The sequence below is a fragment of the Ambystoma mexicanum genome, chromosome 9, assembly GCF_040938575.1.
Source record: "Ambystoma mexicanum isolate Mex_15411 chromosome 9, UKY_AmexF1_1, whole genome shotgun sequence".
NCBI lineage: Eukaryota > Metazoa > Chordata > Amphibia > Caudata > Ambystomatidae > Ambystoma > Ambystoma mexicanum.
Genome location: NC_090931.1, coordinates 1,359,339,244 through 1,359,627,601, shown reverse-complemented (window position 1 = coordinate 1,359,627,601; position 288,358 = coordinate 1,359,339,244).

The window sequence follows — 288,358 nt, the reverse complement described above, 5'->3', positions numbered from 1 at the left end:
GCTGCAAGTTCAGAATCATATGAGGTGTTGCACTTGAAGGCAGGTTTAAGGTGGATCCTCGTGCCTGGGGCCAGAATGTCAAGAGTGAGGTTGATGGAGATGGGCAAGATGGAGGTTGCTGAGAACGGAATCAGAGGTAGAGTCTGCAGTAGGGGGAGAATGGAATGAAGGTAGATGTAAAGGCATCAGCTGACCCTCATTTAATCATATAGATGTTTGCAAATGAGGTTGGTGTGGCTGGTGGATGTGCAGTCAGATTGCAGAGAGGCCACAGGTGAGAGGAGAGGAGAGAATGGTCTGACCAGGAGAGTGGGGTGGTGAGTTTGGAGGAGAGCAAGAAATCAATCTGGATGATGGCATCGAGAGTGTGTCCAGCCGAGTGGATAGGCCCAGAAGGGAGAATGGAGAGGGAGAGCAATGTGCAGAGGTTATGAAAGAGATTGGATGCCATGATTGAGGAGTCAAGATGAATATTGAATTCACCTACGAAAACAAGTTTAGATGTGGATGAGAGGAGAGAGGAGGAGAAATCAGCCCATTAAGAAAGGAACAGGGTAGAGGATCCAGGTGGAATATAGTTAGTGGCAATGGTCAGGTAGGAAGTGGGAGAGAGGACCATTTTTCAAACCAGGCTTTCGAAGGAAGAGTAAGACAGGGTGGGTATGAGGGAAGAAGGGACCCATTCAGGGAAGATCAGGGCAACCTCACTGCCAGTTTGGTTAGGGCATGGCATGGAGATGATTGTATAGCCATCAGGGAGAAGCGAGTCAAAAACAGTGACTGAGCTGACATTGAACCACGTCTCGGTGAGAGGAGAATAAAGATGTCAAGGGGCCTCATTATGACCCTGGCGTTAAGGGTTTAACGGCGCCGTAAAAGGTGTCAGCGCCGTTAAACCCTTAACGCCTGATTATGAGGTCCCTTTGCGGGACCCGACCTTAACGGCTGTTTTTTCCAGCCGTTAAAGTAGGGACCCGCAAAGGGACTTTGGCGCTAATAACGGTACTGCAATTTGCGGTACCGTTATTAGCGCCTTCCCCATTCCCATTGAGCCCTATGGGGCAAAAATGGGAATGGGGAAGGGCCATGGTGGCATGGGGAATCACTGCCCGCCAACCTCGGAATGGGGTGGTAATTCCCCATTCCGCCATGGCGGACACCGGCATGGACCATGGTGCTAATAGCACCATGGTCCTCCGCCTGGGTCGTAATGAGGCCCAAGGTCTTCAAAGGAGGAGGCAGAAGTTGGCAAAGTGTTTGATAGCAAAGCAAGCATTAAACGTGGCTAGATGCACGAGGTTACTGCCTTTGAAGGTTTTATGAGGAGAGGTACATGGGCATGGTACACCAGTCGGAGGAGTGGGGGCAGAGAGAGTAGAAGGAGTAGCAAGCGTGGGAAGGAAGTCGACAAGGGATGGCAAGTGCTGGTCAAAGAGTAGGAGGTTATGATAGATATTAATGACACACATGGATGATGAGAAGCCTGCCAAGAGTACTCCCCATCTAGTGCCACCATTAATAAGTGAAGATGTGAGAGGAGATAAGGTAGAGGTAAGTAGAGGAGCCCAGAGATCTGGAGAGGGGACAGAAAAGAGGATATCAGTGGAAATGTGTCTGGAATTTGCACTGACATAGGTGTATGCAATAGGTAGGCCAGGGTTAGTCATCAGGATGTGTTTTTTAATCTTTTTTTCTTCCAGAATTCATGTGAGAGGGAGGACAGGTGATGGTATAGTAGTTGGTAAACATAGGGGAGATGGTGATAGCCATAGGGGTGACAGAGAGTAGGAAGAAGATAGAGGAGGGGCTGCACAGCATAGTGCAAGCACAAATTCGCCAGGTGGACTAATAGCCAAGGGAAGAAAGAGAGCAGATGCAATGGGAAAACTTTAGTACTGAAAATGGGGGGCAGAATGCATTGCAACATGGGGTGCAGGGATGTTAAAAAACACACTGGGATTTGCATGGTACACCGTCCTTTCATCGAGGGATGAAACACCAATGGGTTTTTCTTCATTGATATTTCTAGCGAAAACTCATCGTTGTTTGTAGGGGGGTTAAAAAAAATATATAGATGGGGTGTGGGTGTTTGGATCGAGTTAAATAATTAAAGGGGATAGCGGTTAGGGGGAACCCCCCCAAAAAAAACAGGAAATATCAATGGAGAAAAACCCATTGTTGTTTCATCCCGCCATGAAATGACATGGAACCATTTACATTACACCAAAAGCACAGAATGCAATGCAAAATGGGGTGCATAGATGCTATAAAAACAACTTAGAATTCGAATTACACCAGTAGCATTGATGTACTTCTGTCCTGAGTGCCTTGGCACTACCATTTGATCAACTGCCCACTTTGTCCAAGCCCTCTACTGATTTTATCCTCAGCTTCTGCAGCACCCAATTTCTCTGCAATAAAATAGAACTAATTACAGACCAATTCAACTTCCATCAACCCAAACATCTCTAAAGACCATGACAGAAAACTGGCTGTTCTCTCACCTTGATCTCGTGGATCCCCCTACTAAGCCTCCACCTGCACGGCCAGTCTCCCTCTGTCATTTAACCAAAGAAGGAAGTGTCAGTTACTGTTTTTGCCACCACATTCTTTCCTCCTCCCACTCGGGCAACTGAGTCTCACACTGACACAGCCCTTGCTAACCTTCACCTCTCCATCTCCAATACTATGGACATCCTTGCCCCTGTCATGAGGATCCACATGAAACCTGCCTCCAAGCGCAACATCTGGTATGATTCCTACCTAGCCTCTCTGAAACGCAAGTGCAAAGCTGCTGAGCGGAAATGGTAGGCTTCGAGCACATCCTTTGACAGACTGGCCTGTCACTTACTCCAAAGGCAATACAGACACTCCATCCGCTCAAAGAAGAAGGCATATATCCACGCCCACATCTTTGAGGCCACTAACAACATGGCTGAACTGTTCAAAATCTGCAAGGAACTCATCAATCTTAATGCAGTCTCCACTTCTCCTCTTCCATCCCTGACGCTCTGCACTACACTGACCTCCCACTTCATAACCAGAACTCCTCTACACCACTCCCTTCTCTCTCACCCCCTCTCAGGCCTCCCTTTGCCTCCATATCCCCTTCCCTCCAACTCTCCTCTTTCTCGCCCTTATCCCTTGATTAGGTCTCTAAACAATTCCTATCTATGAAAGTCTCTTCCAGACAGGTGGTCCCCTGCTCCTCCAGAACTATCATGGACAACATTGTATCGCTTGCTCCAGCAGTGGCTGATTTCTGCAATCACTCCTTTGCCACTGCCTCCTTCCCTACACTCCCAAATCACTCCCTTGTGCACACTCGCCTCAAAAAGCAGAATGGCGACCCCTTCTGCCCGACTACCACCTTATATCTATTACCTCCTTGACCACCTTCCTCTCTAATCGTCCATCCCAGGTTCAACTGTGCCCTTTTCTCTCCTCCATCAGAGTCTCCTTCTGTGGCATCTCTCAGGGCACTAGCCTCTCACCGTGGCTCTGCAACATCTACCTTGCCCCTCTGGTACATTTGATCTCTGCCTTCCCTCCTTACTTCCAGTGTTTTGAGGATGATATGCAGATCACCTTCAAGCTTCCCTCCACTGCCTCATCGTCTTCCTCTCTCATCCCGACTGTCTGCCTGCTATTCAAGCATGGTGTGCTGCAAACAATCTCTTCCTTAATGCCAGTAAGACTGAGATCCTTCTCATTGGGACCCCAGCACACTTCTTACCACCACTCTCTGGACACCCTCAATGGGCCCCCTCCGCTCACTCTCTTGTGAGGCAAAAAACCTTGTTGTTATCTTCGACTCCTCTCTCTCCTTCTCTCCTCACATCATGGACCTTGCAAAGAAAGCCCACTTCCAGCTTCACCTCCTCAGAGGTATTCTCCCTTTTCTCACCTTCCCCCAGAAACTCAATGTCTCCAGAGTTCTGGTCCTCTCTAGGTTGGACTGTTACAGCAGCCTTTTCCTAAATCTGCCAAAATCCTCCCTTCACCCCCTTCAGCTAATTCAAAATAGGACTGCAAGTCATATCCTTGGCCTCAAGACAAGGGATTACATCTCTGCAGCCCTAAACACTCTCCACTGGCTCCCAGTTGCTGCAAGGATCAAGTTCAAGATCCTCTGCATCATCCACAATGCTTACTGGGGCCTGGGACCCCACTACATACAACTCTCCCTAAATACCTCCCTGCTAGAGCCCTTTGGTCTTCTAGCTCCAACTCATTGCAGATCCAATGATTTTCAAAGCACAAAGTGGGGGGTAGACCTCTCTCTTCCGCGGGTGCCTCCATCTGGAATGGTATCCCTGCCCCTCTCAGACTTGATCTGGATCTCTGTACTTTTCCACAATCTTCTCAAGACCCTCTTTTTCTCTTTCTCCTTCCCTCTTCCCCTCCCAGCTAATATCCACCTCTGCCTCTTTGACAGGCTGTCGGGTTCCTTCAGATTCATAAAGGGCATCAGGCCCTCCTCGACCAGTCAACCCCTGCACTTGGTCTCACCTGACCCCTGCCTAACCTCTACATGCCTTCTGGTCCCTCCCCACCGTTCACTAGGCTGGCTGGGCCTGCACCCCATTGAGCCCTTCCAGCCCCGTCCCACGCACTTAACATGTGGATATTCTTCCTCTTCACTCTGCACAGTCCCCTGGCACTTGTCCACCTGGCTTCCCCCTTAGCACTTGCCTAAACCATTGGGCCCTTTTCCTCCCTTTCCCCCCCAGCAATTGCGCACTCACCTCTCCAACCTGCACTTCCTTCCCTCCTTAGCATTAGCACATTCTGCTCCGTCCAGCACTCGCCTCACACTTGTTGTTACTGCACTTGCATGATCCAATCGATACAAGGCCTAGTAGGACCGTTTTTGTTTTCCTTCATCTATGTCCCCCACCCCTCCTTTTGTATTGTTGTGCCTTGAAACACCATGTCTTGAACAGGTGCATTATAAAGACCCCATAAATAAATAAATAAATAAATTAATAAATAAATACAACTGTTTTCCCCACCTCAATAAGAACACCCTGGCAGCCCTTGAAACACCATGTTTTGCACAGGCACATTATAAAGACCCAATAAATAAATAAATACATACAACTGTTTTCCCCACCCCAATAAGAAGACCCTGGCAGCCCTCCATCCAGAATTTGACACTGTTTCCCATTACTTTAGAATTACTTCACCATGTGTAATCTCGGCCTAATAATAGGAAATAATACACCATTAGATGCTATTCACAACCCAGGCTCACAATGTCTTCTTCTCTGAACGACACCTGTTACTCACATCTATCAAATCCATCATTCCCATCACCATCACAAGCCACCTCACCCTATCCAACATCTTTATGGCCTACCAGCTGCAGACTGACTCCTCTCTCTCTGACAACTCCCATCTCATCCTGCACCACCTTCCTGCCCAAAGACGTGGGAGTTACCTTGCCTCCATCTTCCTAACATCATCTCTCCATGTGTCTGCTCTCTCTATTCACCACTCTCCCTCTGATCAATCACATTATCATCTGAGTGTGTCACCTCTGCCCATCTCCCATTGTCCATCCATACAAAAGAAAGCTCAAAGCTGACCCTATGGCCCAAACATGGACCAAGTAAAGTCTTTCTCACACGATCCTTTGATGTTTACCTTTGAAGAGTTCAACAATGCACTTGCCTCCTACCCTGACTGTCAATATTTTCCTTGCTCCTCCGTTCACTCCAACCTTATCCACCCTCATACTTTATCCTTTCCAGCAATCCACCAGTTGAAGACAACCAGTGCCCTCCTTCTCGCTTTTGAAACAAACTCTCTTCTTGCTCCCTCTAATTCTCAAATCTAATGGTCAAATCTTTGCCATATCTGTTTTCGCAATCCAATTACATTGTCTCGTCACTGTCATGCCTGCAAACATTCACTGACCCCCCATTCTTACCCCAAAATAACCCTCCATATCAATCCCTCTCTCGAATGACCTCCTACTTCTCCTCAAAAGATAAATGACCCAATGGGGATCTATTATCTGTCCTACCTCCTTCTTTATTCCACCTCCTGTCCCCTTAATCAGTTCCTCTCTCTCTCACGTAGGACTCACCTCCAAAAAAGAAGTATGCGGGCCACAATCTAATTTGACTACAACGTTAGCATTACAACTTTACACAAATTATCTACAGTTGAAAAACCTTACGGGGGCAACCGCGTGTGGGGTTTCAGCTGTGTCCATAATAATAAAAACGATGTATTCACACACAAACTGTTATGTGAGCCACAGTACCCACTCTGTGAGAACAAATCACAAAAATAGTCCTTCGTAAAAAAAAATAATGAATTATACGAATGACAATATTTTGCATAAGTTTCAGAAAAATGTAAGACAAGATTAAACCATGTAACAATATTGTTCTTATTACAATAATATTACTCTCAACATAAATAATATAAAAATGCTATACAGTGATCTCAGAAATGAAAAATAGTATTCATAGACATATTTCAAATTACTTAAAACATGTACATTATAGGTGAATCATCTCAGAAAAGCATGCACACACCGGCAACGTGAAAGAAGTAAAAGAGAAATGCACCAGACGAGGATATGATGAAGCATTAGTGAACACCGGTGCTGACTAGAAGCATTGAAATCCAAAACACGGGATCCAGCGGAAAACTTGGTATATGTGACAACACACTCTCAACAGAGCACACAGATTAAGCACATAATCAAGAAGAATTGGAGCACTCTTACATTAGATCCCACGTTGCTGAAATGATTTCCAGAACCACCATTATTTTCTTATTTGCTTATAGCAAGAGTAGATCTATAAGGGATCATCTCATGAAAGCAGACTTTGCACAGAAAAGGGACAATTCCGTGCCACAATTGCAATAACTGCCATGACCTAATCGAAGGGAATAATATCAACCACTCACACAAAGAATACAAAATAAGCCTTTATCAGACCTCCACATGTGATTCCAAAAACATTATCTACGGTATAAGATGTACTTGTGGGTTGTATTATGTTGGTCTGAACCAGGGAAGCCAAAACGAGATAGTCAGAACACAAATCCAATATTCGTACGGCATCAGATAAATCACCAGTTTCATAAAACATAAACATACCATTGCGCAAATAAGGTTTGTCGTATTGGAGCAAGTCTGCACCCCCAGAAGAGGAGGTAATCTGAACAAGCTGTTATCACAGCGAGAGAGCAACTGGATCGATCAATTAAACTCCATGTCTCCACATGGAATGAATTTAGAGTGGGATTTAAGTTGCTTTCTGTAACTTTACAATCAAATACAGAGTCCTGAATTCTGCACCCTCTATATTCATCAACATCTAGGTTGCATTCAAACCAACCAACTATATGTATGATTCATATAGTTGCCTCTAGGTGCGTATTTATTTATAATTTCCCAACGCAATTTTGCCAGTCGGTATATTCCCACAAAAAATGAGCAGTATTCGACAGTTAAGACATTTCCAGTCAACGTGATGTATGCCTCTTTACTCTTTAAACACGGTGCTCTCTGTGCAGCGCACAGAGGGACCACAACTTTTGTGACAAGTGCGCATACATGATTGTTTGCATGACTACTAAGACAACACTACAACCAGGAGGAATGATTGTCTAAAGCATTGCGGCGTATGCGAGCGCTGCGAAAATCTAAGCGAAACAATTTCAAAATTCAGGCAGGCGATTGCATCTACGAGCGCAGCGAAAAGCTCAGTTAATTAATTTCAAATTTCCTGCAAGAGATTGCACTCGGGAAAGGACCTGTGTCAGTATCTCACACTGAATCCAGTATCCCTCTGTTTTAGGACGCAGGAAACGCTGATTAACTTGAGGAATGACCACAAGCGATTTAAAGACAGATGAATAAGAACACTATGGGCCTCATTACAAGTACACCGGTCCGGAGTTAACGGCGCCGGTAAAACCATACCGACACTGTTTCCATGTCCGCCCAATCATGACCCGCGGCCCCGGAAATCGCACCTCCCCCAACCGCCACAGCGGAGTTAAGGGTCCCGTAAAGTCCACCTGCACGAAAACCCCTCCGTTACCGGCAATACAAAACACCGCAAGCATCACAACTAGCACGGACACGGAAACACTGCCAGAAAAATGGCGTTAAAACCGTGATCACAGTGGCGGTACCGCCGCCACCGCCAACATGACGTTAAACAGTGCCTGCTGAACTGAATCAGGGCACAGGTGCACCAAATCAGCCCAGCTGGACCCAGCAGCACACTGGGAGCCTACAAAAGGGCCACACCCAGCCCAACACAACACAGAACCATGCAGGAAGCAGCTCTAGTAGCACTTGGACTGGGCCTACTCAACCAACAGGCAGCACTGCACATGATGGCAGTAATGGTGCTGAGGAGGAGGTGGAGGCGGAGGAGGCGCAGACGCCAACCAGCCAACCCTGCACCTATAGCAAATCCCATTGTCCAGCCGGCACAACCCAGCAGGCAGCCTGCAATACCATGCATCAGGGCCTCACCCTGAAACCTTACCCCAGGACAGATCCCCAGGACACACTATACCGGCTAGACCGTCCAACAATCCTGTACATCACTGCCATGATTGAGGACAACATCAGCAGCCACATAGACACTCCCACCACCATCCCCCCCTCCTGAAGGTTGTGTCTGTGCTGCATTTCCTTGGCACTGGCACCTATCAACACACGGTCAGTGAGCTGCACGGCATATCACAACCCTGTTTTTCAAAAATCCTGGCACAGGTACTGGATGCCCTGTTGCGCCATGTGTCGGAACACATAGCCCTACCCCGTACCCTCCCCGAGGTCATTGCCACCAAGTTGGCCTTCCATGCCATAGCAGGCATGCCAAATTGCATAGGTGCAGTTGACTGCACCCACATTGAGCTGACAGTACCACATGCAATTGAGATGGTGTTCCGCAATAGGAAACAGTATCACTCGTTGAATGTACAGATGGTATGTGATGACACGCTACTGATTACACACGGCTGCGCACGTTTCCCAGACTCAACCCATGACTCAATGGTACTTTGGAATTCCACGTTGCCACGGTACATGGAACGCAATGCTGGACAAACCACATGGCTATTAGGTGAGTACAGCTGACAATGCTCCGACCCTGTTGAAGTGGTGTGTGTGTCTCCAGGCCAATGAGCAATGTGAGTGTGCCGCTGTACCGCACATGCATCAACCGCCCTGCCATCAACCAAATAGACAGCGGATCCCAAACATCCCAAAGGAAGACATGACAGGTCAACACAGTGTGCCCATACACCCTTCCACATGACACACACAGCCGATACTGTCACTGTCCCATACACCTTGTGCCACTGCAAACACCCACCCACAAATGGAACACTGCCCTCCCAATGCACATGATGCCTGTAAATGAGACGTCCTGCATTATCTACTTCATTAGAGTGGAGTGACTCTGCCATGTGTGCACATCACTGCACTATGCCACACTCACAATCAAATGTCACCCGCAGAGCAGAGTACACATGCACATAAATGTGTAGGTCAATATCTATTTGGCTGCATCCACTGTGATGGCCAATCAACACTTCCAACCACTGCATGGCACACATGCATGAATGAACAATGATAAAAGATAGCACAGCATCAGATGAAGACATGATACCACAAACACTGACATGTCCCCCCATCTACATCCCATGTAGGTGATGCTGGATATGCACTCACGCCATGGATGATGACACCTGTACGGAGACCAAGGAACAGGCATGAAGAGGCGTACAATAGGGCACATGTCCGCACACGTGGAATGATTGAGAGGACATTCGGACTGCTGAAGGCCCGGTTCCGCTGTTTGAGCAGATCTGGCGAATCACTGCTGTACAGCCCAGTGAAGATGGGTAAAATCACACTTGTATGTGCCATGCTGCACAATCTCTTCCTGCGCACGAACATCCCAATGCCCCCAGACACAGACGAAGAAGATGGGGATGGAGATGGGGATGGGGATAGAGATGGAGATGGGGATGGGATGGCACCACCTCCCCCTGCGGGTCCACTTGATGGCCAAAGAGCACGGGATGAACTGATTCGCATTTACATTTGAGACACAGCACATTCACAGCAATGCATGGACATGGTGATGACAATAAATAATTTGTTGTACTGCAAATGAAATGATAGATGGCCACACATGTATGTTTTGATTTCAAATGATGATATATTGATGAATTAACAACAGGGAAGGGGGTGAAATGGTTAGGGAAGCTGTACACCCGTGCCCACCCACCACCCAAACGTACCCACCCCCACCCAGGCCCCAATCTTCAAACACCCAAAACAACCTCACCCACCACCCAAACGTACCCACCCCTCACACACTTCAAGTCCACGTGTGTCCAGCAGTGCCCCACACACATGCCATCACTTCTGTGTGCGCTTCTGTGCCTGTGCATCCTTGCCCGAGAGCCCCGTTAGCTGACTCGAGCACCTCCTTGGACTGGCAGTAGTGGAGCTGGATGGGGTGGTGGTATTGGATGGCACAGAATCAGGTATAGATGGAATACGTGCAATATTTTCCTGTTGCCCAATCAACATGGACTCTATGAGCCTGGAGGTGTTGTCATTACCCTCCCGCACATGGCGTGCCATGGTGACAATAGTGCTGGCAAAGTGTCCAATGGACCTTGACAGGCGACACACTGACGTGCTGTAGCACTCCCTCTGCAGCCTAGATTCCTTGAGCTGCCTCTCCACCAGCTGGGTGAGGGTAGCCTGCTGCTCTTCCATCCGCTGCATGCTGGAATTAAGCTCTGCCATAGATGGGGTGGGTGACCTCATGGGATTTCGGGGTGATGTGGGGCTAAACTCCAGCTGATGGAAGGATCCCAGGTCATCAAATGTGGACATCTCCCCCTGTGGCCCAGTATTAGAGTGCTCTGTTGTTAATGGGTCCTTTGGCCCAGTCATGCACTGGTTGGGGGGGGGTTGTTAATGTGTCCTTTGGCCCAGTCATGCACTGCTTGGGGGTGGGTTGTTAATGTATCCTTTGGCCCAGTCATGCACTGCTTGGGGGGGGGGGGGTTGTTAATGGGTCCTTTGGCCCAGTCATGCACTGCTTGGGGGGGGGGTTGTTAATGGGTCCTTTGGCCCAGTCATGCACTGCTTGGGGGGGGGGTTGTTAATGGGTTCTTTGGCCCAGTCATGCCATCAACATATTCTCATGTGGCATTCATGTTTCACCACTTACCAGCATCTGCAGGTGGGCTCACTCCTGCCTCAGCCTTCCTCCGCTGCTGTGTAGTACGCCGTTGATCGGCACTGAACAGCATCTCTGCATGCTCCACTATATGCTCCACCAGAAGAGTTAGCTCCGCCTCACTAAAGCGCTGTTTGCGCTGCCTCTGAGCTGGAATCCTTGCAGACATGCTGGTGGTCCCTTTTGCCTTCTCACAGTGTGGATTCTGCTTGTGCTGACTCTGAATGGCAATGGATTGTGCTTTATATGATGGCCGTCTCTCTGTTTCCTGTTTTGGCGATAATGGTATTTCCGGTTCTGTGTCCGTGGCGACGGAGGCAGACACGGGTTTTGCGCTACTTGTGGCAGCGCTATGTCCATTTCCGTGGCTTTTTCCGTGATGGCGGTAACAACGTTTCCGCGTTCGTGTGGTGCGCACGACCGACAGCACGTAATCGGACGGTCTTTCCGCAACCTTGCGGACACGGAAACTTTGTTACCGCCGTCACGGAATCACCGCGGTCCAAACCTGACAGGTTGTAATGAGGCCCTATGGCTTCCCTCTAGAATCATCCGTGTTACGGTATGTACATTATCAAAATCATGTAACAGTGCTGGTAAAGACAGGGGGCCTCATTACGAGCATGGAGGTTAGGAAAAAAGGAAGGCGGAATGGTATTACCGGCATCGCTAATGGGTTCGGGCCATTACGAGCTGACAACCCGGCAATACCACCACCGCCCGTACCGTGTCCCTTCTTACCGGCATGCGTGCGTACACACGCCCCTTCGTGTGGAAATACTGGAAAGCCGCTAACAGGAGGACATCACAAGTTACGCGGGCATGCACTTCCCGGCATCCCAAAGGCGGTAAATAGGGCCTGCAAGATGGCGGCAATATAGGCATCATGGACTACCCGTAAATAGCAACCTGCAGTGTAGCCAACTGCCACAGGTGCACACAATCACCACAGGTGGAGTTAATGGATCCTGTCCCAGTACAAAAGGAGCACACCCAGACACCACACCCCTTTCTACACCAAAATGATCACGCTAGCTGTGGCCATCCTGGGCTGGAGGACATGCCTGTACTGCTACACCAGCAACAGCAACTACAACCTCAACAACAACAGGCAGCACAGAGGAGACACGGGAGGAGAAGGAGGGTGAGACAGGCCCAGCAAGTCCCACCAGTGCAGCCAGTGGTACCACATAGGCAGCCACCAATCCCTCACATCAGAGCCAGTCCATTCAATCTAACCCCTGAGCAGATCCACACCCTATACCGCTTGCACCGGGACACCATCACTTACATAGTGGACATGATACACGATGAGATCGTCAGCCTGATAGAAATCCACACTGGTCTGTGCTCCACTTCCTGGCCACAGGCACCTACCAGCACACAGTGGGGCAACTGTATGGCATATCACAACCTCTCTTTTCACGCATGCTGACCCAAGTGCTGGATGCCCTCCTGAAGCATGCAAGCACCCACATATCCCTATCTGGACTGCCCAGGAGCTTGCTGACACTAAAGTTGGCTTCCACGCACTGGCAGGCATGCACAATTGCATTGGTGCCCTCAACTGCACCCATGTAGAATTGGTGGTCCCTCATGCCATAGAGGCGGTGCACCACAATCGTAAGCAATACCACTCCACCAATGTGCAGTTGGCATGTGACTCCAGCAAGATCATCACACATTGTTGTGCTCGATATCCCGGATCCACGCATGATGCCATGGTGTTGTGGAACTCCACGCTACCCCGCTACATGGAGCGACATGCTGGATGATGTGCCTGGCTGCTTGGTAAGTTGCCTGACAGGCCCATGGCAGTGCAGTGGGGGGTGAGATTGGAGGGACGCATACTCCACCTGGTGAGATTGGGGGGATGCATACTCCACCTGGGTGAGATTGGGGGGGTGCATCCTCCACCTGGGTGAGTTTGGGTGGTGAGTGGACAATGCACATAGAACGAAACATTGTAGCCCTGAACATCCCAAACTGATCATGACACATCAATGCCATACATAAGACTAATGCTGCACAGCAATGACAATATGCCAGACATACAAGCAGGCCGCAATGGGAGTGTCAAGCGATGGATGACAGGACATGATCACACATGTGGCAATGCCGCTATTGGGAATAGATACAGAGTACCACACTCCACCAACATGGGGGTTTAAACAGTGTTCCACATCCACAGTACATCTGCATCAGCATGCAAGTGAACGCCCAACATCAGCTGGACAACGCAACCCACACCAGTAGAACATATTACCGTGCACATTGAATCCAAGGACATGTGCTTGTCAACACTGAATAGCTGGATCCATGGTAGTGATTACTAAGGTGTCAGGTATGATATCGACAAACACATAGCTCATTGTGTCCCCATGCAGGTGATGGTGGCTATCCCTTGAAGCCGTGGCTACTTACACCGGTACGGTACCTGCAGAACAGGCACGAAGAGGAGTACAATCGGGTTCATACCCGTACCTGTGTTGTGATCGAGCAGGCCTTTGGCCTGTTGAAGGCACGGTTCCGCTGTTTCAGCAGGTCTGGTGGAGCACTCCTTTACGGGCCTGAGAAGGTGGCAAAGATCACCATGGTCTGTGCCATGCTGCACAACATGTGCATCCGGAGAAACGTACCAATGCCACCTGACATTGACCTGCATGCACCGGGTGAGGAGGATGATGATGATGATGATGGAGGGGGAGCAGCACCCCTGCCATTTCGCGATGCACAGGATGGCCGTGCTGTGCGCCAATCACTGATCGACGATTTCTTCGGAACCAAAGGGATGCTGATGGGTCTGTGTTAGTACTACACTGGGCACTGGGATTTTGTGGATATGGACACAGGGTGTGTGGGGAGTTGGGCACTGTGCGCTGTCATGAATTGAACAAACGCATGTAATGAACAATGTCCAGTCATGATATGATTTTTAACACAACGGGTGTATTGGAAAATTAACAATTTAGAGCTAGAACCCTCCACCTCACACACACCCTCCATCTTCCCCCACCCCCAACACCCCCAACACCCCATACCCCCAACACCCCAAACATCCCCACATCCCATACCCCCAACAACCCATACCCTCCAACACCCCAAACACCCCCAATACCACCTCCCCCCTCACCCATTGTCATCCCACGAACAATGTGCCATTCGTGAGTTTTGCAAGGTGACAGTTAGCACTTGCCGGGTGGTTCTGCTACTTCCGGCCTCTCTTTGGGTCTGGGGGCAGCATGTCCATTTGGCGTGTGCTGCACCTGGTCATGCGCACTGGACTTGAGGGAATCGAGCTGGCAGGTGTGGTGGATGGGGTGGAGGTTGATGGGTGTGCGACCACCGGCACAGTTGGTTGCTGCTGCATATTCTCTGCAATCCTGCCAAGGACCTGTGTAACCACAGCTAAACTGTCCCTGATCACTATGATGTTGGCATTTATGGCACTGATGGAAGCTGCATTTGCCTCCCGTATTTCACAGCGGGTCAGTTCCCCCTCTGCCAAATACTGGCGGACCAGCTCAATCAGACTGTCCTGCCGGGCCTCGACCCTCATGAGGCAGACCTCCATGTCTGCCGGGCCGTGGAAGTGGAAGGTGCAGTGGCAGGTTGGCCCAATGCTGGACTGCCCTCTGAAGTGGTGGACAGATGTGGACTGCCCAGTAATATGGCATGTTCTAGCATGGGGCGTACTGGTGTGCCCTGGGTGGAGTGCAGGGGGGTGGGCTGGGTGTATGCAGACATACTACATGGATGTTGTTGTCCATGTCCGCAAATTCCTCAGCGTGGCTCTCCATGTTGCTGAGGGGGGCAATGGCTGCTAGCCCCAGTGCCTTCTTGTCTGGCCCTGGATACCTTTGAGGATGTTGAGGACCTTGGGGCAGGGTCCTGGCCTTCACTTTCTGCGTATGTGCCTGTGGGGGAACAAGAGATGCAGGGCATCAGTGATGCTGTTTCATTAAAGATGCATGATTTGGTGCTGTTCAGTATTTCATGTTTCATGCTTCATGCATTGCATTCTTGTAGGTGTGACACACAGGGTACTTTCAATGTGGGGGGCCATATTGGCATACGCCGTGGGCTCTCCATTCTGAACTGATGTGTACTAGGTGGCATACATTTCATTGTGCCAGGGTTTGGGCCACCACCCGGACATGAATCTGTATATGTGTGTATGATGGCCCATGCATTGGCTTGGTTCACTTTCAAATCTTTAGTGCTACGTCAGGCTTTGGTTCTCTGAGGTTTGTGGGGACACTCATCTGCATCTCCCGATGACGGCACACCTGTCTCCATTTCTCCAATGCCCTCAATAGATTCCATGTTGATCATGGTGCTGCACTTCTCCTCCCATCGCATCAATTTGGTGGGTGATTGGTCCCTGCCGCCTGTTGCCATGGCCTCTCTGCGGTTTGTTGCTAGTATGTTTCGCACCCGGAGACGTAGATCGTCTCACCGTTTTCTGCAGTCTTTCACCGTGCGGGGGATGGTGCCAACCGCTGACACCTTCCGTGCCACCTCCTCCCATATTTGTTTTTTTTGCAGTTGGGCTTCGCGTTTCAAGTTATTGTCAAACACCTCATCCGAATGGGCTGCCAGCGCATCCGCCAACATGTTGAGCTCCTCATCGGAGAATCGCTTCTTGCGCATGCAGGTTAATTGGGCCGCCATAGCATTTCCCGTTCCGGCGCAATGTTGGGTGTCCTGACCCACGTTTAAGCTATCCTGCTACAACATTTGGTGCTGTGGGCTTAGGAAATTCAAGATGGCGGAAAACCCACATGTGCGCCGAAATCCAGGAAAGCTGCGCAGTTTGTGCGCACACTAAAATGGTTGCCTCACTTGCCACCCACCAGTGCGAGAATGAAAGGCCGGGTTGCCATGAGGGAAATGGGTTGCCAAAGGAAAAACAGCAGCGCCGGTTAGCTTCAAAGCGCTTTAAAACCACCATTGGACTACCCGCACAGTAGTCTGAAACCATTGGGAATGGCAATGCTGATTGCCAAATGCAACCTAGAAGTGTGGGGAATTCATTTCTTAAATCCCAAAAATGGGTGCAGTACCAGTACTCACCACTATCCAAAAGCCGGCGTTTTAAAACCACTCTGTTTTTCTGAAGGCAAGTCAAAATGCCTATTTTCAAACAGTGCAATAGGTGCAAAATATTTACTGAACACCAGCAGACATTTGGCAGAATGGAGTTTTGTGTGCCTACAAAATCTGAGAAATGAAGAGCACAAAACAATGTATAACAAGACTGGCTGAGCTGTGGATTGCAGCAGTTTAAGTTGCACTGGATTTAAAGACACTAAAATCGAAAATGTTTAGATTAAATGAGTGACCTATGTTTGGTGTCATATGCCTTTGTAACTGTTGAAATGTCATAGTTTTGCACTTAGAATCAGCATTCTAGCTGCATGTGTAAAAGTGCAAGTTAATTTAAAAGCAACAAAAAACATGACAGTTAGCTGAAGGTCTGCCTTAAGGAACTTGATTCTGCCTGGCAACTACCCCATCAGGAGTGAAACTTGAGTCACAACTATGTTCCCAGGCCAACCTTCCTTTTGCTGCCCACACTAAGGATATGCCATCTATCTGATAATTGAATTACCTGTCCTCTGCCAGAGAGTGAACAAAGCCCTCTTCACTCAGGCAAAGGTTTTTATTACCGCAGTCGTAAAATGTAGCTTCCTCTTGGCAGGAGCTGGGAGGGGCACTGCCTGTGAGAGCAAGCTGGCTTGGCAGAACTGGATTAACCAGTATTTCTACCTTATGCTGAGAGAAAACCACACCCCTTTGTAGTCAGAATGTTGTTTAGAAAAAGATTAATAACTCATGGTGCGGACATGTGAAAATTTTATAAATGATACCATAATTCTTGTGATTGTTCTGCCCACAGTTTAAGACGTGGTAGGAACCGGTGGTATGTTCAGGGAGGTTTTAGCGGAAAAGTGGATATTACTCTAAATGTGTGCATGTTAAAAATCTGAAACTTCATCAGTTAAGGTCCCTACTCCCTGCACACATGTATGTAAAGTTGGGTCCATGTCAGAAATTGAAAAAGCAGTTAAAAAGTCAATTATGTACCCTCTCTGAATGCAAGCTCCTAGAAAAAGCAGATTTGGACAGAGACATGGCTAAATTCAGCCACACCATGTATATGTCATTTCAAACAACTGTGTAACTCTGAAGTATGTATTTTGATCATATATAGATTTGGGTGCACAGATGATAAGGGAGGTTGTTTCAAGAGATCATAAAATGACATCACTCTGACTCACAGTTCAGTTCGCCAATCAAGGGGACGAATGAAAGCTTGACCAATGACGAGTGAGAGGGGCAAGTCTAGTGATGCAACACACACACCCACTCTCAAAAAACAGATAAAAGCACAGAGTCAGGACAGCTAGGGACCTTCAATTCCATTTGCAGCAACGCACTCTGCTGGACCATACAACATCCCGAGATCCAGACTTCAAATTCATCAACCTCCTGAAAGCCAAACTAGAGACTTCAATCTATCCAGAGCAGAGAGACCCAGAGAACCGGTGCCTAGCAGAGACCAGACCAGAGAGAAAGCAGTGCTGTACCCAGAGAGACCAGACCAGATCGCTGTGAGCAGTTCCAGAGGCCAGGCGCTGTGAGCAGAACCCGGAAAGACCTGACCAGACTGAAGTCCGTGACCAAGTCGCTTCCTGTTCAAAATCTCTTGTGAGTACTTAGCAAAACTCAGAACACATCTCTTAGTTTAAATTCATCTAATTCAATCTATTTAACCTAAGTAGAACTGCCTCCTAGCTGTCACCTGTCATTTCTAGTAAAATTTGTCACTTGTCAAAGTGTGCGTTTAAAATTGGCAAAACCAAAAATGACCTTTACCAAATCGGTCATATCTCCGCAACCGTTTGGGCTAGAGACTTGCAGTAACTTTCATTGGAAGCTGAGATCCCAGGCTTTCCTAGGACCCCAAAACGGTAGAGATAGTCCTTGCGGTTCCTCTGTAATAGCGCTCGGCGCATCCGCGAATTTTGCCGCGATTTGCAAATTTCTTCACATGTAAAAACTGCTGCTGCCTGCTTTCCATTTGCCAGAAATTCGTTTAACCTGCTAATCATTCCTGCATCATTGCTAGTGTGAGCCTGGACTAATATTAACTAGATACCACTCACCCTGAACCTCTGAAAGGGAATTAAAAGCGTTTCCAGCATATTTCTCATCCATTGCTAGCACATATCAAAGCATTTGGGCTTGTGTTTTCAAAACTCCTATCTGTTTTCTGTTGTCTAAGCTTGCTGGGGTGGACTGATTACATTGATTGCATTTCTGAGAACTGTGTGCTTTCCTCCCATTTCCTTGCATTGCATAAAGAGGGGGGGAGTGAATAGCCAGACAAAAGTGATTACATTGTTGGGTTGAAACCATATTGAGTATTTTCTGTACTGCATTCATTGAATATTGCATCCACCTGAGCTTACATAAAGCATCCTCTACCACATTATACTTTTGTTCCTATTTACCAGTGTGCTACCTTATCCATTTCATGTCAACTCATTAGTCATTATAAAGAAGTGTGCTAGTGCCAGATTCTCCGTTGTTAATATTTACCATATCAGATTAAGTGTGATATTCAATTATTAATTTATTATAAAGTGTGATATATATATTTTAATTTATCAAATAAACCTTTTAAACTTGCAAAACAGAACTACTTCTTGGCTCAGTGGGGTCAGGGGGATTCCAAGAGAGGGGTGTTATACAGGGGTAGTCATCCAGAACGCATGAACTGGACCTAAAGATATATCAATAAGGGTTTTCATTCAGTATTCTAGACTAGGCGTTAACTTAGCTGTAGTGCTGAATTGAATCCTCTTACAGCAATGAAGTTACTTCCAGGTCCGGTATCACGAACCCGGTATTTGCATGATGGTATTACCGGGTCGGTTATTAAGGGGTTTCTTCTGGGTGGAAGCAGTTTCAGCGGGTCCCGGGGTGTTGGGAAGTCGTTAACGGCATGGCAGTGCAGTCATTACCGGCATGGGCGGTCGTGCGTACTTGCACACTCGTAATCAGCCGCTATTAGCTGCGTCAAGGGTACATGGACGTATAGCACCATGCCGGTAATGACTGCATTTTTCCTGCGATTCTCGTAATGAGGCCCAGGGTCTTTATTTGCCACAAGATACTAAACAGCAACGTTCCCAAAGCATTCAGCACTCTCAAACGGCTAACTCGGAGCAACCTGTGATCTTGGTAAGAATTTACGTTCATAGTTATTTTATCAGAGAGTAGTCAGCACGGTTACTAGATGCAGACCAATAACCATAGTCTACCATTTTACCATTACACAGGACTGTTAGCACTATATGAGTGAGAAGCATGAATTTGACTCGATTTCAAGTAAACTAATCCCATAGTACATTGCATTGAGGTGAGCATGTTTCATTACAACTTTTTTATGACAGTGCATCTAATTGTATTATTACCCAGGGCCATGATGTGGGACCCAGCTCTATTTTTTAGCGACTGGTCCCACACTTGGCCCACCATTAACCATTTACCATTATCTGAAACTCACCGAAGTTCATCTCCCATTACCATCAGACTCCAACGATTTGTTCTGAGAAACGATTGAACCATTCAGGTCCCATGTGCGAGCCATTGCCGAGGCAAGAGGCTCTTCTGAGATACTCAGGTTAGTGAAACCACATAATCACCATAGATTAGAAAAAGTTTCATTAGTAACTCAATGAAACATGTAGTGACGTACAAATGTATCTATTTTCACAGAAATGATGAATTGTTATACCTGATGAAGGTCAATCAAGCCTGAAACTTGCTGTATGTATTGAGAGAAAAGGATATACTTAGAAATTATCTTTGTACCTAATTGTATATCTTTATTTCTGGAACTAAGAAAGTTTCCATGAGATCTTAATTTTCTGATAACCGTTCAGAAATTGAAAAGAATTTTCTTATCTATTTGTACTATGTTTAATGTCATTATTCTTTACCGCATTCTTTTGGGTACTACAGATTACATTTAGTAGTGCAATTTACACTTGATGACCATTGTTTTTGGAACTTATTATCTTGTTTTTTGTAAATTAATAACTTTGTATTAAATATACAATACTGTTTACTTTATCCTGAATTTTTTGTCAATATGTCTTTGCTACACAGTTGTGCACAGATGTCAGTCTTATAGTACAAGGTGTGACTCATTTTTCTTCATGTTAAATCATGTAAAAGAAATCTTTGAAAATCATATCACAAGTCCTGTTTTGAGGTTTCTCATAATGCTACGTGTACTGCTTCAGGAGAAACTGAACTTAAGTTTTTTTATCAAACGAAAAATGTCCAGACATAATGCACTTTAGTAAATTAATGTAATTAATTATTTGCCAAAAGTACACCGATATAATTGACCCTTGTGATCTTGCTTGCCCACTAATATATCCAAAGGAAATTATCTTCTGCCAAAAAATGGCAATGGAAACTTTCCTTCTGCTAAGAAATATGGCGCCTCTTATTTAAAATGAACCTGTGAAATGTGTGTGAAAAATCCACAGCCATTAAGCAGAAGAAATCTATTTAGGCTTCACTTACTGATATGAAAGAATTAAAGCTAATGCCAACACTGATTCAACTTTGTTCTTATCGGACCCCTCCTATGGAAAGTGTTAAACAGATTATGTTAATATTCTACCCGCCCCATCACTCTTACCTTCTGTAAGACTCCCTCTTGCCAGCAAACCAATCAAGGAACCGTGAAACAGTTCCTTCAACAGTGTTGGTCTTATATGGTTAAGAAACAAGCACATGCATATCCGCCTTTTGACCCTAGGTAGATTATTAGTCATATTTCCAATTTGAGCGCCATCTCTCCCACATCCCCACCAAAGATGAATCCATCATCTACTGGTCTTAGGCTTCCTGTGCTTTCATTAGCTCTTTGGCACTGCTAACTATTAATGAGTGTGAACCTATCACCTTCTACTATTTCATGCCTCTCTTCAACCTCTCCACCAACACGAGTTTCTTCCATGCTGGTCTCGGGAGGAAAACTCAGGGGCAACATGCTCGCCTTGGAAGCAAGACGAGGCAGAGCAACACAGGTTCGATTCCCATAAATAACCAATTATATTTCAATGACATGCTGGTTACAAAATAGTCATTTCCATCACCATTAACATGATATGTTTGGCCAAACATAATAACACCTCTATTTATTGAGTGATCACTCTCCTTCCTAACTGCTTCCAACTCCCTTCAGAAAGTTGTCTTCAACTATATTGTTGACTACCTCATGTTTCACTCTTATGTGATTCCCCTAAAGTCAGGCTTCCTAAGCAAACACTCCACCAAAACTGTTCTCATCCTTGTATCCAATGCTATAATAACTGTTTACCAGCCTTGCCTCTTCTCCTTCCACATAGTATGTGACCACTTTGCAGCCTTTGACACAGTGGACCATTTCTCCCTCCTTTAAAACGTCTTCACACTTGGCTTCTAGGGCACTGCATGTCTTATCACTCTAACTACTACTTCAGGTCCACCTCCTGGAATTCAACACCCTACCACGCCACACAAAGGAGGCCCATTCAGACACTCAACCAACACTAAGCCCTCTCCTCTGCACTCTCTACACCTCCTCCCAACTTATTTGACCCTTTGACTTTCAATATCAGTTCTTGGCTAACAACACCCAAATCTATTTCTATTTTCTCTTCTTCACCCTTTCCATCTCTAAAAACATTTCCAGATGCCTATCAGAGGTCCAAAATAGGTCTACATCCAGGTCATATTTCTCTATAAGTACTGCAGTTCATGAATGTTTTTAAGCTTCCTTGTGTCCTGCTCCTATAACATTTTGCAGGGGTGGCACGCACACTGGCACCCCAGATAAATCTTCTCTTTACTAAAGGTACTGCGATCCTGGGCAATACTCGGCACATTCCCTGTGTGTTTTGTTTGAGGTGTATTGGACGTATTGGAGATCTGTGTCTCCTGAGTGCATTCATTTGAAATGCTCACAATGAAGGACGTTCCATCATTTCTGTGAAATCTTTGCATGTGTCAATCCATTGACAGGGAAAATACATTAACAGACAAAATGGTCATGTGACTGCCTAAGGAACTTTAAATCTGCATTGAAGCCACCCTTGTGGTGTAAGCCCTGTTGGCAGAAGGGCTGGTGTTGTTTGGCTGTTCGGCGTGGATGGCTGCCGGATGCTGCAGTACAGTAAGCTTAATATCGGATGAGAATTACGGATATTATTGTCCTGTTGAAACCTCAAACTGCCCACTCTGCTAATCTACCTGCTGTGTGTTGCCAGAGACTGTGGGGGCTGCAGACTTAGTACTATTACTGCAAACTCTTTGATCTGGACACATGCACCATCCGCTTAAAGCTCCCTGCATTCTGCATATTAACTTTGAATCCGCAACAGCCCATATTTTATCTGTTTGTTAGAACTTCTTCTTTCTTTTGTTCTTACCTCATTTGTTTTTAATACTTCTCTCAACTATGAGGTCCAACTTACGTAGCCAAAAAGGCTCTTCTATGCTACCAGATGTTATATCAGTGGATCCTGTCGGTAGTAGCCAACCACTTTTTACATCATTTAAGTGCTGGCCATCGACTAGTGGACAATTAACCTCCTCAACTTCACTCTGTGCTGTACCTTTTCTTGTGCAAACTAGCTCTTCCTCAAAAGTCAGCCTGTCAACTAGCCTTTCTACAGAGAAGCCTAGAATTACTAATTTCAAGGAGCCTTCTGCTACTGCATCTACTCATAAAGCACTAATTCACAACTCTGAGGCTGCAGATGCTTTTATTATTCTGCATATTCTTAACAGTAAATCACATCACAAAACCTCTAGACAATCAAAACTAATTCAGCCTGTATCAGGTCAAACATTCATGGACAAATATATCCTGAAAGCAACCTCTACTAGCACCGAAATTAAACTACCAAAAGCTTTTAGAGGCAATGCTACACTGGATAATTCAGCAATGACTACACAGGCTTTCTTTGGCGGGAATAACATCACTGATATTAGCATCATTGAATGCTCAGACAAAGCTATGAACCTTGCCTTTTGATGTTGCTATCCCTGTAAACTCTACATCACCACCTCAAGTGGCCTTGTCCCAGAAAACCCCATCTGCCTTAACTTACATTATCGAAGGCATTGATTCAAACAATGGCGACCTTGCTGAGGAAGCAAGTCCATGGGAGGTAAACCAGAGCCACGCAAATTCTCCAAAATTACATCACACTTTGAAAGACCTAGACAAACGGATCCGTCTGACTCATCCAACAGTTTCAGCCCTAAACCTGGTACTCAGCTCATTTGTTGAGTTTTATGATAACGTTTGGGCTGAACTTAAATCCATCCAAAGATCAATGAGGGAAATTAATCTGAGAACTGATTGCATCGGCACTGAAATACTGGTAGATTTAACCAACAAAGTGGATTGGATTGGAACGGAACGATCTCAGAAGCTGGTTGTGCAAGGTCCCCTTTTAGTACAACAGGGTGAAATGATTGCTCCAGCATCTTTGCATGTACCTCTAGTTACATCACAAATTATAGAAATCTCTGACAATACTCCTATGCTGGAAGCTTCTAATAATGCCCTACCTCAAGGTCAATTTAAGCCAGCACTACCTGCTGGCTCCGTCATTATTCCTGTCCCCTCACCCTGTATAACCAACCCCACTCAGAATACTTCTACCTCTATCTCAAATCCAAGCCTGCTACCATCTACTGCGACCCCAGCTATACTGGAAAGTGCTGCTAAACATACTGCCCCTAAAAAAAATCTTAGTTCCATGAAAATCGCGCACTATTAAGCGGAAAATGGCAACAAAACAACATAATCTACTATTTGCCAAAACTTCAGGTCGTCCTTTACCTAACTCACATTCAGGGCCCATTCCTGAAGTGCAGACTCTGCGTATTTCCACTCTAACCAAGGTTAAACTGGTTGACTCTACCGTTCAGACTGGCAGGTGCAATATTCTTAACATACAGGCACCTATTGCGCTGGATAGAAGTCCATTACTGAAGCCTCCAGTTCTTTTAAGAAGTTACATCAGGGATGTGGCCGAGGCAAGTTTAGGACTTGTGAAGAAGTTCCAGTGATATCCACTGTGCCCCAAGTTAGCAATCCGATAAAGGTCCAAGGATGTATGGATGCAGGGATCAATCAACTTTCTTCCATTTGGGGACCTACCCATTCCCAGCCCCCCATGAATAACCAGTCCCTGATCCCTGTACCCCCGCTGGACTTGGGTGAGGAGTGGGGGTTGCTTCAGGGAGATAACATCCCGGCAATGTCTACACACTCATCAATCTTGGCAGGTATGCGAGATCTGGTGGCACGTCTGCACAAACCAACTGCTAGGCCTCAGTATTCAGACTCTGTTAAAATGCAATGCATTAACCCAAAAGGCCTCCAAAGTCTACCCGCGGGTTTCTTACATCGACAAGAAGGCATTATTGCTTCTAAATCGAAACCGCAGCATTTGGTAAACATTCAAAGTTTGCTGGAGGTGGAAGTTCCAATTTGTCTGAACAGATGTAATGTTCTGACTATCTTCTCAGAAATTCCAGCACTTTCCTTAATATCATCTAAGGACATTGCCAGAGTGACCTTTCTGGATAGAAACTGTCAAGATACCAGCTTGATTCTACTTTCCTCTCCACTGGTCAAGGAACTGACCCTTACTCAAACGGAATCTCATCTTTGTGGGATTTGGTCTTCAAGGTTGAATCTGCTCTATCGTGGGAAACGCTGCCTCAAGGGCCCTCTACTACTCAGTCATCAGCGAAATCATCAGTGGCTAATCTGGGCAGCCCTGTACCCATGATCAACCAATGAATTGCACCTAAACAGCAGGATAAGGATGTTGACTGGGCCACCATTATCTCCAACTTGTGGCAAAAACTCGTCCCCTAGGCCATCAACCTCAAGGACAGATCTAAATTCTTCTCCAGTCCTATGCCTCAAATCTTGGAACTCAAGAGGCAATCAACATCTATTTACAAACTTGGAATGTCTACAGTTGCTGAGAGATGCTAACATTATATATATCCAGGAGACTTGGATGACCTGAACTCAATTTCTAGATGGTTACCAAATCGTTGACCAGCTTGCCCGATACAATTTGGGAGGTAGACCATCAGGTGGAATAATTGTTGCGGTTGATACCTGCATTGGTTTACATGGCAGTGCCCTCTTGGAACTGACATATGGGGCTTTGGGTGTTGATCTTATTTCTAGCAATGGCCTTTTGAAATTATTAATCATCAATATCTTCTGGCATATTGGTGTGGGAGAAGATGAATTGTTTGTGTCCACTATCACTCAGATTATCCTTGACTAGATGCTTGCTAATGATTCAGGACATGTCCTATTATCAGGGGATTTAAATTTTGATTGTATATTTGAGTATTGACCTTGGGAACTCTGTGTGATGAATACGTCGAATCTGTGTTCTACGAGGAAGAAACAGGATGTCTATACTTGGTATACTGGGCTGGGTAATATTGGCCTTCAACCCCTGGTTGGCCGCTCACAATCTACACTTGAAAACCCCACTTGGCATACCTGGCGGCGTGGCCATTCCTCCTCTAGGCTGACTATATCTTTGTGGATGATTACTTATGTATAAGTTGCTCGCATTTTGATATCCATATGAATAGCTGGAGTGACCACGGCATTTTAACGGCAATATTCAAGATCTGACATCTCCAGGAATCCCATCAGTCCCATCTTAGGGTCACACCTAACTCATCTGGCTCTGCGGTTCGGTGGTCACCTAAGAACATCGACATCCTGAACCTTAACCTGAGGGCTAGGCTTAACCAGACTACATACGATTGGAAAATGGCAATCTTCAACACTGCAACGGTTATTTCTCTTGTACAAGCAGCGGTAGATGACTTGGGCAATCGTTCTGATTGCTCAATTCCAACTACCAGGCATACCCACTGCTATACTTCTGATCTGGTATTAGCAAAATCCATTAAGAATAAAAACCTTAAGAGACTTAAGGTTAAACAAAGCTATACAAAATGTAGCAAAACAATTTAACACCAGTTATTGCAACAGGACTCTGAACTAATGCTGCAGGTCATTATGAAGGTGAATGTGGGAGCCTTCTGGTCCCTTGACAATGGACAAGAGAGCTATCCAGCAATTGCCCTATTAAATCCAATTCTGGAACAAGACTGGTTGGAATTTTACTCCAATAAATTTGCTCTTAACTAACTCCAGGAAAACAACAACTCTGTGAACAGCGATACTCTTGGCCCTTTCCCTAAATGGGAATTTCCCATTGAGATTGATATGGTGCGAGACATAATCGTAAAGTGTAAAAGATCTAGATCCCCTGGTCCAAACGGGCTAACTAACAACACCTTTAAAGCTGATCCCAATCTTTGGGCCAATCTCGTGTGCCTTGAGTTCTGAGACATTCTCCAATCTGGGGTTTGCCCAACCTCTTGGTCCTCTGCACATGTGATTCCAATTTTTAAATGTGGCAGTAGGTCTGACCCAAAAAATGATCGACCAATTGCGTAGATTGACGCAGATTGTAAGAACTTCTCTGCCTTTCTTCTTTCGCACTTAAAGGATTGGGAAAAAAGAAGCCATCCCTTGAGCCCTTTTCAAACGGGCCTTTACAAATTCCACTCCATGAATATCAATGGGATTGTGGTCAAGTGCATTCAGGAGGCTGCCTGGACTTCCATTAGAGGCCCTACTTTTATGGCCTCTATGGATCTCTCTGCAGCCTTTGACTGCATTGACCGAAATAGGCTGTGGTGTAAACTTGCATCTTGGGGCCTACCGAGAGGATTACTGAGCCTTTTGGAGGGGGTTTATAATAACTCGGGTGTTCGAATATGACTAAATCAAAAGGGGGACATGTCAGCTGTGGTCTGTACATTCCGTGGGGTCAGACAAGAGTGCGTCCTTGCCCCATGGGTGTTTAACCAATATATCTCCGATGCAGCTGAACCCCTACTTAAGGAGGGCCTCTTAGCACCAAGAATTGGCACTGTGAAGATTATCTGTCTGGCCTATGCAGATGATTTTTTATTATTTGATCTAACTAAGGTGGGGCTACACCGCCTGCTAGATGTCTTTGCCAACTATGCTAAGTTAAATGGCTTGAACATCAACCCTGTCAAAACTAAAATACTTGCTCTATCGAAAGGTCCCTGTATGAAGAAAACCAATTCTTGGAATTTGGGGGGAGTAAGAGTAACTAGTTCCACCTGCTTTAACAACCTTGGCTATTATGTAGGTGCTAGTAGAGGCTCAACAGGGCACATAAATCTACTCCTGAATAAAGCTAAGATACTTACTAGGCAGATCCTCAAAATAGATCGCAAATATGGCCGATTCTCAATTAGACCTGCTCTTCTCTTCTTTGAAGTGAAAATAGCTCCGGAATTGATATATGGTTTGGAGCTATGTACGAGGCTAACTATCTCCAAACTCTATGCAATTGAGGGTGACATCTGGAGAGAGGTCTTACTACTCTCTAATGCGGTCCCTTTGGCTGCGATCCGTTATGAACTAAGCTATATTTCATTAAAATCTTGAGTCCATTGGAGGATGCTTTTGCTTTATGCTAAACTTAAAGTACCTACACTCAATACATTATATGAACTTGTCGGGAGCAATATCTACCGATCTGGCTTCCTAACCAAATCCTCCAAATTGTGTGAAACTATGCTCTGTACCATCGGCTCAGACTTAGACCAGCTAACACCTAATCCTGCAAACACTAAAAAGAAACTGTGGGACTATGATTGGTTTCTTTCCATGTACTCTTTCCATTCATATAGATCTATGGTCCATTTAACACATGAACACATGAAAAGAGGTACCCCTTCTCCAGTTCTCATAATTTTTCCTAATCGGAACCACAGACATGTTCTACTCAGATTGCGCTGGAATATTCTTCCAACATTGGACACCAAACTGAGGTGGAAACAAATCTTGGTGACAGATAGTCTCTGTAGATTGTGCCATTTAGTGCCCAAAATGGCTAAACATCTTATTCTGCTTTGCTCGCAACTGAAGGCCTTCAGAGATTCTTATCTGAGTGCACTAAAATCTTTATACTTAGGTTTATCAACTGAACAGTTATGGCAACGATGTTTGTTCATTCAATCTACGCGCGAGGGCCTGGCTCTGTCTGGCTTTATCCGTAATCTCCATTTGGACTGTATGTGAAAATCTGTTTGTTGCCATTTGCAATCTTATAGGCTACCTCTAGCTATTAATTGCTAGTATTAACTGCTAGCGGACATTATTACTCTTAATGGTTTTCATTGTTTGTTTACTATCCGCACATGAATTACTTTTATGTATTCTATATATTGTACATTCTCTTTTCACTGCTTCCTTTTGTAAAGGTTTAACAAAACCATACACAATATAAATAAATAAATAAATAAATGCATACATAAAATAAATTCAAGTTTCTTTTTCCTCAACCCTTGTTAACCCATATGCAGGCTGTTACTACAAACGCTTCACGCCTGACTGGTACCCTCAATGTATTTTTGGGCATGTAGGCACTGTACAAAAGGGCCTACAATATATGCTCATTGTTTGCCAGCCAAAATACCATAAAATGCATGTTATGTCATATTTCACCATTTCCAACACAGAACACAGAACTCATAGCATGGTATATGACTCGATTGGTAAATGCAATCATATGAAAACTTATTTTACCTACTCACATATTTTGTGGCCTATTTGTATTATTCTTCATGTTTTCATGCCGTTTTTATTTTAATTGTGTAAGTTTAAAAAAATGTATTTTTGATTTTGGATTTGTAGCTCTGCACAGCACTCTCTTGTCTTTGGGCCAGTGTTTCTACACATCAAGAATATAACAATAAATAAACACAACAATATATAAATACAGGGAATTAACAGATGACAGCAGAGATGTCAGCCATAACAGAGTCCTATCATCATCTTCAGGCAGATGATAATCTACTTCCCACAGTTCTCTTAGAAAGAACGCAATACTAGTGTTCAGAAGCTTGGAAGACATGTGTTTACTCATTTAATCATGTGTTATTTATATAGCGCCTTAATCCAACTGATTGAACTTTACAGAGCACATATTTACATACAATATCACCCAACCGAAATTGGTACTCAATTTATCAACCTCGGAAGGATGAAAGGCTGAGTTAGCCTTGCCGGGATTCAAACCTGCGACCTGCAGCTCACACTCATTACCATTGCCGCCTCCCAATGAACATCTAACCTGATGATATTGGTATTTGATAATTCTTCTATCTTGGTACACTTTTCCCCTGTTTTATAATATGTAGTGGATGGTGGGCCTATTTTACAAAAAAATAATTAAAGCCACGCAAAGTAGTGAGCACGAGAAAGAACAGTGTGCAGATGAAAAGTATAGCGATGGGAGCCGATTCATATAATAAAATGAGCACAGAAACCTGCAGCACAAAGAGTAATGAGTAGCGCCCGGAACACCCCTAATATGCCCCCATTACAAACAGAACATAGCAGTGCCGATCAACATTTGAGCCAGACCCATGGACACAAATAAAACAAAAGGGGTGACTCTCCAGGCCATCGTTCTTCACCTGTCAAGCCATTACAGAAAGGAAAAGACCATATGCAAATCAGACTTGGTCCCTCCACAAATGGGGCAGTCCAGCCCAAACTGCTTGGTCACATCTCATCTGCACAAGACCACAAATATCCCCAAACATCTTTCGGCCTCTTTGGGCCTCATCAGTGAGGAGTAGCTTGGGTCTCTAGGCCCAGCAGGCACAGGATCCATGTCTGGGCAGGCCCGTCCTACTCAGGGTGACTACAGCAAAACAAAAGAGGTGATGGCTGGAATGCTTCAAATTCATCTGAACTTCTGGCATTGCTCTGGGCAACCTTCCAGACCATCACTCTTTGCCTGCCAGCCAAGCCATTACAGAAGGGGAAAGACCATATGCAAATCAGGCTTGGTCCCAATAACAGCAAACACCATTACTCCCACTTCACAACCGCGACCGACAAGTTCTTGTTCCAGCACCCAAACTAAACTATGTCCCGGCCCCCTAACTTAAAACAGTACCTGCATACCCCGACTTAACTGTAGCTTGGCCCCCTAACTTAAGGCAGCACCTGAGTACCCACACTAAACTATGCCTCATCTCCGTTACTTAAAGAAGCACCCACATAACCCCATTAAACAGTGCCTCAGCCCCTTAATATAAGGCAGCACCTGCGTACCCACATTAAACTGTGCCTTGCCCCCTAACTTAAATCAGCATCTGCGAACTCCCACTAAAATGCGCCTTTGCTCCCTAAGTTAAGGGAGCAACCACATACCCCAATAAACTGTGCTTCAACCCCCTAACTTAAAGCAGCATCCATGTACCCCCACCAACCTGCACCTTGGCCCCCTAACTGAAGGCAGCACTCTTGTACACACACTAAACTGTGCCTCAGCCCCCTACCTTAAGGCAGTATCCATCTACCCACACTAAGAAGTGTCTCGGACCTCTAACGTAAAGTAGCACCCACATGTCTGCCCTCGTCACAGTACCCCCACTGACCTCTGCCCCAACCTCTGAACCTAAGGTGACACCCACAAGTCTGCCCTTGTCCCAGTCCCCCAACTGACCTGTGGCCCAACCACCGAACCCAAGGCGGGATGCACAAGTCCACTCTCATCCCAGTCCCCCAACTGATCTGTACCGGAACCCTTGAAAATAAGGCAGCACATACAAGTCTGCCCTCATACCAGTGCCCCCATTGACCTGTGCCCAACCCCCAAACCTTGTAAGTTTAAACCTGGGAATGAGGAATTGAACAGAAGAAGCTGGTCCTGGGTCTTGAAGACGTCATGGAAGGCTCAAAAGAACTTCCCCTCATGGAGCAGAGAACCAATTTAGACGTAGGGCCTCATTACGAATCAGGCGTTAAGGGGTTAACGGAGCCGTAAACGGCGCCGACCCTTAACACCTGATTACAAGGTCTCTTAGCGCCATGGTGATATTAACGCCTGCTTTTTTCAGGCGTTAAAATCCATGGCGCTAAGGGACCATGGTGCTAATTACTCCACCGTAATTTACGGTGGCGTAATTAGCGCCTTCCCCACTCCCATTATGCCCTATGGGGCAAAAATGGGAATGGGGAAGGGTAAAATGGGAAATGGGGATTTACCGCCCCACTCACCTTGGAATGGGGCGGTAAATCCGCCATCCACCATGGTGTAAACGTAGTTTACACCATGGTGGTAAGGGTACGAACCAGGCGGTAACTTACTGCCTGGTTCGTAATGAGGCCCATAATCTGGATCCAGGCTAACAGTGACTTGACCTCAAGGAGGTGGACCATATGTTTCTTCAATGCTGCCGACACCAAAAAGCCTAGTAAGCCACTGAGCCAACACTGTACAGCAGGGAAAATAGAGGGTGATGCTGAGAGCATTCAGCGAGACGAGGTGAGACCAACACCACAGGAAGAGCCAGTGATGTTGCCCCCACGAAAAAGAATGGAATAAGAGTCATTGGAGACCCAGCATAGGTTTGGGCAATATTGAAGAGTACTTCAGGAGTAATCTCCCTCATTACACTAACAGTCTTAAAACCATCAATACTGAAGAGTACTTTGGGAGTAATCTCCCTTGTCATAGTAATTAGTGAGGAGGTATCAAGATCGAATAACATTTCAAGAGTAATATCCCTCATCACAGTAGCAGTGATAAAGACATTACAAGGGAAGAGTACATCAGGAGTAATCACCCTCATCACAGTACCAGTGCCAAAATTACCAAGAGGTAGGAAGGCATCAAGAGAAAGCTTCCTCATCAGAATAATTCAAATGAAGATAGCAAAGCGTAGAGTTCCTCCAGAGAAATCTCCTGCATTACAATAATCATAAGAAACACAATGAGAGCCAAGGAAGTTACAAGAGGGGTCTCTCTATCAATAGCTCTGTGAAGAATAGTGGAAGAAGCCAAGGACATTGGGAATTATCTCCCTTTTTATTGCTCAAGGAGAAGACTTGCCTTGGACTGTACTTTTTCTTGAAAAGGAAGAACTGTTGGACAATTGGTTAAGCCATGGAAAGTCCCTGCGAGGAACTACAAAGACTCTTAAAGGCTGTCATCAGAGACTAACTGAATACAGCCTTTAATACTGATACAGTTTGGCCAAGAGAAGTGAATCATTCTCCCGGTCTCACCTTTTGTTGAATCAGAAGCTATTTCAAAAGATTTTCAGAAAACTGCCATAAAGCTGAACTAGCTGAACCAGGAGAAGGGAGGAATTCTCCTGGTGACATTCTGTTGTTTAGAGTATATTTTGTTAGTGGTGGGGACAGAGTAGGAGAGTTTTTGAAAAGAGGATGGAAACTTTAGTTGACAACCGCCCTGATGACAAAAACCCAAGTTAGAATTAAGTTAGGTAGGGCAAACCCTTTATTTGTAGGGAGAAAAAAAAGTCATCTTTTTAAATGAAAATCTTAAGTTGAAACGACACCCCTTTGTCTGACTCCTTAATCTGACTTACCACAACCCATTCACAATAAGAGACCCAAAACATATTCAAACATATCTTCCATACCCACATCACCCTTAGCACACTCACAAATCAAATCATGCACCATCACCACTGATACAACAAAAATAAATGTGCAATGTCCCTGCACCATAAATGGCATGAGTCATCCATAGTGTGCCACCTACACCCTTGTGGTGCTCCTTTCCTTACTGGCAAACCACATATCCACATGGGTGTATGGTCAAGTCAGTCACAATAATGCCACCATGCCTACTACAAAAAACCCCCAACATGATTCAACACCCATGAAAGCATTTACAAGAGACGTGTCATGCCACCCACAGCATACATGTTTGACACACCCATGCACGCCATGTACGCAAATCACCAACATACATGCCTGTATTGCAAACAAAAGAAGAAGCTCAGCAGCTTATGTGCATGACAAATGCCTCAAACATGTACAACTTCAAACATGTCATCTCCCCACATCTACCATTGTCCACGTGTCTTCTGCCTCACTTTTACCATGTGTGCCCCCCATGGTCTCCTACTTCTTCAAATGGCTGCAAGGACGTGTCTCCTCAGCAACATCATCTCCTGCTGCCTGGCAATGTGTCTGTGGTGAGACAGTCTGCATCTGCAGAGTACAACACATGTACTGCCATTGAGTGCCTGCTATTCTCCACAGTCTGTTCCCCTATATGTTCCTGGGCAGGCTCAGTCACTACTTTATGTGCCACAGGAACTAACGGTTGTGGGCTAGTTTAAAAGAATCTCAGTGCAACACGATTCATGTGTTGAGATAGGATTACTTATGTGGTCCATGCTGTCTGTCGCAGCGCCTGCGGGCAAGAGAGTTACCAAACTGTGCGCTCGTAATACTCAGTAAAAATAAATGCCACCATGCTGTGTGCGCCAGTTTGCCAATGTGACTTTAATTCACTGGTCGGAATTTCCAATTCAGAAACGATTCATTTACAGGTGTCCAGTAATGACACGTGTTTCGGCCTTTGGCCTTCTTCAGAAGTGGACACATTCTTACTACATGTGAAAATAGTAGTCCAGCGGTCAGAAACAAGTATATAATCAAAAAACAATTAGGTAAATCAATATTGACTGTAGAAACAGTCCATATGTCAAGAAATAAACCATAGATTAGCCATTAAGTGTACATTTGATATTTGATTGTAAGAATATATAATATAGAGACAGAAATTAGAGAGGTTGGACAAGGGTAGGATGTGTTAGGTAATAAAAAAATACACACACAAGAAAAAAAACATTAATAGAACATGGGCAAAACACAGTTAGCCAATATATAACATGTCAACATTACATCAATTGTTTCCTGCAAAATTAGTTTGGTTGTAATTTCATGCTGTGTTTTTGTACAGGCTCATTCACTACTGGTTAAGAGAAGTTTCTTTACTTCCAATAGTTTCTTTGTAATAAACATAGTCCTCACAAATGTCCTGATGCATTGATTGTCCTCTTATTAATACTGATTGCATCCATACAATAGGGTAAAGCTGCAACTGAACTTACCTATTTTAATTATATTTAAACCACCCTTGATACATAGTGTGAATTTCAATTTTTGGGTATAAGCCCGAAACCTGCAATTAGTGTAGAAAGAAAGAGATGCAACTACGTCATTGTGTTTGCGATGTGAAATTAGTGGTTGTCATGTGTATGTGGTCAGACATCAATGTGCTATGTTGACATGTTTATGTCACATCATTGTGACTCACCCTTGTGCCTTCAGTTGTGATACAGGAATCTTTCAGATTTCTGAGCATGGGCTTGTATGTGTGAGGCATTTGCTTATTGACTGATGCTGACAGCATGCTACTGCTCCATTTGATGTGAGTACACATGCATTGGCACTTATGATTGATTCCTATGTTCTTTGTTCACTTTTCCAAAGTTGCAGCTACCAGAGAAAAGGGCACCAACAGTGCTGTGGAGCTGCAACCCAGAGACAAGGCCTCTAGATGGAGTAGCAGACCCTAGGCACACCCAGTTGTTACAACCTTTTCTGAGGGTGTTGTGCCGTGGGAACTGAGGAGGAGTCCAGGATTCCAGAATTGCAGTTGGCATGTCAGCAGGTGTAGAAAATGGTGGTGGCGATGTCGCCACACAAGAGCCCCAAGCCATGGTGAACATTGGAGGTATCTCGGTTGATGTGAGAAGAGAAGTAAGAGAAGGCCTTAGCAGGTCTGCCCACGGTATCAGGTGGGTGTATCAGGGGGATGTTCAGGCTGCAGACCTGTCCCTGAGACAGGAAGCTATGCAGTCTACCATGGAGGGGTAAGCACAACCTCCTGTCTCAGGAACTTCTGCTGCAGCACTGCCCACCTTCAGCAATGCCTCCATCCAGACAGAGCCCTCTCTTCCGTCCGATGTGGCTATCCGGGATGCAGTGCTGCCAGTGTTAGTAGGTGGCTTGAGGTGGCAGGCATCTATATGGGATGCCCTTCAAGAAACTCATGAGCTTGTATGTGTGAGGCATTTGCTAATTGACTGATGCTGACAGCATGCTACTGCTCCATTTGATGTGAGTACACATGCATTGGCACTTATGATTGATTCCTATGTTCTTTGTTCACTTTTCCAAAGTTGCAGCTGCCAGAGAAAAGGGCACCAACAGTGCTGTGGAGCTGCAACCCAGAGACAAGGCCTCTAGATGGAGCCGCAGACCCTAGGCACACCCATTTGTTACAACCTTTTCTGAGGGTGTTGTGCCGTGGGAACTGAGGAGGAGTCCAGGATTCCAGAATTGCAGTTGGCATGTCAGCAGGTGTAGAAAATGGTGGTGGCGATGTCGCCACACAAGAGCCCCAAGCCATGGTGAACATTGGAGGTATCTCGGTTGATGTGAGAAGAGAAGTAAGAGAAGGCCATTGCAGGCCTGCCCACGGTATCAGGTGGGTGTATCAGGGGGATGTTCAGGCTGCAGACCTGTCCCTGAGACAGGAAGCTATGCAGTCTACCATGGAGGGGTAAGCACAACCTCCTGTCTCAGGAACTTCTGCTGCAGCACTGCCCACCTTCAGCAATGCCTCCATCCAGACAGAGCCCTCTCTTCCGTCCGATGTGGCTATCCGGGATGCAGTGCTGCCAGTGTTAGTAGGTGGCTTGAGGTGGCAGGCATCTATATGGGATGCCCTTCAAGAAACTCATGAGCTTGTATGTGTGAGGCATTTGCTAATTGACTGATGCTGACAGCATGCTACTGCTCCATTTGATGTGAGTACACATGCATTGGCACTTATGATTGATTCCTATGTTCTTTGTTCACTTTTCCAAAGTTGCAGCTGCCAGACAAAAGGGCACCAACAGTGCTGTGGAGCTGCAAACCAGAGAGAAGGACTCTAGATGGAGCCGCAGACCCTAGGCACACCCAGTTGTTACAACCTTTTCTGAGGGTGTTGTGCCTTGGGAACTGAGGAGGAGTCCAGGATTCCAGAATTGCAGTTGGCATGTCAGCAGGTGTAGAAAATGGTGGTGGTGATGTCCCCACACAAGAGCCCCAAGCCATGGTGAACATTGGAGGTATCTCAGTTGATGCGAGAAGAGAAGTAAGAGAAGGCCATTGCAGGCCTGCCCACAGTATCAGGCGGGTGTAGCGGGGGGTTGTGCAGGCTGCAGACCTGTCTCTGAGACAGGAGGCTATGCAGTCCACCATGGAGGGGTATGTACAATCTCCTGTCTCAGGAACTTCTGCTGCAGCACTGCCCACCTTCAGCAATGCCTCCACCCAGACAGAGCCGTCTCTTCCGTCCGATGCAGCTATCCGGGATGCAGTGCGGCCATTGTTGGTAGGTGGCTTGAGGTGGCAGGCATCTATATGTGATGCTGTTCAAGCAACTCATGAGTTGCTTAAATAGCATCACAGGCAGGTGGGCTGCCTCATGTTTGAACTGGCAGCAACACTGCTTTCCGGTGGCCACTTTGGAGAGGCCACTGCAGTGGACCCCTCCTCCTCATCTGTGCCCCAGTCATCCTCAACTGAGACCTCCATTGCAGCTACCACCATGACCACCTGTGCCCATGTCCCGCCATTGGCCAGTCTGCATGTGCCAGTGGAAGTCCACACTGTGCCAGATGAAAATAGATGCCACCACGCTGTGTGCACCAGTTTGCCAAGGTGACTTTTATTCACTGGTCAGAATTTTCAATTCCGAAACGTTGATTCATTTACAGGTGTCCAGTAATTACACTTGTTTCAGCCTTTGGCCTTGTTCAGAACTGGACAAAATCTTACTACATTTGCCCAAGTGTATAAAGCAAGCAAGGACATGGCATGTATCTGTAGCACCATAGCCACATCTTCACTAAACCACATCGACCAACATGCACCCCTGACAGTCCAACATGAAAGCAAGCAACACATACATACACCCATAGCTGTGGATCAAGCAGCAATGTTCTTGCTCTCAACATGAACAAATGTCATAATGACATACAATGGGTGCCCTCACATTTATTGCTTGACAATTCCCATTGCACATCTGGATAGCAAAACAATTACCTAGCTCAATTCATGCATACCCATGAAGGACATACAACATCTGTTGGCCTGTTAGTACACACCAGCATCTTGAATGTGTGCCTGCAAATTAAGGAACTGGGCATGGTCCTCTGGGTTTATCCTCGCCAGGACCGTAAGGTGAAGTGGAGACACCCGATAGCAGCCTACAGGTGCACCTTCATTGTGGAACCTGCATCAAGGGCCGTCATCGCCTTTGCCTGGCTCCAGATCCTGAGGTCGTCCAAGTGCTTCTTCGCATGGTCCACTGCATGGACTGCCACCCCTGCGTATTGATGGCCATTGTGATGCTTGACCAGATCTCTTGACAGTCACACGTTCCAAGCTTCTTCTGTGGTATGACAAAGGCATCATAATGGGCCAGGACCTTGTCACCCAGGATGCCATCTTCTTCAGTTGAGAGGTTGACAGCCTTCAGCCTCAATTTGGGGGTGCTGGTAGATGCTGAGGACATGGTGCTGCTGTATATAATGTACATTCCTTTAAATGCGTGGTCACAGGCATATTTGGAGGTGACAACATGTATTTCCTGGTGTCCGTGGAGATAGAGAAATTTAGGGAGTGCAATGTGCATTTCCCGGCATGCATGGAGAAGGAGATTGGTAGGGGATGCAACACGCATGTCCTGGCATGAGCAGAGACGTGATTGCTATGGGGTACAATGCGCATTTCCTGTGGTTCATGGAGTCAGGGTTTTTTTTGGTTGTGGATTTTTCACCTATTTTTACAGGTAGCTTGCTCTAACCCCACCATGAGTGGGAGGGCTCTGCAGAGAGGGAGAGGACAAGGACAAGCTAGAGAGCAGAAGAAGGGACCACCTGAAAAACATGATGTTGAGCTTACAGGTGACCCTTTAAAACCAAGATCCACTGGGTGAAAGAGGGGCCTGCCTGCAGAGCAAGAAGAGGCAGTACCCCACAAAAAGGCACAGGTCAATGAAAATAGTGCCACCAAGGAAAAAGTGTTTATTAGATTAGGATCTTACAATCCTCACTGACTATGTCGATGAAAACCGGGTCAACCTGTACACTTGAGCTGGCAGTACCCTTCCTGTCACCCAGTGGTTGAGGATGTGGCATGAGGTCAAGACCAAATCAATTCTGGTGTTGTGGAGAGGCAGACAGCAGAAGAGGTCCACAAGAGGATGGGGACCTCATGCAATGGACCAAGGAGAAGCTTGGCAGCAATGTGGCCTCTGCCCAGACTACTGGTGGTGGATCACCACATGTGGAAAAGATTACTCCATTTTTAGAGGTCTCCAGTGGACTCATAAGTACTGAGCAGGTGGTCGGTGTGGGAGGCCTGGACACCAATGCAAGCCAGATCAGGTGAATGCCATGTGTGCATGTCATATGTGCTTCTATCTATGAATGATAAGCTGTCAAATGTTGTTGTACAGGTGGCTGGGACCCTACTCACCCATCCATGGGTACTGCAATAATGCTACCATAGTCACTTCCAACACATGTTGTGCATTCCAGGAGGTTGATGCTTGGTGTGCGGTTGACATACGTCTGACAGTATACATCACTGTATACAGACTTTTACTGCAACACCAATAAACCTATGTTTGGCAATGGCATGCAAAAAACATCTCATTGGACATGTTCACAGTGTCATGCTTGTGGATAGTGCATTGTGAACACAAATTATAACTCACACGGAATTACACCAATGTGTGGGTGACATCAGAGCCATACATTCACTGGCCCTGGTGCCAGTGGACAGGGATAAGTGACAATGGGGGTCATTTCGAGTTTGTAGGCAGCCATGGTGCTATTAGCACCATGGCTGCCTCCAAACTTGGGTCCGGGCCCGTGGTGTCGGCATGGGGTCTTACCAGGACATTCCGAACTATGCGGACCCGGTAAATCCCCATTTAAAAAACCATTCCCCATTGCCAGTTGAGCCCCCATGTGGCTCAATGGGAATGGGGAAGGAGCTAATAACGGGCCCGCAAATTGTGGGCCCGTTATTTGCTCCATGGTCCCTTAATGGGTCCCGCTAAGGCCGGCTGGTAAAACCAGCCCGCCCTGGTGGGACCCGCTAAGGGACCTCGTAATAGGGCGGTAGGGGGTTAACGGCACCGGCATCCTTACCAGTGCCGTTAACCCCATAAGCCAGTGTCTGAATGACCCCCAATGTCAGTGGAAAGATACATGATGTTGTGTTCCAGACAGGAGTTTCATTGGCTGTACAAGAGATGACTGAGTGGTGTTCATTCAACATATGGAGTGTCAATGATTCAGTGGCCATGCAAGTGCACAATGGTCATGTCCATGTTACAGTCTCCTCACACATGGTTGAGATGCATGTGAGAGTGTCTAACCGCATATATGGCATATGGCAATGTGGCAAAGGGGGTGATGGGAATTAAGTGGAGGTGACACTTCCACATGTTGCAATTAGACAAGATTGAAGTACAGTAGGGGCTCAGCAATGATGCACCTACCTCCCACCGTACTCTGGTAGAACTTTCACTCTCATATATGTTTGTATGTATATATGTTCTCTGCCTCCTCCAAACCATGGCATAATGCAGGACCTAACATGCACCAACATGATTGCACAGGTCATCAAATGCCATTCAACTGTGCCTTTCAAGTTACAGTGTTACCAGTTTAAATGTGTGATGTATGTGTGGCTTGTCCTATTGTGCCTGTGTGAATTGTAATTCACATATGCATTTTCAACTATGCCGCTGTATATTGTCTGTCTTTGTGCAGTTAATTACACAGCAGATGAGGGGGGAGAAGAGGTGGAGGAGGCTGAGTTTGACACACAGCCATCCACAGTGCAGCCAGAGGTGCTGTGCCCAGTTAGAATGCCCTTGTGCTGCAGAGAATCACCAGTGGTCCTGCTGACTCTTCTGATGATGCTGTCGAATGTGATGTGGAGAGCATACTGATGCACATGGTGGAGGGTTTATCAATGAGTAGTCCAGATTCCATGGAGCCTCTTGGGTTTTTGAGACTGCTGAGTATGAGGAGGAGAGCCAGGAGACCCAGGGCCCGGTAGTGGGAAGCCCTGGCTCAATTGTGGATTCAGTGCCTGTAAGATTGCCTTAGACCATCATGGAACCAGCAGCGGAGACTGGTGTCAATCAGAGGGTTGCAGACCATCAGCCAATGGCAGTGCACTCACTGCAATGGACATGAGCTTTGAAATCCCCGCTTAGTAGGTCCTGCACACATGGTAGACTTGTGCCTGCTGGACACTCAGAGTGGGAGGAGGAGTTGCTGCATGCACGTGCCCAACATGGCAAGGTACTGCAGGAGAAGGCCAAAGACATCCCACGCCTGGCTGAAAATGTGATCCCCTCAACTACTGCACACACTAACAAACTCTGCCTATTGTGCTAGGAGGGGAGAGAGAACATGCAAAAACAGAGGCAAGCAATGGGTGATGATGGTTCAGGTCTCAGGCTCTCAGGCAATACCCTCATGATGAGTGTTTTGACTCCAGGGGACACACCAGCGGTAGGTGATGGACGCCTTGAGGGAAACACCAACATCTAGACGAGAAGTACATGCCTGCAGAAAGAGATATTGGCTTTAAAGGAATCCCAAGATCAAGACGTGGAAGCCCAGAGAAAATGCCTGCAGGACTAGATGTTGGCTTTAAGGTAATCCCACAGTCAAGACAAGAATACTTTGAGACAGTGTCAGCAGGATGAAATCTACCACCAAGAGATGGCATCATTGAGGCAATCTCTGAACATGCAGTTAAAGACGTCAAGAGTGAGCATGCATAATGACTCTCTGGCCACCTTCAACATACATCACCCAGAGCTTGTAGCAACTGGGACCCTCATGCACACATCCCTCTCATGAGCGGCCATAGCCAATGAGGACAGTGTTTTGTAACCTTGCGGTCAGAGTGCAAAATCTGAGGATCCAACATAGGATGGTGGTCCAAGTTGAACCACACAGTTGTTTCCTTTGGCCATGTCCAAACAACCCCCTATACTCTTGCCGCCAACACCTCTTCTTCATGTGCCATGGTATCCATAAACCTGTTGTGGGGGAATGCATGCTGATGTTATTTTTCTTTTTTATATTGATGTGTATATGTGCAGCCTGCATGACTGACTCCTTTAGCTGGTCCAAATAAATGTCCTATGTTATTACAAGTATATTGCCTTATCCAGTGCTCACACTCCCTGAGTGGATCCCCATCACCCTATTTCCAAGCCTGTCCCCATTCCCTCTGCTGGACACTAGCCATTCCATCACCAATGTGGAAGCCTAGTTTTAGATTGAGGTGTAGAGAGATTCATAGCACCAAAGCTGTACCAGCAGGTAAAGTTGCACACTGTCAATCATGTTCGTGGCTGGTGACATATGACCCCAATAGTGACATATTGCTGCACACATTGAGTTTGCATGGATGATGTGATTTAGTGATGTTTGGTCGATGGTCACTGTCACTAAAGATGTTAGTTGGTCTACACGACTGAGTGTGTGCATGTCTCCTTGTTCAGCTATGCATGTGCTTTGGGTTGCTAGTTGCACAGTCTCCGCTTGAGGTTCCTGTTCAGGTTCTTTTGATGTAGGCTGATGCAGTAGCTTTATTTGTTGTATGACATTCCATTTGCACTCCTGACATGTCAGCCTTGCATGTCATTTCCTGCCATGTGTCATACCAGTAGCCACTCCATGACCAGGAGTGGACTGGCCTATTTGTTACTCTGGCAATCTCAAGGTAGACCTCTGCACCCTGGGCCTAGTTTGTGTGGTGCGTCCACATGTTTTTATAGGAAACAGGTTGGCCTTGTAGTTGAAGTGTAATATGGGGTCACTTTGGGTATCATTGTCATGGCATCTTAACGTTCCCAGTGCACCCGTGTCCACGTTGCAGGGGCTTGCAAAACACCTGATTGTCTCATTAAACATAAGTGGATGATCCAGTTGACATGTATGCATGTGGGTGATGTGTGCAGTGCATTGCTGGTGTGGTGCAGGTGTCGGATGCCGGTATGCCCTTCTCATGTATCAAGTTGCTGATGTGTTCCCATTGATATGGTCAAGGACTGTTGAGGAAGAGGGATGTGTCACCTTACCTTTTTATTTATGTTTGTGTATCCAGTGGTTAGCTAGTATGCTTCCTCGTATCCTTGAAGAGCATCTTCATGATTGCATATGAGACATGTTGAGGGTATAAGACAGCTGCATGTGGAGGGGGTGGGTGTGCAGCTGTTGATTCTCATTTCAGGTGCATGCACATGGGAATGATGTGCAGAGGTAGGAAGAAGCAGCAGAAATGGTGTGGAGGGAAACACATGAAGATGGCAGTCAAGTGAGTGCTTTCTTGCACATGGCGCATGCCACTCAGGGGAGCACATGGTATAGTGACATTGCGGTTCTATGTGATTTTTCCACTTTTTGAAGGTTGGATATAACAATGATGATTTATTTCTGTTGATTTTGTGCGGCCTTCAAAAAGCAGAAATAGCACATGCCTGGGGCGTTCAAAACCTCTGCCTCCCTGGCAAGCCATTCCCCTACCCACCTGCACCCCCTGCTCCTCCTGCGCTGATGGCTGTTCTTATAATTCAGCGTTTCACCCCCAAAGCCCCCTTTCCTCCTGGCTCCCCCTCTCACTGCTTCCTTTCACCCCAAGCATTCCCACTCAACCCCCCACCACATGCACACACAAACACACAAACAGTATGTACCCCTACCCCTCACCCTCCTCATCTCAAAAAATCTCCCTATTATCTCACACACCCACAAACACACGCAAACACACGCTCACCTGGGACTCCCGCAATTTCTCTTCTGGGTCTCGCCATGCCTCTCAGCCCCTGCATACACTTGTGTGCATTGCAGAGGCTGACAGACCACTTTTGAAAAAAGCGCTCAGAGTGGTTTTTCTAATCAGTCATTTTTTAAATCAACATTGTGCATGGGGATGGCTTCAATCTGTTTATGAGTATTTGCTTGTGACAAGGATACTTTTATTTACACTTGCTATCAAGGGCACAAACCCCAACTGTGTTGGTGGTCTGTGTCCTTGATGTGATGGATGTCGATGGGGTGGCAATGTAGTTTTCACGTTATGTGGCACACACAGTTTACCTCTCACAGATGCCCATTTCTACAGTTTTATTATGTGCAAGCTAGATTGGACTGATTGCATCATTACGGTCATAGGGGATGTGGCTTCACTGTATGTGCTCAACAGGGATTGCATTTTCGATTAAGTAGGCTTGTAAACCTGATTGCGTATGCCCTGTCCCTATGACCTTTGGCCTACTAAGGGAATGGGTGGTGCCTGTGTTTTAGGGAGGTGACCCTCCTAGAGCTCTACTGCTATGCCACGATGTGCAGCAATTCTGTGCAGGACACAACATGCCACAATTATCTTACATACTTCTGGGTTTGCACATAGCAATATGACACCTGAGTGGACAAGGGAGAGGAAGCATGACTTGAGCACTCAGAATGTGCACTCCACTATTCCCCTAGTGGCTATGTGTGCTATGCTGCCGCATGCCTCACTTGGGGTGGATGGACTCCTAATTGGTGTCAGCAGGAATGGTGAGAGCAAGTAGGCACTGTAGAATGCATAGGGGAAATGGTTATTGTTTGCATTTATTGCCATTTCTTGTGTTCTTGCGTGTCATGTGACTGATTGTATGCATATGATTGTTGATACTCACCCACCAGCCAGGTGTTTCCAAAGGTTCCTGATGCAAGGGCCGGATATATGGGGGAAAGGCAGAAGATGTAGCTGTCATGTGTGAATCCCGGGTAATGTATTTATTATTATTATTATTATTATTATTATTATTATTATTATTTATTTATTTATTTATTTATTCATATTTTTAAAGCGCACGCTCAGCCCGTGGGCATCGTGGCGCTGTTACATATAAGCAATTGGCTGGTTACAGAAGGAAGGTTGTTAAAGTTTACAGGCATTTTGAGTTACGGTATATGTTTTAGAAATATACGTTTACAGGGCATTAGATTTACAGTAACATGTTTTAGTTACAAACTTAGCAGTGCAGACATCATGGGGTTTAAAAATATGTCATTCATGTCGGAGGGGAGGGTAGGAGGTGATTATGTGAAGAGCAGGGTTTTGAGGGATTTCCGAAAGGAAAGCAGTGATGGTTCCGCTCTAAGAGAGTTAGGGAGGTTGTTCCAGAGCTTAGGTGCTATGTGTGGGAAGCCAATGCCTCCAGCTTTAGCTCTTCTTATGGTGGGGACTCGGAGTTGGTTGTCATGGGGGGTTCTTATAGGACGAAGGGAGGATTTCCTGGTGATGGTTTCTGCTAGGTAGGAGGGAGCGGTATGATTGATACATTTGTGTGTGAGGGAGAGTACTTTGAAGTTAATTCTTTCTTTAACTGGGAGCCAGTGAGCATTTCTTCTGGCCTGCGACACATGGTCCGATTTGGGGATGTGCAGGGCAGCGCGGAGCGCATTGTTTTGCACTGTTTGGAGTTTATTTAGGTTTTTGGTTGAAGTGCCAGCTAAGAGGGCGTTGCAATAGTCTAGCCTGGCTCCTATGGTGGCTCTAGCAATGGAGAGGCAGTTGGGAGTGGTAAGATAGGGTTTTATTGCGAAGATGAGTTTGGTGGTCAGTGCGGAGGAGGAGGAGATGGCGTTGACCTGTCTTGTCATGGAGAGAGTAGCGTCTAAATATACTCCTAGAGTCTTCACAGCAGTGGAGACAGGTATGTTGGTGTTGTCGATGGTTATGTGTGAATAGTCTTGGCTGAGCTTGGAGAGGATTTCGCTGGGGGCCAGGATGATGATCTCTGTTTTGTCTCCGTTAAGACAGAGGCCGTTGATCGCCATCCATGCCTGGATCGTGGAGTAAATGGTACGGAGGGCTTCTGTGTCTTGGGCATAGTCTCCAGTGAGGGGGAGGAGGACTTGTGTGTCATCAGCATAGTTGGTATAAGCTATGTCGAGAGAGTCCAGTAGGTCGAAGAGGGGTTTAGTGAAGAGGTTGTATAGGGTCGGTGCGGTGCATGACCCTTGTGGGACTCCACAATTTATGGTAGTCGGAGGAGCATTGGCCTGGTCAGAGTACACCTTCATGGCTCGGCCTTCTAGAAAGGAGGTGATCCAAGAGGTTGCTTTAAGGGAGAAGTGGGCTGCATTAAATAGGTGAGATGTGAGGATGTCATGGTCCACTAAGTCAAATGCCGCGGAGAGGTCGAGTAGCAGGAGGAGAGCAGGTTTGCCTGTGTCCATTATTTTGGTGATTTGATTTTTTAGATCTAGTAGGGCAGTTTCGGTCCCATGGCCTTTGCGAAAGCCCGATTGTCTTCTGCCTAGGATAGAGTGGGTCTCTATGTATTGCTGAATTTGGTTGTGGGCTGCTTTATCAAGGATTTTGAGGAGGAAGGGGACGGTGGTGATGGGGCGATAGTTGCTGGGGGAGGTGGGATCTAAGGAGGGTTTTTTTAAGAGTGGGCGAACCCAAGCCTCTTTCAGGCAATGAGGTACGGTTCCTGAGGAGAAGGAGGCATTGATGAAAGCTGTGATGATGGGGGTGAGGGCGTCTGAGCACTCTTTGACGATAGTGGGGGGGCATATGTCTCCCTTGCAAATGGAAGGTTTGATGTTTTTGAGTAGAGCAGAGGTTTCTAGTTCTGTAACTTCTCTGAAGGTAAAGAGGGGTGTTTGCGGGTGAGTGTTGTGAGGGGGGAGAGAAGGAGTCGTGGCAGAGGTATTGAGTGCTTTACGTTGGGAAGCAATTTTGTCTTGAAGCGTTTTGACTTTATTTAGGAGGGCTGTCTGGATGCCTGTGCACCAAGCTTCATCCTTGATGATTTCGTCTGGGCTGGACTCGGGAGTGGTAAGTTCTTTGAAAATAGAGAATATTTCTCTGGTTTTGGAACTGGATTTGGTTATTCTTTGATTGTATGATTCAGATTTAGCTTCAAAGATGGCCATTTTGTAGGTCCGGGAGATTTCTTTGAACTCATTGAGAGAGGATTGGTTGGGCGTAGACTGCCAGTTGGATAAGGCTTTGCGCTTCATGATGCGCAGGACAGATAGTTCTTCTGAGAACCAAGAGTTGGAGTGCATGGATTTTTTTCCTTTTTTGTCTTCCAGCGGGGCAATAGAGTCAATGGCTTGGGTGAGGGCGTTGTTATAGATGTTAGCAAGAGAGGTGGGATCATGGATAAAGGGATGCTTGAGTTCAGGGATATCAAGAAGAGGAGCGAGATTGGTCGCTGTGAGCTTTTTGGAGCTTCTGACTTTGGCGGGGGGTGCATGAGTAAGGATTTTGCGAATGGGTGTGGTGGGGATGGAGAATTGGATGAGATGGTGATCTGTCCAGGGGAGGGCTGAGATGGAGGTGATGGATGATGAGCAGTTATGATCTGCTACCCAGTCGATGGACCGGCCTTTGCAGTGAGTAGGTTTGGTGATTTTGTGGATGAACCCCATGTTGGAGAGATCGTTGGCCAGGTGTGTGGCATATTTGTCCTTGGGGTCATCTAAGCCAAGGTTAAGGTCACCAAGTAGAATGGTTTTGGTGGAGCTTTTCAGGTTGTTGCTAATGATTTGGAGGAGATGCTTTTGGACGTCCGGAGGGGAGCCTGGAGGTCTGTATGTGACTAAGAGGTTGATGGTGCAATTAGGGGAGAGAGCTAGTTTGGCGTGGAGAAGGTCAGCGTTGTTGTCCCATTGTTGGTTACACTGCCTAATGGCAAGTGAGTTTCTATAGATGAGGGCAACGCCCCCACCTTTAGAGGTTTTGCGGTCCTGCCTGAGGATGGTGTAGTCCTGTGGGAGGGCAAGGTGTAGGGATGGGTTGGATGCCTCGTGGAGCCAGGTTTCGGATACTGCTAACATGTCTAGTTTGTGGGTGGTGATGAGGTCATTGATCTCTATGGCATGGGCATGGATGGAGCGTGCATTAATGAGGGCGCATTTAAGGAAGCGGTTGGTAGGTGGTGGGTCCTGAGCGCTGGTGTTCGGTGAGAGCGAGGTGGTGGGAGCACTTGTGAGTGAAGGAGGGAGGGGTGCATGTATGAGCGCATGGGGGTGGAGGGTATGTGCATGGGCTGGAGGGTGTGAGCGTGAAAATGTTGTGTGGGTGCGATAGCTGAGCTTTTGGTTCCTACTGAAGGTAGGTGGTGGAGAGCTGTGGAACACAAATGAGGGTTTGGTACGGGTTCTTAGTCTGTAGCGCCTAAGAAGGTGTTCAGGAGGGTTGATAATGCAGTGGTTGAGAGTGGTGTGTGGTGATGCGGGTGGGGAGGAGTGAGGCATGATGGAGGGCGGTGAGGGAGGTCTGGGTATGCAGGGAGCAAGCTGCAGATGGCCCAAAGAGAGAGAGTAATGAGCGAGATAGAGGAGAAGGAGAGGAGGGGTGTGGGCGCTGTGAGGTGGGTGGCAGGGGGATGCATTAGAGCACTGAGCTGGGTGGTGTTGTGCGATACAGGGCTGGCACTAGGGGTAGGTCGAGGCCTGTGCAGAGGCAGTTGTAGGTCTGGCAGGGCAGCTAGGGGCTAGTGGTAGCGCTTGTAGTGGCAGGGCCGGTAAAAAGCTGGCATGGCAACACAGTGGCAGGGCCCCTATAGGCTGGCAGAGGAACACAATGGTAACACAGTGGCAGGGCCCCTATAGGCTGGCAGAGGAACACAATGGTAACACAATGGCAGGGCCCCTATAGGCTGGCAGAGGATCACAATGGTAACACAATGGCAGGGCCCCTATAGGCTGGCAGAGGAACACAATGGTAACACAGTGGCAGGGCCCCTATAGGCTGGCCGAGGAACACAATGGTAACACAGTGGCAGGGCCCCTATAGGCTGGCAGAGGAACACAATGGTAACACAGTGGCAGGGCCCCTATAGGCTGGCCGAGGAACACAATGGTAACACAGTGGCAGGGCCCCTATAGGCTGGCAGAGGAACACAATGGTAACACAGTGGCAGGGCCCCTATAGGCTGGCAGAGGAACACAATGGTAACACAGTGGCAGGGCCCCTATAGGCTGGCAGAGGAACACAATGGTAACACAGTGGCAGGGCCCCTATAGGCTGGCAGAGGAACACAATGGTAACACAGTGGCAGGGCCCCTATAGGCTGGCAGAGGAACACAATGGTAACACAGTGGCAGGGCCCCTATAGGCTGGCAGAGGAACACAGTTAGTGTGAGTGCGGGCAGGCGTTAAGGCAGTGAAAAGTTGCACAAAGATAAGTCAGGGGGACACACTTACGGGCTAGTGTACAGTAGTTGTTTTGGGCAGCGTTTCTGGCCGACGGCCCGTACGGCAGCGGACAGGCACAGGACAGGCGCCTTAGTGTGCGCCTTGTTTTGGGCCGGCTCACGCCTGCCGGTGCCCCAGGATCGCTGTAGTGGATAGGCTGGGCGGGGTGGGCCAATCAGATTGGCTTTAGTATCCGGGCCGAGGGTGCAATCAGGCGGCCATCTTTTGGTTGTGTACTCTTCGTACACACCAAGCGGCAGAAAAATGCTCAGCCGTGCAGGCAGAGGGGAATCATGCACTCAGCAGTGCGGATGGCAAAGGATTGAAGAGTGGGGGCCACCCTCGTAGGTAGCAGGGGTTAAGGATCTCCCGCTCACCTCTGTGAACGGGGCTGCAGGAAGTTGTCTGTGGGCTGCTCCGGCAGCCAGGAGAAAGGAGCTCCTGCTCCTGTGGACGCAGCTGCCTCAATGGCTCAGGCACAGGACAGGCGCCTTAGTGTGCGCCTTGTTTTGGGCCGGCTCACGCCTGCCAGTGCCCCAGGATCGCTGTAGTGGATAGGCTGGGCGGGGTGGGCCAATCAGATTGGCTTTAGTATCCGGGCCGAGGGTGCAATCAGGCGGCCATCTTTTGGTTGTGTACTCTTCGTACACACCAAGCGGCAGAAAAATGCTCAGCCGTGCAGGCAGAGGGGAATCATGCACTCAGCAGTGCGGATGGCAAAGGATTGAAGAGTGGGGGCCACCCTCGTAGGTAGCAGGGGTTAAGGATCTCCCGCTCACCTCTGTGAACGGGGCTGCAGGAAGTTGTCTGTGGGCTGCTCCGGCAGCCAGGAGAAAGGAGCTCCTGCTCCTGTGGACGCAGCTGCCTCAATGGCTCAGGCACAGGACAGGCGCCTTAGTGTGCGCCTTGTTTTGGGCCGGCTCACGCCTGCCGGTGCCCCAGGATCGCTGTAGTGGATAGGCTGGGCGGGGTGGGCCAATCAGATTGGCTTTAGTATCCGGGCCAAGGGTGCAATCAGGCGGCCATCTTTTGGTTGTGTACTCTTCGTACACACCAAGCGGCAGAAAAATGCTCAGCCGTGCAGGCAGAGGGGAATCATGCACTCAGCAGTGCGGATGGCAAAGGATTGAAGAGTGGGGGCCACCCTCGTAGGTAGCAGGGGTTAAGGATCTCCCGCTCACCTCTGTGAACGGGGCTGCAGGAAGTTGTCTGTGGGCTGCTCCGGCAGCCAGGAGAAAGGAGCTCCTGCTCCTGTGGACGCAGCTGCCTCAATGGCTCATTATTATTATTATTATTTTTATTGTTTAAAACACAGAGTTAGCTCGAGAGTGGGTAGCCTGCATTTGGGCATTTGGACTGGCATATTTTAACAGTAGCACAGTACTCTAAAGTCTGTGTGTCGGTATCTGTGTCTTGTGGAATTCATTCTTGATCAGGTGTTGTTGAAAGAGCCATGTTTTCAGAGATTTGCAAAATTGGAGATTTGTAAGGGCCTTCCAAGCTGACACCGGGATAGCGTTCTAAAGAATGGGTGCATGACAAGAGAATGATTGTTTGTGGGTGCTCTCTTTGTGGACACATTGTGATTCAAGCTGGTAAATCGATTTGCTACACAAGGAGCTTGTTCCACCAGATATGTTAAATCTCAGCCGCCAGGTACGCTGGTGTGCTCCTGTGACTTCTTTGTAGATGATACATGCAGTCTTGAACAATACCCTGGCTTGGAGTGGAAACTAATGTAGTTCACATAGGATGGGGCTGATTCAGTTACATTTTCAGATTTCCATAATAAGACATGCTGCAGCATTGTGGACTGCTTTTAAAAGATTCAAGCGGACAGCTGGAAGCCCTGTCAGGAGAGCATTTCCCCCACTGATGTGCTAAACCACCATGGCCTGCAATACTATCCGGACATCTTGCAGTGGGAAGAAGGGTTTGCTTTTTCAAAGGGAAGAGATTCTTAGCCAGGCTATTTGGGTATTCTTGGCTATGTGTTTCTGGAAGTACAGGATGCTGTCAATGTTGAAGCCTAAGGATTTTGATGAGTCTAAGAGGTGTGGATCAAATCCTACTAGGCACATATCATTGAGCCATTGCTGGACAAGTTGTTTTTTAGTGGGCAGACCGATGAGGACAAATTCAGTCTTGGATGGGTTTAGTTTGAGGTAGGCAGGTCTGGATGATGGCTAGGTAATATTGGAGACAAATTATGTCCTGCGAGCTATATACTCATGTACAACTGAGTATTGTCCGCGTATTGGTGGATGGCAATGTTGGGATCTTTGAGGAGAGTGCACGGAGGCTCCATGTAGAGGTTAAAAATGATTGGTGCGAGGATGGAGCCTTGGGGGACTCAACAGGGGACCTGGAGATGGTTAGAACACAAGTTCATCTCGACAGACTGGTGTTTGCCTGAGAGGTAGGAGGTAAACTATTTCAGGACAGTGCCACAGAATCCCATCCAGTCAGCAAGGATTGAGATAAGAATGCAGTGGTAAACAGTACTGAATGCAGCTAAGAGGTCAAGGAGGACGAGGCGGCTTGAGACGACTTTGTCCATGATTCGGAGGGCATCATCCAGCACTTGGATGGCAGCTGTCTCGATGCTACACTTGGGGTGGGACCCTGACTGATAGTCATATATGAGTTGGAGTTGATTGATGTGGAGAGTAGTTGAGAATCAAATACATTTTTCAGGATTTTGACAATTAACAGTATGTTTGTGATGGGTCTGTAGTTGGCCAGGTCGTCTGGATCTAGGGTTGTTTTTTTCAAAAGAGGTTCTTTGAGCCAGTCCCGAGGGTTACCGTGAATGACCCTTCTTTGAGGGAGGCATTGATGAGGCTGAGGAGCTCATTCAGCGCCTGGCCCGTCAATGTTTTAATGATCGAGGCAGGGATTATATCATCAGAATACGAAGTAGGTTTGAGACAGGAAATCATATTTAGGATATCCAAGCGAAAGTGAGGAGATAATTCAGTATAGAGGGGCAGTGTTCATGCTGGGGTGCAGAGGATGTAAAGGCTGTGAGAAGTTGATTCAATGGACTCTCGGAATTTGCCTATTATTTCAATACAAAATGGTTTGATTCCATTGCATTTATCCTGAGTTGCTGGTACCTCGCAGTTGGGTGAGGGTTTGGTACATTGATTTCCTACTTCAAAGAAGGCTTTACTCTTATTAGCTGCTGCCACAATGTTGGTGGACTAGTAAGCATCTTTGGCCTCGGTAATCTGAATCCTACGGTTTAAGCAGAGAGATTTGAGGTTGGTGAGGTCTACCGGGTTATAGCTTTTGCTTCATCATTTCTCAGGGCTCTTTTGAGCGTTTATTGGAGGCACACTACCATGGGGTGGATGGTTTGGTCTTAGCCCGGCTGGATTTTAAGGGGACATGAGAGTCCACCAGTTTCATTGCAGAGGTGTTGAATAAATCCAGGAGTCCAGAGGTATTCCCTGTGGTGGGGAACTCTGCAAAATGTTCTTCTAGTTAATTGACTGCGAAGGTTTTGAATAAGCGGTGTTGATTGACCGGGTGTTTAGCCTGACCATTGTGGGTCATATTCAAGTGGATGACTGATAATGTGAAGGTGGCATGGTCAGACCAGTCAAGTGGGAAAGGGCTTGCACAGGTGAAGCAGGGCGATGATGTGAAGACTAAGTCTATGGTGTGTGATGAATCCCAGGATGTCATCAGTCCTTATCCGGGTCTAACCACCCCATATGGCCAGGGGACAGTAGATGTGTCCTGATCCTGACCCTGGGGTTGGCTTCAAGAGGGAGGACCACCTGGGTAGAGGTGACACTCTGTGAGACCCAATGGAATCAGGGAGTGTAGGATATTTTGTGTACATTTGGGGTTTGGTGGTATTTTCTTACCGCCAAAAGATGAGCAGTAGTTTGGTCATAGCTTATCCTTGCATTTAGATTGGGTTTGGCCTCATATCATTCTAGTGACCATACTTTGTTATATTATATTTGAGAATCTAGTAATATGTATTACTTGTAGTATTTTGCGGTAATAGGTTATTTGTGGTATTTAGTGGTGAGCATAGTTTCCTTCCCTACATTATAACCCCATCATAACACACCTTCCTTTCTATTATAATACCTCTTAGTGATCTATAGAGAACCTTGGACCTATACCCACAAGAGAACCCAACACTTTTATATAGAGTGCCACCTACAGCCTGTGGCCGGTATCACGGGCTTATCTACACCAGTGACCTATCGTAGGCATCATTACTGGCTCATAGACCTCCAGACATGCAAGGAGGAGACACACACACACACACACACACACACACACACACACACCTCTCCCACACAACCTTGTCCTTGCTCCCATCAGAAGAGCAGTGCCAGTAACCACTCCTGTAATCTTGGATGCTTAGAATGCGTGGTGAGAAAAAAAGGTTCTCCCAGCCAGCGCTAAGTGACCAGGTACTTCTTTCCTCAAAGCCCAGTGAACACGAACTACACTTCACTTTGTCATTTTTCCATTACAAAAACTCAGAGCCACCCCACATGTGACGTGACCTATCTGCAGACACTGTCTTCCAATCATATTAGCAGAAAATGTATTCTGTTTCCACCCTCATGTCCCAAACAATGAAAGCTTCAGATTATAATAACTATAACTTTTTCGGTTTCCTGCTATGCATCATTTCTGCGTTCTGCAAACTGAACACAGAAGAGAGAAAACAAATGCCAGTTCCACATTTAAAAAACAAATTTCAAAATATGTATTTTTATTTTTTTATTTTTTTTAAATTATTGTATTTATCCAGTTTTCTGGATTTTAACAAATACTCGGTTTTGTTTTGATCAGACGATTACTTGGGCTGACACCCCTTGTGAGCACTGCGCTAGGGCGTCCTGTTGTTGCTGCAATGGACCAGTTTGTTTTCTGGCCGCTGATTAGACGGACCCACCATGTTTCCTCTTCACTCACGACATGAGTTTCCAGGAGTGGGTGTAGGTAAGTTTGTCGAGCCTGTTCGGTCCCATGCCACTGGAGTAGCAGATGTCTAACTGTTTCTGTGTCGGCTTTGCAGAGACGGCAGATTTTGGAGGGCGACTGACCTCTCATGAACAGGATCTCGTTGGTATGTAGCAAGTTTAGACGTGCTCTTAGGAGGAATTGCCGCAATGGTTTGCTTGGGAATCTTCTGAGTAGTTGTGTTGTTTGGTTTAACTTCTTTGGGCTTTGGGGAAAAAGAGCCAGTGTTTTGTTTCCTTTGGCGCTCTCTTGGGTGTCAATCCAGTCCGCCTCTTCCAGTTTTTTTTTTATTTTGTTTGGATTCTTGATGAGATCCTCGTTGGAGCATCCAATTTCGGCCAACTTTGATTGTATTTGCTCAGCCCATTTGACAACCATCCTGCAAGTGCCTGCTTTGATCTCCAGGTCTATTAGGTTGTAGAGGCAGGGCGCATCGGGAAGAATTGTTTTCCTGTACAAGGATATGCTCGCTAGGTTCACTTTGGCGCTTAGTGAAGAGAGGCCCAGTTCTCGCCTGATTACTTCGATCTGGGTAGAATTCGGCAGGTTCAGGACTGCTTTCCAGAAGAAGCCCTCGAGTTTTTTCCATATTGTAGTTGGAATAGCTGGCATCGCCTCTGCTCCATACGTCAAGGCAGGTATCACCTTAGCTTTGTAGAACCTTATCGTAGGTATCAGTGAGAAACGGCCACATTTCTTATCCAGAAGTCGGGCTTGGGAGGTCAATGATCTGGTTTTCCTCCAAAGATCGTTTTGCATGGCTGATTCTGTGGGAGTGCTGTCTATTATTGTTCCCAGGCATCTGAAGTTTTTCACTACTTCAACGTTAACTTTTTCCAGGCTCCAGTTGAAGCGGTTCGATCTTCTAGGTTTTTTTTCCAGTATGAGGACTTTTGTTTTTGCTTTGTTTATAAGAAGGTTTGCCTGCTTGATGTAGTCTGCCAGGTCGGTCGTTTGTCTCTGGAGTCCGATTTCTGTTCTATCCAGTAAGGTGATGTCGTCGGCGAATAGCAGGCGTGCTGTTGGCACGTTGCTGATTTTGGGAGGGAATGATCTGGAGCTCTTGTTTGCTTCTTTCAGGTCACCAATGAATGCTATGAAATGTTCTGGTGCCAGCGGGCACCCCTGTTTCACTCCTCGTTTGGTCGAGATCTCTCCCGAGAGTAAGCCCTGCTGGTTTAACTTGACCCTCATGGTGGTGTCCTTGTGGAGGGCTTTTATTGGGGCGAGGATGTTCGGGGGGCAATCCCATGCTATTAACTTCTCCCATAGCTTTGTTCGGTCCACCCGGTCAAATGCTTGCGATAGGTCTATAAACGAGAGAAAAACTCTCGATGTGGTTTGAAGGGTCTTGCTTTTGATAATGCTAAGTAGCATGATGTTTACCGTGGCGGATGAGTTTTTCTTGAAACCTGCTTGAAATGGATCGGCACAAGGAGCAGCCTTCGCCCATTTTTGGAATCGTTTTAGCAGCAATGACCCGTATATCTTCCCGATTGTGTCCAGGAGTGCGATTGGTCGGTAATTCTGTGGATCTGACTTTTCTCCCTTTTTGTAGATGGGGACCACTGTGGCAGAAGTCCAGGACCTCGGGATGGATCTCGTGTTTGAGCAATTGCTGAACACCTGGCTGATAAAGGGGACCCAATTTTCGGCATGTGATTTCAGGTCGGTGTTTGTGATCCCATCTGGGCCGGGTGCTCGCGAGGCTTTGAGTTTTCTGAGTGCGTCTTGGATGTCTTCTTTGTCAGAAACGTTTATCCACTCTGTTTCAGCCTCAGCTTGAATTGAGGGTAGCGCTGTTGGTGGTTCCTGAAACAGATCGGTGAAGTAGGTTTTCCAGTTTTCTTCACTTACTGCGTTGCAGGGGATTATTTGGTTTGAAGGACCCGCTTGATTTAGCAGTTTCCAGAATTCTCTGGCATCTTTTCCAGCCCCCTTTTTCAGCATGGCTTCTGAATCGTTTTGATATAGGATTATGCGATGGTTTTTCATCCAGGCTTTGTATTTTTTCGTTTCCACTGTCAGTTCTTCTTGCAGTGCTTCCGAGTAGTTAGTTTTGATCCGCCTTTTTAGTCTTCTTAGTGCTGCCCTTCTTTCCACCACCTGTTTGTCGAAGTTGTGAGTTTTGGTCATGGCAGTGGATTTTTTCCCTTTCGAAGTGACTTTGAAGGGGCTTAGGAGCGGTTGGTAGTCTATTGATGAGCAACCCGCTCTGTATTTTGATGTTAATTGGTCGATGAGTTCTTCCGTTAATCTGAGACGTGTCCCTTGATTGTTGCTTTCGACCGAGCAGCCCATCGAGATGTTTTTTCCTCTGACTGAGTTCCACGTGGCTTGGAGTAAGTTGTGGTCGCTCGCTTCTGTTTCAATCACTTCAAATGAGGACATCACCTTCTGTGTTTCTGAGGATGTGAAGATGTAATCTATTGTGGCAGACTTTTTCATTCTTTCCCATGTCGGGAGTCTGTTTGGGTTGGGGAAGGACTGGGCCATATTAAAAAACCCTCTTGACGCCATCAAGTCGTTCCATTGAGCTCCTCTATCTTCAGTTTTGCTCTTTCTGTTCGCTGCTCTTGGCCATACCGTTCTTGTCTGACAGGTGGCGTTTAGATCTCCACATATAATTATGTGGGCAGTGTTTTCATCCACACGGAGGGTGTCGATTGCTGTTTCGATCAGTTTGAGGAATTTTGCGTCCGAGATTACTTGAGGGTTCCAGTACACCACGATGATTCCTAGGTTGACCATCAAAACCGCTTCTTTTTTTGGTTTTTCCCTCGCTGGATTATTGTCCCACGACAGGGAGGCTACCAGATGGTGTTTGGAGGTTTCTAGAACTTTTGATATGCTGATTCCGCTGCCTGCACGGACCGCCAGGAGGATTCCTGATGATGGCCGGTCAAGGCGGCTTTTCACAGCCGGGGCGAGCACAATTTCAAAGCCATCAAGAGCCGGAACCTCCGTAAGCCATGTTTCTTGTAGGGCCAAAATGTCAAACTGCCCTAGATTGATTCCTCCTCTTTGTGTCAGGTGTTTAAACCCACACGTGTTCCATGATCCCAGTTTTAAGATGGTAGCTGCAGCCCCGGGAAATTCTTCTCTTTTCGCCCGGTCCGGCCCTGCTGCAGGGGCCTTGGGTTGCAATTTTTTTGAGGCTATTGAGAAAGCTTTCGGCAGCCTGGACCAGAACGAGTTCCTTTTGTTTTGACCCTCCTGTATCGCTGGGTGCTCTGTGGTTCTGTCGTTGCTTTGTTTTGGGGTCAATAACACGTCCGGGGATTTGGATTCACGAGTTCTAGCTTGGGTGTGGATCTGCCGCTTGTGCTCTATCGCCTTTGCTTTTGCCTCCCTTGAATATGTATTTTCACCTCATTTCGTACATGGGACTACATTATAATGTTAAAGAGTTAGCATTAGTGATTAGTAATTGTTAATTAAGTCAGTCAGTTATATAAATAATGTAGTCTCCTATGCATGAGGTATTCAAAAGAAGAAATAAAATTGGTGCACTTTTACTCTCTGCAGTTTTACATTGAGCTTTTGCTGCATTATGAATCCTGTACCTTGCATGCCACCAGCCACATATACACATGTTATACTGGCAACATACAAATGATTATATGTGAGTACCACATTATTGCTGGCAACAAAATGCCATCACATTTAGTGAACCGCTATATATTCTAAAGCACTATAAATATGATAAAGTGCTATATATAATACTACAGGAGGAAATCACATACCCTCCTTTCACCTTAAAGAATGCTTACTCAGTCCTCCATGCCTTAATGGCATATTGTTTCCCTAACTCCCCACCTCTATGTAAAGTTGGTGTGTCTAATCTCTAAACTCCCACAAGAGAGATTATGCCAGCCACAAAGATGAAGAAGAGGCTGGGAGTAGTGAAGATCATTCCACAGGCAACTCATTATCCATTTCCTCTGAGTAATCTAAGACTTAACTTACCCTCTAACACTATTGAAACTACCTCTTCAAATGCTGCATGCAAGTCATCAAACTGGACAATTAAGACATTTAAGACAATTGGACATTTAAGAACACCTTCCGCAACTCTGCTTATAAGTTATAACAAACTCACTTCCCTTCTTCTATGGATAGAAGTACTGCCACGAGGAAGCTGAGCCGAGTTGCGAAGAGCAGTGAAGTCCCAGAGCGTAAGCCCAGAGCATAAGCCATGCTCTTGTTGGTATGAGCGTGTACTCACCGGCAGGACATTTAAACAGCAAGGCCAGCTGACAGAAAGGAGCTGGCTGGAGAGGTTGTGTCCTCTCAGTGCTGACCGAGGGACTGCTGGGAGAATGTGATATCCGTGGAGCCAACCGGCTCATGGGAGAAACTGAGGGGTCAGACTGCAGAGACTGGTATGCTGCGTGAACGCCAAAGGAGCGAGGACAGCCTCCTGGCATGCAGTTGTTCCAAAGAGCAGCCTCTATGTTGCAGGAGCACAGGGGAGTGCAGCATAGTCAAGCAAGAGCTGCGGGAAGGATAGGAACCATGAATTAGAGGTAGCGAGTTTGAAGGAAGGAAGCGGAAGCCAACGAGCCACTGCGGGTTCACAGAGGGATAAGCCATTCCCGCTACAGCATAGTGGTGAGTCCACCTGAGGGATAGGAGACACTGCAGCATTTCGGCAACGGGACCAAGTGTGAACAGAAATAAATGAAGTGAATGAGAAAGAACATAAAGTGCCATATTCCTTTAAAAAACAGAGCAGAATAAAGGTAAGCACATATGAGAGTCTTTTGTATATGAGAAGTAGCATTATTGCATGTAAGAAAAAGCCCTGGCATGAGAGTATTCAAGTAATTTCCAATCATTTGTGTTTTGGGTATGAGAAGATGTGTTTTGTATATAAGAAAAGCCCTGGCAGGAGAGTACACCAGACATTTCAAGTCAAAATGTTTTGTACATGAAAAGATGTATTTTTGCACCTAAGAAAAAGCTCTGGCAAGGGGGAAACCCAGGCATTTCAAATCACAAATGTTTTGTGTTTGAAAATAAGTGTTTTGTTGAGAGGAAAAGCCTTGGGAGGAGAGTACATGAGGCATTTCCAGTTGAACCTGCTTTCTACAAGAGAACAAATGTTTGTGTCTAAGAAAGGCCCTTGCAGGAGAGTATACCAGGTATTGCAAGTGATCAGTGTTTTTAGATGATGAAAATAAATGATTGCATATGAAATAAACCTGTCAGGAGAATATACCAGGTAAAGTCATGTCACATTTCCCCTTCACATGCATGAAAAGGCCATACAGGTTTTTTTTTTCCCTCTTGAATTCTGTGACGTATTTATTTAGTTGTCCTAAATGTAAAATAGGAAAAACAATTACAAGTCCCTGAATTCATAAGACAAAAATTGGCTGGCTTGCTTTTTACCAACTGCAAAGGGAAACTTGAGAGCTCTAGTAAAACCCTCAACCAGGGTCTAAGGAGCAGGAATGGCATTGTCGTTTTACTCACGTTTCCCAACATTTTCACACTGCTATCAAAGTGCAATTAAAATCTTTTCAGCCGTACATTTAGTGTTCCAACCCCCTGCTGGCTGCCTTTCCAGTGATAATCTGCAGCTGTTAAACACCTTGCTGCTCTCTTTTGACTTTGTTCTAATTAAACTACTCCATGGGCTCCTCAGACAGTGTTTCTCTACTGTAATTTTGGGGGGTCCCAAAACATTATGTTGAAATGGGCCCCCATCAACCCAGACACATCATCTGCTGTCCCTGCTGGTTGCCATTGAGTGGGTATTGGGCAGAAGGGCGAATGTCTGTGCAAGAAGATACCCAGTTTCCAGAGAATGATAAAATAAAAATTTAGTATTATGAGGGTTGGGAAAATAACACAGTAAAGTCCAAGGCACTGCATGGCATACCTTTTTTAGTCCTCACTCTTGCTTCTGTTCTTTGATATTTGATGAGCAACCTCTGTGGTTAGCATCACCAGGTGACAGGTTTGGTGGGGCAGCATTTGCTCTATAAGAAATTAAACTGAAAAAATATAGAATAGCAAGGAAAGACACTCACTGTCGTGAAGACTGTGACCGGGGACTCTACATAAGCTCAGATTTGATATAGGGCAATGCCAAAAATGGCTCACCCAATGGACCAGTACAGTGGGCCACGATGGGTCATTTTTATTATTTAGTGAACTGTGGGGTTGAAGTTTTTGAATATTGTTATGGGCCACTGTGCTTTAAAATGCACCACTTGCTACAATGTGTGACAGTAATGCACCCTCCAGTTAATACGTAATAAAATATGTCATGAAAAGTCACAAAATGCACTACAGTGATGTGGGCCCCTTTTCTTTCTGTGCTCGGGTGGATTTTTTAGCCCAGTCCGACCCTGTTTCTGACAGGCCCTATCAATCCACAACCAAAAATATAACATATTGTGTTGAATAGAATCCCCTATGCAGTCCTTCACAAACATGATACGACTGAGCATGAGAGAAAGACTACAGTGCACTCCACCGCTGACTCCATTCATTTCATGGTATCATTGAGCCTATCCCCACAAATTGTAAAGCACGGTATAGTATTTATTGAAAGTTGCTATCATACAACACTGGAAGCAGCCCATGGTATTAGTCAGTGAGGAAATACACATCACAGGATAGCTTGATTCAAACTTCCTGAAAGCTCCGTATTATTTGTTTTAGCAAATCCACAAAACAATAACCTACATACACATCAATGCTAAGAATGACTCAGGGGCCACACCTGGACCATGCAACAGTTTCAACACCCGCAAGAAAGTGGTGTTGTGCAGTTTGTTTTCTGTTATATCTGTCAGAAACTTAGGAGGTATTGTCTGTCCCTGAATCTTCGCTCCCTAGATTATTTTCGGTTGCTGCTCCCTCTTTATGGAACTCCCTCCCTCTGTGTCTTTGGAGAATTGAAGATCATCTGTGTTTCAGAAAAGTTTTGAAAATGCTTTTGTTCAACTTCTGATTGCTTGCTTATTTTACCCTGTGTGCTTGTGTTTCCTTTTGCCGCTTGCCTAGGCCCTGTCTCCCTTCATAGGGCTTTTCTTTCATAGTGCCAGGACACCTCTGGGTATTAGTTGCACTTTATAAATTCTTTAACATAGCATAACATAACCTAGGTGGGGAGGAAATTACAGCTAGTTCTTTGATATGCAGACTATCATAGCAGGCAGTATGGACAATGTCTGCACAACACTATAGAGAGAATTCCATTGTACCCTTTGTTAACTGTTAGGTGCAGCCAAGATTGACAATAATAAACAAATACATATGTTACAGGCGGGGTTCTGAGATGCAAAATATCTTCTGGGGAAAGGGTGTACGTTGCCTGACACCTGAGGTATGTATGTTAAGTCGGATAATAGTGATCCACATTTTGATATGAGGGGTCCTCATTTAATGACTGATACAGTTAGAGGGGTAGGGCTGCGATACATTTGCATATCTAGGCCTGCTCGTTATGATGTCACTAGCAGCTGCTGCGACCTTCACCAATGTATCAGCGTGTGTTTGTTTGTGTGGTTCCTATTTTCTTTTTTATTGGCCAGAGATGAAAGACTTGATCCTGATGCTTCCTTTAATCAAGACATCCTAGTGTTTTGAGTTGCACACGGGGTAGAGACTTTACCTAACTGAGCCATGAGGACCTGTAGGGGACGTTTGGGAAGAGCAGGAGTCGCCCCATTGTATTTCGCCGCTGGGCCTAGCTGTATTCTCCGGATGGCATGCCGTTTGGATGTCTTTGAGATGTCGGCCTCCTGATGGGAGGAATTTTGATTTGTGTTGTTTTCTTTTTTTCTTTTTCTTTTGTAAAACATAAATAAAAGTTGCTAACATAATGGCCTAACTTAAGTCTAATTCATAGCACAAGTCATTTAGGATGCCTGTGAATATTATAGAGAGAGGCAATGCAACAAGCTGTGGGCACTTTCATCATGACATTGCAGGATGTCTTGCTCTAACCTTTCGTATGCAGTAGGAGTATTTTTTTCCATAGAATACGCTGGTGTCACCCTTGGACAACACGCAAACCTCATTCGTTATTTTCTTTTCCTCGTCTTAATTTCTGCCATTTCATGTCTTGGTTCATTAACCAATTGTCACATTTCGCTCATGTTCTAGAATCTTTTCATTTTCCACATTTTTGATTTCATCTTTTTCAACAACTTTTCAATCCTATTTACAGCTTATCCCAACGTTTTGGTTTGTTATTTTCTGCCAAATGTTGTTTTCACTATACTTCCTACGTGTTCTTTGTTCTGTAATTTAGTTTTTGAAATCATCTTTCGCCTTATCTTTTAATACGATTCTGTTTTCTTTAGCCTCCTTTTCATTTCTTATTGTTTACTTCCATTTTCGCTAACATTTGCCAGATCTGCCCTGTATTTATTTGTAATGGAAGGCACCTTGACCCTCACAATCCATCTATGAGTAATGACGTATGCGGGCTACTGGATTTGACGTGGTACAATGAAGAAATGAGCTTCTGTAATAATCTATCACATCAGCACCTTTGAATAACTTATGTTCTTACAAGGAGAAACATGGCATCAGAATTCACTAATAATGATGAAAGAAAATTGCAGCGGTGTATATGCAGAGCATATTCCTCCATATGTAATATATATGTGGGTGTTCCATAAACAATCCTTAAGTCAAGTTCACTGCAGAGATCAAAGAGCTTAGCTAGAATGCAGCAATGTGCCAATAGGGTTCATCCCTAGGGTATAAACAAAAGTAGTTCTCGCATGACTGCAGGACCGATATATCACTGTAGCAGAAAGTAAAAGCATCATGAAGAAGAGCTTGAAAACATTGTGTGTGAGTGTGCATGTACGATGGTGTGTGTGTCTCTGCATGTGTGCATGCAGTGGTCAAAGTGAGCGGGAACAATCGGGAGCAGAGTTCCACTACTTTTCTTTTTTTTACTGTTATCAATTCCACTACTTTTTCCAACCATTTTCACCATTCTGGAGCTGTTCTTTGTGAGGTTAAAGCACACGTGACCCCTTAACCACCCAAGAACAGTTACAACTAAACTGAATCTGTTTCAACTCAATTGGTTGTCAACCAGCATGACTGCAACTCTTGAAAAAATAAATTTGTTGCAATTTGCCCCCCCTCCTGCCTTTCCTGTCTCCCACTAGGGTCAGAGTTCCATTACTATTTTAGGTATACTTCTACCACTGTGTGGGTGAGTGTATTCTCATGGTGCCATTACATATGCGTGTCTCAAAGTGAGAGCTGGACGGGTTGCTTCTAGATAAACATGAACAAATGAAGAAACAAAGATCTTAGAAAACGTGTGAATTCCTTTGCACTTCACCCATAACATAAGAGGTGAATTTCTATGCACTTCAATATGTGCAGCAAGAAATACTCTTTCCGGTTTAATGCATTCTAACTGCCAAATGCCTCATTGCACACATGGAGCGTACATTGAAATCCACTGTGCTCTCTGTTGCGCAATTTCGCACGTATGTTTTGCAAATGGCTTGTTCTACCTCAAGGTAAACTATGCATGTCATTGGAAAATTTAACGCCCTGCTATGCACAAAAAGGTCTAGAAATCGAAGACGCAAGCCCTGAGGCAGATCTGAATCAGTGCCACCTGTGATGCACTTTTCCAAGCACGTAAAGCTCGCGTCTGCTCTCTAAACTAGATTGCCATTCTGCGGCGCATTCCCTAAATGGCACCGGGCTGGAGAAAAGTGTTCTATGAGAGCCCTTGAGAAGACTTACACAAGAATAAGAATTGAGATAGCAGATAAATATTGAGACCAAGTACGTGGTTGTTCTTCTTTGAATGCTGATCCGATATAAAAGGATTACCTATTTATGAAATGCACAGTGCTTGGTGAAAGGTCTGCACGCTGTGACAAGCAATCGTGTGGCGAGGAAAACAGTTATCTCAATGCACCAGGCGTTCACTGACTAGCCTTTGCTGATATTTCTGAAGCTTTGAAAGTGGCTTGAGTAGAGATGAGTAGGAGTCTTAAATTGATGTTGTTGCTTTTTGTCTTTTTTTAAAGTCCACCTTGCATTTATAAGCAGCCGTGCCACATGCATGTCTTTGATATTGCAATCCTTTTGGTATTTGTTTTATTATGTGTATTTATTTTTAAAATGGCACATGTTGCACTGCACGCTGCTTTACTTTGTGCCATGCGTTCATTGCTACAGTCAAACCAAAATATCCATTTCCATTTGAAATATTAAAGGAGTAGTTTGCTAAGAAATGTTATTGTCCCAATCGATCGGGTATGTATTTTCAATCATACTTCAATCCATCTTAAAAAAATAAAAATCCTATGCATCTAACCTTCTATTTGATCAGTTTTATGCATGCAGAAACACCGGCCTGGGCACCACCATCTTGTAGAAATCTTATCCATATATCTATCACCACAGGTTCAAGTCTCATTACAGCATTAATACAGAACACCCACCCCTAAAGTTGACATCACTAGTCAAAACGATATGCTCCACCTATTTTAATGACTTTGGTGGGCAGAGTAGCAAAATGTTCTCTGTCATCACCCACGTCATAACGTTATCTAACCTAGAACCGGGAACATAAAAACACACACCTACACAGTACGCAAAACTTTTCTTTCTTTTCACAAAAAGGGTAAAAAACACATACTTCAAAGAAAACAGCGAACATTGGGATGGTAGCAAGAACTTTTGTTGCTGTCATAACGCTGAAAAGAGGAGATTATGTCCACAAAAACATTTTATAATAGCAATTTCATTCAGCAATCGATTAATCACAGTCTTTGTATTGTTCACCAAAAGTTCTTATTTTCCATTACTGATTTTGCCTCGACAGACATCGTGATCCGTTAGTGAGAAGAACAGAGTGGTTTCATTTTCGAATGCAACACTTTCACATCTGCACGTTTTCATACTCTATAGGCTGCCATGTTGCTCCTTGTTACAGCAACGGTGAAAGAACAGATTGTTGTCTGGCAATCATCCTAGATTGTTAAAACAGTTGCGTTGTTCACTAGCATTGTTCAATTTCGGTTGAAGAAGCCATCAAGCGGAACAATCAAACCATGACATGCACACATCGGTATAATGTAACTGTGTAAAATCTAGGATACAAAAATGTATTTCAGTGCCCACATTTTACCATAATACCCATGTTACATAAATATGTTAACAATGAATTCCCGTTAGAATTAACACGTGCAATGCTTATTCTTTGCTTCAAATTGACCATTCTTCAGTGATATTATTCCTTGTGTAGTACACAGCACACTTGCCATCCTCACTTTCTCTAAACATTAACTAAAACTTTGCTTAGATTGTGCATTGGGTTTCCATTGTCCCTATGTGACGGATAACCAACCGCTTCGAAATACACATCTCAGCAATAGAAACCTAACTTTCCTATGTCTGCTTTCAATGTTGTGAATCTTATCAATTTCTTGTGAACATTCACCACATGGTGTCCTTCAAATTGTTAATGTGGTACATTGAAGGTCAAATCACAATGAGACCCTTTATCCAGTGTTCACAGCGATCCACAGTGAGTTTAGTTTCTGAAGATACACCTGCCACCAACATGAACAATATTCATGTCAAGCTGTGCAGTGAAAGATAATGAAATATTTCAAGAATTCTGCATATCCACATATTTACTACCATTGTACTAGTAACAACACACCTGGTGACACAACATTTGTGGAATATTTTACAGATGCACCCAGTCAAGGTGCAGACAGGCTCGGACAGCCCTGTATGGCAAAAGGGCAATGATAAAAAAAATGCAAAATAATAGTGTGGGACAATTTTTGGGGTGAAAGTGGGGCAATGTTGTATGTCCAAAAACACAATTTGTATACACATCAGGAAAGCAGGATTTTGCAGATTGACCCCAATATGCATCCTTGTGTTTAAAAACATGGAAACGTGTGATTTTTGGAAACACTGAGGTCTGCCTCCTTGAAAACATAACAACAGGGTTTCTTTTTTTTAGTTCTTGGCCACATTGTAGCCTTTGTGATTATGCAACCTATTTTAACACCTAGTTCCCAACACCTGATAAGTATGTATTGCTGTTTACTAAGTAGATAATCACTACCCACCTTCACTCTGGTTTATAAACTCACAAATTTATTTTGGTAATTTTACTTGATGTATAGAGATTGTTACAGCCTGACATACAGATGCATGTATATAGAAGGATGAAACATGGTGAGGAATACATCAAGGTTGTTGATCTAATGCTTTGCAATTTGTAGACAGTATTTAAAAAAATAAACAATTAAAATAATTCAATCAATTCTCAGTTGGTATATCTCATGCACCAGACCGGTTGCAGTACAAGAGTAGTATGTTGTAAAAGTTCCAGCCTCCCCTATTAATAATATTAATAATTAAGATGTAAAAGTAAAATAAAAAACAAATTACACGCAAAAGATGGTCGATATTTACATTGAAGCCTAAATGCCACTTAGAAAGATTTCTGGATTTCCAGTTATTGCACCAATAATCTGTACTAATAAAGTCACTCATCTTCATACACCTTTCAAACTACCTCCACAGCACTGCAGTGCACTATCTTGCTCTTTTCACGCTCAACCCTACAGCCCATCCTTCCTCCTTCCTTGCATTACAGATGCGCCTGACGATGTGGAGATGAGACAAGTGGTGTACTACCAACAGCTCATGAAATTGGCATGGCCTACAAATCTGATTACACCAGGAAATGAATGTTCAAAAGTATTAAATCATTCAAAAGCACTTCTGCAACTAACATCACAATGACCCCATGCCAATATCTCTCAAAATATGCAAAATATATGCAATTCTACAGCTCCAAGAACAGCTGGACAAAAAAGCCCAAGTACAGCACCAATCACACCACAGTAATACAACTTGCACCCACTCTTTGTCTACCAATTCAATCCCACACCAATAAAATACTGAGTTCTACAAAGATCCTCCCAATCACCCCTTTTCTTCAACCTATTTGTTGAATCCAACAGACAGACCCTTAGCACACATAACATAAGTTTTAACCATTATGCAGATGACATGCAAATGCACCTCTAAATCTCATTCCCCTCACAATTCCAGACACTCAAAAGCTTTCTCTCCACAATTAGCACCTGGATGGTCAACTACTCCTTCAAATTCAACCTATCTACTACCCTCCTAGGCAAAAAGTGAACCTGTCCCCGTGGATAAAGAACGTTCCATGGACAACCCAAACATATCTCCCTCCATACCAGTCAAAACCATAGGCTTCACCATCATCGCCCATATCCTTCAAGCACCACATAGCTGCCATCAATAAAAAAATTAAACCTTCAACTACACCTCCTCTGCAAGATCTGACACCTCTTTTCTACTCACGATTTCTGCACTACATTTCAAGGACTAGCTCTGTTCAAGTTGGACTCTCGAAATGATATCTTCACTAGACCTTGAAACAGCACCCCAATCCCCTGGAAGCAATACAGAATCCAGAAGCAAGTCTCTTTGTGTACGTACCAAAACATTCATAAATCCCTCTTCAAGCTCCTCTGGCACCCATACCACAGAGAATGACTTTCAAAGGACTCTGCATCATATATTAAGCCATCTAACCTCAAAACCCCATCCTTCCTTCCTAACAAACAGAACCCCATCACTTACACAAATATCAAACACATCAGATGAAACCTCCTATGCATCCACCCTGCATTGTAACCTGCACTCAAAAGGAATCTTTTACCCAGTGGGCACCAAGAGTCTGGAACACCCTACAATTCAACACCGGCACTTCACCCGCCCTCATTGCTTCCCAACAAAATCTCAAAAGATACCTCTTTTGCCACAGCGATTAAGGATTACCACATTTCCCTGCCATACTCTGTCTACCTTGATCTTCCAATATTGTCCGAAAAGGTTTGTAAATACGTTTTCACTTCCACCCTTTTGAACTATGTACGGTGCTCAGAAACACTCTGGGAATGACCAGGACTGGACTAAACTGTTAATAAAATAAAATTAATACAATGATACCACAATGCAGATACCCGTATCTTTCTGTCCCTGATTGCCACAAGAATCTGCACAGTCAAGACAAGCCACACAGCCGGATAACCCTAACAAAGTTCCTCCCAAATATCTACAAATCTAAATCTACAATCCAACAAAGCATACTTACCCCCTCTTCCATTCACTCTTCAACACTTCTGAAGATTAATGGGTTTTCCCACACGTCTTCAATATAGCTTACATAAGCCACAGCTAACCCTGATATTTTGGTGAGCCTCTATACTATTCCCACCACACTTTACAACACAGCGGGTGCATGAAAAATCACTCTATCAACAACTACGGAAACACATGGTAACCCACAATACACAAAATCCCCCTAATTAACGTTTGTACATCAGACAACAGAGAACCATGCTGTGTTTCACCACATAAGTCATATGAGACATAACATAAATCACCTACATGGCCCATATCAACTCAAAGTTTGCAATATCATCAGCAGAGCTCAAAGATTCAGATTATCACCATTACATTTCAAAATCTACAAGACCACCCTGCACCATTGAAAAATCATCAGCAAGTCACTTTTAACATGTTACAATGACAAGTACAAAACTCAAATCACCTAAACAATGCCTTACCCTCAAATGAACTGATCCATGCCACTGTCCCCTCAAATATTTACTCATGCATAATTGATGATAAATTGACTAAAATTAGACAGTTCATTGAGATTTTAAATAGAGATTGGATTCTGATATTGAACATCTCCACTTAGATTCATCCGGCACCTCGTGACATACCTGCCATACACACATACATCTATGGAATTAATTGTTCCTGGTCACTCCAAGCTTGCTTATGCTAGTAGTCTATACTCAACCTGTTATTTCACCTCCCAGAATATTTGCTCTGCTGCTGGCAAAAATCTAAACAATAAACACTGCAGCTAAACTCCTCCTAAAACTGGAAAGATAAGAAAAATTAACCATAGCTCCCATAGCCCTTACTTTTCTCCTGGTCAAATGGAGAAGCCAAAATAAATCCTTCTGTTTAACCCACTGCCCCTAACAGAAGTTGTCATCATCTACCAGGAAAAAATTAATCCACTGAGCGCCTGTCAGAAAAATTCACTCTATCAACATGGCCTAGTAACAGCGCCACGCTTCAAAGGTAAACTTTAGGGAGTACTCTCATTATCCATCCTTTAAACCAGTCTATGAAACAGTCTATAAATTTCCATGCATGGACAGCACCACACGAAGGATCTTCACAAATTCAGAATATGTCTCAAAACCTGCAACAAAACAGACAAAAACATTGTGACTTCCAATGACTGTACCAGTCGGTTCCTTAAAATGAAGAAAGAGCAAGGTCCACCGGAACTCCATAGACATTTTAGTATAGGCACAGCAATTCCAACAATCAGATTTTTGTAGTGCAATAGTCATCACAAATGGAATCAACACGACACAAAAAAGTGCACTTGAGTCTGGACTCACACGGGCCAATCTCACTCATATATGCAAAAACACTGGAGTGGTCATCCTTCTTTCAAGAACAAATTCAAGATAATATTCATTTGGGCTAATATCTAATTATTCTAGGCACCAGGAATGGAACAACATAACCACCTTGCTACATGTAGAAAAAATAACTTCCAAAGGATCACAAACAACTTCACAATCACCTCAGCCACCTTAAAGACTGAAGTAGTCCATTGGCTTCTGAAATACTGTCACCCATCAATCATAATACAATGTGTAAGAGAACAGCACAATCAGCAATATGGACATGTGCCATAGCTACAGCACCAAAGCCTTCAGACCGGTACCCCACTGGATCAAACTGGACACCTCACTGCCATATGAACTGTCTCTGCCTCTCCAACTAACACCTCACCTTTGAATCTGCAATAACCACATAAAGGGACCCTCGTATAAACTGCAGTCTTGTGCCTTTCCACCTACATGATGTTGCTAGTCACTCCCCACATGCTAAAACGACAAATACAATACTCAAATCATCTAAACAAGTACCAAAGAATCATGCCCATGTGAACTGCCACCTGCCACTTTTCCCTCACATATTTATTCATGGATGATGATAAATTGACTAAAATTAAACAGTTACCGTAACAGTTAAATGCAGATGTTGCTTTTAACAACTTCCACGTACGTTTGTCTGGGATCTCACGCCATATCTGGCATACACACATTTATCTATGAAATTCTTTGTTCCTGAACTCCCCTTGCTTGATTATGCCAATATCCTGTACCCCGACCTTTACCTGCACCCCCCGGAACATCTGCTATGCTGCATACAAAAAGCTTAAGAATACATTGCAGCTACAGTTTGATAAATTAACCCCAGATCTAAGAGAATACCTGTTTCTCCTGGTCAGATTGCAGAACCCAATAGAAATCCTGCCATTCAGCCACTGCCCCAACCAAAGAAACTGCCATCATTTATCAGGAATAATTCCATCCACTAAGTGCCTGTCAGAAACATTAATTCTAGCAGTATGGCCTACCAACAGTCCCACTGATATGTAGTGTTTGTATATTATGTGTTATAACATAGCAAATGTTAGTATGACATTTACACTGTTTAACTGACATCGTAGATAATGTACATTTTGATTATGTCTTCAGTCAACTGTAATTATAAACATGTTTACCATATGCATCATTTCATTCGTGTATTTGTTTACTCCTTTGCTATGTGTAGGTCCAATAACAGCATAACATTTTCCAGGACAACATGGAGTCTTCCAGGGTTCCAAACCAAGGCATTGTGAGTGTTCCGGGTGTCCATTCACAACCTGGACAGGAGGGCCTTCTTTTGAAAATACAACTTATTTGAAGAAACTTACTTAGCTTCCTTAGGATCTTTGAATACTTCACCCACCCTCCAACAGGAAACACAGCATTCAACATTCAATGCTTCAACAAGAAACAACCTATTAAACCATATTCTAGCAAGAGCACACTGAATGGCCCACAACATATTGTGAGCATCCAAACCTCTCTCTTCATCCCAGTCCAGTGGCTCCCCTGGTGATCGAGTGCTGGCAAGCATTAGACGTCTAAATAAGATATACACACAAATATCACACTAGATATAATATTAGAGCAGGACACAGATCATGTGTAGTAGCCTGCATACACCAGCAGCTAAGGTTGACACCTGTCCCGCAATCTATGCCCATTTCCACCCCTTTTTAGAATTGTGCACCATGAAGTCTTCTGATTGGCTGGGGTTTGCCACACAAGAATACTTTATTTTATATTTATGTTATGGGTCAGTTACATCACATGTAATGGCAGACTCTTCCAGCTTTTTTTTTTAAAATTCGTTTTTATTTGGTTTTATGTCAAACAAGTTGCAACAATACCACCAGAAATTAACAATCATCAAAAAAGTGTAAAAAAAAAAAAGAATTCAGAGAAGGTTGTCGTCACCAAGCTAAGATAATCACAATCCAAATCTTCATTTTGACGATGCTTTCATGAATTTTCTGTTTGCACGCAACTTTTCATTCAAGATGTCGTTAACTGTCAACAGTACTCCCTGTTTTTTCCCCTCCCTCCCCCCACCCTAAAAGACTCTATGAACTGCTGCAGAGGAATGTGCTTTCCAGTGTGTGGTAAATTGCATAACAGATGTGGTAAGTGTTGGGGACCACCTTGTTTGGGGAGTTAGCATAGATTCTCGTTGTCTCGTGTCGTGCATTCTGTTTACAGGTGGTGTCTCCCAATGTGAGGCCGCGGGGCTGATGGGCTTGTGGGCATCAACTTGTCCCTTCCGGCATGTATTTGTTAAGGAACTCCATCCATAGGATGTCACATTGTGCGGACCTCCCATGTATGGACGACGTGATCTTTTCCATGTTGCACATATTAGATGCTACATTGACCCATTCTTTTTCGGTTGGAACAGTGGGACATTTCCATTTTGTGGCCAGGAGCGCTCTCGCAGCTAGTAACAGTGGTGCAGCTATATCCGTGACCCTCCTCCATTCATCATCGATTTTTTTCAAAGCCAAATAGTACTAGGACGGGGTCTGATATCCTCTGGATCCCATCTAGATCCCTGATCCAACCCAGGACGTCGTTCCAATACACTCGAATCCGGGGGCAGCTCCACCACATGTGCCAATAGTCCGCTTTGGATCCACAGCCGCTCCAACATAATGGGCTGGATGACTGGTACATTTTGGAGAGCCTATGCGGATCATATTGCCATCTGTTGAGCAATTTGATTGCGTGTAGCTTAAATTGGCATGAGATCAAAGCTCTGGGTGCACCCGGGCATATTTTGTCCCACATCTCTGGATCGATACTGTCCCCAATATCCCTTTCCCATTTTAGTCTAAGAGGTTCTGTTGATCCATCCCCCGCCGCTATGAGCGTTCTATTTAAAATCAAGATTAGTCCCTTTGTTTCGGTTCTAGAGTTCAATATCGACTCGACTGGGATGAGGTCCCTTTCGAATTTATCCTTCCATTCAGGTTTTGTTAGGACCCCCTTGATTTGCAGGAAGTGTAATACGGACAGCTTGCCAATTCCAAGCGCTTCTTCCAGGTCTGGGAGTGTAATAAATGAGTCCTTTTTTAGAAGTTGTCCCACCCTCTCCAGGCCTGCCTCATACCAGGATTGAAATCTATCTATGTTAGGAATCTGGTCATTGATGCCAGGGGACCACAGGTTACTTAGAGGCGATGGCACGTAGTGATGTTTTTCATGTCTCTACCCTCCCGCCATATATCCCATATGGTTTCAAACATCAGGAGTGCTTTAGTTTTCTTTAGTACTCTCCTTCTGGGGGACCATAGCCACTCAGAAACCGTCGCCGGGGACAGGTATTGATTGTCCATGGAAACCCATTGGGGTGTTTTTTGATCACGGAGATGGGGAATGAGGACTCATAGCTGGGTCGCTTCATAATATTTTCGAATATCCGGGAGGCCCACCCCACCTTTATCTTTGGGCAGCGTCAGGTTGGTATACTCGATTCTTGTTTTTTTCCCCCGCCACAAGAACTTTATAATCGCTTTCTTGACTTCAGTAAAGAATTGCCACAGCATTTGGATGGGGAGCATTTGAAAGCGGTACAAAAATCTCAGGAGACATGTCATTTTAATTGCATTTAAGCATCCCAGCCAGGATATAGTTAGTTTATCCCACCTGGCGAGGTCCGCGTGAAATTTCTAAAGTAGGGCCGGGAAGTTGGCCCCATATACATCTCAGAGAGATCTCGTGACCTGTATCCCTAAGTATTGCAGTGTCTCGTGTTCTATCGTGAGGCCCAGGGAAGAATATCTTTCATTGTTCAGCTCCACTGATCCTTGTAAGGGGAAGAGTATCGACTTAGCCCTGTTAATTTTAAAGCCCGATATTCGGCCGTATGCGTCTATTAGGCTTAGTGCCCTGGGGATGGAAGTATTAGGGTTTGTCACATGGAGGAGTAGGTCATCGGTGTACAGTGCCACCTTATATTCCACCTGTCCCATTTTCATTCCCTCAATTTGGGTGTCCTTCCTGATTTTCTGGGCCAGAGGCTCTACCGAAAGGGCAAAGAGTATGGCCGAAAGAGGGCATCCCTGTCGCGTGCCGCGTTTCAACTCAAACCATCTTGAGTACTTCCCGTTAACTGACACTGCTGCTTTAGGCACTGTGTACACCGCTTTTATCACTTTTCTAAATCTTGGACCTATACCCATGGCACGGAGGGTTGCAGCAAGAAATTCCCATTCAACTCTATCGAATGCTTTCTCAGCGTCAATGGAAAGCAATGCGGGTTTGTCATTCATAGATTGGGAAGCCTTAACCAAATTAAGAGTTTTCCTCATGGTGTCTGCCCCTTGTCACCCAATTATAAATCCGACCTGGTCGGGGTGGATGAGGAGGGGCATGAGAGTCTCGAGCCTGGTCGCTAGCACCCTTGTGTAAATCTTAGCGTCAAGATTCAGCAGGGATATGGGGCGATATGACCTGCAACATTTGGGATCCCTACCATCCTTGGGGGTGACCGATATGAGTACATGGATGTAGGAGTTGGGGGCGGTTCCCGAATTCAGGACATCATTAAATAATTCAGTCAGAAATGGGGCTAGGAGGGCGCTGAAGGTGTTATAGAAGCTGGCAGTATATCCGTCCTCCCCCGGGGATTTAGCCAATGTCAGCCATTTGATTGCATTATGTACTTCTTCTTCCGTTATGGGGGACTCGAGGTGGGCCGAGTCTTCCTCAGCTATTCTGGGAAGATCAGTGTCAGCAAGATAGTTATTTATCTCTTACAAGTTGTAATCAGTTTCAGAAGAGTATAGGGATTCATAAAAGTTTGTGAACAGGTCAGGGATGGATAGTTTGTCTTGCCCTTGGACAGGAGTGCACTGTGTTATTTCCTTTACCCTTCGTTCTGCCTGTTGCGTCCTAAGTCTAGCAGCCAGCAAAGCATCAGCTTTATCCCCCTTTTCGTAGACCTTTTGTTTTAATAGATGTAATTTGCGTGTTATCTGGCCCTGTTCCAGGTTACGAAGTTCCTCCCGTTTCTTTCTAGCTTCTTGGATCTTATCAAGGTCTGTGGTATCCCCTTCCCTGGCTTCCCTGTCCAAGCGGCATATTTCGCTCCGTAGCCTATTTTCAATGAGTGTTCTCTCCCTTTTCTCTCGTGCCCCTTCCCGCATAAGGACCCCCCTCCAGGTTTCTTTTGCCGCTTCCCACACTCCCCGTTTGGAGATCTCCCCCGTGTCGTTAGCTTTGAAGTACTCTCTAATCTCCGTCTCAAACTCTTCTCTAAAGACAGGATCCTTCCACAGGGTCTTATTGCACCTCCATTTCCCACCTCTGATCGGTAAGTGGTCCCACTGCATGGTGACGATGACCATGTCATGATCGGACCATGTTACTGGGGAAATCTCAGAGTGTGATGTGATATTGTACAGCTCCCGTGAAAGGTAAATATAATCTATTCGAGTGAAGGTGTTGTGCGGGGGGGAATAAAACGTGTAACCTCTCGCGTCAGGGTGCATTTCCCCCCATGCATCAACTAATGTGTATATTTGCATCATGTTCACATAGTCATTATGGTCCCTTCTCATTTCAGTATTGACGGCCAGATTGCCTGCTCTATGATCCAAGCTGGGGTCGACCCATAGATTAAAGTCCCCACCCAACACAACATGACCCGTAGCCTCCAACATTATTTTGGGGATGGTTCTAGAGAGGAACCTGAGTTGCCCTACTTTGGGGGAATAAATTGTGGCAAATGTTACCTCCACTTTTCCAATGATTCCCACCACCAACAGTGCTCGCCCTTCTGTATCCGTCCAGGATTTTGTGCCTTGAAATTCAATTACCTTTCTTATCAGGACTCCCACACCCCCTTTGCGCAATGGACCGGAGCCCCAAAACTCCAGGCCGAGACGTTTCCCTAGGATAGGCCTCTCCTCTCCCTTCATGTACTTGGTTTCCTGCAGGAACAGGATGTCCATTTTGGCTCTCCGGAATTCTCGTAACACTAATGACCTCTTGGTGGGTGAGTTAAGCCCCTTAACGTTAAGCGTCCCCACTCTCAAGGGGTCCCGCGTGCTAACTTCAGGGGTAGCCATCTATTTGTGACATTTGAGTATCCATCATAGTAAGCAGCCCCCCCTGTGAGTCATGCCCCTAACCATCATCAACGTTTTCCTCTCCTCGGCAGCAATTAAGAGGACCATTCTGGTCTTTCCCTTTTCCATTTACAATATGCCCTCCTTCACGTCTTGTGTTCTCCTCGCCCACCCTCCCTTGCCTCCCCCCCCTATATGACAGTGTCCGAGCAGGTCCAGTTAGCTTCACTGAACTAGCAACGAACCACCAGTGTGGACCATCATCACGCGGTCCATTTGTCCACAATAGACATCACAGTAGTCTGAGCCCCAACCCCGACCCCCCCCCATTCAGCTTCAACATTCAGCCATTGAACATTACTTTCAACATCGGACCAACAGTAGCCTCTGCTTAGAATACCCCCATAGTGTCAGGATGTCTGCTGCTGGTTTAGTTAACTTGTCCCCCTCTGGGGAATTGTTACCGCGCTGAAATTTTCTCGACCAGCGTCTCCCTCCTCCCTTCGTTCACGGGGACCAACCATGTTGGATATAAATGCTTTATTTCCCTCTCTGATTCTTCTGCCCTCGTGTTCAAAAGAAAGCGAGAAAGGATATCCCCACCTATACCAGGTGTCCCACTCTTTCAGCCATTTCGTTAAAAAAGGTCCACACATCCTTCACAGCACTAGTGTCATAGCAGATAGGTCCTGATATATAGTTACCTGGGCTCTGTTAAGGGTGATCACACCCCCCACGTCTTGCCTTCTTGAGAATCTTCGCCTTGTCCTGGTATCTGTGGAAGCGGGCAAGGACCGATCTTGGGCCCCCTGACGGACCACCCGCTCTATGAATCCGTTCAGTTCTTGGTTCATCAATCTTGTCGTCGTCTGCCAAGATTTGGATAATATCATGAAGCATTGCTTTTAGGCCGTCTTCCGTCTCCCCTTCCTGTTCCGGGATCCCGAAAAACCGAAGACTGTTTCGTCTCTCTCGATTTTCCAAATCGTCAATTTTTAGCCTGTACTCCTCCTCTCGTTGTTCAAGATCTGTGATCCTGTGTTCAAGTTGTGTTTCAAGAGTATCTATGGAGGCTTGGTTATTTTCCACTCCCTCCAGTCTGTCTTCGATATTATCTATGCGTTGGGTGATTTTGTCAATGTCCCACCTATATTGGCTCCCATATTCTTTATCTCCGTGAGGAGGGCTGCTATGTCACCTTTTGTGGCCGCTATTTCTCCGTGCGCGACAGATTCGGTTGCCATCGTGGGGGTGGTGATCATGCAGTTCGATGGAGTGTAAGCGTACGTAGCTAGCTTTGTCTTGGCCTGCATATAATTGGGAACCGTGCCTCGGGTCAGGTATGGCTCGGGTAGGATGCAAGGGCCTCGCTCTTGGGTCACGCCGCTTCTGTGCGCTGTTGCCCCCAGTGGGATTGCATGAGGGGGAGAGAGGCCCTCGGGTCAGGCCCTCCAGTGGATAGAGTTCACGATTCGCAGGGCCTCTTATGTGGTGGGAGGGGTTGCGGAGTGTCCACCTGGTCCCGATTCGACACAATACAGGGTACTTGAGGAGGCACACGCCCCTGTTTTGGGGGCCTTACCCTCATTCCCAATACCTCTTGTCCAGTGCACAGGGGGTGGTAGACGATGTGCTGGGGCATGGAGGTTGTGTGCCCACAATCGATAGATGCTGGTGCATGAGAACATGGCGCCAGTGCCTGCTTCGTTCCTTGAGTGTCAATCCTACAAATTGCGGTGTGAGGACCCCCCCGTAGTAAAAGAGAAGGAAAAGGGAGTTGTGGTAGTTCTAAATTGCACCACCTGGTATCAGGGGATCAAAGGTCAAGCTCTTCTCAGACCACACACTTAATTCGCTGACATGTCATAACCCCAACAGTTCAAAGGCATGTTTGTTGCTCCTGTGGCCCGCCACTTCTAATGTGATTTCCAGAGGTGGTGGTAATCCCCAAGTTCCGACTCCACTGTGTTGGCCCGGAGTAGGCTGCAGAGCGCGGGGCACCGGGGGCCGTGGTCTGCAGAGGATCCCCGCTGCTGCTCCAAGGGTCGAGGGACGTATCTGTGCACTACCTCGTATTGGGTGACCAGGGCGTGCACCACGCAATACGCGGAGCTCCCTCGGTGAGTCAGCACTGCTTCCTCGTATACTCACGAGTAACGTTGCGCAGCACGTTCGTGCTGGCCCAGGTTGGGCCACTGAGTGTCTGGGCCCCAGTCCCGAGGCACTGCGTCCCGAGGCACCGCGGTCACAGCTGGTCGCGTGGGCCGTGTTCGGTCAGAGGTGTGGCTTACCTCCCTGCAATGTCCTTCGCATAACTGATGGTCTGCGGGCCGAGGGGTAACACTGGGGGTCTGCGCCGGTGAGCCGATGAAGGCACCCCAAAACTGAGGCTTGCGGGCCGTAGAGGGCGCACAGACAGGCACCTCTCAGATCGCGCACTCCCTCCCAGGCAGGTCCGCTCTCCAGTATGGCCGCGCCGGACCGTTTTACTTTCACTTTCTGGCCATCGACGAGGCGACACTTTGGACAACACTTTGTTGGGCTTCCCAGCCCCGATTTTGTTTGGAATTTCTTCTGCTCAGTGGGGGAACGTTCAGACATACGTTCCTCGGGTCTGTTTCCGTGGGGGGGGTTGCGGTGTGGGGGCTCAGGACCTACGCGGACCTACGGAGACAGAGCTCACAGGGGATAGGCGATCATCCGTGCGCCCTCTGGTGGCCGCTCCCTCTTCCAGCTTTTAAGCGTGGGTACCGGTAGCCTTGCCCATGAGTTACGTTCCTAACCTACCTCTCACCTGCCTTCTTGTTCACATTTGTCCATCACCTCTAATCTGCCTCTGTCCCTCACTTTCTTTGCTCCACTCTAGCACTTCATCCATTATGGTTACATCCCTAACACTGCTTGCCGTACCTCCTCTCTGGAGTTAAAAATGTCTAATGTTAGTTGTCCTTAATCTGTGTATGTCCACCCATGTATTGTCCAAATGATTGTTCCATTTACTCCCCTCCATAGCCTATCCACAATGTCACTCTAACTTACCCCATTGTGAGAAGGTTGCTGCTTCCCATTAAATCTGTATTCTATTCTATTGTATGTTCTTTTGTGATCAACCAAGCATTGCTCCTCCCTGTATATAAATACATAATATATAAATACATTTTAAAAAGTATTACACCCATGCTGCATGTGTTAGGTAAGAATTGATGCAGTCACACTATGTGAGACTGCACAAAACGTATCTGTTTGTTATTAGGTAACCCACCTGTTGGTATATGTCTGTACTATACAAGTTGGTAGTCTGACTGAGCAGCCAGTGCTATCTCAAGAGGGGTCAATTTGAGCTGTAGAGCTGTACAAATTAAATGTGTAAATACAAATAGCCAAGTAACACTTACATTCAAGGTTTCTGTTATAAATAGTCATTTATTTAGTTAACATAATTTTTTTAAATAAGCTTTTTTTAAAAAGGCAATCCATGTAACACTGTAAATATACTTTAAAATTGCTTTTCTGAATCTGAACAAGTTAGTGGATACTGGTTGGTTATGCTTCTTACAAAATTCCTGTAATGGCATTTATGTATCACACTAGTTATACTTTGCAGATCCTGAGGTGGCAGAAAGGAAAGGTTTAGGGAAGAAAAAGGTTAAACAGGTTCTCAGTAAATGTGAGGACAACTACAAGAGTTGGACTCCACAGTTTAAAAGATAATGAGGTAAGTACCCCAGGTCTAAACAGTATCTCTGGTGGTTTGAAGAAGAGTGGTCCAACTGGATTCTGTCTTGCTACAGTGGTGCAGAACCTTATTCATGAGCCTCAGTCATGGCGACAAGAGGGAGGATGTCTGGAGGGCTTCTGAAGCGGTATTTGGGAGGTCGCCGGCAGCTATGGGCTCTTTTCAGTTCAGCAGCACTTTGCGGTTTCAGTGCTTAGCAAACAGCACCATCGCAGATCTCAGATACTAGTTGGGCTCCTTCACTCCATGGGTCCTGAACGCTGGTGAGGTGACTCAGGATCTGGTCATCCTGCTTCTGGAGGGTCCTTAGGAGATTCCTGGAACTGTTAGCCAGATTTTAGACGTTTCACTCAAATACGGATTACTCGAACCCTGGCCCTCAGTTCTCATAGCAGCGAAGAATTACAGTCAGTTGGAGAAGATGGTCCAGTGGAGTTTGTCTTTGGAGTTAGTTGGTCCCACTAACCCAAGGGAAGAAGTTGTCCCTTCCAGAGCTTCTCCGTTGAATTGAAAAAGAAGTTTCAGCAGAGAAGCAGGGCAATTCAAAGGTCCAGGAGAATGAGGCAAGCTTTGTTCACGGTTTCTTCATCAGGTATTCCTCCCAGTGGTTGACTCTGCCTCTAGTGCCAAAATCCTCACCTTTTAAGCAGGTTTCTCCCATTCATGCATGGCCTTGGCTAACAATCACATAGCAGGGTGGCTGTCCTGGAAGTACAGCCAGCCAGCCAATCAGGACTGGTTGCATTCAGCCATTCCTAGAGACAAAGAACAGGGGAGTTTCAGGACCCTCCCTAACATCCTGTCCTTCCAGACACACTGGAGCCAGAGGCGGGCTTCAAGGCTGAAGCCTGCCAAAGGTAAAACAAACAAAGGGCTTGAATCTGTTTTGCCACACAGAGTAAAACCCAAGAAAGAATGCAAAAACACAAAATGGCAAAACAAGAAGTCATCCATGGGTAGTGCACTGCAGCTGAGGGTCCAGCCTGCAGTAGAAAAGCACACTGATATGAAAAATTAAACCACTGTCACCAGCCATTTAAAGTAGGGAGGAGAATGTAGCATAAGGGGCTACAAGGTAACCCCTCCAGCACTCCGCATAACATGGGGTCTGCGGACCTACAAAGAGAAAAGATAAGTAAAGTAAATGTCACTGTACTATTCATGGGAACTATAGTTCACACAAGAAAAGGTATTTAAACCTTATAAGAAATCTAAAGGATTTCTAAGTGAAACTGCACTGAATGTGCTGTGTGTCACCATTCAAAAAGAAGATGCCTATAGAGTTTGTCAGACTCCAAAAACAGTGAAAACAATCCAAATCAGGTCAAAACACATGAGAGAGTGAGAAAAAGGTCCCACTCACTCCAGGGTTAAAATAAAATTAATTAAAAAGTCCTAAGTCGAGCAAAAGAGCTGGGGGTCTCTAAGGTTGAAGGGAATTAGCACCGAAATAAGAATTCTCCCTGTGACAAGATCTCGAGAAGCTGCACTGGACTGTTTTGTTTCTAAGTTGAGCATGCTGCCAATGAGGTATGCTCACAGCCATTTATATTACATATCCAGGTCAAGAATGTATGAAGCAACCGGGTGACTTGATCTTGTGGTAGACAACAAGGGGCTCATTGGAGAGTCCATTATTAAACACTTTTTTATGGGTGGGGATTTGTCTATGTGTCTGCATTGTGTTTGGACTCCAGGTCAATGGTTCTCCAAATACCTTCTGGAGTTAATTCATGCATTCTTAGTTACACAGATGTCAGAAGAGATAATGTTCATATTGTGGTTTTTAAAACTGTACTTTCTTCTGTGAGTTTCCCAGTAATGCTTGCCCGGCTGTCGTTACTGCTATTGTCTCCTGACGTAGTTGCTGCATGGGATGGTATTTGAGGCTGCCATTTTAATTCTGACTGTCAGGCTGACTTCTTTCGTGCATCATATGCCTCTCTGATTTGATTCTTCTTCTTTTGACAGGATTTTACGCCTCATGCACTTCTACACAACTAATAAAGTTTATGCTCATGCCCATTTCCGAGATTCAGACATGTATGCCCACTGGCTTGCACTATTCTCGGGTACGTACGTACCATGTGTGACTGTCTGCAATAAAAAAAAGGTGGGTAGATCCCCTGTGAATTAAGAACAGTGACTGGGCCCTTTTCCCACAGCCTCTTCTTCGGACTCCTGCACAGTGAATGCACTCCTGTCCTGGAGAATTGCCAGCCTCTGGTTCACCATTGCTCACACTCAGATAGAATGCCTTACTATATTTGTGTAATGGATGGATGCACAACTGTTTTATACCATATCTATTATTCATGCCCATCATGTTGGGTAAACTAACTTAATTGCAATTATTGACGAAAATGTGACGCATACAATATATATCCACGAAATTACCAGTTGTACAGCCAGTATTCTGATACAGAAAAGCTGGTGCACCTCGATCTTTTATTGACAGACATTTGGTAGCTCAGCAGCAACATTGTCTTTTTTCTGTGTACAAGGATAGCTTTTTCAGGGCTGATGCAATTATTTAAGTGGTGTATAGGAAGACAGCATTGTGGTTCCCCTTCTGTTGTGATGAGTCCATGTGTGATGTTATTAAGGCAAGCTGGTTATCCTGGTACTCTATGAGTACCACATCATTGATGGAAATCACTGTATTAATCATTACGAGTGGCAATTTCTCTGGGCTGCTTCCATTCTATTATGTTTACTCTGTTTGCACCATTATAAAAAAGGAAACAGCCATGTGCAAATATGGCATGGCAATGAGAGTTAAACAATGATTGGAGACCCCACTGAATGTGCAAAATCCCCTAGGTCAGGTTATTTAGCTTAGTGCATTCTCAGATCAGAGGGTCTCACATTGATGGCAAATGGGCAAATCACACTATGTCCTGGTAACGACGAGCGTTGTCCAGTGCAAACCACTCTGTCACATCCCCTTTGCATGGGAACACATGTATACATGCACCTATTGTGGCCGTGTGGGGCCTCATATATGCTTTGCAGCTTAATTCCCTTGCTACAGCAAGCAATTGATTAACGTCTGTAAGTAAAATCACCACACTAAAGCAGACTTGCTCTAAACCCTAAAACATGTTGGATGGAAAGTCATGAATGAATGGCAACTGCCAGCAATTTCTCTGGACAGCTTCTATTACTTGTTTTGTTTGTTGTTGTATTCCATATGTTAATGTTAATGTTAATGTTAGAGGACATTTGTACTGTGCGCTATCCCCACCAGAGAGGTCCCCTTGCACTCCGGCGGATCTGAAAAAGGAAAAGGGGCCCGTTGAGTTAGTAGGACTGAGCAGGAAAAGTGCAAGAGAGCTGTGTTGTGCTGTTGCCAGCTTTCGTTCGGTTAACACTGTTCGGTGAGCTTAGGTATTCTTTTTGGGTGGTAGCCATCGTGTTCTGTTATGCAAGGCTAGGTGTGATTTGTTTTGTTGCATTGTAGTGAAGTGCATGCGGTTTGGTGTACTTTAAAGGTGTGGTCGTGTTTGTTTAGAATTGGAGAGGTATATGCAGATGGGTGATATTTATTTTTAGTGGGGTTGGTTAATGACATAGCTATCTATTTCTATGTCTCGGGAGGATAGCTCAGCAGCAACGTGCTCGCCTTGTAAGCAAGACGATACGGAACAATACAGGTTCGATCCCCAGGTCCATGCTTAGAAACCACTGGGTATTAAGTGGTTTATAAATAACCTATCATATCATATCATGATGTGATGTATGCTAATCTTCACAATTATTTCCTGATCTGGTGCCTGCTAATCTCCAAAGTTCTATCTAGATTTGGTTCATGAATATCTCTACATTTCTGTATAGAAATGTTGCAAACTAGTATTCACATGTATGTCTAGATGTGGCATAAGCTAGTATTCACAGTTCTGTATAAGTGTGACACAAGCTAATATTCACAATTCTGTCCATATGAGACGGAAGCTAATATTCTCTATTCTGCCTAGATGTGACGCAAGCTAATATTCACAGTTCTGCCTAGATGTGACGCAAGCAAATATTCACTATGCTGTCTAGATGTGACACATGCTAATATTCACAATTCTGTTTAGATGTGATGCAAGTTAATATCCACCGTTCTGCCTAGATGTGATGCAAACTAATATTCACACTTCTGTATATATGTGTTGCATGCTCATATTTACAGTTCTGCCTAGATATGACACAGTTAATACTCACAGTTCTGCCTAGATGTGTCGCAAGCTAATATTCACAGTTTTGCCTAGATGTGATGTAAGCAATATTCACAATTCTGTCTAGATGTGATGCATGCTAATATTCACAGTTCTGCCTAGATGTGACAGGAGCTAATATTCACAATTCCATTTAGATGTGATGCATGCTAATATTCACTATTCTGCCTAGATGTGATGCAAGCTAATATTCACAGTTCTGCCTAGATGTGAAGCGGATGAATGCTCAGAGTTCATCTAGATGTGAGGTATCGGCAGCCACCAGTTCTCCTAGATGTGAGAAATGGCTAGGCAACACAGTTGACAAATTAGTGCATATATATGAGGTAACAGTTGCTAAATAGAGATTGTTACATGCAGGTTACAAGCTAGTGGGTGATCGGGAAGATAAGATAAGCGAGAGGTAGCCCAGTGTAGGAGTGCACAGTGATTTCTGTGCCCCCTGTCCGTACCATACCTACTTTGCCTTTCGTTGCTGGTTGACGGTTGTCTGTTTCCTGCTTCCCCTGTTGACACCTGCAGATGGGTCTCATCACGAGTCTGGCGGTAACTCTTAAATGTGGTGGTAGCGCTATTACCGCCACATTTAAGGGACCGCCAGATCATGGCCTTGGCGTATTTGCGGGAAATCTAATAGCACAAATTTTCCCCATTGGGCCCAATGGGGAATGAGGAATTCCCGAATGGGCCCAATGGGAATGGGCACAAACCCTTGATCCGGTGCTAATAGCACTGGGGGGTTTGGCGGTAGGGCTAATAGCGCCAGCGGTAATAGCGCCGGCATTACCACCCAACTCGTGATGAGGTCACAGTCTGGAGCTGCATCTTAGGGAGCTGTCCTTTCCCTCGTGGCCCTTAGCAGCAGGGGATGCCGGGCAGTGGGCTGCCCTGTATGGCTGGTTAAAGGGGCAGCCTGGCCCTATCATCGGACAGGGCATGATGGTAGGCAGGAGGAGGGGAAGGCAAACGAGGAAGTGGCTTGGTGGATGCAAACAGGCGGCTGTGTGTACCCGAGTGCAAAACAAATGCACAGGCCAAAGTTTCCATAGGAAAACACTCAACAGGGGCAGATGGCTAATCGAGGCCTCCGCAGATGGAAATGACCACCGGACTTTGGCCCTTGGAGCTCTTTTTACAGCACAAACAGAGTTGGCCTATCAGGGGACTGGGCAGGATGTGAGGTGGGGAGGAGGTGAAGAGAAACAAGGAAGCGGCTCAGTGGATGCAGGCAGGAAGGTGTATGCACTTGAGTGCAAAACATATGCACAGGCCAAAGTGGCCACATGAAAACACACAACAGGGGCAGATGGCTAATCGAGGCAGGAAATGCGCATCGGACCTCCGCCCTGGGAGAACTTTTACAACACACACAGTGCTGGCCAATCAGGGGATGGGAACGGGCTGGGTGGCGGGAGGACAGGGAAGGCAAACAAGGAAGCAGCTCAGTGGATGCATCCAGGAGGCTGTGTGCACCAGAGTGCAAAACAAATGCACAGGCCAAAATGGCCATAGGAAAACACTCACCAGGGACAGATGGCTAATCGAGGCGGCCGCAGATGGGAATGGGTGCCGGACCTCTGCTTTGGGAGCACTTTTACAGCACCATTGGAGCTCGACAATTAGGGGACGGGGCAGGCTGGGAGGCGGGAGGAGGCCAAAATGGCCACAATAAAACACTCACTAGGGGCAGAAGGCTAACCGAGGTGGCCACAGATGAAAATGGGTGCTGGACCTTGGCCCTGGGAGCACTTTTACAGCACAAACGGAGCAGGACAATCAGGGAACGGCGGTGGGCTGGTAGGCAGGAGGAGGGGGTAGGCAAACTAGGAAATGGCTTGGTGGATGCAGCAAGGAGGCTGTTTCAGTGGTGGAAGTGTATGAAAAGAAGTAGTGGAACTATGTTACCTGATGGCCTGCCCCTGATTCCGACAAACCCCATTGCCACAACCCCTTCCACACACAATACACCCCCCCAAACACTTGCACCTGCTGTTTAAGGGAACGTTCAGTGGAGTGCACTGAAAGGGAAGGTTTCAACTTCTTCCTACACTTTTATTTTAAAACAAAACCATTCCGGAACTGTTTCTTTTTAAAATAAAAGTATAGGAGCTGTACAAGGTAATTTAAAAAAGTATAGGAGCACCGCTCCCGACCGCTACCCGCTCACTTCGACCACTGGGCTGTTTGCATCTGAGTGCAAAACAGATGCACAGGCCAAAAATGCCACAGGAAAACACTCACCAGGGGCAGATGGCTACTCGAGGTGGCGGGAGATGGAAATGCATGCTTGACCTCAGCCCTGGGAGCACTTTTACAGCACAAACGGAGCTTGCCAATCATAGGACGGGGCGGGCTGAGAGACGAGAGGAGGGGAATGCAAATGAGGAAGTGGCTCGGTGGATGCAGCCAGGAGGCTGTGTACACCTGTGTGAAAAAACATGCACAGGCCAAAATGGCCACAGGAAAACACTTACCGGAAGCAGATGGCTACTCAAGGCTACTATGTGTCATTATGTAAGGGTAAGACCATATGCAACTCAGAATTTGTCCTGACACATCTTACGTAGCACTTTGACTGGTGGCCTAGGTGAATGCTGTGGAAACGTCCACTATGTGGCCTACACAGTGTGTGTGGGGCGGGCAGCTAAAGGGTCAGCCCAACTTCCGATACATGCGTGGGGACAAAGGGTATGAATGTGGTGGATCTACTGATCGACCTACATCTCTGGGGGATTAGAGCAGGAGACCATCCCATGCTCAAGCTGTCATTACTGTTCATTTTAAAGATCAGATCAGACCCAAAATGATGCATTGAAATCTGCAGGCTCTTTAAAACTGACTCACAGTGTTTTCACTCTTTCCTAGTGTAATGCTGGAAACGCCTTATGGAGGGACTGTTTATCATAGTCCTTGTCCTTCCACTTCTCTGAATGTCTTTTCACTGTGTTTTCTGCCACTGAGGTCCAGCCAGGACCTCTGGGAGTGCAGCTCTTCATGTTTTCCTTTTGATGAACAGCACCCATGTGATACTCGTATGGCACCCATGTGTGTTTTGGGGCACCTTTATGTTGCCCACAGATCAGGGTATGGACTGGAGGCAGCTACATGCTGACTTGGCAGTGGCTCTGAGTGTCCTCCATTTTTCGGACACCCAGGTCATGCCATAGGAATGAATTGATTCCTGCAGGAAGGGAAGTTGGGCCCATGTGGTCTCTTGGTTTCTATTGGCTTTTACCTTGTTTCCCAAAGTCCTGGGAAGCCCTGACTCTTTCCCTTCCTCCTGACTGGCTGTTGGGTGGAAATACCATATATGGCTCTGGGGCTGCCTCCCGTCAGACTGACTAGAGCCTTCTCAGGGGCTGTGTGTTGTGGGTACACCCTAGGGGTGGGAACTGTGTGAATGGAGTCTGAAGCAAACTCACATTCTGTGTTGAGTGTGTCTGGTTTCCGTGTGGGACACAATGACTGAGACAGCTCTGACTGAATTGAAATGAATGCAGTGTAGCGTGCTGAAAGATTGGGTACTTATCCCAATCCACATTCTTTGTTATGGGTGTCTAGGTGGAGTGAATGGCATGACTGCCTGTAAGCCTGATTGGCTCTCTGCCTGAATGAATGCCCTTCTGCATGATTGGTTGACTGATTCCAGCTTATCTTGAGTGAATGGAAACCAAATGTGTATAACAGGGGACCTCCCACTCACCAATTTGTTAAGAAGCTCAAGTCGAAGCTGAAGCAAGAAGAAGATGTTCCTTGAACCCCAGCTGGAGAATAATGCATTTTATTTGTGTAATCGAAAAGCTGCCATGCTCTACCAAGGACTGATCCAGAGAGGACCTGCAAAGGAGACCTCTCCCGAAACTATGAGGGACCATCGTGCAACCTGCTGCTCTTCATCCGAAGTACCCTGGAAGGCAGTCCTGTGTGCCTGCCATCCGGAGTTCGGAAGAGGAGTGTCTGGATATCTCAAATTGAAGAAGTCCATTGGTGTCACCCAGGTTCCAGAGGAGCGTTTGTGACCGTTGGAAGCCTGTTGCTGTCTACTGCCCAGAAGAGCGGGTACAGTGGCATAGTGCTGCTTGACACCTGCAGCTATGAAAGCTCCAAACTGCCAGAGAATACTTCAAGGGACATCCTTGCCATCATCACTCACCACTTTTTCGCACTGGGGGAGGACCAGGGTTGTTGTGCAGGGTTGTTGAGTGTTTAGGAAGGTCTGCCGGTGGGTTTCCTACCACCAGAATCCAACAAACACATTGGAGGGTCCAGACTTGGTGAGGGTCTGTGGTCCACTCCAGTGGTCGAGTCGATGTTGCCAGAAGCCATACAGAAGACTGTGCTGCAGAACCGAAATTCAGAAAACTGCAATATTCCAAAACCCTACACCAACATTGACCTATGCACCTGTCGATGCCAGAAGTCATTGAAAGTCCACAGGGGTCTTATTCTCACATGCCAAGCCTTTAAGGAGCCCAAAGAAAGTTTCAGCTTCCCAGGACTTCTACATTCAGAGAAATCATCGACCAATGGAGAGCACTGCGAAGAGCAAAATTGCTGCACTGCAGAAAAACTTTGGTTTCATTGTTCTTCTTGGTCTCAGCATCCCAGTGACTCCTTCTTCCAACGGGGGTCCATCATCGAAGAGAAACACTGAGTGAAACCGAGAAACTCTGCCACTTCGCCTGCCAAGGCACCAAGTGTGCTTTGTTGAGGAAGAGCATCTTCTAGCCTCAGGAGCCATCCAGGGGTTCCAAATTCGTATTGCATCCTGTTCTCCTGTGGTCTCTCAGGTACTTTGTGGTGGTAGAACCTTTCAGAATAAAGTCAAGTGTTATTGAACATTTTTGGACTGGGCTGTAAAAGGCCAACTCAGTCTTTCATCCTTCCGAGGTCGATAAATGAGTACTAATTTTGGTTGGGTGATATCGTATGTAAACATGTGCTCTGTAAAGTGCTTTGGATTAAGGCGCTATATAAATAACATCCTTATCATTATCATTATTATATATTTGCCATTCTTTTAATAGAATTGCCTGACTACACAGTGTTATTATTATATGTTTATATATTTTTGAACCCTATTTTATATGAAGAAGCTGTGTTATCGCCTAGCATAGTGTGTGGACATTACTTTGTGGGGCTTGGGGACTCACTGTACTTAAGAACGTGCCTGCATCACCTCCTGAGTGCTTAAGCGTTGGTTTCTCATCCAAGCTACCATATAGAGAACCTTGGCTGGGGTACTCTGTGTCTGTGTCCCAACCATATAGAGGAAAGAAGTACAGACAACCCTCTCAAGTATTTACACCTATATATTACATATATTACCAATCTAAGTGACTGCTGCCATAATAAAAGAGCAGGAAAATGTGGGGCAGATTGTGAGCCTGCCGGCTTCACCCACACCCCACATGCATGTTCCCTGGAGTATGTCTGATACTTATAAATTTAACACATCTGACATAGCAGTCTTGCATCTTAGAGGCTTTACCCAGATCACAGAATACACCTACCCAAATAGATTAGGCACATCAGAACCCATTAATCACTTTCAGCCCAGACAATCCTCTGAGACAGACAGACAGACAGACAACCATGAGACCCAACTACAAAGCATTAGTTGAAACGCAGTCCAGAGGGAGGAGTAACCAGCTCAAAAATCAACCCGGGAGATGGGAATTGATTTAGTTTGTATTAGCAGAGTTGCACAGAGTAGTGGCTGATGTGATGGTCCAGGGGTAGCTGGTGAAGCAGGAGAGGTTGCAGGTGGAGAAGATGTGGGAGGGGATTGTGACGCAGGAGAGGTTGATGAAAGTGAAGGTGCAAGAATGTATTTCAAAACAGGGGAGGTTGGAGGAGGTAATGATTCAGATGGTTCAGAAGGAGGTGGTACGTCAAGAGCAGTTGGAGGAGGTTAAGGTACAGGAGGTGCTGGAGAAACATAAAATGTTGGAGGAGGGGTAGAAGTGGGAGACATTCGAACACCTACGTACTGAGGAGTATGAATTGTTGAGGTGAAAGGGATGTGGAAGAAGAAGAAGGTGGAGAAGAATGAAAGTAAGGAACAATTGTGAAGAAAACCCAGAAACATCTTGGAAGCATATGAAGAACAGCAGCCAGGATAAGAAGAAATGTAGGCCCACTCATTGTCTGGGAGTTGGGGACAGCAATGAAAAGGTGGCAAAGTGGGGATGGGAACAGCCTAAAGCCAGCAGAAGAGTCATGAGCTAGCAAGCTCATTGTGATGAGGGTTGCAGGAGGATTGGGTAGTCGATGGTATATTCAGGTACCTAAGAATAGGAGGCGGACCCAAGCTATTTTAGTCACCTGTAAATTCTGCAGCCCCCACCAAATGAGTGTCAGAATTATCCATTTATTTAAGTGTGTTTACATCGCATGCTGCATCCTTACTTTCTGTTAATGCTTTAGGAAGGTGAAGTTTAGCAGAAACACATCAGTGGTCACATTTCAATTCCTCAAAGAAATACAAATAAAGCAAGTAGTGCATACTTTTTTCCGTTTTGCCATGTAATATGGACACAAGAGAGAGTAAAAATAAATACATACATAAATAAATTAACAGCTCTCAACTGAAACAAGAATCTTTTAAACATTCAAACACATGTATATAAAAATGGAAAATGCACGTTAGCTGCTGATCACTTTTCATCCTTGAAAAACTAGGTAAAACACTTTTAAAGTATAGGCAAAACTACTATTTCATCCTCTGTGTTAACTGGTCTTTCTAACAAACTCTCTTGCTTCAGTGTTTCCCATTAGCCCAATTAGCCTCTCCTCTCTATAACGATTGTCCTTTCTACTCACTGGAGCCATGTTTAGTCTACCTGAGAATAGTTATGTGCTACAATACAGGGAGCCATTTTGATCATCACTAATGATGAGAGCAAATGTATATATACAGACAAGTTAACCCTTGGAATCAAGCAGCTATGACCCGAGTAGAACAATAAGTCATCAAAGGCACAATGCACACATAACATATAATACATCCATGTTAAGTGCAACATCATTTCTACTCAAGCCAACTACACTCTGATATGAGTAAAAGGCAACAACTAGACACACCTTTGAGTAGCTTTATGGCTCTCAGTGCAAATCTTGATCAGCGTTCTACATAGTTAAGCCAACAGAACATTCCATATTTAACTTGCCTTACCCTTCAGCCAACCTGCCATTTGCCAGATCGTTTGTTTTGCAATATCCATGATCCCACACCACTGACTGTGCTGATGACTGATAGGAGTTGTAGGCCGAGACATCTGGAGAGTGATGATTCTTAAAAGAAATCAATCTTTGATTGTAAAAAAAGTGAATCATTTAGATAAAAGAGAAAGCAATTTGCTATTGGTTGATCTCAGTTTGTCAGTAAAAAAATCCCAAACTAACTTTGCAGTGGACCACATTGGTTATTGACTCACACGAATTACATAAATGTTCCTACTAGGTGTGTGCCAAGGGACAGTACTTTAAATTCTCACAGTTTGGGGAGTTAATTACAGAACTTCACAACGTTGGAACGTTGCTCCCATTAAATACTTGCACTTTGGGTTTTGAGGGCAATGATGTACACATATGCTATATAAGTATAATAAAAGGTGGTCGTGAGCTGCTGCATTTTCCCTTCCACAATGAACGGCAGAAGAAGAGCATATGCTGCTAACATAAAATACACGCTAATTGATGGAAATAGGTGTGGTGAAATAGTCCCACAAGTTCCTGAACGTTTATTTATGCCATAATGGGAAACATGTTCAATACAATATTGTATTTATTCATTTGTATTATTTGTATACATTTTAAATAATTGTGATCAGTATTAATTTTACTTTGAATGCTTGTTTTTTGTATGACAAATTATACCTATTTAATTATTTGAAATTCATAATTGTATTTTGTCTGGATTGTTTCATTAGAACTGTTTACCACTTTTTATTTAAATCTGACGTATTAATAGTTGCAGTGTGCATTATTATTGAGCTCTCTTTTTTTAAAGAATAGTTTCATTTTATGATTTTAGTGAAAATAGTAAGGTAAACACAATGGAGAATGGATCGGGAGAATGGCAATAGAGTCTAGAAGGTTATACCAAAAATGGCAGTTTTGTATATAAAAAATATATAAATAGTGCCCCTTTTCACGAAATTGGCTCAGTCAGAAATGTGTCTTTTTGTCACTTACACACATCCTCTGCTCCAGCAAAGTCGAGTAGATCAATTAGATTCACAGGCAGGTGTAAGACATTTGTAAACACACTTGTAATATAAATATATGTACCCAACATTTGCAATTTTCATAATTAATGCATGCTCATTTGTGTTTTTCTCTCCAAAGCAGCAAGTCCAATCAATCAATATTCAAAAACATGAGACGCTGAAAATGCTGTAAAAAAGACAAGCCATTGCAAGCAGAATAGTCCGCATTCAAGAAAGCCAGCAGAGGAGTTTGGTCTGGAATAAAACCATCTCAATTCTGTCTAAGAAGCCTATTGTGGCAGTAATTAACTGGCATGTTTGGTGCTAGTACTGGTATAGAACACAGTAGGGAAAAGGTGAGTCAAAGGAGACACATTGGGCCTCATTACGACCTTGGCGGTAAGGGGTTAACGCCAGCGTTAGCTGCGCCGACCCCTTACCGCCAATTCCGAGGTCCCTTAGCGCCATGGCGCTTTTAACACCTGCTTTTAGCAGGTGTTAAAATCCATGGCGCTAAGGGACCATGGAGTTAATTACGTCACCGTAATTTACGGTGGCGTAATTAACGCCTTCCCCACTCCCATTATGCCCTATGGGGCAAAAATGGGAATGGGGAAGGGTAAATGGGGATTGGGGATTTACCGCCCCGCCAAGGTCGGAATGGGGCGGTAAATCCCCTTACCGCCATGGCGTAAACGTAGTTTACGCCATGGCGGTAAAGTGACGGCCCTGGCGGTAACTTACCGCCAGGGTCGTAATGAGGCCCATTATTTGAATCATGGGGTATAGACAGTGGGCCTCATTACGACCCTGGCGGAATTTTTCCGCCAGGGCCGGACTTTACCGCCATGGCGCAAAGTCCCTTTACGCCATGGCGGATGGCGGACTTACCGCCCCATTCCGAGTGGAGTGGAGCGGTAAATCCGCCAATCCCCATTCTGCCCTTCCCCATTCCCATTCTGTCCCATAGGACATAATGGGAGTGGGGAAGGCGTTAATTACGCCACCGTAAATTACGGTGGCGTAATTAACGCGAGGGTCCCTTACCGCCATGGTTTCCTCCGCCTGCGAAAAGCAGGCGGAAAATCGGCCATGGCGGTAACGGAACTCGTAATTGGCGGTAAGGGGTTGACGCAGCTAACGCTGGCGTTAACCCCTTACCGCCAGGGTCGTAATGAGGCCCAGTGTCTCTTTGTATTGGTCCTGTATTGCTGGAGACAATCTTAAGTGAGGAGGTACAGTCAAAGGAGAAAGGGACAATAGTGCAAAGTATGTCATGCCTAGCTGTAGATGCATTGGGGGAAGGAGGCATTTCGAATTCGTTTTTGGATACAAAAAATAAAGCACCTACAGTAGGGCAAGTATGGTAAGTAATAGTATACTGATGACGCACAGTGGTAGGACAAGACAGCAGTCCTACGCACGCCTGGACCCATAGAAGGGTCTTCTGTGTCCATTATTGAATTTGCCTGTACCCCAATATAGCTAACTCTGTCACTGACTTTAGCACTGTGAAAAATACCACATCACTGGGCTGGCATTGTTTCACCATTGATAAGTACAATGGCAGCATTGCAATCAAAACACTGCTGTGCGTCATGGAGAGTGGGCGCTTCTTATGTCAATGTGGGAATGTACAGTCACTTGGAGACATCATTATCAATAAGTATTGCTCATCCCAAAATAGCAAGATTGGGTTGGCAGCTGTTACTTCCAATGAAAGGACAATGTTTAAGGCAAAGCAAGAAGATGGTGATTGTGAATGAGGCGTCAAAGCTCATCCTGATCTGTGTGGTTATCACTTAGTGAGCAAGGCCCCATACTGTTAGTACAATTCCACTGCATCTTAAATAATCCGATTTAAAGAGTATTTTAATCAAGTCTACACAGTAGATCAGAACCCATCCCTTAGTTCATTGTCAGCGATGAATGATGCCCACAATTCTGAATTTAAATTCCAACCCTATCCTTTTGTGGACACTAAAGGTATTCAAAGCAGTTCATCCAAAATATCAGGGGCCAAGCCACATATATTTTTCTGCAGTTGTAGTGAATAACCTTCACAGAACACATTCAGTGGAAAGCCATTATGAAGTTTACTATGTGCACTATTCAAGTGACCGCAGACATGTGGACAAGAGGCCAGGCAACTGACTATATGTGCACCACTGTACACTCATTGACTGTTGCTTTTGTTTTCTGAGCAATAAGTGACAGCATCATTGCGCATGCAATAATGGTTGGAGGAATACAAAGTAATGGCCATAAGCCATAAAATGATGGCCATTTCAGCCATGCTGCTTATGCACTGAAGACGATGTGTTGGGTGTCCTGACCCACGTTTAAGCTATCCTGCTACAACTTTTGGTGCTGTGGGCTTAGGAAATTCAAGATGGCGGAAAACCCATATGTGCGCCGAAATCCAGGAGAGCTGCGCAGTTGTGCGCACACCAAAATGGTTACCTAACTTGCCACCCACCAGTGCGAGAATGAAAGGCCGGGTTGCCATGAGGGAAATGGGTTGCCAAAGGAAAAACCGTAGCGCCGGTTAGCTTCAAAGCGCTTTAAAACCACCATTAGACTACCCGCACAGTAGTTTGAAACCATTGGGAATGGCAATGCTGATTGCCAAATGCAACCTAGAAGTGTGGGGAATTCATTTCTTAAATCCCAAAAATGAGTGCAGTACCAGTACTCACCACTATTCAAAAGCCGGCGTTTTAAAACCACTCTGTGTGTTTCTGAAGGCAAGCCAAAATGCCTATTTCTAACAGTGCAACATGTGCAAAATATTCACTGAACACCAGCAGAAATTTGGCAGAATGGAGTTTTGTGTGCCTACAAAATCTGAGAAATGAAGAGCACAAAACAATGTATAACAAGACTGGCTGAGCTGTGGATTGCAGCAGTTTAAGTTGCACTGGATTTAAAACCACCAAAATCGAAAATGTTTAGATTAAATGAGTGACCTATGTTTGGTGTCACATGCCTTTGTAATTGTTTAAATGTCATAGTTTTAAACTTAGAATCAGCATTCTAGCTGCATATGTAAAAATGTTTAGTTTATTTGAAGGCAGAAAAATGGGGAACAGAAATGAAAGTTAGCTGAAAGCCTGGCTTAAGGAACTTGATTTTGCCTAGCAACTAACCCCCTTCAGGAGTGAAATTTGAGTCACAACTATGTTCCCAGGCCAATGTTCCTTTTGCTGCCCCCACTAAGGATATGCCACCTATCTGTTAATTGAATTTCCTGTGCTCTGCCAGAGAGTGAACAAAGCCCTCTCCACTCAGGAAAAGGTTTTTATTACAGACGTCGTAAAAAGTGGCTTCCTCCTGGAAAAGCTGGGAGGAGCACTGCCTGTGAGAAGCAAGCTGGCTTGGCAGAAACTGGAAAGACTGGTTTCTGTACCATGTGACCTGAAAAGACACACCCCTGCAGCAAGGATATGGTTTTATAAAAAGGTGGATCACTCATAGTGCGGACATGTGAAAATTTTATAAATGATACCATAATTCTTGTGATTTTTCTGCCCACAGTTTGAGACGTGGTAGGAATTGGGGGTATGTTCAGGGGGGGTTTTAGCGGAAAAGTGGATATTACTCTAAATGTGTGCATGTTAAAAATCTGAAACTTCATCAGTTAATGTCCCTACCCCCTGCACACATGTATGTAAAGTTGGGTCCATGTCAGAAATTGAAAAAGCAGTTAAAAAGTCAATTATGTGCACTCTTTGAATGCGAGCTCCGAGAATGAGCAGATTTGGACATAGACATGGCTAAATTCAGCCACACCATGTATATGTAATTTTAAACAAATATGTACCTGTGCAAATATGTTTTTAGGTCAGATATAGATTGTGTGTAAAGTTGAAAGGGGTGGGTTCTCTGTATCATAAACAGACCTCATCATGATGACACTTCATTTCATTCCCCCAATCAAGTAAGGAATGAAAATTTGACCTATGGCGAGTGAGAGGGGCAAGGCTAGTGATGTAACACACACGCCCATTCTCAAGAAACAGATAAAAAGCAGAGAGTCAGGACACATAGAGGATTGAATTTCATATGCCGCTGAAAGCCCTGCCGAAACATACAACATCCAGAGATCCTGACTTCAAATTCATCAATCTATCCAGTACTAAGAGACCAGAGCAGAGAGAGAAAGCAGTGCTGTGCCTAGCAGAGAGCAGAGACCAGAGGGAAAGCAGTGCTGTGCCTTGCAGAGACCAGACTAGGCGCTGTGAGCAGAACCCGGAAAGACCTGACCAGACTGTTGACCAGATCGTGACAAAGCCGCTTTCCTGTTCAAAATCTCTTGTGAGTACTTAGCAACACTCAGAACACATCTCTTAGTTTAAATTCATATAATTCAATCTATTTAACCTAAGCAGAACTGCCTGATAGCTCCAAAGCTGTCACCTGTCATTCTAGCTGCAAAAATTTGTCACTTGTCATTTTGAAAAAGTGTGCGTTTAAAATTTACAAAACCAAAAACGACCTTTATTAAATCGCTCATATCTCCGCAACCGTTTGAGCTAGAGACTTGCCTAAACTTTCCTCTGATAGCTTAGAATCGTGGCTTTCCAAGGAACCTAGAACCACATCCCTACCCCTTATAGTTTTACCGCAATCGCGGAAAACGCATCCGCGAATTTTGCCGCGATTTGCAATTTCTTCACATGTAAAAAAACTGCTGCCGCCTGATTTCATTTGCAAGAAATTCGTTTCACCTGCTAATCTTTCCTGCATCATTGCTAGTGTGAGCCTGGACTAATATTAACTTGATACCACTCACCCTGAACCTTAGAAGGGGAATTAAAAGCAAATTTAGCATATTTCTCATTCATTGCCAGCACATATCATAGCATTTGGGCCTGTGATTTCAAAACTCCTATCTGTTTTCTGTTGTCTAAGCTTGCTGGATTGAACTGATTACATTGATCGCATTTCTGAGAACTGTGTGCTTTCCTCCCATTTTCTTGCATTGCATAAGGAGGGGGGAGTGAATAGCCAGGGAAAAGTGATTACATTGTTTGGTTGAAATCATATTGAGTATTTTCTGTACTGCATTCATTCAACATTACATCCATTTGAACTACATAAAGCATTCTTTACCACCTTTTTCTGTTGTACCTATTTACCAGTGTGCTATCTTATCCATTTCATGCCAACTCATTAAGTGATTATAAGAAGTGTGCTAGTGCCAGATTCTCCGTTGCTAATCTTTATCAGATCAGATTAAGTGTAATACTCAATTATTAATTTATTATAAAGTGCGATATCTATATTTTAATTTATCAAATAAACTTTTTAAACTTGCAAAACAGAACTACTTCTTGGCTCAGTGGGGTCAGGGGGATTCCAAGAGAGGGGTGTCATACAAGGGTAGTCATCCAGAACGCATGAACTGGACCTAAAGATATATCAATAAGGGTTTTCATTCAGTATCATAGACTAGGCGTTAACTTGGCTGTAGTGCTGAATTGAATCCTCTTACAAAAGTGGGGGCTCGTCCGGGATTCAAGGTTAGATTTACCATTTGTGCAGCTTAATACAGTGTGCTAACTGACAGGATACATACATCCGGTCGGATCACCACGCTGCATTACGCTGTGAAGCATTCCTCAAAAGGGACACTCCAAGAAAAGTTCTGTTCTGCAAAAATAAATTACTAACTTCTGTAAGTCAGGACAGAGACCAATCTCTAGAATGACGGCCTTAGTAGACATGAAAATAGCCAGAGAGCACTTCTTACATAAGTTATTTGTGAGAGGTGAGTGGACTCACCAGGACCAAACAGTCTGGTTGCAGGCCATCATGCAACAGGTCACGGAAACAGGGTCAGACCTATGGAGAGATCAGGGTCCATTACATGAGGCCCTGAGTGAACTATATATGGCTCCTAAAGCCAAAGAGGAACACAATAAGATTACCAGGATAGCAGCATACCTGTACCTATATATGGGAGACATGCAGGATAAATGTGCTGAAACCCAAAATCTGGCAAATAGGCAACAGATGGCGTTAGAGAAGGTCCAATCTGACCTGGTCTCTTCTGAGCAGAGGCTGCAGATGAGCCAGGAGGCAGAAAATGATAGTAGGCAATATATCATTAAAATAAAAGAGGATATGGGCATCCTACAACAGGAAAAGTCAGAACAGGATACCAGATTTCTGGCCTTGCAGAAGGAACACCAAGAAGGTTTGGACTCCCTACTGCAAAGCCAGAAAAAGTTGGAGCAACAGCTAGACTTCAATAGGGCATGTGCTGAGCAGGTAGTCACCCTGCAAGGCCACCTAGATAGAGTGAAGGAGGAGAGCAACAAGCTGATCTTGAAAGACCTGGATACCCAGGCAGAGTTTGATGAAGAACGCCAGAAAGCTGGTGCCTTTCAAAGGCAAAGGGACGACCTGGCGGCACAAATGCAGGCTCTTAGTCAGGAAAGAGACGCCATAGGCCAGGAAGTCTGCCATTTAAAAAGAAAAATGGAAGAAAATCACCTGGCCCACCAGGGACTGGGTGACCTCCAAAAAGAAAACCAGAACTTGTTAGAGCACACCAGGAGGCTGGAGGATGCTCTAGCAAGAAAGGAGCAGGCCAATAGGGACACAGCTCAGGAGGTAACCCTCCTGCAGCAAAGACTGGCCCAGTTCTCCAGGACCAACCAGGAAGCACAGAGGCAAAATGAGGCCCTCTGTCAACACAATGATAGGCTCCAACAGCAGGTAGCGATGCAGGAGAGACTGATAGAGTCGAGTAAGGCCTTAACAGAGGAACTGAAAGCACAAATGCAGGCTCTTGCATTGCAACAGGGAGCAGGGGCGGATAGAGATGAGGTCCGTTGGGAAAGAGAGACTCCGGACCATAACCGCAGGAGCCCTAACACCAGGGGCCTTCATCTTCCCCAGTCCCTGGACTCTACCACCCCCATGTACCCTGGCGCACATGAGCACAGGGCCACAGGGATGGCAGATTACTATCCAGCCAGAAGCATGGGGCTCATAGGCCAGTACCACCCAGGAATGGAGGGGTGGGCATCCGGGTATGGGCACCCAAGTACAATACAGTTCAGTGGGGAACCCCAGGAGAGTAGGCCCCTTAAGGGCATCCTGAAAACCTCTGCCCAGTTAGGTCAGTGGAGGGGGTACCCATCAAATCCTGGCAGCAAGGAGGAATCTGAAGACTCCTCTGAACTGCGCAGGACACAGGAGACCAGGTCCCCACATTCTGCCAGCCATTCCCAGGCTCGCAGAATCCGGGAAAACCTGGAAGAACAGACAGGAACCTCTGGGAGCAGTGCCTCTGAGTCCGACGAAGAATGGACAAGGGTTACCCGAATCAAAAAGGCCAATAAGGCAAAAAGGGCCTTGCTTAAGGACCCCTTAAAGCAGATTAAGGCGATCAGGAGCGTCATCACGCCTTACCATAAGAACGCTAAGTATTCTGTTTGGGAGCACTTAGAGTTGTTTGAACAAATGATGGAGACTTTCCATTTGAAGGACAGCCAAAGCTGCATTCAATATGTAAAGTGGACCTTCTCCCCGGAATACTCCAGTTTCTTTGCGGGGCTGGAGGACCAAAATCATTTAAGATGGTCCACCTATAAGGCGGCCATCCTGAAACATTTTTCTGTTCACAGAAATCCTCAAGAGGCTCGCAAGGCAGCCTACAATTTGCAATGTGGGGAGGATCAGGCCCCACAAGAATTTGTGCAGGAGTTAAAGCGGGCTTTTGCACAGACCACAAGAAGGGTGCGCACGGATAGCCGCGAGTTTATAAACACGTTTTTCCATGCCTTGCCCAAATATATCATGACCCAGCTCGTGAGGGATTTTCACGAGAAAAGATCTTTAGACTGGGTCATTGAACAGGCTACCCGCATCTATGAGGTGCAGAAGCCCATAGAAAATAAAAGCAATGCCCAGAAAAACCCCAAAGCCAACAGCACCCCTGCTGCTGCCAAGGTGGCAGAGGTAAAGGTCACCCCCGTTTTGGATTTGGAGATGGGGGGGCCTAAAAACCTACCTGCACCGAATAATGCTAGGCCCAGAAGGTCCTCGGGCCAGTCACAGACAGGGAGCCAGGGAGGCAGCCCCACAAATGGGGTCCCTCGCTCTCCTGACTATGTAAGTCCTCGCTATAAAGGTAACAGACCAATCCTGGGTTATGTGTGGACTCCCCCAGCCCAAGGGGGGGGATCCAACCGAGCACCGAACCCAGGGAACTTCCCTCCAAACTTCCCACAGGAGGGCAGAAATTTACCAAACCCTGGGCAGAACTTTTTCCCCAGATATCCACCCGACTTCCAACCCCAAAATCATCCATCCTTCTTTCCTCAATTCCCTGAGCCCAGACCACTGAATCCGGGAGAGGGGAGGCCAAGGGTGGAGGGGTACCCAAATCTTCCCAACCCGGGGTATTACCAAAGGAGGGATAGCTACCCTTCCCGGGATCAGCCCAGGGGAGAAAACAGGGCCCCGTATCAGCCAGAGCGGGTGTCCCAGTTAGAGCGCCAGGTTCAAAACATGGCGCGGGATATGGGTCATATACTGAGGGCACAGCAGAACCCTCAGATCAGCATGCCTGCGCAGAACGCACCCAACTCTGGACCTGGTGCTCCAGAACAATGACGGGGGCAGCACCCCGATAAATCACCGGTTCCCAGGGAGGAGGCACAAGGGGAAGGGGGGTGTAAAGCCTTGGAGGAAGCTTCCTTCCTCACTTGTAAACAGCCCCTGGAAACCCAGGAACCGGAAACAAAATCTCTTGCCCCTGAAAGTCTGCCTCCTAAGGAGCAGAGGGGGGGTAGGAGAAACAAAAGACCCAAACAGACTCAGTTTGAGGAGGAGGTACAGATCTTCCAATTTGAGGGAGAGGGATCCTCAGAGGATCCTGGGAAAAGGATCTTCTCCTTCAGAGAGGGGGGAACTCCTCCCAAAGAAAAATGGGTCCCTAGGGATGCAAATCCAGACTGGGGAGATGTGGAGACTGAGCTACCGCCGCCCACCATCTCATCCCAGAACCAACAGCAAGAAAATCCCCTGGTTCAAACCCATCCTGGTGACTGCCTCCAAAAAGGGGGGGGCGGCCCAGAAACGGAGCCAGGGGAACCCACAATGGCTCTGATCTCCAGTTGCAAAATTTTTCTTCCAGATTCCCAAGGCTCTCCACAAGATTCTGCCCAAATCCCTTCGCTAGCGATGTCCAAAACCAGAAAATTAGCCCACCAGTTGTCCAAAAATGTACATTATCTGTGCCCCCTTGAGGAGAAGGAGGGAAGATATTATGCCCCGGTACAAGTACAGGGGCAGGGTACAATCTCGGCACTGGTGGACACTGGATCTCAAGCTACCCTTCTGTCCAGAAGGGCCTTTGACGAACTGAATGCAGGAAGGGGAGAGAATTACCAAATTCCTCTCACCTCCCTTCCTGGACAACTGCAGAACTTTGACGGGAAGGAAATTCCCGTTGAGGGGACTGCAGACTTGGACATTAAGATCGGGCGACATAAGTTGAAACACCCGGTCATAGTTGTGACCCCAGAGGGCACCCCTTGTTTACTAGGGAATGACCTCCTGAGAAGGTTGTCACCCCTAATAGATTGCGTAAACAAGGTCCTCTGGACTCAGACTAGCCGACCCATAAAATTAAAACAGAGTGTCAACCATGTTAGTTTAAACGGCACATGCCACATGGTTGAACAAAAATCTGACCAAGTAGAATTTCACTTCCAGAACAACCAAATTCCAGACGTGACAGTAATAGCAGTAGGACAACAGACTGGTGATGGGGGGTCCTCTCTATTTCTGAAAATCAACCTTCCTTCCAGTCTAAAGTGGTATTCCACGCTGGAAGGAAACACTCTGAAATTCTATACTAATCCACAATCAGAAACTCCCACTCCTATAGTCCAGAAAGATGTGAAATCAGCTCAGAGCCTGGCTGAGATTCAGCAAATTGGAGAGCAGTTGTTCATCCCTGTTCAGTTAAATGATGGGAAGGACTCTGTTCTCGCTCGAGTGTGTGTGAACAACGGTAAGAGCTTCATCAGCGAAGCCATGTTCCGCCAACTCCCAAAAGATCCAGCCATTCCCACCTTCAAACTGATAGACAAATGGGAAATGGACCTGGAAGCACCTGACTCAAAACATCTCCTGCCAAGCAGGTGTATGCTCAAAATCGCCATTGGCAACAAGAGCATAGTCCATAATTGTTGGGTCGTGCGAGACGTCCCTGCCGCCTTTTACTTAGGCAGTGACATTCTCAATCGCTTTGCCATTAGTTTGGACCTAATAAACTTCAAAGCTTGGTCCCGATTAGCGGATAATCCCATGGGCTTTGGTGATCCAGAAAAAGCATTTAGGTCAGCTCAATTGCTACCTTATGCAGTTGAAATTCAGGTTAAAGAGGAAGTCACCATCCCAGAAAGGACCCGACAATTCTCCCTGGAAGTGAAAGTTAAAAGGGGACAAGAGTTGAAAAACCCTGATGCTTACATTCATCTAAATGCTTCTCTCCAACAGCAAGGGTTGGGGGTAAACCCGACTCCATTAGTCAACATAGAACATGACACCATTCTAATAGAGGTGGATAACAGCGACTTAAAGAGTATTACTCTAGCCGCAGGCACCATTATTGGAATGGCGGTTGATGACCGACATTTCTCCATTGATCTTGTAAATGAACTGTTAGGACCAATCCCCAAGGACTGTTTTGACAGTGACAGTGAGGACAATACAACACCAGACAGGATCTCTACCCGGCATGGGGGGAACTTCCTGGTGTACACTTCCTGCCCCTATGGTAAGGAAGATGTGACTTGTGACTTCAGGAGGGATGAGGTGATTTTCCAGGTCCATGAGGGCTGCCTTTCCCACCTGAAGCCTCCGGTCCAAATCAGCACTCTGACCAGGGACTTCTCCACCCAGCTGGAGGAGGCCGCGGAGATAGCCAAACCAGAAGTCTTTCCAGGCTTCAGGCAGATGGTGGAAGAGAGAGTCAACCTAGCTGATGCCTGTGTGACTCTGGAACAAAAGCAAAAGTTGAAACAAGTTTTCTTGGATTTCCAAGATCTCTTTGCGGTAGACTCATATGACTGTGGTCGCACTGACATCCACACCACAACAATCCCCACGGACCCTGGCATGACTCCAGTGTTTGTGAAGCAATATCGCTTGCCTCTCGCATCAATGGAGTCCCTTACTGAAATAATTAAGAACCTTGAGTCCCGGGGAATAATCCGTCCAGTCCACAGCACCTTCAATAATCCGGTGCTGGGAATATTGAAGCCGAACGGCCAGTGGAGACTCTGCGCCGACCTCAGGGAGCTCAACAAACGGGTCCATACTTCCCGATGGCCTCTGCCCTACATTGACCAAGGGCTAGCCCAGATCCAGGGGTCCCAGGTATTCACTGCAATAGACCTGACCAATGGATACTGGACTGTGCCTGTCAGTAGGGAGGACCAATACAAGCTGGCTTTTACCTTTGGGGGCCAGCAGTACACATGGACCCGGACTCCCTTCGGATACCTCAACTCCGGCAATGAATTCAACATTTTTCTACACAAGGCCATGCCCGACTTGGGTGCAAGGGGTAACCTGGCTTATGTAGATGATGTCCTCATCAAAAGTTCATCTGTGGAGGAACACATAGCGGAAATCCGTTATGTGCTGACACAGTTGAGGGCCGCCGGAGCAAAACTTTCCTTTCAGAAAGCACAGTGGTGTAGAACCCGTGTTAATTTCTTGGGGCATGAGATTACTCCTCAGGGTCTCTGTCCCCAGGAAAAGAAAGTGGAAGCACTTCAGAAACTGAAAGACCCCACAACTCTGCGGGAACTAAGGAGCCTCCTTGGACTGACTAATTACAGCAGAAAGTTCATTGAGGGCTACGCAGAGATCACCAGACCCCTGATTCATCTCCTGAAGGGGGGGGTCAAGTGGGAATGGGGTCCAGAACAAGCCGAGGCAGTAAAACAACTCAAAAGAAGCCTCTCACAAGCGCCTGGCCTAGCTTACCCTGTCAGAAACAAGGAGTTCTTCCTGGAGACGGGGTTCTCTAATACGTGCTTGACGGCAGTATTATATCAAAAGCATGACAAGGTCAATAAAGTAATCTCCTATGCGAGCAAAACTTTATCCTCTGTGGAGGAAAAATTCAACGATTGTGAAAAGGCACTCCTGGCAACGGTGTGGGCATTGAAGAATTACCGCCCGTTTATCCAGGGGGAACACATCATAGTGGAGACTCCACACCAGCCTCTGCAATATCTCCAAAGTGACAGAATCCGGGCCGGAAATGTGAGTAATTCCCGAATTACTTCCTGGATTCTGTCAATGCAAGGCTTTCCTGTGGAGGTCCGATATGGCCAAAACAAGAAGAGTCCCCTCGCGCAAGGTCTGGCTGACTTGCATGATTGTGCCAGAGAAAACTGTCTCGAGGACGAAAGTCTAAAAATCAAGGACAACATGGAGGCATACCTTAATTCCCCCCACAAAGTCTTTGAAGAAGACAAGTGTGTGAGAATGCCCACTGTGTACGTGGATGGATGCTCTTACCATGTCGACAACAACGGGGAGAAAGAACTGGTGGCCGGCGTAGGGAATGCATGGGTGAATGAGTCCCCAGAACCCTCCGCTGGATACAAAATTGGTCCCCGAAGTAGTCAGGTGGCAGAATTGATGGCGGTGCATCAGGCCATCCTCACTGCTGTCCAGCATCAACTCCACGAACTGGTCATAATCACAGATTCGGATTATGTACGGAACGGGTTCGTGGAACACCTGGTTAATTGGAAAACCAGAGGCATGTTATGTGCTAACAACAAACCCTTGAAACATGGGAAGTTGATCCAAAACATTGATGATCTGGTCACATCGAATGGGATGACCATCTATTGGAAAAAGATCAAGGGTCATTCCAAAGTAGAGGGACCAGACAAAACGGGAAATGACTTAGCTGATCAGCTGGCCAAAACCGGGGCCATCCAAGGGGATCTAATTGAGATTGAGTCCCTTTTGGGGGAAATCCAGGTCACTGCTATCACTAGGTCCCAGACAAATGCTCACAACGACCTCTCAATGGCACAATGGAGTAAGGAGACCCCTGATGCTGATTTGATTACTGCTCAGAAGGGGGATCCAATAATTGGTAAATTTTACCAGCACCTTGAGGACCCTGAGAACTTTCCCCTGACGGATACCGATTACATTGGGAAAGAGGACCTAAGAGTGTTGATGAAATGTCCAAAAATGTTCCGGATCCAAGACGGTTTGTTGGTAAGGAAATCCAAAGCTGGCCACGATCAGTGGGTGGTTCCTACCTCATTCCGAAGCCTGATGTTAAGTCACGCCCATGATGCGGCCACCGCCGGTCATAGGGGGTTTCACACAACATTGGAAATCTTAAGAGAGGTTGCATACTGGCCACACATGGGGCAGGACCTCGACCAGTACCTGAAGGGTTGTCTTGTATGTGCACAATTTCAGCCATCATCCCTTACGCACCGCGCGCCTCTCCAAAAGAGGGGAATGACACTGCCATGGTCAGATTTACAAATCGACTTTGTAGGCCCTGTGATTCGCTCGGCTAGGGGGAATAAGTACATGTTGACCGTGACATGCTTGTTTACCAAGTGGGTGGAATGTCTCCCAGCCCCAAATTGCAAGGCAGAAACTGCAGCTGCCTTGATGATTAACCACATCTTTTCCCGTTTTGGTCTACCTCAAAGGATTGAGTCAGACAGAGGTAGCCACTTCACCAGTGAAGTAATGACAAAGATGTGGGAGATACTGGGGGTCAAGAGAAAGCTGCATATTGCTTATAGACCAGCTTCTTCTGGGGCAGTAGAGAGATATAACCGGACAATTGTGAGCATATTAAAGAAGTTTGTGGCAGATTCTGGGCCAAGTTGGGATATCCGATTACCTCTGGTCCTAATGGCCATCAGATCTACCCCTTCATCTGCAACCAAAATGTCACCATTTGAGTTGATGACTGGGCGCAAGATGGTGCTTCCTCAGCATTTGCTCTACAGGACCCAAGAGCAGACACTGATAAATGCCTCCACTACTCATGAGTATGTAGAGAATTTAAGGAAACACCTCCAACATGCTTTTGCTTACGCTCAGCGGAATCTAGAAAGATCGGCTGATAGCATGAAGACCCATTATGACCTGAAAACTTCCAGGAAGGAATATCAGGTGGGAGACCGGGTCTATCTATACAACTTCCAAAGGAACCAGGCCAAGCAGCGCAAATTTTTGCCTACATGGAAGGGACCCTTTGAGATCGTCGATAAGATCTCCCCTGTGGCCTACAAGATCCGCATCCCCAAAGGCGGTTCGGCAGAGGGGGAAGACAAGTGGGTCCACATAAACCAGTTGAAATGTTGCCATCCCAGGCACACTCTGCAACAACTGGAGGAATCCTCTGGAATCCTAGCGGGTACTGTATCAGACTAATTCAGTTCCAATCATAAAACATACCACATCTAGTCTCTAAAATATTGTGATTTACATGAAACTGTCTCTAGTGATACTGTTTTTTTCAAAATAAGAATGTAACGTTTCGTTATGATGAAATGCATATGCCACCCCACTACCTCAACAGTGGTGGAAAAACGTCTATGAGTAGATATTGCCGCTCTTCCTTTATCATCCTAGGAGAGATGAAACCATGAAGGATGACCAAGAAGGACGATCCGGAGACCGGGAGTAGAGACGCAACGGGCCCAGTGGACCGCCCAATACACCCATCAGGACCGGCGAGGAGAACCGATCGATCCGACCGGATGGAGAAGAAGATGCTGAACTGTGCCATCTACAGAAGAGGAAGAGGATTATGCGGACAGACCGGTGCATGGGTCAATACCCTTGTGCACGCGACTCCCCATCGTCTCAAAATCAAGGGACAGTCGCGTGGGGGGGACCTGTTGGGTGTCCTGACCCACGTTTAAGCTATCCTGCTACAACTTTTGGTGCTGTGGGCTTAGGAAATTCAAGATGGCGGAAAACCCATATGTGCGCCGAAATCCAGGAGAGCTGCGCAGTTGTGCGCACACCAAAATGGTTACCTAACTTGCCACCCACCAGTGCGAGAATGAAAGGCCGGGTTGCCATGAGGGAAATGGGTTGCCAAAGGAAAAACCGTAGCGCCGGTTAGCTTCAAAGCGCTTTAAAACCACCATTAGACTACCCGCACAGTAGTTTGAAACCATTGGGAATGGCAATGCTGATTGCCAAATGCAACCTAGAAGTGTGGGGAATTCATTTCTTAAATCCCAAAAATGAGTGCAGTACCAGTACTCACCACTATTCAAAAGCCGGCGTTTTAAAACCACTCTGTGTGTTTCTGAAGGCAAGCCAAAATGCCTATTTCTAACAGTGCAACATGTGCAAAATATTCACTGAACACCAGCAGAAATTTGGCAGAATGGAGTTTTGTGTGCCTACAAAATCTGAGAAATGAAGAGCACAAAACAATGTATAACAAGACTGGCTGAGCTGTGGATTGCAGCAGTTTAAGTTGCACTGGATTTAAAACCACCAAAATCGAAAATGTTTAGATTAAATGAGTGACCTATGTTTGGTGTCACATGCCTTTGTAATTGTTTAAATGTCATAGTTTTAAACTTAGAATCAGCATTCTAGCTGCATATGTAAAAATGTTTAGTTTATTTGAAGGCAGAAAAATGGGGAACAGAAATGAAAGTTAGCTGAAAGCCTGGCTTAAGGAACTTGATTTTGCCTAGCAACTAACCCCCTTCAGGAGTGAAATTTGAGTCACAACTATGTTCCCAGGCCAATGTTCCTTTTGCTGCCCCCACTAAGGATATGCCACCTATCTGTTAATTGAATTTCCTGTGCTCTGCCAGAGAGTGAACAAAGCCCTCTCCACTCAGGAAAAGGTTTTTATTACAGACGTCGTAAAAAGTGGCTTCCTCCTGGAAAAGCTGGGAGGAGCACTGCCTGTGAGAAGCAAGCTGGCTTGGCAGAAACTGGAAAGACTGGTTTCTGTACCATGTGACCTGAAAAGACACACCCCTGCAGCAAGGATATGGTTTTATAAAAAGGTGGATCACTCATAGTGCGGACATGTGAAAATTTTATAAATGATACCATAATTCTTGTGATTTTTCTGCCCACAGTTTGAGACGTGGTAGGAATTGGGGGTATGTTCAGGGGGGGTTTTAGCGGAAAAGTGGATATTACTCTAAATGTGTGCATGTTAAAAATCTGAAACTTCATCAGTTAATGTCCCTACCCCCTGCACACATGTATGTAAAGTTGGGTCCATGTCAGAAATTGAAAAAGCAGTTAAAAAGTCAATTATGTGCACTCTTTGAATGCGAGCTCCGAGAATGAGCAGATTTGGACATAGACATGGCTAAATTCAGCCACACCATGTATATGTAATTTTAAACAAATATGTACCTGTGCAAATATGTTTTTAGGTCAGATATAGATTGTGTGTAAAGTTGAAAGGGGTGGGTTCTCTGTATCATAAACAGACCTCATCATGATGACACTTCATTTCATTCCCCCAATCAAGTAAGGAATGAAAATTTGACCTATGGCGAGTGAGAGGGGCAAGGCTAGTGATGTAACACACACGCCCATTCTCAAGAAACAGATAAAAAGCAGAGAGTCAGGACACATAGAGGATTGAATTTCATATGCCGCTGAAAGCCCTGCCGAAACATACAACATCCAGAGATCCTGACTTCAAATTCATCAATCTATCCAGTACTAAGAGACCAGAGCAGAGAGAGAAAGCAGTGCTGTGCCTAGCAGAGAGCAGAGACCAGAGGGAAAGCAGTGCTGTGCCTTGCAGAGACCAGACTAGGCGCTGTGAGCAGAACCCGGAAAGACCTGACCAGACTGTTGACCAGATCGTGACAAAGCCGCTTTCCTGTTCAAAATCTCTTGTGAGTACTTAGCAACACTCAGAACACATCTCTTAGTTTAAATTCATATAATTCAATCTATTTAACCTAAGCAGAACTGCCTGATAGCTCCAAAGCTGTCACCTGTCATTCTAGCTGCAAAAATTTGTCACTTGTCATTTTGAAAAAGTGTGCGTTTAAAATTTACAAAACCAAAAACGACCTTTATTAAATCGCTCATATCTCCGCAACCGTTTGAGCTAGAGACTTGCCTAAACTTTCCTCTGATAGCTTAGAATCGTGGCTTTCCAAGGAACCTAGAACCACATCCCTACCCCTTATAGTTTTACCGCAATCGCGGAAAACGCATCCGCGAATTTTGCCGCGATTTGCAATTTCTTCACATGTAAAAAAACTGCTGCCGCCTGATTTCATTTGCAAGAAATTCGTTTCACCTGCTAATCTTTCCTGCATCATTGCTAGTGTGAGCCTGGACTAATATTAACTTGATACCACTCACCCTGAACCTTAGAAGGGGAATTAAAAGCAAATTTAGCATATTTCTCATTCATTGCCAGCACATATCATAGCATTTGGGCCTGTGATTTCAAAACTCCTATCTGTTTTCTGTTGTCTAAGCTTGCTGGATTGAACTGATTACATTGATCGCATTTCTGAGAACTGTGTGCTTTCCTCCCATTTTCTTGCATTGCATAAGGAGGGGGGAGTGAATAGCCAGGGAAAAGTGATTACATTGTTTGGTTGAAATCATATTGAGTATTTTCTGTACTGCATTCATTCAACATTACATCCATTTGAACTACATAAAGCATTCTTTACCACCTTTTTCTGTTGTACCTATTTACCAGTGTGCTATCTTATCCATTTCATGCCAACTCATTAAGTGATTATAAGAAGTGTGCTAGTGCCAGATTCTCCGTTGCTAATCTTTATCAGATCAGATTAAGTGTAATACTCAATTATTAATTTATTATAAAGTGCGATATCTATATTTTAATTTATCAAATAAACTTTTTAAACTTGCAAAACAGAACTACTTCTTGGCTCAGTGGGGTCAGGGGGATTCCAAGAGAGGGGTGTCATACAAGGGTAGTCATCCAGAACGCATGAACTGGACCTAAAGATATATCAATAAGGGTTTTCATTCAGTATCATAGACTAGGCGTTAACTTGGCTGTAGTGCTGAATTGAATCCTCTTACAGATGAAAAGATTGAAAACCAGTTCCAACTCTAACAAGGCCCCCGCACTGAAAGTCAACACTATGACATTCATTACAAGGTTGCTGGTCCGGGAACTACGGTACCAGTAAGCAGTCCAGTACCATAGTTCCCGGACCGGCAAACTACGAGTTCTGCTTGCGAGTGCCATTGCGGCCATCAGGACTGGCCTGGCGGACATACCAGCAACCACGAGCAGAGCATTTTGGATGCACAGGCACCGTTGATAACGGTGCCTCTGCATCCGGCTTCCCCATTTCCATTGAGCCCTATCGGGCTCAATGGGAAGGGGCAAGAACTTTTTTCCGGCACCCAGTAATGTGCAAATACCGGGTCCGGCAAGGCCATAATGACCCAGTATTTGCCCATTTCTGGGCACCAGAATTTAATGCAACTTTTTACAGGCACGGCTACCGCCAGGGTTGTAATGACCCCCTATATCTGCGCTGCAGCCTCTTTCAATAGCACAATGTTATCATCAAGTATGTGATGCTGCAAACATGTGAAGCGGGGCATACACATCTTCGACTACTAGGCAAGATGGTCTTCTGAAATCGCTCATCCAACTTGTATTGATGTTTGCATATCCACAGTCTATTAGCAATTGTAACGCTGCCGTCAGTGCTGTAAACCTTCTTTTCATGTGCTCAAAGATATAAATGCCATTGGGTGAACAATTCGAGTAGAAGATCAATTCACACTTTTGGGTCTGGCCAATGGCAAACATCAGCATCAACACAGACATAGTTGATCCTGGGGAGTTCATCTATTGCACAATTTTAAAAACTATAAGGGAGAGGCTGCTCTTTCAACTTCCCTTGAAAGGAAATAAAGTCATGTCCTCTTCTTCAACCCTCACATAGAGCAGTCCCATTGGTGCCACCACAACCACGAACACTGCAGTATTAGTATTCACAGGCCTTTTAAATGTCTTCAACTTTTAGAAGCAATAATTGCAGCCAATCTCCCTAAAAGGAAATTCAGAACTCACAGCTACATTTACACCTAAAGTTAGACCAGGAGTTGCTAGATTTATCTCAGTCTCACATGAACTTTGTGTACATAGACTTTAGCTTCAAACTATGTTGTGTGTACAAAGCAGTAGCAAACCTCAATACCAATGCATGTGGCAATGCATCTTGCTTACTAGTAAATGCTTTTACAACACTAAAGAACATGGCAAATGTGGTTATCCACGTTTTCTTTTCCCAAAAACACAACTTAACCAGTACTAAGCTTCTCAAATGGAGGATGCTTTCCACTTCTTAAGTTCAACTGTCATTTTGTGAAATACTTCACACATATTCCTGCGAGATGATCTGACTCACCCCCTCGCTTTTACAGTTCAGGAAGGAGTTCAAGACCCTCCTCTTTAAGAAATGGCTCCTATCTAACACCTAGGTCCACACTCCCTCAACTCCCCCCTTTACCTGAGAGTTGGTGACTTGCTCCCCACTGTTTCGCACCCTGGTTGCGTGTAGATCCTGTGATGCCAAATTGCCCTCCCTCCGCAGCTGTTAGCTCTCTGATGCCTTTTCTCTGCTTCCTTCAATCTGTTCTTTCCCCTATTAATGCAAAGCACTTCATTGTTTTCTTCAGCAAAAAAGCAAGAATCCTCTTCTGATCTTGCCTCAGTCACCAATTTCTTCTTTCCCTGCTGCTGCAGACATCAACAGTGCCTCTGTCCTCATTTCGAGTATGGTGGTGTAATAACAAATCGGTGCTAACGGAATTACTGCCACTTTTCCTGCTCTGCAATACTACGAGTATGTCCCTGGAGTAGGGGATTTACCTTTAGCATCATGCTGGAGGTAATTCCTCCACTTTCTGCCGAAAATCACCAAAATTGGTGGAATTACCGCTGCAGTAATTCCGCCAGCGGTAATGCAACAACCAATGCCCCATAGAGTCCAATGGACTATCAAAAAAGGGGGAGTAACTCAACCATCGCCACTTGTAATACGGCGGTAATTCCACCAGACCAAGTGGCAGTAACAGTAATTCCATTGGACGGTATTCTGGCAGATTTACTGCTGGAATAGCAACCAAATCGGAAGAAAGAACACTGCTGCAATCTACCTCAAGACAGAATATCCTGCCAAAATGTTAAAATGGCTGTGGTGGTGGACCTTTGCCCTGCAAAAGGTCCCAGCGGCCATGCATGTGTTTCCACTCACACCCATGAGCTGGGCCTGTGATCAATAGACCAAAACACCGAGCTGCCAGACAGAGCTAATTTAAACTCACGTGGTAACTTTAATAACTGCCAACAAGAATGCAATGAAGGGAATTTTCAATATCACAAAAGACATAAATGGCTCAATTTTAAATACTTGTTTTCTTCATCTTTCCTCAGTAGAAAAGGTCATCTATAATATTATTGTACAGTATATGGACCTCTGAGAAAAGAATCAGAGTATTATTGTATACATGTGATCAGAGATTAAGACCTCTCCAACCCAGATGGCGTAGCGGAATGGAAACATGTACACAATGGCTGCACCTTCTGTAAGAGAGGCTAGGAGCGGCCTCCTTGGAATGCAATCATCTTTGCTTTATTGAATTACTGCACTCGGCTCTCAGTCTATTGATGCGCCCGTGCCAGGTGAAGATCTCTGTCTTGATAATGTTGTTTTGAATTATTAAGCATGCAATCTACCTGCTGCTGTGTTACACACTTGCAAAAAGGAAATAGCTATGAAGCGAGCAGACTATATTTACAAGAGCCGATCTGTCAGCTGTGGGTGGAGGGAGCTAATTGAATGCTGACATATTTTCCATGTACTAATGGTGAACGATAACATCCTTCCGATCGCACGATGGCATTAAAACGAGAAGCAGGCTCGTGCCTTCAGTTATGTTCGAAATCATTTTAATAAGTAGATAACCGGACCAGCTGTGCTGCTTCCCTGCCGGCAGGGAAAAGGACCTGAAAAGAATCCCTCACAGGACAGGGCAGTGCATGGGTCCATGAAACAAAGGATCTTACTAGAAAAATGACAATTAAACTTAGGGTAGTATTACCACTCATTTGCCCCAATGCATTCCTGCAGCAGGGCAAACGACTAAGATTATGGCAAACGTTGTCCTTCTGCAAAAAATATTTTGAAATATTTCTTGTTGAACTAGAGCAATGTTATCCCAGTGCTATTTGCACTTGCACTGGTCTAACGTTTATAAAATACCCCCCACCTGCTCCCTCATATAACATCAGGAACTTGAGAGAGCATTGCTGCTTCTTCTAAAGCTGGAAGTGAAACTCCTAAACTCCTCAGAACCAGAACTACCATTTTATGTATTTATTTATGTATTTATTTATTTGAATGTATGAAGCGCCCCGGTGGCCCTGGACCTCTGAACCCCCCAGCCACTGTTGATTGGTTGAATTATTATGGTGTGTCTGAATAGTGAATTCACTAGGTCAAGTTGCTATCAATTTGACAGCTCCAATCTTTTGGCATGAATGACTGCTAGAGATAGACGTGGCACTGGGAGTAAAGCCGGGGGGTAGTTACATTGTTTGTGAGCTCTCCGCTAGGTCATTTCCTTCAATATACTTGACCTGTAGGTATTAACCCTACCAAAAGTACAAGGCACACTGACAAGGTTTTTGGGAACTTGAATTATATACTCTGTTCTGTTGGAAGAGCAATGCCCCCTCCAGGAACTATTGGGGGGACACTTGCTAAAGTGAGAAGTACCTATCAGATTGTATCTCAACAACACTGTGACTACATTTGGCAACATGTGTAGGCACAGGGATAGCTGTTTTACAAGGCGCCAGCAATTTCTGAGTGATCCTACGTAAATATACCAGGTTTTCTTTCATAACTCCTAAGATCGCCAGTAGAATGTAGCCCTCAGCTGATCAGCAGGCCAGAGTGAAACTTTGAGTCAATAAATGCGGCAGCCTGCGCCCGTGAATATTTACGCATGCATAGAACTCTGTGTCCAATTGATTGAACCTCAACAGATAGTTGCATCAGATAGATGCCAAGTTCACTGACGCTAGAAAACCGGCAAGTGCAGTTATACGAATACAGAGATCCTCATACAAAGCCATAGCTGAGGATCAGAGGGAATTAGAGTGCATGCTGAGGATCAGAGGGAATTAGAGTGCATGCTGAGGATCAGAGGGAATTAGAGTGCATGCTTAGGATCAGAGGGAATTAGAATGCATGTTGAGGATCAGAGGGAATTAAAGTGCATGCTGAGGATCAGAGGGAATTAGAGTGAATGCTGAGGATCAGAGGGAATTAGAGTGCATGCTGAGGATCAGAGGGAATTAGAGTGCATGCTGAGGATCAGAGGGAATTAGAGTGCATGCTTAGGGTGTCCCCTGAAGGATGTAGGTGCTCTCAAAGGCATAGGTCTTCCAAAGTGTGTTGGGATTGCCTGAACCCAGCACATATGAAAGAAGATATTCAACATCCAGAAAGATGTCCCACAGGAATACTTCGTTGTTTGATCACAGTTAGGTGGAAGCCTTGTGTGTGCATAAGGTGTGGATTTATCCTTAGTTGTTATGGTTTGGGGGCAGGATGACTCTGCAGTAATGGCCCAGATTTATGCCAGAACCTAAGAACGCCTGATTAATGTACTACTTATTGGAGATTGAATTGCATTAGTCACTCTCAGGATTGCTGCTAATAGTAACTGCATGCCATTGGTTTAGTTATATGTCCTATGAATGCAGCGAGTGTAACATATTTGGATTCAAAAGGTCTGAACAGAAGTGTCCAATGGAAGAGTTGACCTTCGGATTACAGGGAGATACTGCTTTGAGAACACATGCCATATGTATATAGTTGGTGTTTCAGTGCACTTTTAAGCAGCGGTTTTGCAAACCAGGTACCAAGCTCTGGCTACTATTAGCCCCTGGATGTATTCCATAGGACCTGGAACTGACCGAAACCAACAATAATAATGTGCAAAGGGCAGGAGATTTTTACCATTTCTTGCAATAGTAGCACCTCCTCTGACACCTTCCCTCCACCACTTTGTCTCCTCTCAGTTTTTTTCTCTTTTCCTTTAAGATAGAACTTTGCAGTCACCTCTAAATATATATCTCTGCAATATGACACTTGATAGTACTTCCTACAAACATGTAAGCAATCTTTATCCTGGTTACCAACTCCAAATGACCATTCACTGACCTCTGCAATGCACCCTTCATGTCTCCCATTCTTTTGGCTCTGTGATGAATCTGATGATGTTATTACTCCCTTACCGGGGACAGCCTCTGATCATGTGGCCAGGGGACAGCAGCTGCTACCCGATCCTGACCCTGGGGGCAGGGACGTAATTTTTACCAAAATGCCTGGGTTAGCGGAAGTGACATCAGATGACCCTTGACAGGTGATGTCAAGTGATGTCATTTGAGCCCACCCCGAAGTGACATCACAGGAAGTGATTGAACAAAAACTTTTACCCCTTGAAAAAACAGGAAGTGGCATCACATAGCATTGTTTCTAAGTACACTAAGAAAAATATGGTTATGAAATCACTTTAAAGTGATATACATTTCATACAAGAATGGATCACCATATGTATCATTAATATCAGTGCGTAGAAGCCCAAAGGACCAAATTACTGTGAATGCAAGCAGACGTCCAAGGCCAAACGATAATGATGTATTATTATATAGCACTTATGCCTAAGCGCTTCATATTGAACATATATACATACTGTAAGTGACTTCAATCCAGCAATCCAACTAAATCAATGCCTAGTCTGGGATGCCCAATGGAAGCCCTTATTTATATATTTTTATGTCAAGTTCTTAAATCTGGATGATGAACCCTTATATAACGCCCCTCTCTTTGAATCCCCCTGACCTCACTGAGCCAAGATAGTAGGTTTGTTTTGCAAATTAAAAGATTTATTTGAGGAATTAACTATATATATATATATATATATATATATATATATATATATATATATATATATATTTATATATATATATATATCACACGTTTATGAACAAAATAATATCTGATAGCACCTTATCAATATAATAGTGGTCAACAATGGGTAATATTACAATAGCACACGAGTTGGCATAGAAAGGATAAGGTAGCAGAGAATACTTTGTATGGTTTCAAGGAAATGGAAGATATGAAAGGATGCAGCACAGAAATAAACTTGATGTGGTTTCAATCACAAGATAATATGGTCACTTTTTCCCCTGTGATTACTCACCCCCCACTATGCAATATAAAGAGATGGAATTGAGAGCACACAGGTTTCAATACAATCACTATATAGTTCAAATCCAGTTCCCCCCAGCAAGCTTAGAGAAAACCGGTATGATTTTAAACAGGCAAAAATACTTTGAAGGTGATTGCAAGGGATGGGAAAATATGATAACATGCTTTTAATTCACTAAAGGAGATTCAGGATGAGTGATAGCTACTTTGGATTAGTTCAGGTCAACACTAGCAATGATACATGAATGATTATCAGATTGAAAACGAATTTCAGCAGTGGAAAGCAAGAAGCAGCTATTTTTACAAGTGGTGAAATGAAGCTAATTTTAAATTCGCGGCACTTTTTCTGAGTGCGTAAATCGCGATTACAGAACAAGTATAAGGAGTTGGCATGTCGTTTTAGGTTTGTTGGAAAGCTAAGGATCTTATATTTAAAATTCCAGTTTAAGTTCACTTCTAGGACATGCAGTTCAAAAGATACAGACGTTTTTGTGAAGGTAGATTTTCAGAAATGAAATCAAGATTTCAGAATGACAGATGACGCTTTTACAGATTTGAAATCACAGGATGGACACAAAATTCTAAATGCAGTTCTGAATAGGTTGAAATGGATGGGATAAGATCACTTTAGACTAAGAGATTGGTTCTGTACAGTTCTTAGACTGGATACTCACTCCTAGTTTTGGAATAGAATGGACCTTGTTACAGATCTGGTCAGGTTTGGACTGCACTCTCGCCACAGGACGGTCAGGCACTGGTTCTGCTCACAGCACGGCACAGCGGTCTGGTCTGGCCTCTTGGAGTGGATCAAGCAGGTTCTGGATACAGCGCTGCTTTCTGGGTCTGGATCTGGTTCTGGCACAGGGTTCTAGCCAGTCTCAAACAGCACGGCAAGACTGTTGAATAGTTTGGTTAGGTTGCTGGATTCTGAGGCCTGCTGAGAAGAGTTCAGCTTGTGGATTAGGCCTCTGCTTCTCCAAGGTTCTAGAGTTTGGGTTCTAGAGTTTTGGTTCTGGAGTCTGTCTGGAATCTGGAGTCTCAGGAGTCTGGAGTTTTTGTCTGGAGATGGTCGGGCAGAGTGCTGCATAGGAATCGATGAGTAGTGGAAAAATGAGTGTGTCTATCTGGGTCTCAGTGGTTCTTTTTATGTGTTTCCAAAGGGGGTGTGGAGGCTGACTTTCTATGCCCAACCCACTAAGGATTTGATAGGTTTGAGGATTCTCTGTGCCCTGACTGGAGTACTGAGTCATCCTATGTCATCAGGTTTCATGTTTATGGCTTGCGGAAAGAACACTCCCCTCTACATAAACAATTTTTCATAATCAAACATGTTTCCAAGGTTTCCAAGGTACAAAAGTTGTTGAGAATACATGTACATATCACAGATTAATTAAGACAGGTCTCTGTTCAACCCTGCTCTTTCTAAGAGCTTGGGTTCAGAAATGACAACGATTTTGGGCAGGTTTCACAATATTGGTTTTGCACCAAATCTTACACAGAGGTATGCACCCTCTGTGAGCATATTACTGTACGTTTTATTTTTCTAGTATAAACACAGTGTCTACAATATTAATAAATCCCGGGGTTTGGTGTTAGAACATTGTACAGATTTCAGCTTAGTCTCAAACTGTGAGTGCATTTGTCATATTAAGAATCCCAAAGTTGTACATTTCTGTCAGCTTCATACAATATTTTATAAGCTATTTAATAAAACATACATTTGACTCCAATTCAGTACACCCATTGGTTTGTTCCTGCCCCCAGAAGCTTGGCTCTGACTCAGAGGTCACATGTCTTGCTTCTCCTAGAGCAGTTGTTGTTGTCACACCCCAAATCAGCATATTCTATTCAATTGAAAAAGTATATTGTCTTGTTTTTCCTGCCAGCAGAGCATCAGTCCTGGGTGCCACTCTCCATCTGATTAACAGGACCATGCTATTTCCTGCCTTCTGGTGTAGAGGCCTGAGAAGAGTAGGTGTGAAGAGTTCTCACAGAAAAGCAAGCCTTTTGAAGTCTTAGCTAAATCAGATTGCCTTCTAGTCAATTTCAACAGAGTTCCTTAAAAAAAAAAATAACATTATTAACTGAAAATAAGCAACATATCTTTAATCAAGTCTTTTTCCACATTAAATCAATGTGTGGCACTCTATATGGCATTTTGATAGACTTCTCTGCTTTGGCTTATTTAGCTTCTGCAAGACAACTCGCCTGTCAGGATTAGGAATCGCCAGCACCTGTCAGTGGTGAGCACCGGTACTGCACCCATTTTTGACAGCTGTCTTTAAATCAAATGTCTTTAACATGGGATTTTGGCCTAATAACATATGATTCTTGCTGACATTGTACTGATGTGGATTCTTGCAGTAGAGTAATGTAGAACACCCAACAAGAAGTTGTATCCTTTTGGTGGTATTGTGAGCCATGAATTTAGCAATTTTGACGATCAAGAAAATGAATTCCCAAACAGCTCTGGGTTGCTTTTGGCAATCAGTATTGCTATTTCCAAGTGGTTTCAGGCTACTGTGTGGGTATCCCAATGGTGGTTTTAGGCAGTGATCTCCTGTGTTCACTGACATGGCAAAAGTGGGTGGCAGCCTATTTTTCAGATTTTTACTGCGCATTTTTGGATAATCTCTGGCGGGCAGCATGCTTTCCTGGCGGCCATTATGATGTTACCGCTGCCAGTAATGCACAGTTCTGTTGTAGGGCTTGGATGAGTGGGTTAAAACATCCCACAAGCCCCCCTCTTGTGATGGCCATTCTATTGTTCTGGAGCAGCCCCCTCTAGGGTTCCAGAGGACTGCTCCAGTTGCTGCAGAGTGTGCCTGGGATGGCAACACTTTAGCTGATTAATATGGACCCACTTGTCTTCCCCCTCCGCCAAACTGCCTTTGGGGATGCGGATCTTGTAGGTGACTGGTGATATCTTGTCTACAATTTCAAAAGGTCCCTTCCAGGTAGGCAGAAACTTATGCTGTTTGGCCTGGTTCCTTTGGAAATTGTTCAGATAAACCCGGTCTCCTACATTGTATTCCTTTCTGGTGGTCTTCAGGTCATAGTGAGTCTTCATGCTATCGGCTGATCTTTCTAGATTTCACTTAGCATAGGCATAAGCATGTTGAAGGTGTTTCCTTAAATTTTCAACATACTCATGAGTTGTGGAGGCATTGATCAATGCCTGCTCTTGGGTCCTGTATAACAGATGCTGGGGAAGTACCATCCTGTGTCCAGTCATCAACTCAAATGGTGACATTTCAGTTGCAGATGAAGGGGTAGATCTGATGGCCATTAGGACAAGAGGTAATTGGATACCCCAACTTGGCCCTTAATCTGCCACAAACCTTTTTAAGATGCTCACAATGGTTTTGTTGTAACGTTCTAGTGCACCAGAAGAGGCTGGCCGGTAAGCAATGTGCAGCTTCCTTTTAACCCCAAGTATCTCCCACATCTTGGTCATTACTTCGCTGGTGAAATGGCTACCTCTGTCTGACTCAATCCTTTGGGGTAGTCCAAAACGCGAAAAGATGTGGTTGATCATCAGGGCAGCTGCTGTTTCTGCCTTTCAGTTTGGGGCCACCCATTTAGTAAATAAGAATGTCACTGTCAACATGGACTTATTCCCCCTAGAGGAGCGAATCACGGGCGCTATAAAGTCGACTTGTAAATCTGACCATGGCAGTGTCATCCCCCTCTTTTGGAGAGGTGCACGGTGTGTGAGGGATGTTGGCTGAATTGTGCACACACACAAGACACCCCTTCAAGTATTGGTAGAGATCCTGCCCCATGTGTGGCCAGTATACAACCTCTCTTAAGATTTCAAGTGTTGTCTGAAACCCCCTATGACCGGCTGGGGCAGCATCATGGGCGTGACTTAACATCAGGCTTTGGAATGAGGTAGGAACCACCCACTGATCATGACCAGCTTGGGATTTCCTTACCAACAAACCGTCGTGGATTTGGAACATTTTTGGACATTTCATCAACACTCTGAGGTCCTCTTTCCCAATGTAATCGTTATCCGTCAGGGGAAAGTTCTCAGGGTCCTCAATGTGTTGGTAAAACTTACCAATTATTGGATCCCCTTTTTGAGCCATAATCAAATCAGCATCTGGGGTCTCCTTACTCAATTGTTCAATTGAAAGATCATTGTGAGCATTTGTCTGGGACCTAGTGATAGCAGTGACCTGGATTTCCCCCAACAGGGACTCAATTTCTATTAAATCCCCTTGGATGGCCCCGGTTTTGGCCAGCTGATCAGCTAAGTCATTTCCATTTTTGTCCGGTACCTCTACTTTGGAATGACCCTTGATCTTTTTCCAGTAGATGGTCATCCCATTCGAGGTGACCAGATCATCAGTATTTTGGATTAACTTCCCATGTTTCAAGGGTTTGTTATTAGCACATAACATGCCTCTGGTTTTCCAATCAACCAGGTGCTCCACAAACCTGTTCCGTACATAATCCGAATCTGTGATTATGACCAGTTTGCGGATGCACAGCCATCAACTCTGCCACTTGACTACTTCGGGGACCAATCTTGTACCCAGCGGAGGGTTCTGGGGACTCATTCACCCATGCATTCCCTACACCGGCCACAAGTTCTTTTTCCCTGTTGTTGTCAACATGGTAAGAGCATCCATCCACATAAACAGTGGGCATTCCCTCACACTTATCTTCTTCAAAGACTTTGTGTGGGGAACTGAGGTATGCCTCCTTGTTGTCCTTGATTTTTAGACTTTCGCCCTCAAGACAGTTTTCTCTGGTACAATCATGCAAGTCAGCCAGACCTTGCGCAAGGGGACTCTTCTTGTTTTGGCCATATCTGACCTCCACAGGAAAGCCTTGCATTGACAGAATCCAGGAAGTAATTCGGGAATTACTCACATTTAAGGCCCGGATTCTGTCACTTTGGAGATATTGCAGAGGCTGGTGTGGAGTCTCCACTATGATGTGTTCCCCCTGGATAAACGGGCGGTAATTGTTCAATGCCCACACCGTTGCCAGGAGTGCCTTCTCACAATCGTTGAATTTTTCCTCCACAGAGGATACATTTTTACTCGCATAGGAGATTACTTTATTGACTTTGTCATGCTTTTGATATAATACTGCAGTCAAGCATGTATTAGAGAACCCTGTCTCCAAGAAAACCTCCTTGTTTCTGACAGGGTAAACTAGGCAGGGCGCTTGTGAGAGTCTTCTTTTGAGTTGTCTTACTGCCTCGGCTTGTTCTGGACCCCATTCCCACTTGACACACCCCTTCAAAAGATGAATCAGGGGTCTAGTGATCTCTGCATAGCCCTCAATGAACTTTCTGCTGTAATTAGTCAGTCCAAGGAGGCTTCTTAGTTCCAGAAGAGTTATGGGGTCTTTCAGTTTCTGATATGCATCCACTTTCTTTTCCTGGGGACAGAGACCCTGATAAGTAATCTCATTCCCCAAGAAATTAACACGGGTTCTACACCACTGTGCTTTCTGAAAGGAAAGTTTTGCTCCGGCGGCCCTCAACTGTGTCAGAATATAACAGATCTCCGCTATGTGTTCCTCCTCGGTTGAACTTTTGATGAGGACATCATCTACATAAGCCAGGTTACCGCTTGCACCCAGGTCGGGCATGGCCGTGTGTAGGAAAATGTTGAATTCATTGCTGGAGTTGAGGTATCTGAATGGAGTCCGGGTCCATGTGTACTGCTGGCCCCCAAATGTAAAAGCCAGCTTGTATTGGTCCTCTATACTGACAGGCACAGTCCAGTATCCATTGGTCAGGTCTATTGCAGTGAATGCCTGTGACCCCTGGATCTGGGACTGCCCTTGGTCAATGTAGGGAAGAGGCCATCGGGAAGTATGGACCCGTTTGTTGAGCTCCCTAAGGTCGGTGCAGAGTCTCCACTGGCTGTTTGGCTTCAATATTCTCAGCACCGGATTATTGAAGGTGCTGTGTACTGGACGGATTATCCCCCGGGACTCAAGGTTCTTCATTATTTCAGTAAGGGACTCCATGGATGCGAGAGGCAAGCAATATTGCTTCACAAACACTGGATTCATGCCAGGGTCCATGGGAATTGTTGTTGTGTGGATGTCGGTGCGACCACAGTCATATGAGTCCACCGCAAAAAGATCGTGAAAATCCAAGAAAACTTGTTTCAAATTTTGCTTCTGCTCCAGAGTCACACAGGTATCAGCTAGGTTGACTCTCTCTTCAACCATCTGCCTGAAGCCTGGAAAGACTTCTAGTTTCGCTATCTCAGTGGCCTCCTCCAGCTGGGTGGAGAAGTCCCTGGTCAGAGTGCTGATTTGGACTGGTGGCTTCAGGTGGGAAAGGCAGCCCTCATGGACCTGGAAAATCACCTCATCCCCTCTGAAGTCACAAGTAACATCTTCCTTACCATAAGGGCAGGAAGTGTACACCAGGAAGTTCCCCCCATGCCGGGTAAAGATCCTGTCTGGTGTTGTATGGTCATCACTGTCACTGTCAAAACAGTCCTTGGGGATTGGTCCTACCAGTTCATTTGCTAAATCAATGGAAAAATGTCGGTCATCAACCGCCATTCCAATAATGGTGCCTGCGGCTATGGTGATTTTCTTTAAGTCGCTGTTATCCACCTCTATTAGAATGGTGTCATGTTCTATATTGACTAATGGGGCCTCATTACAACCCTGGCGTTAATGGGTTAACGGCGCCGTAAAAGGCTGCAGCGCCGTTAAACCCTTAACGCCAGATTCACACTTTAACGCCTGCTTTTTGCAGGCGTTAAAGTCCAACCCGCTAAGGGACCTTGGTGCTAATTACGGCACCGTCATTTACGGTGCCGTAATTAGCGCCTTCCCCATTCCCATTGAGCCCTATGGGCCAAAAATGGGAATGGGGAAGGGGCCATGGTGAATGGGGATTTACCGCCCCGCCAACCTTGGAATGGGGCAGTAAATCCGCCATCCACCATGGCGGAATCCGGCATGGACCATGGTGCTAATAGCACCATGGTCCAACGCCAGGGTTGTAATGAGGCCCATGGTGTTGGTTTTAACCCCAAACCTTGCTGTTGGAGAGAAGCATTTAAATGAATATAAGCATCAGTGTTTTTCAATTTTTGTCCTCTCTTAACTTTCACTTCCAGGGAGAATTGTCGGGTCGTTTCTGGGATGGTGACTTCCTCTCCAATCAGGATTTCAACTGCATAAGGTAGCAATTGAGCTGACCTAAATGCTTTCTCTTGGTCATCAAAGCCCATGTGATTATCCACTAATCGGGACCAAGCTTTGAAGTTTATTAGGTCCAAACTAATGGCAAAGCGATTGAGAATGTCACTGCCTAAGTAAAAGGCGGCAGTGACGTCTCGCACGACCCAACAATTATGGACTATGCTCTTGTTGCCAATGGAGATTTTGAGCATACACCTGCTTGGCAGGAGATGTTTGGAATTGGGTGTTTCCAGATCCATTTCCCATAATTTAACTGAACAGGGATGAACAACTGCTCTCCAATTTGCTCAATATCAGCCAGGCTATGAGTTGATTTCCCATCTCTCTGGACTATAGGAGTGGGAATATCTGATTGTGGATTGGTAAAGAATTTCAGAGTGTTTCCTTCCAGTGTGGAATACCACCTTAATCTGGAAGGAAGGATGATTTTCAGAAAAAGAGAGGTCCCCCCATCACCAGTTGTTCTGGAAGTGAAATTCTACTTGGTCAGATTTGTGTTCAACCATGTGGCATGTGCCGTTTAAACTAACATGGTTGACACTCTGTTTTAATTTTATTGGTTGGCTAGCCAGTGTCCAGAGGACCTTGTTTACACAATCTATTAGGGGCGACAACCTTCTCAGGAGGTCATTCCATAGTAAACAAGGGGTGCCCTCTGGAGTCACTACTATGACCGGGTGTTTCACCTTGTGTCGGCCACTTTTAATGTCCAAATCTGCAGTCCCCACGACAGGAATCTCCTTCCCGTCAAAATTCTGAAGTTGTCCAGGAAGAGATGTGAGAGGAATTTGATAATTCTCCCCCCTTCCTGAATTTAGTTCATCAAAGGCCTTTCTGGACAGAAGGGTAGCTTGTGATCCAGTGTCCACCAGCGCCAAAATTGTACCCTGCCCCTGTACTTGTACCGGGGCATAGTATCTTCCCTCCTTCTCCTCAAGGGGGCACAGATAATGCACATTTTATGGACAACTGGTGGGCTCATTTTCTGGTTTTGGACATTAAGAGAGAAGAGATTTGGGCAGAGTTCTGTGGAGAGTCATGGGAATCTGCAAGAAAAAGTTGACAACTGGAGATAGGAGAAGTTTTGAGTTCCCCTGGTTCCGGTTCTGGGCCGCCCCCTCTTTTTGGAGGCAGTAACCAGAATGGGTTTGAACCAGGGGATTTTGATGCTGTTGGTTCTGGGATGAGATGATGGGCGGCGCTAGCTCAGTCCCCACATCTACCCAGTCTGGATGTGAATCCCTTGGGACCCATTTTTCTTTGGGAGGAGTTCCCCCATCTCTGAAGGAGAAGATCCTTTTCCCAGGATCCTCTGAGGATCCCTCTCCCTCAAATTGGAAGATCTGTACCTCCTCCTCAAAGTGGGTCTGTTTAGGTCCTTTGTTTCTCCTACCTCCTCTCTGCTCCTTGGGTGGCAGATTTTCAGGGGTAGGAGAATTTGTTTCCGGTTTCTGGGTTTCCAGGGACTGTTTACAAGTGGGGAAGGAAGCTTCCTCCAAGGCTTTACACCCCCTTCCCCTTGTGCCTCCTCCCTGGGAACCGGTGGGTTATCGGGGTGGTGCCCCTGTCATTGTTCTGGAGCACCAGGCCCAGAGTTTGGGGCATTCTGCGCCGGCAGCCACATCTGAGGGTTCTGCTGAGCCCTCAGCACACGCACCAGCTCCTGTGCCATATTTTGGACCTGGCGCTCTAACTGTGAAACCCGCTCAGGCTGATACAGGGTTCTGTTTTCTCCCCTGGGCTGATCCCGGGAAGGGTAGCTATCCCTTCTCTGGTAGTACCCCGGGTTGGGAAGATTTGGGTACCCCTCCACCCTTGGCCTCCCCTCTCTTGGATCAGGTGGTCTGGGCTCAGGGAAGTGGGGAAAGAAGGATGGATCATTTTGGCGTTGGAAATTGGGTGGGTACCTGGGGAAAAAGTTCTGCCCAGGGTTTGGTGAATTTCTGCCCTCCTGGGGGAAGTTAGGACGGAAGTTCCCTGGGTTAGGTGCTTGGCTGGATCCCCCCCTTGGCCTGGAGGAGTCCACACATAACCCAGTATGGGTCAGTTTCCCTTGTAGCGGGGACTTACATAGTCAGTGGAGTGAAGGACCCCATTTGTGGGACTACCTCCTTGGCTCCCTGTCTGTGACTGGCCCGAGGGCCTTCTGGGCTTGGAATTATTCTGTGCAGGCAAGTTTTTAGGCCGCCCCATCTCCAAATCCAAAATGGGGGCAACCTTTACCTCTGCCACCTTAGCAGCAGCAGGGGTGCTGGTCGGTTTGGGGTTTTTCAGAGCATTACTTTTATTTTCTATCGGCTTCTGCACCTCATAGATTCGGGTGGCCTGTTCAATGACCCAGTCTAGTGACCTTTTCTCATGAAAATCTCTCACTAGCTGGGTCATGATGTATTTGGGCAAGGCATGGAAAAAAGTGTTAACACATTCTTTGCTATCAGTGCGCACCCTTTTGGTAGTCTGCGTAAAGGCACGCTTCAACTCCTGCACAAATTCTTGTGGGGCCTGATCCTCCCCACATTGCAAATTGTAGGCTGCCTTGCGAGCCTCTTGGGGATTCCTATGAACAGAAAAGTGCTTTAAGATGGCCGCCCTATATTTGGACCATCTTGAATGGTTTTGGTCCTCCAGCCCCGCATGAAACTGGAGTATTCTGGGGAGAATGTCCATTTTACATACTGAATGCAGCTACTGCTGTCTTTCAAATGGAAAGTCTCCATCATTTGCTCAAAGAGCTCCAAGTGTTCCCAAACAGAATACTTGGAGTTCTTATGGTAAGGAGTAAAGACGCTCCTTATTGCTTTGATCTGTTTTAAGGGGTATTTAAGCAAGGCCCCTTTTGCCTTATTGGCATTCTTGGTTCGGGTAACCCTGGTCCATTCATCCTCTGACTCAGAAGCACTGCTCCCAAAGGTGCCCGTCTGATCTTCCAGGTTTTCCCAGGTTCTGCGAGCCTGGGAATGGCTGGCAGAATGTGGGGACCTAGTCACGTGTGTCCTGGGACGCGCAGAGGAGACTTCAGATTCCTCCTTGCTGCCCGGATTAGATGGGTACTCCCCCCCACTGACCTAACTGGGCAGAGGTTTTCAGAATGCCGTTAGAGGGCCTACTCTCTCGGGGTTCCCCATTAAATTGCACTGTACTTGGGTGTCCATACCCGGATGCCCACCCATCCATTCCTGGGAGGTACTGGCCTATGAGCCCCATACTTCTGACAGGATAGTAATCTGCCATCCCCGTGGCCCTGGGCTCATGTGCGCAAGGGGACATGGGGGGTGGTAGAGTCCAGGGACTGGGAGAGATGGAGGCCTCTAGTACTAGGCTCCTGAGGTTATGCTCAGGTGTTTCCCTTTCCCAGCGAACCTCATCTCTATCAGCCCCTGCTCCCTTTTGCCCTGCAAGAGCCTGTGCTTTCAGTTCCTCAATCAAGGCCTTACTAGACTCTATCAGTCTCTCCTGCATGGCTACCTGTTGCTGGAGCCTATCATTGTGCTGGCAGAGAGCCTCATTTTCCCTCTGTACTTCCTGGTTGGTCTTGGAGTATTGGGCCAGTCTTTGCAGCAGGAGGGTTACCTCCTGAGTCCCATCCCTACTGGCCTGCTCCTTTCTTGCCAGAGCATCTTCCACCCTCCTGGTGTGCTCTAACAAGTTCTGATGCTCTTTTTGGAGGTCACCCAGTCCCTGGAGGGCCAGGTGATTTTCTTCCATTTTCTTTTTTAAGTGGCAGACTTCCTGGCCTAAGGTATCCCTTTCCTGAGTAAGAGCCTGCCTCTGTGATGCCAGGTCGTCCCTCTGCCTTTGAAGGGCACCAGCTTTCTGGCACTCTTCCTCAAATTCTGCCTGGGTGTCCAGGTCTTTCAAAATCAATGTGTTGCTCTCTGCCTTTTCTCTATCTAGGTGGCTTTGCAGGGTGACTACCTGCTCTGCACATGCCCTATTGAAATCCAGCTGTTGCTCCAGCTTTTTCTGGCTCTGCAGTAGGGATTCCAACCCTCTTGGTACTCCTTCGGCAAGGCCAGAATTCTGGTATCCTGGTCTGCCCTTTCCTAGTGTGGGATACCCATGTCCTCTTTTATTTTAATGATATACTGCCTACTATCATTTTCTGTCTCCTGGCTCCTCTGCAGCCTCTGTTCAGAAGAGTCCAGATCAGACGGGCCTTCTCTAATGCCAACAGTTGGCTACTTGCCAGATCTTGGCCTTCAGCACATTTGTCCTGTATGGCTCCCATATATAAGTATAAATATGCCACTATCCTGACTATCTTGTCGTGCTCATCTTTGGCCTTAGGGGCCATGTATAGTTCACTCAGGGCCACATGTAAGGGACCCTGATCTCTCCATATATCTAACTCAGTTGCAGTGACCTGTTGTGTGATTGCCTGCAACCACACATTCTGGTCCTGCTCTGTCCATTTGCCTCTCACAAATAGCTTATGTAAGAGGTGCTCTCTGGCTATTTTGATATCTACCAATGTCGTCATTCTGGAAATTGATTTCCTTCCTGACTTACAGAAGTTTGTATTTTATCTTGCAAAACAGACTGTTTCCTGAGAGGGTTCCTTTTTGAGGGGTGCTTTCACAGCGTAACATAGCGTAGTAGCCCACAAGGATTTATGTATCCTATTAGTTAGCACGCTGTATTAAGCTGCACAAGTGGTAGATCTAATCCAGAATCCTCGGCTACGAGCCCCCACTCTGTAAGTGACTTCAATCCAGCAATCCAACTAAGTCAATGCCTAGTCTGGGATGCCCAATGGAAGCCCTTATTTATATATTTTTATGTCAAGTTCTTAAATCTGGATGATGAACCCTTATATAACGCCCCTTTCTTTGAATCCCCCTGACCTCACTGAGCTGAGAAGTAGGTTTGTTTTGCAAATTAAAAGATGTATTTGAGGAATTAACAATGTATATATATATCACACTTTTATGAACAAAATAATATCTGATAGCACCTTATGAATATAATAGTGGTCAACAATGGGTAATATTACAATAGCACACTCTCTTTAATCAATGAGGAGTTGGCATAGAAAGGATAAGGTAGCAGAGAATACTTTGTATGGTTTCAAGGAAATGCAAGATATGAAAGGATGCAGCACAGAAATACACTTGATGTGGTTTCAATCACAAGATAATATGGTCACTTTTTCCCCTGTGATTACTCACTCCCCCCACTATGCAATATGAAGAGATGGAATTGAGAGCACACAGGTTTCAAGAATACAATCACTATACAGTTCAATTCCAGTTCCCACCAGCAAGCTTAGAGAAAACCGGTATGATTTTAAACAGGCAAAAATACTTTGAAGGTGACTGCAATAGATGGGAAAATATGCTAAAATGCTTTTAATTCACTAAAGGAGATTCAGGATGAGTGATAGCTACTTTGGATTAGTTCAGGTAAACACTAGCAATGATACATGAATGATTATCAGATTGAAAACGAATTTCAGCAGTGGAAAGCAAGAAGCAGCTATTTTTACAAGTGGTGAAATGAAGCTAATTTTCAATTTGCGGCACTTTTTCCGAGTGCGTACATCGCGATTACGGAAAAACTATAAGCAGTTGGAATGTTGTTTTAGGTTTGTTGGACTTGGGACTGGTTAGGCCCTCATCTTGGGTGGTCCTATCTGTACCTAACTGTTTGACGGCGGGGGCATTGAACTGTGGTGAGCTTCTCTTTCTAATTCAGGTCCCCTTCTTTGTCTTGGTGGATGGTATGCCTGAAGCCACATGGGGGAGTTGTGCATGCCAGTGCTGCCAGACCAGCATCCCTCAATCACATGAATGGGCCAGTATTGGCAGGATTATCAGATTGAGTAGAATCTAGAGCATTTTGCTTTGAGGCCGGGGAGAATCTGATTTGCCACATGCTCACCGGTTTCCACATTTTGAGACTGTACCCGATAAAAGAACCCTGTACCTGGTTGATGCCATCTGACTGTTCCCTAGCATAAAATGGGGATCAAGTGAGGGTAACTAGGGGATCCTCCACGTACAGTCCCTGCCCCCATCACCCGCAAGCTTACAGAGTAATCTGGTGCCCTTCTTCAGCCCACCACAGATCCCTGGAGTGAGGCAGGGGACTTCATCCCAGAGGAAATACCCATTGAGTACTTTAGGAAAGTACTATTATGTGATGGTTTTTTGGAGGAGGGGTAGCATGAACTGAAGGGTGTTGTTGGTGAACAGTAGCCAGTACAGAGGGAGTTTCAGTTATCTGTGCAAGTGGACACAAGTAGAAACGGTTCACATTCCTTCAAACTCACGTTTTGCCTAAATGTTAATAGACATAATTCCATTCTCTCTTGGCTACTCACTGAGGGGTTGCCACTCCTTCACAAGTATAATCACCAAAAAGCACCTGAATGCAAATCCCATATGGACAGCTTCTTCAAACAGTTTTCTCCAGAACATGGTGTTCCTGTTAGGCACTTCCTATGCCATTTGCAGGATACTTATATATCAACATTTACGGGTCCATTTGTATTACCTACCTCTCCCTCGACACCTGAGACTGACTTAATTTTCTCTGGAGTATAACCAGCAATAATCATGATACGTGTGCAAATGTGACATTTATTTAATTGGTAAACGGTTTCTGAGTTGCTGAAAAAAAGTGTGATCGCAGATTTGGAAAACTAACGTTCTAATAAAAAATGGGTTCCTGCATGAATTGATCAATCCAGCAATGGTAAAACACATAATGTACAGCAACGTCGCTCAGACAAATGAATTGAAAGCATTGCCAATGTCTACTTTACATTATGAGAAAGAAACCATATCTCTAGTTCCTTAACCAAAAACATACCCTGTATAATTTATGTTATTATGAAGTTTCTTGTATGTTTCCATGTGTGCTAGTGTTGATTGTAAGATTGCATAGCATCTGCCAATTATAATCACGCTTACTGACAGAGTCAGGAGGTTCCTGGCGTAATTAAGGGAGAGGACGAACGTTGAAATAGGATATGCTGGTTTTATTTAATTTTAATTAGAGAGTTGGTGGACAAATACATTCTGCCAATCAGTGTCTGTACCTGAGTGTGGCATGTCATGTTACTACTGCAAGGATGGAGAGAATCCCAGTGATCAGTTTGCATGGAATATGGGCACTTCATATTTCTTTAGAGCGAATCAGTGACTATGGCGGAACAAATCCCTGAGATTACCGTTCTGTGACTGCAACATAGTGTGGCATCTTTTTTTGACTGCTTGGGAGAGAATGTTAAGGAACAAAAGAAAAATCTTGGTTGGAGGCAGGATATTGCATTCAGTGGCTGTAAAGGAATGTACAACACACATGCCTTCCTCTTGAGGCTAGTACAAGGAGGATGTGATTCCCAGTGACTGAACCCTGAGATTCTAGGGCGTTGACTACCCCTAGATTTTGACAGGACAGTAGTTTTGTGATAACGTATAGCACTATCTTTTCCTGGATTACTTTGGAGGCCTCACACCTTATGGCTTGTGCATTCAGTATTGATAGGGTAGATTAAAAAGATATTGCTATGTTCAGCACTGCACCTCCGCATTTAGACTGAGGTAACAATACTAGAAGACAACCTAAGAAAGAAGGCAAGTAGGAGCCAGAAAAGGGAAAAACTGCTCGGCCTCCATTTCATGCACTGCTTAATGTTTTGCTAGAGGACCTGAGGTTGGGTAACAGAAAGAGTGTACCAGTGCTAAAAAAAAGAATCATGTGCATCAATCCCCATTTTCTTCCTGCATAAGAGAGAGAATGTACCAAACAAGTTATGCACTAAACCACACTGCAGAAAGATGTGTTCCTATGTGTAAATATAGGGCAACGTCATATTGTACATGTTCTTCTACTGAGTGATTGGGAAAGATTCAAAGAGGAGTTGATAACAGTTTGTGCACGTATTTCTTTCCCTGTAAACACAATCTGGAAACAATGGAAATAACATTGATCCACTTCCAAATGTGAACATAAAAAATTGCTTTCCAGGCAACTTCTTTTTGGTACTTTTATTATTTCGATGTGAAGCAAGATTATTTCAACATCAGTTTTCTGATTTACTCCGGTACAATATTGTTTATGTGATGTCAGTGGGAGCGAATTCCGTTCCCTCAGCAACCTATAACTATGAAACAAATCTGGTGAAAAAAGCATTTGCCTCTTTTTTGGAACATTTCAAAATGTATGCAGGCTGATCCCTGGGAATGGCTCCTAGAAGATGAAGCTCACTGGCATGTCTAGATCAGACCCTGTTTTATCGTAAGCCCCACATCCCTTGTCCAACTAAGAATAGAAGACATTGGGGCATATGAAAGGAGTGCAGAGAATGCACTTGTTTCATTTTTATGCTACTATTGGAAATAAAAAATAAGGTGACCTGCGCATTTCAAGAGGTGCTGTACTGCCCCTTTGCACAAATTATTTTCGGAAAGCGTGCTTCTGAAGGTAATGTATGAAAGGCTCCCAACAGCCACGTGTTTGCTGGGAGCACAATTCACTGGGCCGTCTTTGTAAAAGGTCCCCAAAATAATTTCCATCCCTGTTTGTCGGAGGGAAATGCAAGTGTGACAGCCGTTATTTAAACCATGGCTGTCACAGTGGCTGTCACAGAGAAAGAAAAATCATGACAGGATGAGAAAAGATCCTGTCATGGTTTGCGCCTCCCCCTGCGCCTTTTCCCATATGCATCTAAGATGTGCTCATTCAGATGTCCTTTGTTGATTGCGCTGCATTTATTTTGGTGCACGTGATGAGATGTACTAACACATGCCACACATCACTGTGTCCACAAACGTGAGAATCTGGGAATTGGGGCAGCGGTGAGTGGGGATGGTAGGTGGTGGCACGACTTGAGGGGGCTGCCTGGGGAATGGGGTGGAGGTGAGTTGGGTTGCTGCGTGGTGTCACGACTTGTGGGGTCTGCCTAGGGGTTGGAGTGGAGGTGAGTGGGGTTTGTGGGTGTTGTCAGGACTTGAGGGGGGTTCAAGGGCATATGGGTGGGGCTGGGTGAGGTGGTGTCAAGACTTTAGAGGGTGTTAGGGAGAATTCACCAAAATGGCTAATTTCCCTTACCTACTGTGTCCCTCACCAGCTTTGCTGGATTTCTATGATTTATTTTCTTCACCTGGTAAGAGTGTGAGCCTTTTTTCCCCACTCTTACTTGTGTTTTGCTGTGTGTGTTTAACATGTTTGTGTTCATAGACTGTGGAGCCTCACCTACTCCATAAGCATCATCATTTTTACTGTGTGTTACACAGCACCTTCAGTGCAGTGACACAGAGTTGTCTTTTAGACTTCCCAAACTCCAACTCCATTTTCTGGGACTGACTACTCTCTCCCAGAACATGTAAAGTTGCCATTGACTTAATTAGTCTTTTTAAACTCACAGACCCATTACAAACTATCTTACATAGAGTTCTGGAAAGGGTTCATATTTATCCCTTTTTGTCTGTTTCTCATGGAACATTGTTTCATTCCCTTTTCATTAAGAGTTGGCTGGTGGCAGTGGTATCTACCCTATTTTTTCTACCGCAGTTATTTTAAGTAGCCTTGGTATTGTTTTAGGCTATCTTGGTAGCCTCGAACTTAAACCCACTGGACCATATACGTTTTTATACGGTTCCGGCTGGGTATATTCGCCATTTCTTTTTTTAAAAGTCTTTCTCGTGTTTTACTTGGTTCCATTGTTTGCCGTCCTTTCACAGGCTTATGCACAAAAGCCCTCCTTAGGCGCCTGAATGTCTGAGGGGGACAGGATGTGAGGGAGTGGTTTTAGACTCCCTGCACAGGGTCTCCTTGGAGATCCATGTCACACTCTGGTATGATTGGCTGTGGTGACTGTACCGGTGGGATAGCCACCCTCCTGAGTGATTGACAGCCAGGCTGGGTGAATGGGGAAAAACTGCATAAAAAGCAGGTCTCTGGGACTGAGAAGGCAGAGTCGCCACTGGATCGAGAGAACCGAAGAGAAGCTGACAGAAGAGGACCTCTACCATGACTGAACCTCCCGGCGAAGCCCTGCTGCGGGTCCAAATCTCCAAACATCGATGACAGGGAAGATCTGCAAGGAAGCTTCTCCCCTTGAGCTGGTGGGAACAACCACTTTGCCAAACTACTAGCCAGGCCTCCCTCCTCTGGTCTAATTTGCTGTACAGAGCTACAGTGAACCGGATAGCTAGGAGGAACGGACCCTGCTTGCGTTTTAAGGCATTTTATTTGTCGCTTTGCTCTGCTGCTGGTTTTTTCCCTAGGCAGTGCAGGACCCTCCAGTCTTCCTCTTTCTTGTCAGTCCGACAGTCGCTTCAGGAACTTTGAGCATGCAGGACCTGTCATGAACATCTGCCGCAGTTACAGCATTCTTCTGCTCTAAAGGTACTGTGCTAAACCGGCTGTTCGTTTAGTACAGCCGCGGTGAACGTGGGTGAAGTCTTTCGCAAATCCAAGGGCTTTTCTTTCTCTATTCTTTAAAGTAACTTTTCGTCTGACCAAATTCGTTCTGAACTCTTGGCAAATACTTAACCACAAACTACCCTGAACTGTGTGATCCTCTGCAAAGACTTTGGTCCATTGACTTTGGCCCTGGCCTCTTGATTTGATTTCCTCACTGTAGTTCCTTTTTCTAGATTGCCCTGCTTACGTACTTGTTGGTGCTGCTCAACTCCTGTCCAACTTTGTCTTTCCCTCTGTTTTTATTACTGGAGTGCCATTTTGCTCACACTTCATTTTGAGCCTAACTTGACAAGAATCTATTGGGTGTGGTGTAGTGTGTTAGAAACATGATTTTCCAACTGCTTAATAATAGTGAAATGTTTAATAACTGATGTGTAAATAAATGTATATCATAGTAATTGCTGTCCTTTGTGTAGCTATTGCTACTGCTCACTTTACTCTTGAGATCATTCTGGCTGCTCAGCCATCGCTACCACTTTACTGTGTAATACAGGCTTATACCAAAGGGGAATTTGTACTGTCATTTATTAGTCCTAATTGTGTGTGGTGGTCCCAAAGGGTACTGCATATAATTCTGCCTAACAGGGGGCTGCCTGGGGTTTGGGGCAGAGGTGAGTGGGGGTTGTGGGTGGTGTCAGGACTTGAGGAGGCTGACTGGGGTTGGGGCAGAGGTGAGCAGGGGTGGAGATTGGTGTAAGGACTAGAAAGGGCTGCCAGGTAGTTGGGACGGTGGAGCGTGGGGGGTGGGTGGTGTCAGGGCTTGAGGGGGCTGCCTGTGGGTTGGGGCATAGGTGAATGGGGTGGTGGGTCATGCCAGGACTTGAGGGGGCTGACTGGGGGTTGGGGCAGAGTTGAGTGGAGGTGGTGAGTCATGTCAGAACTTGAGGGGGCTACCTGGGGATTGGGGCAGAGGTGAGCGGGTGTGGTGGGTGGTGTCAGAACTTGAGGGGGCTGCCTGGGGGTTGTGGCAGAGGTAAGTGGGCTGGTGGGAGAGGGTACACTGGCAGAGGGATGCCTGGCATTTTGGGCAGAGGTTAGCTGGGGTGGTGGGTGGTGTCAGGACTTGAGTGTGCTACATGGGGATTTGGGGCAGAGGTGTGCAGGGGTGATGGGTGGTGTCAGGAATTGAGGGGGCTGGCTGGGGGTTGTGGCTGGGTTGAGTGGGGTGGTGGGAGAGGGTAGACTGGCAGAGATCTGCCTGGCATTTTGTGTGGAGGTTAGCAGGGGTGGTGGGTGGTGTCAGGACTTGAGTGGCAGCATGGGGATTTGGGTGGAGGTGAGTGAAGGTGGTGTCAGTACTTGAGGGGGATGCCTTGGGTTTGGGGCAGAATTGAGTAGGGGGTGAAGGGTGGTGTAAGGACTGGAAAGGGTTGTCTTGGAGTTGGGATGCTGGTGAGTCTTGGTGTCAGGACTTGAGGGGGCTGCCTGGGGTTGGGGCAGAGGTGAGTGGGGTAGTGGGTTGTGTCAGGACTTGAGGGGCTGCCTGGGGGCTGAAGCTGATGTGAGTGGGGGTGTTGTAAGGATCGGCAGGGAGCTGCCTGGCGGTTGGGGCAGAGGTAAATGGGGTGGTGTCATAACTTGAGGGGGCTGCCTGGGGGTGGGGGCAGATGTGAATTGGGTTGGTGGGAGCGGGGTGGACAGGCAGGGAGCTACCTGGGAGTTGGGACGGATGTGAGTGGGTGTGGTAGGTGGTGTCAGGACTTGAGGGGGATGCCTGTATTGGGGCAGAGGAGAGTGGGTGTGGTGGGTGGTGTCAGGACTTGAGGGGACTGCCTGGCAGTTGTGGGTGTGGTGGGTTGTATCAGTACTTGCATAGCCTGCCCGGGGTTGGGGCAGAGGTGAGTATGGGTGCTGTTAGTACTAGTATTTGGCTGCCTGCTGGTTGGGGTGGAGGTGAGTGGTGGTGGTGTCAGGACTTGAGGGGGCTGCCTGTGGGTTGTGGTGGAGGTGAATGGGGGTGGTGGGAGAGGGTGGACTGGCAGGCGGCTGTCTGGCATTTGGGGCAGAGGTGAGTGGGGGTGGTGGGTTTTGTCAGGTCTTGAGGGGGCTGCCTGTGGATTTGGGGCGGAGGTGAGTTGGGGTGGTGGGTGGTGTCAGGACTTGAGAGGGCTGCTTCGGGGTGGTGGCGGAGGTGAGTGGGGGAGGTGGGAGAGAGTGGACTGGCAGGGGGCTGCCTGGCATTTGGGGTGGAGATGAGTGGGGGTGGTGTGTGGTGTCCAGACTTGAGGGGGCTGCTTGGGGATTTGGGTGGAGGTGAGTGAGGGTGGTGTCAGTACTTGAGGGGGCTGCCTGGGGCTTGGTGTGGAGGTGAGAAGTGGGGAGGTGACTTGAAAGGGCTACCTGGGAGTTGGGATGGTGGTGAGTGGGGGGAGGTAGTATCAGGACTTGAGGGGGCTGCCTGGGAGTTGGGGTAGAGGTGAGTGGGGATGGTGGGTGGTGTTAGAACTTTGAGGGGGATGTCTGGGGATTGGGGCAGATGTGATTGTGGGTGGTGTCAGGACTTGAGGGGCTGCCTAGGGGTTGGGACAGAGGTAAGTTAGGGTGGTGTCAGGACTTGAGCGGGCTGCCCGGGTGTTGGGGCGGAGGTGAGTGGGGTTGGTGAGTGGACTAGCAGGGGGCTGCTTGGGAGTTGGACAGAGGTGAGTGGGGGTGGTGGGTGGTATCTGGACTTGAGGGAGCTACCTGGGGGTTTGGGCAGAGGTGAGTGGGGGTGGTGTCAGGACTTGAGGGGCTGCCCATGGGTTGGGGCAGAGGGGAGTGGAGGTGGTGTCAGGACTTGAGGGTGCTGATTGGGGTTTGGGGTGGAGGTGAATTGGTATGTTTGGGTGGTTTCACAACTTGAGGTGGCTGCCTGAGGGTTGGGGTGGAAGGGATTGGGGGTGTTGTTGGGACTGGCAGGTGGCTGTCTGGGGCTTTGGGCAGATGTGAATTGGGGTGATGTCAGGATTTGAGCGAGGTGCCTGGGGATTGGGGGTGGAGGTGAGTGGGGTTGTTGAGTGGACTAGCAGGGGGCTGCTTGGGAGTTGGGCAGAGGTGAGTGGGGGTGGTGGGTGGTATCTGGACTTGAGGGAGCTACCTGGGGGTTTGCAGAGGTGAGTGGGGGTGGTGTCAGGACTTGAGGGGCTGCCCATGCGTTGGGGCAGAGGTGAGTGGGGGTGGTGGGTGGTGTCAGGACTTGAGGATGCTGAATGGGGTTTGGGGTGGAGGTGAATAGGTATGTTTGGGTGGTGTCAGGACTTAAGGTAGCTGCCTGAGGGTTGAGGTGGAAGGGAGTGGGGGTGTTGTTGGGACTGGCAGGTGGCTGTCTAGGGCTTTGGGCAGATGTGAATTTGGGTGATGTCAGGACTTGAGGGAGGTGCCTGGGGATTGGGGCGGAGGTGAGTAGGAGTGGTGGGTGGTGTCAGAACTTAAGAGGGATTCCTGGGGGTTAGGGTGGAGGGGAGTGGGGGTGGTGTCAGGACTGGCGGGGGGTGCCTGCTTGTTGAAGCGGAGATGAGTGGGGGTAGTGCCAGGACTTCATATTGGCTGCCCGGCCGTTGGGGCAGAGTTGAGTGGGGGCGATGGGAGGGGGGTGGACTGGCATGGGGCTGTCTGCTTGTTGGGGCAAAGGTGAGTGGGGTGGTATCAGGACTTGATGGGGGCTGCCTGGGGATTGGGATGGTGGTGAGTGGGGGAGGTGGCTGGTGGGAGGACTTGAGGGAGTTCCTGGGGTTTGGGGCAGAGGTGAGTGGGGCTGATGTCAGCACATAAGGGGTTGTCTGGGATTTAGGGCGGGCGTGGGCGTGGTGATGGGGGGAAGGTTGACTGGCAGGGGGCTGCTTGGGGATCGGGGCAGAGTTTAGTGGGGGTGGTGGGTGGTATGACTTAGGGGTGTAGGCCCACAGATTAGGTACCGTGAAACTAGGGGTGACGGTTGCAGTTTTGCCTGGGTTCTGGCTTAAATTACAGGAGACAGTACGCAGTATCGCTGGGGTGCCGCTTGCAGTTAGGGGTGACAGTAGACTGTTTTGCCAGGGTGCAGCCTTTATTTCCTTGGGATAGTACGCAGTATAACTGGTGTGCTGCCTTGAATTACAGGGACAGCACACAATATCACTGGGTTGCCGCTTGGAATTAGGGGTGACGATCTGCTGTTTCACTGGGGGCTGCCTTGGGTTTCGAGGGACAGTACGCAGTATCGCCAGAGTGTTGCTTGAAGGTAAAGGTGATGGTCCGCTGTTTCACCGGGGTGCTGTCTTGAGTTAAAGGAAACAGTACGCAGCATCACTGGGGTGCTGCCTTGAGTTAACGGGAACAGTAGGCAGCATCGCTGGGGTGCTGCCTTGGGTTATGGGGGACATGCACAGTATCACCAGGGTGACGCTTGGAGTTAGGAGTGACAGTGCGCTGTATTGTTGGGGTGCTGCCTGGAGTTACAGGGGATAGTATGCAGTATCACCGGGGTGCTGCTTGAGTTATGAGGACAGTTTACAGTATCGCTGTGGTGCTGCATGAGTTACGGGGGACAGTACGCAGTATCGCTGGGGTGCTGCCTTGGGTTACAGGGGACAGTCCACTGTTTTACCTGGTTGTTGCCTTGAGTTACGGGGACAATATGCAGGATCGCTGCAGTACTTCCTCTAGTTACAGGGGACAGTACGTGGAATCAACAGGGTGCTTTATGGTGGTGCAAAGGCTGACGCAAAGGTTGTTAGTTGCTACTGGTTTTTGTTTGTGTGGGGGTGTGTTGTGGGCGTTCCAGGCACAACTTTTTGTTCTCTGAGCAGAGGGTCACTTTTCACTTTAGAATCCATGAATCCGCAGACTGTGCAAAATGTTTCTCATGCACATAGCAGCACAATGTTGTTTATGGCGCTAAGTAGATTGCGGGGACTTGAATTAGGCCCAACATGTGCCCAAAATTTGCTAGTCTGCCTCTGTGATGCATATAGTGCATACTGCTTGTGACTGTGCAGATAAATATGCAGGTCTCCTTGCTCATAGAGCAATTGCATTGCTTCTGTACCATATGAATTAATATAAAGCAAAGCTAACTTTCGCATACATATTATGTACATATTTAATTCATTATATGATGAATTGGAATGATAGCTTCATCAATCTCTTTGTTTACATAAAACACCTTGTATGGTTTAAAAATTAACTTTAGTCATTATAATTTATGTTATGTATCAATGTTTTTATTGTGTGAACCATGCCACAAGTGAACAGCGCAGTACATGAAAAATTAGCAGCTAGGTATACATACAAAAAGAAAATAGTGGAGAGCCAGAGTCTGCAACAGGTTCCTGGCCAATTAAAAAGGCCCCTTAGGCTTTCTGGAAACAAATGAAGAAGGCAGGCAGAGAGTTCCAGAGGTGCGGATTAGCAACTGAGAACAACTGTTTTATGGTCTGTGAGTTAAAAAGCTTTAAGTATATGCAAAACGTTCCTTTTTTTCTTGCGACTCTGGATCCCCCAGCAATGTGCAATGTACTGGTTAAATAGAGGTCATTCAGTAACACATTTGCCTTACAACTAACAGAGCCGAGTTAAGTTGCATCAAACGTGAAGTTTGCAGTGCAGCTGCGTTTAAAGTTGGCTCATGAATCATACACTCCCATCATGGACCACAGTCAACACCAGGGACACTGACTGCCATGAAGTGATAAGAAAGAACAGAATGGTACCACATGTTCTTGGATCAGACTCTTTGAGGATTAATAGATATTTAATGCACAGGAACCCAAGAATGGCGCCTTTATGGTGCCAGGTACAGTGTAATGGCAGACAGTTAAAAGACTCTAAATGGGCCTCAGATGGCAGACAAGATTTGAAATTGGAAATCTGATTTTGTTATAGCCTCTTTTCCACCAGCTGAGAAAGGCAATGCTGCTCAGGCCCCAGCTCTAATCCTATTTTCCTTTCCTTCTGTGTATTATATTAATATCCTGTTCCACATCTCGCAGGCAGCACGCTGGCAAAGTACCAGTTTAACTCCCTCCCAGAAAGGCACATTACTGCTGTAATCTGATTTTGTGAAATTGCGCTGGGTTTTGCAGATTTCTGATAGACAGCTGCACTGATAGCTTCCCTTACAGTAAAAGTTTGCATTTGGAGAAAGGCGTCATCCATTGTGGTTTGAAAATGGAAGTCTAACTCCAGATTCCAAACGCTGTCTTCCTGAGTGGGCCATCAGCAGAGGATGTGGCTTTGATGCGCGCATAAAACAGACAAGATAAAAGACCTATGCCGTCCAACCCCAGAGGTCGCCAATAGGGCTGGATTGAAATCACAACCATCTGAATTTTCAGTGTATTCAGATGTTCACAACACTTTCAAACTTTTAACAAATGCAGTGTTAAGTGTGGGTTGAGTGCACTGCAATTGAAGCCTGGCACGATTTTCTGCTAGCAGTGGGGTGACAAGGTTGAAAACCTTTGGGGCCTTGACCTCCCACGCCAATTCTTCCCAGCTCCTGTCTATCCACAGCACTTAGCATCTACACACCCTCCACACTGGAGACTCGCACTTACTCCTCCCGCTGCCCTGGCCGTGTAGCACTCAAGATTCCTAGCACATCGTCTATGGCTCACCCATGAGCTTGGACTCCCCAGCACTTACCCCCTCTTCCTTCTTCCTTTCTGTACTTGTACATTCTAAATACTCACAAGGCATAGAAAGTTTGTCCCTCTCCCTCTCTGCTCTTAAATATTGTGCTGTGATGTATTTGCGACCCTCTCTCCCTCCCTGTCCTGTCAGAGATTTGAAACGGTAAAATCGTATTTTATAAGTGGCTAACAAGCAAACAATAAATACATAAACACATAAATAAATAAAGTTTGTCAGCATTTCAACCCACTGCCAACTCTCGTTGACAACTTGAATCAGATAATGCACAAGATTAACTCTGTTTTCAGATACACTACCCACTGCAGAGGTGTGATGCACTGGTCTTTCATAGACACTTTGAAATTCGTGTCACAGAAAAGGCCTCCACTGATGTTAACCCTTTCCTAGTAAACGGTATTCAACCATCGAATTGCAAAGTGCAAGAGGTTAATGTACATAGTCTCCTTGGGCTCTTTACTGTGTCACTCATTCTTTCAATATTAGTACAAATCTGTTTGCAAGCATATATATATAATTTCATTTAACTTTAGCTTAGCTTATTAAGAACTACAAAGACATCCCAAAATGTGTTCTTAGTCTTACTTCTAGATCTGACTTAAAAAAAAAAAAAAAAATGTTTAACTCTTTATTTCTCATTTTCAACATTATACAACAAGAGTATCATCAAAAGTAATTGAACCGCAAGACATACAATGGCGGGAACAAAACAGCAGAATATTACACCATAACCCCATTACCCACCAAATCACACCGTAAGATTAACCAAAACCAAACCGAATGCACCAAACAAACAACAACAGACAAGCTAGACTGCACAAACAACCACATATACAACACAAACCCCCACCCCCATACTTATAACACTGAAAGTAAACCATTACACTCCACTCCACAACTCAACCCAACACTATCCATAATGTTCATCAAAACCCTCCCACATTTCATCATAAAGGTCTGCCTTACCATGTTTGCGGAACATAGTTTTCTCAAATCCAGACAACACTCGAACATCCAAGATCCAATCCTCCACTGTCAGCTTTTTCCGCGTCTTCCAAACCTTCAACATCTGCTTAGCCGCCACCAACAAAACCTTACGCACCCCACACAGTGCCACCGGGCTTACAGTACACCCACCACCATACAACAGAAATATAACTGCTAAGGGATTGCGTGGGTAGACAATGTTCCAGATCTAGTCAATCCTGTCAAGAACCTCCCTCCAAAAACATACCACCCTTTCACAATGCCACAACATATGTAACAGTGTACCCTGTTCTCTCCCACAACCCCAACACAAAGCACCATCAACTAAACCCAATTTGTACATACGTGTCGGAGTCCAATAAATCCTGCCCAATATCCTTTGATGTATTAGCGTAATTGTAAATCCACTTTAGATGTTGTCGGCAATTTCCAAATCCTATTCCATTCTCCCAATGTGAGTTCGCTGCCCAACTCCTCCGTCCACGACAACCTCAACTTCTCCCACGAATCCAACCATTGTCCATTCGGAAGCATAAACTGCATAAATGCATAAATGAAATCCCATCTCCAACAAACCGAAATTCTCGGGCTTTTTCAAAAATGGAGCACCCAACATTTCCCTCCGTTCCAAAAGTAAAGCTACCAAAATATCATACCTCCTCAATTCCCTGTTCCGTAAACCAAATTTCTCAACCAAAACCTCAAAAGGCACTACCCCTGGTTCATTCCACACATCGCCAATAGTCAAAATTCCTCTCTGAATCCAACTTTTCCAAGACAGAACCCTATTATTAAACTGCAGACCAGGATTAAGCCAAAGTGAAGCCTCCTCATAAAGATACAATCCCTGACCAGTATCCACAATCCACGACGACAACGCTTCTTTGGTAGCCAACACCGATTTCAAGCACTGTACCCTCTTAGGTAACTTCCCAAAAGAAAACAAAGATTTTTATATCATAAGGTAAAAACCGCTGCCTCTCAATTTGTACCCACCACGGCAACCGATGCAGATCCACACCAGTGTAACTAGATACTTTATTTAACAGGAAACCCCTACAATAATTTTTCAAAACCGGATACCCAAATCCCCCATCTTTAACATGCCTAACCATAATGTACCGGGGAACCTTGGCCCTCTTCCCATATCCCCACAAAAAACCTTGAAAAAATCTATCTATACGTGCAAATGCTCCTTTAGTAAAATGTAAAGGTAGAGATTGAACGACATACAGAACCTTTGGCAGCAAAATCATTTTAATATCATTGACTTTGCCCCAAAGAGTCAGGTTAACACGCCCCCATCTCAAAATATCCTGCCTAAGAACTTCAATGATTTTATCTACATTAAAACTCACTAATTTCCTGAAATCCTGAGTAATATAAACACCCAAATACTTCACACCAGTATATTCCCACTTACAATCCCACCCCAACAGCTGTTCACATCCAGGCGAAGGCCTCACCGGAAATATCACTGTCTTACCCCAATTGATCCGATACCTGTACAGCTTACTCACCTCCTCAAAGACCTCCCGTAACACTGGACCTCCAACAACAGGGTCTTTCAAGATGACCACCACATCATTTGCATAAGCCAAAGCCTTTACTTCCCCATCTCCGACCCCAAACCCTCTGATACATCTCATCTGACGTATATACGCCAACAAGGGTTCTAACACCAAATTAAACAACAGCGTGACAAGGGGCAACCTTGACAGATGCCCCTAAACAATGAAAATGATGTAGAGAACTTCCCATTCACCCACACCTTTGCCGATATGTCATTCTGAAGAGCTCAAACCGCCCGAATAAATAAAGGATCAAAACCCAACTTTGACAGTGTATAATTCAGAAAGCCCCAATTCACCCTATTAAAGGCCTTCTCGGCGTCTAAAGAAATCAACAAGACATCCCTTATCTCTGAGTTTGGCAAACTCAAAATATCCAACAGCGTCTGAATATTGTCATATCCATACCTTCGCTCCATGAATCCTGTTTGAGAATGCTCCACTAAATCACCCATATATTTTTTAAGCATTACTGTCAGAATTTTCGTAAACATTTTGAGATCTACATTAAGTAAAGAGATAGGCTGATAATTATTGCACTTAGTTACATCCTAACCAGTTTTCGGGATCACCGTGATAATAGCCTCTTTCATGGAATCACACATCCTCCCATCCCTCAAAAAACAGTTATATAATTCACACAAAGTAGGTGCCAAAACCTCATCAAATTTTTGATAAAACTCTATCGTCAAACCATCCATCCCTGGAGATTTACCTACATTCATCTCCCCAATTGCTGACAAAACCTCCAGCACAGTAATTGGTGCCTCCATAAAACATCTGCCATCTTCAGAAAGCACAGGGAGATCCATTTTTCGAAAGAATCTATCAAAATCACTTATTTGTGGATGAATATCTTCCGTATACAGTTGAGCATAAAAAGAGCGAAAACATTCCCCAATTGTATCCCTCCTAATCTCCAGATTTCCAGACTCATCAACAATCCTTCGGATATACACCCTTTCCGAGTAACCTTTCAACCTACTTGCCAACAATTTCCCTGCCTTATCCCCTTGCTCCCAGTATTTCTGCTTCACGAAATACAATCCCTTTTCAACTAGCGAGTCCACCTCATTTCTCAGTAAATCCTTAACTTCCAAAATTCTAAGTCCAATATTTCCCTCTCTCGACAAAGCATAACTATATTGTAAGTCGCCAAGTTCCTGTTCCAGCTCCATCAACTTGGTTACACCCACCCTACGCAACCGTGCAGTCCAGTTTATTAGTTCCCCTCTAACAGAAGCCTTAAAGGCATCCCACACCACCATGCAATCTGCCGTTCCCCCATTTATCTCAAAGAAAGTTGGTATGAAATTCATCAATGCATCAGCAGCATCCTGATTGTTCAACATAACAGGTTTCAACCTCCATCTACTAGGGCTCTGCCTTCCAGCGAATAACATCAACTTAGCTATTACCATTGAGTGATCTGAAATGTGTCGTTCCCCCATAGACACCTCTCCTACATTCTCAATTAACCTATCCAACAACAATATGTAGTCAAGCCTAGAATAAGAATTATGTACTGGCGAATAAAACGAGAACTCCTTATCCCTCCAATGAAAATGTCTCCAGGCATCGACCAAAACATAAACATCCAAAAAGTCCTGAAACTCCTTACTAGACTTCTGACCATTAAATTTGCACATCGAGGACCTGTCCATCTCGGGGTCAATCACACTATTAAAATCCCCACCCAAAACAATCATCTCACCTCCCATGTCCCCAAGCATCCTCTTCAGCGATTCAAAAATGGCCCCCCCACCCACACATGGTCCATATACAGACCCCACAGTCAACAGCATGCCTTCGCATTTAAGATCAATAAGTATCATACGCCCCTCACCATCCATACTCACTTTCTCAACACATACATCTAAACCTTTCTTCAACAAAATTCCAACACGCCGGGCGTTAGAGGAGTAGCAATTTAAGAAAACCTTTGTATATCTCGAATTAGTCAGCAAATCACCAGCACCATCAATCAAGTGTGTTTCTTGCAAAACTGCTACATCAATTTTCTCCCTCCAATGTTTAGCCAGCACCTTCCTCCTCTTTCGCACACAGTTCAACCCTTTCACATTCCAAGTACACAATGAAACAGACCCCTTCATAAATTACCAAAACACTCCATATCGTCACAGATACTCGCAAACATTAATCATCCACAAACCGACCACAAACGCAACGCCAAACATCAAGCACTTCCCACAGAGTAGAGCAACACATGTAGCAACCCCCCACCCCATCCTACACATACAACAAAAGACAACACGCATACATTCAAGATAGCATTGATTGTAGGAAACCCAATATAAACTAGGTTTCAACAAAATACCATTATGTACAAAATCACAACCTATTCCAACTATCTCCTCAGAACCCTATGCCTAACATTTCTCAAAAATAGTTACCTCCTCAACCATCTACAATAAAAAGTCCCGAACCTACACTAAAACCAACCAGCATCAATCCCACAACTACTATACAAAACGCAGAAGCAACAAACATTGCATGCTAAAGAAGTTCAAGCCAAAACACAGAAATCCAAGATACAGAACAATATATCTAACCCACCAAGAAATGCCACCAAACAAAGACTCCCTCCAAATGATGCACGCAACAAATCCAACTATGTACAATGAAAGACATGCCCTCACTGAAATAAAGGTACAAGCACCAAACAATCCGCCAAATACCAACACTTCAGCCAGAACAATCAACAGCAACCACCCTAAGCCTGCATCAGCAAACCGGAAGAAGAAACAAAAACAAAAACAGAAGCAGACATCAACATAAATGAGTCTATTACTGTATAGCAGACCACCCCCCCCCCGACAGCGCCAATGTACAGATATTCACTCTTCAATCATGGAAACAAGTTACACTTTCCCCCTTCCCGCATACACAGTAGAGCTGTACCAGGATCCACATACTAGTCTTGAGGAAACAAAAAGCAACATGTAAACTTTCACAGCGAAATCCAAGCCCCGCATCATCAAAGTCAGTTGCCGATTAAACTCAAATGCTGGGGCTAGATCCATATCAATAAATAAGTGGTGAACGATGAACAGAGCATGTAAGACCTGGGAAACATCTGCGGCAGTCACCAACCCCACCACCATATCTGCTACCTTGGAGGTATCATGAGGTTACCAGAGCCCCACAGCAATTTCTCCACTGTTCCCTTCCCTCCCCACTGAACCACATTGTGCACCCACTCTATGCTTCCTCCACCCCATTCACAGAACACGATTACCACATACCAATGGCATACATACGTAGATTCAGAGCAGGAAACACATACAGAATAGGAAACAACCCATTCAGGGTACCATATACAAATAATCCAGCATGAAACCATGGCAAATGTAGTAGTTCATCTTGAAAAAACAAGCACTACCCGCCCAATGCAAACGCACAACAGCACACACACGTGTCAATATGCCTGTACACGAGTACACTGTAATAAAGACCATATATGTCCCAAGTCCAGCAGCCAGCAACAACCCCCATGCAGGGGAGATGTAGGAACCACTGTTCTCAGAAAGTTAGCTGTTTACGACACCAAACTGTAATTAGTACATGAAAATGATGTACACACATGTAGAACTCCACATCCTGTTGGTAGTACAGCTGCAGCCCAGTGTGACACGTGCAAACAAAAATGAAAAAATCTGGGATTCAAGTTTCAGCGATGGGCTAGTTCATGGATCGGGTAACAGGAATCACGCAGTTCCCGCACAGAGAATCTGGCAGCAAATGGGGGGGGCTGCCCCCGCACCGTCACCGGCAGGCGGAGACCACGGAGACCCATGCAGCCTGTACGGGAGTGCACACAAAGCCCAGCGGCAGGATCAAGTGAGCGGCAGGATCAAGTTATTTGCCCCCTTTCTTTTGGTTCACCCTTCCCTCCCTTTCTCATTCCTATGACATGTTGCAGCAGATGGGGCGGGAGACAGCGAAGGGTGAAGACACATAGCCAGCTGACACTTAAACTCACAGGCCGCCCCAGACCCGCAAAGGACTGTGCATGCCGACGGATGTAGCGCGGCTCATCTCACCTGACTTTCCCTCGACGATGACGGAGCAAGCACATAGCACATAGACTCAGATCAGCATTTTTTGTAGCACATTCAATCACAGGCATGGCCAAGCCAACCAAACCCGTGAATGCAGCTCGCCACTGCACGCATGTAAAAGCGACATAGCGGGAGAGGGTCTGTAGCAGCGAACAGAAGGTGTCCACCATACTAATGTCCACACGCCCTCCTTACCCCGCCGCCAATCCATGTAATGGTGTTCCGTGCCTCAAAGAACGAAGATCCCATCTCCACCCGGAAACAACGTGCGTGGGTGCACGTACAAAGGTACTTTACTCGGCAGTCATGAAACAAAGTCTCCAGTGTCCCCGTGCACGCAATTAAACTAAAACACAACTCCAACAGATTTTCTATAACTGTTGAAAAAAAGAAAAATCCAACACAAATAATTGTCAATTAAAAAAGAAAACACAAAATATCCAATGATAGTACATCAGTCAGACAATGTAATTTCCGTTTTTCTTCTATCTTTTCTTCTTGGCTTTTTTTGGATTCATAGATGATGTTGATCTTGAGGCTTCCATAGGCTCACAATTCACATCAGTTAAGTAGGATAAGAAAGCCTCTGCACTCCTATGATCAAAAAAGGAATGCAATTGTCCATCCACAACCACACGAAAAATCGCCGGATAAATCATATAATACTTACGTTTCTTGAGTCGTGCCTTTTCCTTTGCCACTCCAAAACACTTTATTTTTTCCATGACATCTGTCACGACTTGCTCCCTTCGCTCCTGTTCCCGCCACTTGGGGGCATGTTTTGGGGTTTATTCCCTACTGGACATTTCTTCCGAACCTAATGCTACAGTTCTGCGATGAATTGGGAGCGCTAAAACCTTATTTTCCAAGTTACTTCCCTTCCGGATCCATTCCAGGTTTTTGGCAGCCGGCATGCTACTTTAATCAAATGACTATGCTTCCCAGAATGCCTGGCTCACTGCTTCACCTCCTCCCTTGCAGGACAAGGTTGGGTGGAGGATAGGCAACACCTGTGGCTGCAGGTGCAGCAGGCGGCACACCTGAGGGGTGTGCTCGTTAAGCAGCTTTAAAAGCCTCAGTTTGCTTCAGTCCAGCGCTGGTCATCGTTGCAATGTTCCTGTTGTGACTAGTCCCTTGTTCCTTGTTCCTAGCTTTTGTGCCTAGTTCCTAGTTCCTGTTTCTTGTTCCTCCACCCTGGATTTCGGATTCATGTGCTTAATTGATTTCTGCTTTCTGGATTTCCCTTTCTGTCTTCCTCTGTCTGCAGGCAACCTTTCTCTGTGCTTTACCCTTTGATGCAGCCCAATTTGCCTGTGTTTTCTGTTTCTTTGATGCTGTCCTTTGCTACTGAAAAACGTGATGCATTAGTCTTTCCTTTTTTAGATTTAGCTTCCTGCCTTTTCTTCTTGGATGGGTGGGAAACGTTTCCTTTTGTGATATAATTTTCCCTGCTCCTGATCCTTGCTTTCTATTGGGATCCATTCCATGTTTTCCATTTCACTGCTGCATTTCTTTCCCATTTGATTATTTAGGTATGTGGTGCTGTTGTAACTAGTCCCTGTGTGAATGCCTTTTGTTTTCCTCACTATTTCTTTAATCACAATTCCTACTTGCTCCTTGACTTAGGTCTTAGGTATTTAGTTATCCTCCACCCATTGCTGTTATAGCCTTCTGGGTCCCTGTTTGATCAACTGGGTTTGTGGGTTTACTGACATTCAAGTGGTCTTTCCGGTTCTCGTGAGTACTGTTTCTAAGTTCCTTATTCAGTATCATCCAGAGTGTCAGCACACAGATCCTGTCCTTGCTTGCCCTCTACGTGGGCTTAGCGCTGTCAGTATCTGTAATAGCATAGTGGGTAAGGAGTTTGCTGACTTTCCTTTCAGTCATAAGGAGGTTCTAAGTGCTTACCCCACATCCCTTTTCATATATTGGTATTTTTGTTTCACTCTATCTGCACTCCTGGGTTTTAGTATATATGAGTCGTGGTTCTTGTGTGCACATTGTTTGATTCAAGGTTATTCACTGTGCGATTTTGTGCACATTTCCCTTGCCATATTCGCTTCCTTTTTACTCACCTGATTAATCCTGACAACATCTCTACTGAGATCAGCAAAAATCATAATTTTGTTCCCTCCCCATGCGAGATCTCCAATTTCACGAGATTTCCTCAGCATCAGTTCTCTCATTGGGAATCTTAGAAATTTAACAATAAAATGTTGAGGGCGCTGACCCAAAGCCAGTTTCTTACCAAGAGACCTGTGAGCCCTCTCAATGTCCAGTGGTATCTTAGGATCTAAATGTAGCATGGAAATCAATACCTTTTCCAAAAAGGAGATTGGATTTCCCCTCTCCGCATTTTCAGGAAACCCAGCAATCCTGATGTTATTTCTCCTTGAGACGTTTTCCTGCTCAGACAACTTGATCAATAGCTTCTCATTATTAATCTCCAATTGCCTCACTTGATCAGCCAAATGTAGTGTCTTGTCATCCACCAGATTAAGATGGTCTTCAATAGCAGTTACCTTGACAGTAAGGGCCATACACTTCTCCTCTGCCTTTATCAACCTTTATTTGATATCGGTGACATCCAATGTTAACTTCGGAAGCAGATCCAAAATCTTTTCTCTCTCCTCCTCACCCTTCTGTCGTTTAGCAGGCTGTATAGAATCAGTAGGTTCAGAAATCTCTGCCATGTTGTTTGATTAGGATACATTTTTTCAGCAGGCACAGGAGCTCAGCACCTAAACTGCCATCTCTGAGGCTGACAGTTCTGGATTCCAGCGAGACCTAGATCTGACTTTTAACCGAATGTCTTATCTTCTGCATGCAGTCTACTGATGAGTGGATTTGCTAAAACCTGCTTAAACTGAATCCCTCTAAGAATAGGCCATTACTCTGATACTCTTCCTTTTGAACATTGCATGTGTGCCCTTGCTCTCACCTAGAATGCTGACCAGGAATTTAGCAATTCTGTTTCATGAGGGGATCTTTCTACGGAGTCTCAGAATGAATTTTGAATTTAGTGTGCAGGATTAGTAATGGCATTTTACATGTCTGATACAAGGCTTCCCCTATTGGGCCATTCACAAAGTGTATGTTTGAGCCTACAATAGTTTTGTTGTTCCTTCTAGTTTTGGTTATGCTGTTGGGGTCCAGCTGTAACTCCTTTGTTCTTGTTCTTTGCTTTCAGAGATTGCCGAACTCTGGGGGCTGCTTCTTGGCTGCATTTTCTCCATTGGAACCTTGTTTAATTTAAAATGCATGTTTAAATCAAATCCTATCCATTTAAACCATTGTGTTATGTTATGTTTCAAGTCTTTCATACTGCATGGAATGAGTAGTGGACCCAGAGGTTGTGGCTTGTACAGAAGTTGACATATTCTGCCAGCACCACCTGTACCAACCAGTGGCGACCCCACATGTTTTTCATAGGGGTGGCCACACTGGAAATCTTGGGGTGGCACACATAAACATACACACATAACTGAACAGGCCAGTAGGGGGTCCAGCATTTTTATAAGGGTGGCACCCCTGGTACCAACCAGCGACCTAAGCCTGTGGAGAAGGAGTAGGGAAAAGATAGGAGGATGCAGCCAACGATGAATGATGTTTTGTGAAAGCTTGCTTATGTGTTTCAACACTAAATGTACCATAGATAGTTATTGAAAAAGAAAGGTATAATATAACATGTATAAAACCAAATAGACAGTTTATGGGATACAGTTTCAAAGAGCAGTAGGTATTTAATGGCAGGGAGTTGTGGGTGTGTGATGGTATTATGATGTGCCCCAGCCGCCTATTTGCACTGTGATGACTTGTCCGCTAGGATTACCATAACAGGACAAATTCTCTAATAGTAATACATCGGAATACCAAGTCTGAAGACCAGATGTGGCCTGGTAAAGAACAGGCTATGCGAACATTGATTGTAGTGAGAGAACTAGGGGGTTGAAGGTCCAGCAATAGACATCTTGATACTTGTAAGGCTATTATCTGTAAACTCAAAAGTACAAAGACTCTCCTGATCAGAATATGTCATGTTCCAGCCTCAAGTATTAAGCTCTTGCTGCAAGAGGTCAACATCAACCCGACGTGCATGTACATCGTCCAAACAAAGTGCTTATGGAGGGTGATGAACATGCCATGTGCATAATGTTAATGTTTATGGTCTTGTAACACGCACTCTTTCCACTTGCATGGTCTCTTGGCACTCAGACAGATCTGACAGATCACAATGGAAGGAGGGTTGTGGGTTTGTTAGTGGGATTGAGAGGGAGAAGAACAAGAGAGTTTTGATGTGATATTTGCCGCTTCAGTTCGGAGAAACCGGTCACTGAGCGTAGGTGCATTTTTGGTTGGTAGCTGTCATGTGGTGTTGAGTTATGATTGTGTATGTTTAGTTTTGTTTTGGGTGTTATGAAGTGCAGTGGTTTGTTGTGCGGTAGAATTGTGGTTGTTTTTTGTTACTAATGGGTATTGTCCTTTTGTGACAAATGGCAATAGATCAAAATCCTGTTCAATTAACAGTTATTTTTTCTTATAATATATTCAAATTGTAGCTTCTTTTTAACACATTTCCTTCTTTAAGTCTTGCAACAGTATTTAGAGTTATCGTGCGCCTTCGATCAGCCTGATGCCTCCGATCCAGCAACACCTATTACGCAGTCAAAATAGCAGTATATACCTATACTAATAACTTTTGATTCTTGTTAGACCTGCCTTTCTGTGACTGCACCTCTAGAGGATTGTGGTTGTGTTTAGTTCAGAGTTTGAGAGTGTGCATAATAGTGAGTTTTCAGTACGGTAAGTTATGAGTAACTCATTTTCTGCCCCCAAACAATCCATCTAAATATGGTAGATTTCCCACCCCCAACACTCCATCCAAGTGTGGTACATTTCCTACCCCCAAAAATCCAGCCAAGTTTGACACATTTCCCACAATACCATAGATTTCACCGTATCCAATATCACCTACTCAGAAATCTTCAAATAATGTTTTCTTCTAATTGGTTAGGTAAGTAGGTACATTTTAAATCATAAATGGGTGTGGCATAAGGGGATATGATAAGGTACGTGGACGTGGGGGAGGAACGGGGGTCTCCCCCCATAATAACAAAAACATTTAACAAAAGAAAATGCAAAGTTTTCTCCTTTAGGTGAAATGGATTCGGTGAAATCACAGACATTCCATTTACCATCCCCAACAATCCATCCAAGTGTGATACATTTCTCATACCCAACACTCCATCTAAGTGAGATACATCCCCACCCTAACAATCCATCCAAGCGTGAAACATTTCCCAACCCAACAATCCATCCTAGTGTGGTACATTTCCCACCCCCAAAGTTCCATCTAGGTGTGATACGTGTCCTACTCCCAACACTCCATCTAAGTGAGGTATGTTTCCCACCCACAACACTCCATCTAAGTGAGGTGCATTTCCAACCTCCAACAATCTAGCCAAGTGTGATACATTTCCCACCCCGAGCAATCCATCCAAGTGTGATATAATTCCCACTCCCACAATTCCAAATAAGTGCCAAACATGTCCTACCCTCAACAATCCATCTATGTGTGATACATTTCCTACACCAACACACCATCTAAGTGTGGTACATTCCCTTGTGATGCTGGAAATGCATTGGAGGGACAGGGCCTCCATGTCCTTGTTCTGTAGTCCTTTTATCATGTGTGTTCTGTGTTATTCTCTGCACAGGAGTCCATGTGGGACTACTGACAGTGCAGCTCTTCCTCTTTTTGGTTTGGTGAACAAACCGTTGGGGCACCTTTATCACACCCATGAGTTGGGGTACAACCCTGGACCCCTAGTGTATGTTTTGGGCACCTGTGTGTGGCCCACAGAGCAGGGTATGGGCTGGTGGCAGGTCCATACTGAATTTGACAGTTGCTCTCAGTATCCTCCATTTTGAGATACCCAGGCCCTGCCATTGGAATCAGTTGATTCCTGATAGAAGACAAGATGGCCCCGGTGGTCTCTTGCTTTCAATTGCCTGTTACCTTGTTTTCCCAAAGTCCTGGGAAGCTCTGACTCTGCCCCTTCCCCTGACTGGCTGTTGGGTGGAAGTTCCATATATGGTATTGTGGGGAAGTCCAGGCCAGACTGGCTGGAGCCTTCTCACTCAATGACTGTATGTTGTAAGTACACCCTTGGGATGGGACCTGGGTGAATGGAGTGTGTGATCAATATGCATTTCATGTTATGGGTGTCTGGTTTCTAGTATGTGACACAAAGACTGTCACATCCCTGCCCGCAACTGGTACGAATGCAGTGTGGAGTGCTGAATGGCTGGGTATTTGTCCCAATCCACATTCCTTATTGTGAGTGTCTGAATGGAGAAGAATGGCCTGAATGCACTGTGAGCCTGATTGGCTGCCTGCCTGCCTGAATGCCCTTCTGATTGATTGGTTGCCTTAGTGTGACCCACCAGAGTGAATGAAAGACCAAACAGTATATCTAGGTGTGAAAACAAAATCAAAATATCGAGGCTGAGTACTCCTAAAGGAAATACACCGAACACGGGTTACAAAGGAACATAAAGTACTTTATTTTATACTGAATCCAGTTACAAAAACAGAGCAAAATCAGATAGCTATCGGTCCTCAGGACAACACAACGAACTCCAGGGTGGTTCAGTGTGTTCAGTGAGAGACGTTGTACATTAGAATGCATTCGCTTTTTATACACTTGGTGGGCACGATGTTCAATTTAATACATCACCGATCTAGGGTTCGTGCCAAGTCTTGAACAACCGCATATAACTGGTTTGCCTTTAATACATGTATCAACAAGCCTATGCAATAACTGTGTATTCTAAGATTTTCCATACAGGCCTTCTCAAATATTAATACAATGTAGTAAAACAGATGTTCTACGTTCAGTATTTGAATACATTGTTTCAACATATGCTCGTGGATTAGTTTCATTGCACAATAATCCTTTTACACACAGGTCAACGAAGGACAAGGTCTCAGTTCACGACCTCAACAAGTGACCTGCAGGCAAGTTACATATTAGCTATGTACAGAGGTCAAGACGGCCATGTTGTATTCTGGAATGACATCGTCCACCTTTTTAACTCACAGGGTAACTTTTACAAAGCGAATCCTAAAATGGCGGTTTGACCTAAAATGGCGGGTTACATTAATTTAAGGTCAGGACCTTGCAACACAGATTCCTTCGCAAGCAACTTTCGAGCAGCTTGGCATAGGCCAATATTCATACATTTATTGCAATAGGAGGCACAATATGATTTCTCTTTGATGGAAATTGCTCAGAAGCTGAAGTCGAAACTTGATGCTTATTCTCGAAGGCTAGCCAGAAGAAGAAGGTTGACTGCTGTTACCTTTGAAGCAATCTGAAAGCTGCCGTGCAGTCGAGGACTGATCCAAGAGAGGACCTGGCTAGGAGACCTCTTCCTGCGCTATGAGGGAACATCGTGCAGACTGGTAACCTTCACCAAGCACCTTGGAAGGCAGCATTCGAAAGACTGTTGACCGGAGACAGGCACCGCCAAGGAAACTGAAGAGGAAACTTAAGAGAAGCACCCGGGCATTGCAGTCGACCAGGGATCGGAGGATCACTGTAACCACTGGAGGCCAGTCGAAGCTGTGTTGCCCAGAAGTGGGGACAGCTTGACACTGTGCTGCCAACGACTGGAGCCGCAACGCTCCATTGCCTAAGAACATGTTGTATCATGGCCTCCCTTGCTCATCACCGTTGACCGCTTTATCCCGCTGGTGAAAGTCAAGGTCGCTGACAAACCGAGGAGAATCCACTGGTGGGTTTCCCGCCACCCGAAGACCACAAAGATGCCAACCCCCTGATGCCCTTGTAGGGCCAAAGTTCCTTATTGTCTCTTTGCCACAACAAACTATCATCGTCGAGGTGCCCCGCACGCTTCATCTTCCCAGGACATCCACAATCGATCATCGACGAGTACCGCCATGACCGAAGCTGCTGCCTCAATGCCATTGTTCACCCTTTTCTTCAAGGGATCTCGGTGATCTGTGGCTCCTTCCTTAAAGGGAGTTCACTCAAAAAGGATCTGTCGACGACCCGATGTCGAACTCTGCTGAACCAGGTACAATGGGGTAGTAGAACATCATTTTTAGAGGGAAATACAACTCTGCTGAACACTATATGAACTGGGCTTGCTTATTATATTATTTACAGGTTTCCCAGGTGGGGGATCCTCACACAGAACTGCACCTAATGGTAGGGGCCCAGTAATCTGCCAATTGCTTAACCAGCTTGTTTTCCTCCTCCGGTATATTGTTGGTTCACTTTATCAATTGATTTGTATGCCATTTTGAAACTGTCTACAGTTGATGCATTTTAATGGATTCAAAGAAGTAATTGTGGTACCACATAGATCCTGTATATATTTATCATTTTAGATTTGCCTGAGCACAAAGTGTGTTACTGTATGTGCAAATAATCAAAGTCTTATTTATATAAAGAACTGTGTTTTCACTAACATAGTGTGTGGATATTCATTTGTGGGTGCTTGGGGACTACACTGTACTTAAGAACCAGCCTGCCTCACTGATACCACCAGAGCATATTGCAAGCTCTGTGTTCACAGCACTCTCACACCTAATTTCGTACACTTGTCGTTCCCAGGTCTGGAGTAAAGTGAGTGCACTTGAACTGGAGTTTACACAGTTGCCGTGTCACCCAGCCTTGGTGACAAACTTCGCAAGTTACAGCTGTGGTCCTCTGTGCCCTGAAGCCAGCTACAGTGGAACTGGCCTGATCCATCCACCAGGAGCAGAAAAATCGCCACTGTCCTGTAGGGGAAATCAACAATGTAACTTCGTTGCTGACAGCTGCAGAGCCGCAAGATTACCGCTTTTGAACCTGCAACCGAAGTGGACTTGACTGCCAAAGTTTGGTCTGGACTGCGCCGGTGGTTGGTGAGTAATTGCTACCCTATTGGGTGGCCCTTAGCACATCCACCAATTTGTACGCACAAGTGGCCCCTGAGGTTCCCTCTCCTTTCCACTGCTAGTGGGAACTAGCAAACTATTCCCAATTCTTGGAATCGACTCTGCCCTCAAGTGGTGGCCCTCCTAGAATAGTTGCAACCTATTCTGCATCACCTCACCGACCTTCCTGAGCTGCTACATCCTCTACAAAAGACCCGGCTTTGCCCATTTGAACTACCGCGTGCACCAGCTTCGCAAGTACATTTGAGCATTAGGCTCCTCTCATTTTAGGGATTGGAATGCCTTTCAGTTAGGATTGTGTTTGATACAGAAGGACCTAAAGACTATTTGTACTGCCTACTTCCTTCCCTGTTTAGGTTATGGACCCATTTGGTGCATTCATCCTTTGGACCCCATTGGTCTTGTATTTATGTGTATAGATAGGATTGTGTTGCTTTGCTAGTATTGCTGTGATTGTCTTACTGTGTGTTGAATTGCAAAGGCCTTGGAATACATGTATTTGTATTTTTGATATATATAGACCTGACTGGCAGTGATTTGTAAGTGTCCTTTACTCTGTGTGCTCATTGAGGTCTTTCAGTCACCCTCACCCCTCCTGAGACCTAGTCTTGACTGCCGCCATATCTACCTTGATTGGTCTGGATTGTCCAGAAGGTTACCCTGTTCCAAGAAACTTGGCTGGCCTTCTGAACCTCTGCCCACCAAGTCAGAGTTCAGAAATCCATCTTAACACATGTTTACCAAATAGGGAATTGTGGCTGGGGTGCTCTGTGCCTCTACTCTGACATATAGAGAGCAGGGGTACAGATACCCCCATCCAGTCTTTACATCCCTACCCCCAATACTCCATCTAAGTCTGGTTCATGTCTTACCCCCAACACTCCATATAAGTGTGATACATTTTCTACCCCAACAATCCATAGAAGTGTGGTACATTTCCTACCTTCAACAACTCATCTTAGTGTGGTACATTTCCTACCCCCAGAACTCCATCTAAGTGTAGTGCATTTCCAACCCCAACAATCCATCTAAGGGTGGTACATTTTCTACCCCCAAGAATCCATTTTAGGGATCAGAACCCAACACAGTACAGATGTTATACAATGTCCATTCTAGGGCACAGCAGGGAGCATATGGCTAATCTATAGAAGTGGTAAAATGCAAAACATGTCTAACCTAAACAAATAGACTAAGTGCAAACAGTCTACCTGCTTTATAACGCTCACCCTCAATATTTCAATGTACTGCATCTAATCAGTGCATCTAATCTAAACAGTTAATTTAATCTAACTGTGCCGCCTTCTGCGCTATACCACCTGTTAGGCTTGAAATCTGAATCTAGTTGTGCCACACTCTGTACTGCACTACTTGATGTGCTCAAAACTTTGATTCTATTTGCGCCGCACTCTGCACTCCTTATGCAGATGTACTTGAGACTTGCTGCTGCGATGTGATTCTGTTGTCCTTGTCTTCACATGCTAAAGTGGCTTCAAGTTATCAACTTAAAGCAGCCTGCCTGAAATCTGCTTAACCGCTAACTGTATATCTCTGCATTCTAACTATACTGCCTCACCCTGAACCTAGCTGTTTATCTATGCATTTTTGCCAATCTGCCTCATTTCGAATCTAGGTGTATATCTATGCATTCTTGCCAATCTGCCTCATTTTGAATCTAGGTGTTTATCTATGCATTCTTGCCAATCTGCCTCATTTTGAATCTAGGTGTTTATCCATGCATTCCTGCCAAAACGCCCAATCCTGATGCTAGGCATCTATCTTGCATTTCTGCAAAACTGCCTCATCTCATTTTTAGGTGTTTTTTCTATGCATTTTAGCCATATTGCTTCATTCTGACTGTAGCTGCTCACTCCTGTAATTCAGATTAACTACCATAGTTCGATGCTACTATGTAGTATGTGCCTATTCACCACTTACCTGCTGGCCTATATTCTGATCAGCCTTAATATTGCACCACCTACTAAGATGGCTCCACAACTACCTAACACGCCAACCTTATCTAGATTTAATAACCAAGTACCTTATTTAGATTTAAATGACCCTCAGGAATTGCCACCCTCCAGTCACCCTCTCATCACTATAGAAAGGAACCTAGGACTTAGAGCCAGGCTAGCCAAAATCCACGAGCCCCTGGCCCGCTCACTGCCCAACACACAAAACCGTAGAACGCAGCTACTCCGACCTAATCCCGCCACACAAGTTAGTAACCCATTACAAAAACCCTATTCCACACCCTTTGTAACTCCCTCAACTTGGGCACTCCTGAACTTTCACAGGACAAGCGCCATACTACTACCCCAGAAAAGATAGTCTTTACTCCCAAAAACATAGTTAGTCCTAAAATCAAGGGAACTTTGATCAACGCCAGATTGCTGGTAGCCCATGCTATAGAGATCGCAGACTTAATACTTACAGAAGATCTTGACTTCCTCGCCATCACCGAGACCTGGTTACACCCAGCAGCAGGCCCTATGCTCATGCTGGCAATCCCAGACAACTACACTATCCTGAGACAAGACCGCCCCAACTCTAGAGGAGGTGGTGTCGCCATTATCCATAAGTGCAGTCTCACCATGAGATTAGCCACCTCTATAGATGCCCTCTCCTGCGAAATATTAGCAGTTAAAATACCACTCACCAATACACAAACACTTAACATATATTTGATCTACCGCCCACCAGGCCCCATCGGTACCTTAGATGAAGACCTCAACGCTATTCTATCTAGCAACCTTAAAATCTCCACTCAAACACTCACCCTAGGAGACCTCAACTTAGGTTACAACGACCAGGAAGATCATCCCGCTAGCATCATAGCCAACACTCTCACTGAATTAGGCTTTGCGCAAATATGCACGCTACCAACACACTTGAAAGGCAGAACACTCGACTGGGTGGCCGACCACAACTGCCTAGCGAATATCACAAATATCTCACCTCTAGCCTGGACTGACCACCACTTGATATCATTCATGCTCTCCACCGATAGACCACCACCTCCACCTTCCATTAAGGCCCCACCCACCCTTACCAGAAACAAGAAAAACATGACAGCAGAAAGACTTATCCCAAATCTACTCCCCACTCTCAACACATTGCCAGATGACCTGGACCCCGAGTCCCTGGTTGAAGAATACAACAAGATTATGGCCACCTCGCTGGACCGCATCGCCCCCCTCAAACTCAGATCCAGCAAACCTAAAACGCACCTCAACAAATGGTATACACCATTCCTCAAAAACCTAAGGCAGCAAAAAAGAAGCTGCAAGGCCATTTGGAAGAAATCCCCCTCAGACTCAAACAAAATCAAATTCTCCAAACTAGCTGCACTGTACAAAAAAAAAATCCTCAAAGAATAGAAACCCCCATAGCACCCCCTGATACTTGCACCAAGGATAAAAGCTGGTGCTCAGAAATTCAAAATGCCCTAGAAAATAAGATTGCGACTCTTCAAAGTAAAATCTCCAGCAAAAGAGCCTCCTTGAATAACACTATCAACTCAAAAATTCATGAGAAACCCATGTCCACTGATCTAGCCCGTTTCCAGTTTGCCAAAGTCAATATTTTGGAAGTGGAAAAAATCATCTTATCTCTGAAACCATCCAATTGCCAGGGAGATTTGTGCCCTGCACAGCTCATCAATGATGCTGCCCGGGACCTCTCCCCTTTCATCACAAAATTGATCAATGCCTCCTTCACCACTGGATCCATCCCTACTAACCTAAAACAATCCTGGGTACTCCCATTATTGAAAAAACCCATCCTCGACCCTGCCATACCCACAAACTACCGACCCAGAACGACCGTTCCCTTTCTCCTAAAAATTCTGGACAAGGTTGCCTATGTACAAATACAGAAGCACATGGAAGAACATAACCTCCTAGGATCTAGACAATCTGGGTTCCGGCCCCAACACGGGACCGAAACCGCTCTCATTGACCTGAAAGCCCAGATCGATTCGCTCAGAGATAATGGTCAAGCATCCTTACTCCTTCTCCTTGACCTATCTGCAGCTATCGATCTCGTTGATCACTCTGTCCTATGCTCACACCTCTACACTGCAGCTCACTTCTCAACGGAGGCCATCACATGGATCACATCAATCCTTAACGGTCGGACCATGAGGGTCTTCTCCCCCATGGCTGCAGCAGACCCCATACCTATCACCTGCAGGGTTCCTCAGGGCTCCTTGTCTCCCCCACACTATACAACATATTTACCAAGCCCTTTTTCGATGATTTGGATCATCTCGGTATCTACACTAATTATGCAGATGATACTCAGATCCTCCTTCCGCTTTCTGGAGATTATGGAAAGGATTTGGCCTTGTTAAATAGGGTGTACATCAACATCCAGGCATGGATGGCCACTCATGGACTATGCCTGAATGATGATAAAACAGAACTTATCATCCTAGGCACCACACTCAGCATAAAGAAACTTGGCCCGGCCAACAATTCCTTCATGATTGACGGAAACAACATCAAAGTTGGACAAGAGGTCAAAACATTGGGATTCTATCTAGACTCCAATTTTTCCTTCAAAAGACAAGTGAGCTCCCTTGCATCCTCCACGGCTTATACATGCAAATTAATCCACGCAGCTAAACCCTTCCTGTCAGACTCCAGTTGCCTGACACTCGCTAGAGCTCTTATTCTGTCTCGCCTTGACTACTGCAATGCCCTATACCTGGGATCTAATAAGTCTACCACCAGTAAACTGCAAACCCTTCAGAACAATGCTCTCAGAGCAGCTCTGGGCATTTCCAGAAGGGAACACATTACAAATTTTAGCCAACAGAACAACTGGCTATCCACTAAAGATAAAATTCTATTAAAAACGGCATCACTCACTCATAAGTCTCTGAACAATGGCGCCCCAACTTACCTGATCAACCTGATCAACAGATTCCACAACAGTCCTCATCAAGACCCACCAGAACCGCATACAAAAACTGTCTATCTGTTCCCCATTACACGCGGGCCACCATAGGGGGCAACAGCTTCCCAGTAAAAGCTGCTCTGTTGTGGAATTCCTTGCCTCCAAATTGACATGCCCTACCTTAATTTTTGCTCACTTGTAGTCTCATGGTTGAAACTCGAGACCCACTAAGACTATGACGTGCCCAGCGCCACCCGCACATGCTGTAACCATGTATGCCTTCCTGCTCAACAGTTTGTGTGCCTTCCTGCTTAGCTGTATATAATGACCTGTAGGCCTACTACGGATTTGTATATAACATTGATGTATCTTTCTTGTATTATGTATATTCTTTGTAGTGTAACCAAGTTTCAAAAATTCTTGTAAAGGCTGCGGCATGATACCCATGGGTACGCTCGCGCATTATAAATAATAAAAACAAACACACAAACAAACAAAGGGCCACCCATGCCAATAGGTCAGATGTAGAGTACAGCCATTTTACAAAGTTGGGCTGAATGAAGGTAGGCTGTTAAGTAATACAAGTGGTGGGGTATTACTGGAGTACAGTAATGACTGTGCTCCCAGCCCACACAAAACCTACCTTTTCTGTTGCTGTAGGTTGTCTGCATAAGGCAAACAAGGTGAACAGTGGCAAACACAGAGAGGAGCTGCTCAGTGAGGTCCTGCCCTTTGGCTCTGACCCTGAGCCACTGGCTGCTCGAGTACTGAAAAGGGAGAGGTCCTGTCATGTGCAGTAGCACCAACCGTATATATATATATAATATACAAAAATCAAGAATCAACTGAAAATGTGGTCATCTGGCTCAGGTACATAGATGATCTGTTCATAATCTGGAAGGGGACCGAACATGGATGGGTCGAATTTGTGAAGCAGTTGAATCAAAATGAGCACAACCTTAGGTTCACTGAAACCCTCAGCTTCTCGTTTATCACCTTCTTAGATGTGAACTTACGAATAGTGGAACAATCACTTACATGTGAACTACACAGAAAACCAACAGGGTCAAACATGCCACTTCATGCCAAAAGTGGACATCCGAAGAGTTTAATTTGGAGTGTACCATACGGAGAATTCGTTAGGATAAGAAGAAACAGCTCCACTCTGGACACATATGATGCAGAGAGTAAAACCACAGCTAGAGGATTCTTACAACAATGTTATCCGAAGAAAGTCATCGAAAGAGCGTACCTAAGAGCTAGAAGTCACGACAGACAAATTCTCCTGGCGGACAAAGAAAAGACAACCACGAAAGAGAATGAAGAGACACGTCTCATCCTAACGTATGATAGTAGAACAACTGAAGTAAAACGAGTGTTGCAGAGACATTGGAAAGTGCTCACTATTGACAAGGACATTGGTAAGTCACTAAAGAAACATCCAGATATCAGCTTTAGAAGGAACATTTCGATTAAAGACAGTTTAGTTCACAGCTTTATGGATAAAGAAATACTCGATGAAGCGAGCTCCTGGCTAAAGAATCGGAAGAAAGTTTTCTATAAATGCACAAGGTGTAATATGTGTAAGTTTGTAAAAAACTGTGCTACTTTGGAGCACCCAGTAACAGGGGTAACTGTACACATCAACAAAAAAATCACGTGCGACACCGAATACGTGGTATACATTCTGTTATGTAAGTGCAACAAGTGGTACGTGGGAAGCACCAAGTGCAAATTGAAAACAAGAGTGCAACAACATGTCAGGGCTATACACAACAAAGATGCAAACTATCCAATGGCCAAACACTTTACTGAATACCACGAGAACAACATGGAAAGTTTTGCATTCTTCGGAATCCATGCCATTGATAATGGCCCTAGAGGAGGAAACCGAGAAAAAAAGCTACGACAACAAGAAACTCGTTGCATTCTAGATTTCGAAACTAAACAGCCAAGAGGCCACAACATGGACGAAGAACTTAATACCTTTCTAGGACATTGATTTTTATGATCAATGGTCCTTATGTCTGATATATAACTGATTAGAAGTGATTTCATTAACTGGGTTCCAAATAAGATGCATGGATAACATATATATTACATGGCCACGGTAGTGGCCATGTAGTTATGGTTAAGTTGCTGTTTCCATAGGAAGAGCACTTTTTGGGCGGCTTATAACTTCGCTCTCCCTGGACGGATCCTCACCAAACTTTGCAAAGAAGGTAGTTGGGTCACTCTGAATCATTTTGCAAAGTTTGGTGAGGATTCGTCCAGGGGGGGGAAAGTTATAGGGAGGGGTCCCAAAAAACCTTTTTTTCCCATAGACTGAATGGGAAAAAACTTTGCGCACGGCTACAGCCCGAACCGCTGGACGGATTTGCACCAAATTTGCGGCAGGCGCGGTGGCCTGGTCCCAAAAGCGTGCTTTTGTAAATTTGGTGTAAATCTGTCCAATAGTTTTTTAAAAAATGACCAAAATGTAAGGCAAAAAATTAGTGATATATGTGTTCGCTTCGCGGACGGACTTCCCTGTACGCTCCGCGACAGCACCCCGATTGGTCCATGGCCTTGCGTCATGTCCGCGGACATGCGACGTGTTCGCTGATTGGACGGTGAGGGGCGTGGAGCGCGTCAGATTTTCTGTGGCGCCCGCCATCTTGTATTCGCAGTCGACTGCGTACAGCGCAGTGAAACGTGGATAAAAAATTGTATTTAGTGCCGTGTGTTGGTGTGTAAGAGTGTTTGGGGAGGGTGGGGGAGTATGAGATAGGTTCAATGTTTTGTTTTTTTATGTGCTAGACGTTTTTGTTGCGTTCGATTTGTCCACGGAGAACACAGCTGTTCTGACATTTTGTAAATAAACTAAATGGTGGGGTGTTTAGAAGACGGAGTATGTGTCATTTTTGTTCGCAAGGAAGGTAAAAATGAGCTATGAACACTCGCGGTGTACTTAATTGTTTGTAAATACACAAACTGGGGGTGTCCTCAGGACGCTGTCCGTATTGTAATCTGTCTAGTTGAATGTGTTCTAAGAACACTCGCAGTGTCCCGAAATGGTTGCAATTACACAAAATGGGGGTGTTCTGAGAATGTTGTTTGTATTGTTCGTTGTCAGGGTGAAAGTGTTTTAAGAGCACTCCTTTTGTCCGCTAATAGTACAATTTCCTAGGGGCGTCAACCAACTTTTTGTCCACTAAAGAAACGATAAATCCAGCTGGTGTGCGCCAACATTATGTGATAATCCTATGACTGGCGCTATTCACCTGGCTGACTTGCTTTTGCGACACTAAATCATATCTCCCGCCCCTAAGCCTGATATTATCAAAGCATTCACATTCCCCGCCTCTCTCCGTGACGTTACAGGGTGCGTAATCAAACGCGCCCAGTCGTCTCCAGTACTACGCGACTTTACATAGAACCCGGAAGACAACACACATTATGTCACAACACAGCGCGCCACAATTCGGAATATGAAACTGTGATTTAAAAGCAAACAGCAAGATTGGAAATATTGTAAAGTACATTTATTTGACATCAAATGTTTAGAGAATATTCAGCAATTTTAATTTGTCTTTGTTGTCGATCCGCAAAAGTTCATGTTGAGACACGCGATGTTCCTTTGCGGTACAGAGAGTGTTAGATCAGCTTACAAATCAGTGTGCCACAATTCGGAATATGAAACTGTGGTTTAAAAGTAAACAGCAGGATTGTACATTTGGTAAAGTACATTTATTTCACATGAAATGTTTAGTGAATATTCAGAAAAGATAGTCTTTACTCCCAAAAACATAGTTAGTCCTAAAATCAAGGGAACTTTGATCAACGCCAGATTGCTGGTAGCCCATGCTATAGAGATCGCAGACTTAATACTTACAGAAGATCTTGACTTCCTCGCCATCACCGAGACCTGGTTACACCCAGCAGCAGGCCCTATGCTCATGCTGGCAATCCCAGACAACTACACTATCCTGAGACAAGACCGCCCCAACTCTAGAGGAGGTGGTGTCGCCATTATCCATAAGTGCAGTCTCACCATGAGATTAGCCACCTCTATAGATGCCCTCTCCTGCGAAATATTAGCAGTTAAAATACCACTCACCAATACCCAAACACTTAACATATATTTGATCTACCGCCCACCAGGCCCCATCGGTACCTTAGATGAAGACCTCAACGCTATTCTATCTAGCAACCTTAAAATCTCCACTCAAACACTCACCCTAGAAGACCTCAACTTAGGTTACAACGACCAGGAAGATCATCCCGCTAGCATCATAGCCAACACTCTCACTGAATTAGGCTTTGCGCAAATATGCACGCTACCAACACACTTGAAAGGCAGAACACTCGACTGGGTGGCCAACCACAACTGCCTAGCGAATATCACAAATATCTCACCTCTAGCCTGGACCTACCACCACTTGATATCATTCATGCTCTCCACCGATAGACCACCACCTCCACCTTCCATTAAGGCCCCACCTACCCTTACCAGAAACAAGAAAAACATGACAGCAGAAAGACTTATCCCAAATCTACTCCCCACTCTCAACACATTGCCAGATGACCTGGACCCCGAGTCCCTGGTTGAAGAATACAACAAGATTATGGCCACCTCGCTGGACCGCATCGCCCCCCTCAAACTCAGATCCAGCAAACCTAAAACGCACCTCAACAAATGGTATACACCATTCCTCAAAAACCTAAGGCAGCAAAAAAGAAGCTGCAAGGCCATTTGGAAGAAATCCCCCTCAGACTCAAACAAAATCAAATTCTCCAAACTAGCTGCACTGTACAAAAAAAAAAATCCTCAAAGAATAGAAACCCCCATAGCACCCCCTGATACTTGCACCAAAGATAAAAGCTGGTGCTCAGAAATTCAAAATGCCCTAGAAAATAAGATTGCGACTCTTCAAAGTAAAATCTCCAGCAAAAGAGCCTCCTTGAATAACACTATCAACTCAAAAATTCATGAGAAACCCATGTCCACTGATCTAGCCCGTTTCCAGTTTGCCAAAGTCAATATTTTGGAAGTGGAAAAAATCATCTTATCTCTGAAACCATCCAATTGCCAGGGAGATTTGTGCCCTGCACAGCTCATCAATGATGCTGCCCGGGACCTCTCCCCTTTCATCACAAAATTGATCAATGCCTCCTTCACCACTGGATCCATCCCTACTAACCTAAAACAATCCTGGGTACTCCCATTATTGAAAAAACCCATCCTCGACCCTGCCATACCCACAAACTACCGACCCAGAACGACCGTTCCCTTTCTCCTAAAAATTCTGGACAAGGTTGCCTATGTACAAATACAGAAGCACATGGAAGAACATAACCTCCTAGGATCTAGACAATCTGGGTTCCGGCCCCAACACGGGACCGAAACCGCTCTCATTGACCTGAAAGCCCAGATCGATTCGCTCAGAGATAATGGTCAAGCATCCTTACTCCTTCTCCTTGACCTATCTGCAGCTATCGATCTCGTTGATCACTCTGTCCTATGCTCACACCTCTACACTGCAGCTCACTTCTCAACGGAGGCCATCACATGGATCACATCAATCCTTAACGGTCGGACCATGAGGGTCTTCTCCCCCATGGCTGCAGCAGACCCCATACCTATCACCTGCAGGGTTCCTCAGGGCTCCTTGTCTCCCCCACACTATACAACATATTTACCAAGCCCTTTTTCGATGATTTGGATCATCTCGGTATCTACACTAATTATGCAGATGATACTCAGATCCTCCTTCCGCTTTCTGGAGATTATGGAAAGGATTTGGCCTTGTTAAATAGGGTGTACATCAACATCCAGGCATGGATGGCCACTCATGGACTATGCCTGAATGATGATAAAACAGAACTTATCATCCTAGGCACCACACTCAGCATAAAGAAACTTGGCCCGGCCAACAATTCCTTCATGATTGACGGAAACAACATCAAAGTTGGACAAGAGGTCAAAACATTGGGATTCTATCTAGACTCCAATTTTTCCTTCAAAAGACAAGTGAGCTCCCTTGCATCCTCCACGGCTTATACATGCAAATTAATCCACGCAGCTAAACCCTTCCTGTCAGACTCCAGTTGCCTGACACTCGCTAGAGCTCTTATTCTGTCTCGCCTTGACTACTGCAATGCCCTATACCTGGGATCTAATAAGTCTACCACCAGTAAACTGCAAACCCTTCAGAACAATGCTCTCAGAGCAGCTCTGGGCATTTCCAGAAGGGAACACATTACAAATTTTAGCCAACAGAACAACTGGCTATCCACTAAAGATAAAATTCCATTAAAAACGGCATCACTCACTCATAAGTCTCTGAACAATGGCGCCCCAACTTACCTGATCAACCTGATCAACAGATTCCACAACAGTCCTCATCAAGACCCACCAGAACCGCATACAAAAACTGTCTATCTGTTCCCCATTACACGCGGGCCACCATAGGGGGCAACAGCTTCCCAGTAAAAGCTGCTCTGTTGTGGAATTCCTTGCCTCCAAATTGACATGCCCTACCTGAATTTTCGCTCACTTGTAGTCTCATGGTTGAAACTCGAGACCCACTAAGACTATGACGTGCCCAGCGCCACCCGCACATGCTGTAACCATGTATGCCTTCCTGCTCAACAGTTTGTGTGCCTTCCTGCTTAGCTGTATATAATGACCTGTAGGCCTACTACGGATTTGTATATAACATTGATGTATCTTTCTTGTATTATGTATATTCTTTGTACTGTAACCAAGTTTCAAAAATTCTTGTAAAGGCTGCGGCATGATACCCATGGGTACGCTCGCGCATTATAAATAATAAAAACAAACACACAAACAAACAAAGGGCCACCCATGCCAATAGGTCAGATGTAGAGTACAGCCATTTTACAAAGTTGGGCTGAATGAAGGTAGGCTGTTAAGTAATACAAGTGGTGGGGTATTACTGGAGTACAGTAATGACTGTGCTCCCAGCCCACACAAAACCTACCTTTTCTGTTGCTGTAGGTTGTCTGCATAAGGCAAACAAGGTGAACAGTGGCAAACACAGAGAGGAGCTGCTCAGTGAGGTCCTGCCCTTTGGCTCTGACCCTGAGCCACTGGCTGCTCGAGTACTGAAAAGGGAGAGGTCCTGTCATGTGCAGTAGCACCAACCGTATATATATATAATATACAAAAATCAAGAATCAACTGAAAATGTGGTCATCTGGCTCAGGTACATAGATGATCTGTTCATAATCTGGAAGGGGACCGAACATGGATGGGTCGAATTTGTGAAGCAGTTGAATCAAAATGAGCACAACCTTAGGTTCACTGAAACCCTCAGCTTCTCGTTTATCACCTTCTTAGATGTGAACTTACGAATAGTGGAACAATCACTTACATGTGAACTACACAGAAAACCAACAGGGTCAAACATGCCACTTCATGCCAAAAGTGGACATCCGAAGAGTTTAATTTGGAGTGTACCATACGGAGAATTCGTTAGGATAAGAAGAAACAGCTCCACTCTGGACACATATGATGCAGAGAGTAAAACCACAGCTAGAGGATTCTTACAACAATGTTATCCGAAGAAAGTCATCGAAAGAGCGTACCTAAGAGCTAGAAGTCACGACAGACAAATTCTCCTGGCGGACAAAGAAAAGACAACCACGAAAGAGAATGAAGAGACACGTCTCATCCTAACGTATGATAGTAGAACAACTGAAGTAAAACGAATGTTGCAGAGACATTGGAAAGTGCTCACTATTGACAAGGACATTGGTAAGTCACTAAAGAAACATCCAGATATCAGCTTTAGAAGGAACATTTCGATTAAAGACAGTTTAGTTCACAGCTTTATGGATAAAGAAATACTCGATGAAGCGAGCTCCTGGCTAAAGAATCGGAAGAAAGGTTTCTATAAATGCACAAGGTGTAATATGTGTAAGTTTGCAAAAAACTGTGCTACTTTGGAGCACCCAGTAACAGGGGTAACTGTACACATCAACAAAAAAATCATGTGCGACACCGAATACGTGGTATACATTCTGTTATGTAAGTGCAACAAGTGGTACGTGGGAAGCACCAAGTGCAAATTGAAAACAAGAGTGCAACAACATGTCAGGGCTATACACAACAAAGATGCAAACTATCCAATGGCCAAACACTTTACTGAATACCACGAGAACAACATGGAAAGTTTTGCATTCTTCGGAATCCATGCCATTGATAATGCCCTAGAGGAGGAAACCGAGAAAAAAAGCTACGACAACAAGAAACTCGTTGCATTCTAGATTTCGAAACTAAACAGCCAAGAGGCCACAACATGGACGAAGAACTTTATACCTTTCTAGGACATTGATTTTTATGATCAATGGTCCTTATGTCTGATATATAACTGATTAGAAGTGATTTCATTAACTGGGTTCCAAATAAGATGCATGGATAACATATATATTACATGGCCACGGTAGTGGCCATGTAGTTATGGTTAAGTTGCTGTTTCCATAGGAAGAGCACTTTTTGGGCGGCTTATAACTTCGCTCTCCCTGGACGGATCCTCACCAAACTTTGCAAAGAAGGTAGTTGGGTCACTCTGAATCATTTTGCAAAGTTTGGTGAGGATTCGTCCAGGGGGGGGAAAGTTATAGGGAGGGGTCCCAAAAAACCTTTTTTTCCCATAGACTGAATGGGAAAAAACTTTGCGCACGGCTACAGCCCGAACCGCTGGACGGATTTGCACCAAATTTGCGGCAGGCGCGGTGGCCTGGTCCCAAAAGCGTGCTTTTGTAAATTTGGTGTAAATCTGTCCAATAGTTTTTTAAAAAATGACCAAAATGTAAGGCAAAAAATTAGTGATATATGTGTTCGCTTCGCGGACGGACTTCCCTGTACGCTCCGCGACAGCACCCCGATTGGTCCATGGCCTTGCGTCATGTCCGCGGACATGCGACGTGTTCGCTGATTGGACGGTGAGGGGCGTGGAGCGCGTCAGATTTTCTGTGGCGCCCGCCATCTTGTATTCGCAGTCGACTGCGTACAGCGCAGTGAAACGTGGATAAAAAATTGTATTTAGTGCCGTGTGTTGGTGTGTAAGAGTGTTTGGGGAGGGTGGGGGAGTATGAGATAGGTTCAATGTTTTGTTTTTTTATGTGCTAGACGTTTTTGTTGCGTTCGATTTGTCCACGGAGAACACAGCTGTTCTGACATTTTGTAAATAAACTAAATGGTGGGGTGTTTAGAAGACGGAGTATGTGTCATTTTTGTTCGCAAGGAAGGTAAAAATGAGCTATGAACACTCGCGGTGTACTTAATTGTTTGTAAATACACAAACTGGGGTTGTCCTCAGGACGCTGTCCGTATTGTAATCTGTCTAGTTGAATGTGTTCTAAGAACACTCGCAGTGTCCCGAAATGGTTGCAATTACACAAAATGGGGGTGTTCTGAGAATGTTGTTTGTATTGTTCGTTGTCAGGGTGAAAGTGTTTTAAGAGCACTCCTTTTGTCCGCTAATAGTACAATTTCCTAGGGGCGTCAACCAACTTTTTGTCCACTAAAGAAACGATAAATCCAGCTGGTGTGCGCCGACATTATGTGATAATCCTATGACTGGCGCTATTCACCTGGCTGACTTGCTTTTGCGACACTAAATCATATCTCCCGCCCCTAAGCCTGATATTATCAAAGCATTCACATTCCCCGCCTCTCTCCGTGACGTTACAGGGTGCGTAATCAAACGCGCCCAGTCGTCTCCAGTACTACGCGACTTTACATAGAACCCGGAAGACAACACACATTATGTCACAACACAGCGCGCCACAATTCGGAATATGAAACTGTGATTTAAAAGCAAACAGCAAGATTGGAAATATTGTAAAGTACATTTATTTGACATCAAATGTTTAGAGAATATTCAGCAATTTTAATTTGTCTTTGTTGTCGATCCGCAAAAGTTCATGTTGAGACACGCGATGTTCCTTTGCGGTACAGAGAGTGTTAGATCAGCTTACAAATCAGTGTGCCACAATTCGGAATATGAAACTGTGATTTAAAAGTAAACAGCAGGATTGTACATTTGGTAAAGTACATTTATTTCACATGAAATGTTTAGTGAATATTCAGCGATTTGCTATTGTCTCTGCTGTCGATCAGCAAAAGTTTATTTGGAGCCACGCGTTGTTCCTTTGCGGTAGATAGGCTGTTGGTTTATGATAAAAGCAGTAAATGGTCGCTCTGATAATCGGAAGGTTGCTCCAACAACGAGCCATTAGACCACCCTATTGGTTGGTATGTTGTTTGTAGCCGCTAGTACTGCTTAAGGGCATATTGGTCCTTGGCGATTGTCCCATAAAATGGTGAGGGTCATGAAGTTGCATATTTGGACCTGCACCTGGCAGTTGAAGACCCCATCCGCTGGAATCTGTAAATCGTGACATAGGCAAAATGGAGCCACATACCTGTTTTAAAAAACATAAATTAGTATCACCAGCCGATCTTCATTAAAAATCATCATTTTATTTATTAGGGCATGAAAATATTTGCTATCGAAGATAGTGCAACAGGGTATGTTAATAATAAAATAATAATATTTTCCCATTCATATAGCGCTAAGAACCATGAGGTATCTAAGCGGTGCTTATTATTAACCACAGTGTGTGGTGCTCATTTATCGACCACGGAAGGATGAAAGGCTGAGTTTGGCCTTGCCTGGATTCAAACTTGCGTTAGCAAGCTGTGCATGGATGTCAAAGCGAGTGCTGTACTCGCTGTGCCACTTGACAGGCTACAGTGAAGTGGCACAGCAAGTAGAGCGCTTGACCGCCTATAGACCAGTTAAATTATTTCTATTAACCCACCCTGTGTCGTCTGCCTTTTTCAGAGCCCTCTAAACGGCAGGGGATCAATTCGGCGGTGATAGTGCGCGGTAGAAAACATTTTGACACTTTCAACGAACAAGTTTAACTTGAGCGGTCTTTAACGCTACGCTATTGTAATTATATTTGGTATAAAGTAATCTAAAGGGTAACTTACAGTACAATTGCAATTTCCATTGTCTACGAGTGGTGCAGTCCCAAAATACGACTCTGCGTGTGCCAACAATCTTTCGCATAGTGATATAATATATAAAAGTGGTTTCGTTTCAGAAATGTCATCTTTATCTTCTCTTACGTTTTAGCAACACTCCTTCAAGAGAAGTCTTTCATCACAATCTCTGTCTGTCAAGGTCAAAACACAATACAACCTTATAGTCCGCTTCGTGAGCCTCTCCGGGGCCCGAGAAAAAAATGGAAGCAGCTGACCTTCACTGTGAACGAGCATAAATTCTTACTTTGCAACATTCTGTGTAAAGCCATCTGTAGAAGTTGTGGAAGCAGCTGACCTTCACTGTGAACGAGCATAAATTCTTACTTTGGAACATTCTGTGTAAAGCCATCTGTAGAAGTTGGTTTTTGCACGCCATGTTTGTATATTGTTTGCGTGATATTAAAAAAAGTTTGTTTAAAGGACGTTATGGTTCTAAGTACAGCCGAAAGACCCCTGAAAATCGCAAGTTATGGTAAGCTTTGAAAAATAACTGGCGCCACCACCGTGCACTGCTAAGACTAACACCCAGGACATTAAAGATGACATCGCAAATGTCATTGATGAAATCACTGATGACATCACGTGTGTATGTACTTTTCATGGAATTTGTGTACTAGGGATTTTTATTATAATGTTGCGAAAAAAGTGTCAAGGATATTGCAATAAATATCATACCGTTATTAGTGCTTTGAATGATGCATTGATATAAATAGCATTGTATTATGGGATTCTATCTAGTATACTGAGCTACTAATGGAGAAACATAGCATTGTGTGCAGAGTACAAGATGAAAGTATAATATGTGTAATGTTAATATGTTGAATAATGAAATAATAATTGTCCTGAAATGTTCAAAATTCACAAAATGGGGTTGTTCTGAGGACGTTATTCATATTGTGTGATTGCTTAGCTGTATGCAATGAGGGAATGGCACAGAGAGTAAAGTGGACGCCGTCCGCAGACACCACAGCTGTTCGTGGACAGGGCGTGCTATATCCGGGTTTTTCCAGGAAATCCAACATGGAAAGAACACTGTACGGATCAGCCAATCAGATGTCGAGGTTGTGGATTTGTGTTGAAAGAGACTGTGTGTGGTGAAGATGGCAGAAATGGAGAAAGTCAGGGTGTTGGTGCACGGAGATATGTTTGTGCATGGTTTACAGCAGTACGCTGAATGCAGGCATGTTGCAAAGAACTTTGATGTGAAAGGAGTGGAGGTGGTGTGGAGCAGTGTGCCTGATTGCAATGTACAGGGAATTGTACAAGTTTGTGAGGATATGGCCACGATGAACAGGCCCCATGTGATAGTTTTGCAGTATGGTGCTTTGCATTTGGGCACCGTCAATGCCCCTACTTTGTTGGCTGATTTGGAACGCTTGGTTCAAGCAGTAATGAAGATCCTTCCAAATGCAAAAGTAATTTTTTCTGGATTGCTACCTAGGGCAATATGGGACAATAGTTCCGTTTTTGGTCCTCAGCAAAATATTGCTAGGTGTGTCATCAACTGAGGCATGTGTGCCTTCATGCTTAGAGCTGGTATGTTCTTCTGTAACAATGAGAATATTGATGCCAGTAATGCTGTTAATTTTAAAGAAGATGGCATTTCTTTATCTTTTACAGGAAATGCCTTTCTATTTTGGAATGTAAGGGTTGCTTTGGAGAAGGTTATGTGAAGATTTTAGGAGTAAAGTAAGAAAAAAAAACCAAGAAAAAAAATACAAAATAACAGGTGTCTGTCAAGCATCTGTAAAATAAAAAAAAACGGCTCTTTTCAGAGCCAACTTCAAAGGGGAAATGGGGCACACTATTTAAATTTACATTCACCACGCTCAGATTTTCGATGTGTCCGCGGACATGGCGGTAGTCCGCAGACATGAAAATCACTACGAGGGGGTTAATATGTTCTATGTTACATGTATATGAAGTCAGGGATATTATGGTTAAGTTGTGCACTAAAAACCTATGAAATTCAGTGAAAAAACTTTCTTAAAGGGACGTTATGGCTAAGTTGCGCTACTAAAAATCTATGAAATTCAGTGAAAAAACGTTGTTAAAGGGACGTTATGGCTCAAAGTAAAACCGAAAAACCCCTGAAATTCGGCAGTTATGGTAACATAAGCAACCATAACTCGCGCCACCGTGCACTGCTAACACTAACACCCAGGACATCAAAGATGACATCACAAACTTCATTGATGACATCACTGATGACATCACATGGCTGGCTCTCCCTTTTTATCCTTTACTGACATATCGAAGCCACATAGTTTTCTTCAGTAACAGTCAGGAAGTAAAAATTGAAAAGGTACTATATTTGTAGACTTAGGGTCCAGTCACATCATATGAAACATATACATAGCGGAAGATACAGGCTTGAAAGAGAGCAATCCTTTATGTGCATGAAGATAATCATTATGGTTATCAGCAGTTTCTCATCGTTTTATTTTTCTTACTCTACCTTCCCTCTATATGCTCATATTTGTATACATTATACTCACTCTCCATAGAGTGAATGGGAAAAAAAAATTGCTCGCGCCTACAGCCCAAACCGCTGGACGGATTTCCACCAAATTTGGACCAGGAGCAGCGGCTTGGTCCCGAAAGCGTGCTTTTGCAAATTTGGTGAAAATCGGTCCAGTAGTTATTTTTAAAATGACCAAAAAGTAGGTAAAAAAAATTTGTGATATCTGTGTTGGGTTTGCGGACACACTTCCCTGTTCGCTCCGCGGAAAGTGTCCTGATTGGCCAATCGTCTTGAGTGATGTTCGCGGACATGCAAAGTGTTCGCTGATTGGACGGCGTGGAGCGCGTCAGATTTTTCGGTAGCGCCCGCCATCTTGGATTCGCGGACGTCCCCGGACAGCGCAGTGAAACTTTGTTCAAAATGTGTATTTTGTAGAGTGTGTTGGTGTGTAGGAGTGTTTGGGGAGGGTGGGAGTGTATGAGATAGGATGAAAGTGGTGTTTTTTTATGTGTTAGACGTTCTTTTTGTGTTCGATTTGTTTGCGGCCATCACGGGTGTTCTGAAATGTTCTAAATAAACTGACTAGGGGGTGTTCTAAGGAGTCAATATGTGTCCGTTTTGTTCGCAAGCAAAGTGAAACTGTTCTAAGAACACTCGCGGTGTCCGGGGAGTGTTCCTAGGGGGTGTCCTGAGGACGCTGTCCGTATTGTTCTCTGTCAAGTTGAATGTGTTCTAAGAACACGCGCGGTGTCCTGAAATGTTCGCAAATAAACAAAATGGGGGTGTTCTGAAGACGCTTCTAAGAACACTTGCGGTGTCCGGGGAGTGTTCGTAGGGGGTGTCCTGAGGACGCTGTCCGTATTGTACTCTGTCAAGTTGAATGTGTCCTAAGAACACTCGCGGTGTCCTGAAATGTTCGCAAATAAACAAAATGGGGGTGTTCTGAAGATGCTTCTAAGAACACTCCCGGTGTCCGGGGAGTGTTCGTAGGGGGTGTCCCGAGGACGCTGTCCGTATTGTTCTTTGTCAAGTTGAATGTGTCCTAAGAACACTCCCGGTGTCCTGGAATGTTCGTAGGGGGTGTCCTTAGGACGCTGTCCGTATTGTTTGTTCTTAAGTTGAAAGTGTTCTAAGAACTATCGCGTTGTTCTGAAATGTTCGTAGGGGGTGTCCTGATAACAGTGTCCGTATTGTTCGCTGGCTAGTTCAAAGTGTTCTAAGAACACTCACATTGTTCGCGGACATTAAAAGTTTCCCATAGATCATAGTTGAAATGTTTGACTCTATGGATGTGATATGCTGCGGTGGTTGTTGCCAGGGCATAGAGTCTTGAGTGCATTGCCATTTGGCCATACACCCAAGACTCTAGACTCTATGCCCTGGCAACAACCACCGCAGGATATCACATTAATATTTGCTTATAACTTTGGGTGAAAAACAAATGTATAAGGAACAAAGGTATTAGATACTATGGATGTGATATGCTGCTATGGTTGTCCTTATTATTGTATACTTACTGTTTGGTCTAGTAATGGGAGTCCATGTTTTTCTTCTTCATTTCTGTGATAAAAGAAAATAGCATGTTAGTATTAGTATTTTGTAATGACTTATTACATTGTATAAGCAATATACTTTTATTTTTTTTCGACCCTCATATTTAGTAGAGTACAAATCAGAGTACTGTGCAATTTGCTCAGTTTCTGTATTTGTTGCTAAAATCATTGGGTCTGTGGGAGAAAAAAAAATCCATTTTGGATTAAAAAAACAAAACCTTTTTCTGTTATGCTACAGTTTATTTGTTTGTTTGTTTTCAGTGTTCACTTGTTGTTTCTGGCTAATGCTTTATACTTTGCTTTGTTGTATTTTTTTGGAGCAGTAACAGATTCTTCATTTGTTTTGATATTATAAAATTTTGGAGCAGTTAGATACCAATTGGCGTATTCTAACTGTCTATTGTTTTAATATATTTTAGTGGTTTTGATTTATCTATTTGGATATTGTTAAATTTTGGGATAGTTAGATACCAATTGGTGTATTCTAACTGTGTATCTTTTGGCCTAATTTAGTGGTATTCATTTATCTGATTAGTTGTTGTAGAATCGTTGAGCTGTTACATAGCTTTTGGAGTATTCTAACAGTTTATATTATTTTAACACAAATTTATAATTTTGGGACAGTTAGATACCAATTGGCGTATTCTAACTGTGTATTCTTTGGTCTAATTTAGTGGTATTCATTTATCTGATTAGTTGTTGTAGAATCTTTGAGCAGTTAGATAGCTTTTGGAGTATTCTAACAGTTTATATTTTTTTAACACAAATTTACTTAAAGGTTTAAATACAGTTTATTTATCAAATTTTGGTTTTAAGAACATCAAATAAGCATTTGTAAGATTTGCTGGTAATCTCTGCTTTAGAGTAATGGCACTATCATTACATTCAAACCATCCACATTTCTTTTTCATATATGCAGTGTAGTGCCCTGAATTGGTTGTGGCTCCTGCGTGGTAGATTATACCTATTGTTGTGAAGGTTTTCTTACCAAGTGATATTTGACCATGTGTGAATCCAGTCAGCTTGCAGTTGTTTTTGGTACCATCTGCATTGTAACGTAGAAGCATTAGTATTACGTATTCACTATGTGTTTGTATTACTAACGTGGAGCGATTATCTGAATTGCAGGTAGAGCATGATGTACCATGGTTTGCATTTTGTACAAGTTGCTGAAATGGAATGGATTCACAATTTGGTATTGATATATATATGAAGCGTTCATTGGGGATTTCTTCTTGTGTCACATTGTTGCAGAGAGTGCATGTATGTTTCCACATGTATGAAATCTGAAAGATTTCATTTATAGGTATGTTTTTGTTTTCCAGTACTTGTAGTAAGTACATTAGAAATTCTTGTGGATCTTCCTGTGAGTTTATAGTGAATTTAACCATTCCAGCACAGTAGTCCAATTGTCGTCTTATTCCAAAAACACTATGGGCCTCATTACGACCCAGGCGGTAAGTTACCACCTGGGTCGTACCTTTACCACCATGGCGTAAACTATGTTTACGCCATGGTGGTTGGCGGACTTACCGCCCCATTCCGAGGTGAGTGGGGTGGTAAGTCCCCATTTACCGTTCCCCATTCCCATTTTTGCCCCATAGGGCATAATGGGAGTGGGGAAGGCGTTAATTACGCCACCGTAAATCACGGTGGCGTAATTAACAACAAGGTCCCTTAGTGCCATGGATTTTAACACCTGCTAAAAGCAGGTGTTAATACCTCCATGGCGCTAAGGGACCTCGGAATCAGGCGGTAAGGGTCAGCGCTGTTTACGCCGCCGTAAACCCCTTACCGCCTGGGTCCTAATGAGGCCCTATATGTGTTGTCAGGATTGTTTTCTGCATTTCTGTGAAGTACTAACATTTGCAAACACAATTGGTCTGTACTGTGTAAGTAAATGTTGTCAACAATTGGTGGTAATTGAAATAGAATATTCATTGCTACATTTGCATAGCAACTTACACCAACTATATTTGATAATGTAAATGGTCATTGTATTTGATTTCATTGTATTTGAAACAGCTTGCAAGAGTTGGCATTAAGGCCGTACAATTGACATTTTTGTGGGCTAATTGTTCCATAACATCTGTAGCACATGCATTATCGCCATAAAGTGCATTAATGTGCCGGGTTTTCAATGTTGCTTCTGCTTCTTTAGAAAGTATACCAACTCTCAAACTTTTTTAAATGTTGGCATAAGTTAGATCTGCAGATTGGCGCATGTTTTCTGTTAATTCTCTGTATTGGAAATGTTGCCAAAGGTTGACATTTCCAATGCTGCCAACAGTTTTACGGCAGAGTTTGTGCCCTAATGTTTTAAAAATAGGTTCACCTTTTACTGGTGTTAATGGAAGCAGATCTCCAAAAACAATAATGTGTTTTCCTGCAAAGAGCTCTTAATAGTCTGTTTTGAGTACTTCTTGTAATCTGAGGTGTATCAAATCTAACATCAGGTTGGAGACCATGCTCACTTCATCTATTAGTAGCATTTTCATTTGTTTCAATACAATAGCTTCTGCAGAAAGTTTGTAATAGTCTAATTTGTTCTGGTGTTATACTGGTAATAGTAGTAATTGGTGTAATGTAACACCACCTATGTTGTAGGCAGCTAAACCTGTGGGGGCAGTGACAACAGCTGACAGTTTGTTGTTTGTCAATTGTTGAAGGAACTTACTAATGATTTTGATTAGGAATGTTTTGCCAGAACCAGCTTCACCACTGACATACAGTAGTATAGGTTTATAATTATGGCAGGAACATTCTTTATTTTCATGTTTTACACCATGTGCAATTTGTTTTGTTACTTCTTGAAAAATGCTACTTTGCTCATTGTTTAGTTTTGATTGTAGTATAGTTAAGTCTTCCTTATCTTCATACTGACACATGGTGTTTTCTACTTCTATCATAGCTAATTCTGCCTCATTTGTTATTAGTGGTTCTCCCAGTGGTTCTTGGCTTCCTGTTACAGAAGGTTGACTACTGTCAGGAGTATCCTTATCTAGTTGGGATTGGAGTTCTTCTTCATGTTGCTGTTCATTGTGAAACATTGTTTTGTACTGTGTAAAGTTTACATCAGTTATAGTGCTTTCATTTGCTTTGAAGCATTCCTCATTTGAGTCATAGTTACCTAGTAATTGTTCTTCTTTTCTCCATGGTTTGAAAAGTTGTAGCAGGGACATGTAATATACTTCTTTATGTTGAGGAGTCTTCAATGACAATTTGATATGATTAATTAAATTTGGTTTAGTGAGTTTAACTAAGCTGCCTTCACAGTCTGTCACTCTATATTTACCTATTTTTTTTATCAGGTTTCATATTATTTTTGTATGTGTAGTTTTGGGCTATTTGGTATAGACACATGTTTTCCAAAGTATTACTTCTGTTTGGGTAGTATGTGTCCAATAAATTGTTTTTTAAAATGTCTTGGCTGTTGGGATCATGTTTGGCTATTGTTTCTTTATCTTCATATGATTTTAGAACTCTTTTTCTAGATTTAGCTGGACCAAGACTTGGCCATACTATATTTTCAGATTTACCATACAATGAAGTATCAGTTAAACGATCAGCTGCTTCATAAGATCCACATTCTCTATGGGTGAGCATTTTTATGCCCAAGCTGTATATTTTCTGAGATACTGTTTCATCTGATGACAGGTCATTCCAGAGGTCTTGGAGCTCTGTCTTTTCTGCTTTAGTTAAGTATGCTGTGACATATCGTGCAACTGCAGTAGAATTGTCTGCAATGTACTGCACATCTATGTTTGCATTCCATAAGTGGGCAATGATTACATTATAATCATTGATATCTTTTTCTTCTTCTTTTCTTTTTATGTAATATGTATTTTTAGATGACTTACCTTTAACACTATGTCTAACTGAAGACATGAGGTTGTTTACTTGACCTGTATTTGTAACTGGTCTAGGGAAACCAAATCGGCATTTGGTGTAGTATTTGCCCTTGTTTTTGTATTTGCGACGACAATATTTTCCACATTTGTGTCTTTGAAATTGTAAAATTTGTGCACGAAGATCACTATTTGTGGCTTCTGATGGAATTTCACAAGTGACATATTTTAAAACTGTAAAATAAATACATCACTGTCTTGACCAAATTTCAGGAGCATCTTTAATCCATAAAAGCATGTGGATATGTGGTGCTCCTCTGGCTTGGTATTCTTTTCTCCAAAAGAAGTGTTGCACTTCTCCAAGGGGAGGAACAGTTTTATTACAAATAAAATGTAGCATAGCAATGAAGCGATGGTGAAAATATCTTGAAACATTAACAGGATCCAAAGAACAAAGTTCTCCAGGTGTTAGAATATCTATGTTTGTTTTGTTTTTATTTGATATGCGTAGGAAATCATGTAAATCTTCCCATGCATATTCTGCACAACTTAATGTAACCAAGTGGGTGGGCCAAGGTTTCTGATCATACAACGTACATCTCCATGACGTCGAAACCAGTACTCTTTAGTACCACACATATGTGCTAATAGATTTGCAATATTTGATTGTAAAACCTCATCCTTTTGTTGCACTTTCTCTAATAATTGTGTAGCTGTCCTATTTTGAAAGTGTGATCCTGATTTTAATATGTGTGCAACTCCGTAAAATAAAGTTGCTAGTTCACTTTCAAAGAGTAGGTGGAATATGTATTCCACATTTTGTCTAAATCTGGGATCTTCAGAATACATCCGTAATGAGCGGTATTCTAAAGCTGATATTTGAATAGGTCTATCATCATACCTTCCTCCTTTGCCAGTAGGAAAGAGTAGAGGAAAAGCACGTGCTTCTATACTTTTTTCCCATATACTGATTGGCGATCCTTTTGTTTGACGCATTTGGTAAGTTTCCAGTACATCTTGTACGGTGTCATTACAGTGCAAAGGATGAATTGTATAATGTAAAGTATTTGATATTGTAGCAGGATCTAGTAGCTCAAATTGACCAGCTTCTTGTGTTTCTTGAATTATTTCAGTTGTATCTTTCAAGTTTTCTTCAATATTAATTTCTTTGTAATATTCATTATTCTCTTTAAGATATTGGAAGGCTTGTCTAACTTTATATAAATCTACCAGCTGTTGCCATATTTTTTTGTCTTTTGTAGGTACTCCATTTACTAATATAATTAAAGATTGCTGCATTGGACGTTGCACTCCTAGAGTATGCACATTTTCTTTTAGATTTAATGGTAAATAAACTACTTTTCCACGAATGCCTTTTACCAATTCAGAGGGAGGTAATTTTGCTGTTTTTGGTTGAAGGCGTATTATTGCTTGAAATGTGTGTACTGTTTGAATTATGATGCTCTCATATAAATTAAGTTGTTGTAGAAGTTTTGGTACTGGGTATAATTCTAAATTATTTGTGATAGAACGTGAAGGAGTTTGGTTGTTGTCAAGTTTTGTAGTGCAATAACTGCAAAGTATTAAGGGCTCAGTTATTTCATATTTGTTTTCTTCTAGAAGGTAGAGAGCTAATTCAAACTATTTAGAATCTTCATTGTCTTCTATTTTGTATGATAGGTCCAGAGTTTTTGTGTTACTTTTATAAAAAATTCTACGGCAACATACACATACATGGTTTGGTACTTCAGTTGATGTACTTTTAAATTTTAGTATTTCTTTTTTGTATGTGTTTAGCAAAAGGTTGCCATGTGTAGAATTGTTGCTTAATTGGTTTAAAGCTATTTCATTCTGTAAATGGCTTTCACTTCCAAAATATTTTTTCTGGATATAGTGAATTTCTTCAAGTAGGTCTTTTGCTGTACCATGTAGAAGGATGTTATTTAACTTTGCTAGTGCTAAAGCAGGACTTTTAGCATAGTACAGTTTATAGACTAGATTTCTTATAGTTGAATGATGTGTTGATATCCTTTTGATATTATGGAAGGTGGTTTTACAAGTAGGTCCTGTAATGCAGGCCAATGAATGTCCTTGTAGTCCTGTGTACTTGCGCACTGGACAGGTATCTATATTTTGCAGTAATTTCATTTTGATTTTGTCTTTGCTTTTTACATATTTATTGAGGAATTGGTGTAAAGATTTGAAACATTGTTTGGGAATGTTACACATTGAGGTGCATGGCAATGTGTACACTAGACGTTCTGATTCAGTTGAATGGAGGGGTAATTCTAAGTTTTCAGGGCATATTTTTGTAAGGAGTACTTCTTGTTCCATTATGGTATTATTCACTTTTTCATAACCTTGACCACTGCTATTTATGGCAATTGTATTCGTTTGCTTTTGTTTGTACGCTTCTTCATTAAAATATGGTTTTGTGCTCGTAGTGTGATTCCATTCACCTCCGCAGATACTTAAGAAGTTCTTTCTGTTGACAATTCACTTATTGAGAAGTCTTTTTTGTAATTTAGTTATTAGTTTTGTTAGTGGTTTCATTTTGTTTAACAGTAAAATAAATCAATTTCTTTTGAGAAGAATTGCACTGTCCATCAATGCTTCTAAGATTAATTTCCTACGATAGGTTTTAAGCTTTGAACCTGATTTCTCTCCTGTTTTTATAAGATTTTGAAGGACTTTGTGACGGTATATTTTGGCTAAAATACTTTTCTTGGTATGCTTACTTTGCACTATATTAAAATTTGAAGAAGTAGTTTTATCTGTACTGATAGCTTATTTTCTGTTAATTGTTTTTTGGTTTGTTTTACATTTTGATAGAGGAAGCAAAGTTGTTGTACTTGAAACTTCTTGTGTTTCACTAAATGATTGTATTAGCTGTTTTGTTTCAACTTTTTTTACAAATTCTGCTAGAGATGGATGCTTATGTATGACACCTTTATTTTCATTTGCTCTAATTTTGCGTTGCTTTCTACGGAGTTGTCTTTTGGTAGGCATTCTTTAGGGTCTGTTGAAAAAAATAAAGAAGATATGGGTTGGGGTGTTCTGGAATGTATGTGTGCTGTGTGCATGAGTGTTTGAGTAAGATGATAAAGATGTATGTAATGGTGTGTGATTGTGCATTGGGAACTAAAACTAGTAGGGATAGGTATTCTTGAATTTATGTGTTACTAAACTGGGGTTCAGATGACAAAAAAAAAGTAAGCTAGTGCTGTGGAAAAGTACAAATAGTAAATCTAATGTATACAATTAAAACAGTTGTTTGTTCTATAATCTGAAAATTGTAGTGGTTCAGTTGGCTAATTTGTGTGTCCAAAAATAGAAATTTGTGGGCCGTTCTGGCTGTAAATCGCTGTTTAAGACATGGACATTTTTGGACAAAATGGTACAAAATCTCTATTTTAAGAAACCAAAATAGCTGGTATTAATGTTATAGTATATTTGATTAATAATATAAATATTATGGTGATATTTTACTTACTTTTAAAAAAAATTAACAGGTAACTTCTTAGTTTTTCTTTCTGCTTCGAATTCGGCTGCTTCTTTTCAGGAAACTGGTCTTCACTGCAATTGTAAAAGCTTCAAATTAGTAACTTTGTTTGTATATAGCACTGTTTTTAATTTAGATATTGATTTTTTTTAATTGAAATCCTCAGTGCCTTCTGTAAAACCATGAAACTAATTTATTTACATAAGATACATGCATCAGTACAGTACATATGATATGTTCTTAATGAACAAATTGTATTGAATGACTAACTGTAGCAAAAAAAAAATATCTTTACTATGTCTTGTGAAATTTATAATATATTAGTGAATATCACTATTTCTGTAAGTAAACTGTTCTAGGTAATAGCGCCTCAATGTCATGTCTAATTTAAAGTAATTAAGTAAATAAATAAATTAAAAAAAATATGAAATTGTATAAGTATTTTTTATAAAGGTTTAAACATAGATTGTGTTTGCATGCAATTTTGTTTGAATATATGTAGTCTATATATTTCATTTAAAAAATGTTAGTTTAACATGATTTGAGTGTGTGTGTATAAAGAAAGTAAAAAGTATAAAGGTTTATAAGTGATAGTTGATTTTAGGAAATTGAAAAAAGTACAGTAAATTCATTTTACAGATTTTACAAGGTAAAAGTCTGTTTGAAAATGTGTTCATCTACTATACAGAAAATATGCATACCTGAAGTTTGTGTTCATGCATATGTATATGCATGGAGCTGCAAGTAGAAATCTTGAAGACTTGTACAGTATTTCTGGTAGATGCTGCTTGCCAATGATATGACACTTGTACTCAGAGAGATTCCGAGTACATTTGCAGTGCTGATCTATGATGATGCAGTTAGATGTAGAGGTCTTGAATGTGATTGGTGCATGGTCATGTGATTTTTGAGGTACATCCAATGAGGGAATGGCAGAGAGAGTGTAGTGGAAATGGTAGAAGGGCTGTTCATGTTACGATATGTCCGCAGACATGGCGGTAGTTCGCGGACATCGGGAGTTACATCCAGGGATTTTTGGGTTCAGAAGTCATGCAAATGAGAATAAGCACTGAAAGGGATTGGTCAGGAAAGTTTGGTGGGTGTGTTGTGCCAGGAGAGATTTTCTCAGATACTCTTTTTGCTGAGAGAACAAAAGATAGCTATGGCTGTGTGTTTCAGAAAACAGATTGTTTGGATTTTAGGAGATTCGTGGATACATTGGTTGAAGGTGCATGCAGAAAGCTGTGGAGTAGCTGTAGATCTTGGATTCCCACATGTGGAAGTACACTGGCATGGAGTACGTGGAATGAAGTGGTTGGACTTGCTACCTCTCTGTGCTACTTTGGAGACAGAGCAACATCCAGACATAATTGTAATTCATTGTGGAGGGAACAGTTTAGGACATGTGACTGGAATTTCTTTGCAATTTGCTATGAAACAAGGACTTAGGAAGGTTATGGACATGTTTCCTAATTCTCAAGTGATATTTTCACAGATTGTGGCTTTGTTCTTCTTCATTTGGTCCACAAATGGAAAAAGCAAGGCGCAATGTTAATAAGGCTGTTTGTGGCTTTTTAAGAGATTTTGGCATGTCTTCTTTTCACAATGAAAATATTATGTTTTGTAGTACATACATTTTTCGCAGAGATGGAGTTCATCTTACTTATGCTGGCAATCAGATTTTTCTGAGAAATGTACAAAATGCATTGCGACCTTTTTTGGAATTACAACAACGATTCTGAAGTAGATGTTAAGCATTTACAATTTTTGACTTACACCACCCAAAGGATCTTGAGCCACCACTTCTTTCCAGAGAAAATTACAATGTTTTTAAAAAAATATATATATATTTTATTGATTTTATATTTAGAGAACCAAACAACTTACAACACAATACGACTGTTACAGCATGTCGTCATTGATTACGTAACAAAAACACAAAACAAATACAAAGAACTCCCCCCACCCCCCATCAGGCCAGAGCCGGCTCCTTTGTGTCCTCAGTCGGGGCACCGTCGGGTGGATCATTGTCCGATTGCCCATCATCCGAATTGTCAGGATCCTCCAACCCCTGTTGTGGGTTGGTCATAGAGGCCACCAATTGTCGCCAGGCCAGCAGGGGCCCTATCTCCTCCTCACCCCCTCTTGTGATCGCTTCGAACCACACCACGGATTCCGCCTCTGCCCACCTCCTGAGGTCCGCCCACCATAGTTCTACTCTCGGTCTGCTGGCCGCTTTCCAGTTCATGGCAATCCTGCGTTTAGCCAGGACATATGCCAGGTCCCTCATCTTGCTCAGGTGTCTAGAGTGTCTAGGCCTGGGAAAAATTCCAAGCATACACGACCAAGCTGATCCCACGTCCAACACTACTCCCACACCTGCAAGCTTCATCTTAACCTCCTCCCAAAATATACACACTTCCGGGCAGGCCCAAAACATATGTAGCAACCCTGCTTCCACCTCCCCGCACCTGGGGCATTTTTGAATGGTCGAGCCACCAAACCTTGCGATCCTCTGGGGGGTCAAGTGGGCCCTGTGTGTGATATACAGCTGGAGTTGCTGGAGCCGTGAGTTACGGGACACCTTCTTATGGTACCTTAGGACCCTCTCCCACTGACCTTCTGTAATAGGACCTCCCATCTCCTCTTCCCAGTCATGCCTCAGTTGGAGCAACTCTTTCCCAGCTTGCGCTCTAAGGAGTTCGTAGATCCGTGATATTTCATGCCCACCCTCTGAGACATCATACATAGTTTCAAGGGAGGCATCAGGGTCATCTATCAGTGCCGTCTCCGGCCATCTCTCTTTTACTCGTTTCACCAGTCTGGCATAGGTGATGTATTGGCCTCTATGCACCCCCGTCTCGTCCTGCAATTTATGGAAGTCCACCGCCTCCCCTTCCCGCCATATGTCCCCAAGCGTAGCCAAACCCACCGGCTCCCAATGTCTACGGACAGACTGAAACAATTGGGAGTCGTTTCCGCACAGTGCCACCAACGGGGCCTGCTGGGAGAGCGGTTCCGACTCCCCCATCAATTTCCATGTTCTATGCCAGACCTCCCATCCCAGCCTCAAGAGCCGCCCTTTTCCCGTCAGTTTGTTCTTTTGTAGCCACACCACTTCTTTCAGGAAGTATGGGGCCATGTCCTCCCGCAGCAACCTAGATTCTGTCGAATCTTCATCAGACAACCACCTGGCCACATACATCAGTTGCCCTGCCAGATAATACCATTCCAAGTTGGGCAGGCCTATACCCCCCTTTTCGCACGGGTTCTGGAGTTTCCATAGGGCCACCCTGTTTCTGAAGCTGCCCCACACGAAGCCCCTACACATGCTGTGTAGTCGCACAAATAGGTTCTTAGGGATCAAATACGGGACATTCACAAAGAAATGCAAGAGTCTGGGGAGGACCACCATTTTAAGCAAGGCCGCCCTCCCCATCATGGACAGGGGCAATTTAGACCAGAATGCCATGCTGTTCCTGACCCCCTCTATGGCTCTCTCTGTGTTGTGCTTATGCTCTGCCTCAATCCGGTGGTAGATATTTACCCCCAAGTACCTGAAGGTGTCGGTCTGCCACGGTATTGGTAGCACCGTAGCCTCTCCAGCCGGACCTCTCTGTACCTGCCTAGAGGGAACAAGCTAGACTTCCTGGGGTTCACTGATATGCCCGAAAGGACAGCAAAATGATCCAATACCTCCAGTACATACTGTAAGTTCTCCTCCGGGTAACGTAAGTAAAGCAGCATGTCGTCCGCGTACAGGGATATTAAGTGTTTGCCGCTGGCGGTGCTGATGCCCACCTCTTCGTACTGCTGCCGCAGGCATATCGCCAGCGGCTCCAGCGCGAGTATATATAACATGGGTGACCAAGGGCATCCCTGCCTGGTCCCCCTGCTAAGTTGCCAGGCGTCCGAGACTGTGGCTCCAGTCTTGACCCTTGCTACCGGGCTGCTATATAACAGCTGGACCCATCTGATATATCCAGGACCCATGCCGTATCCCTGCAGGGCTGCCTTTAGCCAAGGCCATCTTACTGAATCGAAGGCCTTGACCGCATCCAGCGACACCACCGCCATCTCGCCCATGTCGTCCTTAGTGTGGTCGATAACATGGTGCAGCCTCCTGTGGTTATCGGTGATATTTCTGCCTGGGACATATCCCGTTTGGTCCGGGTGGATCAGCTTGCCGATCACCTTCTTCAACCTATTGGCCAGCACCGCTGTGAGTATTTTGCTGTCCTGGTTAAGCATGGACAGAGGTCTATAAGATCCACACTCAACAGCCGACCTACCTGGTTTCAGTAGTGGGACAATCATGGCCTCACGGAGGGACAGCGGAAGTTCTCCCAGCTCGTATGCCTCGTTAAACACAGCCAGCAGTGGCTGGAGCAGCTCCTGCACGTATACATTATAAAACTCACTAGGCAATCCATGAGATCCAGGCGCCTTACACGTGGGGAGGCCCCGAATCACCACCTCCAGCTCGTCTGCTGTGACAGGGGCGTCTAATTCCTCCCGTTCCGGGACGTCTAGGGTGGGTAGGCCGATGTCCTCGAGTGTGTTCAGGATGTCCTGACTCCTGTCTTCCCCAGTGTCCTCATACAAGCGTTTGTATAACCTGAGGAATTCCTCGTTCACCCCATCCTGGGTGTTACGGAGACGGCCGTCCTCACCACGGATCTCATGAATAACCACCCGGGGGGGCCTCGCTCTTGTACAGCCAAGCCAACAGTCTGCCTGGCTTATCGCCCCCAGCGTGTAGCCTCTCAGTGTACTTCCTGTGGTTCAATCTGCATAGTCGATCCCAAAGGGCATTGCACGCTACCTGAAGGTCCCTCACCTTCGTCTTGTCCACAGGAGTGGCGTTCTCGAGACGAGCTAGGCTCTCCAGTTCCCTTTCGGTATCCTGGAGCTCCCTCTCGATACCCCCCTGAAGGCCTTTAGATTTAGAGATGGCCACTCCATGCACCACTACCTTAAAGGCCTCCCACAGAGTTCCCACAGAGCGCACGCTACCCGTGTTAATCTCGAAATATTCTCTGATGGCAACCCTCAGGTCCTCCCGGAACCCCTCGTCCTACAGTGCCTCCGACTGAAGCCTCCATGTGGGTACCCTAGGCCTAGAGGGTTGGTGTCGCCACTCTACCACCAGGGGCGAATGGTCTGATAATACTCGGGCTTTATATTCTGCCCCTACTATTTCTCCCGCTATCTCGGCAGTCCCAAACACGTAGTCCAATCTAGTGAACAAGTCATAGGGTGCCGCATAGTGCGAATACTGTCTATCCGTAGGGTGGAGTTTCCTCCACACATCCACCAGTCCCAGGTCTCTCAGCAATGTCCCGAGCGCTTTGGCCGCCGGCGCCAATTTGCCTTTTGTAACAGCGGACCGATCAATTCTTGGATCCAAGACACAGTTGAAGTCCCCACCCCACACCATCGCACTCCCTACCATGGGGCCTAGTTTGCCATAGAGGGATCTAAAGTAAGCTGCTGTGTCATGATTGGGGGCATACAGATTGAGGATGTGCACTTCCCTGTTTTCCAGAAGCCCTGTTACCGCCACCATTCTGCCTTCCGGGTCCACTAACGAGTCGAGCACCCGGAACGGCACGTGCGGTGCCACCCAAGTGATGACCCCCCTAGCGTACGCCGAGTACGTGGCACCCACCACATTGCCCTTCCACTTTCTCTTGACCACCTCCAAGTTTTCCTTAGTAAGGTGGGTCCCTTGTAGCAGGGCTATATCTATCCGCATTCTTTTCAAGTATAGCATTACCTTATTCCGCTTGAGGTATCTATTGAGGCCTCGGACATTCCAGGTAGCTATTCGAAGATTAACCGATGCCATCAGTTCGTTCTGTGCTCGACCCCGCCCCCCCCTACAGTGCTCCCTTCGTCTAACTCTCTGCCGGCTCTCCCTTCCCTAAACCCCAACCCCCCACCCTGTTCCCCAACTGCACACCACAGCAAACAACCCATCCCACCCCAACAAAAGCCCAGCTCCATCCCTGGATCTCAGGCACACCCGCGTCTGGTCTTATCCCGTACACCAGGAATAGGACCCCGCGGGGCGTCGCCGATCTAACAGCGACCTAACTAACTAGAAATGTTACTACTGGGGTCAGAGGAAGCCTCTCGGAGCTCCCAGCTATGTAAGCAAAGGTAGGCACGCCCAGCGGGCCAGCCTGTCGAAACCACATCACACGCACCATGCGCCATACAAATGACTATATTCAAGTCCCAGTGTCTCGGCCCTATTAACCTAGGCGACATGGCTACAAGCTACTTATCTTCCGGCGTCTCGGTCTGGATGTCCGGCTCCTGAGGACAGCCCAGCGTGTCCAGCCAGTCCATTGCTTCAGTCGGTGTTTCAAAGAACAGGCATCTGTTTCCATAAAAAACTTTCAGTTTTGCCGGGTAGAGCAGCATATAACGATGGCCAGCTTCCCTCAGTCTCCTTTTCGCCGACCCGAAGTTCATCCGACTCCGCTGCACGTGTAGCGTGTAGTCGGGGTAGGCCGTGATCCTGGCCGATCCTCTGTCGATCGTTCCCCCTTTCCGAAAGAATTCAAGAATCTTTTTGCGATCCCGGTAGTTCAGAATTTTAGCGATCACTGGCCGCGTGGGGGGCTCCGGGAGGCGGCCTCCTGGTTAGGGCCCTGTGCGCCCTCTCGACTGCAAACCCCTGAGTGAGCACCCCGCCAGTGATCTCCTGCAGAAACATGGATTCCACAAATTCCGTGGGGTTTGATCCTTCCGTTCCTTCGGGTAGGCCCACAATGCAGATATTGTTGCGTCTGGCGCGTCCCTCCGTCTGCTCCGCTCTGTCCTCCAGGTTGCCCACCCGTTGCACAAGGGCGTGGAGCTCCCTCTTATGGGCAGCACAATCTGCCGTGTTTGTGGCCGTCTCCTTCTCAATGGTCCCTGTGCGCTCCGAGATCGTCCTCACGTCCTGTTTTAGCAGGTTTACCTTCTCCTGGACAGCACCAATTTTGAGGTCTAGGCCTTCCTGTAGCTCTCTCATGGCGAGGCCCAGCCTGGTCTCCCATGACACTTTTAGGTCCGCATTTGCCGCCAGCACCTCCTGTATCGTGCCCGGCGACTCTGTGTTCGCGCGGGGGACTCTTTGTTCTTACCCCCTTCCGCTCCTGAGGGGGATTTGGCGTAGGCCTCCATCGTGGGCTGTTTGGCCTTCGGTCTCACCCCTCTCGTGGTCATGCTGTTGTATGAGTCGGGCGGGAATCCGTCCCGTCAGGCGCCGAAGGGAGATCACCCCACTCATTGCGGGCGCGGAGCCTGGCTCATCGCACCGTAGGGCACCCGACACGGTCAAAACACACCGGCTCACGGGCCCGCGGTTCAGTCGTCACAGCTACAGACGCCTGGCCCTCCAGCTCACCGGCCCACCCAGTCTCAGGCGGTGTACATCGTGTATTGATCCTCACACGGAGGGGCCCGTAGGTCCTGCGCCCCTGATCGCGACGATGCCTTCACGGCCCTCGATGTTCGCAGAGTGCCGCTGCCATTTTGTCTTGTCCGCTCGCTCAGGGCCCACCTCAATCAATCACATTTATTTCGGTTTCCAGGCTCTCCAGACACCACAAACTTTCAGCGGGTGTGGTGATGGCATTCCCACACCTGGATAACGATTTCCAGCGTCGGCCGGCCCCCGTGGATGCGCCCCTCCACCAGGATCAAGACAGGATCAACGGAGCTCCTCCAGAGTGCGACTCTCTACATGGCCGTCCAAGCCACGCCCCCGAAAATTACAATGTTTTTGATGGAGTAGCAACCCCATTTTTTTTATGTTCGTGAACTGTCCGCGGACTTCTAAAAAATACCAAGAGCCCTGCTTCATTTATTTTCACTTCTATTTTTTAACTGGGAAAGGCGGCTCTGAAAAGAGCCTTATTTTTTTTTGATTTTTGTAATTTTTTATTTTTTTTGGTTTTTCAGACACCACACACTAGGAGAGGAGGGTAAAGGAGGGTAAAGGTGGGGACACCAACCACAGGGATAAGAAAGGGCGAGCTGAGAGAGGAAGATGTAGAGTGGGTTTCATTTGGGTAGTGAGCAGGTCTTCTCGTGCTCTGAGACGATAGTCTCAAAAGCACTCCGAAGTCGCTCCCCCCTGCAGAGTACTGTCACAGTACATACATACAACTGTGACCCTCGAAAGGTAAGGGTCATCAGCATTCTGTATGGCCTGTGAGGCAGCTTGAGAAAGACGCTGTGATGTCATCTTTGATGTCCTGGGTGTTAGTCTTAGCAGTGCACGGTGGTGGCGCGAGTTATGGTTGCTTAGCTTACCATAACTGGAGAATTTCAAGGGTTTTTCGGTTTTACTTGGAACCATAACGTCCCTTTAACAACGTTTTTTCACTGAATTTCATAGGTTTTTAGTAGCGCAACTTAACCATAACGTCCCTTTAACAAAGTTTTTTTCACTGAATATATATATATATTACATGGCCACAGCAGTGGCCATGTAGTTATGGTTAAATTGCTGTTTCCATAGGAAGAGCACTTTTTGGGCGGCTTATAACTTCGCTCTCCCTGGACGAATCCTCACCAAACTTTGCAAAATAAGTATATGGCCCACTCTGAATTTTTTGCAAACTTTGGTGAGGATTCGACCGGGGGGTTAAAGTTATAAGGGGGGTCCCAAAACTTCTTTTTTTCCCATAGACTGAATGGGGAAAAAACTTTGCTCACTCCTACAGCCCAAACCGCTGGACGGATTTTCACCAAATTAGGACCAGGAGCAGCGGCTTGGTCCCAAAAGCATGCTTTTGCAGATTTGGTGAAAATCCGTCCAGTATTTTATTTTAAAATGACCAAAAAGTAGGTCATGAAAAATTAGTGATATCTGTGTTCGGTCCGCGAACACACTTCCCTCTTCGCTCTGCGGACAGTGTCCTGATTGGCCAATCGGCTTGCGTGATGTCCGAGGACATGCAACATGTTCGCTGATTGGATGGCGTGGAGCGTGAAGCACATCAGATTTTCGGTAGCACCCGCCATCTTGGATTCGCAGACGTCCGCGGACAGCGCGGTGAAACTTTGTTTAAAATTTGTATTTAGGAGAGTGTGTTGGTGTGTAAGAGTGTTTGGGGAGGGTGGGAGAGTATGAGATAGGTTAAATGTTGTGTTTTTTTAAGTGGTAGATGCTCTTGTTGTGTTTGATTTGTCTGCGGACAACACAGCTGTTCTGAAATGTTCTAAATAAACTAAATGGGGGGATGTTCTGAGGACGCAATATGTGTCCGTTTTGCTCGCAAGCAAGCTGAAACTGTTCTAAGAACACTTGCGGTGTCCTGAAATGTTTGTAAATAAAAAAATGGAGGTATTCTGAGGACGCTGTCCGTATTGTTCGCTGTCAAGTTTAAAGTGTTCTAAGAACACTTGCGGTGTCCTGAAATGTTCATAGGGGGTGTCCTGAAGAGGCTGTCTGTATTGTTCTCTGGCAAGTTGAATGTGTTCTAAGAACACTCGTGGTGTCCTGAAATGTTCGTAAATAAACAAAATGGGGGTGTCCTGAGGACGCTTCCATATTGTTCGATGGCAAGTTGAATGTGTTCTGAGAACACTCGCAGTGACCTGAAATGTTCGCAAATAAACAAAATGGGGGTGTCCTGAGGACGCTGTCTGTATAGTTTGTTGTCAATTTGAAAGTGTTCTAAGAACACTCATAATGTCCGCAGATTTTAAAAGTTTCCATAGGTCATAGTTGAAATGTTTGACTCTATGGATGTGACATGCTGCGGAGTTTGTGGCCAGGGCATAGAGTCTTGGTTGCATGGCCATTTGGCCATGCACCAAAGACTCTATGCCCTGGCCACAACCACCACAGCATATCACACTCATAGTTGCTTATAACTTTGAGTCAAAAACAAATTTATAAGGAACAAAGTTATAAGCCACTATGGGTGTGATATGCTGCGATGGTTGTACTTATTATAATATTCTTACTGTTTGGTTTAGTAACTGGAGTACATGTATTTGTTGTTCATTTCTGTGATAAAAGAAAATAGCATGTTAGTATTAGTATTTTGTAATGACTTATTACATTGTATAATCAATTTTTTTGACCCTCATATTTAGTAGATTACAAACCAGAGTACTGTGCAATTTGCTTAGTTTCTGTGTTTGTTGCTAAAATCATTGGGTCTGTGGGAAAAAAAATCCATGTTGGATTAAAAAAATAACTTTTTCTGTTATGCTACACTTTATTTGTTTGTTTGTTTTCAGTGTTCACTGTTGTTTCTGGCTAATGATTTATGCATTGGCTTGTTGCAGTTTTTTGGAGCAGTAACATATTATTTATTTGTTTGGATATTGTAACATTTTGGAGCAGTTAGATACCAACGTATTCTAACTGTCTATTTTTTTTATATATTTTAGTGGTATTGATTTATCTGTTTGGATATTGTTAAATTTTGGGACAGTTAGATAACAATTGGCGTATTCTAACTGTCTATTTTTTGCTCTAATTTTGTGGTATTCATTTATCTGATTAGTTGTTGTAGAATCTTTGGGCAGTTAGATAGCTTTTGGAATATTCTAACAGTTTATATTTTTTTACTATAAGTTTACTTAAGGTTTAAGCACAGTTTAGTTATCAAATTTTGGTTTTAAGAACATTAAATAAGCATTTGTAAGATTTGCTGGTAATCTCTGCTTTAGAGTAATGGTACTATCATTACATTCAAACCATCCACATTTCTTTTTTATCTATGCAGTGTAGTGCCCTGAATTGGTTGTGGCTCCTGCGAGGTAGATTATACCTATTGTTGTGACGGTGTTCTTACCAAGTGATATTTGACCATGTGTGAATCCAGTCAGCTTGCAGTTGTTTTTGGTACCATCTGCATTGTAACGTAGAAGCATTAGTATTACGTATTTACTATGTGTTTGTATTACTAATGTGGAGCGATTATCCGAATTGCAGGTAGTACATAATCTACCATGGTTTGCATTTAGTACAAGTTGCTGAAATGGAATGGATTCACAATTAGGTATTGATATATATATATATGAAGCGTTCATTGGGGATTTCTTCTTGTGTCACATTGTTGCAGAGAGTGCATCTATGTTTCCACATGTATGAAATCTGGAAAATGTAATTTATACGTATGTTTTTATTTTCCAGGTCTTGTAGTAAATACATTAGAAATTCTTGTGGATCTTCCTGTGAGTTTGTAGTGAATTTAACCATTCCAGCACAGTAGTCCAATTGTTGCCTTATTCCATAAACACTATACGTGTTTTCAGGATTGTTTGCTACATTTCTGTGAAGTACTAACATTTGCAAACACAATGGGTCTGTACTGTGTAAGTAAATGTTGTCAACTGGTGGTAATTGAAATAGAATAGTCATTGCTACATTTGCGTAGCAACTTACTCCAACTATATTTGAGAGTTTAAATGGACCAGGTAGTTCTGTATCTGACTGCTTTTTTTGGAGTTTGTCTTCCTTCTTTGAAGAAGTACCTGGTTTACTTTCCCTAATTGATTCTTTTTTCTTGTGGTACTTCATGAAGTATTACTTTCTTTTACTCTTGTTGGAGGATTTGCATCCTGTTGCTTTTCAGTTTGATTTATTTTTCTTTTATAATGTTTTACTTTTTGTGGAACAGAATACGTGTTTAGATGGGGAGTGTATAGTGAGCGAAGTCTATTGTATTCTAAAATGCAAGGAATATTCCATAAACACTATACATGTTATTAGGATTGTTTGTTGCATTTCTGTGAAGTTCTAACATTTGAAAACACAATTGGTCTGTACTGTGTAAGTAAATGTTGTCAACAATTGGTGGCAATTGAAATAGAATATTCATTGCTACATTTGCATAGCAACTCACTCCAACTATATTTGAGAGTTTAAATGGACTAGGTAGTTCTGTATCTGATTGATTTTGTTTTAGTTTGTCTTCCTTCTTTGATGAAGTACCTGGTTTACTTTCCCTAATGGGTTCTTTTATGTTTGTGGTACTTGATGAAGTTCTAGTTTCTTTTACTCTCTTTGGAGGATTTGCAGTGACATCCTGTTGCATTTCTGTTTGATTTCGTTTTCTTTTACAACGTTTTACTTTTTGTGGTACAGAATATGTGTTTAGATGGGGGGTGTATAGTGAGCAAAGTCTATTGTATTCTAAAATGCAAGGAATATCAGCGTTTACTTAACTTGCATCATGCCTTCTTTAAAGACTGTGTTACCAATGTCTAACATTGCTTATTCTAGGGTAAGACCTTGTGATTTATGAATGGTGACTGCGTATGCAAGAGTTAGAGAAAATTGTTCTCTGCCTACATACATGTCTTTGAAGAGAAGGAATCGAGCTGTTGAGCGTCCTATCCATTTTACTTCTGAAAGTTTGTCAAAGAGAATATTGACAAACTGAATTTTGTTGTCACGTGGGTATGTTTTAAAGCCAACAACTGTACCCAGTGCTCCATTAACTAGTCCTTGGTCCACGTCAAGGTTACGTTTAAGCATTACTCTGCAATTTAAGGATAATTTTAATATCTTTTCCAAGCCTGCTGTGTTTGAGATTGATTTTTCTAATCTATTTAGTCTTGTTGTGGCTTGGTCACACATGGGTGGTGTCATACCATGTACATCTAGTTTGTCTGTCGTGCTAATTTCCATTATTGGTTGAATTTCTTTACTTAACATTATTTCATTGAATTTGAAACAGCTTGCACGAGTTGGCATTAAGGCCATACAATTGACATTTTTGTGGGCTAATTGTTCCATAACATCTGTAGCACATGCATTATCACCATAACGTGCATGAATGTGCCTTGTTTTCAATATTGCGTCTGCTTCTTTAGAAAGTATACCAACTCTGATACTTTTTAAGATGTTGGCCTAAGTGAGATCTGCAGATTGCTGCATGTTTTCTGTTAATTCTCTCTATTGGAAATGTTGCCAAAGGTTGACATTTCCAATGCTGCCAACAGTTTTACGGCAGAGTTTGTGTCCTAATGTTTTAAAAATAGGCTCACCTTTTACTGGTGTTAATTGAAGAAGATCTCCGAAAACAATAATGTGTCTTCCTGCAAAGAGCTCTTCATAGTTTGTTTTGAGTACTTCTTGTAATCTGAGGTGAATCAAAGGCAACATTAGGTTGCCCACCATGCTCACTTCATCTATTAGAAGCATTTTCATTTGTTTCACTGCTCTGCGTAATTCCATTGCAGCTTCTGTAGAAAGTTTGTAATAGTCTAATTAGTTTTGGTGTTCTACTGGCAGGAGTAGTAATCGGTGTAAAGTGACACCACATATGTTGTAGGAAGCTAAACCTGTGGGGTCAGTGACAACAGCTGACAGTTTGTTGCTTGTCAATTGTTGAAGGAACTTACTGATGATTTTAAGATTGTTTTGCCAGAACCAGCTTCACCACTGACGTACAATAGTATAGGTTTGTAATTTTGGCAGGTGCATACTTTGTTTGCATGTTGTACACCATGTGCAATTTCTTTTGTTACTTCTTGAAAAATGCTACGTTGCTCATTGTTTAGTTTTGATTGTAGTATAGTTAAGTCTTTGTTATCTTCATACTGACACTTAAGGGGTAATTCATAGAATTCAGTGCACAAGTGGCACACGCGGCTGGCGAACAGTGTGCGCGTGCGGCAGTCTGCGCCAGCCGCGTGTGCCAAAACCCATTTCGGCGCACAGCTTATTCATGGACTTTAACATCCCTAAGCAGCCGTGGCGCAGAGTGGTGCAGCGACCCTGCAGCATCGCCATTTACGACCCCAACCCTGCCCCATGCGTCATGAACAGCGCACAAATCCAGTACATGGCGCACAGGCCAGTGGACCAGCATACGGCCGCCCAACCACTAAAACGCTTGTATAACTCCCTGCGCACCCCTCAAAATACACGTACCCCGGTCGCACTAGGCCAATAGGTGTAAAACTCCCCACGCACCCCTCGAAATACACGTATCCAACTCATTTGTGGGAAGTTTCACACACGATAGGCCCTGTGCGAGCGGGGTATGTGTATTTCTGGGGTTTGCGGGGAGTTTCACACGCGGTAGGACCTGTGTGAGCGGGGTACATGGATTTCTGGGGTTCACAGGGACGTTCACACACGGTAGGCCCTGTGCGAGCGGGGCACATGTATTACTGGGGTTCATGGGAAGTTTCACATGCAATAGGCCCTGTGCGAGTGGGGTACACGTATTACTGGGGTTTGTGGGAAGTTTCACACGCGATAGGCCCTGTGCGAGTGGGGTACGCATATTACTGGGGTTTGCAGGAAGTTTCACACGCGATAGGCCCTGTGCGAGTGGGGTACGTGTATTACTGGGGTTCGCGGGAAGTTTCACACGCGATAGGCCCTGTGCGAGTGGGGTACGTGTATAACTGGGGTTCGTGGGAAGTTTCACACGCGATAGGCCCTGTGCGAGTGGGGTACGTGTATTACTGGGGTTCGTGGGAAGTTTCACATGTGATAGGCCCTGTGCGAGTGGGGTACGTGCTTAACTGGGGTTTGCGGGAATTTTCACACGCGATAGGCCCTGTGTGAGTGGGGTTCTTTTATTACTGGGTTTGCAGGAAGTTTCAAACGCGATTGGCCCTGTGCGAGTGGGGTACGTGTATAAATGGGGTTCGCGGGAAGTTTCACACGCGATTGGCCCTGTGCGAGTGGGGTACATGTATAACTGGGGTTTGCAGGAAGTTTCACACGCAATTGGAGTGGGGTATGTGTATTTCGGGGGTTTTCAGGAATTTTCACACGTGATAGGCCCTGTGCGAGTGGGGTACGTGTATTACTGGGGTTGGCGGGAAGTTTCACACGCGATTGGCCCTGTGCGAGTGGGGTACGTGTATTACTGGGGTTCGCGGGAGGTTTCACACGCGATTGGCCCTGTGCGAGTGAGGTACGTGTATAACTGGAGTTCGTGGGAAGTTTCACACGTGATTGGAGCGGGGTACGTGTATTTTGGGGATTCACAGGAAGTTTCACACGCGGTAGGCCCTGTGCGAGTGGGGTACGTGTATTACTTGGGTTCGCAGGAAGTTTCACATCCGATTTTGCTGTCAGAGCGGGGTATGTGTATTTCGGGGGTGCGCGGGGAGTCCTACACGTGAATTGGCAGTGTGGGTCCTCCCAGGTGTGCCCTCTACCCCCTCCACGGCCCCTGCAGGCAGCCCACACCACAGGGGACTACCCTGCACCCCTGGTCATGTCCCACAGGCAGCCCATCCACCATGGGCATGCCCCCCAGACATGTCACCTTGCACTAGTGATCACCAACTCATGTCCCCGAGCACCCCCACCCACCCACCATTGACGGGCACCTACCAGCAGGCCCCCACTCATGTCCCCGAGTACCCCCACCCCCCAGCAGTGAGGGGCACCTGCCAACAGGCCCCCAATAATGTCCCCCAGCACCCCCACCCCCCAGCAGTGAGGGGCACCTGCCAGCAGGCCCCCACTCATGTCCCCCAGCACCCCCACCCCCCAGCAGTGAGGGGCACCTGCCAGCAGGCCCCCACTCATGTCCCCCAGCACCCCCACCCCCCAGAAGTGAGGGGCACCTGCCAGCAGGCCCCCACTCATGTCCCCCAGCACCCCCACACCCCAGCAGTGAGGGGCACCTGCCAGCAGGCCCCCACTCATGTCCCCCAGCACCCCCACCCTCCAGCAGTGAGGGGCACCTGTCAGCAGGCCCCCACTCATGTCCCCCAGCACCCCCACCCCAAACAGTGAGGGGCACCTGCCAGAAGGCCCCCACCCATGTCCCACTCATGTCCCCCAGCACCCCCAACTCCCAGCAGTGAAGGGCACCTGCCAGCAGGCCCCCACTCATGTCCAACTCATGTCCCCCAGCATCCCCACGCCCCAGCAGTGAGGGACACCTGCCAGCAGGCCCCCATTCATGTCCCCCAAAACCCCCACCCCTCAGCAGTGAGGGGCACCTGCCAGCAGGCCCCCACTCATGTCCCCCAGCACCCCCACCCCCGAGCAGTGAGGGGCACCTGTCAGCAGGCCCCCACTCATGCCCCCCCTACATGAAGTAAAGATGCACAATCATGGCCCACTTCTACACCAAAATACCACAGCGCACCACCCCATTATTGAGACACAATGATTTCCCAATCCACCCCACACTGACATGCCTATCTCAAGACACAAACCAAAAGTCAACTATGTACATCAATACATGTCCGTCACACCCACACACTGGTTTTCATTGATTGTGTAAACCCACATTTTCACATACATTAACCCAATGAGCGAATCCCACACATGGAACTAAAATATGAAAATGTATTATGTACAAAAATAAAAATAAAGCAATGAAATGAAAGCATAACAAAATAGCAAACATGAAATGAAAACCATGTGCAAAAGATGAGTAAATGAAAAGTATAACCAATCCAACGTAATCCCAAAGAAAAATAGTCAAAATTCTCCCTCCACCAACGCAAATCCAAAGGAAACGTAAATAGAAAAATCCATTGATCCATGGTGAAATCAAAAGAAATCGTTCAAAATAATCCATTGTCCAACTATGTACAATCCATTGTCCAAAAGAAAAATCTATTAATCCATGTTCAAAATCAAATAAAAAGTTCAAAAAAATCCATTGTCCAACTATGTACAATCCATTGTCAAGGGTCCATGAGCCCAACGAATGAAATGAAACCTACCTAAGAAAATACCTAATAAAAAAACTATATACAAATGTAAGTGGCATAGTCCATTCACCACAAATCATAGGAAAAGGAAAAGGAAAAGGAAGCCTAACTCTAAAAACTATTTACAAGCAGGCTAGTCCAACGGCTCACTTTTGGATGTCCTGGGCCAGGGCATCATCGAACTCGCGCTCACTGTCCTGGAGGCGGTCCTCTTCCATGGCCCTGAGGGTTTGCAGGGACGGCGACATGTTCACCTCCAACTCCCTGCGAATTGCCTCGAGGCACTCTGCCCGCCTCAGGGCCCTCTGCATGGAGTGCTCCGCCCTGACCATTGTGAGACGTGCCTCTTCTGCCCGCTGCCGCTCCTCATCTATGGCATGGCCCAACCGCTGCCACATGGAAGACACTTGAAATCCTGGGTCTTCCTACCCTATGGCCGATGCCTGCCCCTCCGATGTTGAAGGCCCTGAGCCATCATTGCTCCAACCATGTTGCTGCTGCTGTGCCTGTGCCTGCATGTCCTCCTCCCGCTGCGGTGCAGTTGTCGTGGTGGCCACCCCTGCTGGACGTCCGACTCCCGACTGTGGCAGGGATGTGTCCTCCACCAGCCTGGCCGCTGGGTCAGAGGCAGCTCCACAGGATACCCAGGTGATACATGGGTGGGAAGATAGCATGGAGGACGACTGGCGCGTTGGGGTTCAGGTGAGGAGGGGGTCGCAAGAAGGTCCAGCACCGGTGACCCGTCCCAGTAGGTCAACGTGGTCAAAGAGGCATGCGAGATGACGTGCAGTCTCTCCACGAAAAGACTGCAGGTCACCTCGCATGCCCCGTTGACGCAACACTACCCCAATCAGGACAGGCTCAACACAGTCCCGGATAGCCACGTCCGCAGAGAGAGGAAGGCCAGTTGTTGTGCGCTCATCCCCTCCCTGAAAACTGGTCTGGACGTAGGCATCCCTGCTGGTGCCAGATTATGCAGTGACAGGATCAGGGACAGGATTACACACAAGCACCTCCGCGGCTGCCTTTGCTGCCTCCTCTCCCTGCCCGTGCACTGCACCACTAGCACCAGTGGAATCCCCACCTCCAGACCCTGTGTGTGTCCCTTCTGTGGCCTCCTCCTCCACCAAACCCCCAACCAAACTGGATGACTCGTGCCATCTTCCTCCATCGGACCCTGTGGGGTCTCAGCTGCCCCTTCTGCTGCCGAGAAGTCCACCTCCGACTTCCGCCTCTTGGACCTACCCTTGGCAGCTGCAGCCTGGGACACGGCACCAGACTCCTCACTCCCTGACGAGATGACAATCTGGGAGGGGAGCTGGGCCTTGCGTCTATGGCTGGTGGTGCGATCCCTGCCGCTGTGCTCCACAGCACCCTCTCCGCCCTCTTCATCAGTTGACGCTGCAGACAGGGAGAGATAAAACACAGGCATCAGAGCACTGTACAATGGACTGATACACACATGACAGTTGTACATGAGTGGCAGTGTCATACTTCAGACATGGCATCACACTCCCCAACACACATGTCATTTGTACTCACACACATGAGCAATTCCACAGCAATATTGCACCAGCCAGCACCATCAATACACATAGAACAGAATGAGCATCCGAAGGTGAGCCTGACGTCACATGAAACAAGGGGAGTGCACAACACATGCACACATGCCACCACACTTTCATGCAAATGTACATGTCCACCAACTGTCATAGTAATGGGATCGTCATCCATGTCACATCTGGCATTCAGCCTTCTACATGTCAGTGTCACATGCATCCAAGTTGCATCACAGTTGCCCACTTGTCAAATACACACACATGCACATGTACACAGTTCAGATACATGCAGCAGGAACCACTATCCATGTGTGACACCACAACCATGCCAACGTACATACACAGAAATTCAAACATGTGTGCTCCCACACCTGCATTTGCCCAGCATGCTTACCAACACATACACCATCGAGGTGTCTCACACCTGAGAGGACTCACATGTGGCAGCCTCACGCCCATGTTCATACACATCCCTACATGGCCCTACAAAAACACATGTGCAACCTGCACCCTACTGGCAAACCACGACACGCATAGAGTCCAATCAGTATGCATGTACACTTACCGCTCGACTCCAGACGGGTCTGCCTCTCAAGGACATGGATGTGGAGCGCTGGGCATATGCGTTCCAGGACCCTCATTTGGTGGTCGGACAGGTGGCCCCGGTGCCCCTTGGCATCCACTGCCTTCGAGAGGCGCCCGGCCTTGTTGAGGGTCCTGGACCTGAAGTCCTCCCAGCGCTTCTTGACATGTTGTAAGTCGCGGACTGCCACCCCCTCTGCGTTGATGGCGGTCACGATGTCCATCCAGATCCTGGTCCGTCCTTCATAGTCTGCGCGCAAACTTCCAAAGAGGGCATCATACTGCCCCAGGACTTGCTTCACCAGGACACCAACTTCCCTGGCACTGAAGCTGGTTGCCCTCTCCCTCTCTGGCTGGGGGTTGCCAGTGGTGCCAGATGGTGTTGTGCCCGACATGGCAACCCCAGAGGCAGGAGTGGGTGGGCAACTGGGTCCTGGGCCTGGGCTGGAGTGATGGTATCCCAGTCGGGAGTCTTCGGTTCCAGCAGGGGTGGTCACAGCAACTGCACCCCTGGCTGACGTGCAGGCAGCAAATAGCAGGGCACGTGGGCAGCAGGCAGTCAGGCAGCAGAAGATGGCAGGTGGGAGCGTGCTCAGGGCTCTGGGGGGCAGTAATTCAGCCTTCTGGGCAGGAGCATGGACTTCTGTGTGTTTTCGCGTGGCCAGCTTGATACGGAGTGATTTGGCACGTGAAAAAATTGCACTTCAGCGTGTAATTCGAGAAAAGGCCCTTAGCGTGTAAGTGCGTCTGTGACATTATGCGCGTGGGCGTTTCCCTCGTGACATGGGCCTAGTGGTTCAGCGCGAGTGAAAAAACTGCACGTCTGCGTGTGAATGCGTGTAATCCGAGGAAAGGGCCTATGCGCGTAAGTGACGTGACACACGCGTGGGCGTTTCCCTCAGCACGGGTTAAAGGTGAGCGGGTCCAGCAGTTCGCTGTACGTGCCTTTCGTGGAGACCGACGTGTGTTGCTGCTTTGTGTTGTTACGCGTGCCATCACAACTTTACAGCTATCAAGGACGTATCTCTTCTTTTGGCAGGGGTATTGGCTACGCATGTTTTTCTGCATCGCGCTAGTCTGACGGTGAGTCACGCATGCTATTTTTCCCACTGCGGGTGCCCCTGTGTATCGCACCCGTTTACGAGGTCATAGTAGCCTGCGTGTCCAACGCGTACGCGTTTTTCATGTTCCTGGGTGCCACTGCGTACTGCGGGAGGTTGAATCCACGCACGTAGGCTGCAGGGTTGATTGCACAGTTTTACTGCAGTTTTGGGGTGCCTGAGCATTGCGTGACCCATCACTACATCACCGGGATCACATACAGCCTTGCAGGTGCAGGGGGGCTGTTAACATTTTGCATCCCACCTCCTTCGCCCCAATTGCCCAGGTCAATTGTGGTGTACACCTCCCATTGAACTACTCCATCTGTGCTGGCACTACTACATCTGTGCCATGGTTGGGAGGCCACCAAAGGTGAGGGGCGCCTCAGCTGGGTGTCCTCCTCATGGCAGGTGTGTCGGGGACGTGGCCGGGGTGACCAGAGAGTAGGGGGACTCCAGGGTGTCCAGGGTAGCCGCAGAGGCGGAAGAGGCAGGGGTGCGCCACTTGAGCACGATGTTGTGCCATGTGTCGGTGCAGTCATGCAACCACCCCCTGTGGTTCAGGGAGATGCAGCTTCTGCATCTGGCACTGGCGCCCATGTGACCCTGCAGTCTGTTTCATCAACTGCCACGGGCCCAAGGGTAGTGGCAGATGCGGGTGCAGCTGTGGACACCACCACCCAGGTTCAGGGTCTGCCAGCAGCAGGCTGTGTTGGCACTTGAAGAGCCCTTCAAAGATCTCCAACAGGCCAGGAGGGAAACCGTAGGGGCACGCAGGGCTGCCCTGACCAAGACACGTGTCCCTGGGGCAGTTATGTCATCTGCTGCCCCGAACAGCTGGGTGTTGGCAAGTGCAGGGGCAGATGCACCCAACAACATCCCGGTTGTGAGTCTGCCAACCAGGACAGTTGCAGTCAATGACCCTGCCACAGCGGATGTTGCTGCGCAGGGTCCATTAGAGGGCACCCAGCTGCCACTGAAACAAGTCAGGCCTTTGGTCTTCCCTCCACCTGCCACTCCCTTGCCTCAATCCACCGAACCCTCTGGCCATACTGATCAGGGCGGCATTAGCCAGCCTGGGTCTGCGCAACAATCCAAGAGGAGGAAGGTTGCACCTGCAGCACAGGCTGGGACTCCACACACAGCCACAACCTCCTACACATCGAGGAAGAAGCCTTTCTGCAAACAGGAACTGGACTTCCTCGTGGATTACGTGCGGGACCACAGCCGTGACATGCTAGTGGGTGCTAATTGTCAGACTATGGCTGCCCACCGTGATACCCATTGGAAGCAAGTTGCGAAACATGTGAGTTTATTCGGCCATGAAGTGCGCAGGGTGCAAGAGTGCAAAAAGCGTTGGAATGACCTCAAACGCAGCGCTAAGGCTAAGCGTGCCTCAAATTACAACTTGACTCTGGTGACTGGCAGTGGGCCTGCACCAGAGGAGGAAGACCTCACTCCGCATGAGTCACTCGTTGCAGAGTTCATACCATCTGAATCGGTCAAAGGAGTGGGAGAGATGCCGGACTTTGATGCCCAGTCCAGTGAGTGTTGATGTGTGTTTGTTGAGGACGTGTGTGTTTTACTTGTGTGATGTGTTGTGCATGACTGCCACTACATGTCACGTGTACATGGTTCTGATGTGCAAGTAATGCAATGCTTCCATGATGCATGTCTGCTCTGCTGGATGGCGGACATGTGGAGCAGACGGGGACTGTCCGCATCACCACTATTGCACCCTACTCACATGCTGGTTACCAGTATGCCCCTCCGGTCCATGTTCCAGCTCACTGGCCCTTCTGCATGTAGCGTGGGGTGACCTTCCTCTCAGCCCAGGGACAATGTCATAGCATGAGTGACGTGCATGTGTCCTCTGCCTGCATGTGGGTACTCCATGTAGGCATGCTCCCTTGACCCTCCAACCCCCACTCTGCACCCCAATTCCACCTTTGCACTGGTCTGCTTCAATATTGCCGTTGGGTACTTCCCTGTTCATGCGTCCTGTGTACATGCTAACTTCCAGCGGCCAATCTGCCAGACATATGCTGTGTGGTACATCCTTGATGCAGGGTATCTCACTTGTACTGTGCAGAGGTCAGATGCCACGCAGGGACATGAGTGCCCATTCAAGCTCCATGTGCATTCCACGCATGCCCCTGTCCTTGACTGGATGATCACTGTAATACAAGTCCTGGGTGACATACATTGCATGGCATTTCATCAGCCTTCCCATGTCCACTGTGGCTCAGTATGTGTTGCACACATGTTTAGGTCCTGACAGTCTGTGTGTGTCACAGGCCTCAGCCTGTTTAATGGCCAATGACTCTGTCCAACTGGTGTAGAGTCTTCTTCACACGTGGGTGTACTCCAGAGGTTTCATCATGTGTCCTGCTTACTGTCCCATCATCATTTGCTGTGTTGTCACTTGATTCACATGATGCTGTTGATGCTAGTCAACAGTGTCTGTCAATACACAGTTCTATGTTCGGCCTTTTGATACCATGCTAGACATCCCTGCATTTGCACTTGGGGGGAGGGGTGGTTTGCTTGTAGACATTATACCCATTGAATGCACATTGTGCGTGATGCCTGAAGTTGACCTTGCACTGCCTTCACATTTTATGACACACATCATGAAGTTCTTGTACATGTAGATAGTGAGTAACGTACATATTTGCTGCACTGCATTGACCCACTTCAGTGCAATCTGACACCTTTTGACATGCCTAATAACAGAAGCAATTTCAAGTTGACCCAGCATGCATGGTAGGTTCTATTTTGTGTGTGACATGTCTGCTTGATGTGTTTGGTGTCTGTGTGTGTGTGTTGTGTGCTTCTAACATGTGTAGTGACCTTATTTCTCTCTAATTTTCAGATGATGACGCAATGGAGCCAGAGGATGGTGTTGTCATGCCAGGCAGAGGGTTGTTATCACTACAGCAACCTGGCACAAGTGGGGGTAGTGGGGTGGTAGGCCACGAAAACCCACATGTGCTACAGTCCATCTTGTCTCTGTCTGGCAATGAGTCCAGCCCTGATGACCACTCTGACGTCCATGTCGAGTTGGACGAGCATCAGGTCCATATGTCAGGGGTGAGTGATTCTGATGTGGACACTCCTCTGTCCGCGACACCTGCACTGAGGGGTCAGACAGTCTTGGAACCTCTGCCTGTGGTGGATCGGGATTCAGGGTCACCCACCACACCAGTCACTGATGTGCCTGGGCCATCACGTTGACGGGGGCATGTAGTCGTGCAGCCGCGGGTGGTGCCAACACAACGAGGACACCCAGTCCTTGGGTCCTGCAGGGGTCAAGCCCAGCAACGTGGTCACTGCGCGCAACCGCAGTATATTGAGTGGGAGAAAGACATGACTGCCAATTCTGAACGGCAGGGGGCAGCCATGGAGAACATCGCTGAGAGCATGGAGCATGTGGCCCAATCCATGCTCCCCCCTGCTAGGCAGGTGCTTCTCCAGCAGCAGGCGGCACGGTCCACGGCCCGCTTGCTCAGGCTGGGCATGGCGGCCTCAGACAGGGCACGCCAGGCTGAAATGTCGTCTCTGCGTCAAGCAATTGCTGCTCACGCAGAGGCACACATGGAGGCCCTGAGGCAAGCGTATGCTTCCCTCAGATCCACTCTGGGTGTCTTTCTGATGTCTCAGAGGGAGCGAGCAGAGGAGAGGTTTGCACAGCTTGAGCGTACCATCTCGGCTGAGCTACATGCTTGCCGGGAGGTGCAGCAGTTGTCCAGCCAGGCCTTGCAGGAGGAACTCTGTGTTACACGTGCTACCTTGCAAGAGGAAGCATGTGTATCACGAGAGGTTCTGCATGCAGACCTACGTGTCATCGCCACACAGAACCAGGCTCACCCATCCAGCAGACTTGCTGCCGATGAGGGGCAAGCTGCGGCTAGGTGTGGTCATGCTCCTGTGCCATGTCCTCCTTTCCAGGAAGAGCCAGACTCGGACGACAATCTATCTCCTACATAGTTCGGGCTGTGCAGGCGTTGAGCCCATTGAGTTTTTTTTTTTTCCTCAGCATCATCACATGTGGGTGTTGAGCAGCACCCTGTACCTCCTTCCTCCTGGGTGCCCACACCCCCCGGGTCGTATGTGGCCATTTTCGATTTTTCGTTTAGTTTAGTTAGTTAAGTTTCTGTTTGATAGTTAGTTTAAATAGGTAATGTAAGTTTTTCATAGTTAGTGTAATTAGTTAATATAGTTTAAAATTGCTTGTCTATTGTGCTTTCATGTGATAGTGAGGTTCTTTGTGGCTTTTGAAAGCATCCACTGTCTGTTCCAGCTGGGTTCTTCAAGCTTGTCTTGTGTACGTGTTTTCTGCTTGGGGTCCTTGACTCACATATGCCACTCCTGCTGCCCTTATCCATGGGCTTGCAAGGATGGTTCGGTGTAACAGCCTATTACACAGGGGCTTTGGACTGTCATATCTGTGGCATGTCTGCTGCTGTGGAACTTGTGTTAACACCCCAAGTGGGGATGATTGGGGTGTAATTGACCACTGTTCTTCTTTTGCTAGATGGGGTGTTTCATGATTCATGTGCACATTCATTGCTATGCATTGTGTAGTATGTTTCTTATCTTTACTGTACATGTGATTGTTGCAATTCATGCCGTAGATAGTGTGTTCCAAACTTTGGCTGTGAAAGACGGACTGATGGTGTGATTTCTGATGTACGTCTCTGACATGGTTTAGTCATGAAATGCCTGAAGAGACACACACAGATGAATCTAAAGTGTTAATCATGTGTTTCATGGCCTTTCTGCAGGGGGGATGAACCTCCAGACCACCTTTGCCAGCAGACATGCGCCATTAGATGTCTGGAATCTGGACACGTTTGGTGGTGCGACATGCACATGTGTGCGCAAGCAGAGGCACAGGGATTGCGATCATACATCTGAAAACTGCTGACCTGTTTCAAGGGGCTCCAGGCAAGGTGAGCAGCACAGGGGGGTCACAACACAGCAATCACAATCAGTGCTGGAACAAATGGGGCATTCATCGTAGCTGTATATACGTATTTGTTGTTTGCACGCACTTTTATACTGTGCGCGGGGACGCTTCCGCCTGCCTTTGTGTGGCGGACGCATTGATGCCTGTGTGCGTCTTTTGCCGTGTGCGGGTTTCCCGTATTCGAGTCCATGAATACTGTTTGTTCACATGTGTGTGGGCGTTCCGTGTAGTTCCCTGCAGTACTTCCCCAGTTATGCCTTCTTTTTCACACGTTATTCCCCATTCCGTGTGTTACGGCCACTGTTCCGCCCACTTTTGTTGAATGCACCGCGCTATGTGCGCTTTTGCTGTGCGCATAGCGCAAGCCGTTTGATGACGTGTGTGCCCGCGAGCGCCATGCACGGATTTGGCGCACAACCAGTGGGAAACAAGCACAATGCCTTCCTTGAATCGCACGCGTTCACCTGCGCTTGCTTACTCACACTTGCGCCACCTTGCGCCTGCTTGCGCTGGAATTTTCGGCGCACGTTTGTTCCATGAATCGGCCCCATGGTGTTTTCTACTTCTATCATAGCTAATTCTGCCTCATTTGTTATTAGTGGCTCTCCCAGTGGTTCTTGGCTTCCTGTTACAGAAGGTTGACTACTGTCAGGAGTGTCCTTATCTAGTTGGGCCTGGAGTTCTTCTTCGTGTTGCTGTTCATTGTGCAACATTGTTTTGTACTGTGTAAAGTTTACATCAGTTATAGTGCTTTCATTTGCTTTGAAAGCGTCTTCATATGAGTCATACTTATCTAGAATTTATTCTTCTTTTCTTCATAGTTTAAAGAGTTGTAGCAGGGAAATGTAATATACTTCTTTATGTTGAGGAGTCTTTAATGACAATTTGATATGATTAATTAAATTTGGTTTGGTGAGTTTTACTAAGCTGCCTTCACAGTTTGTCACTCTGTAGTTACTGTTTTTTTATCAGGTTTTATATTATTTTTGAATGTGTAGTTTTGGGCTATGTGGTATAGACACATGGTTTCCAAAGTGGTACTCCTGTTTGGGTAGTATGTGTCCAATAAATTGTTTTTTAAAATGTCTTGGCTGTTGGGATCATGTTTGGCTATTGTTTCTATATCTTCGTATGATTTTAGAACTCTTTTTCTAGATTTAGCTGGACCAAGACTTAGCCATACTATATTTTCAGATTTACCATACTGTGCAGTACCAGTTAACAAAAATCAGCTGCTTCATAGGATCCACATTCTCTATGGGACAGCATTTTTATGCCCAAGCTGTATAATTTTTGAGACACTGTTTTATCTGATGACAGGTCATTCCAGAGGTCTTGCAGCTCTGTCTTTTCTGCTTTGGTTAAGTATGCTGTGACATATCGTGCAACTGCAGTAGAATTGTCTGCAATGTACTGCACATCTATGTTTGCAATCCATAAGTGGGCAATGATTGCATTGTAATCATTGCTATATGTTTCTTCTTCTTTTCTTTTTATGTAATATGTATTTTTAGGTGACTTACCTTTAATGCTATGTCTAGCTGAAGACATGAGGTTGTTCACTTGACCTGTATTTGTAACTGGTCTAGGGAAACCAAATCGGCATTTGGTGTAGTATTTCCCTTTGTTTTTGTATTTGCAACAACAATATTTGCCACATTTGTGTCTTTGAAATTGTAAAATGTGTGCATGAAGATCACTATTTTTGGATTCTGATGGAATTTCACAAGTGACATATTTTTCAATAGACTGTAAAACAGTGGCATCACTGTCTTGTCCAAATTTAGGAGCATCTTTAATCCATAAAAGCATGTGGATATGTGGTGCTCCTCTAGCTTGGTATTCCTTTCTCCAAAAGAAGTGTTGCACTTCTCCAAGGGGAGGAACAGTTTTATTACAAATAAAATGTAGCATAGCAATGAAGCGATGGTGAAAATATCTTGAAACATTAACAGGATCCAGAGAACAAAGTTCTCCAGGTGTTAGTATATCTATGTTTGTTTTGTTTTTGTTTGTTATGCGTAGGAAATCATGTAAATCTTCCCATGCATATTCTGCACAACTCAATGTAACAAACCAAGTGGGTGGGCCAAGGTTTCTGATCATACAACGTACATCTCTGTGACGTTGAAACCAGTACTCTTTAGTACCATGCATATTTGCTAATAGATTTGTCATATTTGATTGTAAAACCTCATCTTTTTGTTGCACTTTTTGTAACAATTGTGTAGCTGTCATATTTTGAAAGTGTGATCCTGATTTTAATATGTGTGCAACTCCGTAACATAAAGTTGCTAGTTCACTTTCAAAGAGTACGTGGAATATGTATTCCACATTTTGTCTAAATCTGGGATCTTCAGAATACATCCGTAATGAGCAGTATTCTGATGCTGATATTTGAATAGGTCTATCATCGTACCTTCCTCCTTTGCCAGTAGGAAAGAGTAGAGGAAAAGCACGTGCTTCTATACTTTTTTCCCATATGCTGATTTGTGATCCTTTTGTTTGACGCATTTGGTACGTTTCCAGTGCATCTTCTATGGTGTCATTAGAGTGCAATGGATGAATTGTATAATGGTCTAAAGTGTTTGATATTGTAGCAGGATCTAGGAGCTCAAATTGACCAGCTTCTTCTGTCTCTTGAATTATTTCAGTTGTATCTTTCAAGTTTTCTTCAATATTAATTTCTTTGTAATATTCATTATTCTCTTTAAGATATTACAGGGCTTCTCTAACTTTATGTAAATCTACCAGTTGTTGCCATATTTTTTTGTCTTACGTAGGTACTCCATCTACCAAGATAATTAAAGATTGTTGCATTGGACGTTGCACTCCTAGAGTGTGCACATTTTCTTTTAGATCTAATGGTAAATACACTACTTTTCCACAAATACCTTTCATTAATTCAGAGGGAGGTAATTTTGCAGTTTTTGGTTGAAGGCGTATTATTGCTTGAAATGGGTGCACTGTTTGAATTATGATGCTCTCATATAAGTTAAGTTGTTGAAGGGGTTTTGGTAGTGCATATAATTCCAAATTATTTGTGATAGCACGTGAAGGAGTTTGGTTGTTGTCAAGTTTTGTAGTGCAGTAACTACAAAGTATTACGGGGTCAGTTATTTCGTATTTGTTTTCTGCTATAAGGTAGAGAGCTAATTCAAACCATTTAGAATCTTCATTGTCTTCTATTTTGTATGGTAGGTCTACAGTTTTTGTGTTACTTTTATAAAAGGTTCTGCGGCAACATACACACACATGGTTTGGTACTTCAGCTGATCTACTTTTAAATTTTAGCATTTCTTTTTTGTATGTGTGCAGTAAAAGGTTGCCATGTGTAGAACTGTTACTAATTTGGTTTGCAGCTATTTCATTCTGTAAGTGGGTTTCACTTCCAAAATATTTTTTCTGGATATAGTCGATTTCTTCTAGTAGGTCTTTTGTTGTACCATGTAGAAGAATGTTATTTAAATTAGCTAGTGCTAAAGCAGGACTTTTAGCATAGTACAGTTTATAAACTATACAAGGTAAAAAAACTGGTTCGGGAAGATATCTCGCGCTCACACCTAATATTTAACAAAATTCTTTAACAATTTTTGTCAAAACAACATCAATTTAAATCCATCAGTACAATATTTCCCAACAAATAATGTTTTTTTATTTGATCAAAGAAACAACAGCCGACACGTGTTTCGACCTTAGGTCGTTTTCAATGCTATGTGAAATTATACAATCCAAAAATATATATAATGCGATTAAAGAAAATATATAAATGGAAAACCATACCATATAGTTCCACATGTCAGGTCAGGATGAAAGAAGTTTTTTGTTGTCATTGACAAATATTTGAAATGATATGAAAGAAAAACAAAATTTAAAAAACATAAATTAGTTCATTCCTCCAAGAAATCTCTATTATGGAGACATGACCCCCATAAAACCATCCTTTATGAACGTCTTCCAAATTTGACTTAATTGTGAAAAAATAATTTTCAGTATTCCAGAATACTTGTTTCATGCAGAGTTAGTTTTTTAACACAAAAAAATGTTCTATTTTTTTATTCTTTTATTACTATTTATTTTTTCTATTTTTCACCTTGTGAGACCACTCTAGCTAGACCAAAAAGTAACATTTTCATGTATAAATAAATGTAACTGTATTCCCCTGTTGGTACTTAATCAATCATGCAATATTACTATAAACTGAGGCTTACCCCATATATAAATCACTAGAATTCTCCTGTTTTGAAGTATGACAGATCACTCGGTTTCTTGGTCTTGAGTTATCAATTCAAATATCGGATCTGTATAGAAAATTCCTATTTTTAGTTCATAAATTAGAGTTACTAAACTGACTAGTATAAAGGAATGATAATGAAAAAATATATTGAAAAAATGCTCACCAATTTATGACGATTAAGTTTTCAGAAATGTTGTTATATATAGTTAAATGCTATCACAATCCAAACTTTTTAACACCTAAATGTGTATCAGGAAACAGAGTTCACCTACAAAAAACAATGATAAGCTCATTTGTATGTATCACTATGATGCATTCTCCTCCATTAAACATTAATCTTAGATTTTCTTAAATTTTTTCTTAAAACTCACCATTTAAAGGGTTAGATCCCACGTCTGTTATTTTGTAAAGGGATCCTGCACCCATCACAGGATCTTATATACATTTTACCCGCGAAAAAACGGGCCGTGTTTACAGTGATGTCACACGCACATGAACGCGATGACATCATACGTTAGATGCCGTGATGACGTCACGCGTACGTGCGCGCGACGTCGCGTTCAAGTGCATTAAACAAACGCGGGCGTGTGACTAGTCAAATGCTATGCTCGCATCAGATAGATATTCTTTAAAAATGTTTAGATACTCACAAATTATACTTGGTATCCCTCAAATGCACTTCCGAAATAACAATAAATTAAAATTAAGTGATTAAATAATTAAAATGAAATTATAAAATATGAAAAGTATATAAAAGTTACCTTATAGAATATACAAATTAATTTATGCTTTGTAAATTCTGGTATATGATAGAGTGGCTTCACAAATGATGAATGAATCACAGATATTCATAAAAGAAATATTACCAATTTATAGAAACACATGCATCTCATGATCATGATTGAGACCATTTCAAGTACTCCTAAAATAACAAATTAACTTGGATTCTTCTTGCCTTAGTTTGAGCCTAAGATTACCACCTCGTTTCCCCAATTTAATCTGTGTTAGTCCAATATACCTAATATTTTCTTGATTATCTAACTGATGACATTGCTGCCAATGAATTGCAAGAGGTGACTTCGGATCAATACTTCTTAAACTTGCCAAATTTTCCCTTATTCGAAATCTCAATTGTCGAATGGTGCTACCAATATAAAGTTTTCCACATATACAGATGATGGCATAAATAACATAACTAGTTTTGCAATTAATGAATTCCTTGATCTTAATTGTCATTCCATTGTTATCAGAAAAAACATCACAATTTACATGTGCATACTTGCACTGATTGCAATTGCCACATTTAAAAAAAACCTTCTTTCCTTTTAACCAAGTCTCCTTAATATTTTCCTCTTTAATATTCAAAAAGGACGGACTCAATTTCTGTTTTATAGTATGTGCTCTCTTAAAAGTGAACTTTGGTTTTTCCGTCAAAAAAGGTAGCAGATCCTTATCAAGTCTCAACATGTCCCAATGTTTGGACACCATTTTGTAGAGATATGATGAATCTCGAGAAAATTGTGTTATTATAGAAATGTGTTCACTTGGTTGCTTCTTTACATGTTCACATAAAAGTTCCACTTGACTACATTCTTTGTACTTTTCAACCGCTTTTTTTATACATCTCAAATTGTAACCTCTATCTCTGAATCTGTTCACAAGCAATTTGGTTTCTTCATGGTAGTCCGTATCTCGACTGCAATTTCTCCTGGCTCGATAAAATTCCCCCACTGGGATGTTCTCTATCCTAGATCTTTGATGACTACTTTGTGCACAAAGTACGGAGTTTACCTCTGTTGGTTTACGATAGGTTTTAGTCTCAAAATGGGCTGCTTGTCCTATATAAATGAAAGTAAGTAAATACATAAATAAATAAATAAATACAAAAAATATGTAATTGTACAAGTATTATTGTTTGAGATTTGAACATAGAGTGTGCATGCAATTTTGTTTGACTATATGTAGTCTATATATTTCATTTAAAACATGTTAGTTTAACATGATTTGAGTGTGTGTGTATAAAGAAATTAAATAGTATAAAGATTTGTAAGTGACAGTTGATTTTAGGAGATTGGAAAAAAGACAGTAAATTCATTTTACAGATTATACAAGCTAAAAGTCAGTTAGAAAATGTGTCCATGTACTGTACAGAAAATATGCACACCTGTAGTGTTTGTTCATGCATATGGATATGCATGGAGCTGCAAGTAGAAATCTTGGAGACTTGTACAGTATTTCTTGTAGATGGTGCTTGCTAATGATATGACACGTGTACTCAGAGAGATTCACAGTACATTTGCAGTGCTGATCTATGATGATGCAGTTAGATGTAGAGGTCTTGAATGTGATTGGTGGATGGTCATGTGACTTCTTAGCTACATCCAATGAGGGAATGGCACAGAGAGTGAACTGGAAATGGTAGAAGGGCTGTTTATGTTACCATATGTCTGCGGACATGGCGGTAGTTCGCCGACATCGGGTGTTACATCTGGGGATTTTTGGGTTCAGAAGTCATGCAAATGAGAATGAGCACTGAAAGGGATTGGTCAGGAAAGTTTAGTGGGTGTGTTGTGCTAGGAGAGAGTTTCTCAGATACTCTTTTTGCTGAGAGAAGAACAGATAGCTATGGCTGTGTGTTTCAGAAAACAGATTTTTTGGATTTTGGGAGACTCGTGGACAAATTTGTTGAAGGTGCATGCAGAAACCTGTGGAGTAGCTGTAGATCTTGGATTCCCACATGTGGAAGTACACTGGCATGGAGTACGTGGAAGGAAGTGGTTGGACTTGTTACCTCTCTGTGCTACTTTGGAGACAGAGCAACATCCAGATATAATTATAATTCATTGTGGAGGGAACAGTTTAGGACATGTGTCTGGAATTTCTTTGCAATTTGCAATGAAAGAAGGACTTGGGAAGGTCATTGACATGTTTCCAAATTCTCAAGTAATTGCGCAGAGACAAATATGGCTTTGTTCTTCTTCATTTGGTCCACAAATGGAGAAAGCAAGGCGCAATGTCAATAAGGCTGTTTGTGCCTTTCTAAGAGATTTTGGCCTGTCCTCTTTTCAGTGAAAATATTATGTTTCTTAGTACATACATTTTTCGCAGAGATGGAGTACATCTAACTTATGCTGGCAATCAGATTTTTCTAAGAAACATACAAAATGCACTGCAACATTTTTTAGAATTACAGCATCCATTTTGAAGTAGGTGTTGAGTATTTATAATTTTTGAAACACAAACACCTCCCAAAGGCTCTTTTCAGAGCCACCACTTCCTCCAAGAGAAAATTGTAATGGTTATGATAGGGTATCACCCCAAAATTTTAGATGTCTGTGGACTGTCCGCGGACTTCTAAAAAATACAAAGGGCCCTGCTTCATTTATTTTCACTTCTATTTTTTAACTGTGAAAGGCGGCTCTGAAAAGAAACTTATTTTTTTTAATTTTTGTTATTTTATTTTTGTTTGGGTTTTTTATACATGACACACTAGGAGAGGAGGGGAAAGGAGGGTAAGGGGGGACACCAACCACAGGGATAAGAAAGAGCAAGCTGAGAGAGGAAGATGTAGAGTGGGCTTTATTTGGGTAGTGAGCAGGTCTTCTTGTGCTCTGAGATGATAGTCTCAAAAGCACTACGAAGTCGCTCCCCCCTGCAGAGTACTGTGTTGCAGTACATACACACAACTCTGACCCTCGAAAGGTAAGGGTCATCAGCACTATGTATGTCCTGTTAGGCAGCTTGAGGAAGATGCTGTCCCACAGAGGTGTTCCTTGTGGTGACAGGATCATAAACGGAGGATGAAGTAGAGGAAATCAACCTACTACGCTCCTCACAAGGTACAACCTTGCGAATGGCCCCAGAGTGAAATGACCTTAGGTGTCGCTTCATGGTAGTGGTCCCAAAGCTGTACGAACCATGCCTCCCGTGACTGAGTACCATTTTGCACTCATTGCAGGTGACTCGGTTCGTACAAGCCTTAGGACCATCCCATTGAAATAACTGCTACACCCAAGACTCACGCCAAGTGCGGGTGGTAAGGATTTCCACTACCTCATTATCATCATCCTCTTCTTCCTCCTCTGCATCCTCACTCCTGTTCCCCTCTTCAGGCTCTTGGGGAGGTGGTGGTGGTGGTGGAGGGGGTGGGGGTGGTGCTGAAGCAGGTGCAGCACCACTTGGCAGTAGTGCAGCCATGGATGCCGTCTCGATGATGGTGTAATCTGCAAGTTGCAGGAAAAATAGCTGTGCTCTGAAGAATAGCCAGTAACACAATGAGAATAAGCTCTAGGGTGTGGTCTTTTATAGGGGTGCTTGTACACGGTTCGCAGACATGCGCGCTGTCCGCGGAAAGATCGAACACAAAAAAAGGTTCAAAAACTTTCAAAAAGTATGTTGAAACTCAGGATTAGTATGTGAGACTTGTGCTGTGGTGAGTTTTTATTGAGAAATATTGTGGATTACTTGAAAATGAACTTTTTCATTGTTCGGGGACATGAACAGTGTCCGCATTCAGAACACGCGATCAGCATGGGCGCGGTCACATGATTGCTTCGCGAACATGTTCGTGAAGGAAGCGGCTGTCCGCAGGACACCAAATTCACAGACATTGGTTTGCGCATGTGCATTGATGTTCTATGGACACTGTTCGGGTCCTGAAGTAATTAAAAGTGCGTCACACGTCAAACAGACAGTTACGTACAACCGTTTACAGTTTAACTTCCTTGCGAACAATACGGACAGCCATAGCGTCCTCAGGACACCTCGATTTTCGTTTATTTACGAATATTTCAGGACACCACTTGTGTTCTTAGAACAGTTTCAACTTGCTAGCGAACAATACGGACAGGTATAGTGTTCTTCAGGACACCCCCATTTTATTTATTTACGAACATTTCAGGACATTGCGTGTGTTCTAGAACAGTTTCAACTTGCTAGCGAACAGTAGGGACAGATATAGTGTTCTTCAGGACACCTCCATTTTCGTTTATTTACGAACATTTCAGAACACCGCGTGTGTTCTTAGGACAGTTTCAATTTGCTATCAAACACTACGGACAGGTATAGTGTTCTTCAGGACACCTCCATTTTCTTTTATTTACAAACATTTCAGGACACCACTTGTGTTCTTAGAACAGTTTCAACTTGCTAGCGAACACTACGGACAGGTTGTAAGAGGATTCAATTCAACACTACAGCTAAGTCAATGCCTAGTCTGGGATACTGAATGGAAACCCTTATTGATATATCTTTATGTCCAGTTCATGCGTTCTGGATGACTACCCCTATATAACACCCCTCTCTTGGAATCCCCCTGACCCCACTGAGCCAAGAAGTAGTTCTGTTTTGCAAGTTAAAAGGTTTATTTGAGAATTTAAACTATATATATATATATATATATATATATATATATATATATATCACACTTTATAATAAATTAATAATTGAATATCACACTTAATCTGATATGATAAAGATTAACAACGGAGAATCTGGCACTAGCCCACTTCTTTATAATCACTAAGGAGTTGACATGAAATGGATAAGGTAGCACACTGGTAAATAGGGACAGAAGAATAATGTGGTAGAGAATGCTTTATAGGGTTCAAGGAAATGCAATGTTGAATGATTGGAATGCAGTATAGAAAATAAACTGATATGGTTTCACAAAAGACAAGGTAATCACTTTCCCTTTGTGGCAATTCACCCCCCCCCCCCCCTATACAATGTAAGGAGATGGAAGGAAGAGCACCCAGTTCAGGTATACAATCACAATGTAATACAGAGTTCCAGTTTCCCAGCAAGCTTAGAGGAGAATAGATATGAGTTTTACACAGGCTCAAAATGCTTTAAAATGTGATAGCAATATATTGGAAAATGTGCTAAAATGACTTTAATTCCCTCTGGAGGTTCAGGTTGAGGATTAGTTGGTTTAAATTAGTTCAGTCTTACTTTAGCAATGTTCTAGGAATGATTGGCAGGTTAAACACATTTTTGGCAAATGAAAGCAAGGAAGCTGCTGTTTTCACACATGGAGAAATTTGCAAATCGCGGTAAATTCGCGAGTGCGTTTTTCGCGATTGCGGCAAAAATATAGGGGGTAGGAATGCGGTTCAAGATTCCCAGCTTTCAAAGGAAAGTTACTGCAAGTCTCTAAGACAAACGGTCACGGAGATAAGAGCGATTAAATAAAGGTTGTTTTTCAGATTTGAAATTTTAAAGTTCAAAGTGACATGTTACAGCTAGCAGCTAGAAATGACAGGTGACAGCTTTGCAAAATGACAGATGACAGTTAGGAGGCAGTTCTGGTTAGATTAAAATAGATTGAATTATGTTATTTTAACTAAGAGATTGGTTCTGCACAGTTCTGCTAGGTACTCACAATATATTTAGAAATAGAATGGGCCTCGCCACGGATCTGGTCAACAGGTTTTCGTCACTCGCCACGGACGGTCTCTGCGCACAGCGTCTGGGTCAGCTCTCTGGCTCTGCGAACAGCGGTCTGGGTCAGCTCTGCTCTGCCTCTGGTTCTAGATACTGCTCTGCTTTCTCTGGGTACAGCACTGCTTCTGGATCTTTCTGCACAGCTTTCTCTGGACCCAGCGCTGATCTGCACGGCTCCTGGATGCTGCTATCGCTGTTAGGTTTGCTGGATGCTGAGGCCCACTGAGAAGAGTTCTCAGTTTGTGGGTTTAGGCCCTTGCTTTGAGTTCTGAATCAAGTTCTTTGGAGTTTTAAAGTCTAAGTGTTGAATCTAGTATCTTCTGGATGTTGTGTGGTCCGGCACAGCGCGTTGCAGCAAATGGAATTGAATGTCCCTATCTGTCCTGACTGTCTGCTTTTATGTGTTTTGAAAGTGGGTGGAGAGGCTAAGCTTTCTAGGCCCAACCCCTTCAGAGTTCTGATAGGTTGGAGAATTCTTTGCGTTCTCACTGGAGAGCAGGATTGTGTGTCAGAATGATGTCATTTAATGGCTTGCAGAGAGGACACTCCCCTGTCAAATTGCACACAATCTATATTTGATCAAAAAGACATATTTGCACAGGTACACATTTGTTTAAAATTACATGCACCCATCACATATCACAGGAGGTATCCCCTGTTCAAGCTCTGCTCTTCCTGGGGGCTTGCATTCAAAAATGGCAACATATTTCACTTTTTTGTCAGGTTACCAATATTGGACTTGTCCCCGAATTTACACAAATGTTCGCAAAGCATGTGGGCATTAGGTGGTGGAGTGTCAGATGTTTAACATGCATACATTTTAAGTAATACCCTCTTAACTGCTAGCTTGCCCCCAGATCATACCACCGGTTCTAAAAACCTCTTAAAATGTGGGCAGAAAAATCACAAGAATTATGGTATCATTTATAAAATTTTCACATGTCCGCTCTATGAATGATCCATCTTTTTAGAGTTATGTTCTGGCCCCAAAGGGGTGTGGTTTCCCCCAGCACAAGGTTGAATTTCAGTTTTTTCCAGTTCTGCCAAGCCAGCTTGCTCTCACAGGCAGTGCTCCTCCCCTTTCCTTCCAGGAGGAAGCTACATTTACGACCCCCACCAATAAAACATTTGCCTGAGTCAGGACAGGGCTTTGTTCAATTTCCTGCAGAGCCCAGGTAATTCAATCAGAGAAGTGTCATATCCCTTTTGGTGGGAACAGCAAAAGGCAGCTAGGCCTGGGAACACAGCTGTTGTGCAAGCCTCCACTCCTGTCGGGGGTAGCTGGTGGGCAGAATTCAGTTCCTTAGGCCAGGCCCCAGCTAATGTCACTTTTAGTTACCCAGTTTTCTGCATTCAAATACAACTAACAATTTTTACATATGCAGCTAGAATGCTGATTCTAAGTTTAAAACTATGACATTTAAACAATTGCAACCTATGTGACACTCAAAAGTAGGTCACTCAGTTAATTTAAACATTTTCGATTTTTGGTAGTTTTACATCCAGTTTCAGTTAGGCTGCTGCAGACCTGCAGAGCCCAGCCAGTCTTGTTATGAACATTCAAGTCACTTCAGAATATAACTTTAGATTGTATCCACCTCTCAGTAAGTCTTTCTTTGGCCTGCTTTGGGTTCATTTATTCAGTTTTACACAAAAAAAACATTCTGGTGTTGTTTTAAAATGCCGGCTTTCTGATAGTGGTGAGTACTGGTAATGCACCCATTTTTGGGATTTAAGAAAATGAATTCCCCAGAATTCTAGGTTGCTTTTGGCAATCAGCATTGCCATTCCCAATGGTTTCAGGCTACTGTGTGGGTAGTCCAATGGTGGTTTTAGGCAGTTCCCTTCTGTGCCCATAACATCGGCAAAATGGGTGGCAGCCTATTCTTCATGCACTTCCCTGGGCATTTTCTGGGAAGCTCTGGCCATCATGATGTTTTCAATGCCAGTACTGCACAGTTTTTGAGGTAGGGCTCGGATGCATGGGTAAAAACATCCCACAAGGTCTAGTGTTCTTCAGGACACCTCCATTTTAATTTATTTACAAACATTTTAGAACAACTGCGCTGTCCGCGGACATCTAAATTGTTTTTTTTAAACTGAAACTAATTACAACACAATATAAAAAAGTCACTTTATTTAACATATATTAACAATTTATGACAGAAATGCTGAGGCAGAAACGGAAACAAAAACAGGAGAATTAGGGGTTTCAACATGATTAGTATCAGGTGAAGAAGGGATGGAAGTCTCATCAAAACGTTTTGGGTTATGGAGAGGGTTTGGGGATAATTGACTGGGATATGGTGAGGGGGGACAAGTACATGTGGGACAATGGTATGAGGTTTTTGTTTTAAAATGATCCTCAACAAAAGTTTTCAAATTATTAAAATTGGTCAACAATATATCCATTTTTTTTTTTTTATGCTGTCAAGAGTGTTATCCGTAACAGCTTCTTCAGAGGTATTTTCCATTTTGGTATGCTCTGTACAAAACAATATATATATATGTTAAATGTATATAAAATAATAATAATTAAATGGTTTATATTGTAAAGTGTGTACCATTAGTTTCACTATCTTCTGACATCTCCTCATGTGGGAAATGCTCCTCTAGCCATTCCAGAGTACTAGAGATTTCTGTGAGAAAAAAAATAAAGATAATATGTTTGTTTTTATCTAATACAGAAAGTTTATAAATATATGAGTAAAATGAAGTACACTTACTATTTCAGGTAAGATATGTTCTGAGTACTCTGTAGGTCTGGAAGCCAATTTATCTTCTTTGGTATATTCCATTTTAGAACATATTGTATTTAAATGAATGGTTAGTGTGTTACATATATGGGTTACATGTCTTATGCATTACTACATATAATATGTATGTGTGCTGCTTTGTGAATTTTTCAAATATTACTATGTTATGATATAACAATTAAACATACCCCCCCAGAGTTTTTAGGTAGTGGTACTGTTGTCCGAACATGTCCGCGGACATCAAAAAAGTTTGCGGACATCAAATTCAGTAGCAGGGGTTCAGTATGTTCCATATTACATGTACATAAAGTCAAAGTTATTATTGTTAAGTTGTGCTACTAAAAACCTATGAAATTCAGTGAAAAGACTTTGTTAAAAGAACGTTATGGTTAAGTTGTGCTACTGAAAACCTATTAAATTCAGTGAAAAAACTTTGTTAAAACGACGTTATGGTTCCAAGTAAAACCGAAAAACCCCTGAAATTCGCCAGTTATGGTAAGCTAAGCAACCGTAACTCGCGCCACCACCGTGCACTGCTAAGACTAACACCCACGACATTAAAGATGACATCACAAATCTTTCTGAGACTCGTGTTAGCCTGGGAGGCCCTGTGGGATGGTCAGCATGGTATCCTAACTCTAAGATTTGAGAAGTAAATGTCCTTATTTGGATATCACAAAGGTGGCTGGCTATTGCATATAAGGCTTTTGTTAAATCACATTTCTGTGGCCTCTTATTCAATTGATCAGGAATATTCCGAAGTCAGAATTAACAATGAGGGCAATCTTCGCGTGCTAGTAGAGAGGATACTATGCTTCTGAAACCTCCAAGAGAATTTCTTTTTCACTACCTCCGTGGGAGGGACCAGCTGCATATCTCCTACAAGTCTCTTTTAATTGACATAGGTTCTTTCTTAAGAAAGACAAGTTCAACATTCTCCCAGTTTTTCAGAGGGCTCAAATAGCTGTTGATTTCGTGGGGAAGTAGAGTCCTTAACACATGGGGACTCATTACGATTGTGGCGGTAGCCATGCCGCTATTGGCGGCATGGCTGCTGCCAAAATCGGGTCCGGGTTCCCAGAATGGGGAATTACCGGGCCATACGGAGTTTGGAGGGCCCGGTAATTCCTCCCTCCAGGAACCCAGGCCTGTACCTTCCACATTCCCAATTAAGCTCCCTTTGGGCTGAATGGGAATGGGGAGGGAGCTAACAACGGGCCGATTACGACCGGCCCGTTGTTAAATCCCTCTGCCCCTCGCGGGACCCACTCTGCACGTCTCGTGAAACGAGACGTGCAGGGCGGGTCCCGCGAGGGGACCTCGTAATGTGGCGGAATGGTGTTAACAGGTCCGCAAACTTTTGTGGCACCTGTTAACCCATTCCACCACTCTTGTAATGAGGCCCATGGTGTCCTATTTAGCTCACTGTACGTTGGATTGAGGAAAATATTGATTTTGGTGGTAATTAGAGACACAGGGCTGAGGGACCACGGATTGGCAATGATGTTTCTACTAACTTCAAAATCTGTGTCAGTCAAGTTTCTCTTTTCACGTTTTTCTTTAAAGAAAGTATGGGCAAGGAGAGGCAAATTCATGGCACAGAAGGTTTCAGCAATGTTCCTGATCTTCTATTGTGTTTCATGATGTATTGCTAATTGTATCCATCCAGAAATAATGGTCGGTTTTAATTTTCCATAGGTATTGATTCTACGAGTGTGTACTGTGTTTTGCCATTACTGTTGTATCATATTTGTATCATATGTTTTATCCATTTAAACTCGATTGATGAGGGGTGCGTCACTAGAGCACTCATTTTGCGGTTTTCTTCTATTTACTAGCAGAACATGGTCAAATTACTCACCAGGTGTGTCTAATGTTTCATTTCTCATGTTTGCATAGTGCCATCTGGTGTCCCCTAGATAGTTCATAGGTTTGTCTGTAGCTGTGGCTGGACATATCTTAGTATTGTTTCCTGTTGCTTTTTGGTTGTTTTTTTGGAAGTAGACTTCCATTCCGTTTGGGTGGGCTTTACAGCTCGAGGGCACCAGGCCATAGCTACAAGGAGCTGCCCACAGGAACAATCCCACATAATAACTAGAACCACATTCCCACGTGCCCCAAAGCACAATTGTCCTGCACCTCCACCACAGACAGTGTCAAATCTCTCCAGTGGCAACATTTTACAGTCCCCTATATTATCTTTTCGTATATTATCGTTTAGTTCTCAGGGAAAATGTACATTCACAGTCTGTTGCTCAAGGTTCACCTCTCCTGGGGATGTAACACCCATTAGATCCAGTCCATTAACTGCTGAGAGCAGACACATCGACATCATCACAGGGTGACTCTACTCTCATACAGTGGCTGAGGCCACGCTGGAACATCCCACCATTTGACAGAAGGGCTCATAGGGAACACGATTTGGTAGAGCCCAAACCACCTGGGTTCCAGGAAATTCTTATGATGATTACTCTATGAATATAAAATCCCCCAGCTCCAGGCAATGACAGGGTGTTTCTGTCTCCTTCATCAAAGCTTCATGAAACCTGTGAGCATCAAAACTTGACAATATTTCAACACAGCATCATCTAATAGGTGAATATTAACTTTGTCAGTAACACAGGAAGTAATTCAGGTAAAAAACGTTGTTCTACCAGTGAGCATCTCATCTCTTATTGTTTAATGTACTCCACATGCTCAATAGAGCAATGGTAAAACGTCAGGACTCCTTAGGCCAGTTTCAAAGCATATTTTCTGTAGTTTTATTAGGGTGGGTGTTCACCACTTGCATATCAACACTCGCATGCTTGTAGATGGCGATTGCTAGGAGCTGGTTCTTTTTGTGACAACAGTTCTGCGTTTTTATTTTTTATTTATCAGTGCATTCATTTTTATCCTTAGTTTAACACGTGTTTCACTAACACAAAACTTCCTCAGGTCCAACAGGTAACATACAATGCTTGTTAGTATTGCTTCCTGGATCTTTAATGATATACTATGGGTTACATTTGTGGTGCACAGTGGCCATACTTGTTACTGAGACTGATGTTCCTGAGGTTGTATTTCAACTAATCAGGTGTTTGAAATGGGCTGCTCAAGGGCATCGGAGTCCAATCGTGGCATGTTATCTGCATTTGTATATGTAGGTGTGTGTGTGTGTGTGTCTGTGTGCCATTAACAGGGAAATGATCAGTTAGCCAGGCACCCTATTAGATCTTGACAATAGTAGAGAAAAAGGCTGCCCAACTTTGTAGCTGAAGATATTGATGTATATGGAACTTAGTAGTGTGCCCCAGTAAGGTCAAAACTATGTAAGATATACCAGCCATGGAGCATAAAGCTATACAGGGACCTTTTGGATGTTTGACTTAATGAGGTTTTCTGCCCAGGTTGACATTGTTCCACACTAGCCTAGACTTATCAGGGGTTATAAATGCAAAGTCTCCTTTTGCAGAAGCCCTGTCTCTCTGCCTGTTCACGTAAGGTTCTCGTCAAATTATGGTAGAAGTTGTTCCCTACTTCTGCACAGAGCTTGCAGGCCACTGCAGGTGATAGTATACGCCTGCCAGCACCTATATATGGGGTGAGGAGCCAGGGGACTTTGTCTGTACCAATGTGACACGACTTCCTGACGACTGAAGCCAACGGTAGCTGTCTCGTTGGAAGGTGCACTCAAGTGAACTGCGCAAGGAACTTTTCCATCCTCACTCACCCATCTTCAGCAGTAAATACGCTGTCAGATCTAGTTATCCCAAGCAAAAACGGATTCTGTTTTCAGAAGAAATAACTATGATATTTGAAGACAACAATACTGAACATAGGACCAAAGTATGTGAACGAGTATAAAAGTAAACATGATCATTTAAATTTACACAAAGTGCATCAAAATTAAAAGTAGAAAAAATCCATTGTAACATCCAAATGTAAACCATAATGAAGAATCTAGCAGGTGTCTCTGTTAAAAGAAATGCAACATATACATATTTTAATAGGAACATGCATAATTTAATTCTAGCGAAGTGCACTATTTTTGTATATCCTAGCTTGAAAGTCATTTTACATGAACACACATTGGGTTCACTCATGTCAGTCTCCCAGTGAATTCCCTCTGTGAAATCACTCACCTGGAATCATTCATTAGCTGGCATCCTTTCCTCCGCGCCTGTCAGAGGCAGAGCCCAGCGCAGGGGCCTGTGCGCCTCCTCGGGGCGACGTCCCTGTTCCTCATCCCTCTTCAGGGAGCCTCGGCCCGCAGCAGCCGCTTCTGAGTGTGCGACCTCGTCTGCTGACGGCCCATTGCAACGCGGAAGGGCATGGTTTAGTGGGATGAATATATAAAGAGAGCAGCGACAGCTCATTAATATGAATTTCCAGTATTGGTTTTACAGCTGTCCTGGCTGCCTAGTTTCCTTAGCACTGTTACACGTGGGATAAGTGGCTGACCTCCCCTGACCTTCCCGTAGACAGCGTGGCGTCTGGATTGTTGCGAGCCCGTGCGCTCCGCAAACCGATTTTTTAACAAGGTGTTTTAGTATAATCTGCACACATTCTCCTGCGCTTTTCTACTGTATAATGTGTGTGTGGAGTTCAGCAGTGACCAGTGCCCACCCTGCTGGAGTTGCTTGAATTATTATTTTTTTATTTATTTTTTTATTTAACATCTCTCCGGGTTCCCAAGTGGTTTCTCCGCAACAGTATTTTTTGCCGGTTCTTTTTAAATACGTGCAAAGCAGTTTTTCCATTGGCCTCACATTGCCTGATTTTGATGGCAACTTTGCACACTGTTTCTCTGACTGTCAGCCTCAATTTAAATGGGGGTGGCCCAAGCAAATGTGCACACAAAAACGAGGTCTAATGCTTCATTGCCTCCTTTTAACGCTTTGTCCCATTTTGACACAGTGACAAGGCAGGTGAGGGGTGGTGGCCTCCTCCATCTTGTCAGTGCGTTTCACTTTACACCTGCCTGAGACTTTCCTGCAGGAATGTATTCCCAAGGGATTCCTCTCGGTTTTGCACCTGATAAAAACCAGGCAGATTCCAAAGGAGTCCATTAATAAATGACACCTGCCACGTGCAATTTGCAGGTGGTATTCGCTTCTTTACACGATTGAGAGTAAAACTAAAGAGCAAAGGAAAATACACTCCTGTTACTATTACTTTCTGCCTTGTCAGTGTTTGAAATTACACGCAGAGGACGCACTATATCTGCTAACTTTGGTGGTTCCATGTATGCAAATAACATTTAATTGAATTTGGCAATTAGTGTTTAGTTTTAAAGACACTAGTCCGTATCTTCTAAATTCCGGTAATTTACAACGAGGGGACCTGTTAGGTTTGCACTTTGATACATTTCATCATTTTTTTTTTTTTATTTGTATATGGTTTATTAAACCTTTACAAAAAACACTAACACACAAAATAGATACACAATTACAGATTTAGCATATTGAAAGGGCTATGAGAGTATTTAAGAGTACAGAAATCGGAGAATCATCCTAAAATCATCCTAAAGTTGCAAGAGCAAACACAGTAACAACAAATTACCCTAGATCTTTGACCCATATCCTAAGACAGCATGGTGACAAACAGGCATATCTATTCCAGGTGGAGGCTGCGAATAAAACTAGATAGGGCCAGACCCTCTCTACTTGTTCCAATACACAGGCAACGTTGCCATACTAGGTCAGTCGAGAGACCTAGAAATTGTAATTTCAAGGCATTCAAACAAGAGTCTCTCAGGACATTGAGATGAGTGCAAAACAGAATGAGATGTTTAGCCGTTTCAGGAACTAAGTAGCAAAATCTACAAAGACTGTTAGCCGGTGTAATCTGTTTCCACCTCAACTTAGTATCCCGAGTAGGTAGAATATTCCACCGCAGTCTGAGTAGTATTTGTCTGTGATCCCGATTTGGGAAAATCTTAAGAATTGAAGAGAGAGTTCCTCTTTTTTTATGCTCATGAGCCAAGTGTGACATAGAAGCATATGCATGAAAAGCATCCACAGTCCGGCACCAATCAAAATCCCACAGCTTCATTTTAGTTTTAGTCGGGTTAGTGATTAGTTGCTCTAAATCTGAACTGATATTGGCCAGAATATCTTCACAGAGCATAGCAAATTTATATAGGAAACCAGATCGATAAATGTTATTGCCAGCCAGTTCGTATAACGTGTTGGCGGTAGGGGCCTTTAGTTTAGCATAAAGCAGAAGCTTCCTCCACTCGACTCGTGCTGTCAAAGAAATATAGCCTAGCTCGAAACGAATCACAGCCAGGGGTACTGCATTTGGGATGAGTAAAACCCGTCTCCATATGTCCCCTTCAATACCCTCCAATTTGGCGATGGTTAACCGAGTGCCGAACTCTAGGCCATATATCAATTTCGGTGCGATTTTCCCCTCAAAAAAGAGTAAAGCAGGTCTAATGGAGAATCGGCCATATTTACGGTCAATTTTAAGGACCTGACTGGCCAGTACCTTAGCTTTATTCAGGAGAAGAAGGTTCTGCCCTTTTGAACCTCTGCTTGCTCCCAGGTAATAGCCCAGGTAAGTAAGGCACGTGGAGCAGGTTACAGTCACACCACCTAACTTCCAAAGATTAGTTTTCTTCCTAACAATCCCTTTAGAAAAGGCAAGGATTTTGGTTTTCGCCGGATTAATGTTCAGGCCATTAAGTTGAGCATAATTGGCGAATACATCCAGCAAACGCTGTAACCCCACCTTAGTTAGATCAAATAGAACAAAATCATCAGCGTAAGCCAGCCAAATAAGCTTCAAAGTGCCAATACTCGGCGCTAATAGCCCCTCTTTCAAGAGGTGCTCTGCTGCATCTGAGACATATTGATTAAACACCCAAGGGGCTAGCACACAGCCCTGTCTAACCCCACGATGAGTACGGACAGCATCTGACATGTCCCCCTTTTTATTTAACCGGATTCGAATAGTAGAATTGTTATATACCCCCTCCATTAGGCTAATTAAGCCCCTTGGCAGACCCCAAGCATAGAGTTTTTGCCATAGCCTATTTCGGTCAACACAGTCAAAGGCTGCCGAGAGGTCCACTGAGGCCATAAAAATAGGTCCCCTAGTTGAGCTCCAGGCAGTCTCCTGAATACACTTAACTACCAGACCATTGATGTTAGTGGAGTGGTTTTTACGGAAACCCGTTTGAAAGGGGCTCAGAGGATGGCTAGTTTTTTCCCATTCCCTTAAATGTAAAAGAAGAAAAGCAGAGAAGAGTTTGCAATCCGCATCTATCAAAGCGATAGGCCGATAGTTTTTAGGATCGGACCTACTACCGCATTTGAAGATCGGAATAACGTGTGCAGTGGACCAAGAGATAGGACATATCCCAGTTTGCAAGATATCTCGGAACTCAATACATAAGAGATTGGCCCAAAGATTTGGGTCTGCTTTAAAGGTATTGTTCGTTAACCCATTCGGGCCCGGGGCTCTTGAGCTCTTACACCTGCGAATTAACTCCAGGATCGTATCAGTATCTAACAGGGGATCCCATTTTGAATAAGGGACTAATGGGTCATAGTCAGTAAAGCTGGCCGTTACCGCTAGGGGGCTAGGAGAAAATCTATTAGAATAAAACTCTAGCCAACCTTGTTCCGCAATCGGATTAAGTTCAGCAATGGCCTGGTTACAATCCTGTCCATTAACAATCTGCCAGAAGGCTCCCACATTTGCCTTCATAATAACCTGTAGCATTAATTCCGAGTCCTGCTGTAACAATTGATGTTTAATTGTTTTGCAGTAGTTCTTATAGGCTAATTTAACCTTCTTAATAAGAATTAAACGAATGGACAGGTCGCTTGTTGCAGTTTGTAATTTCCTAATGTTTTTATTCTTAATAGTTTTTGCAGCTGCCACCTCAGAGTTATATTGATGTAAATGCCTGACAGCTGGAGTTCGATTTACAGAAGAAATGCCAATGTCGTCTACTGCCACTTGTATCAAGGTAGAAACCATTGCAGAGTTAAATGTTGTCAATTTCCAATCAAGAGTAGTCTTGTTAAGCATGTCCCACAGTTTGCCGTTCAGAGTTTCAATATTTTTAAGGGACCAGCGAATAGCAGATCCAGATAAATTTGGAGAAACCACGATCGGCTGGCACAGCCGCCCCTTTATCAGGCAGATGTTAAAAGTTGCCGTTAATATACCATGGTCACTCCAAGAGTTCAGGAAGATTTCAAACTTCGAGCATCTTGTAAGCAGGTAATCATCTACAAAGATGTAATCGAGAATGGAGGTGGAAGACCCCCGCCTCCAGGTATAACTAATAGGATTTAAAGAGGGTAGTGATAAATCACGCAGGGGTTGTAAACCTAGATTGCCCAATTCAATGTACCAAATTTGACTAGCCAGTTTTTTCCTTTTGTCACATCGGTCAGAGGGATACAGCTCACATAGTGCCCATGGTGAATAGTCAAATAAACAATCACAATTCAAATCCCCAGCTAGTATTACATGACCTGAGACATTAGCCAGCCCCCACTCCAATATAATCTGTGAGATAAGAGACACAAACAGCTTAATTTCACCAACCCCTGTATGCCAATAGATGTTAATAATTAGTAATTTTAGATGGCCGGTACTCGAGTTCAGAGCTACCCCCAGTGCCCCATAGGGAAGACCCAAAAGAACCTTGCCGGCAAGCCCACAGCAGTTATCCACTGCCACCAGTAAACCACCCGAAGGTCTACCCATCAGGTTATATCGGGCCGGCTGATCGAAAATTTGAAAACCATCTAAACAAGGGGTTGAGGTCATCCAAGTCTCTTGAATGCAAATAACATTTGCATCTCTCAACCGATGCAGGCACTCCAAATTCGAGAATAGGTGTTGATTACCTCTGGAGTTCCAAGATTTTATACAAAGGTTCGACTAAGAATCAGAGGTCAGATTTGGGAAAATATAGCTAGGGCACAAGTTTTTGCCACAAGGTGGAGATGATGGTAGCCCAGTCAACGTCTTTATTTTGTTGGTGCAATGAGGTTATTGAAATGGGCAGGGAATCCTGTCCCCCTGTATGAGCCCCTATTGGTTTAACTGCTGATTGTAGAGAAGAGGGCCCATTAGTCGGCAGTTCCCAAGGTGCAGCCGCTTCAACTCTGAAGCCCAATTCCTTCAGAGAGTCTTTTTGAGTAAGAATCAATTCTTTAACAAATGGTGACGCAAGAAGGATCATGCTCATATCCACAGAATTACAATCCAAAAAGGCCACTCTATCAATATCCTTAGAGGAAATGAGAGCAAGGGCAGGGATTTCAGAGAAAATGGATAATACATTTTGACGATTCATACAAACAGGCTCTTCCAATTTCAACAAGCTTTGAATCTTTATCAAGTGTAAAGAGTTGGGTTTCTTATTATTCGTACATTCTTGGCGCATTAAATTGCCCGCTGATAGATTTTGAGGGCCTTTCATGATTGTATCAAGATGTTTGGCAGCAGCAGGGGGCAAAGGTCTGGTCTGTGGTTTGTATAGACGATCCACCAGGTTGCGAATCCCAGCAGAGATTGTGGGGTGGGTAGGGGCAGACAGATTGTTAGTGTCCTGAGAGACTCCCCTCACCAATCCCAGATCCAAAGAAAAAGCAGGGATCAGGGGCTGGTTAAGTAATGGTTTCGTTGGAGAATGCAGTTGCATGGGACCCCAATTTGCCGGGGTTTGATGAGGCCTTAAGACCGACGCGCTCTGTGAGCAATTTAGCTCGGGAACTAGAGTCACGGTCCGAGTCAGGGGAATTACTTCAAAGGTTGTGAATTTTCCATTACCACACCCCTGATGTAAATTAATATGATTTGCACCTTGTGGAATCGCGGAAACCATGGGATGATCTTCACGCAGCTTGGAATTGCTAGTACCACAAGCTTGTGTCACGCCAGGAGCCAACAAAGCTGCATCGTAGGTTTTAAATTTACTCATGGCAGCACCAGGTTGTAGATTGCTGGAGTTTGTAGCTTGTGTAATCATCGGAAACATTGAAATTTGCTCGTTGGACCTAAATTTGCCTGTACCACATCCATGTTGAAGTGGCACCAAAGGGCACAGTTTTGAAATAGAGGAAGCAAATAAGGTTTCACTTATGGACTGTTTAGGGGGGGGCAAACAGAATTTTGGCAGGTTACCTGACCACTTGTCAGAAACATGTGTAGCTGAAGGGTTACAATTAACAGTTTGAGCCATGGAGTCAACCAATTTAATCATTGGAGGCTTAAGAACATTTGTTAAGTTACCCTTAGAGATAGAGGCATTATTCGAAAAAGTGAAAACCTTTGCAGTAGATTTGGTGAAGAGTATATTAGTTTGCTTAGTGGCCACTTTCCGCTTGATAAGGCGCGTTTTACGTGGGGCCAATGTTTTCTTGGGAGCTGGGTGCTTAATAGCACTGTCATGTGGACATTTAAGACCCTGAGTTGGAGTCAAGCTTGTACCAGGACTGGACTCTATCGGCCGAGTAGGTTTAATACTCTTCAGTAGCTCCTCAGCAGTATTGCAGGGAATTGACAGTGAAATAGGCTTAGGTTGTACTGAAAGAGTTGCTTTATTAATCGCCTTTACTATAATAACTGGGGATCCAGTAGAGTTAGATTGACCCCGAATAGAAATCGGGTCAGGCAAGCTTTGGATAGGGTCGACCAATATGCCTGTAGCCGTGGTAGGAGTACCAGAACAAGAAAAAATTGCTGGTAAATCATGATCGTGAGCAACAACATTATTAGAAGATTCCACTGGCAAGTTGTTATCGGATATCTCTATAATTTGGGAATTGACCATGGCTGTTTGACAAGAGGGGGTTGGGGAACTATCGCCCTGTGGTACTTGCACCGGCCGCCTCTGAGATATCTCTGTGCCGATCCAATCCACTTTATTATTAAGATCCACTAAAATATCTGTACCAATACAGTCAATTTTTAAATTAAGTTCTGTCATTGCAGATTTGACAGATTTAAGCTCGGACCAAACATTGTCATAAAGCTCAACAAAGGAGCTCAGAACAACGTTAAGGGCTGAGACTGTTGGGTGCGTCAAGCAAATTCGTTCATCCACATCTTTCAATGTATGATGTAAATGTGGAGAATTTGCTTGGTTCAGATTGGTGGACACAGGGCCTAAGTCGGAATCATTGTCCGCAATGTTGTTTTCAATGACTTCAATAATGTTAGTTAGGGCGGTAGGTGTATTATCAGCCACTGGATCTTGGGAGGAGGATCTAGAGATTTCCGGGATTCCAGTAGTACATGGCAGATTCATCGCTTTGTCCGCACACTCAATTATGCTAAGATCAGTAATATTATTATTTCCCCCGAAAAAGGCTTGTGTAGACATTGCCGAATGATCTAGCATAGCGTTGCCTCTAAAAACTTTGGGAAGTTTTATTTCTGTGCTAGTAGAGGTTGCTTTTAGGATGTATTTGTCCATGTATGTCTGCCCAAGTACTTGGTGGTGTAGTTTGGATTGTCTAGGAGTTTTATGTAGTACATTATCACCTGATGCAGAAACACTGGTAGTTGCATCTATAGTCTCGGAGTTATGGATCATAACTTTATGAGTGGGTAGTGAAATACTATGTTCCAGGGTGTTTAAAATAATAGGCTTTATCAGAGTGAGGCTGCAAGAAATGGCATTATTTAAAAAAGGGGTAGGTTCCACCGAAAATGGGGCACTACAAAGAGACTTAGAAGTGATTGAGGACACAGTATTGGATAACCTACACTTGGCCAGGATGCTGGTAGAGTCAACCTGTGAAGCCGGGTCAACTGAAATAGCATCTAATAGGAATTGAGGGCCTTTTTGGCTGCGCAAACCAGATCTCATCATAGAATAAAATAAAATCAGTGATTGGACAATAAAATAGTGTTGTGATAACAAATCTTAACCGCCAACTTCCCCCAGAATAAAATTATGTGTATCTCCTTAATCTGATTAACCTGATAAAAAATATGGCCGGATGAAAAATATAGCAGACAATATGAGTGTTAATAGTCTATAGCACCACTGTCTCTAAAAGCAAGGATTTCTCTTATAAAAAATTGAAAAATAGTCATTGACAGTAGCTTAGTAGGTGTTACAATGGCAAAACCAGGCAAACAGCCGGACACACTGATAGGTCTGGATGAAGAAGGCTTACTGGTTGAAGGCCGCCGTCCACGCCAAACAGCCAAACAGCACCAGCCCTTCTGCCACCAGGGCTTACGCCGCGAGGGTGGCTTCGCGGCAGTTTTAAAGAGAATCAGCAAGTCACGTGAGCAGGTCACGTGGTCCTCAGCGGCTCCGCCTCCCTGTAGCCAGCAAGAGCCTTATGCTCGCAATGCTGTTAGGAAGTGGGGCTGGCTGGCTGTTGTAGGAGCAGTAAGGTAGGTAGAATAGCGTCCTGCAGCTCCGGCACACAATGAAATCAATGCCTTCAATTAACACCGCTCGGGCGGCTTCGCGGCGGTTTTAAAGAGAATCAGCAAGTCACGTGAGCAGGTCACGTGGTCCTCAGCGGCTCCGCCTCCCTGTAGCCAGCAAGAGCCTTATGCTCGCAATGCTGTTAGGAAGTGGGGCTGGCTGGCTGTTGTAGGAGCAGTAAGGTAGGTAGAATAGCGTCCTGCAGCTCCGGCACACAATGAAATCAATGCCTTCAATTAACACCGCTCGGGCGGCTTCGCGGCAGTTTTAAAGAGAATCAGCAAGTCACGTGAGCAGGTCACGTGGTCCTCAGCGGCTCCGCCTCCCTGTAGCCAGCAAGAGCCTTATGCTCGCAATGCTGTTAGGAAGTGGGGCTGGCTGGCTGTTGTAGGAGCAGTAAGGTAGGTAGAATAGCGTCCTGCAGCTCCGGCACACAATGAAATCAATGCCTTCAATTAACACCGCTTGGGAGGCTTCGCAGCAGTTTTAAAGAGAATCAGCAAGTCACGTGAGCAGGTCACGTGGTCCTCAGCGGCTCCGCCTCCCTGTAGCCAGCAAGAGCCTTATGCTCGCAATGCTGTTAGGAAGTGGGGCTGGCTGGCTGTTGTAGGAGCAGTAAGGTAGGTAGAATAGCGTCCTGCAGCTCCGGCACACAATGAAATCAATGCCTTCAATTACATTTCATCATTTGCATGGCAGAGTTCAAAACAGGGACGCAAAGTTGACGTCATCTTGCATTTACTCTTTGCTTTGCACTGGGTTGGCCAAGCAGAATAAACGCCTCCGGCTTTTCATGCAAAGCATACAATTTAGAAAGCATTCAAATGTAATCCTGTTTTGAAATACGTGCTAATACTCCATCGAACTATCTACTGTGCAGTTAGAAAGTCTGTCTTGTTACAATAAGATATCATTTTTATAATTATCGGTAGTTGGCTAGCATTGGTCATAAGAAGTGGCACAGGTCCAAAGTCACCAAATTAAGCATGTAATCGAATAATTAACACTTGCTCCACAACCTTGGTTTATAGTGTTTGCCTTTAAACACAAACTATTTGTTCTCTATACAAAAACACACACTGATCAGTTTTCAGTACATATTCTCTTGAATGGGTTGCCAACACGTGTGTCATACTAATCACTAAACTCTTCCTCAGGGCTTCAGTATCAATACACTCATCCATATTTAGGCAAAGCAACACAAAAAAAAAGAATTGTTGTCATTAAACACAATGCAAACACGTTTTTTCATATCATATCAATTAATGTCCAAATAAATATGTACAAAACATATATCCATATAGAAACACAATACTGAAAATGCAGGAACACAGATGGGTTGTAAAGAAAGCAAAATAAATATGTAAAGTATTTGCTGCTATCTTCCTGATACATTGACTCATTGAACACTCATGAAGCACTTAAGATTTTGGTGCTCACACTTTTTACACCTTGGGCCCGATTGGAATTCTTTGCACGGTTCGAAGTGGCTTTGCACTGCGGACACAAACCCTGATTCATGGAACTGTGCAAAGTGTATTTTTGATCGATGACATTGCGGGAGACACCTGCAGTGAAAAAAAAGGGAAAAATCCCAGCAAAATGTATCTTTCTGGATGAAAAAGAAAAATGATCTGCCAGCGGATGTCATACACAGAGAAGGCAGAAAAGTGTACCACAGAGCAGAACACAGGAAGAGAAAAAAGAAATTCTGCCCGTCCCTAGGATCTAAATGTAGGTGAAACATCTGCCGTCGGTAATCAACCTTAGTGGGGACCCAGCCCTGCAACAGGTCTTCTGCCATTCCCCACGCTGCACAATGGCCAGATGAAAACTCATCCCAAATTCTCCGTTATAGGGTCCAGCCTCACCGTGCGGGCTGCTGCACACGTTGAAAACCATAATGGAGGCGCAGGTCCACAGGGACACATCTGTTCAGTAATGGCAGCAGAGATATAATGCACCTCAGTTTGGGTGGAATGAACATGTCAGGATTGAAGATACACATTTTTAAATGGATGCACTAGGCCTCGTTTCATCCCATGTGTATTTAAAATGTAATTTGTTTTATTTCTTCTTCTGAGAGCTGTATGAAATGTGGAGGTCAACCATTTCAGCACTAGCACAGCCATCTTTCTAATTCGCTAACATTAGTATAACTGCGCCGTATCTAGAAAGGATTGTGAATGTTAGCATGTGCCACACCTGGATGGAACTTGATTGTCAGCATGTGCCACACTTAGAATTGAGAACATTAGCCTGCGCCGTATCTAGACAGGATTGTGAATGTTAGCAGAATTTGAGAATATTAGCCTGCGCCGTAACTAGACAGGATTGTGGATGTTAGCATGTGCCACACTTAGAATTTGAGAACACTAGCCTGCGCCGTATCTAGACAGGATTGTGAATGTTAGTGTGTGCCACACTTAGAATTTGAGAACATTAGCCTGCGCCGTATCTAGACAGGATTGTGAATGTTAGCATGTGCCACACCTAGACGGAACTCGATTGTTAGCATCTGCCAAACTTAAGTGGATTTCCTAGCTTCGCACTGCGTCGCATTTGGACAATATTGTGAAGGTTAGCGAGTGCCACATCTAGACGGAATTATGAAGATTACCAAGCACTACACTTAAAGGGAATTGAGAATGTTAGAATGTCCGCACTTGGTTGGAGTTCTGGGCACTGCCCTGTGCCGTATCTGGATGGTATTGTGAGGACTGGTGAGTGCCACACTCTGACTGAATTATGTAGGTCAGCAAGTGCCACACTTAGACAGAACTGTGAATGCTTGCATGTTAATGTCACATAACCCACTAACCGATATAAACTCAAACTCTCTGCATACTTAAAAAACTCACACAACCATCTCTCGCACAACAAGCCGCACGCACTTCACCACACTGCAACAACACATAAGCCGCACCAACAGCATACGCGGACGGACACCGATCCAATACTCGCACCAAAGCTCAGCACCCAGTGTCTTCCGAGTTGAAGCTGCCAACAGTACACCACTCCTCTCACTATCCTACTCTTGCTTTACCTCACTAACCCATCCCACCTTCTCGTTTACAGATCCACCAGAGCGCCTGGGGACCAATTCCGTTGGTGACGGTGCGCTATATAAGTACTGATAACATAACATAACATAACATAATTGTATTGTGCACATTAAAGAGATACCCTTAACATTGTTAATATTTCAAGTCAGTAAAGGTTATTCCAGGAAGATACAGAAGTGAGAAGATGTGTTGCTGCAGATGAAGACTGTAAAAGCACTTTTTGCACTGTGCTAAATGCCCTAATTCACAAACAAATCACTAAGTGGCGCAGACTTAGGGCCTGATTCATGGAATTATTTGCACAGTTGAAAGAGGCCCTGATTAATGGATTATTTGCACCAAAGAAAATGGGATTTGTGCGCCATTCTGCCCGCAAATCCCTGTTTAACAAAAGGGGATTTGCGGGCAGAAAAAAATGGAATTTGTGCGCCATTCTGCCCCCAAATCCCTGTTTAACAAATGGGGATTTGCAGGCAGAATGGCGCACAAATCCCATTTTTTTCGGCGCAAATAATCCATGAATCAGGGCCAGTGATGTTGCACTGCTGAAAAGCGACATTGCACTGCCGACACAAACCCTGATTCATTTAACTGTGCAAAGTGTATTTTTGCAGTGCAAAATCAGTGCAAAGTCATGCTGTACTGCAAAAGTAACTATGCACTGACATTGTATGGACTTTGCACTGCAAAAATATAATTTGCACAGTTGCATGAATCATGGTTTGTTTCCGCAGTGCAAAGTCACTTTAAACCGTACAAAAAATTCCCAAAATCTGTCTTTTTGTGTGAATTACACCCATTTACCGCCGTGCAGAGTACTTTTGCAGTGCAAAGTCACTTTGCATCACGCTAAACGTTCTGTGAATTAGGCCCTATATATTCTGGTAGTTAGAGGGGGCTCCATTGGATGCATTGGTTATGCTAAACTGTATAGCATTTCCCACCAACGACCCACCCCTATGCATTCAATCACAGCATCACTTTGAGCTGGCTCTTTCACACACGAACATCACATTATGCACTGATATTGGTCTATCATTGTTATTTTTAAGCAGTATTCAGAGAGGTGATGTTTGTAGCTGAAAATCAGTTTGTCTTGTGACAAACATATCGTAGCTGATTATGTATCTCACATTTGAATGTCCCTATCAAGAACATCTGCTTCATTAGCCATTCATTTGCTTTCTCTTTTGTGCAAATCATGTGTTAACTTTAAAAAAAAAAAAATATGGGTTAACACTCCACATTTAATAAAGGACAAAAAACGATACCCTGAGCCCACAAACTCCACAGTCCTCCGCTTTCCCATTGTTGTACATGTTATCCGGTGGTCAGTCATAATTTCGAAAAAATAATGTCGAATGACAAAAATGTTGAAAAAAAAATGTCGACAAAAAAATGTTGAATTCCGTTTTTTAAAATTATATATTTATTTTGGGGTCCGGGAGTAAAAGAAATGGGTATTTTCGACATTTTTTTTCTCGAAATAATGACTTTCGACATTATTGTTTTCGAAATTATCACTATAAACCATGTTATCCTCCCTTTCGCTTTTATACACCAAATTAAGCAAATCTTCCAATTGGCAACATTTTTCTTTTTCTCAATTCTTTTGTGGAATCAGATGGAATGGGATGGATTCTTGAAATATTGTTTTGATTTGGGTTACTATACATGTCTCAACCAAATGTGCCACTAACCACTTGATTTGTAGGCAATATTTGCCTATTATTAGTTTAAACATTTAAAACATCCAATGTTAATTTCAAGAAATCCACTGCATTCTGCTGTTTAATGACACAGTGTCAATCATGTATTGGTAGCTGTGGAAACCATGTTGATGTTATCTTCACCCCATAGGACAGTGCAATGTCTTCACTTTTGATTTGGTAACAAAACTCACTATACAATCTCACCACTCATCTTTATCTGTGTTTAAGGTTATAAAACATATATCCATATTTCCTTGTGGGTAGAAACAGCAACTTAGCGATGTCAGTGTTTACTGCTCATGACAGTTGCTTCATCCACAATTCTTGAATCTGTGTGATTGCTATATCAACTTGGACATCTTGGGTCTGATTCATGTAAATGTGCACATTTATCCTGCAAGAGTGTGTGCCAAGAAGGACACTGCGCAAGCCTGCGCGCAGAGTACTAAATGCGTGCTCTGCGTATTCATGGAATTGTTTGTGCAAAGTAACCATAAACGCTAGTTGCGGCCACAACGCCGCGACACACTCCCACACAATGCAAAAACAGCCAGAAAAGCCACATTTGATCCTGTTGGAGTCACATACTATTTGCACGTTGATTGAGTGGAATAGTTTGCGGTTGCGGTGCGCTACCTCAATGTTATGTGGGACCACCAATTCCACATGGGTGCAATCGATGGCACCAATGCAACCAGGTATGCCGGCTAGTGCATGGAAACCCACTTTAGTGTTTGCGATCTCCTGGGCAGACCGTAGTAAGGAAATGTGGTCGTCTGTGTGCTTGAGGAGGGCATCGAGCACTTGGATCAGCGTACGTGAGAATAATGGTTGTGAAATGCCATGCAAGTGCCCCACTGTGTGCTGGTAGGTGCCTGTGGCCAGGAAGTGGAGCACGGACACAACCTTCAGTAGGGGGGGGGTGGCGGTGGGTGTTTCAATCATGCTGACGATGTCGTTGTGTATCATGTCCACAATGGTGGTGATGGTGTCCCGGTCCAAACGGTACAAGGTGTGGATCTGCTCAGCGGTGAGGTTGAATGGACTGGCTCTGATGCGTGGGATTGGGGGCTGCCTGCGTGGTGGCATTGGCTGTGCTGGTGGGGCTTGCTGGCCCTGCCTTGCCCTCCTTCTCCTCCTGCGTCTCCTCTGTGCTGCCTGTTGTTGTTCTTGTTGTTGTTGTTGTTGTAGCACTTGCATTGAAATCAGGTCCCCCAGCCCCAACATTGCTAGTCCTATTGGAATCATTGTGGAGTGTGACTGGGTGTGGGAAGGGGTGGGGTGTACTCTTTTTGTACTTGGTGAGTCTGTATTGCCTCCACATGTGCTGATTGTGGGCACCTGTGGCAGCTGGGAACACTGCACATGGCTATTTCTGGTTGGTCCGCGATGGTGGTATTTGCACCATGGCGGTAAGGTACTTTACGGCCTTCGCAAGGGCGTTAAGAGCATGTCCGCTTGACTCGTGATGTTCCCCAATTTGCGCATGCTCCTATTTCTGGCATGGGGGGTCACGTACCGCAACCGTAAACTATTCCACTCAATCAACGTGCAAATGGTATGTGACTCCAACAGGATCATCACACATTGTTGTGCCCGATTCCCCGGATCAACCCATGATTCAATGGTCCTGCGTAACTCCACAATACCACGCTACATGGAGCGACATGCAGGGCCAAGATCCTGGCTACTCGGTGAGTCTCATGTCATGGCCATGGAAATGTGAAGTGGGTAGGTGATTGACGTATCAATGCATACTTTACCTGGCTGAAAGGGGGCGGGGTGAGATGCATACTTTACCTGGCTGAATGGGGGGGGGATGCATACTTTACCTGGCTGAAAGGGGGGGGGGAGATGCATACTTTACCTGGCTGAAAGGGGGGGGGGAGATGCATACTTTACCTGGCGGAAAGGGGAGGGGGGAGATGCATACTTTACCTGGCTGAAAGGGGGGCGGGGAGTGATGCATACCTTACCTGGCTGCGAGTACCAGAGGCAATGGAGCCAGCTCATACCCTAAAGCAGCCCAAACGTCAACTGACACCTGAACACATAATGCCCGATGTAAGCAGCCCTACCATGTGAATGAAGGTGTGTCCCAACCATGACACAACCATCTGCAAGTGCACTGTACCGAATCGGACCACATCAACCTCAACGAAATGCACCTACATGCAATGACTTCAGCCAATACACGGCACCAAACACCATCAACTGAAAGGCCAGTCCCCCATAACTGCGCACAAAGGAGGCACATGACGGACAAAAACATCAATACATCACTACACAGACACCGAGTCACAACAAAAATTGCCTAGCAACATTAGTAGTGCTCAGTGGGGTCATCATGAGGCTGACAGCAATGTTGCCATGATGAGAGCATTAATATCACTGGACACCTGTCAGGTCAACAAAACAAACGCCATGGACTAACACAGTGGATGGGCACTCACAAGGCACTGGACCCCTCTGCATACACTGGTTGATGGCATGCAAAACAGTCCATGAGAGGAATACACATATACCGGTCACATAGTGTGACTCCATTTGTGCATGTAAATGTGGTACAAAGTAAGAGATGAATGCATGCCATGGTGGCACGTCATGATTTGAGATTTGATGTCATGACTGACACATACATTGTTGCTCACATACAGGTGATGCAGGCTATCCCCTAAAGAGGTGGCTCCTTACCCCAGTCTGGAACCCACAGATCCAGCACGAGGAGGACTTCAATCGTGCACATACACAAACCCGTGTGGTGATTGAGCAGACATTTGGCCTATTGAAGGCACGGTTTCGCTGCCTCAGCAGGTCTGGTGGGGCACTCCTGTACCGCCATGAGAAGGTGGCAAAGATCGTCATGGCATGTGTCATGCTACACAATATGTGCATCAGACGGAATGTGCCCCTGCCCCCTGACCTGCAACCACCTAACGATGACGATGAGGAGGGTGGGGATGGGGCAGCACCTCAGGGAGGCAGCGATGCACAGGAGGGACGTGACATGCGTCGGACTCTGATCAACCAATGTTTCTAGCACACACGGATGGGGGTGTCACATGGAGATGGAAATTTGGGGCACGGTGTGTGTCTGGGATATGCACACTGTGGACTGTTCACCAATAAAGCACACATTCACAATGAGCAATGTCCACACATGTGATTTGTGCTCAAGCAAAAATTGTATTGTAAATGTGAATTCAATTAACACACCCACTCCCGCCTCCCACCTCAACTCTTCAACACACCCACTCCCCCCTTCCCCCTCAACTCGCCAACACACCCACTCCCCCTTCCCCTCTCAACTCCCCAACACACCCACTCCCCCCTCCCCCCTCAACTCCCCAACACACCCACTCCCCCCTCCCCCTCAACTCCTCCCTCACCCCTCAACTCCCCAACACACCCACTCCCCCCTTCCCCCTCCCCCCTCCCCCCTCCCCCCTCAACTCCCCAACACACCCACTACTTCTCCCCCCTCAACTCCCCAACACACCCACTCCCCCCTCCCCCCTCCACTCACCAACACACCCACTCCCCCCTCCCCCCTCAACTCCCCAACACACCCACTCCCCCCTGCCCCCTCAACTCCCCAACACACCCAGTCCCTCCACCCCCCTCAACCCCCCAACACACCCACTCCTCCCTCTCCCCTCAACTCCCCACAAAAGTGTGTGGATGCCTGTGGTGAAGTGCCTAATGTGGGATTGTTCCACTGGGCGGCCTCTATTGGCAGCTCCCTCTGCCGGCCCCCGGGGCACCCCTGCCTGTACTCTGCAGGTTCCTGACCGACCTGAGGACGGGGCTGCTTGGGGCAGAACTGGCAGCAGAGGAGGTACTCGGCTGCTCACTAGGACGCATGTCCCTCATTGTCTTTACAAGCTCCGAGAGCACGTGCCGCACCGCAGCAAGTTCGGCACAGATATCCTTGTTGGAGGATTGTATGGCTGCCTTCACAGTCTCGGCACATTTTAGCATTTCCGCACTTGCACCTCCACATTCGGCCACATGCTGAGTCAGGAGTGAGGACAGTTTGTGTTGCCGTGTTAAGATTTGGTCCAGCGACTCTTGGTTTTTTTTGGTCATTGGATAATGCCAGTGGCGTGTTCATTGGGCTGCTCCCCTCCTCCACACCTTCCGCTGGGCATGGAGTGGCTGGCCAGGAGTCATCAGGGGATTGCCCCTGTGTGCCATCATCATGCAGGCTACATGGGGACAGGTAGGGGGAATGAGGGTGGGCAGTGGGGGGACATTCTACGACATCATCATCATTCCCCACATCACTATCCGAGCAAGCTGCAATGGCAGCAGTCTCCCCAATCGTGCTGCTTCCTGCAGACACAGTCCCTTCAGTGGCCACCAGTTGTTGGATGTCTGTTGCTGGTGGTACCGTGCTGCTTGCCTTGGTGCTTATCGGTGCCCTGGCCTGTGTTGTGGCCGTCAGTTTTGGCTGCTGTGGGGGTTTGTTTTGTCCTGCAGAGGTGGAGGGTTGGTGTGGTGTCACTTCAGGCCTGGCCTTCTTGGCAGGTGTGGTGCCAGTGTCTTCCTCACCAAGGTCCGGATGGGAGCCTGTGGTGGAGCAAAAGAGGTCCATTTCTCTGACCCCCTTGATGCTCTCGATGCCAATGATTGTGGCACATATCTCCTCCCACGACTGCAATTTTATCGGTGAGTCTGCTCCTCCACCAGTTGCCATGCCCAGGTTTCTTTTGGCAGACAGTATACTCCTTACGCGGAGCCGGATGTCGTCCCAACTTTTCCGGCACTGTCTTGTGGTGCGTGGTTTTGTTCCAACTGCAGTGACCCGCTGTGCGACTATGTCCCATATGGCCTTCTTCCGTGCTATTGCCGGTCTGGTCATTTCAGTTGAGAATACAACATCCGCGTTTTCCTGTAGGGTTTCTGCCAACATGGTGAGCTCTTCCCTAGTGAAGCGCTCCTGCCACAGTCGATCACAACTTTTTTTAACAACTTTCGGCATTCTGACGATGGGTGGATTTGGGTGAAGGTTTGTGCCGGGTCTCGGGGTCAGATGTGCACTGGTTGTGGAGGATGGCAATGGATTGTGTTTTTAAAGATGGCCACCGTGCTCTTTCCTGTTCCGGTGAGATGGCGCAACGTCCGGATCTGCTTTTTTACTGTCACCGCTAATAGCGGTTACCGCTATTTGCAGTTGTTAGGAAGAATTCTCTGTTTAGGCTGAATTTCCTAACCTATTGAGTCCCCCAGCAGCTTTGCTGGATTTTGGGAGTTTCTTTTTTTTCATCCTACCAAGAGTGAGACTCTTTTCCTCCCACTCTTGGACATGATTTGTGGTATTTCTTTGAATGTTAATGTGTTCTATGGGGTCTTTTACTCCATAGGGTCTCATGTATTTTGCTATATGTGTTACACAGCACCCTCCGTGCCGTAACACTGGGGTGTCCTAGGTGACCCCCACCATAGACTCCCTACCCTGGGACTGACTACTGTCTCCCAGGGCCTGTAAAGTCACCATTGACTTTACTAGACCTAAATTTACTAACATAACTAGTACAAACCATCCTATTGTGGACGTACTGGTAAGGGTAATTCGATTACCCCTGAGTCTGTTGTTCAAGGGGGCACTGTCCCGTCCCCCCTCGTTGAGTTTTGGCTGGTGGCAGTGGATTCTACTTGTTATATTCAACCGCAAATATATTCCTATGGGATTCTTCCCATTGTTCGAGGCTAATACTTTGTCACATTAGTCTCTAACATACCGCCGGTTTATTTATCTTAAATACATTCACTGGTTGGTATTTTCTGCCAGATCTCGGTTTTTAAAATGGCGTATGTGTTCGCCTCTGTAACTCCAAACCAAAGGTTGAGCCCTTTGTTCCACTTTTGGCAGGCTTCTACACAGAAGCCCTGCAGGGTGGTGCCATTCTGTCTGGGTACCACAGGGGTTGTGGGAGGGGGTTTAGGCACCCTGGACTGAGTTGCCTTGCCAACTCAAGTCACACTCTGGTGTGATTGGCCCAAGTGGTGAGCCGCCCCGCACACCACTTAGCATGTTTGAGTGACAGCTAGGCTGAATGAATGGGGGTTTTCTGCATAAAAGCAGGGCTGTTGGGACTGAAATTTAAGAAGTCGCCACAGGACCTAAGAATCCGACGAGGGTAAAGCTGAGCCGACCTGCAACAACGACACCTCCGGTGGAGCCCTGCTGAACCGACTCACCACTTCCCAACGACAGAGGAGATCTCCCTGCTGGAGATTCTTCTTCCCCTGACTGGTGGGAATAACCAGTCCATTGCTTTTTCTTCGCTTCCAGGACTTTAGTGGTCGAATTGCCCGTGCTGAGCACCCCGGCAACCGGATAGCCACTAACCACTGTACCGCGACCAAAAGGTGGTGCCTTGTGACGGAGCACTCCGCGGCTGGTCTCTTCCCTGGTGGTGCAACGATCTTCAACTTTTCGTCGATGTCGAGATCATCTCTTCTTCTGGCAAAGCCCTGACTTGCATCCACCAACAGGAACAACTGCCCCCGCCGGAGCTGTCTCTTCACTTTCAAGGTACTGTGTCCACCTGGCTTCCCTTGTGACGGTTAGCGTCAGGTGTCTTAAATCCTTACCTTTCCACCGGGTCGCCTCCAGACCTTCTTAAACTTTTGTTCTAAAACTGGTCCAACCTTTCTCTGACATTTTGCTACAAAGACTTGAAGTGCATTTCCACTGTGATACTTTTGGGACATACCGCCTTGCCTCTCTCCGAGTGGGCCTGGCCTCTGAACTTTGTGATCTACAGTAAACCCTGCCTTGCTTGTCGTGCATTTGCTTCGTAAAAGTGTTATGATGATATGATATGATATGGTATTTGTAACGCGCCTATACACGAGTGTTTCAAGGCGCGACGAGGCAGGGAGGGGGGGAAACAAGGGGAAGACAGACAAACGATCCTACTAGGCCAGGTGTCATTCAGATCGCGCAAGTGCAGAGGTAAGGGGAAAAGGAGAAGTGCAGGGGGAGGAGGTGGGGGGGAAAGTGCAATACAGGGTAAGTAGCGTAATAAAATAATAAATAATAAATAAAAGGGCCAGCTGGTGGCAAGTGCGAGGTAAGTGCAGAGCAAGTGCTGGGAAGGGGGCTGTAGGGATGCAGTGACAGTCCCGCAGTGCAGGGGGAGCCAGGGAGGCAGTGCAAGTGGAGAGTGGCTGGACCCGGGCCGAGGTCACAGAGTGGCCCAGATGCAGGTTAAGTGCAGACTTCGAAGGGGAGTTAAGCAGGTTTAGCAGGGGAGAGGGAGAGAGAAGGCAGAAGCGAAGAGGAAGGTTTTGAGGTGCTTCCGGAACCGGAGATGGTTCTCCTCAAGTTTCAGGGAGGCAGGAAGGCTGTTCCAGAGGGAGGCCCCTGCTGCGGAGAGAGATCTGCCCCCAGCTCGTTGCTTCGAGAAGCGGCTGACCATGAGAGAGTTGGAGACGGATGAGCGAAGGGCTCGTGAAGGCAGATATTTAGGAAGAGAGAGTTGAAGGTATTGTGGCCCCAGGCCCCAGAAGGCCTTGTGGACAATGCAGAGGGTTTTGAACTTAATCCTCGCAGCCACTGGGAGCCAGTGAAGAGATTTCAGTCCTGGAGAGATACGGTCCCTGGGCTTGAGGCCAAGGACAAGTCTCGCAGTTCTGTTCTGGATAAGTTGCAGAGGGCGGAGAGTGGAGGCAGGCAGATTAAGATAGAGGCTATTACAGTAGTCCAGCCTTGAGAGAACCAGGGCTCGGGAGACAGTGAGCTTCTGGGGGAAGGAGAGGAAGGGAAGAATACCTCTGAGGAGGTGCAGCTGGTAATGTGACTTCTTAGAGACGTCGGAAATATGAGGAGAGAAGGAGAGTGTGGAGTCGAAGATGACCCCGAGGTTTTTAGCTTTGCAGGTAGTGGCAGGAAGGGGGCCAAGGGAGGCCGGCCAGAGAGCTGCAGGAAAGGAGGGAGTGGGTGTGCCGATGAGTAGAATCTCAGTCTTACTGGCGTTAAGGCAGAGGTCATTGGCGGCACACCATTCCTGGATAGCAGACAGACAGTCGGAGATGAGGGAAGGAGAGGAGGAGGCCGAGGGTAGCCTGAAAATGAGCTGGGTATCGTCCGCATAGCACTGAAAGTGGGGGCAGAGAGCGGCGATGCGGTGGGCAAGGAGTGCCAGATACTGATTGAAGAGCCAGGGAGAGAGGTTGGATCCCTGGGGGACACCACAGGTGGAGAAAAAGATGTCAGAGAGGAAGGAGCCCATTTGGTACTGAGTTGGTTCCATACCCTGCCTTTTCTGTCCCTTTCTAACGAATATTAGAGTGCCATCTAGGTTAAAGCATTCACCTCTGTCTGCAAATAAGTGGTGCCGTTGAACCTAGACTTGTCGAAATATTGTTAGGGGATTGAGATACTTATAGTAATTGTGATTGAAGTTGTTTGCCGTATTAGTGCCTGTGTGTCTTTCATAGATGTGTTTTTAAATAAATATTATATATCTTTACACCCAAGCTCTGATCAGTGTCTGCTTGTTCTACTGTGTAGATTGCCCTATTTTGTATACTCTAAATACTGCCTAAATCATCTTGAGAGAAGTCTGGCTGCTCAGCCACAGCTACCAGGTAAATCTGGATGGTACAGACTGCTGGAGTATATAACAAGGATGCCACTGAAAACAGCTACCCGCCTCTACACATGCTGGGTGTACCTGGTTACACTAAGTGTTTACAGTCATATTGGTCAAAATGATCCAAATAGGACAAGGGAAAGAAATAGAGATCAACATATTTTAATCAATCCGTAGAAAACGAACATGTTAAAAAAACCTAATGCATTCTGTTTACAAAACATAAAAACAATTAGTGAGAAAACACAATTTTTCTAATCGAAAAAAACAACTACAACCGTCATCATTTTTTTATAAAACAAACAGTTGAGTGAGGTTAGTATAGGTGTGATGTTGACATTGCATATATCCTCAGTTTATATTTTATTGGTCCTTGGCTCTGTCGACACAGAGAAATGTGTTTCTAGGCGTCAGCTGGTGTAATTTGAAAAAGAGGAAACATTCTCTGGCTGGCTTGATCTGTCATGAGACATGTGCTGAGCCCGTCTTCAGGACAATACGTTTTTGGGGACACAGATGCATAATGATGCAGCTAAAAACCAAAAACACAAAGATAACGTGTTAGTGGCACCTTTAAAAACTAAAGAGAGGATCTCTATAAGTGTGCACGTGCAGCCGTTGGTACTAACCTGGCAATTACTTTGTAGCAGTGTAAGGCGTCGAAGGTGGTGACTATGTGGACCAAATTCGATGACATCAACTGTACAAACTTACAGTTTGAAAAAGGGCTAGAAAATAATAATAAAACCAAATTTTAGTTTTTAGCTATTGATTTTTCAGAACCACTTATATCATTGTTGAATTGTGATTACGCAAGCGAAAGCGAAACTGTGCGCTTGATGACTTCAAACATTGTGTTTTTATTAGAAGTGTCCAACATTTGTCCGACAACCAATAGTGATTACCTTTGGACCCGTTCGAGCACGAGCTGTGTCCGTTGATCGACGCAGAGTGTAGTTAGATGGAACGGTTTTTGTCTTGTTAGTATTGTTAGTATTGTTGATGGAAAGCCACAGTTTGCTATCCGAAGGACCCGGACCCGTTTCTTAGCATTCACACGGTCTAGCATTCGTTTTTTTTTTAAAACACAGACACCCCTGATCCGCAGCCTTCAGCATTTTCATTCAGCGCGCGGCACCGTAACAGTCTGCACCTTGCTAGCAAGACACGCCGGGTTAAGAACAGGTAAACAGATTAAAAAGTTACGCTGCCGCCGGTTAATTAACTATGACCCCTGTGAGTTTAGTCTCTCACCAGTGCTTTATGTGTTTTTCTCCTCTTGGAAAACAGTCACACGACGTTCCATCTGAGAAGTTTGTCAAATAAATATAAGGCACCCCCTCCAGTCCGGGTCCTTCAGATAGCAAACTGTAGCTTTCCATCAACAATACTAACAAGACAAACACCGTTCCATCTAATAACACTCCGCGTCGATCAACGGACACAGCTCGTGCTCGAACGGGTCCAAAGGTAATCACTATTGGTTGTCGGACAAATGTTGGACACTTCTAATAAAAACACAATGTTTGAAGTCATCAAGCGCACAGTTTCGCTTTCGCTTGCGTAATCACAATTCAACAATGATATGAGTGGTTCCGAAAAATCAATAGCTCAAAACTAAAATTTGGTTTTATTATTATTTTCTAGCCCTTTTTCAAACTGTAAGTTTGTACAGTTGATGTCATCGAATTTGGTCCACATAGTCACCACCTTCGACGCCTTATACTGCTACAAAGTAATTGCCAGGTTAGTACCAACGGCTGCACGTGCACACTTATAGAGATCCTCTCTTTAGTTTTTAAAGGTGCCACTAACACGTTATCTTTGTGTTTTTGGTTTTTAGCTGCATCATTATGCATCTGTGTCCCTAAAAACGTATTGTCCTGAAGACGGGCTCAGCACATGTCTCATGACAGATCAAGACAGCCAGAGAATGTTTCCTCTTTTTCAGATTACACCAGCTGACTCCTAGAAACACATTTCTCTGTGTCGACAGAGCCAAGGACCAATAAAATATAAACTGAGGATATATGCAACGTCAACATCACACCTATACTAACTTCACTCAACTGTTTGTTTTATAAAAAAATGATGACGGTTGTAGTTGTTGTTTTTTCGATTAGAAAAATGGTGTTTTCTCACTAATTGTTTTTATGTTTTGTAAACAGAATGCGTTCGTTTTTTTTTAACATGTTAGTTTTCTACGGATTAATTAAAATATGTTGATCTCTATTTCTTTCCCTTGTCCTATTTGGATCATTTTGACCAATATGACTGTAAACACTTAGTATAACCAGGTACACCCAGCATGTGTAGAGGCGGGTAGCTGTTTTCAGTGGCATCCTTGTTATATACTCCTACATTCGGTCCTCAGCCACACAGCCCCCTTAAAAAGAGGACTTTTTCAGCTCAACACGCTTGCTTTACCTGGTACAGACTGCTACCAATTGGGTTTACTGCTAACTCCTGTAGTCTTAAACTTGTTGCAGTGGTCCCATAGGAAACTGCACTGGTTTCTGCCTAACAGCGGTGATCGCTAATATCGGTGGGTAGGGTCGTGGTAGTGCACCTTGCACGGCATACGATGCCGGTAGGTGCCGTTTTTGGGACGTTACCGGCATGGCGCAGATTGCATTACCGGCATGGCGCAATGCTCGTGCCCGAGAGGTCGTAATGTACCGCTTTTAACGGTTTCTGGCCAGCACGGACACGTTAGTTGCGCCATGCCGGTAATGTCCATTACTTACCGCCTGGGTCGTAATGAGGCCCAGTGTGATCAATTGTCTGTGCGTTCTAGAGAACAATGCTTTGTTTCCCCCATGTAACCTGACATTGTTCTTTAGAATGTGGTGCTCCACTGAGTCCCATTTCAAGGGAAATAAGTTTCCACTTGCACACAATTCCATACAATTCTTCATGTGTGTTGTTTTTATGCCCACAGATGTGCTTTCCATTTGTGTAGCTTTATTAAGTGGCATGCAAAATCATCCTTCCCCCTCCCATACCAGCCTCTTTTCTTCTGTCCTCTCCCAGCTCTTCTTTGCAACATACTACCTTTCTCACCTTAACTTATGTCTCCTCCCTTCTCTCCCTACTTCCAAACTGTCCATTTGTGCCACTCAGAGTTCTTACTGTCAGAAAAACATGTTTGTTTTTCTGGTTGGAAACCTTTCATAATTCTTGACATGTTTAGTTCTGTAGAGGAGGAGGTACCTGTCTTCTCCTTAGTCCATGTCACGTTTCCACCATCATAATGGAATGACAAACGAAGAGCCATGATGGGGAACTCATGCCTGAATCCTTGCAATGATCCTGCACCTCATTGATTATATGAGAGACAGTATGCACTCAGACAACCCTTCAGAGTATACCGACAAGCTGATATAGTGAAGGAAGGTTACCAAGAAGGATGCACTTTTCTCAGCTGTCAAAATGCATCCATGAACAGAATGGATGTGCGTTTAAACAAAGTCTGCCAACTGCAAAAGAATAACATAAAGACAATGTGAGAACCTATGCTGAAACAATATGGAAATACGTAAGAAAGATGATGTGACTGAAGTACTAAAAGAAACATGTACTCCATGATGCAGTACATATGAACACAAAGAAGAATGAAGTGACTCACTGGTAAACAACTTTAAATACGCTGAAACGGAACAGAGAAAGAATACATAGAAGCTTGCTTTGAACATAAAGACAATGTGAGAACCTATGCTGAAACAATATGGAAATACGTAAGAAAGAGGATGTGACTGAAGTACTAAAAGAAACATGTACTCCATGATGCAGTACTTATGAACACAAAGAAGAATGAAGTGACTCACTGGTACATAACTTTAAATATGCTGAAACGGAACGGAGAAAGAATACATAGAAGCTTGCTTATGAGAGGTATATATTCAATGTTCTGAATGACCATTAGAAGCAAAATGACGATTGCTTATGTCAATCAACCCAGCTACCTCCAAATACGAGCCCAGGATCGTGAAAGTGAAAAGATGATGAAGAAACTGTTTTCCCTTGCAAAATAGATGAGTAAATTGGCTTGGAACCAAGGATGCTATTTTGAGAGATGGAGGAAAAGCTCAAAGTGATTCTCTGAGCAGACCATGTGCAAGGACATATTTCCCAAAGATTAGGAGGAACATTTACTAATGCCAAATATGGGACAGTTATAAGGGCATGAAGTTAATATGGGATAGAGTGAGCAAGTCTCTAAAGGCCAAAAGGAGCAAATGCACCCAGCATAATTGAATACAATGGTATTTAATACACCGTCGAAATGGACAAATTCAATGTATTGTAACACGTGATGGAGAGCTCACAAGGGCTATTTATTAAGTCTGGAGCTAAGATATTGGTGTACCTACACTCCCTCGAAAGTCCCGAGACAGTGCAGACTAGCAAGGCCAGTCTTCAAACAAAAGACACTGGCATGATGCCTACCGATGAGAGAGGGTAGCCTAACTGGGGAAACAAGGACAGAGCTGATGTCTCTCCAAGCACCTGGGTTTCGTTTCTATGTAGGTGCTGCTAGCAAGCCAAATGTCTATGGTTGGATTTGGGTTGCCAACCAATCAGTAAAATTCACCATGCACTGTCACATACAATGGTGCAAAGTATTATTCCGCTACCACATTTTCTGCTAGGGCGAGTGTATTATACCATGTGTATAGAAATAGCTCAGAGCATGCCCAACAGATAAGTGGCCAATGGGAAACTAATATTTATTCATCCTATATGTAGACATGTCTCCCTAATCCAATCCCATCCCATGATAGGTTTTACGGTTTTGCCACAAAGGATGACTTCATACATCTTGCATTATATAAACTGAGTATAATCGAAAAGACATTGTGATACTGCATGAATCGATTTGATGAGTGTTTATCCGCCCTGCTTTACTTCATTGAGATTAAAGCAGTGCTTAACCATCTCCTTTGACTCTGCCCGTTTATTTATTCTGAGATATTGTATTGGTCATTCCATCTAGCACACAGATGCTTCAAGGTACTGGAGCACAGTTTGTTTAAAAGCCACTTTTTTTGTTCATACCACTGCAAAAAATATTGGATTGTGGTATATGTCTGAAAAATACAGTCTGCCTCTTCTATTGATGTCAAACATGTCATTGTTTTATAGCATGCTTCAACAAATATCACAATGTTATTCATAGTCAAAGTTAGCTCTTGGTGTTATGTGCCAGTCTCTGGCAGAGAACATAGTTCAACTCACTGAGTGCAATGTGTTATGTGTTACATTTCGCATTCCTCTTTCTGTGACATTTCTGTGTTTCAGTTTATAAACATATATATTATGTATTTATGGTTAAGTAGCTAAATCCATAGGAAGACCTCTTTTTGTGTGGCGTATAACTTCGCTCCCCCTGGACGAATCCTCACCAAACTTTACAAAAAAAAGTATATAGCCTGCTCTGATTTTGTTTGGTGAGGTTTCGTTAATGGGGGCAAAGTTATATGGGGGTCGCAATATTTTTGTTTTTCCATAGACTGAATAGAGAAAAACTTTGCTCAAGCCTACAGCCCAAACTGCTGGACAGGTTTTCACCAAATTTGCGGCAGGAGCGGCGGCTTGGTCCCGAAAACATGCTTTTGTAAATTTGATGGAAATCCGTTCAGTATTTTTTTAAAAAATGACTAAAAAGTAGGTCCCAAAAGAATTTGTGATTTCTGGGTTCAGTCTGCGGACCCATTTCCCTGTTCAGTCTGCAGACAGGGCTCCGATTGGCTTAGAAGGCAACGTGGTGTCTGCTGACATCAGATGCGCCCACTGAGTAGATGTTAAAAAGCATGAAGTTCGTCAGATTTTTGGAAACGCCCTCCATCTTTGATTCGCAGTAAAAACATGATAAAACACAACATTGCACTTGTCAAACTTATCAAATAATCTCTGCGGAGGTGAGGGGAGATGAGGATGGGATGAAATATGGCGGCAAGAAGCAAAAAACGGGTGTTTTTCACCGTAAAAGTCAGCCAACAGTCCGGATATTCGTCTGTGACGTCCGGGTACACCTCTGCATTACAGGGTTGGTGAAAAGCAGTTCTTGGATGGCTAATAACTTTGGCACCACTTAACTAAACTGCATGAAATCTTGCAATTATGTTTTTTGGCCTGATTCCGAATGAGTTTGCAAAGTTTGGTGGGATTCTGTCAAGAGGGGGCTTAATTAGGGGGGATCCGAAAATATTGTAAAGGCTTATAAGTGTGGTGCAATTTGACGAATCTACACACAAGTTTGCAGAAAGATGTTTTTGTAAAGTCTGAATGGATTTTGTCAAGTGTGGGCTAAGTTATATGACTAGTGTTTGTGCATAAATTTGACACATTTAAAAAAATAAAACAAGGGTGGTTTTCCAGGAAACTTGTGTAAGGAGCATTGGCAACCTTAAAGCATGGTTTTGCAAAGGTGCCCGTGTTTACATTTTGGACAAGTTTCATAATGTATGTACAAACAATAGTGATATACCTTGGGTGACTGAGGTGTAGCCTGTGGCCATGGAATAAGGTAATGATCCGGACAATCTGGCTACTGGCCATGACCACGAGGGACAACACATGGGGTTAAAGTATCCGCTTTGGGAACTGGGGGTGCTAATGGCTTTTATACCCCTTTGCAGGGGCTGGAATGGAGAGAAAATTGTCCAGAGACCTTGTTATCCACCCTTGCTTTGCTTGGGCTGATAACTTAGGCTGCCGGGCTGGTATCCACTTTTCCAGTCCCTGGAACGGGGGATGAATGCTACAATATTCCCATTAGCATAACACCACATGCTAATGGGAATGTTGGAAAATCTTATTGAGTCTATGTACTTTACTGAGAAATGTTAAGTAGATGAAGTCTAAGTTTTTTGTTGTTGTATTTTTTAACTGTGAAGTATGGTTGCTAAAGGAATGTTTTTGTTGTTTTTTGATGTATTTATTTTTTTAGGCTGGAGAGCTTAGAACAAAAGGTGGGGAGGGAAAAGATGGAAGGGGCACCAAGCACTAACATGGAGGGGCAGATGGACAGGGGAATATGTTGAACATGTGTTACTTCCAAGGTAGAGGGCAGTGTTTCTCATGCTCCTTGATTACCACTTCAAAAGCACTTCGAAATGGCTTCCCTCTGCAGAATGATGTGTTGTAGTATATACAGAGGAATATGGATCAACAGCATCTTTTATTGCTTGCAAGGTAGCTGGTGGGATTTTGGGTCCCACAGAAGTAAACTGTGTGGTTACAGTATTGGTTGAGGAAGATGAGGTGGAGGAAGATAGCCGCCAACTTGCTTAGAAAGGAAAAACCTTTCTGAGAACATTGCGGTCAATGGATTTAGCGTGGCAGCACATGGAGGTGGTCCCATGGGAGTACTGTCTGGGGAGTCAGCAACTGAGTACAGGTACACTCTGTGCATTTCACTTTGGCAGCTTTAGCCTTTGGTACATTCACAACAGTTGTAAAGAACTGCCACACCCATGATTCTCTCTGGCTGCTAGAGGTAGGCACTTCCTCTACCTCATCTTCTTGGTCATCTTCATTGTCTTTGGAAGTACTGTGCTTTTTTTTGGTGAAGGTCCTCCAGCTGGTGGTGGGGGTGGCTCTTGGGAAGGAGGGATGGCATATAGGTGATGCCATTTTTAAGATAATAGCAGTTTTGCTAAAATTCTTCCAAATATGTGCTGTGTACTAGATTGTTAATGGATAATGAGTATGAATAGATGTAGGAGCTGTGCAAGGGAAATATTGAAGTTGAAAGTTCCTAGATCAGTACAAAATGCAATTACGAACTGTCCGCAAAGCAAGAATCTGATTGCGATGTGCAGACGTATTCTCGAACACATCATCATGCCGAGTGCCAGCGTATGGTCATGTGGCACTGTCTGGAATGTCCACGATGAAGTCAGATGTTCGTGGACATCTACGAATGCAAAATCAGTTGAAAAAGTTGCAAAAAGTGTATACAAGTGTTAAAAATGATGCTAGAAGATGGGAAAAGGCAGAGTTTTAAGGTGAAACTTGTAAATTGCACACAAATGTTCCTATATTGGGTAAGTATGATATTAGTAACTTGTAGGAAAATAGCATGCAATGGTAAAAACCCATGAAATTCACTGAAGTAAACGTTGTTAAACGGACGTTATGTTTAAGTTGCACTAATAAAAACACTATAAAAATCAATGAAAACACTTTGTTAAAGGGACGTTATGGTTAAGTTGCACTAATAAAAACCCATGAAATTCAATGAAAAAACTTTGGTAAAGGGATGTTATGGTTAAGTTGCACTAATATAAACCTAGGAAATTCAATGAGAAAACTTTGTTAAAGGGACGTTATTGTTAAGTTTCACTAATTAAAAACTATAAAAATCAATGAAAAAACTTTGTTAAAGGGATATTATGGTTAAGTTGCACTAATAAAAACCCATGAAATTCAATTAAAAAACTTTGGTAAAGGGACGTTATGGTTACAAGTAAAACCGAAAAACATCAGAAATTCACCAGTTATGGTAAGCTAAGCAACCATAACTCGTGCCACCACCGTGCACTGCTAAGACTAATACCCAGGACATCAAAGATGACATCACACATGTCATTGATGGCATCACTGATAACATCACATGTGTAACTAATTTTGATGAAAAGTCCTTACAAGGGGTTGTGTTTATTATAATGTTGGTAACAAGATATCAGGGGGTGATCGGGAGACCTATCATGAACTACTTAATGTATTAAACTTTGCAAAAAAAGTATATGGGCCGCTCTGAATTTTATGCCAAGTTTGGTGAGGTTTGGTGAAGGGGTAAACTTATAGTGGGGGTCCCAACATCTTTTTTCCCATAGACTGAATGGAAAACAAATTTGTTCACACCTCCAGGACAAACCGGTAGACGGATTTTCACTAAATTTGTAGCATGGTCCCAATAGCGTGCTTTTATACATTTGGTGAAAATCTGTCTGGTAGTTTTTTTAAAAATAGGCAAAATGTAGGTGCCAGAATATTTGTGATATCTGGCTCCGCTCATCGGATCCATTTCCCAGTTCGCTCGATGGATAGGACTCTGGTTGTCCCGGAGGGGCACGTGATGTCTGCGGACATAGGACCTGGCCGCTGATTAGCTGGTCGGAAGCGTGATGTGCGTTATATTTTTCTGAAACGCCCGCCATGTTGTATCCAGATAGCGCAGCAGTTAACAGGACTGGAAAACATGTTTTGGGTATCTGGTGTTGGGAAGAGGGGCTGGAAAGGGTGTGGTAGTGAAAGATTGTTCATATGATGTATTTATTTAGGTGCAAGAAGACTGTGTTGTGTGGCCATTGTGGCCATGGACACTGCTGCAGTTCACGGGTAGGTCCTGAGGCGAGTAGGTTATGTGGTGACTGCAGGCAGGCTTCATTACAATGGGATGTTTGTATAGGCTGTATTATGCTGTGGTGGTTGTGGAACACCCAGGGTCTGGCCACTGGTTGAAGTACTGTAATAGTATGTGCATAGAAGTGTAGAGGGTTGCATGCGATTTAGGGTAGGGAAGTGGAATGTGAATGGTTGCAAGTACTGCAATAGTATGTGTACAGAAGTGGACAGGGCCTCTGGCGGTTGGCTTATGTGTGTGGGTTTAAACCAGTGTGTAGATTGATGGGTGCAAGTCTGTATTATGCTGTGGTGTGTGTGGCGAGCTACTAGTGTCTTGGGTACATGGCTGGAGGCCATGCACCCAACAGTCTGCCCAGTGGCTGCAAGTACTGTAATAGTTTGTGTACAGACGTGGATAGGGTGTGTGGCAGCTGGGTTATTGGACTGCCCTCAGGGTTGTGACAACTTGGCAGATCTTTGGGTGCATGGCTGTATTATGGTGTGGTGATTGTGAGCAGATAGAATCTACTGCATGGCTATAAGCCATGCACCCAAAAGTCTGACCACTGCATGCAATTATTGTAATAGTATGTGCACAGAAGTGTACAGGGTGTGTGGCAGTTGCCTTATTGAACTGTGCTGAGATTGTTGGGTGTATGAGAGTGTGTGCAGTGGGTGCAAGTAATGTAATAGTATGTGAATTGAAGTGGATAGGGCCTCATATGGCTGGCTTATGTATGATATGAAATGATATATGATATGGAATTTATAACACTCCTATATACAAGTGTTTCAAGGCCCGACACAGCAAGGGAGGGGGAACAGAGGGAAGACAGACAACAATCCTACTAGGCCAGGTGTCATTCAGATCGTGCAAGTGGATGGGAAGGGGGAGGGGGAAAGTGCAGTATATGGGATAAAGAATAATAAACAATAAGTAGCGTAGGGCCAGCTGGTGGCAAGTGCAAGGGTAAGTGCAGACATCAGGTGTCAAGTGCAGGTGGTGGAACTGTAGCGATACAGAAACAGTCCATAAGTGCGGGGGTTGCCAGGAAGGCAGTGTAGGTGAGCGACTGGCAGGGGGACCTGGGCCCAAGATCAGGGGGTGACTAGGTAACCAGTGCATTTTCAGTATCGGCCAGTAAGTCAGCAGGGGAGAGGAGGAGAAAAGGCTGATGCAAAGAGAATGGTTTTGAGGTGCTTCCGGGACCAGATATGATTTCAGAGGGAGGCCGCAGCCGAGGAAAGAGATCTACCACCAGCTTGTTGCTTGGAGAAGTGACTGACCATAAGGGAGTTGGAGGCGGATGAGCGAAGAGCTCAAGAAGGATTGTGGTTAGTCAGCAGATTTTTGGGTGTATGGGCATATTATACTTCAGTGGCTATGGCCAGGACCTAGACTCTTGGGTGCATGGCCATAGGCCGTAGGCCATAAACCAAAGAGTGTACAGCCTGGCCACAACCACTGCAGCATAATACGCCCATGCACTCAAGAATGTGACACTGGCATATGGATTGCAGAAATATGTGTATAGAAATGGAATTAGCTGATTACATAGAAGCATGACACCAATAATTGTATACTCACTGTATACATTGTTGAGGCACTGGACACCTTTTTTTAACTGAGTGTACAATATCATTGGCGTGCCACTTGTATATTTTAATATTGTGGCATGTGGAAGTGCAGGAGGAATCTTTGTTTCAATGTTTCATTGTCTGTAATAAAAAATAAAAAAAACATAACATGTTAGGGTAGGTACTTGATAATGTGGTATTGCATTCAATTTCAGATACATTTCAGTACTTTGTGGGCCCTCATAATTATCACTTTAGAAGTGCTATGCTTTAAACAAGTGTACTGTGCAATGTGCTCTGTTCCTCTGTTTGTTTGCATAATCATTGGGTCTGTGGGGAAAAGAATACATGCAGGATTTAAAAAAAAACAAAAAAAAAACTACATACAGTTATTTTTATGTGGCATACTCTGTTTCATTGGTAAACTCTGGTGTAAATCTTTGTGCAGTTGATGTTATAAGCACTGTTGTAGTAGGAGGAATTGAAATGATGTATGATGTTCCTTTTGGAAGTGGTGGTACTGGTTCCTGATAGATACTGGTTGGCATATTCTAACTGTTTATCTGTTTCCTCTTTTAGCAGTAAGTCTTTGTTCATGTGTTTGATTGATGTTGATGTTTTCTAAGTAGTGTAGTATTGGAAACTAATATTGCAGGATTGTGGGGGCAATTAAATACCTGTTGGTGTATTCTAACTGTTTGTAGTTTGAAACGTATTGAGGGGCAGAAGGTCGTTTTTGGTTTGCAGTTACATATCTGTTGGTGGGTTTTGTGCTATAGGCTATGCTACTTTTGTAGGTCAGGAAGTGAATTTTGATTTCAAGAATATTAAGTATGCATTTGCAAGATTTGCTGGTAATCTCTGCTTCAGAGTAATGGCAGTATCATTGCATTCAAACCAACCACATTTCTTTTTAAGTATGCAGTATAGTGAGCTGCACTGGTTGTGGCGCCCATGTGGTAGATTTTGGCTAATGTTGTGAAGGTTTTCTTGCCAAGTGATACTTGTCCTTCTTTGAAGTTATTAAGCTTGCAGTTGTTTTTGGTACCATCTGCCTTGTATCATAAAAGCATTACTATTATGTATTGGCTATGTAATTGTATCTGTAAAGTGGATCGATTGTCTGAATCGCAAGTAGTACATAGTATGCCATGGTTTGCATTTAGTACCAGCTGTTGAAATGGAATCGATTCACAGTTAGGTATAAATATATACACAAAGCGCTTGTTAGGGACTTGTTCCTGGTCCACATGGCTGCAGAGAGTGCATGTATGTTCCCACATGTATGAAATCTGGAAGATGTCATTTATATGTATGTTTTTGCTTTCCAGTACTTGCAGTAAGTACATTAGACATTCTCGTGGATCTTCCTGTGTGTTTATAGTGAATCTCACCATTCCTGCACAGTAGTCCAATTCCTGCCTTATTCCTGAGACACTGTAAATGGTGTCAGGATTGTTTGTTGCATTCCTATGAAGGAGTAGCATTTGCAAACACAATTCGTCTGTACCATTTAAGTAAATGTTTTCAACAATTAGTGGTAATTGGAATAGAACATTGATTGGTACATTTGCATAGCAATTTACACCAGCTGTGTTGGAAAATTTGATTGGACCAGACAGTTCTGTGTCTGAGTCATTTGATTAAAGTCCATGTGCTTGTTTTGAAGAGGTACTTCTCTTTCTTTCTGCAGTTGTGTATGCATTTGCCTTTTCAGTAAACACTTTTGTGGTTGTGATAATTGATGGAGTAGCAGATGCTTTCATTTTATTTGGTCATACTGTTTGGAGATCATGTACAACTTGTGTTAGGGCTAGTTTTCTTTGACAAAGTTTGCCTTTTTGAGGAACAGGGTACATTTTGAGATGGGGTGTGTAGAGGGCACATAGCCTGTTGTACTCTACGATGCAAGGAATGTCAGCTTTGACTTTGCTTGCATCAAAATTGATTAGAAATATTCCTTCAAGTGTACGTAGGTTTGACAGTGCTACATAACTAATGCCTTCATTCAAGGCTATGCTGCCAATGTCAATCAATGCTTGATCTAGGGTTAGACCTTGCGATTTATGAATAGTGATGGTGTATGCTGGAGAAACTTGTTATCTGCATACATACATATCTTTGAAAATAAGGAATCAGGCTTTTGAGTGTCCTACCTTTTTCACTTCTGAAAGTTTGTTAAAGTGGATGTTGACAAACTAAATGTTGTTGTCACGTGGGTATGTGGGTATGTCTTGAAGCCAGCAACTGTACCAAGTGCTCCATTAACTAAAACTTGCTCCATGTCAAGGTTACGCTTCATCATTATTCTACAGTTTAAACACAATGTTAATATTTTCTCCAACCCAGCTGTATTGGAGATAGAATTTTCTAAGCTATTTAATCATGCTGTGGCTTGCTGACACAAAGGTACTGTCATACCATGCACGTCTAGTTTGTCTGTGGAGTAAATATGCACTATTGGTTGCAGATCTTTTTTCAACATTGTTTCTTGAATTGTGCACAGCTTGCTAGGGTTGGCATTAAGGACATATATTTTTACATTTATGTGTGCTAATTGTTCCATGACATCAGTAGCAGATGTGTTATGCCTGTATAGATCATGGATGTGTCTGTTACTTAAGATAGACTGTGTTTCCTTAGAAAGCACACCTATCCGAATACTTTTCAAAATGTTTTAATAGGTGAGATCTGCAGACTGATGCATGTTTTCAGTTAGTTCTCTGTATTAGAAATTGTTGGCAAGTGCATTACAGCACATTTTGGGTCCCGAGGTTTTAAAAATAGGTTCAACTTTCACTTGTGTTAATTGAAGATTTCCCAAAAAAATAATGTGCGTTCCTCAGAAGAGTTCTTCGTAGTTCTGTTTTGAGGACCTCTTGCAATCTGAGGTGAATCAAAGGCAACATTAGGTTGGAGATCATGCTCAACTCATCTATAAGGAGCATTTTCATTTGTTTCAAAACTCTACGTAGCTCCATAGCATATTCTGCTGAAAGTTTGTAGTAGTCCAATTTGTTTTGGTGTTCTACTGAAATGAGTAGCAATCAGTGTAAAGGAACACCACCTATGTTGTAGCCAGCTACACCTTTGGGGGTAGTTACAACAGCAGAATTCTTGTTGTTTGACAATTGTTGGAGGAATTTGCTGATTATTTCTAGTAACAATGTTTTGCCTGAACCAGCTTGACCACTTACATACAGGAGTACAGGTTTATAGTTTTGTTCTGCATATCATGTTCAATAACTTTAGTTACTTCTAGGAAAATGTTATGTTGATCATTATTGAGTTGTGATTGCAGTACAGCAAACTTTTCTTCAGATTGCTCATACTGACACATGGTGTTTTCTACTTCAGTCATGGCTAATTCCTAATTTACTAAAAGTGGGTCTCCAAGTGGTTCTTGGATTCCTGTAAGAGAAGGATGACTGCTCTCAATAGTGTCTACATTTAGTTGTGCTTGAAGTTCTTGTTTGTGTTCATTCTCCAACATGTGTTTGTACTGTGCAAAGTTCTGTTATAGTGCTTTCACTTGCATTGAAAGCATCTTCATAGTAGGCATGGGTGTCCAAAAAATATTCTTCTTTGCTCCAGGGTTTAAAAAGTTGCAGTAGGCAAGTTAATTATGATGAGGAGTTGTTTAATGATAACTTCATATGATTAATGAGGCTGCGTTTGGTAAGTTTATCCAGGCTGCCCTCACAAATTTTGACTATGTATTTAGCTTTTATTCTCATCTGGTTTAATATTATTTTTGCATGAGAAGTTTTGGGTTATGCTGTATAGACACATGGGGATCATTGCATGGTTGCCGGTCTGGAAACAATGGTGCGGGTAAGCTTGCTGGTACCCTTGTTTCCGGACTGGCAAACTACGAGTTCTGCGAGTGGGTGCCACGCCTGGCGGGTGGAAAGACACCCGCTCACAGACCTTGATGGATGCACCAGCACCATTCATGAATGGTGCCAGTGCATCCGTCCTCCCATTCCCATTGATTTTTATGGGACTCGAATGCGAACGTGGAGTAATATTTTCCAGCGCCCGGCAATGGGAAAATACCAGGACTGCCGGGGTCGTAATTCCCTAGTAAGTCCTCATTGCTGGGCACCGGAAAAATAATGACTCCGGTGGCAGCCGTGCCATTTTTACTGGCACGGCTATCACCCGACTCATAATGAGGCCCATTGTTTCCAAAGTAGTACTCCTGTTTGAGTACTATGTGTCCAATAAATTGTTTTTCAAAATGTCCTGGCTGTTGAGATAGTTTGTGTCTATTGTTTCTATGTTTTGGTGCGATTTGAGTACTCTTTTTCTGGATGCTGCAGGACGAAGGCTTATCCAGACTATGTTTTCAGATTTCTCATAAAAGGCTGTGCCGGTTAAACGATCTGCGGCTTTTTAGCACCCACATTCCTATGAGAGAGCATTTTTATGCCAAATCTGTATAATTTTTGTGACAGTGTTTTGTCAGATGATATGTCATCCCAGAGGTCTTTCAGCTCTGTTTTCTCAGCTTTGGTTAAGTAAGCTTTGACATATGGTGCAACTGCAGTGGAATTTTCTGGAATATACTGCACATCTATGCTTGCATTCCACAGAAGGGCAATGATTGCATTTTAATCAATCATTGATGTACTTGGATGTTTCAGTTTTTTGTATGCAGTATGTGCTCTTGGGCAATTTGTCTTTCACACTGTGTCTAACCGAAGACATGTCTATCCCAACTTTGTTTTCATTTGCTATGCATAGGAAAGTGTTCCCATGCACAACTTAAAGTGACAAACCATGTGGGTGGGCCAAGGATTTGTATCATACACCGTACATCTGCGTGACGTCGGAACCAGTATTATTTCGTACAACGCATGTTTGCCGAGAGATTTGTAATACTTGACTGTAAAACTTCATCTTTCTCTTGCACCTTTTGAAGTAGCTGCATAGCAGACATGTTTCAAAAATTGGAACCTGTTTTCAATGTGTGCACAACTCTGTAACAAAGAGTTGCTAGTTCACTTTCAAAGTGTAGGTGGAATATGCATTCAACATTTTGTCTCAATCTGGGGTCTTCAGAATACATTTGTAAAGAGTGGTATTCTGCTGCTGTTATTTTAATGCATCTTTCATCATACCTTACACCTTTTTCCCACATGCTGATTGGAGATCCTTTGGCTTGCCACATTCAATGTGTTTCTATGCGCATCGTCTATGGTGCCTTTGGAGTGCAGTGGGTGAATTGCATATTGTTCTAAAATATTGGAGGCTGTAGTAGGATCTAGAAGTTGCTGTGGAACCCTGAATTATTTCTGTGGTTGCTCTCAGGTTTTCTTCAATGTTTATTTCTTTGTAGTATTCATTGTTGTTTTGAAGATATTGCAGGGCTTATCTAACTTTGTTTAATTCTACTAGTTGCTGCCAAATTGTTTTGTCTTTTATAGGTACACCATTCACTAGGATAATCAAAGATTTATATATTGTCCATTGCACTCCCAAAGTGTCTACATTTGCTTTAAGATTGAATGGCCAATAAACGACTTTGCCACAAATGCATTGCAGTAATTCAGAAGGAGGCAACTTGGCTGTTTTCGATTGAATGCATATTATTGCTTGAAATTGGTGCACTGTTTGAATTATAATGCTCTCATACAAATTAAGCTGTTGGAGTGGTTTTGGAAGTGGGAATAATTCCAAGTTATTACTGATAGCCAGTGAAGGCATTTGGTTATTGTCAAGTTTTCCAGTGCAGTATGTGCAAAGTATTGAGTGGTTAGTAATGTCGTATTTGTTTTCTGCTATAAGATAGAGAGCTAATTGGAACCATTGAGATTCCTCATTGTCTTCTATTGTGTATGTTATATCTATAGTTTTGGTGCTCTTTGTATGAAAAGTTCTTCAACAACACACACATACTTGGTTTGGTACTTCAGCAGATGTGCTTTTAAAAGTGGCTATTTCTTTTTTGTACGTGTGTAACAGAATGTTGGTATTTGCAAGGTTGTCACTACTCTCTTCTAAAGTTACTGGATTTTGTAAGTGCTGTTCACTTCCAAAATATTTGCTTTGGATGTGGTCTATTTCTTCCAGCAATAGTTCCATGTAGGAGAATGTGATTTAAATGCTCCAGTGCTAAAGCAGGATGTTTTGCACAGTAGAGTCTCTGAACGAAATTTCATATAGTAGAATGGTGTGTTGCTTACATTTTGATGTGGTGGAAGGTGCTTTTGCAAGCAGGTCCAGAAATGCAATCTAATGAATGTCCTTGCAGTCCTGTGTATTTGTGCACTAGACAGGAGTCCATGGTTTGTAATATTTTAATTTTTAATTTGTCTTTGGCTTGTACATATTGATTGAGGAACTGCTGCAAAGATGTGAAGGATTGTTTCTGTACGTTGCACATTGAGGTGCACAGCCATTTGTAGACAGGACGGAGTAATTTGTTGGAATGGAGAATTGATTGTAAGTTTGTTGGGGATATTCTTCCAATGAGTGTTTCGTCTGGCATTGTCTACCTTTTCATAACCTCAGCCACTGCCCTGTATGGCAATTGGGTTTGTTTGCTCTTGTTTGTATGCCTCTTCATTGAAATATGGATCTGTGTCGGTTGTGTGAATCCAGTCACCTGCACAGATGTTTGCAAAAGTATCTATGTTGATATTGTGTATGTTGCGAAGTACTTTTTGTAGTTTAGTAATTAATTTTGCCAGTGGTTTCATTCTGTTTAAAATTAATATAAATAATTTTCTTTTGAGGAGCATTGCACTGTCTATGAGAGCTTCCAGTATCACTTTTCTGTGGTAAGTTTGAAGGGGTGAGTTGATTTCTCCCCTGTTTTTCTAATATTCTGAAGGATTCTATGGTGGAACATTTTTTGTAAAATATCTTTTTGATTGCTATGTTAATATTGGTAGATGTAGTGGTAGCACTACTATTAGTTGCATTCTTCTTAATAGATTTAGTGTTAGTGTTATGTTGTGGAAGAAAAGCAACACTATTTTTCCTGCTGCCTGGCTCCATTTTGCTCAGTGACTGTATTTGCTGTTTTGTTTGAACTTGTTCTACAAAGTCTGCTAGAGGTGGATGGCCATTTTGCATGGTTTGAGTTTTGTTTGCTCTATTTCTGTGTTGTTTTCTACAGAGTTGCTTTTTGGTAGGCATTGTTTGTGTCTGTTGGAGAAAAAAGGAAAGTGTGGATTTTGAAGTTTTGCAATGTATTTGTGTGTACTGTGCATGAGTGTTTGAATATGAAGGTAGGTATACATAGAGGAGTGTGATTGTGCAAAGGGCTAATTAATCTTGTTAGCAAAGGTTGTAGTGATATGTGTGTGTGTTCCTGTGGGAAAGGTTTGCTTTTGTGTATATGCAGGAAGAGTTAGTGTGTATGTGCATAGCATTCAACAGTAGTGCATACTTGGGAGTGTTAGCATTGTTGGTATGGGGCAGTGCCGCAGTGATAAGTGTAGCATAGGGAGCTGCATATTTGAAGGTTGTGAGATGTGTTTTCAGTATGTGTTTTGAAAATGGATTAGTGGAAGTCATAGAATAATGAGAAAAAGGTCGGAAAGATGTAGAGAATGGAAAGGGGTCTGTTACTGTGTGTGGAATTTTGTTACATTTGTGACACATGGATGTTCGCTATATGACTGCAGAAGCTGTTTTCTGTTGTTTGATTTATGTTTCCATTTGGTGAATTGTGCAATGCATATAATTGACATGCTTTGCTAACATGCATGTGGTTTCACTTTTTTATGTGTGCATTGTGTGCATTTTAGATAGGATGTGGCATTTGCATGTGTTGTGAAATGTTCCCAATGTGGTTCTTCATAAAACAATCACAGGCATTGTTGCTTGAATTGAAATATGTGGTTTGTAGTTATTATGCTAATGGGTAGTACAAGAAAACTGTGAAAGCAAAGAACAGTGTAAGTAACTGTCAGTTGATTTGAGGAGATGGTACCAATGACAGTATGATTATTGAGTAGGTTATGCAGGGCAAGTGGAAGGCACCCTGGTTATATGCATGCAATATATGTACTTGTAATGGTTTGGTAACATACACATACATGCCAACCGTCCCGATTTAGGTGGGAGACTCCCGATTTTCAGATAAAAAAGATTGTCATTTCTTTTTAGTCCCGTCTGAAATTAGTAAAACTCCAATGCATTCCTATGCAGACATTCTTTTGTCCTGCTTTCTGGAGAGGAATGTCCCTCTTAGATAGTGGAGTATATTGGCATGTATGCATATATGCAGTTTTTATTTTCTGCGTACATTATAAAACATATGCATACCTGTAGTTTGTGTTGATGGATGTATATGTGGATAATTCTGGAAGTAGAGATTGTGGAGAGTTTCACAGTAGTTTTGGATGCAGGTGCTTGGGAATCATACTAGACCTGTGTTCTGTGTTTTGAACAGTAGATCTGCAGTGTTGCGGTGAGTTGATATAGTTAGATGGGTGGGTGGTTGTGGGTCTGTTTACCAGTAGCCAATGAGAGAGTCCTGCAAAGTGTGAAGTGGAAAGGGAAGAAGGTCTGCTCCAGTGTGATGAGATCCGTGACCACCGCCGCAGGTCACGGATCACACAAGTCACATCTGTGGCTTCTGAGTATGACTGGCATGGAAATGGGACTGTGGGGATTATCCAATCAGGTGTTCAGGATGTGCTTAACAAAAAGGGAGGTAATCATTGTTTTCATTGCTGCGTTGTTGTGTAGTGAATATGGATGGAGTTATTGTATGGATAGTGGGAGATCATTTGTTTGTGATCTGGAGAGCTATGCAAAGGCAAGAGGATTTTTGGCAGATCTTGGTTTGCCAGGCCTGGAGGTTTTATGGTCTAGTGTGCCTAGCCGCAATGTGCAGGCACTGCTTACTGTTTGTGTTTTGGTGGTACAGTGTGGAGGAGAGCATTTGGGCTACATCAGTGCTTCAAGTTTGGTTTCTGTATTGAAGTTGTTTGTGGAAGACCTAATGGTGCTGTCCCTACTGCAAATGTGTTGTTTTCGTAAATAATACCAAGAGCACAATGGAACAATCCCAATGTCTTCAATCCCCAGCAAAATATTGGAAGGTGTCTTTTTAATAGAGGCATTGGTGTAGTGTTGTAGCTTGCTGAGATGTCTGTTTTCTCCAATGAGAACATTGATTCTCTTAGTGTGCACTACTTTACTGGAGGTGGCGTTTTGTTGTCCTTTCTTGGAAATGCTTGTTTTTTGGGAATGTAAGGGATGCTTTGCAGAAGTTGATGTAAGGCAGTAAGGAGGAAAAGAAGAGAAATAAACTTGAAAAAAATAGAAAACAAAAGGTGTTTCTTCAGTAGCACCTAAATAAAAAGGCTCTTTTCAGAGCCACCACAATAGCAAAAATCTCTTACACTGGGTTACATTTCTCCTCCCAGCCCCTTGAATTGTTAAATTTTCCCGAGAATCCCGCAGTAGGTTGCAGATCACTCTTGCCACATCAGGGACTTTTGAGGATGGTAGGCATGTACATATGACTGTGGAGGCTAGATGATTGGTCAATATGGTTTCCTGGGTGTGGTGTGCAAGGAGTGACTGTGACAGATGGTCTGTTTGCTGAGATTAGTGCAGTATGGCTATGGCTGTGTCTTTCAGGAGGCAGAGTGTGTGGATTGTGGGTGACTCGTGGATGCATTGGTTGCAGGTGTATGCAGAGCAGTGTGGAGAGGGTGCCAATCTTGGATTCCTTCATGTGGGTGTGCACTGGTATGGAGTGAGTGGCATGATGTGGCTGGATGTGCTTCCCCTTTGGGCCACTTTGGGGACGCAGCATCATCCAGCCATTATTATTGTTCATTGTGGAGGGAGCAGTTTAGGCCATGTTACTGGAATCTCTTTGCAGTTTGCGATGAAGTAGGCAATTGAGAAAGTCATGGACATGTTCCCCAAATCTCGAGTAATTTTATTCGTGTATTGCCCGAGACAGATGTGGCTGTGCTCTTCATCATTTGGTCCACAAATGGAGAGAGCCAGGCACAATGTCAACAAGGCTGTTTGTGCATTTTTGCAAGATGTTGGCATGTCTTCCTTCAACAATGAAAACATTAAATTTCGTAGCACCAACATTTTCCACAGAGATGGAGGCCATCTTACTGATGGTGGCAATCATATATATTTTTTTTAATCTAAAATGCTTTGCATCCATTTTTGCAAGCCCAGCAAGCATGTGTGGAGTAGGTGTTTGCGGTTCAAAACTTCAAGAACAAAAATAAAACCTCCAAATAGGCCCTTTTCAGAGCCACCACTTTGTCCCAGAAAAGAATGCAATGGGTTACATGCTGCCACATCCTGCACTCTCGGGATGTCTGCAGACTACTGCGCTGTCCGCATACTTAGCGGACAGCGTGGGGGCCTGCACCATTTCATTGGCACTTCTATTTTTAAACCTTGAAAGGTGGCTTTGAAAAGATGCATTTGTTTGTGTTTTGTGAATTGTTTTCCCTCTTTTTTAAACATGACACACAAGGGAGTAGAGGGTAGGGACGTAAAGGGCACCAACCACAGGGATATGAAATGGCAGATAGAGAGAGGAAGATGTTGGGTGTGCCTCAGTGAAGTAGGGGACAGTTTCCTTCCTGGTCCTGGACTACAGCATTGAAACCACTCTGGAACTGCTCACTCATGCAGAGTACTGTATCGCAGTAGACACACAAAACAGTGACCTTTGAAAGGTAATAATCTACTGCATCGCGTATGGCATGTGAGACTGTTGTAGGGATCTGCTGCCCCATAGGAGTATCCCTTGGGGTGACAGGAGCAGATGTTGAGGATGTTGTAGTGGAACTCAGCCTACTACCTTGTTTGATGGGTACGACCCTCTGAAATGTTGCTTTGTGGTTGGATCTTAGGTGTTGCTGCATGGAGATAGTCCCATAATTGTACAACCCAGGTTTGCCATGACAGAGTAGCATCAAGCACTACTTGCAGTGAACCCTAGCCGCACTAGCCTTGGGCTTATTTCCAGCGGTGGTAAAGAGCTTCCACACCCAAGACTCACGTTGGCAGGTGCTAATGGTGAGTTCCACTACCTCATTCTCTTCGTGCTCTGTTTCCTGCTCTGCATCATCATGCCTGTTCCCCTTTCTATGCTCTTAGGGAGGTGGTGGTGATGTTGGTGGGGGTGGGGTTGGTGCTGAGGCAGAGGCAGCAGAAGAGGTAGACATGGATGCCATTATCCAAATAAAGGTAGCCTGGAAAAAGGAACAGAGCAATCTGCAAAACAGCAGGAACAAAGCAATATGCTAAACAGAAACCTGCAGCAGTAGTCCTGGACATTTAGCAACGCCAATGCCAATTGCAGCCAAGTGGTCTGAGCAGCAATCCAGCAGTAGCAATGTAGCAGCAATCCAGTAATACCAATGGCAATGGCACCAAGTGCTCTGTCATGGAAATCCAAAAACAGAATGAGGAGGAGCACTGGGGTGTGGCCTTTTGTAGGGATTCTGGGGAGTGCTTCGCAGAGAGGTGTGTGCTTCAGGGGCACTTCGAACCCCAAGCAATCTCAAAAAGTTCCAGAAAGTGTCCAGATGGCTTATTTGATCTCATCAGCTATTTATAACACACTTAATACCCAGAGGTTTCTAAGCGCGGACCGGGGATCGAACCTGTGTTGCTCCGTGTCGTCTTGCTTCCAAGGCGAGCATGGTGGCCACTGAGCTATCCTCCCAAGACCTAGGGGGTTAGTGTGGGATGTCTGCAAGGGTGAAGTTTCACAGTAAATCAACTTTGATTAGCCAAAAAAGCACTTTTTGGTTGTTCGGGGGCCCGGACCCTGTCCGTTAATGAGGGCCTATGCTCAGGAGGGGTGCGGTCACATGATGACGTCGCAAAAGTTTGCAAATGGGATGGCTGTCTGTAGGACACTCATTGAGAAGGTTGTGTTGTGCACATGCACATAGGTGTCTTACGGACAGGGTTGGCATCCTCAAACTAATTAAAAGTGTGACACACATGCGGTGAACAGTTCCGAACAGGCGCGCTGTTCATAGGACCCAGGGGATGAGATGCACATGCGCCCAGGGGTCTGCCGGACATGATTGGGTTGCCCGACCTAATTAAGGTACATCACTGCTTTGCGGACATGCCAAATAGGCCTGTTGTTTGTAAGACTAGGGGGAAGTGATGCTCTTTCCTCCAAGTATCCAGCTGATAGGGCACAGCTCCTTGAACTAATTAAAGGTATGCCACAACTTTGCGGACATGATGGACAGGAGCATTGTCTGTAGGACAGGGGTAGGTTCTCTGAACCAATTAAAGGTATGTCACAGGTTTGCGGTCATGCAGATAACTCCATTTTGATTAATTGTGGATATCCTGGGCGGTCGGGCGCTCCATGGAGTGAAAACAGGGCATTTAAAAAAGAAACACATAGATACACAGCAACAATGTATATATAGAACTTCATGTATACATATAAATACACATAATTAGGAAAGTGAAGGGGTAGCAGAAATGGAATTAGGGTTTTCCACAGGTGGGGCTTCAGGGGAGGAAGGGATTAAGGTCTCATTGTAATGTATTTATTTTCAGAGAATTTGTGGGGATGATTGGCTTTGATAGGGGAAGGGGTACAGGTGCAGGTGGGGAAGTGGTATATGATTTTCTCCATGATATGTCCCTGTACAAAATATTTTAAGTTGGCAAAATTGTTCAGCTTTGTTAAAGGGACGTTATAGTTATTTTGCACTAACAAAAACCTACACATATTATGGTTACAAGTAAACTAAAAAAAAAACAGAAATTCACCAGTTATGGTAAAATAAGCAACCATAACCCAGCCCAACACCGTGCACTGCTAAGACTAAGACGCATGACATCAAAGATGAAATCACAAATGAAAAAGTGGTCCGGAATTAGCACCAAAGGAGCAACAAGAAGGGCACAGACAGACCCAAAATGCAAAGGTTTCAAACGAAATAAGTCTCTCTGCAAAAATGGATCAGCTCAACACTAATTTAGCACAGTTAATGACATTTGTGGAAAGGCATATTACAGAAAATATTAAATTCCACTGTCCCACTTGTACCTGTGCCCCTTCCCCCTGCCCCAGCCAATCATCCCCACCAAATCCCTTTATTCAACAATGCTATGATGAGACCTCAATCCCTTCCTCCCCTTTAACCCCAGTTCCCCCATATCCTCTATATATGTTTCTCATTCTACTACCCCTTCCCTTTCCTAACTGAGTACATTTATGTGTGTCAATACATTCCCATGTGTTTACTGTTGCTGTGTGTGTGTTTTTTTTTTAAGCTCTATTTTGAATCTGCTGATGGCGTGACTGTCCGGCCTGTCCGTAAACAAAATGTAGGTACCCCTGAACAGCGTGCCTGTCTGGAGCAGTCCGCAATCAAAATGCAGGCGCCCGAGAACAATGTGCCCGTCCGGACATGTCTGGAAAATCATGATGCACCTTTGTATGATTTGGGGACCCAGATCCTGTCCTGCAGAGGCCTAGGGACATGCACATCTTATCCCCTGTGCCTTCCGAACACTGCACCTGTCTGCCTGTCGTGACATACTTTTAATTAGTTTGGGGGTCCCACTCCTGTCCTAGTGACACCTGGACCCATGCGCATCTGATCCCCTATGCACCTGGAACACTGTGCCTGTCTGCAGATGTCCGCAAAGTTGTGGCACACTTCTAATTAGTTCGGGGGGCCTGCCCCCATCCTATGCACACCTAGGCGCAAGCACATCTGATCACCTGTGCCCTATGAACACTGTGCCTGTCCGAAGATCCCTGTACAGTTTCGGCATACTTTTAATTAGTTCGGGGATCCCACACCTGTCCTTTGGACACCTGGGCCCATGTGCATCTGATCCCCTGCGCCCTCCGAACACTGTGCTTGCCCGCAAATGTCCATAAAGTTGTGACATACTTTTAATTACTTCGGGAGTCCCACCCCTGTCCTACGGACACCTAGGCGCATGAGCACACTGCAACCCTTGCAATAGGTGTTCTACGGACAGTCGTCCTATACGCGACTGTCTAGGCATGTCACCATGTGAACGCACCCGTGCTGAGCATTGGAAGTATCTGTGGACACTTTCCTTACCCCAAAAATGTTTAAAACAGTTTTAGGCCAATCCAGGGTGTTTAAAGCTGAAACTTCACCCCTGCAGAGGTCCTAAACTATGTCCTTAATCGATCTAGAAACTTTTTGCAACATGTTGAGCCCAACATGAGGCTCGAAGTGTCTGTGGACAGTGACTGTCCACACAGCACATGACTGTCTGCGAAGTGCACCCCTATAAAAGGCCACACCACACTGCTGCTCTTCATTGTGTTTCTGTCTGACCAGGACTGAGCACTGCCTACATTGCTGGTGTGCTACCTTTGGTGTGCTGCTTCTAATCTGCAATGGCATCCATGGGTGCTGCCTCAGCAGCAGCACCACCACCACCCCCCTCCACCACCACCACCATCACCATCTGAATTGCCTGAAGGGGGAATAGGCGGGGTGATGCAGGGGGATCAAGAAAACGAAGAGGATGAGGTAGTGGAAGTCCCTACTAACAGCTGTCAGCATGAGTCTTGTGTGTGGAGGCTACTTTCCACCGTTGGGGGATACCAAAGGCATGTGCAGCCAAGGTTCGATGCACTGTACTCAGTCGCAGAAAGCCTGGGCTGTATAGCTACAGGAGCACCTCTGTGCGGTGACACCTTAGGTCTAACCAAAAGACAGCAGTTTGGAGGGTTGTTACTTTCGAAGGCAATAGCAGGTTGACTTCCTCTATCGCATGCTCAACATCTGCTCCTGTCACCAAAAGAGACACTCATGTGGGGCAGCAGATGCCGGAACATGCTTGACAGGCCATACTTAATTAACTGGACCCTTGCCTTTCGAGGGTCACTACTTGTATGTACTGTGACGCAGTACTCTGCAGATGCAACAGTTTTTAAGTGCTTTTGAAGCTACTGTCTGGGAGCACGAGAAACAGTGCCCCCTACCTAAGTGAGGCCCACCCTACTCTCCCTTCCCTTCCCTTTCTTGTGTGTCCTGCATAAAAATGCCAAACAAAAATTAAAACAACAAAAATAAATATTTTCAGGGCCACCTTTCACTGTTCAAAAATATAAGTACCAGAAAAATGGTGCACACCGCTGCGCAGTTTGCGAAGTCCGGCGACAACGTAGTAGTCTGCGGACATCCAAAAAAATGTAGGTGGCGGCAGCATATAAACCATTGCACTCTTATGCGGGAGAAAGTCGTGGCTCTGGAAAAATCCTTTTTTTGTTTTTGGATGTATTTCTTCAAGTTTTACAGTAAAGTTGGCAACACCTACTGTGAAATGCTTGCTATATTTGCAAAAAGAGCTGCAAAGCATTTAGGATATTTCACAAAAAAGCTGATTACCAGCACCAGTAAGATGAACTCCATCTCTGTGAAAATTATTGATGCTCTGAAATGTAATGTTTTACTTATGGAAAGACGTCATGCCAACATATCTCAAAAATGCACAAACAGCCTTGTTGACATTGCACCTCACTTTCTCCATTTGTGGATGAAATGAACTTGAGCGCTGAAATATCTGTCTCTGGGCAATGTGAGAAACAATTACTCAGGAGTTTGGAAACATATCCATCATTTTCCCAAATGTCTCCTTCATTGCAAACTGCAGTGAAATTCCCACTACATGGCCTAAACTGTTCCCTCCACAATGAACAATAATAATAGCCAGATGGTGGTGTGTTACCAAAGAGGCACAAAGTGGGAGCAAGACCAGCCACTTCATATCACACACTCCATACCACTGCACATCAACATGATCAAATCCAAGATGTGCAGCCACTCCACACTTCTCTGCATACACCTGCAACCAATGGATCCACAAGTTCCCCAAAATCCACATACTCTTCCTCCTGAAAGATACAGCAAACAGACCTTCCGCCACACTCTCTCCTTGCATACCACACCCAGGAAACCTTATTGGCCAATCCCCTGGGCTCCACAATCCCATTTCCATGCCTGCCATCCTCAAAAGCCCTGGATGTGGCAAGTGCAGTCCGCAAACTACCGCGGTGTCCCCAGACAGATCGTCCAAATCAAGGGGGTGGGGAGAGCAATTTACCCCGGCTAGTTGATTTCCTCTTTAGTGGTGGCTCTGAGACAAGTTGTGTTTTCAAATGCTCCTCCTTCATAGAAATGCAACAGGAAGATCCACAATAATTTCTAATGTACTTACTGCAGGTTCTAGAAAGCAAAAATATACCTTTCTTCCAGATGTCATATACGTGGAAACATACATGTACTCTCTGCAACCATGTTGCACAGGAGCAAGTCCCTAATGAACTATTTGTGTATGTATCTGTACCTAATTATGAATCCATTCCATTTCAGAAGCTGGTGCAAAATGCAAATCATGGCATATTATGTACTGTTTGCAATACAGACAATGGTTCCACACATACATTCACGTAGCCAATTTGTTATAGCAAGGCTTTTAAGATACAACACAGATGGTACCAAAAACAACTGCAAGCTTACTAGTTCAGACACAGGCAAGTATTGCTTGGCAAGAACACCTTCACAACAGTAGGCATAATCTACCACATGTGTGCCACAACCAGTGCAAGTCACTATACTGCATACATTTAAAATGTGGTTGGTTTGAATGCAATGAAACTTCCATTACTCAAAAACATAGATTACCAGCAAATCTAACAAATGCCTACTTAATATTCCTTAAGCCTAAATGTACTCACTGACCTGAACAAGTAGCATACGTTACTGCACAATAGACACCAACAAGTATGTAAGTGATAAAGAAAAATACTCTTCTGAACTGTAAAAGTATAAACCAATTGGTATGTGTGTACATGCATAGCGCTACAATGCTGTTTGTGAAATGTGAAACAATTTCAATATGGTAACAATGTGCATGTTGTACATTTTTGATAATGCTATACAGTTTTTTTTTCCCAATGACCCAATGATTATGCACACAGAAACAACTGTGAAAAACATACACTAACATTGTTTCACCCATAGTACTTAAAATGTACTGATTATGAGGGTCTACCAACCTTAGTCACTAACCTGTAAAACTATGAACTGTGAATACACCAACTACTGTCTAACTGTGCTCATACAACTTCAATGAATATGCCAACTGGAATCTAACTGCACCCATAGTACTACAATATCACTTTCCACTTTCCAATAGTGCAAGACTTTATACCCACTAACAGGAATAAAAGTACTTCAAAGCATACCCCGCAAAACTGTTAAACTGAGAACAGTTACAATACGTCAACTGTTATCCAATTTAGCTGCACCCATAATACTGCAATATTACTTTCCAATACTGGAAAAGTTAAAATCCACCAGCAAGAATGAAAGAGCCTTCAAGACTCCTAAACTGTCAACAGTCAGAATACGCCAACTGATATCTGATTACACCTATAGTACTGCAATATTACTTCCAATAGTGAAAAAGCTAAAACCTAACATCAGGAATGAAAGTGCTTCAAAGCACAAACTTGAAAACTGTAAAACTATCAACAGTTAGAATACGCCAGCTGGTATCTAACTGCGCCCACATTAGTACAATATTAGTTTTCAATAGTAAAGTAGTTGGAATGCACCAACTGGAATTAAACTGTATCAAAGGAAATTCTTAAAAATTGCAAAACGATAAACAGTTGGAATACACAAACTGGTCTAACCACAACCATACCACCACCACCTTCGAAAAGCAAAACACATATACCATTTCAATACCTTCTTCTGCAACAGCGCTCTTAACAGCACAAGCACATATGTGTGCACCTTAAACATTCCTGTAAGTAATGCACACATCAAACAAAAATAGTGTGACATGTAACGTCAAAAAAATGTACATTTTTGTAAAAATCCTACATGGATTTCTTTTCCCACAGACCCAATGATTATGCAACCAAGCACAGCAAGTGTGCAAAATGCACAGTATTGGTGTCTGAAGCATAGTACGTGTAATGTACTCATTATGAGGGTCTACAAAGTAAATGAATATGTGAGATTGTGTGCAATGCGACATTGTGAAGTACCTTAACATATTATGCTGTTTTCTCACAGCAGAAGAAGCACAGATTTCTCCTGCATTACCATGTACAACACACTCAATCTGTGTGTGTAATGGTACATCAATGAAGGACAATTTCCACTTCAATGGTATTGTGTCAATGTGTTCCAAAAAGTATATACTGCCTTTACAGTGTGTTTAATGACTATACACATATTATTGTACAGCTTCTTTCCAATGGCCAAATTTCATTTTTGTACATATATTATTACAATGCTTGTGGCCAGTGGCCAGATTCTTGGGTGCATGGCCGTATTATGCTGTGGTGGAGATGGCAAGTCCCTAGACTCTTGGGTGCATGGCCTATAACCTATAGCCTCCGGCCATGCACACAAGAGTCTAGGTACTGGCCACAACCACCACATCATAATACGGCCATGCACCCTAGACTCTGGCCACTGGCCACAACCCACACACAACAATTTGCCCTTAACTTCCCAATTTAAACACCATCTGCAGATATCAAAGTAGACCGCTAACCCTATTTTTCTCCAGTGGCAATATCACCATATCATCCAGACTCCACTCCCTTACTCTAAGAGGCCCTCCTGCGGTCACCATATAATCCCAAACATGTTTCTCCAACTGCCCACCAAACAGTACCTACTGCAATAGTTGTGGGTACATTCTTGGTTGCATGTCCATATGATACTGCAGTAGTTGTGCCAGTGCCTAGATTCTTGGGTGCATGGCCTATGTTTAACCTATGCAAACATCCACATATCATCTGCATTCCACTCCCCTACCCTAATGAAGCCTCCCTGTATTCACCAGAGAAGCCGCCTGCCCAAGGCCCTGTCCGTTGACTACCACAGTGTCTGCAAACTGCCACACCCCGCACAGTCTTTTTCCACCTATACAAACACATGATGTCAACCATCTTTCACTCCCCATCCCTTCCCAGCCCCTCTCCCCAACACCAGATGCCCCAAAGCATGTTTCCCAGCTCTGTTCCCCACTGCGCTATCCACGGACAACAGCGGCTCTCCGTATATAGAACATGGCGGGCATTTTGGAATCATATGATGCATATCACGCTTTTCAGTAGCCAGTCAGCAGGCGCGTTGCTAGTCCGCAGACATCACAAAGTCTGCAGACCCAGAAATCACACATTTTTTTGGACCTACATGTTACCTGTTTTAAAGAAAGCTTCTGGACGGATTTTCAGCAAATTTACAAAAGCACCCTTTTGGGATGAAGCTGCCGCTCCTGCCACGCATTTTGTGAAAATCCGTCTAGTGGTTTTGGCTGTAAGCGTGAGCAACATTTCTTTTCCATTGCCTCTATGAAAAAACACATTTTTGGGACCTTCCCTATAACTTTGCCCCCGCTTGACGAAACCTCAACAAACTTGCCAAACAAATTCAGAGCGGGCCATATATTTTTTTGTTGTAAAGTTTTGTAAGGATTCATCCAGGGGGAGCGAAGTTATAAACCACGCCAAAAGTACTCTTTGTATGAGTTGCGCAACTTAAACATAACTACACGGCCCCTATCGCAGGCCCTGTAACAATTTTGCATTATTTCAATGCGGTTAATGTGAGTTAAATTTGTTGGAATTGTGCTCATTATATTTGCTAACTTGAGTTTACGAACAACCCCATTTTTAGGCAGGAAGATTCAGTAATGTAGCAATTCAATGTTTATTATTCATTATCTGGATATATAATATAGTTCAATGTCTAAAACTCAACACATTTGAATTCATTGTTTTTAAATGGGGTCTACGGTATCGAGTTTCTCATACACTGCTTTTTGTACATCTCTTGCATCTCCTTTGCAACATTTTTCAGATGTTATTTGTATACCTCCCTGTACACTGCACCACACTATTTGTGTCAATGCTCATGCAAACAGCACCCAGCAAGCTTCACTCTTTCCCACTTTCCTCACCTCTCTTTCATCCATACTCATTCTCCATTTTTTACCTAATTCTTTGCCACATAAAACAACAACCTACAGCGGGCTGGGTCAGCAACTGCCAGGGATAGTGGAAGTAATATCACACAACCCTTGACCTCTGATGTCATCACAAGAAGTGATGTCATTTGTCAATGGAACATGATCTTTCATATCTTGACAAAACAGTTAGTGGCATCACATAGCATAGTTCCTAAGTACACTATGAAAAATATGGTTACAATATCATTATAATGTGATATACATTTCATATAAGAATAATTCACCATATGTATCATTAATATGATTATGTATAGGCCGATATTACCAAATTACTGTGAAGGCAATCAGACATCCAAGGCCAAATGATAATAATGTGTTATTATAAAGCACTTACGCTTAAGAACTTTATATAGAACAACAATGCATTCAGTGTCACCCAACCTGTGTTGGCACTCATGTATCAACCTCAGAAGGATAAAAGGCTGAGAGTACCTTGCCGGGATTCAAGCCTGTAACCTGCAGATCACACACGCCGGGATTTAAGCCTGTAACCTGCAGATCACACACACATTGCAGCAGCAAGCGCTCGACCCATTGTGCTATCTTACCGGCTATAGCTATCTCAACAGCTATAGTAATATTAGCAATTACATGTCAGAATGTTCTCAAAGTCAGAAAGCAAATTACACACCGTAGTGGATACCATTAAACTGGTAACTGAAATTCAACAGCAGGCCAATTCATCTGCTGGTCTGGTGCAAAGTTGGCCACTTGTCAAGCCTGTGTGGATCTAATTTTCAGGCTTCAGAGGTTGGCAATACACACCATTGGGAGGGTTCATAACTGTGTATTCAAGAATTTAGAGTAGCACAGGGAAAGCAGCACACTCACATGACATGCCGTATTCTGGGCACTCGTTACATGCAAACAAACATCCTGAACAGCATGCCAGGGAGATAGGAACAATAGACACATTAAAACAAAGCATTAATTGCGGCACAATTAAATCAATGGGCAATTTATGGGGTATGGTCAAACATTTCGACACTGTACACTAGCTTTTAGGCACAAGGATTTTGTCAAGTGACCGAGGACACCAAGATGGAATGTCTTGTGATTATCGTAAAAGAGACAATGTCAGAAAAGAACATGCTATAACTGAAACTTGGGAAAGTCAAAATACATAGTCGGAAATGGATGCTTACTCGATTGTAAATGCTTTTTAGACGTTTTTATCTCTGTTGTGAATTTGAGCTTTTTAAGAAGAGACTAAATCACTGACTCACTCCGTGAAGTGTGCCTGAAATAAACCTTTACTGAGTCTCGCACTTATTGTATAGAATTCAAGAAAGACAAATTATTTGTTATTCCTTTTCTTTCTTATTTTGGGTTACTACTCAAATTGTTACACTTATGGAACCCCAGTTTTTTAAGAGGCCTGAACAAAAAAGCAAGCCACTCCAGAAACACAGAGCTGCATGGCACTAGCCAAAGCCCAGTAGCTTCCATTTAAAAAAAAAAACATATATATAAATATGTATATTTTGTTTTTTTAGGGGTAGCAAGGGATTCCTCTGGGGTCGCAACCACGACTCCTGGTGACCACCAAATGACATCCCTGGGGTTGGTCTGTTACCACTTAAACATTCAGAAATAAAGCACAATACCAGTAAGACCTAAATACAGAGTCGCACAGTGTACATGGAAGGATGGTGGGTGATATGGAGATGTTTCTCTTCACCTGGCATACTATGGTGACACATATTCATTCATGAAAAAAGATTTGAACGTAAATATAAAAGTAAGTAAAAGCTTTAGTGAAAGTACTATCGGGGCAAAAGGAAACAGTAGAGGTTTGGAGAAGAAAAAGCTCTTAAATGGCTAACATTTTCCAGATTGCTAATTACAGTTATGCATTTATCTATTTGAATTTTACTTATTGCATGTTTAGCTGCATTTTGCATATCCTGGCATAGATGCACCTGGGGTTATATCTTTTTTATGAAGAGTATGACCGCAATATAATGGTATTATCAGGGCGATTGAGGATGTACTTAACATCTGACCATCAAAGTATATTGGCTTTTTCCAGTGCATTTTTGACTAATTGACTACCACTCTGCAGGAATTCATGGATGAGTAGTGGCTACACCACCTACTACCCTCACAATACTACTTAACTAGCAGTGATTCCAATCATAAAAGTGAAACAAGCTCAGCCCAAAAAGTATATCTCCCTCTTTGCCTCCTTTGATAATTTGGGCCGAGTCACGCTACACCGTTCAAGAGGCCAGTGGGCTAATAGCACCAGCAACCCACACAGAATTAGTATAATGATGCCAAAATAAAAGAACATCCAGCAAGGTTCTATAGGAATATAGGAACCTTAGCAAAACCATAAATGCAAACAAACTAGTTTTAAACATTAAAAAACGACATCTGTAAACAAAACTCAGAGAATGCAAAACTTTGATGTGAAAGAGCACTCTGGGTTAATAAGCAGGGGGGTTCAGGAAAGTTCCCTCTGCCTTCTTACCTCATACCCAGAGTGCTTTGTCCTTTTGGATATAGGGGGTAGGAGCACAGGAGGTTATATAGAGCCCTAGAAGAAACAAGTGTAATGGAACCCCTCTCTCACTCATCTGGCTTCTAGAACTCCACTCCGTTCCAATGACTGCTTACTTCAACAGGTCTCCTTTGGTCAGCACCCTGGTCTGATTGTGGGTTTGTTACATCAGTGTGTTTTGCTTCAAAAGCACACCGATATATTTCACAGCCTCAACACACTGAATGAAGAAACCTTGGATGCTGGAGGGTAATTATTTAAACAAACACTCAGCAAAACTGCAACATAATAAATGGCTCTTTGGTGTAGTATTGCTTATTTATATAGCGCCTACACACAGGCAATTGTTTCAAAGCACTCAATGAGGGTGGGAGCATGGGGGTAAAACAAACAGTCACTCAGATCCCTTGAATTTCTGAGATGATAATAGTCTGCACAGGGAGAATAAGTGCATAAAAATACATTTACAGTGTGGGAGACAGCAAATTGGCCTGATGGCGATTCTACAGTTTTAACAGTGTGATTTAGGGGTGAAGACAAGTGAGAACAGACAGACGATCTTCAGACGAGGTGCATTTGGATCATGCAAGTGCACCAACAGTTACAGGGATAGGGTCGGGGTAAGCGCAGAGAGAGCTACTCCCTTGGATTAATTTCTCAAGTGCATTGAGTGAGGGTGCGGTGTAGGACCCTGGGGCAAGTGCGAGAAAGGACTGGCGGGGGTGCTGGGTACCAGTGAGACTCTGATGTACACCCAGCGTCCAGTCAGCATGCTGTAAGGAAGAGGAGGGAGAGAGGAAAAAACAGAGAACTAGGTTAGCCGGTTAGAGGGAGAAGGAAGGAAGAGGAGAAGAGGACATTCTTGAGGATTTTCTGTAATTTAAGGAGATCCGGCTTAAGGCGGAGGGCAGCAGCAAGACTATTCCAAAGGTAGGCACCTGATGAGGATAAGGATCTCCCTAAAAATCTCTGCTTGGAAAACCGGCACACTCACAGAAGGTTGAAGGTAGATGAGTGGAGGGCTCATGAGTGACAGTATTTAGGTAGGCAGCGTTGCATGTAGGTAGGTCCCAGGCCCCAGAAAGCCTTGTGACCAATGCAAAGGATCTTGAATTTGATTCTTGCTGCCACGTGGAGCCAGTGAAGGGATAGCAGCGCCAGAGAGATGTGATCCCAGGGCTTGAGGCCAAGGATAAGTCTTGCAGTTCTGTTCTGGATGAGTTGCAGAGGGTGCAGGGCAGAAGAAGGAGGTTGAGGAAGATGCTGTTGCAATAGTCCAGTCTGGAGACAGTGAGCCTCTGGGGGAAAGTGAGAAAAGGTAGAGTACCTCTGAGGAGGGGAAGCTGATAGACTTTTCAGAAATGTCTGAAAGGTCAGAGGAGAATGAGAGAGTGGAGTCAAAGATGACCCCAAGGTTTCTAGCTTCACAGGAGGGTGCACGCTCAGTCTTAGTGGCATTGAGGCAGAGGTCGTTTGCAGCACACCAAGACTGAATAGTGGGCAGACAGTCAGATATGAGCAGAGAAGAGGAGGCAGCTGAGGGTAGCCTGAAAGATAGTTGTGTGTCATCAGCAAAACACTGGAAGTTAGAGGTGAAAGTCGCAATAACACATGCCAGGGCAGCCAATTCTGACATTGAAGAAACAGGGGGATAGGTTCGATCCCTGGGGAACGCCACAGGTTGAGAAAATGGTAGCTGAGTGAAAGACTCTGAGTTCCACCTGGATGGCCGGTCGGAGAGGAAGGAGGTTAACCACGCCAGAGCCTGATCTGTTATTCCCAGGGTGTCACAAAGACGTGCGATCAGGATGTTGTGGTTATGGCCTTTTATTCACAAATAGGATACATGAATGAAAATAATAAATGAATGAATAATTACTACAGATATAAAGAATGTAAACATTCTAAAAAATATGCACTGATGAAGCAACAGCAAAACAAATCCTCATCTTGCCAAAATATGTGCTGAAAATCTCCAAGACCTTGGCAATCAATCGGCCTGAAAGCAGTGTGTCCACCCTTCAAGTGAAGCTTTCTACTTGACTGTTCTGGAGCACCCTCATTTTAAACCATCCACAAATGCATGATGGCATTTTCAAGACCTTTCTGGCTTTCAAAGTCTTTACCTGTTGATAGCTCCCATGGGCCCACTGCCAGAGTGACTCATGGTTACCCGAAGATGCAAAACGTTTGCCTTTCTCATGAAAGCGCCAAAACAGCTACATAACCTTTTTTTCAGCTTTGAAAGCTTCTCTCACAACATTATCAGGTACTAGCTGGCATATTTTTTAAAACAGTCTGTGTAGCAATGCAAACTAAAATAGGCAATGAACCTTGTTGAAAACATGTTGGCCAGTGGAATAATACGCACAACATTACGAGTTCACATCAAGTGCAGATTTCACTGAGGCCTGAAGAAAATGTGGAGATTTCACTGAGGCCTGAGAGAAACCAAAATGCACTTGACAGAGGCGCCATGTTTGAGTTAAAAGCATTACAATCCACCCATGGACATTTGACTCCCATAACTCAGCGGCACTAAAGTCAGTTTCTGAAACCGATAAAACATCAATAACAATTACACAAATAAAAGCAAAGGTATTACTCAGAGTTCCTCCAACATCTGGATTCCAAGAAAACAACCAATCCCACAAATTCCCAGTATGATATTGGGCTATCTGTTTTATTAAGTCTTTGACATTTTTAATGTGTTTTTCGATAGACTCAGAATGATCAATTAAATAAAAACATCACATTTATTCAACTGCATTACAGCCCAGGTTATGTTTCAGAAACAAATAATCAATAGCAACTCGATTTTGCAAGGTTGCCTTTCTGATAATTTGGTTATCTAGAAGCAGTTCCTCTAAAGCTTGAGAGGTATGGTTCAACCCTTTCCCTACTAAGGATGCTAACTTAATCAAAGATTGTGAGTCCCCAGCAGTTAATCCCCAAACTCCTACCAATGAATATGCAAGAGCCAAAACTTCCAATTCTGACAAGAGATGCACATTCAAATCACAGTATGGGGATAACCCTATAGATTCAAAAGTTGATGTTCTCATTCGGTGTTATACTGGTTGTAAAGGAGTCATCATAGCACATGGTCCTCCGGATATATTAGCTGGAATGTAAATGTAAGTAGTGTTGCTAGACGAAAAAAGCCATTCTGTCATAGGTTTCACTTGGTTCAAATGATGAGCAGCTACAACTGTATGATCACAGAACATAGTATTATTGACGTTGGTGAATGTGCTTGAAGCGCGTGAACACAACTGCTTCTACAACACAGTTTGGTGTTCCCCTTTGGTAACGTTTAGCTGTTGACATTTGACAACCTCCGTTGGTTCAAAGGTCATTTTATAGCAAACACCACCTTGGGTGACATTGTATGCAACTATCAGAGTAAGGTTTGGCCACTTTTGATTTCTTTCTTGGCAAAACTTGCAATATTTGTAAACGGAGAATGATTTCTGCACATCGGAATCCTCCATTAAAGAATCATTGTGTAAAACTCCCAAAATCTGTCTCAAAATTGAATTAGGCATTGATACCACTGCTAGACATGTGGTCAGCAAGTCTCCTGCATTGTGCACGTCAGTCAAACAGAAATGTCAAATGTTCAGAGCCTTCCTTGGAAGACATGTTTTCTGTTTGGTCAATCATTGGCAAATACCTCTCCTGTGCTCTCTCCTGTCCAGCTGGCATCATGGTTTCTTGAGCTCATACCTCACATATTTTTTACGCTTTTACAAATCTGGTTCTTCTTGCCTGTTATGGCTGGTGCTTTGGTGTTAGCATCGGGCGACCTCTGGGCATCATTTCTCATCATCATCTGACTCACATTTGTCGGCTGCGCAGATACAACACCTTGCTGTAGTGTGCTGCTTAACCCTCCTAAATGGAGTCCATTTAGTATCACAATATACCAGCCAGGCACAGGTTCTACAAGGCAAACCCTGAAAAGACATATCAATGTTGATAATCATTCTCTTAAATGGCATGTGTCTGCTTGTATATAGTCCCATTTCTTCTTGCCAGGCTCCATTAGTAAAACTACTTGGCCCTTGCCTGAAGCTATGACCTCTGTGGGTATGGGTGGGCGACTTGGTTTTTCTACCCAAACCTTTGCACCCAGTACCATGCTGTCTGATGAACCAAAACCACAGTCCCTATGAATAGTTAACACTATAGTGGGCTTGCCCTTTCTGATCATGGACAATTTAACAGGTATGACAATCAGTTGGGCTATCCTGTCTCCCTTATGAATAGGTAGCTCTTGGTCTCCACTGTTCATTAAAATTACAGTAATTTCTCTTTGGCAATCAGCATCTATTTTTCTCCCAGTGCTTGGATGCCCTTGATGAGCATGCAAGCCTACCCCTGAAGATTCTGGGGTTGTGTGGTATGGAGCTAAACGACCTGGCATTATCACCCAGAATAGCATAGTCTCTTCAGCTGAATTAGGTTGCATCTGTAATGCTGGTGTTACCATTCGCACCAAAGGTGTTTCATTCTCAGTCAACGGTCTATTATTCAAAATGTGCACAGCATCAAACACATTATCACGCCAGGCTTTCAGCTGCCATTGCCTGATTTGAACAATTGCTCTTTCAACAAACCATTCATTCGTTCAATCAAACCCGTCGCTTTGGGGTGATACGGTACATGATAGAGCCACTAAATGTTATTTTCCTGACAATATTCCTGAATCAACTTGCCTTTAAAGTATGAGCCATTGTTACTCTGAATTTGCAAGGGCACGCCGTAATACAACGTAATCTGATTTAATAATGTAATGGTGTTCAGTTGTGTGGCTCTCTTACATGGGAGCACCATCAGATATGCAGAATATGTGTCCAAAATTGTAAGTGCATATTGACAACCCGTACTGATTGGCATAGGACCGATATGATCGATCTGCCATATTTGACCCGGCTACTTGCCACTTCGTAAATGCCCTGGACAATATATGGGATGGGTCTATGCTGCTGATTTTGACACACAGGACATTGTAGACTGATTGTCACTACTTTGTTCTCACTACTTTTAAAGGGATATTAATCCCTCGAGCTTGTGGCCACCTGCAAGTAACCTTCTCTCCCATTTCTCCACATTTCTGTTGAGCCCACTTGGCCAAACCCTCCAAATCGCCCTCCTGAGCCTCTGTGTCCCCAGAGGAAATCTTGGTGTGTTTGTCTGCAACAAAATTGAACTAGCATTCTAATGATTTATTAGTACAATGCGCATCCACATGATACATTGTTGCTTTACTTTGTGAAAGCGTTTTGCAGATATCTTGCCACAGTTCCTTTCCCCACAATTCTTTGGAGTGAATTTTCCACCCATTCTTCTGCCATGTCGGCAGCCATGCAGCTAGCCCATCAACCACTGACTATGAATCTGTGTACAAGTGACATTGACCGGGTATTTCTTGTTTCCAAGCTTGACATACTGCACACGGTCCTGCAAACTGGCTACTCTTTTCTTTACCTCACGTGGTTAGAACCTTTTTTGTCTTGGGGTTATACAACACAGCTTTCCAAAAACGCTCAGTTCCTACATAATGGGCTGAACCGTTGGTGAACCAGCCATGTTGGGTCTGTTCTACAGTCCCCATAAGGTACTCCCCATTTTACTGTGGACTTGTGCACATCTGTCAATTCCTGTGGTACAGGTGGTCCACTGGCCACTTGCTCATGCAGTTTTGATATCCCACGTTTTCCTGATTTCCATGTATCTTGGATAGACCATTTTGACTTGATAATACTTGCCTCTTGTTCATGTCCGATACTGTGTGTTTTACGAGAACTCAAAACCCACTGCATAAACAGGATTTCGGGCCTGGTCAGTACATGATGACCCACTGTCATTTGCTCGGTATCAAGAAGGGCCCAATAGCATTCTAGTAATTGCTTGTCAAACGAAGTGTATCTATCACCAGCCTCTGGTAATTTGCAACTCCATAATCCTAAGGGAACTCGTTTTCGGTCTTGCTTTTGCCCACGCTCTAGTTAGCATCATTTTCTTGTACTGACACATTAAATTCCACTGCTGCTGACTTCAAAGGCCACAGATCAAGCACACACTGTGCAGTGTCTGTTTCCAAGTCAAACACTCTCTGTTGTTTCTCTCCCCACTCAAACACATACTTCATTTGCGTCACTTTCTAGAGTAGAGACAGTATTTGCCCTAAATGTGGGATATGCTGTCTCCAAAACCCAAACAGCCCTATGAACTGCTGAGCTTGTATCTTGCTAGGCAATTTATGAGAAAAATCCATCTAAAAGAATTCTTTGAGGAAACTATCTATACTGGCGAAGTAAATGAATCAGGATTAAAGAAAAAAATTGACCTTTACACCACCCAGTAGTCCGTCCTCAGCAGAGTCCAGGGTTTTCGTAAAGAAGGTACTAGCAGATGTAACCAGATGTGTTAATAAAGACTAGAAGAAGACCCTAGCTTCCAACTAATATCTCTGATTCGAGGTAAAGTACAAAAAGCACACAAGAGAGGATGGATCAGTCGTCAAGAAGCAGATTTATGATATGATATGTTATTTATAACACGCTTAATACCCAGAGGTTTCTAAGCGCGGACCCGGGGATCGAACACGTGTTGCTCAATGTCATTGTGCTTCCAAGGCGAGCACGCTGCCCCTGAGCTATCCTCCCAAGACAAAATGTCCTCGCTAAACTTAACCCTAGAATGCCCACATTTTATAATCTCCCTAAAATACACAAAACTCTGAATAAATCTCCAAGAAGGCCAATCGTGTCAAACAATGACTTGATCTTGAGCCTCTCTCAAATTTCGCAGATGTCTATTTGAGGCCATTTGTCAAAGAAATTCAATCTTTCGTGCAAGACATTTCAGCTATCATCACAATCATAAAAGGTATGACCTTCGATCATGAGAAGGAAATTTGGATGAGCTTGGACGTCACATGACTATGCAAATGATCCTGCAATTTGCCAGTATGGAAATGATCAAGACACTGCTTATGGATAAACGAAAAGATGGAATAGTACAAAACTCGTTCATCCTGTGGTGCTTGTCAATGAGCCTCAAAGAAAGTTACTTCCAATTACAAGACTCCATCTATAAAAAAATACATGGGGCCATGATGGGTACCACAGTAGCACCCAATGTAGCAAATCTATATGTAGAAATGCTAGAAGAAAACAAACTATTAATCGACACAAACCACGATAAAAACAGCATTCATCTTTGGAAAAGATACATCGATAATGGAAGGGTGACAGAAATACAGCTGCATTGTTTGTAAGCTGGCTGAATGACCAAGACCGCTATTTATAATTCACAGCAACCTACAGCGATACCCAAGTGAACTTTTTTGATGTGACAATCTTTGTAAGCAATAAATTATGGGTTAAACCATACCAAAAGCCCACTGACAAGAATGCTCTGACAGATTTCACAGCTTCTATCCCAGTCACACCGGGAACAATCTGCCCTTAAAACAATTCCTAAGACAATTCCTAAGACAAAAAATAGTTCCAATAGACAACTATACAACCACGAAGAACAACATCTAAAAGAAAAACTAAAAGAAAAACTACTGTAATTAGGCTATGCCAAGAAAATAGTAAAATCAGCCTATAAAAGAGCAAGCAACAACAATAGAGACACCTTGCTAGAATATCAACCCAAAGAAAAAGAAACTGAAAGACTTGTCTTTGTCAGCACTTTTAGCCACCTTTCAGACAAAATTAAGAAAACAATGAAGAACTGGAGGATTTTTAAGAAGCAAAAGTCAAGTCCCTGCCCCCCTGTGTTTGTGTTCAAACGCAGCAACAATCTGAAAGATGAGCTAACTATAAACGAGATAAGATTACCAATTCAGAAAGAAAAAACC